This window comes from Acomys russatus, chromosome 28, assembly GCF_903995435.1.
Source record: "Acomys russatus chromosome 28, mAcoRus1.1, whole genome shotgun sequence".
NCBI lineage: Eukaryota > Metazoa > Chordata > Mammalia > Rodentia > Muridae > Acomys > Acomys russatus.
In genome coordinates, this window is record NC_067164.1 from 36,896,592 (window position 1) to 37,172,738 (window position 276,147).

The 276,147-nt window shown below is 48.5% G+C and overlaps 16 protein-coding genes and 1 pseudogene across 22 annotated transcripts; 7 read left to right on the forward strand and 10 right to left on the reverse strand.

Moving 5' to 3' along the window:
* Window positions 1–207: 207 nt before the first annotated feature.
* Rab5b (RAB5B, member RAS oncogene family) lies at window positions 208–20,642 on the reverse strand. Its single transcript, XM_051170692.1, has 6 exons — window positions 20,527–20,642; window positions 8,572–8,830; window positions 4,448–4,599; window positions 4,097–4,219; window positions 2,793–2,886; window positions 208–628 (listed from the first exon to the last, which is right to left on the reverse strand). The coding sequence occupies exons 2-6, from the start codon at window positions 8,732–8,734 to the stop codon at window positions 513–515; spliced, it is 648 nt and encodes a 215-aa protein (XP_051026649.1). The 5' UTR covers window positions 8,735–8,830; window positions 20,527–20,642; the 3' UTR covers window positions 208–512.
* A 2,461-nt stretch (window positions 20,643–23,103) lies between these two features.
* Window positions 23,104–29,103, reverse strand: Cdk2 (cyclin dependent kinase 2). 2 transcript variants are annotated; one of them, XM_051170673.1, is made up of 8 exons: window positions 28,770–29,103; window positions 28,005–28,082; window positions 27,788–27,908; window positions 26,309–26,479; window positions 25,487–25,588; window positions 24,078–24,221; window positions 23,569–23,772; window positions 23,104–23,307 (listed from the first exon to the last, which is right to left on the reverse strand). In XM_051170673.1, the coding sequence occupies exons 1-8, from the start codon at window positions 28,883–28,885 to the stop codon at window positions 23,203–23,205; spliced, it is 1,041 nt and encodes a 346-aa protein (XP_051026630.1). In that variant the 5' UTR covers window positions 28,886–29,103; the 3' UTR covers window positions 23,104–23,202. The 2 variants fall into 2 exon arrangements, with proteins under 2 accessions (XP_051026630.1, XP_051026631.1); XM_051170674.1 differs by lacking the exon at window positions 24,078–24,221 and having other exon boundaries at window positions 28,770–29,102.
* Window positions 29,104–30,086: 983 nt separating this feature from the next.
* Window positions 30,087–40,062, forward strand: Pmel (premelanosome protein). The gene is made up of 11 exons (XM_051170542.1): window positions 30,087–30,156; window positions 31,255–31,365; window positions 31,460–31,606; window positions 35,146–35,280; window positions 35,434–35,595; window positions 35,841–36,503; window positions 37,845–37,961; window positions 38,154–38,238; window positions 38,326–38,531; window positions 38,628–38,715; window positions 39,919–40,062. Exons 1-11 carry the CDS (start codon window positions 30,087–30,089, stop codon window positions 40,058–40,060), a joined length of 1,926 nt encoding a protein of 641 aa, XP_051026499.1. The 3' UTR covers window positions 40,061–40,062.
* A 325-nt stretch (window positions 40,063–40,387) lies between these two features.
* On the reverse strand, window positions 40,388–55,819 carry Dgka (diacylglycerol kinase alpha). Its single transcript, XM_051170687.1, has 23 exons — window positions 55,678–55,819; window positions 55,317–55,390; window positions 54,870–55,002; window positions 54,284–54,361; window positions 53,287–53,336; window positions 52,743–52,817; window positions 52,438–52,557; window positions 52,215–52,329; window positions 50,175–50,263; window positions 49,910–50,029; window positions 49,644–49,742; window positions 49,260–49,328; window positions 48,946–49,019; window positions 48,711–48,782; window positions 47,159–47,244; window positions 46,975–47,064; window positions 43,753–43,913; window positions 43,269–43,333; window positions 42,629–42,719; window positions 41,255–41,453; window positions 41,043–41,163; window positions 40,797–40,857; window positions 40,388–40,608 (listed from the first exon to the last, which is right to left on the reverse strand). Exons 1-23 carry the CDS (start codon window positions 55,739–55,741, stop codon window positions 40,525–40,527), a joined length of 2,190 nt encoding a protein of 729 aa, XP_051026644.1. The 5' UTR covers window positions 55,742–55,819; the 3' UTR covers window positions 40,388–40,524.
* A 9,871-nt stretch (window positions 55,820–65,690) lies between these two features.
* On the forward strand, window positions 65,691–80,234 carry Pym1 (PYM homolog 1, exon junction complex associated factor). 2 transcript variants are annotated; one of them, XM_051170678.1, is made up of 3 exons: window positions 65,691–65,877; window positions 79,174–79,267; window positions 79,627–80,234. In XM_051170678.1, the coding sequence occupies exons 1-3, from the start codon at window positions 65,841–65,843 to the stop codon at window positions 80,105–80,107; spliced, it is 612 nt and encodes a 203-aa protein (XP_051026635.1). In that variant the 5' UTR covers window positions 65,691–65,840; the 3' UTR covers window positions 80,108–80,234. The 2 variants fall into 2 exon arrangements, with proteins under 2 accessions (XP_051026635.1, XP_051026634.1); XM_051170677.1 differs by lacking the exon at window positions 65,691–65,877 and adding an exon at window positions 66,174–66,330.
* A 14,837-nt stretch (window positions 80,235–95,071) lies between these two features.
* LOC127210896 (tubulin alpha chain-like) lies at window positions 95,072–96,502 on the reverse strand (annotated as a pseudogene).
* Window positions 96,503–99,658: 3,156 nt separating this feature from the next.
* On the forward strand, window positions 99,659–106,423 carry Mmp19 (matrix metallopeptidase 19). The gene is made up of 9 exons (XM_051170690.1): window positions 99,659–99,782; window positions 100,229–100,314; window positions 102,417–102,547; window positions 102,708–102,923; window positions 103,465–103,710; window positions 104,390–104,515; window positions 105,264–105,428; window positions 105,598–105,725; window positions 105,852–106,423. Exons 1-9 carry the CDS (start codon window positions 99,693–99,695, stop codon window positions 106,248–106,250), a joined length of 1,587 nt encoding a protein of 528 aa, XP_051026647.1. The 5' UTR covers window positions 99,659–99,692; the 3' UTR covers window positions 106,251–106,423.
* Window positions 106,424–107,843: 1,420 nt separating this feature from the next.
* LOC127210907 (transmembrane protein 198-like) lies at window positions 107,844–110,074 on the reverse strand. Its single transcript, XM_051170691.1, has 4 exons — window positions 109,881–110,074; window positions 108,790–109,371; window positions 108,313–108,473; window positions 107,844–108,180 (listed from the first exon to the last, which is right to left on the reverse strand). The coding sequence occupies exons 1-4, from the start codon at window positions 110,053–110,055 to the stop codon at window positions 108,043–108,045; spliced, it is 1,056 nt and encodes a 351-aa protein (XP_051026648.1). The 5' UTR covers window positions 110,056–110,074; the 3' UTR covers window positions 107,844–108,042.
* Window positions 110,075–112,158: 2,084 nt separating this feature from the next.
* On the forward strand, window positions 112,159–122,522 carry Dnajc14 (DnaJ heat shock protein family (Hsp40) member C14). Of its 2 annotated transcripts, none has more exons than XM_051170664.1 (7): window positions 112,159–112,324; window positions 112,777–114,215; window positions 117,767–117,873; window positions 118,450–118,569; window positions 121,261–121,421; window positions 121,507–121,609; window positions 121,745–122,522. In XM_051170664.1, exons 2-7 carry the CDS (start codon window positions 112,821–112,823, stop codon window positions 121,953–121,955), a joined length of 2,097 nt encoding a protein of 698 aa, XP_051026621.1. In that variant the 5' UTR covers window positions 112,159–112,324; window positions 112,777–112,820; the 3' UTR covers window positions 121,956–122,522. The 2 variants fall into 2 exon arrangements, with proteins under 2 accessions (XP_051026621.1, XP_051026622.1); XM_051170665.1 differs by having other exon boundaries at window positions 112,187–112,293.
* A 616-nt stretch (window positions 122,523–123,138) lies between these two features.
* Window positions 123,139–124,789, reverse strand: Ormdl2 (ORMDL sphingolipid biosynthesis regulator 2). The gene is made up of 3 exons (XM_051170683.1): window positions 124,607–124,789; window positions 124,311–124,462; window positions 123,139–123,494 (listed from the first exon to the last, which is right to left on the reverse strand). Exons 1-3 carry the CDS (start codon window positions 124,778–124,780, stop codon window positions 123,359–123,361), a joined length of 462 nt encoding a protein of 153 aa, XP_051026640.1. The 5' UTR covers window positions 124,781–124,789; the 3' UTR covers window positions 123,139–123,358.
* A 1,379-nt stretch (window positions 124,790–126,168) lies between these two features.
* Sarnp (SAP domain containing ribonucleoprotein) lies at window positions 126,169–180,361 on the forward strand. 2 transcript variants are annotated; one of them, XM_051170682.1, is made up of 12 exons: window positions 126,267–126,332; window positions 128,742–128,794; window positions 135,804–135,903; window positions 141,523–141,569; window positions 142,818–142,885; window positions 150,053–150,104; window positions 151,974–152,047; window positions 152,491–152,519; window positions 154,573–154,598; window positions 157,474–157,542; window positions 175,528–175,617; window positions 180,042–180,361. In XM_051170682.1, coding segments are annotated over exons 5-12 (384 nt in total). In that variant the 5' UTR covers window positions 126,267–126,332; window positions 128,742–128,794; window positions 135,804–135,903; window positions 141,523–141,569; window positions 142,818–142,883; the 3' UTR covers window positions 180,084–180,361. The 2 variants fall into 2 exon arrangements, with proteins under 2 accessions (XP_051026638.1, XP_051026639.1); XM_051170681.1 differs by lacking the exon at window positions 128,742–128,794 and having other exon boundaries at window positions 126,169–126,332.
* A 5,605-nt stretch (window positions 180,362–185,966) lies between these two features.
* Gdf11 (growth differentiation factor 11) lies at window positions 185,967–194,572 on the reverse strand. The gene is made up of 3 exons (XM_051170672.1): window positions 194,143–194,572; window positions 189,039–189,436; window positions 185,967–188,436 (listed from the first exon to the last, which is right to left on the reverse strand). Exons 1-3 carry the CDS (start codon window positions 194,570–194,572, stop codon window positions 188,056–188,058), a joined length of 1,209 nt encoding a protein of 402 aa, XP_051026629.1. The 3' UTR covers window positions 185,967–188,055.
* Window positions 194,573–210,611: 16,039 nt separating this feature from the next.
* Window positions 210,612–213,621, forward strand: Cd63 (CD63 molecule). Its single transcript, XM_051170679.1, has 8 exons — window positions 210,612–210,693; window positions 211,126–211,202; window positions 211,939–212,127; window positions 212,495–212,569; window positions 212,697–212,792; window positions 212,905–213,045; window positions 213,251–213,334; window positions 213,468–213,621. The coding sequence occupies exons 2-8, from the start codon at window positions 211,137–211,139 to the stop codon at window positions 213,531–213,533; spliced, it is 717 nt and encodes a 238-aa protein (XP_051026636.1). The 5' UTR covers window positions 210,612–210,693; window positions 211,126–211,136; the 3' UTR covers window positions 213,534–213,621.
* A 232-nt stretch (window positions 213,622–213,853) lies between these two features.
* Rdh5 (retinol dehydrogenase 5) lies at window positions 213,854–220,194 on the reverse strand. The gene is made up of 4 exons (XM_051170648.1): window positions 219,705–220,194; window positions 219,291–219,549; window positions 215,105–215,268; window positions 213,854–214,915 (listed from the first exon to the last, which is right to left on the reverse strand). Exons 1-4 carry the CDS (start codon window positions 220,012–220,014, stop codon window positions 214,692–214,694), a joined length of 957 nt encoding a protein of 318 aa, XP_051026605.1. The 5' UTR covers window positions 220,015–220,194; the 3' UTR covers window positions 213,854–214,691.
* A 1,169-nt stretch (window positions 220,195–221,363) lies between these two features.
* Bloc1s1 (biogenesis of lysosomal organelles complex 1 subunit 1) lies at window positions 221,364–224,747 on the reverse strand. The gene is made up of 4 exons (XM_051170706.1): window positions 224,684–224,747; window positions 223,956–224,028; window positions 221,977–222,109; window positions 221,364–221,535 (listed from the first exon to the last, which is right to left on the reverse strand). The coding sequence occupies exons 1-4, from the start codon at window positions 224,742–224,744 to the stop codon at window positions 221,425–221,427; spliced, it is 378 nt and encodes a 125-aa protein (XP_051026663.1). The 5' UTR covers window positions 224,745–224,747; the 3' UTR covers window positions 221,364–221,424.
* Window positions 224,748–234,623: 9,876 nt separating this feature from the next.
* On the forward strand, window positions 234,624–258,774 carry Itga7 (integrin subunit alpha 7). Of its 3 annotated transcripts, XM_051170372.1 has the most exons (26): window positions 234,624–235,048; window positions 239,770–239,897; window positions 239,981–240,060; window positions 242,489–242,744; window positions 243,260–243,391; window positions 243,622–243,741; window positions 244,618–244,825; window positions 244,929–245,122; window positions 245,390–245,478; window positions 245,590–245,717; window positions 245,844–245,939; window positions 246,080–246,141; window positions 246,244–246,413; window positions 247,792–247,941; window positions 248,569–248,684; window positions 249,189–249,381; window positions 251,464–251,544; window positions 251,634–251,713; window positions 251,808–251,882; window positions 252,016–252,118; window positions 252,627–252,803; window positions 252,922–253,053; window positions 255,791–255,904; window positions 256,100–256,198; window positions 256,283–256,408; window positions 258,337–258,774. In XM_051170372.1, exons 1-26 carry the CDS (start codon window positions 234,843–234,845, stop codon window positions 258,565–258,567), a joined length of 3,546 nt encoding a protein of 1,181 aa, XP_051026329.1. In that variant the 5' UTR covers window positions 234,624–234,842; the 3' UTR covers window positions 258,568–258,774. The 3 variants fall into 3 exon arrangements, with proteins under 3 accessions (XP_051026329.1, XP_051026330.1, XP_051026328.1); XM_051170373.1 differs by lacking the exon at window positions 243,622–243,741; XM_051170371.1 differs by lacking the exon at window positions 243,260–243,391 and having other exon boundaries at window positions 234,676–235,048.
* Window positions 258,775–259,313: 539 nt separating this feature from the next.
* Tmt1b (thiol methyltransferase 1B) lies at window positions 259,314–261,384 on the reverse strand. Its single transcript, XM_051170710.1, has 2 exons — window positions 260,794–261,384; window positions 259,314–259,664 (listed from the first exon to the last, which is right to left on the reverse strand). Exons 1-2 carry the CDS (start codon window positions 261,289–261,291, stop codon window positions 259,428–259,430), a joined length of 735 nt encoding a protein of 244 aa, XP_051026667.1. The 5' UTR covers window positions 261,292–261,384; the 3' UTR covers window positions 259,314–259,427.
* Window positions 261,385–276,147: the final 14,763 nt, after the last annotated feature.

Consider the following 276,147-nt stretch of genomic DNA (forward strand, 5'->3'; position numbering starts at 1 on the left):
AAGTAAAGGTTCCCTTCCTCCCTCCTGCTCCGAGCCCTCCGCTCCCGCAGGCCCTAAGGTAACTACAGGTGCACGGCCTCCTCAGTGCCTGGGCTTACACTTCATCATCTGGGGAAGAGGAGGGAACAGGGAGTGATGAGAGGGAGGCGGCGGCAGGAGGAGGCAGGAGACACCATCTGCTCTGAAACCCTGGGAAGAACATGGGGGGGGGGCGGTAATGATGAGGAGTCACTGTCTTGCACCTAGAATACAAAGTGAAGGAAGTTTGTTTTGGAAGGAAGGTCCTGGGGAGATTTGACCCCAAACCCCAGAGCAGGGTGTAGTAGTGGCAACAGCTGCCTGGTGTTGGTTGCTGAAGCCTTAGAAAGGGCCATGACGAGCTGTCAGGGGGCAGCCCTTGGCAGCCAGGGCTCAGTGTGCCGTTACCATAGGGGCTGTGTGCTGAGGGTGGGGATGGAGGTCTTTTCTTAGCTCTCGTGCTAACTCCACACATGTCTGCTGCTAGCCACCCCTCAGTTGCTACAACACTGGCTCTTGTTCTGCTGGGACTGCTCATGGAGATCCACGCCCCGACCTCGGCCTGCTGCACCCCCCAGGTTCTGGGGTTCGCTCTTTGGCAACTTCTTTGCTAAAAACAAAACAGAACAAAGCATGGTAGGTTTTACTCATACCCCTCCCACCCCAAAAAGACTATTGAGGGGGAGAAAAGGAAGATTAAGATAATGATCTAAGGAGGGCACAAGTATTTGTCTCACTGAACACAGGGAGCTAAAGCCCCCAAAGGACAGAGGTTACAGAAGGGCATTTTGATGGTGGTGGGGACTGAACGCAGGCTTAAAACCCTGACCTTGCTGGGCATGGTGGCGGCCTTTAATCCTAGCACTCGGGAGGCAGAGGCAGGTGGATCGCTGTGAGTTCGAGGCCAGCCTGGTCTACAAAGAGAGTCCAGGACAGCCAAGGCTACACAGGGAAACCCTGTCTTGAAAACCGAAAACAAACAAACAAAAACCCCAAACAACAACAACAAAAAACTCAAAAACAAAAACCCTTGACCTTGGTTTCTCTCACTCTGTAGTCCAGATTAACTTCAAACTCTTGCTCTCTCCTCTCAGCCTCCCAAATGGTAGGATTACAGGTGTACACCACTTTTATTTTTTCTTTATTCTGTTTTGAACTTTAAAAAAAAAACTCTTAAGTATGTGTGTATGAGTGGGTAATGAGCACATGGATGCAGGTGCCGTCAGAGCAGAGCTGTCATACCCCTGGAGCTGGAGTTGCGGGTGGCTGGTTGTCAGCCACCTGATATGGGTACTAGGAACCAAACGTGGGCCCTCTGCAAGAGCAGTGTGTACTTTTTTGTTTATTTTGTTTCTCTGTGTAGCCTTGGCTGTCCTAGACTCACTTTGTAGACCAGGCTGGCCTGGAACTCACAAGGATCGGCCTGCCTCTGCCTCCCGAGTGCTGGGATTAAAGGCGTGCGCCACCTAAGTGTGTACTCTTAATCACTGAGGCATCTCTCCAGCCCACTTCCTTGTTTTTGTATTGAAGCCAGGTCTTATGTAGCTTAGGCTGGCTTCAGACTTGCTAAATAGGCAAAGATGACCTTGATCCTCTTGGCTCCATTTCCCAGGCTGAGCTTCACCCAATCCTGATGGCTTAGGCTGCACCTTTCTATTTCAGGGCAGGGCCCTAACTGGTCAGACAGTTTTGTATGCACTACCATGCCAGGGTACAGGGTGTTTTTTATCTTGCCTGTTTTGTTTTGTCTTGAACAAGTCTCAATACATAGCTATCCCTGGATGTATTTTTCTTTCTTTTTTAAATACGATTTATTTATTATGTATACAGTGTTCTGCCTGCATGTATACCTGCATGCCAGAAAAGGGTACCAAATCTCATTATAGATGGATTGTGAGCCACCATTTGGGTGCTGAGAATTGAACTCAGGACATTTCTTTTTTTTTTTCTTTCTTTCTTTTTCTTTTTGGTTTTGGTTTTTCGAGACAGGGTTCTGTGTGTATCCTTCGCTGTCCTGGACTCACTTTGTAGACCAGGCTGGCCTCGAACTCACAGTGATCTGTCTGCTTCTGCCTCCCGAGTGCTGGGATTAAAGGCGTGCGCCACCACTGCCCAGCTGAACTCAGGCCTCTTGAGGAGCGGCCAGTGCTCTTAACCTCTGAGCCCTCTTTCCAGCCCCTGGCTATATTTTTCATCTTCCTTCTTCCCACCCCACCGCCCCCCCAGACAGGGTTTCTCTGGCTGTTCAGGAATTCATTATATAGGCCAGGCTAGCCTCAAACTCACAAGAGATCCACTGGCCTTTGCCTCCTGAGTGCAGAGATTAAGGTGTGTGCCACCACGTTCAGCTACCGAGTAGCAGCGGCTCTCAACCTGGGGTCATGACCCCTGTGGGTCACAACCACACATTTACATCATGACTCAATTCTCATCATGGTTCAAGATTACAGTTATGAAGCAGCACTGAAATGCCTTTATGCTGGGGCCACCACACATGAGCAGCTGTACTAAAGGGCCACAGCATCAGGAAGGTTGAGAACCCCTGGCCTCACGTACCTAGGCAGTTAGCCTCACACTTGTGTTTTGGCTGCACAGGTGCTAGGTTACAACTTCAGGTTTAAGGTTTTTGCGTTTTGCTCCTTTGCAGTGCTGGGGAATCGAACCTTGGGCCTTCCGTCTCCTATGCAGGTACTCTACCCTGAGCTACCTCGCCAGCTCCAGGAATTACTTACAGACACAGAGAAACAGGACGACCTCAGACGCTGTGACCTTACCTATCGCCAGGAAGAGGTCATTCACGTTCATGGCGGTCTTAGCTGAAGTCTCCATGAACAATAAGCTGTTGTCATCTGCATACGCCTGGGCCTCCTAGAGAGATGAGCAGTACTGTTGTGTTACTCCGTGCAGCACTCTGGACTTCTCTCCTCTTAGTGCTCTTTTGTACCAGTTGGCTCTGGACCCATAATAAGGTAATAAGATTTCCCTCAAGATAAGCCGATGTCCAAGCCGGGCGGTGGTGGCGCACGCCTTTAATCCCAGCACTTGGGAGGTAGAGGCAGGTGGATCGCTGTGAGTTCAAGGCCAGCCTGGTATACAAGTGAGCCCAGAACAGTCAAGGCCACACAGGGAAACCCTGTCTCAAAAAAACCAAAAAGTATATAAGCCCATGTCCAGTCAGCACAACAAAGAGACCCCAGGAGTCTGTGTAAACAAGCATGCACGGATAGGCTGCAGGCTGACTTTGGGTAGCTGTCTTAATCCCTCTTCACCTGGTTTACTTTGCTCAATGTATTGTGTGTGCGTGAGCTGATGCAGGCCGGAGTCAATGATGAGGTCTGGCCTCTCCTTTCATCTCCATGGAGTCCAGAGAATGAACTCAGGCCCCGAGGCTTGCACCACCAGCCCCACCTTTCTGCCTTTTTTTTTTTGTTTTTTGTTTTTTCCAAGACAGGGTTTCTCTCTGCAGCACTGGCTGTCCTAAAACTCTCTCTGTAGACCAGGCTTGAACTCACAGCGATCCACCTGCCTCTGCCTCCCAAGTGCTGGGATTAAAGGTGTGCGCCACCACACCTGGCCACCTTACTTCTTTTAAGATAACCTCTCTTACTGAACTTGGAACTCACTGTTTTAGCAAGCCCCTGGGATACTCCTGTGTCCACACTGTGGGCACCGAGAATGCAGGCACGTGCAACCTTACTGTGCCTTTTTGCTGTGGGTGCTGGGAATCCAAGTCTTCACGCTTGCCACACAAGGACTTTACAACTGGAACCACTCCCCAGTGTAAGGAATTGTGACTGTGGAGAAGGTGAACTGATAGCAATCTCTGGGTTATGGCATATCAATAGCTGCTTACCTCAAACCTAACTGTTGCCCACTTCCCGTTTTCACCCTGGCACCCACCCTATAGCCGGTATTTCCCTACCGCTCTCATCTGGAAGTTTCTTCGGATTCCTCTAAAATCTCCTGCTGCCATTTGGCCACAGTGTTGCCATATCTAACATGGCGTACAACTAGGGAACGAGACAGTCAAGGTCACGTATGAGGCGAGAGCACTTGGGAGGGATCTGGGCCATCTTACTTCATATTCCACCATGCGCTTGTTGGCAAGGTCAGCTTTGTTCCCGGCCAAGGCAATAACGATGCTTGGGCTGGCTTGTCGCTGCAGCTCCTTCACCCAGGTCTTTGCCCGGGCAAATGTTTCCTAGGAAAGAATGAGAGAGCGTGCGGGCTGAAGTGAGTGCTGCCCCACAGTCATCACGTCCTCCCTCCTCGCTGACATCACAGTCTCCCACAATCCACTTGGTCTGGCTGAGTGCTCGGAAGCACACTTGGCACTTTTATTTTGCTACTTCAAGAGCCAGTTTCCTCTCTCCACATAATTTAATTTCTATAGATACATCTCAAAACACCGTCTCCTCAGACCACTCACCTGATTAGTAATGTCATAAACCACAATTGCAGCCTGGGCACCCCTGTAGTACATGGGGGCTAAGCTGTGGTATCGCTCTTGGCCAGCTGTGTCCCAGATTTCAAACTTGACTGTTGTGTCATCTAGACACACAGACTGGGTGAGGAAGGCCGCTATGAAGAAGAAAATGAAGATGTAAGTGGGAGGATGGATGGAGACCCCACTCCCCTTCAAATCACCTCTGCCTACTCTAAGACCAGTGGCCTCTAGGCCCATCGACTGCAGGCTACACTCTCATGTAAACAGTGGAACAGGACCAAGATGGCCTCTGAACTTTTGTGGGCAGAGGCAAGAGGCTCAGGAGTTCAAGGTCATACTTAGCTATTTAGCAAGTTTGAGGCCAGCCTGGACCAAGTGAGACATTGGGTTTATTTGTTTATTCAGCTAAGAAAGAGTCTCCGAGCCAGCGGGCGCCATACTCAGGATGCAGAAGCAGGCAGATCTGAGTTCAAGGCCAGCTTGGTCTAGAGTGAGTTCCAGGACAGCCAGGGCTATACACAGAGAAACCCTGTCTTGAAAGAAAGAAAAGAAAAAAGGAAAGAGACAGCAGCAGTAAGTATCAGGCAGAAGCCACGTCAGGAATCAGGAGCTGGCTCGGGAGTCAAGAGCGCTTGTTGTTCTGCCAGAGTTTATCCCGACACCGACAGGTGCTCACAACATGCAACTCCACTTCCAGGGATCCAACGTCCTCGTCCAGCCTCAGGCACCAGGCAAACACGGTGCACAAACATACATAAAAGTTAAATACCGAGCTGGAGAGATGGCTCAGAAGATATGAGCACTGGCTGCTCTCCCAAAAGCCCTGGGTTCAATTCCCAGCACCCACAAGACAGCTCATAACTGTAACTCTAGTTCAAGGGATCCAATACCCTCACCCATACATACATGTACGAAAAACATATAAAAAATAAAAAGAGGGCTGGAGAGATGGCTCAGAGGTTAAGAACATTGTTCTTCCAAAGGTCCTGAGTTCAATTCCCAGCACCCACATAGTAGTTCACAGCCATCTATAATGAGATCTGGTGCCCTCTTCTGGGGTGCAGGTGTACATACAGGCAGACCTGTATAAATAATAAATAAATGAGTTATATATAAAAAGTTGCTGGGCGTGGTGGCACACGCCTTTAATCCCAGCACTTGGGAGGCAGAGGCAGGTGGATCGCTGTGAGTCCAAGGCCAGCCTGGTCTACAAAGTGAGTCCAGGACAGGCAAGGATACACAAAGAAACCCTGTCTCGAAAAACAAACAAACAAAAAGTATGTAAGTAATAAAAACAGAAACTCAAGAAATGAGAAGATGTTCAGGGCAGGACACAGCTATAGTTCTAGCACCTGGAAAACAAGGCTATCCCGGTCCCTGTCACAATCAAGCCCATGGGGTCCTGAAGCTAGACAGCGGGGCCGGGGTACCACTTCCATTAAATGGCAATTTTTCTTTTTAAGAAATATTACCATTTATTTGTGGGCCTGTGTGTGGGTATATGCATGTGAATGCAAATGCCTATAGGATGCAGAAGAGGTGTGGGATCCCTGGAGCGGGGATTACAGGTACCCGCCTGAGCTGGACACTGGGGACTCGGTCCTCTGAAAGAGCAGCAAGCTCCCCTAACCACTGAGCCATCTCCCCAGCATCCTCAGGAATATTCTTTAGAAAGGATTTTAATTCAGACTTAAGCTATGTTATTAAATAAAAGTGATGGGGCATGCCAGGTGGTGGTGGGGTGCACACCTTTAATTCTAGCAACTCTAGGAGGCAGATGAGGTGGATCTCTGTGAGTTCGAGCATAGCCTGGTCTACAATGAGAGTTCCAGGACACCCTATACAGCCTTGGTTACACAGAGAAACCCTGCCTGTCTCAAATTACCGAGCGTGGGAAGGATTTAATAGTCTTAAGGAAGGACATTAAGTACATGGTACTGAAAGGTCCTGGCACACCAAGGGCGGATGTGGGCTTATCAAGAGAGTCACCTGATTACATACCTGATTAGGAATCACTGTTGGGGTGGAACAGGGAACATGCGGCCTTCTGCACGGTATACAGCTACTCTACCTACTGAGCTATACTTTCAGTTCTTTTCTTTTAGTCAGGGTCTTATTTGTAATACAGATTGATCTGGAACTCACTGTGTAGCACATGTAAGCTTTGACCTTGGATCCTCCTGCCTTAGCCTACCAAGTAGCTAAAATTACAGGCCTCTGTCATTGGCCCTGAGTATTTTGTTTTACATTTTTTATTTATTTACATATCTATTTGTTTTAAAAATATTTATATTATCAAAAATTACAAGTATTGTGTGGGTAGTGCTAGTGAGGCCAGAGGTGCCCAATCCCTCCTGGAGCCGGAGTTACAGGTGGGTGCAAGCCACCTGAGGCGGCTTGCTCAGAACCAAACTTGGATGCATACGTGTCCCTGCAAAATCAGTATGCACCTTTAACTTCTCAGCCATCTCTCCGGTCCCTGGGTGTTGTTTTTTGGAGAGTAGCTCCCAGTGTGTTCCCACGTTAGGATAGAGCTGCCTCACGCGCTTTATTTTGTTTTGAAGACAGGCTTTCTCTGTGTAGCCCTAGCTGTCCTGGAACTCACTCTATAAATCAGGTGGCCTCGAATTCAGAGAGCTTCCTGTCTCTGCCTCCTGACTCCTGAGATTAAAGGCACATACCACTCCCATCACCACTCTAACTTTTATCTGTTTGTGATGTCACTCAATGGAACTTCACTGGCATTAAGATGACAGAGCGGAATAAAACAGAAATGGAAAAGTAATAGTTTTCTTGATGTATAAAGAACTGACTTTTTGCCTCTTGGAAACAGAAGTATTATGACGACTCTTTTCTCCTCTGAAAGGGAGTTTCACTCTGTGGTCCAGGCTGCCCCGAAACTTATACAGTCCATAGCAGCGTTTGCCTGTTCTTTTTTTTGCTACCTTCTTTCTTGGCATTAATCCAAAGTAGGGGTGAGGTACGGGGACTGGTGGGTAGTGGAAAGATGGCTTAAGGGTTAGGAGCACTGGCTGATCTTCCAGAGGATCTGGGTTCCATTCCCAGCACCCACTGTATGGTTCACAATCATCTATCACTCCAGTTTCAGGAAACTCAACACCCTCTTCTGGCCTATTGGAGCACCAGTCAGACATAGATGCAGGCCAAACATCCACATATAGTAAAGGACCTCTCATATTTTTGGTTGTGAGCCCAGCCTTTAATGGCTGAGCCATCTCTCCAGCCCATAAAGGACCTCTTATAAGAACGCCTTACAGCCGGGCGTGGTGGCACATGCCTTTAGTCCCAGCACTCAGGAGGCAGAGGCAGGTGGATCTCTGTGAATTTGAGGCCAGCCTGGTCTACAAAGTGAGTCCAGGACAGCCAGGGCTACACAGAGAACCCCTGTCTCAAAAAACCAAAAACCAAAACCAACCAAACCAAAAAAACGCCGTTACTCCTCCTGGTACCAAGTTGGAAATCTGGTATTTTTGGACCTGTTTCAGGATTATGTGAAAAAGTAAAAACTAGGTAATACCTTTAGCCTTTAACGTCTATGGAGACCTCTCTCAGCCTTGAACTGCAATTAGAGGCAGCAGGCCCAGCTTTTACTTTTAACTTATTTTAATTGATCTATCTATTTAGGCAGGTTCTCTCTACATAGCCCTGGCTATCTGGAACTAACTCACTATGGAGCCCAGTCTGGCCTCAAACATACAGAGATCTGCACATACCACCATGCTTTGCCTGATTTTTGTTGTTGGTTTTCGGAGACGGGGCTTCTCTGTGTAGCCTTGGCTGTCCTGGACTCACTCTATAGACCAGGCTGGCCTCAAATTCACAGAGATCCACTTGCCTCTGCCTCCCAAGTGGTGGGATTAAAGGCGTGGGCCACCAAGACCAGCTCTGATTATTTTTTCCTTTTTTAAAATTGTAACAGGGCCTCACGTAGGCCAAGCTGGCCTCAAACTCTATGTTAAGGATGACCTTGAACACCTGATCTTCCTGCAGTTTCTACTGGTAGTGAAAGCCAGTTCCACAATCAAGTCACAGATGTCCCTTTGAAGCCCTACTAAGCACTGAACCTTCCTACTAGGCACACTCACCTCCAATGGTACTTTCCTGGTACTCATGGAACTGCCCTTTGACAAACCGTAACACCAAGCTAGACTTCCCCACCGCAGACTCTCCCAGCAGGACCAATTTGAACTGGCATATCTTGCTGGCCTGGGGCTGCCCATTGGGCCTGGCTGTGCTTCTGCTAGTCATAGCCAGGGTATCAAAGTAGGAGGGTAGAGGGAGGGGGATGCCACAAAGCGGCAAAGGGGGAAGGGGAAGGGGAGGGACTCCCAGGCCTCAGCAGTCCTGTAGGAAAAAAAAAAAAAAAAAAAAAAAAAAAATAGATAAAATTAGACACAGGTCCATTGAAAGTGCAGTCTTTTTTTTTTTAACTTTTAACTTTTTTTTGTTTGTTTTGTTTTTATGAGATGGTCTAAAATCTTTGACCTCTAGCCCAGGTTGGCTTTGGACTCCTGCCTCAGCCTCTCAAGTGCTAGGATTAGAGCAGGAACTACCATATTCAATGAGGGTTCTTTACAGTGTGACCTGAACCTGGCCCTGCGGCCTCCCCTCCCCGCCTACAAGTGCTAGAACTGAAGGCCACACACACTCGCTGCCCAGCTTACTTTGGTTTTCTTTTTCTTTCTTTTTTTTTAAAGATTTATTTATTATTATGAATACAGCGCTCTGCCTGCACATACACACTGCAGGCCAGAAGAGGGCATCAGATCTCATTATAGATGGTTGCGAGCCATCATGTGGTTGCTGGGAACTGAACTCAGGTCCCCTGGAAGAACAGTCAGTGCTCCTAACCTCTGAGCCATCTCTCCAGCCCCTTTACTTTGGTTTTCTGAGATAGCATCTCACTGCATAGTAGTGGCTGGCCTGGAACTCACTGCACAGACCAGAGGAGCCCTGCCATTGCTGTGCGTGCTGTGGTTACAGGTGTGTGCAGTCGTTCTTTAGAACAAGAGCAGAGCCTCTTCATTTCCTCGTCCTGAAAGCTGCGCTCTGGTGATTAGTTACCCAACACTGAGAGGTCACACACAGCTGACCTTCAGTAGTGAGGTGGTACACAGCAAGCATGTTGGTGCTTATCTATAACCCCAGCACTCAGGAGGCAGAGGCAGGCGGATCTCTGTGAGTTCAAGGCCAGCCTGGTCTACATAGTGAGTCCAGAACAGCCAAGGCTACACAGAGAAACACTGCCTCAAAAATCAAAAAAGAAAAAGGAAGTTAGCAGAGGACTGAGAGGGAAATGACAGGAATGACAGGAATCACTGTGCCCTGGGCACTCTGCGCCAATAGTCCTGACAGTCCTGACACACAGCACCATGTAAAGCCCTTTATGTGCATCTGTGTGTAGACCAGAGGCAGTCTGCATGAGTTTGCTCTCCCACCACACAGCTCCAGGGAGCGAGCTCAGGCTGCCTGGCTCTGCCTGCTGAGCCATCTTAATGCCCTCCTCACCACAGCTCTTCTGAAGACTTACACTGGCTGGGTGTGCTGCTGCACACTCAGGAGGCGGAGGCAGGTGGCTCTCGGAGTTGGAGACCAGCCCGGTCTATACAGCAAGTTCCAAACTAGTGTGGCTTCCACCTGTATATGTGTGTATATCTACACATATGGACACATACCACACACAATTGTTTAAGAAATCTGAAAACTATTAGAATCAGAATAATTTGACTTGTTTTGTTTTTTGAGAAAGGGTTTCTCTGTGTAGGCCTGGATGTCGTGGACTCTTTGTAGACCAGGCTGGCCTCCGACTCAGAGATGTACCTGCCTCTGCCTCCCTAGGATTAAAGATATGTGTGCCACCATGCCCTGCTGAGGGCTGGTTCTTAACCTTGATCTGACTATTGTATTATTTTTACTTCCCTGTCAACTTCAGCTCTTTTCAAATCTCAAGACATTTAATTCGTTAAGTATTTTGGTTTTGTCTAACTATAGGCTTTACCATAACAAAGAAAATTACGGCATTTTCCAGTATACACATGTTGCCTATTTGAGAAGTTTGAATTAGGACTTTAATGAAATTGATACTCATACAATGAAAATTGGTAGACATGTCTCTTAACTTGCTTGCATTCAACCTGTTAGTTCTTTAAATTTTATTTTAGAAGCAAGGCTACACAGAGAAACTCTGTGGGGGGAAGGGAGAGGAGAGGGAGAGAAATAAAGGTATCTGGCCAGGTGGTGATGGTACATTCCTTTGAGAGTCAGAGGCAGGTGGGTCTCTGTGAGTTCAAGGCCACCCTGGCCCACAGAGCTAATTCGAGGCTAGAGAAGACTACACAGCAAACCCTGTCTTGAAAACAAACCAAGTACCTGAGGATGAATCATTTCTGAAAACATACCCTATAGCACTTCACATACAGTGCCTCGCAGAAAAAGAAAGGGGCCTTAAGTCTAAAGTTCAAAACAGGTGGCCAGAGAGATGGCTCAGTGGGTCAAAGTGCTTGCCACACAAGCCTTTGGTGCAACCACCCGCGGAACCCCCCGTGGAAGGAGAGAACTGACTCCCAAAAGTTGTCTTTGATCTCTGTGAATCGTGGCTCTCCCGCTCACACACATCATGCATATGTACACATCCACATAAATAATGAATAAAATAAAAATTAGATCAGATTGGTAAGATGGCTCAGTGGACACTTGCCCATAGCCGCAGGAGAACCAACTCCCACGGTTGCCTTCTGACCTATATGCACTTGCACGCACACACAAATTTAAAACACATAAAGCTGACATATATATCCCAAGAGTGGTATGTGTAGGTGACACATACCCCCAACACACACACTGAGACACACACACCAGTTGAAGTCCCTGGTCACTCCTTTATACTATTTGAAAGAATATGATCCAAGGGGAAGGACAGTAAGCCTCAGTGTTGCTTTTTAGTACTATAGAAACACAGGCGGGGACGGACTGGATTCTCATAGTCACAGCCAGACACATTAACCCTGGGTCACAGCAGGGGCTGGGGAGAAACTGGCCAGCACACTTTTTTGTTTCTAAACAACTTTGGGTTGTTGGAATTTAGGAACTACTGGATTAAAAAAGACCACCTTTCATTTCTTTATAGGACCTTAGCAATCTGCTCTGCTCTGCTTTGCTTTGCTGTTCACTGTAACTGATGAGCAACAAAATCTATAAACCTTCATCATTAATATCATCATGCTTATAAAAGCATCAGAGGGTAGAACTGAAGTGAGACGTGTGAGGCTCAAGCTGAGCACGATCACACAAACCTGCAATCCCAGGACTTGGAAGCTGAGGCCAGCCTGACTACACAGGGAGACCCCGTGTGCTGGCAAGATGGCTTACTGGTTGCTCTTTCAGAGGACTCAGTTTTGATACCCACCACCTTCATAGTGGCTCTGTAACTACAGTCCTAGGGAACCCAACACCCTTCTCTGGTCTCTGAGGGCACTGCACACATATGGTGCACAGACACACATGCAAACAGAACACTCACACATATAAAACGAAAATAAAGGTTAAACTTTTTTTGTTTTTGGAGACAGGATTTCTCTGTGTAGCCTTGGCTATCCTGGCCTCGAACTCAGAGAGATCAGTCTGCCTCTGCCTCCCGAATGCTGCCATTATAGGTGTGTACCACTGCGTCTGGCCAAGTTCAGTTCTTATCACCCATGTTAGGTGGCTCCCACCCCTGTAACACTAGTTTCAGGTGATCGAATGCCCCTAGCCTCCATGGCCATTTGCACTCAACTGCACACACATACATGCACGCACGCACACACCCATGCACACACATTACATATATAAAAACAATAAAATCTTTTTAAAAACGCAATTGAGTTCCTTTCCTTTTTTTTAGGTTTCCGCTCCCCCCACCCAACCAAGTTACTCTGTGTAGCCTTGGTTGTCCTAGAACTTGTTCTGTAGACCAGACTGGTTGCAAACTCAGAGATCTGCCTGCCTCTGCCTCCTGCGCGCTGGGATTAAAGGTGTGCACCTCCCCGCCCCCGCTCTGTGTTTTAAGATAAGGGACACAAGTGACCCTGGTTGAATTTGAACTCATAATTCTCTCTTCTCCTTCCCAAGTGCTAGGACTATAGTCATTAGGCTCCACCATCAATTCAATCCATTCCTTTCTCACTCTCGTGAAATTTTGTTGTTGTTGTTGTCAAGGCCCTGGATAGCCTAGATAGAACTACGTACACCAGGCTGGTCTCAAATCCACAGAGATCTGTGTCTGTCCCATCTGCCCACCCGTGTGCACTCCAGTGCTGGGATTAAAGGTATGCCACCACCATGTCTGGCTTTTTAATATTTTCTTTTTATGTATTTCAGTGTCTTGTTTATCTGCATGTTTGAGCACCTTGTGTATTCCTGGGAATGTTGGAAGCCAAAAAAGGGCATCAAATCCTTCAGTACTGGAGTTCTAGATGATGGTGAGCTCTCTACAAACATGGAAATGATCTTGGGTCCTCTGCAAGAGCAGTAAGTGCTCATAACTGCTGAGCTATCTCCCTCCTATTTGTTTTGGGTGGGTGGGTGTCTTTTTTTTCGAGACAGGGTTTCTCTGTGTAGCCTTGGCTGTCCTCGACTCACTTTGTAGACCAGGCTGGCCTCAAACTCACAGCGATCCGCCTGGCCCCACCTCCCGAGTGCTGGGACTGAAGGCGTGCTCCACCACTGCCCAGCTTGGGTGGGGGTCTTATGCAGCCCAAATTGCCCCACCTCAGACTCCTGAGATTACAGGCTCACACCACCATTCCCAGCTGTTGACAATGGACAAATGATCCATTTAAAGGCAAAGAAAAAAAGTAACAGAGATCTGGCTGTGGCTGGCTAGTTGGGTGTCACCTTCCTTCTGCACAGAGTTAAAGGTGAGTCCCTTGTACAGAACAGAGAGAGCCCTGTTCTTCAGTCAAGGGGGTGTGCTGCCTGCTAGAACCTCCCAACAGGCTCTCGGGGTCTCAAGGGCAGCAGGTGTTATCATTATCAGCTTCAAACCTGAGGCCAGAAGAGGCAAGGAGGGGCATTCCTCCTTTCACACTTTCCGTGCAGAAGAGAAGCAGTCAAATTTAGCTTCCTGAGAAGTGCAGCTCAACAGGGCCTACTGGCCAAGCAGATAATCCCAGGACTGCGGCAGTTCAAGGCCAACTTGGTGAGTGAGAGCCTATCTAAACAAAACAAAATATTCCAATACTCAGGAGGTAGAGGCAAGAGGATCATCACAGATTTAAAAAGGAACAGTGTGATGGTACAGACCTGTAATTCCAGCAATGGTGAGGCAGAGACAGGCAGATCTCTGTGAGTTACAGGCCAGTCAAGGCTACATAGTGAGACCTTGTCTGGAAAAATTAGAATTTGAGAGTCAACCCGGTCTTCTAAGTACTAGCTCAGCCAAGGTTACACAGAAAGACCAAGAAGCCGGGCATGGTGGCACACGCCTTTAATCCCAGCGCTCAGGAGGCAGAGGCAGGCAGATATCTGTGAATTCAAGGTCAGCCTGGTCTACAAACCAAGTCCAGGACAGCAAAGGCTACACAGAACAAGCCTGTCTTGGAGAGGAGGGGAAAAAAAAAAAGGACCAAGAAGAAAGGGCAGCTGCAGCCCAGCCTGGTGTTGTACAGCTTTAATCCCAGCACGCGGGAGGTAGTCAGTCAGATTCTCTCTGAGTTTGAGGCTAGCCTGGTCTACAAAAGGAGTCTCTGGGCTATCACAAAGAGGAACAAAACCCAAAAACCAACCAACCAACCAACGGCTCCAAATACAGGACTGGCTTATGCAGTATCCGTTAATTTGGGAGGACTGAGGACTTGTCCACAGTTCAGCTCACTGGCCAGGAACAGAGAATGACGTTCTCCAAGCACCACTGCACAGTACATGTCAGTCCCAACTGGAGCAAGACTGCATTCCCCAGGACGCCCTCACTTGCTTCAGTGCATTAATACTAAGTCTAATCATCTGTCCATGGCCTCCACACACTGCCCAGTAAGCCAGATAAGAGCCAATCCATGTTGGGTGGTCCACTTCCACTTAAAGGTGAGAAAACTGAGGCTCACAAAATTAGCCAATTTGTCAGGCACTAAGTCTAGCCAGCTAAACAGTATTTCTGCCTCTTTTATATTATTATGCTTGCTTTCCCACCTTAAAAAAAAAGTTTCACTGTGGCTGTGTATGCTGGGCTGGTCTTTAACTCACAATCCTTTTGCTTTTGCCTCCTGTGTGCTGGGACTACAGACACACACTTACTGGAGACAAGATAGTCTCACAGTTGGGGTGAACCTCCCGTTTTGGCAGCCCAGAAGCTGGGATTAGAGGGGAGAGCCACCACACCCAGCTTCTACCCTTTCTGTTGTCACTGAAGACACGGCTTCTCTATGCAGCCTTGGCTCACCTGAAAATCACTCTGTAGACCAGGCTGGCTTCAAACGCAGACTTGCCTGTCTCTGCCTCCTGAATGCTGCGATTAAAGGCACCCCACCCGAGGCCCCACTGTACTTGTGCGCTGGGACTAAAGGCGTGCGCCACCACCGCCCAGCTCTCAAACAGAATCTCTTACTGGCTAGGTTGAATGATGGCCGTGAGCCTCAGTACTGTTTGTCTCTACACCTCTCCAGTGCTGGGATTTCAAGTTATGTGACAATTTTCCCCCCACATGGGTTTTAGGGATCAAAATCAGGTCTTCAAAGGCATGTTCCCCACTGAGCCATCTCCCTAACCCCTCACTGCACTTCTCAAGGAATCAGGAAACGCTTAACTTTGGAGGGGGTACAAAATACAAACATGCGTGTGTACTGGACAGAGCTCCTGTGGGGCCTCAGCTGCAGTGAGTACAGGACTGCCCTCCTCTCCAGCAGAGCCTTCAATAAGCCCTGCCTGCATGGCTGGTGAAAGGGAGCCTGGCAATGTGTAGGGCCTGGTGGGCTTTGGAGCTAATGTGAGATTTACTAAAGGAAGGCGGCACAGAAGCCAGCACACACCTTCAATTCCTTTCACGGCAGTCTTCACCTGAGGGCTGCACACGTAGCTCACTGCCTTAATTGTTGCTCCATACTATCCAGTGAGTCACTGGCTTTAGAGCTCTACCTCCTCCATCCGCCCCCTTGTTTCTCCAAAAGGCAGAAAGCGCGCTTATCGCTTATCAGCATGGCAGTACTGACTCCCTATTACTGACCCGGGAAAGATTAGAATGCCTTCATTTGTCTGCCTAGAAAACCCTAAACTTAGAGCAGCTGAGTGTCAATGTCCCTAGGAGACTACAAAACTATCTTCTAACTATAGCGACATTCATCCTTGCTGAAGTCTAAGGAAAAGCCACCTAGGAGCAAGACTGACAGCCAGCACTCAGGAGGCAGGGGGATGGCTGAGTTCGAGGCCAGCCTGGTCTACAGAGTGAGTCCAGGGCAGCCGAGGATACACAGAGAAACCCGGCCTCAAAAAAAAAAAAAAAGAAAGAAAGAAAGAAAGAAAAAGTGAAACAAGAGCTGGAAATATAGCTCAGTGGTAGAGCTTGGATAGCATGCTGTATTTCACTGTATTAATTCTTTACTGTATACATACATATATGTATATATAGGGCAATAATATATACAGTAATGTACATGTTACATAAATTTGTACAACATTAACTTCTCAAAAAGTGGGATTTTTAAAATTTATGTAATCATAAACCTTCAGAAGCCAGGCGTGGTGTTGCACGTCTTTAGTCCCAACACTCAGGGAGGCAGAGGCAGGTGGGTTGCTGTGAGTTTGAGGCTAGCCTGGTTTATAAAGTGAGTCTAGGGCAGCCAAGGCTATACAGAGAAATCTTGTCTTGAAAAGAAGCAAAAGCATAAATAAATAAACCTTCAGAGTGGTGTTCTTATACCTAAGTGCTCCCGAGATCCTCCGCACCTACTCCTCCCTCTCAGAGCCACCTGCACAGGCCTCGTGAGGGTTAGGAGCTCCTGCCGAGCTCCAGAGCAGCTCTCTTCCGAGGTGCTTGGTGATCACCCTTGGACAGATGGACTGTTGTAACCGATATGGGCTAACTGCCCTTCCTGTCACCGTTACTATGTCTTACATGGCCTAGTCACACCCAGTGTGGCTCTGTAACACTGAGGCAACTCCTAGTGCCTAAAAACAAAGCTGAGGCTTTAGGTGATGTTAAGCAGTTTTTTAAAGCTTTGGGCCATCACCCCGGGCTTTGAGAAACACCTTTAGAGATGGAAGCTGCACCCCACACAGGCAGGGATCTGCAAGCCTTACACCAAAGCTACACTCTAGCCCAGAGACCTGTACTTTCCCCTCCTGGTGACTCTTGGGAGTCCTTCCTGGGAGGAAGGGGGATATATGTACAGCTTTTACGGCATTGCACTTCCGTGTGTTCACCACTTCACGCTTCAGTTACACGTGGCTTCACACATGCTGCACAAGCTGCACCACTGACCCCTTGCCCCCTGAAATGTCTTAGGAGTGGGAGGTGCCTGTTTCGTCTCCTGTCCAATCTATGCCCCATCACAGGAGCCAAACATACACCAACACAGACAAGCCAACCATGAAGGAACACCCTGCACCAACACACAGCAGCAGGCGACAGAGGGTGTGAGTGCAAGGGCAGCAAGAAAGCCCTCTTCTCCAAGTACACTGTTGTGACTCCAGGCCTATGTTTGAGTTCTACATTGCTAAGTCCACTTTAGCTCCCTAAATACGCAAAAGCCTTTGGTGATTTTGGGAAATGATATTTTAAGTCACTATGAAGTATTTACATCTTTTTAAAAATCTTATTTTAGCCAGGTGTGGTGGCGCACGCCTTTAATCCCAGCACTTGGGAGGCAGAGGCAGGTGGATCTCCTGCGAGTTTGGGGCCAGCCTGGTCTACAACGCAAGTCCAGGACAGCCAAGGCTACACAGAGAGACCTTGTCTTGAAAACTCCAAAAATAGATAAGTAAATAAATAATCTTATTTTATATGCATTTGTGTTTTGCCTGCATGTATATCTGTGTGAAGATGTCAGATCCCCTGGAACTGGAGTTACAGTTCTGAGCTGCCACATGGGTGCCGGGAACTGAACCCAGGTCCTCTGGAACAGCAACCAGTGCTCTTAACCACTGAGCCATCTCTCCAGCCACGAATTATTTATTATGTTAAACTTAGCAATTCCTAGATACAGCCTGTGTTCTTGCTCTCTCTGTACACACAGTCTGTAAATGCTAACAGTCTACCACTAGGCTACAATCCTAGGTCCTAGACTTTTTAAAAAAATCTTTTGGGCAGTAGTCATAGTGTTTGGGACAGTGCCTGCTTGTAGCTTAGCCTGGCCTTGAACTCAGGGCCTTGCTTCAGCCTCCTGAATGCTGGACTCAAAGGCAAGTACTCAGAATACCCAGCTTCCAGATCCTTCCTTGAAAGAATGCTTTAAGGAGAAGGTATAAAAAACAAACCCCACAAAGGGACACAGAACAGTCAGGGTATGATCAGGGCTTAAAGAGGATGAACACACAAACATACTTGCCAATAGTTTTCTCCAGGACTGGCTGTGTAGGTGAGAAAAGCTGGGGCAGAGGCTGAATTTGCTAGGCACTGTACCATGAGCATATTAGAGACCTTCGAAAAGTCAAAAAGGCCAACTTCAAATTTGGGGCGATATGGGACTTCTTGGGCCACTATATCAAGCCAGGTACAAGACCTTCTTCTGGAACCTCCACTCTCTCCCTGAGATAAGGAAGAGATAGTCAAATATTGTAAACACCTGCATGAAGATGAGCGTTCCAGATTCTTCTTTCTAGTAGAGATGCTAATAACTATCTATCCTAAACAAAATTACTTCCCTTTATGTTTCTTTCCTGCCCATAAAATTTCTGTTCACAGATTTGGGCAGTTTCTAGGCTACCCAATGCACAACAGTGTGAGTGTGTACTGAGGAAGACAGATGATAACCCACGGCACAACTCCATGCTTGTTCTGCATTTGATAGAAGACAAGATGCAGTGCGAAAGGGACACAGTCAATCAGAGAGTATCAAACAAGAAAAGAACACAGTTGAAAGAATGAAAACAGAGTTTAGTGAGAATGCGGAAACTCCGTCTTTGGTGGCAAACTGTTTACTGTTGCTGTCCTCAGTGAAATAAGCTACGTGTGGAAGGACTCAGCTTTCATACATTTCCGTGCAGCCTAAACATTTTAATGTGTGTGCATTGCTTTGGTAATTAAGAGATGTAGTGACACAAGCTAGTGCTTGTTCCCAGCGCCCATGTGGCAGCTCATAATTGTCTTTAACCCCAGTTCCAGGGACTCCAACACCTCCTCTGACCTTCTGAGGACTCTTGTATGATGCATGCACCCTGGAACACACATGTACCCATAAAAATTAAATATTTAGAAAAAAAGGAGGCTGTGCAGTGGTGGCACACACCTTTAATCCCAGCACTCGGGAGGCAGAGGCTGGCGGATCTCTGTGAGTTCCAGGCCAGCCCGGTCTACAAAGTGAATCCAGGACAGTCAAGGCTATACAGAGAAACCCTGTTTTTTTTGGGGGGGGGGGAGAAGAAGAAGAAATGCAGTGATACATAGCATTAGTACAGAAAGAAAAGAGAAAGGGCCCTAAGAGAGAAACCAATACCAACAGGGTCCAATCTATAGAAAATTTGACCTGTCAGTAAACCCCTCCCTTTATGTGTTTGTGTGTGTGTATGTATGTATGTGGGAAGAGGGGACTCCCATTTGTTTGCCACTAATAATGCATGTTCTAGGCTGACAAGCCTGAGAACTGAACACTCACAGGTTGTCCTCTGACCCCCACATATGCACTGTGGCTCACACAGGCATACACATACACATACACACACACACACACACACACACACAGAGAGAGAGAACATTTTAAGGACATCTTCATTCTCTGTAATTCATCTTTCTAAGTATCCCAGGATTTGGACTAACTGACTAATCACACAAGAAGTGGCTCCTGAATAAATGGACAAAGAAAAAAGGATGATGCCGGCCTCCTGGGAGGTAATTCTCAACTGTTTCCCCAAATTCCCTCAGGGGTATCAGCTCACAGTTCCTGGCCTGGAGACCACTAAGTATCTAGGAAATGCCTAACTTAAAGTCTCACAGAAGTTTCAACGAACATGGTCCTTTTTTTTTTTTTTTTTTAAATGGCTGGGGATCGCTAAGCTCCTTTCCACACAGATGACAGAGTTCCTCAATTCTAGGTAAAAGTTGGGTCACCGCAGACCACATTATGAAGTGGGAAAGATTGAGCAAAGCATCTCCGAATTTTCCTTAGTTCTTTCACAGTACATGAAGTAGGAAGACAAAACAAAACAAAACAAAAAAAACAAGACCAGCTAGGAGGCCAGGGCAAACTAAAGTATGGGGGGTGGGGGAGATGAACTAGGAGCGACCGGGAGCCATGGGAAACTTAATTTCACCTTTGTCTTCGCTCTCTACTCCCAAAGTACCAAAAAACTTCAAGTCACCAGACCTAACCGCTAAAGGAACAAGAGGGTAAGGTGCAGCCTCTCCTCACCATCAGTCCAGAAGTTCCCAGGACGGATGCCAGGCCCCGTCTTACTTCCCTCTACTTTGGTCTTGTAGCTCAGCAATGCATTCGTCATTTACTTCGCTGAGACCAAATCCCTCTCGGCCACACCAGAGTGCCCCCAGTTCCCCTTTCAACAGTCACTTTCCCCTGAAAAGAATGCCTGCACTCGGCTGAGAACCCCGGACTCCGGACACCGAGCGCCGGCATCCCTCGGGGCTGGGCGTAGCGCCCACCCCTCCACACCTCGCGGGCTGCCAGGGCTCCCGGCGCAGCTCCTCCCTCCTCGCCGGGTCCCCGCGCCCGAACCCCGAGCCGCCTCCCCGACCAGAGGCTCGGCGCCCACTGGGCCTGCCGGGACAGCCTCTTCTGCCCTCTCCGGGAGGCTGCGCGGCCGCGGCGAGGCCCCGGCGCAGGCCGGGTGCGGCCATAGGCCAGGCCGCGCTGCTCTCGAGACCTCCGCCTCTGCCCTTGTGGGCTCCATCAGCTCGGTACCTGGGGCTCCGTCTCCCGCGTCGGGCCCGAGCCTGTGCGGAACAGACAAACAGCTGCTGCTCAACCAAGCCTCCTGCCCCCTTCGCCCCTCCTCCTCGCCGGGGCGGGGGCTCCAGCCAATTGCAAGACCGCTCGCCTACCGCGGTGGGTGGGCCTTATGTGCGCGCGCCCGCCAATCCTCTGGAGAAAGGCGGGCTTTAGGGTTGCAGTCACCAACCAGGTCACGTAGGGGGACCTGACTGGCGAGAGCGCAAGCCAATAACGACAAGAGAAGCCCTGAAGATGGACGGGATGACAAGCCATTAAAGAGAGGGCTCCTGGGGGAGGAGGCGGTACAGTGCTGACAGGCATGTATATCAGCCAATAAAACCTCGACACCCATGACACCCCACCCCGCCTTTTGACTCGTAAACATGTAATCAGGTGAGTGAAGGAGGCGGGTCAAAAGGACATTTTTAACCAGTACTGGAAAGTTTCCGAACTTGAGTGGCAGGCAAGGCGAGCGCGAAAAGAAGCTCTAGGAAGGCTTTTGGCCGGGTGTGGTGTAGCAACCCTGTCTAATGCCAGCACTGAGAGGTGGAGCCAGGCTTATGAGTTCTAGGTCATCCTCCTCTACCTAGTGAGTTCCAGGCTACCCAGGGCTCCTTGATACAAGATCTCCGTTAAAGGGGTGGTTGGGGGATGAAGGCTGGGCTTGGTGGCCACCGCCTTTAATCCTAGGAATAGGGAGGATAAGGAAAACCTCAATGAGTTCCAGACCAGCTTGGTCTGCGAATGGAGTTCTAAGCTACATAGTGAAACTCAGACACTGACACACGGAGGATATATGCTTGGCGTTCACCCTTTCTTCTCACCACAGCCTGGATTTGGGCTGGAGTGGACTGCAAAATTTTTGATGGTGTAAAACCGTGACAACAACAAAGAGTGGTAGTCCCAAGACACTTTAACCTCCTAAATTTTTATATAATTGGTATTTTTGCTTGTAAATGTGAATAAAATATTTGGACAACTCTGCCGAGGGTTTTCTGAGGATTGAACCTAGGGCCTCAGACAGGCTAGAGATTCAGAGCTCGCACCACTCTCGCAGAATACCCTAGGAGGGCCAATGCCCTCCCCTGACCTCTGCAGGCACTTGAGAGGCTTGCTCACACACTCACACATAATCTCCAAATGAACCAAAGAGAACTCTACACATGGTAAGAGCTTATTGGGAAGCGGGGTGCTGAGATAGAGACCTCTGAAGACCGCTCAGTCACATCGATGCTAACAGAACACCGAAACCACACATGTGAGGGGGAAAGCTTCCGTTCCCCCACCTGTACAGTGGGGACAATAACCCAATTTACTCACCCTTAAAAACATCCCAGCACAAAGCCTGGGAGGGTATCCTGCATATTCGGAGAGTAAGGAGATAGATCTGAAATCACTCACCACTTACGGTCAGATTCTCACTCGCACCATTCTTTCAGTAAATAGATGATGAATATGAAAGAGATTCACTGTACAACTGAGAATATTTTCTTTTAATGAATTACAAACTAAATTACAAAAATATTAACAGAACACTGGAGGACAAGGGGTGGGAGAAGAAAGAAAATCATAAAAGAAATACTTTCTTTAAACAATTGAATTATAAAATCAAAAGTGCACATGGCAACAAATCCATCCACACTGTCTGACAAAAAAGAAAAAACAAACCAAAAAAGGAAAAAAAAAAAAAAAAAAAAAAACCACTAAAACATCCAAACTACTATAAACTTCAAATATAAATATAATTGTTCACTCTTTATAGAAATTTTCCCCCAATGACCTGACCAGGTCGGACCCTTTAAAAACACCAGTGTTCCCAATGACATCTAAAGGCTCGCTTCCAGCTTCCACTGCTGTGCAGCGAGGGGTGACTCTCAGAGGAAGATGCCAAGAGGGATCTTTGACAACTGAACAGCTAAAATTCCAAAAAGAGGGTAGAAATCTGCTTCACAGGTGGTGTGTTTGCTTCGTGAGGGCAAGGCCCTCCTGGGTTCTGCTGTCAGCACCAGGAAACAATAAAACTGCTAAAAAGAAAACTTCAAGTGTCTTTCACCGTGGGAAACAGACCCGAGTGAGGCGCAATCCCTGTGCCCTCCTGGCTCTTCTTGTCTGGAGAAGGCAGTCAGGGTATCCTTTAGCCTGCCTCTCCAGCTGGGCCCCCTCGACTGCTAGGTGAGACCAAACTCTATAAAAACTAACGTAGAAACTGCTTAGATCTAATTCATCAGAACAGACCTCTCTTGCTTGGTTCTGAAATGTCCCAACTTAGACATCTGCTTATTAGTTGGCCTCTACAAAACAGTGGCCGCAGGAGATCTGGGTCTGTCTTCCTAAACATGGGACATAATAATTATAAGACACTCTAAGATTGGGATGGCAAAACTTGACACGGGGAGAAAGGTCAGTTTTGTTTTGTTTTGAATGCCAACCCTTGTCGGTGATGACTAAGAAGAGGGAGAGAAGGTGCTGGAAGCTGAGTTAAGTGCATTGAATACCAAACCTTTTTCCTTTTCACCTAATCTTTCCCTGCACGTCTGGATCCCCAGAACTGGCTGGCCAACAAGAAAAGGTGCCCAGACAGCCAGAAGAGAGCAGAGGGCTGACCTGAGTCAAGTCAGGCTCAGTGAAGAGGACCATGGGAAGGCATCAGAGTCGAAGGTGGGGCACTGGCTTAGTCACATCCTGGAAGAAGGGGTGTGCCAAGGCTGCTTTAGCTGAGATCCGCTTGTTGGGGTCATAGTGCAGCATTTGCTGGAGGGAGAAACATACCCTGACTTCAGTGACACGACAGCGGCCCAGGCAGCAGCAGGTGTGCTCAGAGACCTGGACACCAATGCTCTTCTTACCCAGCTCTCCTTTCCTTCCCCCTTATCTGAACCAGCCTGCTGATGACAGAGGAACATGCCTGCAGGACTTCTAACAGAGGCCAGGGGCTCAGTTTCGCTCCATCCAGTAAACGCTCCTCTCTGGGGCCTAGGAGGGGCAGTACAGGTATCCACTCCGGGCTCTTACCGATAACAAGTTCCGTCCATCTTCATCCAGGGGAGGCACAACTTTGCTAAAATCTTGCCGAGCCCATTTGGGGAAGCTTGGCTTATAATCAGGCATAGAAGTAACTCCTGGCCAAACCACCTCATCTGGGGTCCCCAGAGTCCGAAAGATCCGGAAGAGTTGGTCAATCTCGGAATCCCCAGGAAATAGGGCCCGGCGGGTCACCTGAAAGTGGGGAGAGAGGAAAGCCAGGGCCCACACTGACGTCAGTCCACACTGGCCCTTGTACAAAGGAAGGTTCCCACAGTGGAAGGTCAGCAGGGCCCATGACTCCCTCCCCAGGGCTTTTCATGGAGTCGGTCGGTCATACAGAGCTTGAGACAATGAAGTCCCTTCATCTGTCTCCTCGCTTGCCCCTCCTTCCTTCCCCCAACCATGGCTTTGTAGATCCCCAAGGCTGGGTGGGGCTGGGAGGGGGTGAATGTCTGGGGTGCCACTGACACGTAGCAAAGGGATCCCAAGCCACTCACGGGGTATGGGGTAGACACTGCGGTCATCCCCACTCCTTGTGACGCAGCCACTTCTAGATAGGAGCACAGCGGGCAGAGACTGTGTCTTCCATTTCTTCTGTGTTCCCCACAGCACTTAGCATGGTGCTGGGTACACACTAGGTGCTTAACAAATATTTTTTGATGAATTGAGAGAGGAATATGGGCAATTGTAAGGCACTGGTGGATAAATTCACACTCTACATGTCTATCTATATCTAGGCTAATGGTCTCCGAGCCCCCAGTTTCAACCCAAAGGACCATAAAAATATTATTTGTCTGCCTACCCACTATTGCATTAAATGGGATGGGCGCTCCCATATGAAGCTAGGCTTCAAGGATCCTTCAATCTGAAAAGTCAGAGGTTGAGGGGGCAAGGCTGTGACTAAGTCTACAAAAATGGTAGGTGTGGATCAGCTGAACATAACTGACTTTACTAAATTCCTTGTTTCTAAGAACAGGTCTAAGGACAAATGAAGGAGACAACATCAGACCTGGCCAGCCTTTGACACTGCAACATGATTCTGTCATCCACAATGTTCAAGCTCAAGTACCATTAAACCAAATTTTTATAAAAACCAAAGCTGGTCACATGCATTTAATCCCAGCACTCAGGAGGCAGTGGCAGGTGGATCTCTCGAGTTTGAGGCCAGCCTGGTCTACAAAGTGAGTTTCAGGACAGCCAGGACTACACAGAGAAACCCTGTCTTGAAAAACCAAACCATCAAACAAAAACAAAAACCAAAGACCAAACCAAACAAAAAGGCAACAAAACAAAACAAAAAAAGAACAAACAAAACCCTATTACCAACAAAACCCAAACCCTGTCTTGAAAAACAAAAAAACAAAACAAAACAAAAAAGCAAAACCAAAACCCACTCTGTTTTATAAGCAAGTTTATAGTTTTATGTTGAGGCCACACTCATAGCTACCGTTGGCAGCACGTGGCCTGTGGGCCACCTGTTGTACTAAATGGAATTCATTCCTCCAAATATTTGAGGATTAAAGCTGAAACAGCTGAGTGAGTGGAGCCAGCATGGCTGCTCATGTGGGTCAACTCAATCCCATGGGCTAGACGGTAATGGTGGGAGATGGAGCTGAAGATCAAGAACACAAGAGCCAATCTGGGCTACACAGGGAGACTATCTCAAAACAAAACAAAACAATGAGTCAGCTAGGTGGGCACCGAATGGGTTTGGCTCACTTTGGGAAGGAGTTATATACCAGACGACTAACTCTGTTCTGGAGTATTCTAAAGTTGCAGCTGTCTCAGACAACTATCTCTGCAGTAGCGATACTTGAGAGGACCCTGCGATCAAAGAGCCAAGAGATGGGCCTTGCTCTTGGATGTGGACTTGAGTGGGCTGGTTAGAACCGGGAAGCTTCCGTACCATTTCAGCAAAGATGCAGCCCAGGCTCCAGATGTCCACCGCTGTGGAGTAGTACTTGCAGCCCAGAAGAATTTCGGGTGCTCGGTACCACAGGGTCACCACCTGGGCAGCAAGAGGACAACAGGGGTCACAATGGAGGGAGGGTCACGTGCCTCAGTTAGACAAAACCCTGTCACCTTCCAGATTCATAATGTGCATACATGCATGTTGGTGTAGGTTTCCACAACGGTGCAGAGCCCTCAGAGGCCAAAAGGGTCTGATCCTCTGGAACTGGAGCTAAGGGTGACTGTCAACTGCCTGACATGGGCTCTGGGAACTGAACTCAGGTCATCTGCAGACCATTATATGCTCTTAACTGTTGAGCCATCTCTCCATGCCCCAGATTCTGGGGCTTCCTGGAAAATCACACACCAATCAGCTTTCCTGACTTAGTGTCTAAGTCTGCATAACCTCACGGTATGAATTCAGTGCATATCTTAACCAGAGACCCTCTGGTTAAGGGTTGGAGACATGGCTCAGTAGTTAAGAGCATTTGTTCTTGCAAAGGCCCCAGGTTCAATTCCCAGCACCTATATGGCAGCAGCTCACCGACAGTCTGTAATTTACAGTTCCAGGGGATCAGACACTTTCTTTTGATGTCTGTGAGCATCAGGCAAGCATGTGGTACATGGGAGCAAAACACCCATACACTTTAAATAAATAAAGACTCTCGGTTCTGAGCCTATTCACCAAAGAACTCTCACCCTGGTAGTTTTGGTATTTGTGAATGCTGTTATGAACATCTCCAAGATTCTTCAAGAAGAAAATCGCAGAGGGACTCACCTCGTGAGTGTAAGTACGAACAGGAACTCCAAAGGCTCTTGCTAGTCCAAAGTCTGCCAGCTTGATGGACCCCTCCGCATTGATAAGCAGATTCTGGGGTTTAAGGTCTCGGTGCAGGACCCGGTGGGAATGGCAGAATGCTAGGCCCTGGAGCAGCTGGAACAGATAGCTCTGCCGAGGGAGAGAGGGAGGTTTGTGTCTTCTTCACAATGAGCAGATACAACTTCTTCTCTGCCCTCCAAATTCAACAAAACCTTACCTATGATAGATGATGACTGTGCTACACATTTTAAGGGGTTTTGTTTAACTCAATAATTACACATGTATTTATTTATTGGGGGGCAGGGGCATGCCACAGTGCATGTCAGAGGACAACTTGAAGTTGGTTTTCTTCTCATACTGTATGGGACCTAGGGGTGGAGTTCAGGTCATCAGGCCATCAGGTCATTGGGCTTGGAGGCAGGCACCTTTACCAGCTGAGTCTTGTCAGCCCTGTTTTTTGTTTGTTTGTTTGGGGGGTTTCAAGACTGGGTTTCTCTGTGTAGCCTTGGCTGTCCTGGACTCACTTTGTAGACCAGGCTGGCCTCGAACTCACAGCGATCCGCCTGCCTCTGCCTCCCGAGTGCTGGGATTAAAGGCGTGCGCCACCACACCTGGCTCGTGGTTTGCTTTTTTTTTTTTTTTTTTTTTTTTTTTGGTTTTTTTCGAGACAGGGTTTCTCTGTGTAGCCTTGGCCATCCTGGACTAACTTTGTAGACCAGGCTGGCCTCGAACTCACAGCGATCCGCCTGCCTCTGCCTCCCGAGCGCTGGGATTAAAGGCGTGCGCCACCACGCCCGGCTCTCCTGGCTCCTGTTTTTTAAGATAGTAATTTTATATCCTAGGCTGTCCTTGTACTTACAGACATCCTCCTGCCTCAGCATCCCAAGTGTTAGGACTACGAGCATGAGCCAACACACACAACTATAACATAACCACACATCTCATAGCTACTTCTTCCCCGGGGTTCCCTGCCTGTCAAGGATAAAGACCACATTGTACTCAGTTTTTGCTTCCCTTCCAACACTCTGTGCCTAGCACACTGAAGGTGTTAACTGTGTGTAATTGCTGATACGTACAGAGTAGCTCCAGGAGCCCAGCTCTAAAGCAGACCATGTGACTCACTGGTTTCTTCCCTATCACAGGTGGAAGAACTTTCTGAAGGAACCCATCGATTGTCCTCAATCCCATTTATCTGAGTGTTAGTGGATCTCCTGCCTGAGCTGCCCAGGTTGGCTCACGGGAGGTCAGTTTTGACTCTTCTGTCCTACCTCGGGCCAATGACTATAATGCACAGAAAAAGCAACAGAGGTAAAGGGAGGAGTGTTGAGGTTGGGGGTGGGGGGATGGGGGCAGCCAAAATAAATCATTAGTAGTCTGAATTGCCTGCCTCTTAGTTTCCCCTAAAATATGTGGGGGGCTGGAATTGAGGAGGATTACCTTGATGAGGGGGAGAGGTATGCCAGTGAGAGCAGAGGCATCCATAAATTTCTTGAGATCCTGGTGCAGAAACTCAAAAACCAGGTAAAGCTTATTTTCTGTGTGGATGACGTCCAGCAGCCTGCAAGAAAAGATCCCAGAAACAGAGTTGAGGGAGAGAGAAACTCTAAGGCTAACCAAACAGAATTCGTGTTGGTCATCTCTCAGACTTACTTACTTGACGATATTAGGGTGATTAAGTTCTTTAAGCAGAGAGATCTCTCTGATGGCAGTGCTGGGTACACCTTCCGTCTCACTTGGAGAGGTTTGGGAAAGCAGAGACGCAAATATGGTTACAAACATTACTCTTGTCAGGCATACACAACCCCCAGACCCCTTAGGAAGTCAGAAAGGACAGGTGTCCGGAGGAGTTAATGCCTTGGCAGTCAGGGTGTGGCTTTTAGACATATTTATGATCATTATTTCCTCTTTTTCCAGTGGACGGTAAAGTAGAGCCTCCAGGTGAATGAAAAAAACAGAGGAAAGGTACTAGGGGAGGCGGGTGAGAGTAATCTCCAGCCTCCCCAGAAGGCCAGCGAGTCTCAACTGCCATTCTTTTGAAAGAGGGCTGAGGGTTCTAAGTATGGGGCTGGAGCAGTGAGGAGAGCTCTCCATTCAGAAAGGAACTTTTCTCCCTCTCGTTCCCACGTAGCTCAACTCCATGAACAGTCCTGGGCCCTACCTCGGCTCCCACCCCTGCTCTCTCCTCCGGAGTCTCTCGGCTTGCAGATTTGGGAGCACACCGGGTGGAGCACGAGGAGAAAGTTTGTCCTCCGACAGAGCCAGAGCGAGCGTCTCTCCGCCAACCCACCCAGCGCTCGCTTCAGGAGTCCCTCCCCGCTACCTTCCGGTCCTAGACGGCTACCCGCCTGTCGGGGTCGGGGGTTGGGGGGGGGCAGCCGGGAGGTCCCGGCAAAGGAGTTCCGGCTCCAAGGCCACTCACGTGTCGAGCCGGATTTTCTTAAGCGCCACCACTTCTCCCGTCAACTTGTTCTTCGCTTTGTACACCACTCCGTACGTGCCCTCTCCGATCTTCTCCACCTTTTGGAAGTTCTCCATGGAGCGCTAGTGAGGCGGCTCAGGCCCCCCGGGAGCGGGACCCGGGAACCCTGAAAAAAGCGGGCCCGACTCTCGGGGCGGAGGACCCGGGGGCCAAGGTGAGCACCGCAGCCCGGGCTCGGGATGGAACGCACGGGAAGCCCAGCCCTTGACAATTTATCCAACTTGAAACAATGTTGCCGCCTCCCCCCACGGCTGCAGACCGCCGGCCGAGGCCCCGCCCCTCCTTCCCGCGTTTCCCTGGCTCCGCCCACCGAGCTTCCGATTGGCGGACGTCACGAGGCCCGCCGCGGAGGCTCCGCCCTGGGCGGGCGAGCTGTGAGGTGGCCGCGCAACTTTCCCCGGTTCCTTCCCGCGGGCCGGAACTGGCGTCGTCTTCGGGTTTCCCTGTCTGTCACTCACCAGTGTCACCACCCCTTGGATAAGAGCAAATTCCACTTGGCCAAGAGAGCCTCGTTTAAAAAGCAAACACCTTACAATTTTTAAAAATAAATAAATAAATAAATAATAAATATATGTGCATATATATTTGTTTTAAATTGTGTGTATGTCTGCGTGTCTGTGTGTAGGTTTTCACACAAGGAGCAAATCCCCTGCAGCCGAAGTTATAGCCAGACTTGGATGCTGGATCCGTAGTCTGGTCTTCTACAAGAACAGCACGCACGCTTAAACCTCCAGCACTCCCACCCCATTTTTTGAGACACTAATGCAAGCCTGGTTGGCTGGAATGCGTTAAAAACTCCAGGTTGGCTTCAAACTCGCAGAGATCCGTCTGGCTCTGCCTCCCGTGTGCCTTCACGTGGACCATAAAATCGGGACTCGCCAAGACAAGGTTTCTCTGTGTGTGGCCTTGGCTGTCCTGGAACTCGCTCTGAAGACCAGGCTGGAAAATCGAGACTCTTATAAAGAATTCTTTGGCTAGATAACAGAGTCGTTTCTCAGCCTGGCTTCATCAGTGAAGTCTTTCCAGAACCATCCCTGTATGTCAGGATGAACGTGGCCCCTTGAAACCAGAAGCTGTCATTGAACAGTGGGATGAGAAAGGGGCTGAAACCAGCTCAGGCCCTTTGCCTTCTCCCAGGTTCCCCTCCTCTAGGGGGGTGGGGGGTGGGGAGGAGGAAGGGCTATGCAAATGAGCACCCCTTTCTATATAGGGTCCCATTCCCACCCCCTGGCACCTTTGGCGGCTGGAAGGGAGAAGATGGGTGTGCAGAGAAGGAGTCATCTCCAGTTCTTTGTGCTGACTGCTCTGCTGGCTGTGGGGGCCGCAGGTGAGTGTGGTCAGGCGCAAACACAGTTAGTAGGTGAACACCTGCTTGGGGCGGGGGGGGGGGGAGGTGTTCTCCTTCTAATCAGGCATGTCAAAATATTTCAGCCTTGTCTTGCTTGATTTAGTGAGGCTTGTGGGTTTTTATTTGTTCAAGTCAAGGTCCAGTGTAGCCCAGGCAAGCCTCAGAATCACTATGTAGCCAAGGATGGTCTCGAACTCCTAAACCGTTGTGCCTGGCTTTATATGTGAAATTTAGGGTTGAGCAGAAGGCACAGCGCTAATTCTGAGGCTCCCTAGGGCAGTCAGCTGAAACAGTGCCTCCAAGCAGGTAAAATGGGTGGCGATCCTTTAAGTAATCTCTTAAGTAGAGAGAAAAGAGAATATGGTTTTCAGGAAGACCAAGCTGACACCACCTTCTGCATTTGGGGGTGCGGATGAATGAACACAGCCTAGGCCTCGTGTTCTAGGGCTGAGGAAAAAGCAAGCAGGAGGGTCTCAGCTGAGCGTCACATGAAAGGACTCTGGGGGACTGAGGCCCTCGTGACAGGCAAGGGGGAGGGAGTTAAGGGTCTGGGAGAGGGTCTGGAATGTCCCGTGCTGCTGAGTAGGGAGGTTGGGCAGTCAAAAAGAATGGTGCCTCTTATGACTGCTCTTGCTTCTGTGGCAGGACACTCTCTCAGATGACCACAGACCAACCCCCACAGAGCCCCTGGCTTCCCAGTGGGCACAGTTCTCATGTGCTGCAATATTTGCATCAGTTCACAGCCCTTTTTTTTTTTTTTAACCTATCTGGATCCTTGGTTTCACAAACTTCTAGAAAGTTCCTTAACCTGACTTCTTCATTTGTAGTGCAGTTCCCAGGTTTTTGTTTTGCATTGTTTTTCTTTTTTTTTTTTTTTTTTTTTTTTGTTTTTTTGTTTTTTTTTTTTTTTTTTGTTTTTCGAGACAGGGTTTCTCTGTGTAGCCTTGGCCATCCTGGACTCACTTTGTAGACCAGGCTGGCCTCGAACTCACAGCGATCCGCCTGCCTCTGCCTCCCGAGTGCTGGGATTAAAGGCGTGCGCCACCACCGCCCGGCTTTATGGCACATTTCTTTTAGGATCCAGAAATCAGGACTGGCTTGGTGTCCCAAGACAACATTTATCTAAAGCCTGGAACAGGCGGCTGTACCCTGAGTGGACAGAGGTGCAGGGGCCTAACTGCTGGAGAGGTAGGGTTTGGAAATCCTGGGGGAAGGAGCAGTGGGCCTGGGATATGAGGGGAGGGGGTTGGAGAGGGCAGGCTAACTCAGTGTTCCTTCCCAGGTGGCCAGGTGGCCCTGAAGGTCAGTAATGACGGGCCTACACTGCTTGGTGCAAATGCCTCCTTTTCCATCGTCCTGCGCTTCCCCGGAAGTCAAAAGGTGCTGCCAGATGGGCAGGTTATCTGGGCCAACACCACCATCATCAATGGTGAGTTCGTTCTCAGGAAGTTCTGAGCCTTCTTCTTGGGGCTCAGATTCCCAGGGGTCCCCAGTAAGCCTAGAGAAAACCCCTTCCTCTTCTATTTTTTAACAGCGCTGGAGTTAAAACCTATGGTTTCACACATGCTTGTCAAGTGCTTTTCTCTCTCTCTCTTTTTTTTGTTTTTGTTTTTGTTTTTGTTTTTATTTTTTCAAGACAGAGTTTCTCTGTGTAGCCTTGGCTGTCCTGGGCAGCTTTAAACTCACAGTGATTCCCCTGCCTCTATCTCCCAAGTGCTGGGATTAAAGGCGTGCACCACCACGCCAAGCTCTTCAAGCACTTTTCTATTGATGACCTTTATCCCCCATAGACTCTCTCTCTCTCTCTCTCTCTCTCTCTCTCTCTCTCTCTCTCTCTCTCTCTCTCTCTCTCTCTCTAAGTTAAAAATCCCCCTGGAGAGATGGCTCAGCAGCTAAGAGCACTCACTGCTCGTCCAGAGGTCCTGAGTTCAATTCCCAGCAACCACATGGTGGCTCATAACCACCTATAATGAAATTTGATGCCTTCTTCTGTCAAGCGGTCTTAAATGCAAATAGAGTGTTCATATACACAAATAAACAAATAAATAAATCTTTTTTTTTAATTCCTTAATTTTAAAAAAATCCCTTAATTTTTTATTCCTGGTAGCACTAGCACACTTTACAAGGCAATATGCCTGATGTAATAAGGAAAAGACAAAACAAAGCTACAACAGGTGAAAGTCCTCAGGGATGCCCATCTGCATTCATTCATCCATAGCTGCGCTTGCTGCAAACTGTGGTTATGATGCCCTGAACAAGAAGGGTTTCCTGTCGAAGCTGCAGTGACTTTCCTGACTATGGCTCCTTCTGCGGCAGATCTTTGCAGTTCCTCTAAAGCATTTGGGACGACTGTCTCAAAGTAACCTGCAGCTTTCCTGACAACTCTCTCCTGCTAAGAACTGTAGCCTTTCTCTGCTGTTTTTGTTTCTTTGGTTGGTTTGGTTTGGGTTGGGTTTTTGGGGGGGTTTTCGACACAGGGTTTCTCTGTGTAGCCTTGGCTGTCCTGGACTCACTTTGTAGACCAGGCTGGCCTCGAACTCACAGAGATCTGCCTGCCTCTGCCTCCCGAGTGCTGGGATTAAAGACGTGGGCCACCACCACCCAGCTTGTTTGTTTTGTTTTTAAAAAACCTTCCACTACCATATCTACCACTTCCACCACCAGATCCATAGCCACCACCACAGGGGCTACCCGGGGTTTCCACCACAGGGACTACCTGGGGTTCTTCCACCAAAACTGCCCCCCTTCATGGGTACATAATCTGACTGCTGTTGTCCACTATAATTTCCAAAGTCATTATAGTTCCCACCACCAACATAGTTACCGCCACCAAAATTTCCTCCATCATTGTAACCATCATATCCTCCTCCACCATATCCACCACCTTGGTTTCCATAGCCTGCTCCACCACACCACAGCCTCCTCTCCTACTGTAACCAGGACCTCCACCATAGTTGCCACCGTCACCTCCAAATCCATTATACCCACCATCACCACCTCTGTAACCACCTCTGCTGCCACCACCTCCACCACCATAGCCTCCTCTTCCACGGAAGTTTCCACCACGACCAAAGTCACTTCCACCACCTCCAAAGTTTCCACCACGAGCCATAAAGTTGCCAGATCCTCCTCCACCACCTCTCTGTGATCCAGCACACTGCATCTCTTGTTTAGAAAGAGCATTTTTCTTTTCTTTTTTTTTTTTTTTTTTTTTGGTTTTTCGAGGCAGGGTTTCTCTGTGTAGCCTTGACCATCCTGGACTCACTTTGTAGACCAGGCTGTCCTTGAACTCACAGCGATCCGCCTGCCTCTGCCTCCCGAGTGCTGGGATTAAAGAAAAAGAGCATTTTTCACTTTACAATTATGCCCATTAATAATGTGGTATTTCTGAACAACAATTTTATCAACTGTTCATGATCATCAAAAGTTACAAAAGCAGCCGGGCATGGTGGTGCATGCCTTTAATCCCAGCACTCGGGAGGCAGAGGCAGGCGGATCGCTGTGAGTTCGAGGCCAGCCTGGTCTACAAAGGTCTACAAAGTGAGTCCAGGATGGCCAACACTACACAGAGAAACCCTGTCTCGAAAAACCAAAAAAAAAAAAAAAAAAAAAAGTTACAAAAGCAAATCCTCTCTTTTTTCCATTGTGCTTGTCTTCTGTAATGTCTATGGTTTCAGTCTTGCCATACTTTTCAAAGCAGTCTCTCAGATTATATATATTATTCTGGGTCTTCTTTAATACCACCAACAGAAATTTTCTTCATCATTAAATAGGCACCAGGCTTTACAGAATTCTCTCTAGAAATGGCTCTCTTTGGTTCCACCACACGCCCATCAAACTTGTGTGGCCGAGCACACATTGCAGCATCCACCTCTTCAACACAAGAGTAGGTCACAAAACCAAAGCCCCTGGAACATTTCGTTTGAGGATCTCTCATTACCACACAGTCTGTACGTGTTTAGTCTGTATGTGTGCCCTGTTTCTCAAAATGCTCTCTTATGCTATCATCTGTGGTTTCAAAACTCACACCACCAATAAACATCTGGTTCCTTTGAATTATGGCCCTCCATTTTGAGACTGGATTCATGTCTTCCAACTTGAGTTCAATATATATATATATATATATATATATATATTTTTTTTTTTTTTTTTTTTTTTTTGAGACAGGGTTTCTCTGTGTAGTCCTGGCTGTCCTGGACTCACTTTGTAGACCAGGCTGGCCTCAAACTCACAGAGATCCACCTGCCTCTGCCTCCCAGAGTGCTGGGATTACAGGCATGGGCCACTGCCCTCGGCTTCCCCATTAAATCTTTTTTTGTTTGTTTGTTTTTGTTTTTCGAGACAGGGTTTCTCTGTGTAGCCTTGGCTATCCTAGACTCACTTTGTAGACCAGGCTGGCCTCGAACTCACAGCGATTCGTCCGCCTCTGCCTCCCGAGTGCTGGGATTAAAGGTCATAAAATCTTTTTTTCCCCCATAAAAATCTTAAAAAAAGAAAAATTATGCTAATACTAAAGCCTATATACACTGTAAATATATAAAGTGTAATATATACTTATTGCACTAAAATTAGCAAGCACAGATAAAATTATAGTTTCTGAATTGGAGGATAGCAAATTCCTGAAGCTACACGGGCTTAGACATAAATCCATCAGTAGATGTGACACTGACCGGGTAAGTTAATGTGTGCCTGTCCTGTTTTCCTGTTTGTAGAGCGCCAGGACCTACAATAAGCACGTAGTGTTAGGTGCCAGTCACTGTAAACACTTTATTTTACGGATGTCCAGTCTTCTATTTGTGTTCTGTATGCGTGTGAACCTCAAGCTGTGCTTTGCACACGTCCCCGCTCCCCAGCTACCATCCCATGTGGGTTATAATGTGGAGACTGTAGTTCCAGCTAAGGCGCATTCCCACTGCACCATCACCAGGAACTATGCTAGGGGTTTGAGTGCTTGATTCTGCTTTGCAGGGAGCCAGGTGTGGGGAGGACAGCCAGTGTATGCACAGGACCCTGATGATGCCTGCATCTTCCCTGATGGTAGACCCTGCCCGTCTGGTCCAAAGCCTCCGAGAAGAAGCTTTGTTTATGTCTGGAAGATCTGGGGTGAGGTCTCGTAGTAGCCCATTCCCTCAGAGCCCACCCTTCTAGAATCCTCCTAGAGGAGGTCCTCAGCCTCCCTTCTCTGAAGCCTTTTCCAAACCCTGCCTCTCAGTTCTCTTTGACCAGCTGTCCCCGTCTTCCTTGCTTTTCTCTCAGGACAATACTGGCAAGTTCTGGGGGGCCCAGTGTCCAGGCTGAGCATTGCAACAGGCCACGCAAGGCTGGGCACACACACCATGGAAGTGACTGTCTACCACCGACGGGGGTCCCAGAGCTATGTGCCCCTTGCTCACTCTACTTCAGCTTTCACCATTACCGGTAAAAAGGGCTTAGAAAGGAACACGGCCAGGCAGGCCCAGGGCAGGAGGTGGGGAGGCTGGCTTGGACTAGAAAGAGGAAGTAGTATCCACCCTTCAAAGTGGAAGGGAAGAAGGACCTAGGCAGAGAAATGTGGAGCTCAGAGACAAAGAAAGATGTGGCTACTCAGTTTTGGGTGGAGACTGTGGCTGTGAAGAAGATGTGACTCAGTCTCCCCCTTCTGATTTTTCTGGCTCCACCCCCAGACCAGGTACCCTTCTCCGTGACTGTGTCACAGCTGCAGGCCTTGGACGGAGGGAACAAGCATTTCCTAAGAAATCAGCCTCTCATCTTTGCCCTCCAACTCCATGACCCCAGTGGCTACTTGGCCGAGGCTGACCTCTCTTACACATGGGACTTTGGAGACAATACCGGGACCCTGATTTCTCGGGTGGCTGAGGTCACTCATACTTATCTGGAGTCGGGCTCAGTCACTGCTCAGGTGGTTCTACAGGCTGCCATTCCTCTCACTTCCTGTGGCTCCTCCCCAGCCCCAGGCACCACAGATGGCTCCATGCCAACTGCAGAGACATCTGGGACCACATCCAGGCAAGGGACCACTACAAAAGTTGTGGGTACCACACCTGGCCAGATGCCAACTACAGAGCCCTCTGGAACCACAGTTGTACAAATGCCAACCGCAGAGGGCATGGCTACTACCTCTGAGCAGATGCTGACCTCAACGGTCATAGATACCACACCCGCAGAGAAGTCAACTGTAGCAGGTACCACACCCACAAGGCCCTCTGGAGCCACAGTCACACAAGCAGCAACCACAGAGTTGGTGAAAACTACCTCTGAAGAATTACCCACCCGTGGGCCTGAGGGCCCGGATGCCAGCCCACCTCTGCCTACCATAAGCGCTACGGGTGAGACATGAGAATGAGGCTTTGTTTGTTTGTTTTGTTTTTTGAGACACGGTTTCTCTGTGTAGCCTTCACTGTCCTGGACTGGCTATGTAGGCCAGGCTGGCCTTGAACTCACAGAGATCCGCTTGCCTCTGCCCACCCCCCCCACTCCCACCCCTCCGAGTGCTGGGATTAAAGGCATGTGCCACCACGCCCGACTACCAGTCTTGTCTTTAGCCTTGTAGCTGCCTCCGAGTCCTCACCAGCTCTAAAGCCTACAGACTGCCTTAATCACATGCAAGTCATGTCCAGTTCAGGAAAGGAGTTTTGCTCAGGCCACAAAGGAAGAATGAGCTGCTTTTTTTTTTTTTTTTTTTTTTAACCTCAGCCAAGGGAACAGCCCACGGTCATCGGCAGAGCTGTTCCACATCTTCTGGTCAAGCGTAAAAGCACAGGTGTTTCAGATCTGACACCCGGATTCTCCCATTTCTCCCACCCTGGGATTCCTACCCCAGAGCAAAAGAGAGGAGTGAGAGATAATGCTGAATAGATTGACAAAGGCCAATTGTCTTCTCCAGGACATAGCCCACAGTGGGACATGATAAATATTTGGAGATTTTTTGTTTTTATTTTGTTTTGGTTTTTGGCAATTCTTTTTTTTCTCCTCCTTCCTTTCTTTTTAAAGATTTGTTTACTTATGTATATGAGTGCTCTGTCTTCATGTACACCTGCAGGCCAGAAGAAGGCACCAGATCACATTATAGATGGTTGTGAGCCACCATGTGGTTGCTGGGAATTGAACTCAGGACCTCTGAAAATATATATGTACATATTTGACCCTGTCCTCGAACTCACAGTGATCCGCCTGCCTCAGCATGGACCCCAATTTTCTACAAAACCAAACTGTACTTTAAGTCACTGACCCATCTCTCTAGTCTGAGAGAGAGAGAGAGAGAGAGAGAGAGAGAAAGATATGCATGGGGGGGGGGGAGACTTTTTTTTCCTTTCTAGCATAGCTTCCTTATATATAAAATGAGACCTCCTAGAGCTTGGCTGATCTGTGCCAGTCCCTCTAGGACCCTGTAGCTATGGCTGTACTTGGGACAATGCCTGCTTGGTCTCTGTCACCAAGAGAGTTCTGTCTCTCTTTTTTTGTTGTTGTTGTTTGTTTTGTTTTTCGAGACAGGGTTTCTCTGTGTAGCCTTGGCCATCCTGGACTCACTTTGTAGACCAGGCTGGCCTCGAACTCACAGCAATCCGCCTGCCTCTGCCTCCCGAGTGCTGGGATTAAAGGCATGCACCACCACGCCCGGCTGAGAGTTCTGTCTCTTGACTCTGCCCTTTCACATCTTCTCCTACCAGGGCCCATCAACCCTCTACTGGATGGCACAGACCCCTTAGTGCTTGTGAAGAGACAAGTCGCCCTGGATTGTGTTCTGTATCGATATGGCTCTTTTTCCCTCACCCTGGACATTGTCCGTGAGTCTTGCCTACAGTGGGAAGTGAGGAAGGGGGGCATACGCTGCCAGGCTGGCCTGTAGTAGCAATACCTTGGGAGAAGTTCCTTGGCAATACCCTCGTGGCAGAGATAGTGTTGGGAGAAATACCAGGGGCTTTCCTGTACGTGGTCTTGGTAGAGGAATCCTAACCTAAAAAGTTGTGGCCTTGCAGAGGGTATTGAAAATGCTGAGATCCTGCAGGCTGTGCCATCCAGCAAGGGGGATGCCTTTGAGCTGACCGTGTCCTGCCAAGGCGGGTGAGTGTTAACTCTTGGGACTGACTGTCGCTCTTTCTGGAGTTCTGTCCCTTCCTGATTCCTTGATGCAAACTCATACTCTTCCAGGCTACCCAAGGAAGCCTGTATGGACATTTCATCGCCAGGGTGCCAGCCCCCTGCCCAGAGGCTGTGCCAACCTGTGCCGCCAAGCCCAGACTGCCAGCTGGTTCTGCACCAAGTACTGAAAGGTGGCTCAGGGACCTATTGCCTCAATGTGTCTCTGGCCGATGCCAACAGTCTGGCGGTGGCCAGCACCCAACTTGTTGTTCCTGGTAGGTACCTAAACAAGAGTCAGGAGAAACACAGTGGACAGAGGCTAGCCGGGAGGGAGCAAACCCTGAAGCAGTGTCTGCAACTCTTGCCTACAGGTCAGGACGGTGGCCTTGGGCAGGCTCCCTTGCTTGTAAGTGTCTCACTGGTGCTGATGGCTGTAGCCCTTGCATCTCTGGTATACAGGTAAGAGCCCTGTTATCCAAATCTTCACTCATTATGACCAACAACCGCTCTTCCTTCAAGGGTGACAGAACTCCCACACCCTTTGAGGAAGCATGGTATCCAAGAGAGAACCCAGGAATGGAGTGAGACAGGCCTGGGCCTCAGTCTTCCTGTGGCACCTTTGGGAAGCAGCTTTAATTTTCTGAGGATTATTGGCATTAGAAGCTCTGTGGGGAGGCCTCCTCAGGTAGAAGAAACAATTGACGACATGGAACTGTTGTTAATATTAAGAGTGGGTCAGAGAGCCGGGTGTGGTGGTGCACGCCTGTAATCCCAGCACTCGGGAGGCAGAGGCCAGCCTGGTCTACAAAACGAGTGGGCCAGCGACTTGGCTCAGTGTGGAAAGGCGTTTGCCACCAAGGCTGCCCACCTGAGTTCAATCTCTGGTGCCCACAGGGTAAGAGAGAACAAATTCACAAAAGTTTCCCTCTGACCTCCACATGTAGACCATGACATCACCCCATAATAAGTAAATGAAAGTTTGGGGGGAAAACCCCAAAACAAAAACAAACCAAGAACAGGGCAGCTGGACATTGTGGCACATAGTTTTAATCCCAGCACTTGGGAAGCAGAGGCATGTGGGTGTCTCTGAGTTTGAGGCCAGCCTGGTCCACAGAATGAGTCCAGGACAGCTAGAGCTATTACAGAGAAACCCTGTTTTGAAAACAAAACAAGCAAGCAAACAAAAAAGCACATTATTTACCTATGAGAAAGGTAAATTCAAGAGGACGTGATGGCACACATCTTTAGTTCCAGCATTTATGAGGCAGAGGCAGATGGCTCTCTCTGAGTCTGAGGCAGCCAGAGCTACATAGTGAGACCCTGTCTCAAAAAAAACAAAGCGCAGAAGGCAGGGGGGGGGGATGAATACTAGGGTAAAGAAGAGAGGAAGCCGGGCGTGGTGGCGCACGCCTTTAATCCCAGCACTCGGGAGGCAGAGGCAGGCGGATCGCTGTGAGTTCGAGGCCAGCCTGGTCTACAAAGTAAGTCCAGGATGGCCAAGGCTACACAGAGAAACCCTGTCTCAAAAAAAAAAAAAAAAAAAAAAAAAAAAAAAAAAAGAAGGGAGGAAAGAGCACAGTCAAGGCCAAGCAACCCTGGGATATACGATGAGTGCAGGCTGGCTGCCATTGCCGACCATCTCCCCTCTTCTCTCCATACTAGGCACAGGCTTAAGAAGCGGGCCTCAGTTCCTCCTGTTTCCCAAGTGCCACACAGTAGCACCCACTGGCTGCGCCTGCCCCGGGTTTTCCATGCTTGCCACGTTGGTGAGAACAGCCCGCTCCTCAGCGGGCAGCAGGTCTGAGTATTCTCGCGATGGTGCAAATTTCCTGGGGCTGACAGCAATGCTTGTGTTTTCTGCAGCCTTCCCTTTGAGACTACCCATACCTGAAATAAATTCTCAGAACCTTGCTGCTAGGGTTTTTGTTTGTTCTGTTTGCTCTTAAATCTGTCTCTAAAGGGGCAAAGGTGTTTTTAAAAAGGGGGGGGGGGTGTATCGCTCATTTAACAGATACCCAATGAAGGAAAAGTCACTTTATTAGATGAGGCACTTTCAGTGTTATGTGTTGTTGGCTGTGTGTGAAGTGTGTGTGTGTGTGTGTGTGTGTGTGTGTGTGTGTGTGTAAGAAGCGAGGGGGTACGGGATAATAAATACTGTGAAAACAATGGAACAGCCCTCCAAGCTGGCAGGAAGGTGTGGCAGCAATGTGCAGAGCCTAGAGGGGGCTCTGCAGGCACAGGGAGGTGGACTCAAGGCCGTGGGTATCCTCAGCTCCAGAAGCCAAAGAAATTGCAGGAGCTGGAGGCTGGACCCATAAGCATAGGCATCTGGTTCTTGTGGGTGATCTTGATCTGAAAGGGAAGGGAAGGCATCTGGAAGCCTCTCCTGGAGGGGTAAGCTGCTGGGGTCCTGAGAGACCAGAGTTTGGGGAGAGACAAGGGAACCTGGGGCACTAGGAAGAAGTAAAGAGGGTGTAGGACAGAGACGGGCGCCCACGGAACCCAAGGGTCCGGCTTCTACAGGCAGAGGCGATACTCACCGTACAGGGCGCCTGCATCCAGGGCTCCCCGTCAATTTGCATAGGGAGGGTTTTTGTGGTCCTGTGGGAGGTCGAGAAAGACTCTAGTTGAGGTTTATTTTTTATTTTATTTTTTATTTTTTAACCACCCAAACATCAGACTTCTGCTTTCTCAGCTGAGCTTTGATACCTTCCAAGTGGCTCCCATAACTCCCTGAACCCCCACCTCCCCTCCCTCGGGATCCCCCTGGCTGGAGCGCTCCTTACTGGAATGTGATCTCCGAGCACTTGGCCAGCCGGTGCCCAGCACTCTTGAGCTTCGTATAAATCTGGCCCATCTCAAGTACGCCCTCTATGCCAACGACTTCCAGCCGCTTGTCACTCATGTCTGGGGGACGGGTTTAAAGGTAGAGAGTAGTCGGTCCTCCCTTCCCCTCAGACCCGCCGCCCACTTTAGTTCCCAGGGGAGCTTGCCTCACCTGGCACACAGGTTTTCAAGATATCAGGGTCTGTAATTATTTTGGCCATACTCCCTAGTGCCTGGTTGATCCCACAGGTGTCCCCTTCAGGTCTCTTGGTGTCACCCCAGAGGTTGGAGCCGCCATGCATGCTCGGGATATTCAGCACTGCAATGCCTTCTAGGGAGAGGTCACTCAGATCCAGCAGCTTTCCACAGATCTGAGGGGAGAGGACAGAACTGCAGCTAGAGTGCAGATTCTCACCTCAGACCACTGTCCTGAGATGTGGTTGCTCCTGCCAGGATTAAGAGGTGTGTAAGAGGCTGGGCATGGTGGCGAACACCTTTAGTCCCAGCGCTTGGAGGCAGAGGCAGGCAGATGTCTGTGACTTCAAGGCCAGCCTGGTCTACAAAACAAGTCCAGGACAGCCAGGGCTCTGTTACACAGAGAAACTCTGTCTTTAAAAAAAAAATTTAAAAACAAATTTAAAAAAAAAAAGTGTACAAGAAAAAACTTCAAGTTTTTGTTTTTTCTCTGTATAGCCATTCTTGAATTCTCCAGGCTGGCCACAAACTCAGTGATCTGCCTATCTCTGCCTCCTGAGTGCTAAAATTAAAGGCTTGTACCACCTAAGAAATGTATTTATTAGCCTCGCATGGTGGCCCATGCCTTTAATCCCAGCCCTCAGGAGGCAGACACAGATGGATCTGTGAGTTGAAGGCCAGCCTGGTCTACATATTAAGTGCCAGGACAGCCAGATCTATATAATTAGAGGCCCTGTCTTAAAAAAAAATGATGGAAATGCATTTATTATTTGTATGTGAAGGATGAGGGGCATGTAGATACACTTGTGTGGCAGTCAAGAGGACAACATGCAGAAGCTCTCGTCTTCATGCACGTGAGTCCTGGGGACCGAATCCAGGTCATCAGGCTTGGTAGCCTGCTGAGCCATTTCACCAGCCGAGGGACTAGTGTATCTTTTTTTTTTTTTTTTTTTTTTTTTTCCCAAGACAGGGTTTCTCTGTGTAGCCCTGGCCATCCTGGATGCTCTGTAGACCAGGCTGGCTGTGAACTCACAGCGATCCGCCTGCCTCTGCCTCCCGAGTGCTGGGATTAAAGGCGTGCGCCACCACGCCCGGCTAGGACTAGTGTATCTTAAGGACTTGGCGAGTCAGGCTTGGAGATCTGGGTCGTCAAAAGTAGGGCCACACGTATGTGACATCCCCGAGGACCCCTATGTAGGAAGAAACTTGAATACAAGGAAATGAAAAAAAGAAAAAGTGTGTAATCTCAGCCCTTAGGACTCTGAAGCAGGCCAACCTGGGCTACAATGTTGAGACCCTGTCTCCAAAAAGGTTCAAAGTATGTGGATTTGGTTGGTGTTATCATGCGTACCTCAACTGTCAAAGACTCTTCCAGCTTTTTGCATGTTGAGAAGATGGATTCAGATGTGGCAAATTCCAAATACCATAGCTTGTTTTTCATCCTGTGTGAGCCCCAGCAAAAGGTCCAGCAGGGAAGAGACAAATTACACAGTGCAGAGGGTGACAAGGAAGCGCGCCAACTTCCCCACTCCCAGCAGGAGCTTGGGTTAGGGGTTTCCTGGAAGTGTTTTTGCCCAAAACATAACTACTCTGTGTCAAACCTGGCTCTTTTTGTTGTTGTGTTGTGTTGTGTTGTGTGTGTGTGTGTGTGTGTGTTTAGACAGGGTTCCTCTATGTAGCTCTGGCTGTCCTTGAACTCCTCTATAGATCAGGCTAGCCTCAACCTCAAGAGATCCACCTGCCTCCGCCTCCTGATGCCTGGCCTAAATCCAGTCTTGATACTGAGTGTCTGTTCCCTGTCTGTGTTTTGGGTTGTTTTTTTTTTTTTTAAATATCTCATTTGTCTGTGCACTTATCTGGGTATATGGAGGTCAGACCTCCTGCAAGAGCTAGCCCCGCCCCCTTTCTACCACAGAGGTTCCCAGGGTCGGGCTTAGGTAGGTGTAGACGCCTACGGAGGAGTCGCCCTTTCTCCCTCCTCTTTCCCTTACCTGCTATTGAACTTCTCAGGGTGTTTCTCTCGCATGACGTGGAATCGGTGAGCAATCGAAGCATCCTGGGGAGTTACAAGCAGACTTCAGAGGGCAGCCTTGCCCGTGTCCAGCCTTGCCCGTGTCCAGCCTTGCCCGTGTCCCGCCTTGCCCGTGTGTGTCCAGCCTTGCCCGTGTCCAGCCTTGCCCGTGTGTGTCCAGCCTTGCCCGTGTCCAGCCTTGCCCGTGTCCAGCCTTGCCCGTGTGTGTCCAGCCTTGCCCGTGTCCAAGCTCTTTCTCAGCTACGTTCTCTTTCCCTTTCCTTGCCCTCTCCCAGCCCTTCCCCTCTTTCCTCCCACACAGCACGCCCCAAGTTCCCTCTGCAACCCGTATCACTGTGTACCTAACTCCCACTTTTTCCTGTGTCTTCCTTTTTGATCTCCTCCAGCTTCTGCCTGTTTTAACCCACACTTCTCCTCCCTTCTCCCCACCCTGCTCCACTGACCACGCCGATGGAGAAGTAGTTATTGATGATTTGAGAGGGGATTGGATCACTCTTTTCTTCGTTCTCTTGGGGTGTCACTTCCAGAAGCCATCGATCGAGATATACCACCTTACTTATCTCTATGTCCTTGAGGATCTTTCCCAAATTCTCACCTTCGTAACCTATGAGGGAAAAGATCAGGCTTGCACTGATCCCTGAGCCACAGCCCACGATGAGCCCATTGGGCCCATCGGCAGGCTCCCCAACCTGTGCCTCTGTTCTGTAGGAGGCCCCAGCCCTTTGCCTGTGAAAGGGCAAGATGCCCAGGCTCCATGTACCAATGAGAAAGTCAGCCCTTGCTGTCTGTTCCACTCTATTATAAAAATAAGCATTTCCAATGTGTGTACATACAGAAAGTATTCCAAATACACATTGAATAGTAAAAGACAAACCAGGAAAACGCAGAAAAAGATGACAGCAAGTTGTGATGGCTCATGTCTACACTCCCAGCACATGGGAGGCTGAAGAAAGGCTACTGAAGATTTAAGACCATCCTGGGCTACATAGGAGTTCAAGTCTGGCCTAAGCTGCACAGTGACACCTTCTCTCAAAACATAAAAACATAGCCAGGTGGTGGCAGTGGCTCACATCTTTATTCCCAGTACTTGTGAGGTAGAGGGAGAGGCAGAGGCAGAGGCAGATGAATGAATCTCTGAGTTCTGAGGCCAGCCTGGTCTACAGAGCACAAGGCTACAAAGAAAAACCCTGTCCCCAAAACCAACCACAACAATCAAACCAAAGTAAACAAGCATATCCACAAAAAAAAGGGGGGGGCAACAAGTAATTGTATTTTTATTTTTCTATTTTTTGGTTTTTCAAGACAAGGTTTCTTTGTGTAGCCCTGGTTGTCCTGGAACTCACTCTGTAGACCAGGCTGGCCTCGAACCCACAGAGATCCACCTGCCTCTGCTGAGACACCTCTCCAGCCCCTTAACACTTTTTTTTTAAAAACCACAATTCCACTTTAAGAATTCCTCCTATGGAACCTAACACACACGGTGCGTGAATAGATAGATGTACGGATATGGAAATATTCTTGGAAAGAATTTTTTTTTTTTCGAGACAGGGTTTCTCTGTGTAGCCTTGGCTGTCCTGGACTCACTTTGTAGACCAGGCTGGCCTATTACTCACAGGGATCCACCTGCCTCTGCCTCCCGAGTGCTGGGATTAAAGGCGTGCGCCACTGCACCGCACAGTGGGAAATAATTCTTAAAAGTCTAAATATTCCTCAGTATAAAAATATATGCCATATACCTGGGTGTGGTGGCACATTCCTTTAATCCCAGCACTTGGGAGGCAGAGGAAGGCAGATCGCTGTGAGTTCGAGGCTGGTGGCCTGGTCTACAAATCGAGTCCAGGACAGCCAACGCTACACAGAGAAACCAACCCAATGTTGAAACTTTAAAAAAAAAACATGTAAGCCACAAAATGCTATGTAGGTATTGGAAACAGTGAAATACAGTAATCTTAGAACCGTCTGTCCAGTATGACCTGTGTGTTTGTTAAAATGTCACATGTGGGCTAGAGTAAAGTGCTTGTCTACAGCCCTGGAGACTCCAGTCTGAAACACAGGAGCAGGAATATCTGTGTTCCCAGGACTTCTTCAGGGAGGTGGGAGTTAGGTACAGAACACCTGGAAGCTCATGAGTGAGCCAGCCTGGCACATCTGTCAGGAAAAAAAGATCAGACTCTAAATCTCAGGTAATAGAAGGTGACGATCAACCTTGGAGGTTATCCTGTGAACTGCACACAAACACACACCAAGATAAAAATATGCACATGCATACATACTTGCACATATATACATATAAAATAAAAAACCATAGGGCTACATGAGGTGACTCAGCAGGTAAAGTCATAGGCTCCCACGCCTGAGGACCTGAGTTTGTTCCCTGAGACCCACGTTAGGAGAGAACCAACTCCTGCATGTACATGCACACCACCGTGCCTGTTTCCAAAAACCAAACCAAACCACAACAGAAAAAGACTCCATAGGCATACACAGGAATTCACGTAGGCAAAATATATAAAGTAATATTTTTTTTAAAAACACAACAAAGAAATTGGAATGTTTTGAAAGATTGTGGCAATTACCTCAGAAAGAAATCAGTGAGGGGCCAGTGAGCTGCCTCAGTGGGTAAAGGCGCTTGCTGCCAAGCCTGATGTCAACCTCAGGAACCCATGTGGTGGAAGAAAACTGACTCCAAAAGCTTGGAAATTGTCCTCTGGTGATTTCAAAGCCAGCCTGATCCACAGAGAGAGTTTTAGGGCAGCCAAGGATACATAGAAAGATCTTGTGGAAGGAAGGAAGGAAGGAAAGAAGGAAGGAAGGAAAGAAGGAAGGAAGGAAATCGTCTTCTGATATCTACACTCCCACTGTGGCACAAGCACATGTACATAACGCAAAATTTAAAAAAATTTTTTCGAGACAGGGTTTCCGTGTGTAGCCCTGGCTGTCCTGGACTCACTTTGTAGACCTGGCTGGCCTCAAACTCATAGTGATCTGCCTGCCTCTGCCTCTCGAGTGCTGGGATTAAAGGTGGGCGCCACCATGCCTGGCTATAATGCAAAATTTTTGGTAATTAGAAAAAGAAACCAGCAGAAGAATCAAGTAAACAAATGGCTGTCTGCTGAGCGAACCTTGCTGGCTCACTCAGCTCTCACGCCACTTGCTCCTTCCTACATCATCCCTTTATCCTCTGAGCCGGTCGCTGTTTGTGAGAAAGACATGTAGATACTGGGGAAGGGCACTGTCACCCTCAACGCCCCTTTGTTGAGAAGGCCACCCTTTTCTCTTCCACAGTTCCTTCTTTGGTCCCATCTCTGTGTGCCTCTCTTCTTCCCAGTCCTCTTTATACCAGACCCCTAGGTTTTCCTCCTCCTCCTCTCTCTTCTATAACAGTATTTATTTTATTTATTCATTCGTTCTCTTATGTGAATAGATGTCTTGCCTGCCTGTATGACTGTGCACCCTGTGCATGCAGTACTCACAGAGGACAGTATCAGATCCTCCAGGACTCGAGTCACACACAGAAGGCCGCAAGCCACCGTGTGGGTGTTGGGATTGTGCCCAGCTCCATCAGAAGAACAGCCAGTGCTCTTAGCTGCTGAGCCGTCTCCCCAGCACTTTGTCTCCCTCTTAAAGCTCCCCACGGCCCGGCAAGACTTCTCTTTCCCACTCACCTCGTCCCCATCTCAGGCAGCGAGCCAGATCATTTCCAGTGCCCAGGGGCAACACGGCAACAGGAGGCACAATGGATAAGTTGGCTTTCTCTGAGGAGGCAGGGAAAGAGACGGGTGGAGGGAGCTGGCCCTGAACACCACTGCCCCCGCCACCTGCCCAGAGGGAGCCTCTCCTTGCACTGACCAATGCTCTCTAGAATCCAGCCTACTGTGCCGTCTCCACCACACACCAGTACCCGGAACTGAGGAACGTCTTTGAAAAATCTGAGCCTGAGATAAAAGAGGAGAGAGAAAATGAAGGAGGGTAACGGAGAAGCTCCCCAAGTCCTTTTAGATAAGGGACTTCTTGTCTCTCACTCCTATGACCCTGTTTCTTATTGTCCAAAGAGTTCAGTCGAGGGCTGGGAGGTCGGCGTGGAATGGCCTTGCAAGCTCTAGGGCCTCAATTTGATCCCCAGAACCCACATAAAGGTGTCAGGCAGGGCAATGTGTGTTGTTATTACAATACTGCTGGGGAGGTGAAACGAAAGGACCCCTGATTCACTGCTCAGCCAGGCCAGCCAAATTAGTGAGCCCTGAGTCACTGAGAGACCCAGTCTCAGAAGAAGGACAGTACTCCAAAGATGACACCTGAAACTGTTCCTTGGCTCTGATTCACCAGAACACCCTAGATCCCCACCCTACACACACACACACACACACACACACACACACACACACACAAAGCATGTACATATATACGCACACATATGCTAAGCAAGCTGAACAACCTGTCTGCAATCCTCAGCACTTCTCAAAGTTGTCCTTTGATCTCTGTTACATACACTGTGGCACGTACACACACCGCTGATGATGATGATAATAATGATAAAAAATAGTAATAATAGCCGGGCGTGGTGGCACACACTTTTAATCCCAGCACTCAGGGAGGCAGTGGCAGGAGGATCTCTGTGAGTTCAAGGCCAGCCTGGTCTACAAAGTGAGTCCGGGACAGCCAAGGATATACAGAGAAACCTTGTCTCAAGAAACCAAAAAAAAAAAAAAAAAAAAAGTAAAGGGTAGGTCAGATGACTCGGTTGGTAAATGCTCTTCCAGCAATCATGAAGGCCTGAGTTTTGGTCTCCAGAACCCATGTTGAAAGAAAGAAAAAAAAAAAAGAATAAAAAGAAAAACTATGGTGACAGTAGGCTCCTGGAAACCCAGCACTGGGAAAAACCTGATGGAAAGCTTTTGAGTTTCTAGTGAAAGTAGAGAAAGGACAATGGGGAGAGGTACTGCTGTCCCTCAGTGGCCACAAAGACTACTTCATCTCCATCTTGTGAGAGTGGGATCAAGAGAGCCAGAAAATCCGAAGTAATGAGATACCCAGTGACTAAGGGGGAAAAGCATTTAGAAATCCAAGCTCTTGCAGGGCATGGTGGCGCACGCCTTCATTCCCAGCACTCCGGAGGCAGAGGTAGGTGGATCACTGTGAGTTCAAGGCCAGCCTGGTCTACAAAGAGAGTCCAGGAGAGGCAAGGCTACACAGAGAAATCCTGTCTCAAAAAACCAAAAAAAAAAAAAAAAAAAAAAAAAAAAAAAAAAGAAAAGAAATCCAAGCTACTAAAGACACTTTCTTGATCCCTCTCTCTCTCTCTCTCTCTCTCTGTCTCTCTCTCTCTCTCTCCCTCACTCCCCCCCTTTCCACACACACCCCTCAAGCCCTGTGAGACAGCCCGCCCCTCACCTATACTTACCCTTGCTCTGGACCATCCTGCAGGTTGTACACCTGCCGAGGGTTTAGCAAATACTGGAATTTCCAAAGCACCCTGTGTGCAAGGAAAAGAAAGGCGTGTGGGCATGGACGACAGGATTCATATTCTGCACTCCTTTTGGATTTACTCTACCGGAATATCCTCCCCCAAAGCACCCTCTGCATACATACAACCTCGTCCCTCCCTCCTCTGCTCCTCCCTCCCCATCCCTCCTCACCTCTGCCCCTGCTTCCCTCCGCTCTTAAGATTGACAAACACTAGGAGTGGGTGGGTGTTGGAAACAGGGTCAATCTGCAGTGGTGGGAGAAAGTAAGGAGAAGTGAAGTAGGTTTTGTGAAGAAATGAAGGTGGGCCCTGCGGAGACACAGGACCGGCATTTCCCTAAACACTTCCTCCGTCCCCTTTCCTCCTCTACCAAGCTGAAGCTTTTAGGGAGCAGGTAGCCCTTACTTTCCACTTCAGACCCTCCCACGAAGGCTCCAAGCAAAAGCTGGCATGGGACCTTTAGGACCAAGCCCCTCAACCCTGTACCCGAAGAGCCTCAGAGGTGCACAGGCTTGGTTCCTCTGCGATCTTCTGTTTGCGCTCTTGTCCAGATGCCTGTGAGGGAAACAGTGAAGGGGAGGGAAAAGATGCATCATCCAGGAATCAAATGGGTGGGTCTCACCTGAACCCTCAACTTGCTGGCCCCCTGTTCTAACTGTCACTCTGGCTGGGTATGGTGGCTCACACCTATCCTACACTTAGGAGACAGAGACAGGCAGGTCTGAGTTCAAGGCTAGTTTGGTCTACACAGCAAGTTCCAGGCTAGCCAGGACCCCATACCCAACCAAAGGTATTCTGTGTGTAGAGATGTATCCGTGGGAAAGCAAGGACACGCTCCTGTGCCCTCCTCGCTGTTGTCAAGGACCTTACCAGGAACCTGGGGTAGATGGAGGATGGAGGCAGGATATGATCTCGGAGCAGTCCGCAGTCACACTCGGGACCCACAGCCTGCAGACAGTCATCGTGGATCTGGGAGCAGAAAAGGGGAACAGAAACCAGGCAGGAGACTTTGTCAGTTCTCAGCTTGAGGGGATAGACAGGAGAGCCCTTGGGATCAACAAAAAAAACGATGGCAGTAAGAGGTGCGCCCCGCCCACCCCCCACCTCCCCACCCCACCCCACCCCCGCAAACTGACCTCCAGGTGGCACCACACACAATGCAATCCGGTTAAGCCGTGATAGATCCGGATCTTTTTCTGGCAGCGGTCACAGCGTCCGGAATCACAGCCTCCTCGAACCCACACATGTGACTGGACCTTGGGTGGGTGGGGGGAAGAGAGGCAGGTCCTTGTCTGGGAGGGTCTTGTGTGAGGGGATAAGGGCAGCAAAAGGCTTGGGACCAGGGCCAGGAGCGGGATGAAGGGGACAGTGTGGGAAAGAAGGGGGCACGGGGTCACTCACACCAACGTCTTTTCGCGATTTGGCGTAGGTGCTGACTTCACACGGCAGGGCCCTCATAGCACAGTGGTCATGAACGACGTACTTACAGACTGGGGAGAGGAAGAAGGTCAGAGCCTTAGTCGAGGCTGTCTCCCTCTTCTCCTTTCTTGGGAATGAGGGAGAATCACTCATTGGAAGAAAGCATGCAACCCTTGCCTCCAGGTTGTGGTGAAGAAGTTTGCAAGGGCAAGCCTCGTCTCACTCTCCTGACAATGCACATGCCACCTCCTATCTGTCTCCACATTGTCCCCATGCTAGGCTAGAACTGAGCTGGAAAGATCTCTGGGAGTTTGAGGCAAGCCTGGTCTACATATCCAGGCCATGCCAGCCAAAGGTACAAAGTGAAAACTTTGTCTCGATAAAATAATTGAATCTTTGATATCTTGCAGAAACAACAACCTCTCCTTTTAACTAACTAATCACAATGATTTATGCGTGTGGGTATGCATGTGCCACAGTGGACACTCAGAGACCAGAGGACAAGTTTCTAGTCAGTTCTCTCCTTCCAGTGTGGGTTCTGGAGATCAAACTCACAACATCAGATTTGGAGGCGTCATCTCACCAGCCCATGAGATAGGGTCTTATGTAGTCCAGGCTGTACTTAAGGCTAGACCTAAACTTCCTCTGGAATTGAGGCTTTTCTTGAATCCCAACCCCCCCCCCCCAAATACTAAGGAATGCTGTTATTGCCGGCATGTGCTAGCAGCAACAGTATCAACGTATTTACAATTATCTTCTTTTTCAGTCAAGGAAACTAAAGGCTAAAGAAAAACACGAGGACTGGAGGGATGGCTCAGAGGTTAAGAGCACTGGCTGTTCTTCCAAACGTCCTGAGTTCAATTCCCAGCAACCTTGGTGGCTCATAACCGTCTATATGTGAGATCTGGTGCCCTCTTCTGGCGTGCAGGCAGAATATTGATAGATAAATATTTTAAAATGTTTTAAAAAATAGAAAAACACGAGACTGGGCGTGATAGCTCACCCTTTAATGCCAACATTCAAACAGCTGTGGCAAGCTGGGTATGGTGATGAACACCTTTAGTCCTAGCACTTGGAAGGAAGGCAGGGGCAAGGAAGTCTCTGTGAGTTTAAAGCCAGCCTAATGAACATAGTAAATGTCAGGTCTACATAGAGAGACCCTGTCTCAAAAACAAAAAGGAGAAAGAGGAGGAGTGGGGGGGGGGGGTGGAGGGGGAGTTTTGAGTCAGTTTGGCCCATATAGTTCTGAGCCAGCCTGAGCTTCAGTGTGAAAATTTTTTATTTACGAGTCATCTCCCCCCAACCCCTACCTCCCCCTCCCCGAGGAAAAAGTTTCTCTGTGTAGCCCTGGCTGGCCTGGAACTCACAGAGATCTGCCTGTTTCTGCCTCTCAAGTGCTAGAATGAAGGGCGTACACCACCACTGCCTGGCTACAAGTTGTTGTTTTAAAGATTTATTTATTTATATGGTATTCTGCCTGCATGTGAGTCAATAGGTCACCAGATCTCATTATAAAGGGTTATGAGCCACCATGTGGTTGCTGGGAATTGAACTCAGGATCTTTGGAAGAGCATCTGAGTCATTTCTCCAGCCCATTTTCTTTCTTTCTTTTTTTAATAATAAAGGTTGTTTAAAAAAGGGGGGGGGGGGGCCAGGCGTGGTGGCACACGCCTTTAATCCCAGCACTCGGGAGGCAGAGGCAGGTGGATCGCTGTGAGTTTGAGGCCAGCCTGGCCTACAAAGTGAGTCCAGGACAGCCAAGGCTACACAGAGAAACCCTGTCTCGAAAAACAAAAACAAAACCAAAAATAGACAAAATAGACGTACAGACTTGGGTTTGAATCCCAGCACAGCATACAAATAATAATAATTAAAACAGAAAGTTATGCTGCTTTCCCAGGATCATATAGAGTGAGTGGCAAAGCCTAAAATTCAAATCCTATATTCTCTGAGTGTGTAACATCATGTCCGCACTAACCGCTGGGCTTCCCTGCTTCCACACTCCCAGGTGACGTCACTCACGGTTACAGCTCAGGCCCTGTTTGCCAAGGCCGATGCTCAACTCGCATATGTTGCAGTAGACTGGCCTAGAGAATCTTCTGGATCTCCACATATGCTGCCCATCATCTTTCAAAGTCTAGGAAGTCATAGAGGATGCAGCTTCTCAGAAGGCTAATCTCTGGTTCTCTGGTAAACGCATCTCAAGACAGCTGCTGGCCCGCCCTTACAAGCCCTTCCCGCCTACCATATCCATCCCCAGAAGCACAAGCAGGGGCACCATGGTGGAGCCAGCCCGGACCCACTCAGCCAGAGAGACAGAGCCACTGCCGTCATAGTCAATCTCCTTCATCATCTCCTGAAGAATCTGTGAGGAGAGCAGGAAACGCCTTTGGCCGGGAGCGGCCCCCCGGCACCCTTGTCCACTGTCTCTTAGGGCACCCAACATAGTCATTCTAGCAGAGGGAGCCAGGTACCCATCCGAGATGAGGTAAGGTGGGTGCAGGGCCGTAGGCAGGAGGGTGCAGTAAGGACAGGGACAAACTGCCTTACCGGTCTCAGCTCAGACACATCCCAGTCGAGGTATTCGGCCACTCGCATCATCTGGAGGATAATTTTTTCTACTTCCTGGGGCAAAGAGGGGAAAAGCCACAGCCACTTACTATTACCACTACACAGATCTCCTCTAGAAATCACAGCTTCCGGGTTCCACCTCCAAAGTCACCTCTTCTTCTCAGATACCTCTGACAAATTAAATAAATGTTTGGGAGCTTCGTGTCTCCAGCCTTCTCTTTTAGAGGTCAAGACCTTGGGAACTACTTCCATACTTAGTCCTAGGGGACCATTGTCTCCTCTTTGTGTGTGTGTGTGTGTGTGTGTGTGTGTGTGTGTGTGTGCGCGTGCGCATGCGCGCATATGCTGGGGAGAAGGGTAGTATTGAGGATAAACCCCAAGGTCTTGTGTATACTGGGCAAGCACTGTGCCACTGAGCTGCACCCCCAACCTTTTCTGTGTCTGGAGACCCTAGAGAAGCTTACTTGTGAGAACACAGGCAGATGGTCACATCCCTTTGCCCAACACGTGTCTCACAACTCACCGAGCTGTCCAGGATTCCATTTCTGTCCGTGTCATACAGCTTGAAGGTAACTGTGAAGTGTTTTGGAGGGATACGGTCAGTTTATGACAGAGATCCAAAGAATTCATTCCAAGGCCTGGCATGGTGGACCTGTAATCCCAGCACTTGGAAGGCAGAGGCAGGCAGATTTCTATAAGTTCAAGGCCATGCTGCTCTACTCAGAGAGTTCCAGGCCAGCCAAGGATACATAGTGGAGACCTTCTCTCAAAATAAATAAAATAAAATAAAATAAATCATTAAACACAACAAACCCCAACCCAAACTAAAAACAAAACCCAAGCCTTTAATCCCAGCACTCGGGAGGCAGAGGCAGGAGGATCTCTGTGAGTTTGAGGCCAGCCGGGTCTGCAAAGTGAGTCCAGGACAGCCAAAGCTACACAGAGAAACCCTCTCTCAAAAAACAAAAAAACAAACAAACAAACAAACAAACAAACAAAAAATAATAATAAATAAAATAAAAATAATAATAATAAAATAATAGGCTGACAGAACAGATGAGAAAGAAGAGGAGCTGGAGACACAGGGTGTGCACCTGTAATCCCAGGACTCTGGGGGCTAAGGCAAAAGGGTGGAGAGTTTGAGACCAGGACGGGTTACACATTGTGAGACCCTGGTCGGTACAAATAAAGCAAAAAGGGAGGGGAAACAGCAATGCTCGCCAGCCTTGGTAAACACACTTTTGTCCAACATGAACATCCAAAGCCTCCTACATGGGGGACTGGTGTGACTGGGGTGTGGTGGGGGGCGGGGTGGGGGAGGGGGTGGGGTGTGGCCAGGGGTGGGGTGGGGAGGGGGAGGGGTGCATTAGGTGTAGGCAGACTAGGAGAACAGAGGAAACAACTCTGTTCTCTGGCCGTGCCCTTGCTGGCCTTTAGAAACCCCGAGGGAATGAGGAGCCGGGGTCCCTTCGCCCTTCTCCTTCCCGTCCTTTTTTTCCTGCTCAGAGTGGCAAACTCACATTCCAGCTTGTCTTCTGGCCGGCCACCCTCCAAGAGGGAGAAGTAGCAAGAGACGTCACTGAGACAGATGGAGTTACCTACAAAACGAAAGCAGCACAGGTTCAAGGGCAGGGCCTCCACACTTCTCCCCCCCCCCCCTCTTTTTGTTTTTTGTTTTTGTTTTTTTTGGGGGGGTTCTTTTTTTTTTTTTTTTTTTTTTTTGAGACATACTTTCTCTGTGTAGCCTTGGCTGTCCTGGACTTGCTTTGTAGACCAGGCTGGCCTCTTACTCACAGTGATCCACCTGCCTCTGCCTCCCTGAGTGCTGGGATTAAAGGCACGCGCCACCACCGCTTGGCATCCTACACTTTTTTCTCCTCATCTCAGCTCTTCCCTTTTTCTTTTTACCAGCTCCTAGCTCGTAGAGACCACCCTGTACTTCTCTCTCTCTCTCTCTCTCTCTCTCTCTCTCTCTCTCTCTCTCTCTCTCCCCCCCCCCGCCCCCTTTCCACAATATGTGAACTGTTTCAACTCTTATCCCCAAATTCAAACAGCTTTGATGTTTGTTCCCTGGGCCCTGGGCCAGCCCCACCCGCTTAAGCATACCTTTTCTCTCAGTCTCCATAAAGCACTGACCAGGATGAAAGGACTGAAACAGAGCCCAGCACAGATGATGGGGAACTTCATCCACTTCCAGATAAAGTTTCAGGAATTGCATAAATCCCAGGTACCCAATGGCCTATGGTAAGAGTGAGTATTACCCTGGGGAGTCTGCAGGATAAAGACGTTGGGGACCGAGAAATGGGGAGCAAAGCGGGGAGACAATAACCGAGGTGCTGACAAGCACAAGAAACAAGGTGTTTCTTAGGCTGTCTCCTGAGTCACTGGGGTCTCTAGTTTTGCTTTAAAGCAACAGCTGCAGTAACAAGTAACAATCAACAAGGGGGCTGTTTAATAGGGGAGAAAGCAAGAAGTGGGTACACAAAAAATTCCTGCAAGTTGGAGATCTTGGCGGAGAGGTCGTCAAGGAGAGAATGCCCCGGTGCCACTTACGTCTCCTTCGCAATATCTGTCCATCTCACCATCCTCAAAGATCTTCAGCACATCGCTGACCTTTCTGGTGGAGTCTGGGTGAGAGGAGAGTGGAGGTAAGAGCAAGAGGGTAGCCTGGCCCTCTGCCGGAGTTCCACTTGGACGTCCACAGGCCAAAAGGGGTCAGATGGGAGAAGAAACTTCAAGAAGGGAGGAAGCTTGAGGCGAGCAGCCAGTCGCGGAGGGAAGGTGGGCAGAGAGCTGAGGCCTCCTTCAGGGGCTCTGTGAGGAGGACCAGCTCCAGGTGGCTGGGACACTGGGGTGAAGTGTAGTATCAGGGAAGAAAAGTCTTCAGAACTGAGGGGCCGGGAGAAAGACTCACATTCTATGTATTTCTGCAGCTGAGCAAAGTCTTCTGGGCTGATTAGGCCTTTTTCTTTGGCCATCCTTCTCCTCCTCTTAAGGAGGATCGAGACGAGAGCCTGGTAGAGCGGCTGCCTGGGTCTCCTTTTCAGAGGGTAAGTCTAGGGGGAAGAGCAGAGCTCTCGTGAAGAACGGCCAGTTGTCTGCATCGTGTGCTTCTTTTCCCTGTAATTCCTCTCCCCTGGGTCTCTAAGTCGCCCCGACAAGGCCTGTCCTCTGTCTTCCTTTCTCTGACTCATCTCTGACATTTTCTTTCATTTCTGGGTCTTTCTTCCACTCAGCCGTCTCCTCCCATCTGTCTTGATTCGGCTGACTACTATCCCCACCGCCGCCCCGCCCCCGCCCCTCCCACATCCCCGGGGATGCTCCTGGCCTTTTTCAGTCCCCACCCCCCACTTCAGGCTCTGTGACTTCTGCCCACCTCCGTCTACCCTCCCACCAAGATTCTTAGTACCTCACCACGCCTACCATGGCAAGACCCCATCTTGCTGTGCGCCTCCAGCCACCACTCCCCCGAAGCCACACCCCCGCAACGACCTCTAGCGCTTCGGACACGTGACACAGAACTACCCACGGCTAGGATCCTACCTAGCCCCAGGGCCAGGCAGGGGCTGCCGAGCGGCAGGCTCAGCTAAGATGCCGGACCTTCCACCAGGTTAGGCTACCAGCATTTATGGAGCCCCATTTTTTGGTACTGGACCAGGAATCAAGCAGGAATAATGATCATGTGATCCTGACTAACACCTGCCTTAAGGACTGAGTAGTAGCCAGCCAACATTTCTTTCTTTCTTTTTTTTTGGAGGGGGGCCATTCAAGACAGGGTTTCTCTGTGTAGCCTTGGCCGTCCTGGACTAACTTTGTAGACCAGGCTGTCCTCGAACTCACAGCGATCTACCTGCCTCTGCCTCCCGAGTACTGGGATTAAAGGCTTGTGCCACCACGCACGGCTTCTGGCCTTTTCTTGATGATTCTATTTTGTCTGTTTGCAAGGGTCTCCTTACTAAGTGGCCAAAGCTGTCCTAGAACTGGCTTTGTAGACGAAGCTGCATCAAACTGGTTCAGCCAAGAAACCATTGGCCCGGATAAGCTATTGTATCCAGGGCCCTGGGTTGAGCTATACACTAACCCACCTTGGTTATTTAATAACAGCAACAACAAGTAATTACATATTTTACAGAAGTAGATAGTGCAGGGTAGCCGAGGACTCAGCTGGTCAGACCTCACTGGGTTCTGCTCTTGGCTGTGATGGGCCTGTGGCTTGGAATAATCACACCTGCAAGACCGGGAGAACGGTATCTGCCTTTCACAGTTGGACAGTTAAATACAGTCACATATTTAAAAATATCTCAAACAAGCCAAGTGGTGGTTGCACACACCTTTAATCCCAGGACTCAGGAAGCAGAGGCAGGTGGAGCTCTGAGTTTGAAGGTAGGTTGCTCTACATATTGAGTTCCATATACATACCTTTAGCCAGAGCTACATAGTGAGACCCTGTCTCTCTCTCTCTCTCTCTCTCTCTCTCTCTCTCTCTCTCTCTCTCTCTCTCTCTCTCTCTTTCTCTCACACACACACACACACACACACACATACCCACACACACACACACAAAAAAAAAAAAAAGAAAGAAAAGAAAGAAAGAAAGAAAAAAAAAAAAAGAAAAGAAAAACAAAACCCAAGAGGGGCTGGTGAGACGGTTCAGCAGGTAAAGGGGCTATGCAATCCTGGCCACCTGAGTTGCACAGCCAGAACCCTTACTATGGTAAGAGTGACTGTGAGCTGAGTGGTGGTGACACATGTCTTTAATCCTAGCACTCGGGAGGCAGAGGCAGATGGATCTCTCTGTGAGTTCGAGGCCAGCCTGGTCTACAAAGTGAGTCTAGGACAGCCAAGGCTACACAGAGAAATCCTGTCTCGAAAAACAAAAACAAAACAAAACAAAAAAAATGAGCCAACTCCACCAAGTTGTTCCCTGACTTACATGCTTATGCCACAGGGGTGTGCACACAAAAAATAGCATGCATTTGTGTGCAAACACACACACACACACACTAAAAATAAACAAAGTTGAATAAAAAAGGAAAAAAGAAAGAGAAAAAGAGGAGAAGGAAGACACTGCTGAAACTGAAGGAAGTCATGGGCGAGGACAGCGTCTGAACACAGTGAGGTGTCCGTCTGTTTTACTCTCCCAGGCACACACTGCCCTCCTGTTCTCAAGCTCGGCAAGGCTTTCTCTACCACCAAGGTATTTGTTGTTCTGCCTGATTAGGACACTTCCCCCGGTTCCCGGCAGAGCTATCGTCTTGTCTCATCTAAAATACCACCAGCTCCTTCAGGAGAACCTCCTTGATGTTCCATCCAGTTTTGTTTTGTCTTTTTGAGGCAGGGTCTCACTCGCCCAAGCTGACCTGAAACTGATGTAAACTGATGTAAACCTGCTGCCTCAGAGTCTTTGCTTTTCTTGTTCTATCTCAGTGTGGCTCCCTCTTCACATCACAAGCAGAACTTTTTTTTTTTTTTAAAGACAGGGTTTCTCTGTGTAGCCTTGACTGTCCTGGACTTGCTTTTGTAGACCAGGCTGTCCTCGAACTCACAGCGACCCGCCTGCCTCTGCCTCCCGAGTGCTGGGATTAAAGGCATGTGCCACCACGCCCGGCTAAACACTCTGGTCTTGCTGGGGGTGTAGCTCAGTTGCTGGAGTGCCTGCTTAGCACCCACAAGTTCAATCCCCAATACCATATAAACTAGGCATGATGATGCATGCCTGTAGTCCCAGCATCTGGGAAGTGGATGGAAACAGCAAGATCAGAAGTCCAAGGCCAGGAGGACAACATGAGACCCTGACTCCAGAACAAAACACCCTGATCTCTATCCACTAGTTCAGGGAGCGCTGGTCAGGATACAGGATGGCAGCTTGGGCCGTAAGAAAGGCCCTTTCCTTTCTGGTGGTGCCAGCTCTCCTCTGAAACCTCTGCCCGTGACAGATCTGCTGTCCTGCTCTATGCAGTATAACGTCTGTGTTCCAAGGGCTCTCTGAGAACCTGGAAATGGGTCTTTTAGGACAGTGACAGCTGAAGAAAGGACCTTGCCTTTCTGGCCTTCATCAGTGACTTTAAAGCATCCTCTGCTGCCAGCAGAGTTAATGAATGTGTAACAGCCTTATATCAATAAGCTTGAACAGCTTAATGAGCATCTCTGACCTCTGCTGGAGATTTGTAGATGACTCCAAAGTTCTGGGAAGTGGAAACCGAGGGAGAAAGTGATAGGGAGAACAAACAAGGGACAACGAAGAGGAAAGAGGTCAAGACACGTCTCTCCCAACACTCTTTGCAGTGACTCAGCTCTTTGCAGTCCCTCTGTGGCTCCCCGGGCCTTACACCTGGAGAGCCACTATATAATGGAAACTAAGAGTGTTTTTCCTCTTTACTGTTTGTTTTTGAGCCAGAGTCTCACTATGTAGCTCTGGTCACAGCCTCTTAAATGCTGGGATTATAGACATCTGCCCTGCCACACCCTGCTCAAGAATGGACTTTTGAATTAGGTGCAAGTTAGAATCCTACGTCTTGGATGAGTCATTTTACTCACTGAACCACGTTAATTTTGTTTTGTTTTTTGTTTTTTTAAAGCTGGGAATCAAACCCAGGCCTTTAAGATCTCAAGAACGTAAGGTAAGCCTTCTGTTACTGAGCGAATCACAATGGCCCAATCTTATCAATAATTAGGTACCTGATCAGTCACAGAGTGGATCTTAAGTAAGTTTACATACATAATTACACACAGCAAACTGTATAACACAGAATAAGAATGTAATAAACACCAGCCAACAGTATATTAGGTAAAACGCAGAAGACAGTGTTATGCCTGGCGAGGTGTGGCTGTATAGGCCATCTCAGCCACTCAGGAGACGGGAGCAGGGAGTCAACAGCTTAAGGCCTGTCTGGGCTACAGAGCAAACTCAAGGCCAGAACAGGCAACTTGGGTGAGACCCTGTCCCCCTCTCCCTCCAAAAAAGCCAGAAAAAGAAACACATTCGGATATAGGAAAAAGTATACTTTTAAGCCAAGAACTGGCAAATTCTAGTGACTACGACCAGTGGCGAAACTCTGTACTGTACCTCCACCTAAAGTAAAACACGTGTGTCATGCACAGACATGCAGCTGCGGGTTAGCGCGTTGGCCTCTGAGCAAGTAAGGGGTGGCTAGACACTATAGAGTCAGGGACACCTGTGGGTTGGTGCCTTGGGCAAGGGGCTTCTAGAGGCGGCTGGGAGAGGAGCAAAGTGCAGAATCCTGGGGCCATAAAGACCTAGAGCAAGTCCACAGTTGCCGTTCAACCTCATCGCAACCCCCAGGCTATAATATGGGCTAGTCCAGACAAATGCAGGGCTGGAAGGGTGGGTCTGTAGCCCTACCCCCAGCTGTTTGTGACTCACCCTTCCCCTCCCTCCCCCTGCTTTCCCGACTCACCTCTACCAACTTAGGGTGAGACCGGAAGAAATCCAGGGAGAGGGTCCTACGTCCTGGTCACAGCCAGCCCCTAGCCAGCCTGTCCACAGGGCCTCCACCAAGCCTTGCTGTCTCCCATCCTCTGGGTCTAATTTTAAACACCGACTGCTAAAACTGCAGCTATGAAAGAGGCAAGGTTTCCACAACTGGCCTAACACTTAAAGCCTAATTTTTCACTTCACTGCTCACTTCCAAGTTCACCATTATTCAAGAATTAGCCTGGTCTCTAGGACATTCAGGATGTCCTGGGTGGGGGGGGCCGGAAAAAAGTACTTCACAGAGCAGGCGCTTCTAGTCTTGGAGGCAGGCCTAAGGAACGAGCTGGACTTAACTGTGTCACGGATGGTGCCCCCTTTCGCCCAGGGCTGAGGGTCCATTCTTTCCTCCCCATCCATCCCTGCTACTCGCCAGAAGGGTTTTTATTTTAGTTTTTTTTTTTTTTTTTTTCCTTGAAGCATCGGAATTCATTAAATCACCACACACACCGGGGATAATTGTGTTGCCTGGATAAGGGGATGGTGGCACCACGTTATGTTCCTGTGCGCAGGGTGTCGTAGCTACTGGTACAGGAGGAAGTTACGATAGTAACTTGACATAGTTGGGGGATGTGGGCTTGCATTTCTGAGGCCGTATAGATATGACCAGTAATATTTGCTTTTCTTCCTCGGTAATCAGGCTCATTTCTGGTATTTAAATCTGAACAGTGGGATTCCCGGGCAGTCTTTTCAGAAACTTCCCCGTGACAGGTGTGGCAAGGATGGACCCTTCCTCACCCCTGTGGCACTGTGGGTTTCCGAAAGGGACCTTTCTTGAGCTCCAGTCCCTTGGAGCTGAACTTCCCCAGGTCTCCGAGTGAGCGAGAAGGACGCGGGGTGGGGTCGGATGGGGTGCGGTGGGGGTAAGGTCTGGGGTAACGCAGCTTACCCTGGTCTTGCGCAGCCCCGGCAGCCCCGGCGTCCCAGCGCAAGCCCTTGCAGCAGCCGGCTCCAGCTGTCAACGCTTCCTCCTCCGGACGCCGCAGCCCTCGCCCAGCTGGTGGGGCGGCCCCTTCCGCGGCCCTGCTGCCCCGGTGCGGGAGAGTGCGAGTGGCGCGGGGCTCGCGGGGACTCACCCGGGAGAGCGCACGTTCTGGGCTGGGGCGTCGGAGCCCGAGCTGGCCTGGAGGGGACGGGCTAGGCAGACGCGGCCGCCACGGGGCCGCCCAGCTCCTGACGACACACTGCCCGCCCCCGACCCAGCCTGCCCTCCCGTCGCTCCCCGGACCACCTCGGGTGCCAGCTTTCCAACACAACCTGCTCCTGGCCTCCAGAGATCTCCAGGGCTCTGGTTTGAGCCACTTTCTCCACTCCCACGCTTCTGTCTTCCCACGCCCGGGGCAGCTCCACTTTTATTTTTCTCTTTTTTCTAATTACAGCCTCTCCCATCATGCCTCCCCTGGGAGGCCAAGGTAGGGGTCAGGGTGCTGTTTGGAACTATCCAGCAACTGGTCAGCCTTTCCAGTCTCCAAATCGTCATTTTGGACTCACCTGCTCAACTCAGTGACTCCACATTGGTGAGAACCCAGAGGGGCAAGGCCAGATTCCACACTTGATAACATGAGACCTAGGTACATCCCCCACTCCGCACAGCTTCACATGGCTTGTCCCTGCCCGGGACAGTTGCCTGCCTCGCCTCCATGTTCCGCAGCTCCCCTGTAGACTCGTCTGTGCACACACAGCTCTTTCTTATGAAATCCACATCCCTTCCTTTAGACCAGGGTGGAGGCTTAGGTGCATAGAGCATGGCTGTGTTCACCTTTTCCCGACTCCCGACCCTGGCACTTTACCCTCTGTCCTTGGCAGATGGCACAGAAGAGCCTGGGCAAAGGTAGCGCCTTAAGACAGCCTTTCAGGCCGGGCGGCAGTGGCGCACGCCTTTAATCCTAGCACTCGGGAGGCAGAGGCAGGCGGATCCCTGTGAGTAATAGGCCAGCCTGGTCTACAAAGTGAGTCCAGGACAGCCAAGACTACACAGAGAAACCCTGTCTCGAGAGAGAGCGTTTCAGTTTCTCCTACCTGTAATCGGGTTGGAGCTGTCAGGACTCTTGGGGCAGCATGGATGGTGTGAGGTTGGAAGACACCAAGGACCGGGGATTTTCTGGTAGCCCCGCCCCAAACCCCTGACTAACTCCCTCCTACCGGTCTCTGAAGTAGGTGGGTTAAGAAAGCTTTGGGTTCTTGGAATTGCCTACTCTTAACATCTGGAAGTAGAAAGGCGAGGAGAGACTGCTGGTTGGTAATGTGTGTTTGTCTGTGTGTGTTGTGCACACACACACACCCTCATATATATAAATATTTGGGTCCAATGAGAGTCAGAGAGGAAAAAAAAAAAAAAAAAAAAGAATACATTAGGCCCTCTAGTGGAAACAGAGAACTAAACAGTTCTCATGTGTGTGGAGACAAGCATGTTGTTGTTATTGTTAATTATTAATACTAATATTAATATTTTGAGTTTTTTTCCAGACAGGATTTCTCTGTGTAGCCTTGGCTGTCCTGGACTCACTTTGTAGACAGGGCTGGCCTCGAACTCACAGAGATCCACCTGCCTCTGCCTCCTGAGTGCTGGGATCACAGGCATGTTTTGTTTTTTACATCTTGATCTTTCACTGTTTCTTTTTCCTTTTCTCTCCTCCTTCATCGTCATCAGCATCATGGTGCAGATGAACTTCAGTGCCTGGGATATACTTCCTAAGTGCTCTACCATTAATCTGTGCTCCATCCCTCCTCCTCCTCCTCCTCCTCCTCCTCCTCCTCCTCCTCCTCCTTCTTGTTTTGAGATAGGGCTTCTTTGTGTAGCCCTGGCTGTCCTGGAACTTGCTCTGTAGACCAGGCTGGCCTCAAACTCAGAACTCTACATACCTCTGCCTTTATTTTTAACAGCATACTCTTCCCTGTTAGCAACGCTTTATCTCCCCTTCCTATATAGCCTCCCTGTTCACAGTCAACAAACTTTCTTCTTTTTCCTGAGATAAGAGTTCAGTATGTATGTAGCCTAGGCTGGCCTTGAACTTGCCATCCTGCCTCAGCCTCTTAAGTGCTCAGATTACTGGTGTATACGACTCTCCATGCTCTTGTGGGTTTCTTATACCTCATCTTAGTTCTGCAGAAGCAAAAATGTGGCTAGATGTATGTAGCTCCCCAACTCTTGATCACCCCCCCCCAAAAAAAAGACTCCATTTGAGTAATACTATGTCCTGAATTACTCTTCCAGTCAGTCCTTACATAAAATTAAAGACTCTCCCACATCAGTTGGAATGTGATTTCTCCAACAAAGGATAAGAGAACACCAGCCTGACTCCATCATCTTTGCCCTCTTCATCCTACTCTGAATCAGTTGTTGGTGGGGGCAGGAGAAGAAGGGCAAAGAATCATCTAAGGAGGAGGCGTCTAATGCCTATAGTTCCAGGTGCTCATCTCTTTAATCAACCACATCATAAAAGTCAGAAAGAAAGAAACCACAACGAACAAAGGGAAAGGAAAAAACAAGCCTGTTTTCCCAGCCTCCTCTTCCTCCTCTGGGTGGGGGTACACATCCGGGGCCCAGGGCTGGGTCCAAGGCTGGTCTGCTAAACAGACAACTGAGTTTCACTTCCTGCCAACCTGCAGACACGAGAGCAGGATGTCTGAGGGGCACAGTGACAGGGAGTGTCCAGGGTTAGAGAGTAAACAGGTCGCACTAGTGTTTCTCCTCAGTGAAAGCTGAAGACATGACTCTTGAAAGAGTCTGGCCAAGAGTCATTTGCCCCACTAATTTTTAGGGGCACCATTCCATTCTCTCATCTCCTTTTTCTCTTTGAGGAAAGGGTACCATGTGGGCAGGACTGAAATACAGTTGATGAAGGAACAGGTATGGGCTGGTGGGCTGCGGGTGTAGCTCACTGGCCAGGGAGGTTGTCTAGCACAGAGGAGCTGAACTCTAGGTTCCGTTCCCTAGCACCCTTCCCCCACCATATACATAAGGTACACCATATATACAGGGGAGGCACGGGCATGGGGGAACACACACACACACACACACACACACAGTGATTAGAAGTATACATGTGTGCAGCCAATCTGTGGCGCACATCTGTAATCCCAGCACTTGAGGAGGTAGAGGCAGGTGGGTTTCTGTGAATTCAAGGCCAGCCTGGTCTGTAGAGTCCAGAAAAAGTACACTTGTCATACATGCAAATAATTTAAAAGTGATTTTGACTTTTTTTTTTTCCCCCTCCGAGACAAGGTTTCCCGTGGTATAGCCTTTGACTTTTAATTGGAGCCCGAGGAGAGAAGTCAGAGCTGGGGGAATTGTAAGGAAAGTAAAGTGTGGGTTTCCGAAAAGTAGTTAACGCTTTCTCAGCCTGTTTTTTTGTTTGGTTGTTTGGTTTGTTTGGTTCTTCAAGACAGGGTTTCTCTGTGTAGCCTTGGCTGTCCTGGACTCACTCTGTAGACCAGGCTGGCCTCCAATTAACAGAGATCCACCTGCTGCTACCTCTCAAGTGCTGAGATTAAAGGTGTGCACCACCACGACCTGCTTGTTTTTTGTTTATTTTTCAAGGCAGGGTTTTTCTGTGTCTTGGCTGTTCTCTGCTTGCTTTGTAGACCAGACTGTCCTTGAACTCCGAGATCTGCCTGCTTCTGCCTCCCAGAGTGCTGGGATTAAAGGTGTGCACTACCATTGCCTGGCAGCTTGCTTTTTAAAGTTTTAAAAATCTTTCTGTCTGTCTGTCCTCCTTCTTGTTTGAGACAGAGTTCTTCTCTTTCTTTCTTTCTATTTATTTATTTATTTATGATGTATACAACGTCCCGCCTGCATGTGTGCCTGTGTCCACCGTAAAAGCACTAGATCTCATTATAGATGGTTATGAGCCACCATGTGGTTGCTGGGAATTGAACTCAGGTCCTCTAGAAGAGCAGCCAGGCTCTTAACCTCTGAACCATCTCTCCAGCCCTGAGACAGATTTCTATATGTAGTTCTGGCTGTCCTGGAACTCGCTCTGCAGACTAGGCTGGCCTCGAACTCAAATGTCCACCCGCCTTTGATCTATACCCCTGTCTCCCCGGTGCTGGAATTAATGGCACAGGCCAACACCAGCAGGCTTCCTTTATTCTTCTTCAGTGGGACAATTTGTCTATTGCTGAGGCAGTCGGTCACTAATAATTCCCCGCTTTCCCCCAACTCGAGAAGCACTGTTGGACACTAACCTAAGCCAGAATGGGGCAACAGAGGAAGGTGAAAGAGCTAAGGAAAAAGCTACGCGGGGGTTGGAGGGTAAAGAGGGCAGAGTCGGACCCCGGAGGAGAGCAGCTTGCAGCCAGCACTAGCTGAAGGGGAAACAAGTTCAGCAGGTAGTCAGCCCCGAAGCGGGGAGGACAGGACTTTAGGGTTCGTTGGACAGAGCGGGTGGTTTGAAGACTGGCCCTGCCCGCGGTCGCCGGGACTAATCCGGAGACTTGGGCGCGGCTAATTAGAATACTGCCTGGGCCCGCCCAAAGGCCCTCACCGCGCGCCCTCTGACCCGGGAGGATCCGGTGCTGGGCGGCCCGGCCAGAAGCCGCTTCGCCCGCCGCCGACTCCCCAGGGCCGCCCGGCCAGCTCCGCCATGGAACCTGCCGGCACCACTGAGGCCACTGGGACAGGTGACCCGCCCGCGGCGCCCCTCTTGTTCGTGCACCCACGTCAGCAGGTGCCCTAGGGCTCGGTGCAGGCCAGGGCCTTGCACGGTGCTTCCCTCTTTTGGCTGCTTTTCCATTGGGTGCCCATAGGCCTTGAGACCCGCCGAGAACTGTCTGGGGTAGGGAGCAGAGGGCATATGGCGGAACTTCCCTTGGAGCTCAGAGGATAGTTTTATATATACCAGGCGCTCAGTAAAAAGAGCCCACGACTTCATAAACTGCTACGATCTCCTACTCTCCCTTTTCCGCCTCCCGGGTCAATGAAATGGTGCAGTCTCTCTTTAAGACTAAAATGGTGGCTTGCTGTGATGAGGGCTCCACTTCCGGTGGGGAGGGGGCGGGACCCCAGCCCGCTCACGCCGGAAGTGGTTCGGGTTCTCAAGATGGCGACTCCCTATGTAACTGACGAGACCGGCGGTGAGTGCGGGAATCGCGGAGCCGCTTCTCCCCGGACTCGTGGGTTAGGGGTTCGGACTTGGAGAGGGGTTTGTGCCACGCCCATCCCGGGGCCCCTCCTTTGCCACGCCCCCGTACCGCCTTCCCCATTCATTCCCGTGGGTTATCACCTGCGCCCCCTTCTGGTCTCTCCTTTGGGGGGGATCTGTGCTTCCGGTCTCCCAAATCCTGGGGGTCCTTCAGTGTCCCCTGCTCCGGGACCCTTAGGAGCCTCGGCTGTTGGAGACGTATACCTTATCAGGGTTTTCCAGCATTAGGGGCTCCTGCGCTGTCAGTTCCCTCCAATTCCAACCCTCCTCGCCCCCTCCCCCATCTCTCACTGTTAATGCCTGCTCTCTACCCTACCCCGTTTTTCATTCTTTTTCTGCAAGCTGTGTCTGTCGAAGATCTCATTGCTACATAGTACTTTCCTCACCCTTTGCCTTGTCTGTATTTGTTGGAGGGTCACTGAAGTCCAGAGGTGTGTAGGGGAGACGGATTTAACTTTCAACTCAACTTATCTCATTGATGGGGTTTTCCTTCTAAAGTGGGAGAGAGCAAACAGGAAAAGTCTCGACTGGCCTTTCTCTCAACATCTTTGCCAGTTAATAGAGCCTCGTTATTTCTTACAACGTGGGTAGAATCTCTCAGTCGAGCTGTCTGCTATTTGTGAAACTGAGAATCCGTTTTCTGCGTCTTGTTTCTGATTGTCTTGTCTGTAGAATGATGTGCAGAATAGCAAAGTTGACTTCGGGATGATCAAACAGATATATGAAAGACGTATGTAAAAAGCAGTGCAAGCACCTGGTGACTGTTTTTGCATTCTTCGTTGTAGCAGTCGCTGACTAGCGTTCCGTAGAGGTGGTCCTGTGAGTGCAGTAGTGCGTGGTGTGTTTTGCCATATGCGCTTCTTGGTTTGCTTTACCTGTCCCCTGTAGGTAGGCTTCCTACCTTACGGTCTCGCTGACAGCTTGGTCTGCTACTGCCTTTCAGAATCTTAGAGCAATGCTTCCTTATGTTCTTACTCAGTAGGTCTTTAACTGGCAACTCCCAGCCCCCTTCCCTAGACAAGGAAGGTCTCTCTCTGTGTTAACCTTGGCTGTCCTGGAGTAGCTTTTAGACCAGGCTGGCCTCGAACTCACAGCGTGATCCACCTGCCTCTGCCTTCCAAGTGCTGGGAGTAAAGGCGTGTGCCACCACACCCGGCAACTTTTTTTCTTTTAAAAGACATAAAGGTACATAAAGGTCTCTTTATGTACCCCTGACTGGCCTAGAGCTCCCCATATTGAGGAAACTTGTCTTAAACACAGAGAGATATGTCTGCCTCTGCCTCTCGTGTGCTGGGACCAAAGGCATGCACTACTGTACCCAACCTTTAAATAGCAACTTCTTTCTTTAACGCCCTCCTGCCCCACCTAGACATGGTCTCACTGGCTCCCTGGCTGGCCTGGAGCCCACTGTGTAGACCAGGCTGGCCTTGAAGATAGATGTCTACCTGCCTCTACCTCCCACACGGTGGGATTAAAGGTGTCATTGCCATGACAGGCAATTCACAGCTCTTTTTGTTTTGTGTTTTGTTTTTGTTTGTTTGGAGACAGGGTCTCTCTGTGTAGCCTTGGCTGTCCTGGATTAACTTTGTAGACCAGGCTGACCTTGAACTCACAGCGATCCTCCTGCCTCTGCCTTCCGAGTGGTGGGGTTACAGGCGTGTGCCACCATGCCCAGTTCCGTTTTGCTTCTTTTAATGCATCTATTATTATTCTTTTTAATCCACACTTCCCATCTGGCCCCTGAATCAGAGGTATTTTCTTTCTGTCCTTTTTGACTATGCAGAAGAAAAAAGAAATAAGCTGCTCTTTTGCTTTCTAATCTTCAAGGGTCTTGCAATTATAGTCCTTCCTATGAAGTTCCCATCTACTGCTCACAATTTTTTTTTTAAGACTTATTTTAAGTGTGAGTGTTTTGCCTGTGTGTATGTCTGTGCATCACTTGTGTGGTTGGTGACCACAGGAGCAGAAGTATCAGATCTGGGGCTGGAGTCACAGTTGTAAACCACTGTGCAGTGCTGGGGGTCAAATGCAAGCCTTGCTCCATTGCAGTTGCCACTCTCACTCCCTGAGCCATCTCTCGGGTCCTTTTGTGCTTATTTTTGTTGTTGTTATTCTGTCTCTAGCGCCTTGGGAAACTCTGAACTCCAGGTTCCTAAGCACCAGATCATTGACATACCTTTGTATTTTCAGCTACCCCTCAGGATCCCTACAGCCTGGACCTCACCTGTGACACTCCTTTCTCACCTGTGACACACTCCTTTCCTTTCAGGTATTCCCCTTCACCTTAGCTACCTTCCCAGTCACCACTTTGATCGTCTCCAATCCACACAGGCAGCCTTTTGCCCTCCTTAGTCTTTCTGGTTCAGTGTGTGTGGGAATGTGAGCACGTGCATGTGCGGGATGTGGAGACCAGCTGTTGCCGTCAGGTGTCCTCCTGGATCCCTCTGCACGTGACATCTGGCAGGATCTTTCACTGGAGCACAGGGTTTGGCAAATCGGCTAGTCTGGGATCCTGTCTGCCTCCCCCCAAGTGCTGGGATTTTAGTCATGCCACGCTTCACAGCATGTACGTGGATGCTGCCATCTGAGTTCTGGTCCTTATATTAGTGTGGCAAGTACTTCACCCTGTGAGCCGGGTCCCCCAGCCTCCTCTTTTATCATTTCTGTTTGTTTAGTTTTTGGCTTTTGGAGGCTGTCTCTTGCAGTTCAGGTTTGCCTTGGACTGTTCTTCCTGGCCCCACCTCCTAAGCCTGTGTCACAGACAGTAACTCACCTGGCTGTCTTGGTCTTGGATGACATCCATCTACTCCTTTGGTTTCTGATTTTAGACTGTTAAGTTATTGCTAGAAAAGAAAAAACTCAGAAGTTAGGCGTTTGCGTACAGCGCCACTTCCATCAGTATCACAGCTTTGCCAGTTCCTGCTCCTCGGTGTCCTAGATTCTCCCGTGGCTTTTCCACCACTTTCCCCGACCTCTGTCACTATGCCTTTAATTCTCCCTTTACTTCCATTTCACTGAAAACAAAACGCCTATCATTTGTTTCTCTCCGAGTCACAGCCAGCTCTCTGTCACTCTCCTTTCCTCCCCTCCTTCCTGCCCTACTCCTGCCTTCCATCAGGTTTCCCTGTGTAGCCAGCCCAGTGTGCCCTCAGTCTGCTCCAGCCTCTGGGGCACTGGGGTCGCAGGCCTGGGGCCACTGAACCCCATTGAGACTCAGGTCTTACCTGCCTGGCTGCTGAGTCTGCTGCGTAACTGTAGCCCCATTCTTAGCACTGTCTTCCCTGCTGAGGTACTGCTGCCTTTTGTTTCCTAATGCTGAAGGTCTAGCTTTTTGGGGGGGTGTACTGTCACATTTGAAATTCATCTCTTCTAATCTTTCCATCGTTATTTCTGTTATAGGCACTTTTTTTTTTTTTTTTTTTTTTTTTTTTTTTTTTGCCAACTCTAGAGCAACCTGTTCTCTCTCTTTTAAAACTTTGATTAGATTTTATTTATTCTGCATAATGAGATGGTATAGACTTGGTTTTTCAGAAGTTTCAAGATTTTTTTTTTCAGGATTTTTAGAGCAATTAAGAAAATGGTTCAGCTGGGTGGTGGTGCACGCCTTTAATCCCAGCACTCGGGAGGCAGAGGCAGGCCGATCTCTGTGAGTTTGAGGCTAGCCTGGTCTACAGAGTGAGTCCAGGTCAGCCAAGGCTACACAGAGAAAACCTGTCTCAAAAAAAAACAAAAAACAAAAAACGGTTCAAAGAATTCCTATATACCTTGTGCCTTTCCTTTTTATTAGCATTTTATATTGATAAAGTGCATTTCTTACTGTTAACTGAACTGTGTAGAATGTTAATATTAATTAAAGTCATATGTTATTCAGGCCAGGCATGGTGGGAAGCAGACACAGAATTCCTGCAGTTTGAGGCCAGCCTGGGTTACATGGTGAGTTAAAGGCCAGCCTGGGTTACATAGATCTTGTCTCAAAAAACAAGCAAACAAATTACTGAAACTTCCTTAAACTGGAGATGGGTGGCCCATGTCTTTAATCCCAGCACTTGGAAGGTAGAGACAGTCTTATCTACATAGTGAGTTCCAGGATAGCCAGAGCTACATATGGAGACCCTGTCTCAAAAAATAAAAAAGAAAGAAACTTTCTTTTTTCTTTCTTTCATTTTTTAAAAAGATTTATTTATTTGTTATGTTTATAATGTTTTGCCTGCGTGTATACTTCCACACCAGAAGATCTCAGTATAGGTGGTTGTGAGCCACCATGTGGTTGCTGGGAATTGAACTCAGGACCTTTGGAAGAGCAGCCAGTGCACTTAACCTCTGAGCCGTCTCTCCAGCCCCTCTTTTTTTTTTTTTTTAAAGAAACTTTCTAATGTTTTTTTGATCCAGGATCTCATCTGGCACATCATATCATGCAGGTTTCTTGTCTCCTTAATAACAGTTTCTCTCTTTTTACATGCCCTGTCACCTTGATGGTTTTTTTGAGGGGGGTGTACAGGGGCGAGTGTGTAGGTATATACGTACATGTGTGCTCATTCATGATTTCAGAGGCCAGATCAGGCCACCTGGCGGCCTGTTTGAGGTCTCACTGAGCTTGGAGCGAGCCACATTGGTCTTGTTTGAGCCCATGTGCTCGTGGGTCACAGGTGCAGATGGCTTCACTTGCTTGGTGGTGACTCTTTTAACATTATTATATGTGTTTATGAACGTGCTTGGTGCCTGTAGTAGAAGGGTGAGACTGTTGTTAGCTGCTACTGGGTCCTCTGTAAGAGCAGCAAGTGATCCTAACTTCTGAACCAATTCTCCAGCCAAGTGGTACTGAGGGTTTTAACTCAGCTTACCCAGAGCCACCCCCAGCAGTTCTCAGCAGTGCTAGAGATGTATTCTGAAGACTACCCTTTTATTGTCCGTCCTCTGTGTTTCTTCCTGTGTGTAGACATGCGTTCTCTCTCTCTGTCTCTCTCTCTCTCACTCACTGCAGGTTTGTCTGGAGCTCACTTTGTGACTCAGATCTTGAGCTCTGGACCCAGCTTTCCTCAGCCTCCTGAGAGCTGGGACGCCAGGTGTCGCTCATCCTCCGTAGGTGCTCCTTGTTTCTGTCACAGGGTGCAGTGGCACAAGCCTTTAATCCCAGCACTCGGGAGGCAGAGGCAGGCGGATTGCTTTGAGTTTGAGGCCACCTGCTCTACAGAGTGAGTCCAGGAAAGCCAGGGCTACACAGAGAAACCCTGTCTTGAAAAGCAAAAAAAAGAGAGCAGCTTAGGTTAGGTATTTTTTGGAGGAAGACAACAGAACTGTGGAGAAAGACTCTACAAGGTACATAAGACAACAGTGGCTCCCTCCCACCCATGCATAGTACCCAGATACCTGTCGGAAGGAGTTTTGGTTTGTTTGTTTTTTCTTTTTCTTTTTTTGAGACAGGGTTTCTCTGTGTAGTCCTAGCTGTCCTGGACTCCCCTGTAGACCAGGCTGGCCTCGAACTCACAGAGATCTGTCTGCCTCTGCCTCTCAAGTGCTGGGATTAAAAGCGTGCGCCACCACGCCTGGTGTATGAATGCTTTTCTTGTAAGCATTTATGTATGCCACTGTGTGGCGTGGAACTGGGTTTATGGGTGGTTGTGGCTGCTGGACACTGAACTTGGGTCCTCTGCTAGAGCAGCACGTGCTCTTAACTGGGCCATCTCTCCAGTAAGACCCCACCTTATTTTTAACTGTGAAGTGCTTTGTGAATTTGCATCCTTGTCCAGATGCCATGTTGATGTTTATATGAATGTCCTGCCAAAGTGAGCACAAGCAGTGCTTTGTTTAACAGGCCTTTGGGGTGTTGTAAGTGACATGATGATAGGACTGTTCGCTTCCTTGCTTCATACAAAGCTTTTACCTGGCATATGTGAGTTTATTTTTTTTACTGTATGTCTCTTTGTGGTGTGTGTGTGTGTGTGTGTGTGTGTGTGTGTGTGTGTGTGTCTGTAAAGGCTGAGGCAGTTTAACTTGGGTATCTTCTCTTGAACAAGCCTCCACTCCCCACCCGTACCTTTTTTTTTTTTTTTTTTTTAAGATAACTTCTCACTAAGTAGGCTGGATGGCCTGGGACTCACTAGTAAACCAGACCGGCCTCAAACCCACAGAGCTCTTTCTGCCTCTGCCTCCCAATTAGGAGTAAAGGTGTGCTCCACCACACCCAGCTCCGCTTGTTTTTCAAAGACCAGTCTTTCTCTCAATTTGTAGCTCACTGTACCACTAGGCTGGCTGTAGTCTGTCCTATCTGTCTCCATAGCTCTGTGATTGCAAGCATGGCCCACCATGCCACGCATGCATTCTAGGGTGGAGCTCAGATTCGTCTGCTTGTATAGTAAGTGCTTTGCCAACTGAGCCATCTCCCCGGCCCCTACTTTTTGTTTTTGGGTTTTTCGAGACAGGGCTTCTCTGTGTAGCCTTGGCCATCCTGGACTAACTTTGTAGACCAGGCTGGCCTCGAACTCACAGCCTGCCTCTGCCTCCCAAGTGCTGGGATTAAAGGCATGCGCCACCACGCCCAGCCCGGCCACTACTTTTTAAAATTTTAGTGATAAATTTGAACTTTGTTGTACTACGTTTATTTATCTGTATTTATTTGGATCTATGTGAGCATCATCTCACGTACATCAAAAGACAACTTAAAGCAGCCAGTTCTTTCCACCACGTGTCCGGCTCGGCCAGAGCACCTTTACCTGCTGACCACCTTGCCAGGCTCAATGTACAGCAACGGCGCTACAGCTTAGAGTTCAGAGCCTTCAGCTCCTGATCCTCTCGCCTCTAGCACACTTGAATGGTAGGATCATAGGCAAGCATTGCCATGCCCAGTTTCTGCAGTGCTGGTGCTTAAACCTGGAAATTTAAGGCAAGCATTCCACCATCTCAGCTACATCGACATCGTGTGTGTGTGTGTGTCTGTGTGTGTGTGTGTGTCTGTGTGTGTGTGTGTGTAATGGGAGAGAGTTTGATATGTAGCTCTTGCCTCAGCCTCTTCCACTTAGACTGTAGATTATTCAAACTAAGGACATCTTGCTCATCTTGATAATCCTGTAGTACTTAGCTTAACAGTTTTCTCATAGGGTTATCAAAATATGCTTATCATATTTAATTCACGTATAATCTAACTTCTGACCACTATACGTTTTGAGGCTTTATTCTTAGAAGATAAATAAGGTTTCACATTAGCAAAAACTGTTTTCTTTTTTCTGTTTTTCAAGATATAATTTCTCTGTGGAACACTCCTTGGCTGTCCTGGAACTTACTTTGTAGACCAGGTTGGCCTGGAACTCACAGCAATCCACCTGCCCCTGCCTCCCAACTGCTGGGATTACAGGCGTTCTCGTAGTGTTTAATAGTATTAAACACTTGTCCTTCTAAAATAGTATTAACATGTTTTAGCGCCTACTGTAACTTCAGACTTGTTTTCTATAGCATAGTCCTGCCTTTCTTCAAGTTTTCTCTGCCAGTATTGTTACTTTTCCTTCTTGAGAGCAGCAATAATAATGATCATTTAACCTGGATACTCTATTTTTATATATATTTTTAATCTTTTTACAACTATTTATTTCTCTATCTATCTATCTATCTATCTATCTATCTATCATCTATCTGTTTGGGGAAGACTTGCCACTGTGTGTTTGTGGAGATGAGAGCTCAGCTTACAGGAATCAGTTTTCTCCTTCCACTGTATGTACTCAGGTCAAACATGGTCAGATCCAGCAAGCAGCTGTAGCCGCCCAGCCATCTCACTGGTTCTATTTTTTTCTTTCTTAGAGATTGTCTCCAGGGTCTGGAGAGGTGGCTGCAGAGTGGCTAAGACATACTGGTCCTTCAGAGGACCAGGTTCAATTCCCACCATTCAGGGGTTTGACACCTTGGGCCTCTACAGGTACCTGTGCTCATGTGCACGTACCCACAGTTAGAAATAATACAGCTAACAGCACTGGCTGCTCTTCCAGACGACCTGAGTTTGGTTCCCAGCTCCCACATCAGACAGCTCGGAACAGTCTCTAACTCCAGCTCCAGGAAAACCCAGTGCTTCCAGTCTCTGTGGGCGCCAGCACTCATGTGTTATAACTGCATGCAGACACGCACCTTCACAAAATCAAAAATAATAAAAAACTTTTAATAGTAATAGCAACAGAAAAAAAAACATTAAAAAGGAAAAAGAAATTGTCCCCAGGTCTTAGAATTGTTAGTTCTGATCCTCCAAAGCTCAGATTGTGACCTAGATCTCTTTCCATGCAGCAGGTCCCAGAGATGCAAATCTTTTTTTTTTTTTTTAAGGTTTTCAAGACAGGGATTCTCTGTGTATATCCTTGGCTGTCCTGGAACTCTGTAGAGCAGGCTGGCCTATTAAAGGTGTGCGTCACCGTTGCCTGCCTGTTTGATTTGTGTGTTTTCAAGTTGCCCTGTCATTCCAGATTGACTTAGATACTCTATTAGTTGATGGATTTATTCACCTACCCAAGGCCCTAAAACAGCCTTTTCAGTAAAGGATCATTTTACAGCTGTGTCTCTGTCTCTTTTTGTTTTGTTTTTCAAGATGGTTTCTCTGTGTAGCCTTGGTTGTCCAGGCTCTCTTAGTAGACCAGGCTGACCTCGAACTCACAGAGATCCGCCTGCCTCTGCTTCTGCCTCCCGAATGCTGGGATTAAAGGCGTGCGCTGCCACCGTGCCCAGCCACAGCTATTTCTTGATGCATGCCATATGCCAGATGGTAAGGTCCTGGACTGGCATTTGCAGTCCGCATATCCTCTCACCTGCACCAGTACACTCCTTAGCTGGCCAGATTTATTTATTTTGTGTGTATGAATGTTTTGTTTACATGTATGTGTACCTGTGTACTGTGCATGTGCCTGGTGCCTGTGGAAATCAGAAGATGGTGTTAGATCCCCCGGAACTTGAGTTACAGATGATGTGAGCCTCCATGTGGGTGCTGGGAGTCAAACCTGGGGCCTCTACAAGAACAGCAGAGGCTCTGAGCCTCTAAATTACATCTCCACCCTCTCAGTCTACATTCTTCTTCCTGGTGGGTTTTTTCGTTTGTTTGATTTTTGTTTTGTTTTTCGAGACAGGGTTTCTCTGGCTGTCCTCGACTCATTCTGTAGTCCAGACTGGCCTCGAACTCACAGCAATCCATCTGACTCTGCCTCCCGAGTGCTGGGATTAAAGGCCTGTGCCACCACGCCCTACTTTTATATCTAGATATTTTAAAACTTACTTTTATATAATATCTGGGTCTTTCTAAGTAGGAGTAATTCCTGAGCTCAGCGGTGTGTGCTTGTGCAAACCTGAGAGCCTGAGTTTGACACCTGGAGCTCATGAAAAGATGGAAAGATGGAACGGACTTCTCCATTTCTGCCTGGGCATTGTGCTTTGTGTGTATGTGCATACTCCACAATAATAATTTCTTAATTAAAAAAGACTGCTCTCATTAGCTCTCTGCTTGCTTTTAAGTTCTGGGATTATAGGGGGCGGGAGAGAGATGAACTCAAGTCAGGTGTCTGACAGCTGCCTGCAACTCCAGCACATATCTGCATTCATACACATACACAAGTGACAATAAAAGTTTCAGGATTATGATCATGCCAGTTTATGTGGTGCTGGGGGTGCTAAACAAGTACTGAGCAATGAGCTACATCTCCAGTCCTTTTATTAAAGAATCGATTTCTGGGCTGGAGAGATGGCACAAAGGTTAAGAGCACTGCCTGCTCTCCTGAAGGTCCTGAGTTCAATTTCCAGCAATCTGTCTATAATGTGACCTAAAGCCCTCTTCTGGCATGCAGGAGCACATGCAGGCAGAGCACCGTATTCATAATAAATAAATTGTTAAAAACTAAGAAAAAAGACCTGGGCGGTAGTGGCACACGCCTTTAATCCCAGCACTTGGGAGGCAGAGACAGGAAGATCTCTGTGAGTTCAAGGCCAGCCTGGTCTACAAAGTGAGTTCAGGACAGCCAAGGCTACACAGAGAGACCCTGTCTCGAAAAACCAAAAAAGAAAGCATGAATGAAAAATTTGTGATTTCCAGCTGTGGTGACACACCCTTTCATCAAAGTACTCTGAGGCAGAGGTAGGCAGATCTCTGAGTTTGAGTTTGAGGCCAGCCTGGTCTACAGAGTGAGTTGGAGGACAGCCAGGAGTACACAGAGGAATGCTGTATCTGGGTGGTGTGGATAAATAAATAGATAAATAAATAAATAAATAAATAGAACTGATCTCTGTTATGTCCTCCACATATCCTTCCTAAAGTAACAAGCATTGCAGCATTGTTACTTCACATTTTCCTCTTTGTCCCTCAGCACGGACTGCATAGACCATTAAGTTCTCCTTTTGTCTCAACAAAAATGGGACGGACAACACCACACTGCTTCTGAGGTGTCCAGGATCCTTGGGATTCCCGAGGCCCTTTCATGATACTATTATTATTTCTTTGCCCTTTCTGCTGGGCTGGCATTTATACTGATGTGGGTAAAGCCGCTGAGCTCTGGCCACGTGCAGTAGATGGTGCATCCCCCTTTGGAAGGCTTGGTTACGTGTTGAAAGTGCTGTGTGCTATTAACCGGCCTTGAGTGCATAACTGAAAGGGGAGCGGCTGGACCACCCTGCCACCCTACAGCAAGGTTGGCGTCTGGAGGACAGCTGTGGAGTTGCAAGCTGAACAGGCTCTCTTTTCATGGGACACCCTGCTCCTTGAGCCTCAGATTATAGAAACCATGACACCTGCCAGTCATTTTCCTGAAAAAGAATAAACCCATCATTCTGCCAGCAGGATACAGTGGTGCCCACCTTTAATCCAGCACTCAGGACACGTTGGAGACCAAGGCAGGTGGATCTCTGAAGTTCAAGGCCAGCCTGGTCTACAGAGTGAGTTCCAGGACAGTAAGAGCTACATAGAGAAACTCTCAGAAAACCAAAAAGAAACTAAAACAAACAAGCCTGTTTTTCAAGGAAAACAATGTTCAATATTTATTGCTAATAATAAAATTAAAATCTTTTTAAGTGAAACATTTGAAAAGCTGTTGTCTTCTACAGTGAGCTGACTGACAGCTTCCTAGTACTTAAGACTTTTCTAGACCAGGTGTGGTGACACACATCTGTAATCCCAGCACTCAGGAGGCAGAGGCATAAAGATCACTGTGAGTTCCAGGCCAGCCTGGTCTACAGTGATTCCAGGACAGTGAAGGCTACACAGAGAAACCCTGCCCTGAAAAGGAAAAAAGGGGAAAAAAAAAAGACTTTTCTAGGAGCTAGGCATATGGCTTGGCTCAGCAGGAGAGCCCATGTTGCTCTTCCAGAGGACCTGGCTTCCCAGCACCCACATGGAGAGGCTCACAAGTGCCTGTTAACTTGAGCTCCAAGGGATCTGACGCCCTCTTCTGGCCCCCACCAGTACCTGCGCTCCTGTGCCCACCCACACAGGTACAAAGAATAAAAATACGACTTTGGAGGAAATGAAAATGATTTCTTCCTATTGCACAAAGAAATACATACTATAACAAAGTAAGGATGCAAATGGGTCTTTAGCTTAACTTTGAAAGTTACATACAGCCTACACTTGACTTTTGTTTTTGACATTTTTCTCTTGCATCCTGGGCTGTGTTTAAACTTACTGTGTGGTTTGGGCTGGCCTTGAACTCGCTCCTACTTCAGCTTAGTGTATGCTGGGGTTATGAGTGTGAACCAGAGCTTCCAGGCCCTCCAGCTTGCTTTTTCGCTCTAAATTTTACGAACACTTTGTCCATTAATATCTAGCTTTTTCTTCTTTTTTTCTTTCTTTCTTTTTTTCTTTTTTTTTTTTCCTGAGACAGGGTTTCTCTGTGTAGCCCTGGCTGTCCTGAACTTCGTTTGTAGACCAGGCTGGGCTCAAACTCATAGAGCTCCACCTGCCTGTGCCTCCCAAGCTCTGGGATTGAAGGCTTGTGCTACCACACTGGGCTAACTTTCTTCCTAATAGCAGCATGGTGTTGCACTGTATGTCTGAACTGAGACCATCTGTTGTTGGCCCTTTAGAGTGCTGTCAGCTTTTGGCTGACTTAAATGCATGGGAGCTGGAGAGATGGTGGCATTGTTAAGAGCACTCGCTGCTCTTCCAGAGGCCCTGAGTTCAGTTCTGAGACCCACACCAAGCAGTTAGTTCATAGCTATCTGTAACTTTGGCTCCAGATAATCCAACACTCCTCTTTTGGACCCTACAGAGACGTGCATATACTCACATGGAGACGCATACACTACGTAACCATAAAAAACACTGCACGAGCAAGTGTCTTTTACATCCATGTGTTTCGATGCCTTTGTAATCTGTTTTCCTAAAGGTTTTGGTTTTTCAAAGTCTATCTAAATGTCCTTTTCTCTCTGTAGTTTGTGCTTTGGTCCTTTATAGTCTATGTATTTCCTGCTTTTGATATTCCCTTTGCCTTGTACTTTCTAAGAATGCCATCTCTACCTGGTCTGTCTATGTATGTTACTTAGAAGAAGATGCTCTGTGGGAGGACAGTATGTTAGTAGTGACAAGAGTGAGAGTTGATACGAGAAATGCTTCAGCTGAGTGGGGTTGCACTCCTATAATCTTGGTGCTCAGGAGCTGGAGGGGGAAACTGCAAGTAGAAGGCCTGCTTGGTCTACATAGTGAGCCCTAACCTTCCATCAGGTGGACAGATGGTGCTGGGGGAGTGGTGCGCATTTATAAACACTTTTCTCATCTTGGAAAATGTTTGAAAATGAGAGACTAAATTCAACTTAATTTCTGTCATTTCAGGCAAGTACATTGCCTCAACACAGAGACCCGACGGGACCTGGCGCAAGCAACGGAGGGTCAAAGAAGGATACGTGCCCCAAGAGGAGGTCCCAGTGTGCGTGGCTAGGTTTAACAAGGGGATGTAGTGGGGTCCCTACACAGTATAGCATATGTGCCTTTGAGTTCAGGGAGGACTCGCCTGAGCCCGAGAGAAGTGGAAGGCGGGACAACGGCCTCAGGAGAGGAAGGAGCTGGGATTGAGGGGTGAGTGAGGGCTCCCCAACTAGTCTTGTTCTTTTGACCGCTATTCTTCAGGCTCTCTAGACAGCAATCAGAGACCCAGAGCTTTGATTCTAGAACTTTCCTACAGACCAGGGAACCTGAGGCACAGAAAGTGGGACTGTAGTGGGAAGGCAGTGAGATGGGAGGGAGTTAGGCTGCACCCTGAAGCTTGAGCATCTCTGTTTCCTGCAGCTATGAAAACAAGTATGTCAAGTTTTTCAAGAGTAAACCAGAACTCCCCCCAGGGCTGAGCCCTGAGGCCACCACCCCCGTCACCCCATCCAGACCCGAAGGTGGTGAAGCAGGCCTCTCCAAGACAGCCAAACGCAACCTGAAGAGGAAGGAGAGGAGGAGGCAGCAGCAGGAGAAAGAGGCAGAGGCTTTGAGTAGGACTCTTGATAAGGTGTCTCTGGGAGACACGGCCCAAACGCCCAGTGCTCTCCAAGGCTCCCAGGCCACCCCTCTAGCTGCCTCTGATGGATCTGACTCTGCTGCCACCACAGAGAAAGCCAAGAAGATCAAGAATCTAAGGAAGAAGCTGCGACAGGTGGAGGAGCTGCAGCAGCGCATCCAGGCGGGGGAGGTCAGCCAGCCCAGCAGAGAGCAGCTGGAGAAGCTGGCCCGGAGGAGGGCCCTGGAGGAGGAGCTGGAGGACTTGGAGCTAGGCCTGTGAGGCTTCCTGAGGAGAGTGGACTGCAGAACAAACCATGGGGTGCTCTGGGGTCCAGGGAGTGTGGGCCACAGCAGTCAGGAGGGGCACCCCTGTACTGGCTCACTGCCACCTCCTGTGGCCTGACGCCGTCCCCCACAGCCTAGGCTCCCCTTCACTCACTCCCTTTTCTCCTCAGCTCCTATTTTTGGACTTTTCCCCACCCGTTCCCAGTGTCCACACTCTCAGTGGGTGACCCTAGGCACCTTTGCTGCTGATCTGGGTGTCTTGTTAAAAAAAAAAACCGGGGGGTGGGAGTCTGTAGAGATCTGAGGTTGAGGGTACAGGGAGTACCCCGAGTCTTGGAGCCTTGTTCCTGTTCACAGTGTTTATGAGTTTCTTCCCTGCCCATCCCAAACCTCTTCCTTTTTTTTTTTAAAGAAAGTAAGAATAAATTCAAGTAGACACCATGTGGTCAGCTTTCTGCTCTTCTCCACTCTTGTCCTGTCAACTTGGTGAAAGAAGACACTTAAGCTTAAATGTTTAATGGTGCTAAGGAATTGAACCCAAGGCCTTGCACATGGTAGCTTTCCCACTGATCTACATCCCCAGGCCTTAACATTTTAAAGTTATAAGTGCAGCTGGCTGTGGTAGTGCACACCTGTGGTAGTACTCTGGAGGCAGAGGCAGGCTTGCCAACATTGCAAGGCCAGCCGGGCTGGAGAGTAAGACTCTCAAGCAGAGAGAAAGTAACGTATGGTGAAATTAGACCTCAGTAAACAATTTAGTGTTGAAATCTAGTGAAATGTAGATGACCTTAGCACAGCACATGTCCTGGTGAAACAGAGCAGTAAGGCTGGCGTGCCTTCCTCGCTGCTTCTCTAGAAAAATGTGATTTACCGTAAATGCCTAGAGTAGCTCTTGAAATGTCACCCTGAATGCTGCCTAAGATGACACAATGGGCCAGGCGTAGTGGTGCATGCCTTTAATCCCAGCACTGGGTGGCAGAGGCTGACAGATCTCTGAGTTTGAGGCCAGTCTGGTCTATAAAGAGTCTAGGACAGCCAGGGCTCAATGTAACAAACCCTGTCTCAAAAAACAAAAAAGATGATACAAGTGATGATAGGTGTCAAGACACATGGAAAAGATCTGCTGTTCAATTCTTGTTTTACCCGTGCTACACCCTTGTTATAGACTAGTGGGAAGAAGGGGAGATGTCACAAGCATGCTCGGCTCTCAGCCCTAGTTTAACTCGGAAGTCCCAGCTAAACCCAGTCTGTTAAATCCTTACCCGCCACGTCCCCACCCCCACCTCCACCCCCACCAGTCCTTTGGCTTTTGGATCTTTGGGAACCCTTCCTTTACCATTCCCCTCACCCTCAAACAGTAGCAGAGTTACCCATCTCTTTTGTGTTGTGTGTGTGTGTTTAGACGTGTATGTGTGCTCTTGATAGTACACAAATGTTGAGGAGCCATCCACCTTATGTTTTGAGGCAAGGGCTCCTTGGGCCTGGGCTTACCAATTCTACCAGGCTTACTGGCTAATGAGCCCCAATAATCCCTGTCTCTGCCATCTTCCCTTGGGGTGAACTCGGGGCCTCATGCTTGCGTTTTACTGACTGAGCTCTCCTCCCCCCCCCCTCCCTCCCCGTCACGGTAACTGTCAGTGCTCCACTATCCACTATCAACCTGGCTTAGTTCTCAACTACCCCTCACTAGACCCTGCGTTCCCCCAGCTTCTACACTGCTTGCTTAGTTTGAGACAGGATCTCTGTACTTGGCTGGCTTGGAACTGGAACTCACTATGTAGATCAGGCTGTGATTCTCCCACTTCCCCAGGTGTGGGTTGCTGTATCCCTCGAGCCTACCAGTTGAATGCTCAAATACCCAACTGAACTAAGGCTTGGAACCATGCATAGAAAAGAACACAGCTAATAATAATCAATACTAGCTGGGACCAAAGACCAAAGGCCTGAGTTCCCTTCTGCAGGAACCCGACCATTACTAGACATAGTTTCTGATATCACGCATGTATAATATACATACATGTTATGTAAGTTTCCGAAGGGTGGGGTGGGACGAGGCTAAGTGTCATGGTGCTTACCTAGTAGGTACAGAGCCCTGGGTGTACTTCCCAGAACCATGTGAAATAGCAAGACAGCCCGAGCCTGCAGTCCCGGCTCACTGACAGGAGAGGCAGGAGAGCTACAAGTTCAAGGACCTCAGGCTGATGCCAACGAGTGAGTAAAGGATTGTCACTGAGACAACACACCTTTGCAGGACTCCTGAGTGGTGTAGTGATCTTCCTGACTGCTGGCTGGACAGTTTTATGTCAACTTGACACAAGCTAAAGTCATCTGAGTGGAGGGAACCTGAAGAAAATGCCTCCATTAGATAGGGTTGTTGGGGGCTGGAGAGATGGCTCAGTCGTTAAGAGCACTGGCTGCTCTTCCAAAGGTCCTGAGTTCAATTCCCAGCAACCACAGGGTGGCTCACAACCATCTATAATGTGCTCTGATGCCCTCTTCTGGGCAGCACGTGTACATGTAGGCAGGGCACTGTATAAGTAATAAATAAATCTTTAGATAGGGCTGTTGGTAGGCCTATAGGGCATTTTCTTAGTGGGTGGGGACATCCCTACACTGGTGGTCCTGGGTTCTCTAAGAAAGCAGGCTGAACAAGCTATGAGAAGCAAGGCAGCAAGCAGCACCCTCCATGGCCTCTGCATCAGCTCCTGCCTCCAGGTTCCTGTCTGTTGGAGTTCCTGTTCCCACTTCTTTCAGTGATGAACAGTGCTGTAGAAGCAAGCCACACAAACCCTTTCCTCCTTGACTTGTTTTGGTCATGGTGTTTCATCTCAGTAATAAAAACCCTGAGACACCCCCTATAAGATTGAAAAATTAAATAAAAAACATCTTCAGTTGCCTTAGACCCCACCTTAAAATTTGTTTGTTGGCTGGCCTTTAACGCACAGAGATTCACCTGTCTCTGCCTTCCAAATGCTGAGCTTAAAGGCATGTGCTACAACCACCTGGCCAAAATGAGTAATTTTTTAAAGGATTTAATTTTATACTTGTGCTTCTGTGTGAATGAATGTCACACAGGTCCCTGTGGATTCCAGAAGAAGGCGTAGGGTCCCTTGGAGTTGGAGTTACCGGTGGGTGGGAGCTGCCTGGCGTGGGAGCTGGACTTCTGTAGGAGCAGTATGCTCTTGACCTCTGAATCATTTATCCAGCTCTGCTAAAAATCCTTTATTAAAGCCAGACAGAAGCCAAGTGTGGCCGTGCACACCTTTAATCCCAGGACTCAGAGCAGACAGACCTCTGTAAGCTCAATTTTCCTTCTTTCTTTCCTTTTTGTTTTTGGTTTTTGGAGACATAGTTTCTTGGCTGTCCTGGACTAACTTTGTAGACCAGGCTGGCCTCGAACTCACAATGATACAGCTATCTGCCTGCCTCTGCCTCCTGAGTGCTGGGATTAAAGGTGTGCGCCACCACCACCCAGCTTCAATTTTCTTAACAATTATACTTTATTATGAACTCACTAAGAGTGTACCTCATTTACAACCCGACTAACCCAAACAATAGGAAAAGGAGATTAAAGAACACAATAATGAAGCCTTAAGGATATCAGTTCGGAGGAACGATTCTCCTGGCATAGTCAGCATGACCTCAGCAAACCTGCAATTCAACCAAGGTTGCTGCTGGAACCTGGAACAGCAGCTGAGGTCCAGAGCCTTAGCTGGAGCCCAAAGCCTTGAAGCCTTCCCTGGAGCAGTTCTCTCTAGGAACGTCTCTAGAAGTGCAGGGATGAACAGCCAAAACAATCCCAAGTCCTCTCGCCTTTTTTCTAAGCGTGTGTGTGTGTGTGTGTCTCCTCTCAGAGTCTCTACTAGGATGTTTTCAGCTGGCAACATCCAAGCTCCCCCAAGCTTCTAAGTGGAAAAACATCCTGCTCTCTCTCACAAGTCTGTTCCCCACCGCACACTTGGGATCAACACAAAAACATGTTTCTCTCTCCTACAGCCCTCTGTGAGTTCCAGGCCAGCCTGCTCTACCTGTCACGTTCTTGGCTAGCCCTGACTACATGGTAAGAACCCTTTCTCTAAGGGAAAAAAAAAATTTTTTTAAGGTAGCAGGCGGGCTGACACGACACTGAAGCAGCAGTTGAGACTGGTACGAGGCAGAAGAAAGCCAGCTGGGAAGGGTATGGGCTTTTGAAACCCCAAAGCCCAACCCCAGGGACACATCTCTCCTCCAACAAGTTCCTTTTAAAGCAGTTCACCAACAAATAAACATACAAGCTTATGGGGTATCTCATTCAAACCAGCGTGCTGTGGTAGTAGCGTCAGCTACCTGGTGAGGAGGAGGAGTAGCTTCGAGAACATCTGAAGTGTTCCCCCATAGGCTCGAGTTTTCACTGCTTTTTCCTCAGCTGCTGGCACTATTATGGGAGGATGTAAAATCTATAGGAGAGGTAGGCCTAACTGAGGACACTAGTGACAGGCCATTGACATGTCTTGTTATTCTCTCTCTATCTCTCTCTATCTCTCTCGCGCTCTCTCTCTCTCTCTCGCGCTCTCTCTCTCGCGCTCTCTCTCGCTCTTCCAGAGCTGAGGACCGAACCCAGGGCTTTGCGCTTGCTAGGCAAACGTTTTACCACTGAGCTAAATCCCCAACCCCTGATGATGCCTTGTTAAGGTTAATTTTACCAAACCGTTTCTCAGTTGCTCTCTTCCCCGACTAGCATTAAAATAACTGACTCTGTTATATCTGTTAACAAACTTTACAACACACATCTGAGCAGTTTTAATCTCTTCATAACCCTCTAAGATGGTCTGGCTTCCTCTTTGCCAAAATCCCTGAGATACTTGCACTTTGGTAGCTTGCTTTCTCGGCTCAGCTCTCGGTCCGGATATCTCTTGGACCTCTGCCCGTGGCCCAATCCCCTACTTCCTCCTCTAACTCCTCCTCCCCTGGCTGGCAGGAAGTCCAGCCCTATCCTCTCTCCTGCTCAGCGATTGGCTGTAAGCTTCTTTATTGGCATTCAAGGGAACAGTTGGGGGAGCAGAGTTTATACAACATTGAGACAGGCGATTCTTAGAACAAGGCTTGCAACCAGATGTGTATGTGTGTGTTTCGGGGTGGGGGTTACAGAAGTCAGCATTTGTATCACCTTACGCCCACAATACCTGAAATCTCGTCGTGCGTTGTTCTTTGGCCTCGTACGATGTGAACAGCTTCGACCGCACGTCCCCCATTCCTGTGCCTTCGCCGCAAAGTCCACTCAGACTATGAACGAAAATAAATTGTTCCTTGCTTAAGCTCTTGCTGCTGGGTGGTCTGGTCCCAGGGACCCGGGAGTAACGGCTGGCTTAGTCTATCTGGGCCGCTGTAGCAGAGGCAGATTTGTCCCTCATGGCTCTGGAGGCTAGGAAACCCAAGACAGTGCTCTGGACATTTGGTGTCTGGTAAGGTCCTGTTTTTTCAGTTCATTAAGTGTCTCTTCTCACGGTGCCTCACAGGGTGGAAGAGAGGAGACAGGGCACTCTTGGTCTGATGTGTTTTGATGGTAATTAATAAAAGGCCATCACACCTGAGCAGGGCAAAACTTGCCCCACTATGGGAAGTAGTTTTGGGGGATTGATGTCTACCCTGCCCCAGGTTAACTAAGGCTATGTTAAAATATAACAAATGTCTGTGTCTTGATTGATTGCTAGCGGGTTAAAAATTACTATTGTAGTAATAATTATAGGCCTGATAATAAACATAATAATCATAATGGGTTTTTGTTTGTTTCAAGACAGGTTTCTCTGTGTAGCCCTGGCTGTCCTGGAACTCACTCTGTAGACCAGGCTGGCCTCAAACTCAGAGAGATCTGCGTGCCTCTGCCTCCTGAGTGCTGGGATTAACAGTTTGTGCCCTTACACCCAGGTCTTCAGATTGGTTTTTTTTTTTTTTTTTTTTTTAATATTTATTTATTTATTACATATACAGTGCTCTGCCTGCATGTACATCTGCAGGCCAGAGGAGGGCATCAGATCACATTATAGATGGTTGTGAGCCACCATGTGGGTGCTGGGAATTGAACTCAGGACCTCTCAAAGAGCAGTCAAGTGCTCTTAACCGCTGAGCCACCTCTCCAGCCCCTTCAGATTGGTTCTTACTACGTTAACCTAACCTGGCCTCAAGCATCCTCCTGCATCAGCATCCCCCAGTGTTAGGATCATACGCATGGACCTCTGTGCTTGGGAAGGATGGTGCCTGAATAGTGTGATTAGCAAACAGAGAAGACCTGGCCTGTGTTCGCAGGCCTTAGGAGTGTGACAGGTGTGGGCCATGCTTGCTTCCAGGTTTGTAGGGGCCTGTTTCCCTTCACAGAAGAACATTTGCATGTAAGGCAAGAGTACCCAAAACATGGCCCATGGTGCTGGTGATTTTAGAGCATGCCACCCCGAAATATGCCACTTCAGCGTGCATATTGGTTATTTTATGCTGAAGAAAATCCATCCCCGCTGCTCCGTGTTCTTCTCCTGAAAGCAGACCATAATGCACACTGGAAAGGAGAAAGGAGAGACTGCTTGTTTGGTTGGGCTTTTTTTTTTTTTTTTTTTTTTCTTTTGGTTTTTCGAGACAGGGTCTCTCTGTGTAGCCTTGGCTGTCCTAGACTCCCTTTGTAGACCAGGCTGGCCTCGAACTCACAGTGATCCGCCTGCCTCTGCCTCCCGAGTGCTGGGATTACAGGCGTGTGCCATCATGCCCAGTTTAGGAGAGACATGCTTGCCACCAGAGATGGGGAACTGAGGCTAAGAGACTGTACAACAAAGAAGCCCTACCTGCTTACTAGGTGTGGTGGCCCAGCCTGTACTCCAGGGCCCGGGAGGTGGGCTCAGGAGGGTCCTTGGTCGTCCAACAACAACAACAACAACAACTGCCATCACACTAAGTACGATTCACCCCATAATATGTCGTGTATGTGTGGTAAGTGGTGTGTGCGCACATCGTAATAAGGAATGTGCGTGTTGTAAGGAATGTGTGTGCGTGTATGGTCAAAGTTTGAAAGCCACTGTTATAACCAGTTATGAGGGAATAAATTATCACTCGTTTTCCTCTGGTCCTATTTACTCTCTTCCCCAAAGGTATCTTATGAAAAAAAAAAAAAAAAAAAAAAAAGCACAATAGCTCCTGGCTTCCTTTTCTATTCCTGGGGCTGCTCTACTGTTTGACACTTTTCCTGCCTTATGGTCTAGGAATTTGGAAATTTTAGGAATGGTCATTTTGGTCAGAGCCTGTATTGGAGTTTGCTGTCCACTAGGTGGTACTGAGAGGACGGTTGAATGGAAATGATCCTCCCCCTGCCTCTTTTCTTTTCTTTCTGTCTTTCTTTTTTTTCTTCGAGAGAGAGTTTCTCTGTGTAGCCTTGGCTGTCCTGGACTCACTTTGTAGACCAGGCTGGCCTTGAACTCACAGCAATCTGCCTGCCTCTTGATCTTTTGTTCTTAATGTTAGTATATTTAAATTTCTCTCTCTCTCTCTCTTTCTGTGTGTGTGTGTGTGTGTTTATGTGTGTGTGTACCACATGTGTTCGAGTACCTGCTGCTCCGGCCAGAAGAGTGTGTCAGATTCTCTGGAGCTGTAGTTACAGATGGTTGTGAGTCACCATGTGTGCTGGAAATTAGCGGCCAGCACTCTTAACCACTGAGCCATCTCTCCAACCCCTAGAAATATTTTTTTAACTACATATGCTAGCTACTTTTATGTCAACTTGACACAGGCCAGAGTCTGTAGTGGATGTAAACATGTTTGAGTCTATAGGCATAAGGTTATTGTGTAGTTTAAATGCTGATTTCTGTCTCAATGTTGTATAAACACTGCTCCCCAACTGTCCCCTTGAATGCCAATAAAGCAGCTTACAGCCAATCGCTGAGCAGGGGAGAGGATAGGGCTGGACTTCCTGTCAGCCAGGGGAGGAGGAGTTAAGAGGAGGAAGTAGGGGACTGAGGCCAGGGAGTCAGCCATGGGTGGAGGAGGTCTAAGAAAGATCAAAAGAAAGGAGCTGGAGCCAAGGGAAGCTACAATGTGCAGATACCACTGCAATGTTTTCTAGGAGTGAGACAAAACAACACAGGGTTAAGAATATAGGTAAACCACTCAAGATTGTGCTGTAAAGCTTATTTTTAACAAATATAAAATTCTTGCTAGGCTTGGTGGCACATTTTCTTTTTTAATATTTATTTATTTATTTATTTTAGTTTTTCGAGACAGGGTTTCTCTGTGTAACCTTGGCTGTCCTGGACTCTCTCTGTAGATCAGGCTGGCCTCAAGCTCACAGAGATCCTCCTGCCTCTGCCTCCCAAATGCTGGGATTAAAGGCATGTCCCACCATGCCTGGTGGCAGCTGGATTCTTTAAAACTATTTTTTAATTTTATGTATTTGGGTGTTTTGCTTGCATGCATGTCTGTGCACCATGTCTATGTGTCTATTGCCCCTGAGAAGTTAGAGGTGTCAAACCCCTGGGACTAGAGTTACAGACAGTTGTGAGCAACCATGCAGGTGCTGGGGTAAACCAGGGTCCTATGGACAGCGAGCTGTGATTTTTTTTTTTTTTTCTTAAACCTTCTCCAGACAGGGTTTCTCTGTGTAGCCCTGGCTATCCTGTAACTCACTATGTAGGGCAGGCAGGCCTTGAACTCAGAGAACCATCTGCCTTTGCCTCCAGAGTGCTGGTATTAAAGGCGTGCACCATCACTCCCAGCTCAATATTTTAATTTTTTTATCTTGTACCTATGGGTGTTTTGCCAGCATCTATGTCGGTGCCCCACTTGCATGTCTGGTGCAGGTGGTGGTCATAAGAGGACATCAGGCCGCGAGTGGAGTCCCACACCTGTAATCCCAGCACAGGGGAGGCAGAGGCAGGGAATTCGTGGCCAGCCTGGACTATAAGGAGAGTTTCAGGACAGCCAGGGCTGTTACACGGAGAGACTGTCTCTTGAGAAACAAACAAACAAACAAACAAACAAAAACAAAAGGGGGGACTGGAGAGGTGGCTCAGTGGTTAAGAGCACTGCCTGCTCTTCCGAAGGACCTAGGTTCAATTCCCAGCACCCACATGGCAACTCACAACTGTCTTTAACTCCAAGATCTGACACCCTCACACCAATGTACATAGATTAAAGTTTGTTTGTTTGTTTGTTTGTTTTTTCGAGACAGGGTTTCTCTGTGTAGCCTTGGCCATCCTGGACTCACTTTGTAGACCAGGCTGGCCTCGAACTCACAGCGATTCCACCTGCCTCTGCCTCCCGAGTGCTGGGATTAAAGGCGTGCGCCACCACCGCCCGGCTCATAGATTAAAGTTAAATTAAAAAAAAAAAAAAAGGGTGGGGGGGGGAATCAGAGGCTCTGGAATAACAGATAATTTCAAGCTTCGATATGGACTAGGGGTGCAGGGCTCGGAACCCTGGTCCTCCAGAAGCAGCCAGTCCTCTTAACCACTGAGCCGTCTCTCTGGGCCCTGTTTTTATTTTTCTGAGACAGGGCTTCAAACTCACTATGTAACTTTGAGTTCCTGACCACAGGTGTGAAATCACAGGTGTGGACCACCAAGCCTGGCTCCCGTGGCACTTTTGAGTCCTAACTTAGCTTTCTTTTCCTTTCTATGGGTAGGATGAATTTGTACATAATATCAACTGCTTTCTCAACACCAAATTAATGAATTAAAGCGCAACCACGGGAGTCCACTGGTGAACGCCCTCTCCGTTTAAGTAAACTCTAGACGAGTCTGAGATCCTCAATAACCCTATGGCTGAGGCCTGGTAGAAAAACAGAGCTCGCCTCGCCATCCCAAGAGTCCTCTGTGAAAAAGAAGCCGGACAGAGTGAGACTCGGTCCCTTGCCAGCTCCCTAGCGAACCTTTGCCAACAGAGAGCGAGCCAAACAGGCTTTCCGACATCACGACAGAGCTGTTTTCTGGGGTCACACAGAGAGGACAAAAGACCAAAGTGCTTTCCCACATAAAATCGATGCAGATCAGCATTTTGTGACAGAAATTTTCACCGTTCCCAGAAGGAGCAAAATCCTGTTGTATTATCAGTCCACACACACACACCCCGCCCCCCTCCCAGCCCGCACCCTATTCCAGGCGAGGAGCCTTACTCTCCCTCCCTGGGCATTGGGCACTGCGCGGGGGGGTGATATACCAGCTGAGGCCCCCAGGGGAGAAGGCGAAGGGGAGCAGGTCTCGATTGATTTCTTTGTGCTTTGGGAAGAACTGAAGACACAGGATTTGGCCGTGCTGAAAAGTCTGGGACATCATGAGAATAAAATGTGCCTGCCCAGTCCCTGAATCATCCGTCCTAAGCCCCTCCCACTTCCTCGGACACTAACCCAATCCAGCTGTGGGCAGTCCTGGCCATCACTTCTTACATGGACTTCTAGAAACTTATGACTAATTAAGGGGAGGGGGGCTAGGATGGAGAAATACGCATATAAACACAGGTTTCCAGGGTAACAGACTGGCAAACTGAACCTCAGTGGCCCTGGAAGATTCCCTTTTTTCCTAATTCCCTCAGGGCTCTGAAAGGGAAAATAGACCACAGGCTAGGCCCCCTCAACTTTCTTCATGTCACGCTTGGGTCTGAACAATCTTGTTCCAAACAGATTTGTTTATCTATCTATCTATCTATCTATCTATCTATCTATCTATCTATCTATCTATCTCTATTGTTGATCATCTATTTATGTATTGTATTTGTGGGTGCCATATGCTGCAACCTGCATGTGTAGGTCAGAGGACACTCTTACTAACGGTCCTCTCCTTTTCACATGTGGGTCATGGGAAAACATCTCTGGCTGTCAGGCCTAATGGCAAGTGCCTCTCCTTACTAAGCCATCTCCCCCCCCCCCCCCCCACCCCAAGACAGGTTTTCTCTTGTAGTCCTGGCTGTCCTGGACTGGCTTTGTAGACTAGGCTGGCCTCAAAACCCACAGAGATCCACCTGCCTCTGCCTCCCAAGTGCTGGGTTTACAGGTGTGTGCCACTGCGCCCAGAGCTCATCTTTTCTTTTTTTCTTTTTCTTTTTCTTTAGAGACAGGGCTTTTCTGTGTAATAGCCTTGACTATCCTGGAGCTCTGTAGACCAGGCTGGCCTTAAACTCAGAGATATGCCTGCCTATGACTCTTGAGTATTGGGATTAAAGAGGTGGACCACCAGCCTGGTGCGGTGGCACACGCTTTTTTTTTTTTTTTTTTTTTTTTTTTGAGACAGAGTTTCTCTGTGTAGCCTTGGCTGTCTTGGACTCACTCTGTAGACCAGGCTTGCTTCGAACTCAGGTTGATCCACCTGCCTCTGCCTCCCGAGTGCTGGGATTAAAGGCATGCGTCACCACCGCCCAGTTTGGCACATGCCTTTAATCTCATCACTCAGGAGGCAGAGGCAAGTGGATCTTTGTCAGTTAGAGGCCAGCCTGATCTACAAAGTGAGTCCAGGCAGCCAGGACTACACAGAGAAAAAAAATCTCTGTCTTGAAAAACCAACCAACCAAACAAAAAAGAAAAACAAAATAAAAAAGAAGTGGCCCACCGCTGCCTGGCCTGTACTAACTAAGCTATCTTGTTAATCTACATATACACTTTTTTCACCCCTACAGTTCTCAGTTTCAGACCGAGATTTTCCATTTGTGTGCACACATGTATGTTGCACTTTGTAATACTACGATGGCCAATGCCTGCGAACCTCTACAGGCTGAGTGGCTGTCAGAAGGTTCTGGTGATGCCTAAGGAACTGGCTTCTGATGAGCCAGGAAACCACTACATACTTTATTTTATTTGCTTTGGTGTTTTGCCTGCATGTGTGTGTGAGGGTGTCAGATCCCCAGGAACTGGAGTTGCAGACAGTTGTGAGCTGCCATGTGGGTGCTGGGAGTTGAACCTGGGTCCCCTGGCAGAGCAGCCAGTGCTTTTCACTGCTGAGCCATCTCTCCAGCCCGACCACTACATACTTTCGCCCATAGCCCATGGCCTCTGGTCACTAGAAAATGATTCCAGAAGTCTCCCTGTTGCCCTCTGAATCTCCCTACTTAAAAAATACACCTATGCCGGGCAGTGGTGGTGCACGCCTTTAATCCCAGCACTTGGGAGGCAGAGGCAGGCAGATTGCTGTGAGTTCAAGACCAGCCTGGTCTACAAAGGGAGTCCAGGATAGCCAAGGGTACAGAGAGACCCTGTCTTGAAAAAACAAAAACAAAAACAAAAAACAGAAAAATACACCTATAAACTGGGTGGTGGCAGCGGTGGCAGTGCACGCCCTTAATCCCAGCACTCGGGAGGAAGAGGCAGGTGGATCGCTGTGAGTTCAAGGCCAGCCTGGTCTACAAAGTGAGTCCAGGACAGTCAGGGCTACATAGAGAGACCCTGTCTCAAAAAACAAAACAACAACAACAAAATCTATATAAATGTCTTCTGCCACAGGCTGTGGGTAGAGACACCAGTTTACAGTTAGAGTGTAAACAAGTCCAAGGAGTTCCCTCTCTTAGAGCCAAGTTCTCTTTTTAGAACAGGCCCACCCCAAGTCCTAACCCTTCGCACACATTCCCGAAACTCCCCTAGTGAGAAATGACAAAGTCAGAGGAAGAAAGCAGGGTCAGCTTGACTCAGAGGTGGGAGCTGTGGGCAGGGGTGGCCATGACACCGAGTGATAGCAGCATTAGTCACCCTGCCCTTGCACACAGACCCTGCCTACAGCTCCTGGTTCCAGGCGTTTGGTTTCAGTGACTACATGAACTTTCCAGAAGCTGAAGAGCAATGTGTAGGTATCACTGGAGTCTGTGGTACTGATGTCTTCTAGCTGTGCTGCCTGAAACAGCTCATTAGAAATTTACTCCTTTTTGGTTTTGGTTTTCTGAGACAGGGTTTCTCTGTGTAGCCCTGGCTGTCCTGGACTCGCTTTGTAGACCAGGCTGGCCTCAAACTCACAGCGATCCACCTGCCTCTGCCTCCCGAGTGCTGGGATCAAAGGCATGTGCCACCATGCCCGGCTTGAGATTTACTCCTTTTTGACAAAGAGGTGAAAGTACAAGTCACCTAGACTGAGGGAGGAAAGAGTTTGGCATCGCTGATGACATACTTACTCCTCTGCCTTCTCTTGGCTCTTTGGTTTTCAGAACGTGGTTGTACGTCTTAGGCTGTCATAGCCATGGTGAGTACCGTGATAAGAGAAGAGAGGAGTGCGGAGAGCTCTGCAGGGGCCTAAGTTGTAGCTGCTTCCTGCTTGCTTGTGTGAGGTCACTTGCCTGTGTGCCAGCTGGTCCTGAGGTGCACCACTGACACTCATCCCTCAGAGCCCCCCTTTGTTTCTGACCAACAGGGGCTTAGTCAGCCAATTCTTACCCAGCAGGGTGCTGGGTCAGGGGTCCAACATCGCTGAGGGCAACGATTAGTCAGGAGTACCCCCCACCTCGATCTTGCAGTGTGCGGGTTCCCCGTGATGTCCCAGAGAACAGTAGGGGCTCAGAAATGAGGCCGTGCTGACATTTCCCCATCCCTGTGCCTTCTTCCTCATGCCTCGGAATCATGCTCTTGTCCTTCCTCATTGTTAGCACAGCGAGTGTCCCCACAGGTCACCCACCAGGACGCACAGGGTGCAGCTGTAGCCAGCCAGGGCTACTATGGTGTACAACCTCCAGAAGAGAGTCAGTGCTCTTAACGTCTGAGCCACCTCTCCAGCGCCCCCAAATGTAATTTTAAACTAAAAAACAAAAAACAAAAACGTAATAACTAGGTAAATAAACAAAACAAAAAGTTAGCGTAGTTCAGGTCTCAGCACTCTGGAGGCTGCAGCAGATCATTGAGCCGTGAAGTTCAGGGCCAGCCTAAAATACACAGCAATCCCCATCTTGCTCCTTTTTAAAATTAAAAATATAAAAAAAATTTTTTTCCGAGACAAGGTCTCTTTCTGTAGCCTTGACTGTCCTGGACTGCTTTGTAGACCAGGCTGGCCTTGACCTCTCAGTCATCTGTCTCCCAAGTGCTGGGATTAAAGGCGTGCACCACCACTGCCCTGCTAAAATTAAAACATTTATATTTTAATTTTATGCGTGTGAGTGTTTGCCTACATGTATGTCTGTGCACCCCTTGGGTACCTGCTGTATTTAGGGACCAGAAGAGGGAGTTGGATCCACCATGTGGATGCTGAGAATTGAATCTGGGTCCTCTGAAAGAATAGTCAGTGTTCAGCCGGGCAGTGGTGGTGCACACCTTTAATCCTAGCACTCAGGAAGCAGAAGCAGGTAGATCTCTGTGAGATCCAGGCCACCCTGGTCTACAGAGGGAGTTCCAAGACATCCGAGGCTACACAGAGAAACCCGGTCTTTAAAAATAAACAAAACAGGGCTGGAGAGATGGCTCAGTGGTTAAGAGCACTGCCTGCTCTTCCAAAGGTCCTGAGTTCAATTCCCAGCAACCATATGGTGGCTTAAAACCATCTATAATGAGATCTGGTGCCCTCTTCTGGAGTGCAGGTGTACATGCAGGCAGAGCATTGTATACTAAATAAATAAATAGGGGCTGGAGAGTTGGCTCAGTGGTTAAGAGCACTGTCTGCTCTTCCAAAGGTCCTGGGTTCAATTCCCAGCACCCACATGGCAGCTCAGAACTGTCTGTAACTCCAAGATCCGACACCCTCATACCAATGCACATAAATTTAAAAATTAAATAAAAATATTTAAAAAGTAAACCAGAAAGAATAGTCAATGCCTTCAACCACTGAGCTATCTCTCCAAACACCTCCTCCCTCTCTGTCTCTTTCTCTCTCCTCCTCCTCTTCCTCCTCCTTTTTTGTAAAGCGTTTACTTTGAGACATCACGGAAAAAAACCCTTCCAGGCACACATGGAGAAGACATGATCACAGAATGAAAATAACACAATTGATAGCATCACTGCCTGTCAGCTTCACGTTGAAGCTGAAGCCTCGGAAATTTGACATGATTCAGGGGCTCTGAGAATAGATTAGTATTCCTGTCCTTCCTCCTGCCCCTCTCCTTCAGGAGAATCCACACCAACCTCCTCATAATCCTTCTCCAGGGCAGCCATGTCCTCGCAGGCCTCAGAGAACTCTCCCTCCTCCATGCCCTCACCCACATACCAGTGCACAAAGGCCCGCTTGGCACACATCAGATCAAACTTGTGATCCAGGCGGGCCCAGGCCTCAGCAATGGCTGTGGTGTTGCTCAGCATGCACACAGCTCTCTAGACCTTGGCCAGGTCTCCACCAGGCACCACGGTAGGGGGCTGGTCATTAATGCCAACCTTGAAGCCAGTGGGGCACCAGTCCACAAACTGGATGGTATGCTTGGTCTTGATGGTGGCAATAGCAGCATTGACATTTTTAGGAACCATTTTAACACCACTGGACAGCAGGCAGCAAGCCATATTTTCACCATGGTGAGGGTCACATTTCACCATCTGGCTCAAAGCAGGCATTGGTGATCTCTGTGGCAGAAAGCTGCTCATGGTAAGCTTTCTTAGCAGAGATGACAGGGGCATATGTGGCCAGAGGGAAGTGGGTGCAAGGGTAGGGCACCAGGTTGGTCTGGAATTCTGTCAGGTCAACATTCAGGACCCCATCAAATCTGAGGGAAGCAGTGATGGATGACACAACCCAGCTAATAAGGCAGTTAAGGTTAGTAGTGTAGGTCAGGCGCTCAATGTCAAGGTTTTTATGATAGATGTCATAGATAGCTTCATTGTCTACCAGGAAGGCACAATCAGTGTCCTCCAGGGTGGTGTGGGCTGAGCATGGAGTTGGAGGGCCCAACCACAGCAGTGGAAACCTGGGGGGGCGGGATAAATGGAGAACTCCAGCTTGGATTTCTTTCCATAGTCAACAGAGAGCCGCTCCATCAGCAGGGAGGTGAAGCCAGAGCCAGGTCCCCCGCCAAAGCTATGGAAAACCAAGAAGCCCTGAAGACCCGTGCACTGGTCAGCCCGTAGAAAAGAGAAGGAAATGTAATGTTTTATTGGCAGGGCATACACTCCTAGCTAGATACCGGAACCCCCTCACCGCATTTTTAAATGTATCCATGTAAGGCACTTACCAGCTTGCAAATTCTGTCCAAGATAAGGTCAATGATCTCCTTGCCAATGGTGTAGTGGCCACGGGCATAGTTATTGGCAGCATCTTCCTTGCCTGGGATGAGCTGCTCAGGGTGGAAGAGCTGGCGGTAGGTACCAGTGCGACCTCATCAATAACTGTGGGTTCCAGATCTACGAACACCGCCCGGGGCACGTGCTTGCCAGCGTCTGTCTCACTGAAGAAGGTGTTGAAGGAGTCGGCTCCCCCTCCGATGGTCTTGTCACTTGGCATCTGGCCATCAGGCTGGATGCCACGTTCCAGGCAGTAGAGCTCCCAGCTGATCTGGACACCAGACTGGCCAATGTGGATGGCGATTCACTCGTGTATGCATGGTAGCTAAGGGTTAGAAGGTGAGAGTGATAGAAGCCGACACTGGGTCCTGGTTACCGTTCCCGACAGCTAAGAGGCAAGGTAAGTAACACAATGAAGCTATTCTTCTTGTTCTTCTCTTTCTCCCACTTGTCGTCATCCTCCTCCTCCTCCTCTAGGGTCTCTCTACACAGCCCTGGCTGGTCTTGAGCTTGTTAGGTAGACCAGGTTGGCCTCAGATTCATACAGAGCTTCTTGCCTCTTGAGTACTGAAATTAAAAGTATGTGCCACCATGTGCTCCCCGCCCCCCAGCCAAAAGACTAGAATAATTCTTCCTTTATAGTATTTAATTGCTTTAATTTTTTATTTGTCTGTTTTTGCTTTTCGAGACAAGGCTTCTCTGTGTAGCCTTGGCTGTCCTGGATGGACTTGCTTTGTAGACCAGGCTGGCCTCAAACTCACAGCAATCTGCCCACCTCTGCCTCCCTCAGTGCTGGGATTAAAGGTTTGTGCCGCCACCATGCCCAACTTGCTTTAATTTTGAGACAGGGCCTCATAACCAAAGCTAGCCTAGAACTTGTTATATAGTTGAGGATGACCTTGAACTTATCATCTTCCTATAACTCATAAGTGCTAATATTTTAGGCATATTCCATCCAGCATAGTTGGTTTGTATAGCGCTAAGGATGGAATTCAGGCTTTGTGTGCATTAGGCAGCAATCTATGAACTGAACTGTAGTCCTAGTGGTGAACCAAGTAGTTAGGTTTTTTGGGTTTTGTTGGTTTGTTTGCTTCTTTGTTTTTTGAGACAGTCTCACTATTTAGTCCTGGCACTCACTGTGTAGGCCAGGCTAGCCTTGAACTCACAGTAATCTACCTGCCTCTGCTCCTTGAAGGCTAGGATTAAAGATGTTCCCCCAATGCAGGGCTATATCTAAGAGTTTTTGTTTGTTTGTTTGTTTTTTGGTTGGTTGGTTTTTTTTTGAGACAGGGTTTCTCTGTGTAACAGAGCTTTGGCTGTCCTGGACTCACTCTGTAGACCAGGCTAGCCTCACCTTCACAGAGATCATCCTGTCTCTGCCTCCGGAGTGCTGCGATTACAGGTGTGCTCCACAGTACTCGTAAAGGCCAGAGATGGCTTGAGGTGGGAACCCGCAGTGGTGAGCCAAACCGCTGACCTTTCACTTAGCACAGCGTGCTCGAAGCTCTGTGAGGTGAGCGTCTCTGCTCTAGCTCTGTACTGTCACTCTGACCTGTCCAGACTCTGTCCTTCTGATTCTCAGCCAGCCTTCAAAGATCAACCCAAGTCAACTTTCTCGAAAAACCAAACCAACCAAACAAATGAAAAACAAAACACATGAAGTTTGAGAATGGTCCATTGGTTAAGAGTGTTAGTCGCTCTTCCAGAAGACCTGGGTTCACCTCCCAAAACTGACAGGGTGGCTCACAATTGTCTGTACCTACAGTTCCTGGGTGATCCAATGCCCTACTCATGAATATGTAAATTTGTTTTTTATTTATGTGTGTGTGCTATCATTAAAGGCATGCACCACTGTGCCCTGCTGCTCTTGCCTTAAAAAAAAAATTTTTTTTTTAAATTTTGAGATAAGGTCTCATTATGTAGCCTCACAGCGATCCCCCTGCCTCTGCCTCCCGAGTGCTGGGGTTACAGGCGTGGGCCACCATGTCCCACTCTGCCTATTTCTTTATCTAAAGTACTGGGATTAAAGACATGTACTACTATGCCTAGCTCACCTTAGTTTTAAATATTATATTTATTTAATTTGTGTGTGTGTGTGTGTGTGTGTGTGCACACACGTGTGCATACATGTGTGCCTGTGTGTGTGTGTGTACGTGTGTGTATACATGTGTGGAGGGGACAGTGTTCATGCCATCATGCATGTGTGGAAGTCAAAGGAGAACTTGTAGGAATCGGTTTTCTCCTTCCATCATGTGCTCCTCGGGAATCGAACTCAGGTCAGCAGGCTTGGCAGCAAGAATCTACTTGTTGAGCTGTCTTGTTAACCCTCTACCTTCCTTTTTTTTTTTTTTTTCTGTGTAGCCTTGGCTGTCCTGGAGTCACTTTGTAGACCAGGCTGGCCTCGAACTCACAGATATCAGCCTGACTCTGCCTCTGAGTGCTGGGATTAAAGGCATACGCCACCACTGCACGGCTTAAAGCTCATGTATGTGTTACGCCTTTTGTGTGTAGTGCTTATGGAGTTGTTGTTGGTAGTGGGAACAGAACTTGGGGCCTCTCTGGAAGAGCAGCAAGTATCTTAACTGCTGAACCAGGTCTCTAGTCCCTAGAATACCTATTTTATAATCGATATAAACTGTAAAAAAAAATTTTTTTTTCTCTAGCAAAAAGAGTCACAAATGGAAAACATTTAAGAAGCCTTGATCTAGAGCTCAAGGCCAGCCTGCAAGGCTAGATTCTGACTTAATCTCCTAACTTGATCTTTGTTGCAAAGAAACAGACCTCAAAGTTGGGCATAGTGGTTCTGTGAGCTCTGGGCTAGTTTGTTTACATAGGGAGTGTCAGGAGAGCCAGGAACACATAGAGAGACACTGTCAAGCAACAACAACAAAACCAAAGACAACAAAAACCAAGCAGATCTCATCTTTGCTCTTTGAAACTCAGGCTACCTCTGTTGCCTCCTACCCCTTGGTTCTCATTGATTTTTCCTTGTCAGGGGCAAAGGGACTTGTGAAGCTCAGGGATTTGCTGGCCTGGGATCCCTGAAGGGCAGGAAATGCTCAACTCTAGGGGGCAGCCCTGGTCCTACTCTAGTCTCTCTAGAGGTTCTAGGTCTCACCCTGCTGGGAGGCAGACCCCAGAGCAACATAGAAAATCATCTTGTCTCCAGCAGAGGGCTCTGGGGAAAGGGGGTGTTAGGGGCTTTTTTCTTTTTCTTTTTTTTGGCTTCTACTCTTTGGTAGAGGAGGAGTTAATGGTGAGTTGCGACATGTCTCTGGGCTGAGTCACCTCCCACTGCCCCCCCCCAAACCCCCATTCTCCACAGTGGAAGGTTTATAAAGAGGACCAGAGGTTGACAGTGAAGACCTGGAGGTAAGAGTCCCCTGCCTAGCCCTGCTCCTCAGGCTCCCAGAAGTCTCAGGTCAGAGGGCTTGGGCTCGGACAGCCTCGGAAGCTCTTGTCTGCTGGGACTATGGACTGGCAACAACTGTGGCTGTGCTTCTTACTGCCCATGACAGGCTCGGGCCGGGCTCTGGGGCCTTCCGAGAAGGAAGCAGTCTTGGTGAGTCTTCTGGGCAAAGGAGGGCTCAGACCGGGATTCCCACGTCATAGTGTTTGCTAGCTTCCCTCTTGCCCCACAGCCCACCTGCCCCACAGCCCACCTGCCCACAGCCCACCTGCCTGTCTTGATTTGCTTTGCATCCTGCTATGCTACCTACTTCCTGCTCTTTCCCTTGTTCCATCTGAGGTCCCAGACTTCTTCCGTGTCTGTCCCCTTCCCTCCTGATGGGCCTTGTTAGGACATTTGGATTGTTTGTTTGAGACAGTGTCTCACTATGTAGCCCTGCCTGGCTTGGAACTTGCTATGTAGACCGTAAATCTCATAGAGATCCGCCTGCCTCTGCCTCCAGAGTGCTGGGATTAAAGGCGTGCGCCACCACGCCCAGCTTCTTTTAGGTCATTGGAAACTACCCGGAGACTAACCTTCCTACCTCCATGTTGTTATAGGATTACCTGTTGCAGTATGGGTATCTACAGAAGCCTCTAGAAGGAGCGAATGACTTCAGGCTACAAGATGTCACAGAGGCCCTAAGGTGAGGCCCTAAGGCCACAAGGCTCATGCTTTCCCAGGTCCTCCCTCTCTGTAGGCCCACCTCTGCTTGACCCCAATCCACAGCAGGGATCTGTAGGGCGGTGGAATGTGAGGTGAGAGTCAGGGTGAGGAGCACCAGGCCAGGCATGGCGGCCCACAGCTGTGACCTCAGTACTGGGGTGGCAGAGACAAAAGCATTAAAAGTTGGAGACTAGGCTGGGCGTGGTGGGGCATACCTTTAATCCCAGCACTGGGGAGGCAGAGGCAGGTGGATTGCTGTGAGTTCAAGGCCAGCCTGGTCTACAAAGGGAGTCCAGGACAGCCAAGGCTACACAGAGAAACCTTGTCTCAAAAAAACCAAAAAAAAAAAAAAAAAAAAAAAAAAAAAAAAAGCTGGAGATGAGGCAGCCAGCATAGTGGTGCACACCTTTAAACCCAGCACTCAGGAGGCAGAGGCAGGAGAATCTCTGTGAATTCGAGGCCAGGCTGGCCTATAAAGAGAGACTAGGACAGCCAGGGCTACACAGAGAAACCTTGTCTTCAAACCCCCACCCCACACCAAAAGTTGAAGACTAGCTTGGTGTGATTGCTCATGTCTTCAGTCGTGGGATTCTACTTTCTAGCATTTAGGAGGCAGAGGCAGAAGCAGGTGGATATCTGTGAGTTCCAGGCCAGCTTGGCCTACGTAGTGAGTTTCAGGCCAGTTAAGTGAGACACTGCCTAAAAAAAGGGAGAAGTGGACAAGATGACATCATGGAAAAACAGCTCAGCAGCGAAGAGTATGTGCTGCTCTTCCGGAAGACCAGCACCAATACCCGGAAGCTCCAAAGGGTCTGATGCCCTCTTCTGGCTTTCTTGGGCACCTGAACATCTGTAAACAATGTTTACACATGGAGAAACATACAAAAGAATGAAACTGCCTTCTGCACCCCCTTAGCCCCTAAGACGGATTGGTCCTCTGTGATGCCCTGGAATTCACTCTGTAGACTAGGCTGGCCTTGAACTTAGATATCCCTGCATCTGCCTTCCTAGTGCTAGGTTCAAGGGTGTGCGCCGCCACTGCCACCACCGCCGCCACCACCACCACCACCGCCACCACCACTGCCGCCGCTGCCGCCGCCGCCACTGCCACCACCACCACCACCACCACCAGCAGCTAAGAACAAAAATTTTAACAAAAGAGCTGGAGGCTAGGCTGGTCTACACAATGGAAAGTCATCTTTAGTTTTAATTTTTATTATTACTTTTTGATTCTGTCGCTTAGACTGGCCTGAAATTCTTAGCAATCTTCCTGTCTCAGCCTCTACTATGCTGTAATTATAGGCATGAGCTGGGTGTGGTGGTGGCTCCCTGCCCAGCACTCAGGGAGGCAGAGGCAGGTGGATCGCTGTGAGTTCGAGGCCAGCCTGGTCTACAAAGCAAGTCTAGGACAGCCAAGGCTACACAGAGAAACCCCCTGGCCGGGGTGGGCGGGGGGGGGGGGGCGGGAATACTGCCATGAATTTGAGGCCAGCCTGTGTTTCAAAGTGAGTTTAAGGCCAGCCAAGGCTATAAAGTGAGACCTTATCTCAAAAAGATATATAAACAAATGAGATGAGGGACACAGCCAATGGACCTGCTGAGGCCCAGAGCATGCCTTTGGAGGCACTGTCCTTCATAAAGTACCAATAGTTACACACAGTCCACAGGAGGTAATGCACGCACAAGTAAAGCTGTGAGCTGAAGTCGCCCCAGTGCAGGCTGGGAGGTGAGTACAGCAGGCTGAAGTGGGGGAGCAAAGCAGCTGTGAGGGGAGACTCTCCAGAGGGCGCTGGCCAGGGAGTCGAGTGGGTCTGCTCACTAGATCAGAAAGCCAGAAAGCGTGGAAAGAAGGGAGGAAGGCCACACTTCAGGGCTTCCTCAAAACATCCTGAAAACGGAGAGCTGGCGCTGCGAGTGCCGCCATTTCTACAGGGAAGAAGACAAAGCCCCCGTTGTGAGCATCAGAGGCTGGAGGGTCCTCTTCAGCTCCAGACTTTGGGCACCTGGAGGCCAGAGATCTATCCTCAATTTCAAGCCATCCCAGACCCACCTGCCCTTGTGGACCGACCTCTCTCTTTCTAGAGCTTTCCAGGAAGCATCTGAACTGCCAGTTTCAGGTCAGATGGATGATGCCACCAGGGCCCGTATGAAGCAGCCTCGTTGTGGCCTGGAGGATCCATTCAATGAGAAGACCCTTAAATACCTGCTTCTCGGTGAGGACTGAGTCTCGGAAGGGAGGGAGAGGGCAGCCTGGCTCTGAGGGAGGGTGGCGTTGGGACAGCCTGGGGTGTTCAGTAGCCTGCTGAGAAGGGTGTTCAGTCCCTTCACCCCGGGAAGTTGTGTTTCTAACTTCCTTTCTTGTCCTTTAACCAGGCCACTGGAGAAAGAAGCACTTGACCTTCCGCATCTTGAACCTGCCTTCGACCCTCTCGGCCTCCAGAGCCCGGGCAGCCCTGCATCAGGCCTTCAAGTATTGGAGCAGTGTGGCCCCCCTGACCTTCCGGGAGGTGAAAACCGGATGGGCTGACATCCGCCTCTCTTTCCATGGCCGCCAAAGCTCATACTGCTCCAACACCTTTGATGGGCCTGGTAGGCTTTGCTTCTTAGCTTTCAACAGACCTCAGTACTAAACTGTTCCCTTGAGCCAGGTTCTGAGGGACCTTAAGGTTCAGCTAGTCAGTTTTACCCAGCTATACCCTGTACTCCGACCCTGTAACAGTCCCCAGAGGAACGTTTATCACCTAGCTGGGCCCTTACTAAGTCTCCTCTTTCAATCTTATGCCTGGCTTTCATTTCCTCTCTCAAATCTCATCCTGAGAGGACGCTGGGTCACAGAGGAGAGTGCAGGCCAGGATGGTGAAGATTTTGTTTTGGGCTTCCCGGGGTGATGATGGGAAATTCGGAAGAAGCACCTAAGGTAGCTATGGCGGTGCATCCTGCATCTCAATGTGGTCCAGGCTGACATAGAACCCACTACGCAGCTGAGGATGACCCTGAACTTCTGATCCTCTAAGTGCTGTGATTACAGGTGTGTCACCACACTTGACAGTGGCTTGAGTATACGGCAGGCAGGGTGTGCGGTCTCTCAGTGTGGGCTCTCATGGCACTGTCTACTGTTGCCTCTGCCCAGGAAAGGTCTTGGCCCATGCTGATATACCAGAGCTTGGCAGTGTACACTTTGATAAAGATGAGTTCTGGACTGAGGGGACCTACCAAGGAGTGAACCTGCGTATCATTGCTGCCCACGAAGTCGGCCATGCCCTGGGACTTGGGCACTCCCGATATACCCAGGCACTCATGGCTCCTGTCTATGCTGGCTACCAGCCCTACTTCAAGCTGCATCCAGATGACGTGGCAGGGATCCAGGCTCTGTATGGTGAGCATAAGAGTCAGCCTGACAAATAACTCTCTAGGCTTAAGGAGACAATACTAGCTTTCATGGAGTGAAACGGCTTGGCTTCTTTCTCTTCCTCTGCCCAGTTCAGCAAGCTATTCATCCTCAAAAATCTGTCTCTATTTTTGACCCTTTTATGTCTAATCATCCCTCCTGGACCTTCTTCCCCTCATACCCCAATCCTTCTTTGTTGTTTGGAGACAGGGTCTCTATGATGTAGCTCTGGCTGTCCTGGAACTTGCCATGTAACTCAGCCTGGCCTCAGACCCACAACAATCCGCCTGCCCCTGCATCCTTAGTGCTGGGATTACAGGTGTGCACCACCATGCCTAGCAACCCCACTATTTTACTTTATTTTTATGTGGCTGGAGAGACAGCCATGGGTGCTGGGAACTGAACTCTTATATTTATGGTTGTGAGCCTAGCCTTTAACGGCTGAGCCATCTCTCTAGCCCCAACCCCACTCTTGAAGATGTAGACTAGACTATACATTGCCAGGAAACTTCCTTTTCATTGGCGCTTGTCAAAACTAAGCCATCTCCAACATATTGCCGACCACCAAGGGAAACCTCTCAGAATCCCCCCTCTCTCTCTGTGGGGCCATTGACCAGAAGGTACAGCAGACAAGCGGAGACTTGTTTGGACTTCTTTCCCTACGCAGGCAAGAGGAGCCCAGAGACAGGAGATGAGGAGGAAGAGACCGAGGTGCCTACTGTGTCACCAGTGACCACAGAACCCAGTCCCATGCCAAACCCGTGTGGCACTGATGTGGATGCAGTGATGTTGGGTGAGGTCCTTTGCCGACGGGCTGTCAGCAGGCAATGGGGACAGTCTACCGACTTCAGCGCCTGGATGGATGGGGGTGGTGTTGGACCTCAGTGGGAGCATTGGGGTTGGATTCCAGGAAGTGGCTGGTAAGCAGGGAAGACATGTAGAGTAGAGAGGGAACACTCAGAGCCAAATTAAAAGAGGGCTAGGTAGAGCTGGGTGTGGTGGTGCTCTGGGGAGGCAGAGGCAGGTGGGTCTCTGAGTTCCAGGAGAGCCTGGCCTACAGAGTGAGTTGGATTACACAGAGAAAGCCTGTCTCGAAAAAAACCAAACACACTCGGGAGGCAGAGGCAGGCGATCGCTGTGAGCTCAAGGCCAGCCTGGTCTACAAAGAGAGTCCAGGGACAGCCAAGGCTACACAGAGAGACCCTGTCTCGAAGAAAAAAAAAAAAAAAAAAAAGAAAAAAAAAAAAAAAAAAAACCAAACAACAGAACAAAAACATGTGGAAACATAGCAAGATGGAACTGGCTGCAATGCCTGGTAGAGAAGGCTTTGCACCTGGTTGGAAAGCTACCTGGTGTGGAGCACGAGGTCTCCAAAGAGAAACAGCTGACTGACTGGAGTGGCTCGGCTCTGTGTCTTCCATCTCTGCCCTTTTTTCTTGAAGTTGACTTTTTGAAGAGGCCATCAGTGGCCAGGAAGGAAGCCACCCGAGACACTCATGAGTTCTTGTCTCTCAAACTTACTGACGTGCTTCTGTTCTCAGGGCCTCGTGGGAAGACCTATGCTTTCAAAGGGGACTATGTGTGGACTGTGACAGATTCAGGGCCGGGCCCCTTGTTCCGAGTGTCTGCCCTTTGGGAGGGGCTCCCTGGGAACCTCGATGCTGCTGTCTACTCCCCTCGGACACGACGGATTCATTTCTTCAAGGGTGAGTGGGGTACTAAGGTCTCACCTAAGGGCCTGGTCACCAATAAGCTGTGAATGAGAGCGGGCGCGGGGGGTGGGGTGCCTTGAGAAATTTCTGAGAGCATGAGAGAGGGACTGAAAGGTCCCATCTGATGACAGAGGCTACTTATTCTTCCTTTGGCCATTTTCAGGAAACAAGGTGTGGCGCTATGTAGATTTCAAGATGGCTCCTGGCTTTCCCATGAAACTCAACAGGGTAGAGCCCAACCTGGACGCAGCTCTCTATTGGCCTGTGAATCAAAAGGTGTTCCTTTTGAAGGTATAACAAAGCTGAGGGTAGTACCTTCTGAGGAGGGGCAGTCTCACCCTTAAAGGGGTCGGCGAGTGTCTGGGGTCCCTAAGCATTTTTTTCCTGATTCTCTTCTTCATATCCACCTCAAATTAGGGCTCAGGATACTGGCAATGGGACGAGCTGGCCAGAACTGATTTCAGCCGCTACCCCAAACCAATCAAGAAATTGTTTACTGGAGTTCCAGACCGGCTCTCGGCAGCTGTGAGCGGGCAAGATGGCCAAGTCTACTTCTTCAAGGGGAAAGAGTATTGGCGTCTCAACCAGCAGCTTCGGGCGGCAAAGGGCTATCCCAGAAATATCACAGACTGGATGCACTGCAGTCCTCAGACCCCAGACCCCGACTCATTAACCCGACACACTACTCCCTCCACCGCAGACACAGTATTGGATGCCACTCCCTCGACCATGGGCGCCATCTTCGGCACTACTCCCTCAGCTACAGACTCTGCAACCCTTTCATTCCCTGCTAACGTCACCCCACTAGGAGCCTAAGGACTAATCAGTGTCTGCTCATTGGGATTGTGCCGATGTTACCAGATGGGCACCCACCGTAGACCTCATGCCCATAACCATTCCGGTTCTGGATGCCACTCTCCTATTCCCCCTTCCCAGTCAGTCCCCAGTTCCCATTTCCCCTTGTCATATAGCTTGCTCTTTCTTGCTTCTTCCTCCTCCTCCTCCTCCTTTTTTTTTTTTTTTAGACAGGGTCTGTGTAGCCTTGGCTGTCCTGGACTCACTCTGTAGACCAGGCTGGCCTCGAACTCACAGCGATCCGCCTGCCTCTGCCTCCCGAGCGCTGGGATTAATGCATGTGCTACCATGCCCGGCTGTCAGTAGGGTCTTTTGCTAACAGGAGGCAGCAGGTCAGCTGGTAGCCTGAGCTAGGGGATCTGCATTTACTAAAGGCTAACTTCATGTTCCCGAGAGAGCTGGCTGGCTGTGTGTATGTGTAGTATACCGTTGTGTCTCAGTAGATCTTGAGGAGGAAGATTAGCTTTGTTCCGCGGTGCAAAGCAGCAGCAGGAGAGGCCCAACTCCCCAGCTGACTTCTCAACGCCATTTTATTCCCTTGTTTCCATGTTCCTGCTTCCGTTACAGATTTGTTGCTCAGGGGAAGGGTAGGCCTACCTTCATACTGCCTGGGAAACCCAGAAACAGACAATGGTCAAGAGAGTCAGAGGTGGCGGGGGGAGTTAGACCGGGTTAGTGGCTGGACCCAAATTCTGGTTTAGGAGGGACCTAATATTACCTATGTTGAGAGACACAGAAGGCACTTGACTACCGTGCAGCCCTGAATACCAGGCTCCTCTGAGCAAGAAGGCGACAACCAGCCCTGTGGGCGAGTGCTCTGTTTGGAGAGAGGGGAGCTGAGGCAGATGCTGTGGTCTTCCTCCATTGAGGAGAGAGGGGACAGCACCATGGAGGATGGTGCTCCCCACTGAGGTAGAGGGGACTCATGGCTATGGGGTCTAGGTAGAAAGGCTAACCGGAAGCCCAGTTACCCCTCAAAAGGAGGCTGGGAGATCTTGGAGCACCTCTGTGCCGTCCTCCCTGTCTGGTGGAGCACACCTTTAATACTAACATGGGAGGCAGAGGCAGGAAGATATCTGTGAGTTCAAGGCCAGCATGGCCTACAGAGTGAGTTGCAGGATACCCAGAGCTACATAGAGAAACCCTGTCTCAAAAACAAAAACAATAAAAAAAAAACAAAAAATAAAAAAATAGAAAACCAACCAACTGGCTGGGCACTGTGACTCACACCTTTAATCCCAGCACTCAGGAGGCAGAGGCAGGCAGATCACTGTGAATTTGAGGCCAGCCTGGTCTACAAAGTGAGATGAGGACAGCCAAGTATACACAGAGAAACCCTGTCTCAAAAACAAAAACAAACAAACAAACAAACAAAAACCAACCAACCAACCCAAAACCAAATGAAAACAAAATGGGTATTTGGGAACTGGTTGTAGTTCAGTGATTGAACACGTGCCTACTATGGGCAACACTCTGGGTTCTACCCCTCAATTACAGGAACCAAGAAAAAGCTATTTTGGGCAAACCTCCTAGGTGCGGAGTCGGTGTGTCTGGGGACTAGGGCACCTCTACTTCTGGACAGAGGTAGGTGTTTGTACTCTCACTCTTCTCTGTCAGTCTCTAAAAGGCTTGGTCTGGGCAGAGAACCAAGTCCAAGGGTAGGGAGATCTGTGTGGGTGCTGTGGGCTCAGGCCCTGTCCACACAGCAATCTCCTGCCCTCACTAGGGGATCAGTGTCTCTGCAGGGCTAGGCTCAGGTCTGGTCGGGGCGAGAAGGTGTGGTAAGGAGGACAGTGGAGCTGCAGTCAGAATCCAGGTCCAGGATAGTGTGGGGACCGGGAGCCCGGGTGCTTGGGCCCAGCTGACACTCAGGAAGACTCTGGAGACAACTCTGAATGGATACAGGGCAGAGAAAGTAGAAAGGTTCTGGATCAGAGCCCCCCCCCCCCCCCCCAGCTCATCCTGGCCAGCACCGTATGCCCTGTGACCCATCCTCCTCAGGGTGCCTCACCCTCCCACTCACTGGAGCTGCACGCCGAGCAGGGCTCCGGATACGGTGGGGAAGCTGACTCCCACAGCTGCCTTCACACAGTGCCACCCGAGAAGGCTTCCGATGCCACTTGGCCTCTTGCCGATGATGGGTCTGAAGGAGCTGGAGATGCCTTCGCCGGCCGCTCAAGACCACTGTCGGGGAGGAGGCGATATGGGTTCTTTAGGCCCTGGACCCCAAGCCCAGCCAGAATCAGACTCCATAGAAACCCACTTGGCCTCCCTCTTGTGGGCTCTCTCTCAAGCTGCTGCTTCTCTTCAGTTAGTGGATTTCTTTTACAGTTCCCTCCTACCCTTCTCTGGGATCCCTCCGCCCTCTGACGAGAGTCCTAGCCTTTGGCTAGTTCAGCTTTAACTGCAGTGCCCTGTTCTGTGTGACAGGGGGACCCCTTTCCTCACGTGTAGGAAGCAGGGGCAGGCCAGCTGCTTTTGTGCCACAGCACTAACTCACCATTGGTATGGTTCCCGCATTCCTCAGCCATGAGTTTCCACTGGGCTAGTGTCCCAAGAGCCCCCAAGACTGGCCAGGTCCCCAGTAAGACCCAGCTATACCAGCAAAGAGGGAGCAACTCTGGAAGCGCCTGCAGGCGTTCACCCAGCCGAGTGCCCAGCGCCAGTCCTTCCACAAAGTAGTCAGCGCAGGCCACCAGCACCGCAGCCCCTAGCAGCGCGGTGCCGAGGACCGTGAACGGACGTGGCCATCGAAGTGTGAGCAGGGCTCCTAGCAGCGCCAGGCCCATCAGCCCACCGACTGGCACCCAGGCTGAGTGTGGCTGGTAGACGGCTTCAGTGCCCAGTAAGGCGCCAGCGCCCAGGGTCAGACCTAGCAGGAGACCAGTCAGAAAGAGCCCAACACTGCGAACCAACATGGTGACCAGGCCGCAGAGGAGTCCAATGCCCAGCGCGATGCCCGCGCTCACTTCCAGGCTCAGCTGTGTCTCCAGCACCCGCTCCTTATGGCACAGCAGGAAGATCACCAGAGCTCCTGACAGCAGACCGGAGAGAAACATCACCGCCTTGAAGCATCGGTAGCCTGGGAGGGAGGCAGGAGGCACTGAGAAGGTGGAAGGGGGCGGGTCCTACAGGGATGGTTTTGGTGTATCAGGAGGGAAAGCAGAAGCCAGGAGCGTCGCACCACGGGGTCCTCGAGGAAACAGGAAGAAAAGGCTGCTGCACCAGCTACAGAAGGGGGACAGTCAGAAACTCTGAGGGGGCAGGTGGAGAAATCAGGAGGTAGAATGGATACACCGTGGAGAGGATGGTACGCAGGAAGTCACCACAGACTGACTCAGATTCCAGGGAAAGCTGAAATCTCTGGTGAGGGGGACAGTCGAGGAATAGGATGTTTGAGGTAGGAGACAAATGAAAGGCAAAGAATAGAGCCACGGGTGAAAGCCAGAATGACCAGAAGCTGCCAGAGGCAAGATGGGAAACGCTGAAGGCAGGCCTTCCCTGATACGGGAGGTGAACGCAGGCACCGTTCTGGAGGAGAACAATCTTAGGAGGCTGCCCACCCCCCCAGGCCCTGGGCCCAGCCCTCACCAAAGCAGCCATAGATGATCCCAAAACAGCAAGAAAGGGCGCACACCAGGGCGGGGGTCAGTTCCAGGCTGTCCTGGGGTTCCAAGACACATCTCGGGTCTGGAGGCTCAGGGAGCTGTTGGTTAAAGGGCCTGGGGTCAGATGTTACAGTCAGGGGCAGCAAGGCTTTCTCCATGGCCACAGCGTGGAAGGTCAGAGCCAGCTCCTTTCACCCATCCGTAACTATGTGGCCGGGGGGCTGGTGAACCTGGAAAAGAACAGAGAGCAGAAACCACAGGACCTTGAGGATTCTGAACTTCCGTTTCTTTTGAAAAGTGATCTGTTCCAACTAGAAAGCAACTCCATCCCCCCACCCCCACCCCCGTTGGGAGTTAATACCAAGCCCTGCCAAAGCTGACAGGGTAGGGTTAATTGAGTGAGGAGAGGAAGGAAGAGGACAGAGTGAGTCATCCTAGGGTCCCAGGACAACTGCTCACCACCCTGCAGTGCTGAGGAGAGCAAAAGGATGGAATTGCTCCCGGTCAGCTTTATCTCAGCCCAGGGGGCTTAGGCACAGGGTGGCCACTGGCTGCCCGCCACTGTGTTCGTGGCTTCCTAAACTCCTGCAGAGTCCAAACCTTGTGAGCTAAACGCAACCCCCAAAGAAGAAAGGGAACAGGCATTTAAAAAGAGTTTCAAATAAGGAATTAAGAGTCGCCCCATCAGCGTCTGTCAGGATTTTGAAGTCTTGGCTTCATCCCAGGGGGATGGAGGTGGGGGTGGGCTGGGGGCGGGGGAGGGCAAGCAGGCGCCCTGTCCACAGCTGCCTCACGTTCTGGTAGCCACTTGCTACTCGCCTGGGACACGCATGGGAATTGTCCCACCCACCCTCTCATCCAGGCATGCCTGGGCTGCCAATGGGATTTGGATTCCCATCCTGAGGGATCCCTGAGGAAGGCTGGCGCTGAGATACTGCGGGCAGGCGGGCGCACTTTCGGATGCACTTTCCTTTGGCTGCCTTTGGGATATTGAGGTCTTAGGCTGAGGGCTGGATTGGAGAACTCCTGGGGCTCTGGGACCCAGAACAAGGAGAGGTCAGGGAGGTTATTAGTTACTCACCAGCCTGCAGTGCTCAGGAGAGCTGAAGGGGCAGACCTGCTTCCCTAGGCCTCCGGCTTCATGCCAGCCCGGAGGTCCTAGGCGTGGAGGTGGCCGCTGGCCGCAGGCATCCCGCCCCCCCAGGGCCACTGTGCTCCTTGCTTCCTAAACTCCTGCAAGTCGGAGCCCAAACCCTGAGCTAAATGCAATTAGCTTGGGGATGGGGGGGGGGGGTTGCTTGTGTGTGGAGGAAGGAGACAGGGTGTGTGTAAGGGGGGGGGGAATGACATCACGGGGCGGGCCCCCTCAATCTTTACCCCTGTGTGTGGGGGAACCCAGACTACCTACGTCTTTAATCCAGGACTACGGACCCCCCCTCACCATAGCAATGAAGACTTTTGGGATGCCCACCAAGGCTGAGACGGACGGTTTCTGACTGCTGAGGAGATTAATTAACAACTTAACGTTTTCAAAGCCCGAGTGGGGTCCCAAAGCACCCCCAGGTCCAGCTTGGTTTCTCCCACTTCCCAGAGAATTGGAGTATTGTCTTCTGCACAACCGGGTGGTCGGGATCCGGGGTTGCAGGGAAGTTTTTGTTTTGTTTTTTAAACCAGTGCTGGTGGGGGGTGCTCATAGGTGGAAAAAAAAAAAACAAAACTTGTGGAGCAAGACGCATGGCTGGTGGGGACACTGCCAGGAGTGCTGAGGAGAGGATCCATCAAGGGTCCGCGTAGGGGTGGGGGGCACGTGCTGGCGTCGACCCAAAGCTTACTACATAAATGAAACGCAAAGCGGCACGCAGAGGTGTGCTGCGATCTGAGCTCCGCAGAGCCAAGCTTCGGGTCCCCTTCTCTGGCTCGCCCGTGCGCCGCGCTCTCAGGGGGCGGGCGGGTCGGCGGGGACGCGCGTGGAGTTAAGGGACACACGCTTCTCCTCTTCCTCTCCGGCTGCACAGCCGACAGGGAAGGGTCTTGGGTGTGCGCAGACTGTGTGTGGCTCGGCGGCTGCCCTTCCCCTCGCAGCTCCTTCGGCGTGCAGCGCGCCCGGCGTGGTCCGCGGGCTGGCCGCCCGAGGGCACTTTAAGGGGCGGGGCCGGGATGCCCTAGCACCGCCTCCTCGGTCAGCTTGCGCCTCGGCCAACCGCTGCTCTCTTTCCTTCCCGTCTTTTTCGCCCCCCCCCCCCGGTGACCCCGGAAGTGGAAGTAGGCGGCCGCGGCGGGGACGGAAGGCGGAAGCGGAGCGTGAGCGGGAGGCGGAGCCGGGGGAGCTGCTCTGGTAGCTCCCCCTGGCCTCAGGCGCAGCTGGCTGAGCGGGGAGGAGTTACCGCCGCTGCTCGGTCGGTCGCCTTCGCTCCTGGTACTCAGCGGGTAGGTTCTCCGGTGATCTTTTGCGGGGGTCGCCTCGCTGCTCCGCCCTCAGTTTTTCCTCTAGAGCTGCACCACCCTTTCCTGACAGATTGCGGCCTCTCTCTTTCAGAGAGTCTTTTATTTTTTTTTTGCTAAGAGTATTTCTACCCCCCCCACCGCTCACCCCCCACCCTCCGACCACACCCTTTGCGGAACCCCCCTCCCTCCCTATTTCCCAGACAGAAGATTATTAGCTTCCTGGAGAAAGAAAAATTAAGATTTCGGGGGCTAAGGGGGTTTCTGATCAGGGTCGGGGGTGGTGCCAAGCAGGTTTGTGGTCAGTCTCATTCAGGTTTATTGTTAGGGTTAATTTGAGCTCACACGGTCTGGGAGAGTGGGTACATTGACTATGTCCTTTTGAGATGGTTTAACTTTATCTCTTGGCCATTCCTAACTTGATACCTTTGTTACAGGCGATGATGGCTGTGACCTAAAATCCTCAGGAAGCCCCGGGGTCATGGCCCAGAAGCACCCCGGAGGAAGAGGGTTGTGTGGAGCCCACCCCAGTGGTGGCTCCTCCCTCAGGACATCAGGACCCTCTGTGGACCCTGAAATACTTTCATTCTCACGACTCAGGGACCCGACAGAGACTGCTCCTAATGGTACACGCTGCCTCAAAGAGCACTCTGGCCCTAAATACACACAGCCCCCAAACCCAGCCCACTGGTCGGATCCAAGCCATGGTCCTCCAAGGGGTCCAGGACCACCTAGAGAAGGAGGCTACCCTCAGGAGAGTGAGGCATCTTCGGAAGAGTCAGGAGTGGACCAGGAACTCTCAAGAGAGAATGAGACTGGGTACCAGCAGGACGTGGGCCCCTCTTTTCTTCCCATTCCACCTGCTTGTAACTGCCAAGGGCCTGAAGGGACTTACTCTGAGGACGGAGATGCTTCTTTCAGCAACATTTGCCACCACTGCGCCTCTCCTGCCTTGGGGGAAGACGAAGAGGTAGAAGAATTTGATGAGGAGGAACCTCTTAAATTTCCCAGTGATTTTTCACGTGTGTCCAGTGGAAAGAAACCCTCATCCCGGAGGCAGAGGCACCGTTTACTGACCAAGGAGGATGCTCGGGAGAGTGGACGCCGAGATCCCAGGTCTCCTGGTCGTCACCGGCTGGCCCGAAAACGAAGTCAGACAGATAAGCGCAGAGGCCTGGGACTGTGGGGAGCGGAGGAACTGTGTCAGCTTGGACAGGCAGGCTTCTGGTGGCTGATTGAACTTCTGGTATTGGTGGGAGAATATGTGGAGACCTGTGGCCATCTCATTTATGCATGCAGGCAGCTGAGAGGCAGTGACCTGGACCTTTTCCGAGTCTGGGTGGGAGTCTGGGCAGGGCGACTGGGGGGCTGGGCCCATGCCATGTTCCAGTTTCTACTTCAGAGCTTTTACTGTGCCGCAGGGTTGTTGACCCGTTTTCTTAGGCTAGTGGGTGCTTTCCTACTCCTGGCTCTAGCTCTCTTTCTGGGTTGTCTACAGTTGGGCTGGCGGTTTTTGATGGGACTGGGTGACCGGTTAGGTTGGAGGGATAAGACCACATGGCTGTTCTCTTGGCTGGATTGTCCAGCCTTGCATCGTTGCTTGACTCTGCTGAAAGACAGCAGGCCATGGCAGCAGCTGGTAAGGTTGATTCAGCGAGGCTGGCTGGAGTTGCCTTGGGTCAAGCAGAGGACTAATAAGCAGGATAGCACACCTGTAGCTAGCGCTCGCTACTGCCAGCCAGAAGAGGAAGTGGCCCGACTTTTGAGCATGGCTGGGGTTCCTGAAGATGAACTAAACCCTTTTCATGTGCTGGGAGTTGACGCTACAGCATCGGATACTGAACTAAAGAAGGCTTATAGGCAGCTGGCAGTGATGGTGAGTACCTTTGCTGCTGCCTGCTGCTTTCTCTATGCTTTCTGTTCGTGTTTTAGGGAGTGTAGAAGTGAGGCAAGGCTGAGCAGGGAGCCAGCCTGACGCTGAAGGATTACACTCCTCTGTTTTGTTTTGTTTCTGAGGCAGAGTTTCACCTTGTAGACAGGCCTCCATCTGTGACTGCTGTGTTTGCAGGCACTGGCCACCATCCCTCGCTAAGGGCCGCACTCTTATTCTCTGACTGGGGATCGGACTTTCTCTCCTTAGGTTTTTTTGTCATGATGTGTGTGTGTGTGTGTTATAACAGGCAGGGTTGAACTCACTCTGCAACAGCTAAGTGAAGTTCCTTTACTTAGGGTAGGGAAGAGGCCTCAGATAGTCCCTTAGTTGCTCTCACCTGAACAAAGGATTTTTGTTTTGTTGTTTTGGGATAGGGTATTGCTGTGTAGCTCCAGCTAGCCTTAAATTTGTGATCCTCCTGCCTTTGCTTGTGAAAGTTTGGGATTTTAAGTGCAGTACCATGAATGGTAAAGGAGGAATTTAAAGAAATTATCTTTTGTTTTGGTTTTTGAGACTGTCCTGGATTGGCTTTGTAGACCAGGCTGGCTTTGAACTCACAGCGATTCGCCTGCCTTTGCCTCCCCAGTGCTGGGATTACAGGCATGCGCCGCCACCCTGCCCTGCTGAAATTATCCTTAAAAAAAAAAAACTTTTTATTGATTCTTTCTGAGTTTCATATTGTGCACCCCAGCCCAACTCATCTCCCCGCCCCCTTGTGTCTGCCCTCTGCCCTTGCAACTTTCCCCATAAAATAACAAACATGAACAAACGAACAAGCAAAACAAACCAAAGCATAGAAAACATCTCATCGTGGAAGCTGTAGTGTGTCACAGTGTATCCCTCTGTCTACACATCTTCACTTGTAAATGCTCACTGCAACAAGTCATTGGTCTGGTTTGGGGTCTCTGGCTTCTGTGACACCATCAATGTTGGCTCCTCACCGGGCCTCCTCCCAGTTATCCTCTTGCTGCCCTGTGTCATGGAGGTCCTGCAGTTTTGGCTCAGCAGGACCAGCCCTTTCTCATGGCCCAACAGTTCACAGATGAAGTAGACTTTAGTGTGGGCCAACTCAAAGCCCTGATCTGGGCCTGGGTGTTAGGGCCTCTGGGTGACCTCCGTCTGCGCTGTGTGCAGTGGCAGCAGGTGGGCCTTTGTGTGTCTCTGACCCTGCCAGTGCTGTGTGCTGGAGGGCAGTTCTCTGGCTGTCTTTCCCAGCCTGTGCCGCACCACAAGGTGGTCTGCAGGTCTGTGGGTGTCTCCTGGCTGTACCTTAACGCACACTGCCATCAGCCCAGCACTGGGACACTGTGATGACCTCCTTGTCCCTGGCCTCAGCACAGTAGCCAGAGGTCTCAGCTCAGGGCAAGCCAGGGAGAAATGGCCCCTTCGGGTTGTTTATGTGTGTAGGCTGAATTACCTTAACAATTTTACTTTATTATGAACTTATTAAATGAGCCTACCTCCCTTACAACCCAACTAGCCTAGATAATAGGGAAAGGAGAGTAAGGAAAACAAGAATGAAACCTGGGTGTCAGTTCCTAGGAACAGTTCTCCTGGTGTAGTCAGCAGGATTTCAGCAGACCATGAATTCCACCAAAGTTGAGCTCCTGGAACCTGGAGCAACTGGAACCAGAAGCCTCAGCAGAGTCCAAAGCCTTGAAGCTTTTCCTGGAGCAGTTCTCTCTAGGAACGTCTCAAAGTGCAGGCATGAACAACCAAAAACCAAGTTCCAACCCAAAGCCCAGCCTCCTGTTTTGGGCTCATATATATATATATGTCCTCTCAATCTGTTCAAGGATGTTTCTCAGCTGGCAACAACCAAGCTCCTCCATGAAGTGGTTCTACTTCTAAGTGGAAAGACATCCTGCTCTCTCACATCTAAGTGGTAAACATCCTGCTCTCTTCCCCATCCCACACTTGGGATCAAAACAAAAATAGGTTTCTCTCTCCTACATATGTGTATGCGTGTTTGCCTCCTTGTACATTATGTTCACCACGAGCAGCCTGGTACCAAGGAGATCAGAGTGTGGATCCCCCTGAGCTGGACCTACGGGTGGTTGTGAGCCAACTAGATAGAGCCTGGGACTGAACCTGGGTCCTCTGTAAGAGCACCATGTTTTTTTAGCCACCGAGCCACCTCTCCAGCCCCTGGGGGCGGATTTTTAAACATGGAGAAAACCACCTCTCCTAGAAAGGCAAGTGTAGACCCAGTACAGGAGTGTCAGGATGTGCACGTGAGTGGCTGGCCCAGGACCAGGAAGAAGAAGATGGGATGGAGTCTAGAGCCTTGTGTCTGCTGTGTAGGCGAGTGCTGTTCCGCTGAGGTACACACAGCCCTAACCTGAACACAGGAATTCTTTGTTGTTGTTGTTGTTTTGTTTTTTGTTTTTGGTTTTTTGAGACAGGGTTTCCCTGTGTAGCCTTGGCTGTCCTAGACTTGCTTTGTAGACCAGGCTGGCCTCAAACTCACAGTGATCCACCTGCCTCTGCCTCCCTGTGTTCTGGGATTAAAGGTGAGTGCTTGGTGAAAACAGGAATCCTAAGAATCAGAATATTCTTAGTTTTTGTTTTTTTGAGACAGGGTCTCTGTGTAGCCTTGGCTCTGTAAACTAGGCTGGCCTCGAACTCAGCGATCTGCCTACCTCTGCCTCCCGGGTGCTAGGATTAAAGGCGTGCGCCACCATACCCAGCTAAGACTCAGAATATGAAAGGGAAGAAAAAAGGAGCATAAGTCATAAAGAGGTATGTGTATCATACAAGTGCATGAACATAGGATTGCTTTTGTTAACTATGTAGGTGGGAGTTTTGATGTACTCTATACTTGAAAGAAATTAGTATTACCTTTTGGTGTGCTGAGGATCAAACCCAGAGCCTTGCTCATCCTAGGCATGCACTCTACAACTGAGCTAAAGTCCCAGCTCTGCTACTATTTCTGTATGTAGATGTAAACGTAATGTGTATAAAATTGCACCCAAAGCTAACTTATACTGACTTTGTACTGGTGTGTGCCACCGCACCCAGCTCAAACGCCTGGATTTAAACTCAGCTCTCTCTGCAAAGCTAGAGTAATTGACCATTATTAGGCTATATTGATTCTCTAAAGGATAATGAAAGAGAACTCTTAGATATCAGAATATCTATGAGGGGCTGGAGCGATAGCTTGGTAGTTAGGAGCGTGTGCTGAACAGCTCCCAGCTACCACTAGCTCTAGCTCAAGGGGCATCTGTTCCCTCCTGAAAATCTTAAATGGAAGGGAAGTGACTGGATGATGGCCTAGAGGCTAAGAGTACTCACCTGTCACTCCTGCAGCATTACACATTCCCGTCCCACCATTCACAGTGGCTCACAACCACTACAGCTGCTGTTTGTCTGACACCCTCATCTGACCTTTGTGGGCACCAGGTCTGTGTGCGCGCGCACACACACACACACGACCTGAAATAAAAGGAGGGTTTGAATGGATTTGTGATAAAATTTTTCTGTGTTTTGGGTAGGTTCATCCTGATAAAAATCATCATCCCCGGGCTGAGGAGGCCTTCAAAGTTTTGCGGGCAGCTTGGGACATTGTCAGCAACCCAGAGAGGCGGAAGGAGTATGAGATGTGAGTTTGGAAGGGGACGTTTCAGGTGAAGTGCATGGGAAACCCCTCTAGTAGAAGACCCTGAACTTGTGGGCCATGATCCCTTTGGGGCTTGACGACCCTTTCACAGGGGCTGGATATCAGATATATTGAGTGTCAGTTGTTACTACTACTACTACTTTTCCTCCTCCTCTGCCTCCTTCTTCTTATTGCTTTTCTAGTCAAGGTTTGTTTCTTTCTCTCTCTCTTTTCTTTTCTTTTTGAGACAGGGTTTCTCATTGTAGCCCTGGCTGTCCTGGATTCACTTTGTAGATCAGGCTGGCCTTGAACTCACAGAGCTCCACCTGCCTCTGCCTCTATAAGTGCTAGGATTATGGCCACCATGGCTACATATTTTCATTATTAACACATTACAGTGGCAAAATTACAATTATGAAGTAGCAACAAAAGTAACTATGCCTGCGGTCACCACAGCATGAGGAGCTGTACTAAAGGGCTGCAGCATTAGGAAGGCTGAGAACCACTGCTCTTGAGGCATCCAGATCTGTCTCTTTGTACCTTAATACCCTGTGATTTACATAGCCTTTCTCCTTTTAGGAAACAAATGGCAGAGAACGAGCTGAGCCGGTCAGTGAATGAGTTTCTGACAAAGCTACAAGATGATCTCAAGGAGGCAATGAATACTATGATGTGTAGCCGATGCCAAGGAAAGCATAGGTATGACCCAGGACGACGGGTGGGCATGTGACTGCTACAGCCCAGGGATGGAGTAACCAGGCATCTTCCTTTGAGTGTGGAATATAGGCTGCAACCCTCAAGACTTCTTCTACCTTTCTCCTATTACTAAGAGATTCAAGATTTAGTGCTGGAGACAAGGCTCCATGATTAAGAGCATTTGCTGGTTTTGCAGAGAATCCAGTTTTGACTCCTGGCACTTACAACAGTTGGTTTACAGCTGTGACTACAGCTCTCTCAAGACTCCTCTGGCTGAGGGCATTGGCATTCATGTATACATGGCACACATGTACATACTTAAAAGTTATAAAAACAAATCTTTGAAGAAAAAAAAAAGATCGAGCTAGGTGGCTGTGGCACACTCCTGTAATTACAGCACCTGGGAGGCAGAGGGAGGTGGCTCTCTTATGATTTGAGGCCAGCCTGTTGGACAGAGTGAATTCTAGGACAGCCAGGGCTACATGGAGAAACCTTGTTTTTGAAAAACAAAATTCAAGCAAAAAAAAGATTGAAGATTCCCACTGCTGATGTAAAACACCAGGTGTGATGACCATGCCTGTGGTGCCGTCATCTGGATGTGATGACCATGCCTGTGGTGCCATCATCCAGGTGTGATGACCATGCCTGTGGTGCCGTCATCCGGGTGTGATGACCATGCCTGTGTGCCGTCATCTGGGTGTGATGACCATGCCTGTGGTGCTGTCATCTGGGAGGTGGAAGCAGGATGACCTAGGGTATAAGGTCATTCACAGCTACATGTCCAGATCAAGGCTAGTCTGGGCTAGGTGAGAGCCTGGAACAAGAGTCAGTTCTGTAGCCACATAGGCCTGGCCATGGGCTGGGAGCGTGGATTCAGGTTATCCCCCACACCATGTCAAACATGGTAAGTTTCATAAAATTTTCATTTGCTTATTGTTTTAAATTTTGAATTTTTAAGAAAGATTTCTTACTTATTATTATGTATACAGAGCTCTGCCTGCATGTGCACCCGCAGGCCAGAGAGGGCGTCAGATCACATTAAAGATGGTTGTGAGCCACCATGTGGTTGCTGGGAATTGAACTCAGGCCCTCTGAAAGAACAGTCAGAGTGCTCTTAACCGCTGAGCCATCTCTCCAGCCCCTAGATTTTGAATTTTATGTGTGTTTGTTTGCATTGTATGCATGCTCAATGCCTGTGTGCCTGGTGCTGGAGGAGGTTGAAAGAGGGCATCAAGGGCCGGAGAGATGTCTCAGTGGTTAAGAGCACTGGCTGTTCCTCCAGAGGACCTGTGTTTAATTCCCAGCCACCATGTAGTGGCTCACAGCCATCCAAAACTCCGACCCCAGAGGATCTGATGCCCAGTGTCAGACATACATGTGGTGCACAGATGTGCACACACTCAATTCACATGAAAGAAACAGAATTTTAAAAACAAAATAAAAAAATAAGGCATCAAATTCCCTAGAACTGGAGTGACAGATGGTTGTAGGACACCATGTAGGCACTGGGAATTAAAAACTATGTCCTCTGCAAGAGCAGCAAGTGCTCTTAACTGCTGAGCCATCTCTCCAGCTCCTGAATTAAAAAAAAATTTTTTTTAATTGGCATTTATTTATGTGTGTGCATAGAGGTGCACACGTATGGAAGTCCTAGGACAACTTGCTGGAGTTCTCTTCTTTGATTGTGAACTGGGCCTTGAAGCTTGGGACCACATGCCTTTTCCACTGAGCTATCTCACCAGCCCAAAGTTTTATAGTTAGAGAACAAAATGTATTTAAAATGTTTTCTTTTAGATTTATGTGTGTATGCGTGCTTTGAGTGCATGTATGTATATGCACCCTTTGTCTGGTGATTATAGGGGTTGCATCATGTGGGTGCTGGAAACCGGACCTGGATCCTTGGCAAGAGCAACAGTGTTCTTAACCCCTGAGCCATCTTTCCAACCCCCTCAAGATATTTTTGTATAATTACACTAGTGGGAATGTCAGGTCGGCCTCAGATGTAACCTGATGACATTCTTAGCTTTTGTGTTGGTGGAAGCCAGTGGTCTACTAGTATATTCCAAAAGGGTTGTCTAATAGTCACACGGCTGTGAGGTGAAACACAGGCGGGCAGCGAATGGCTAGTAAAGGGGTCAGAGGATTTATAGGCAGTTAGTGGTTGTTGGAAGAGAGAGACAGTGTCTTAAGTTGTATGGCCACTGGTAAGGTGCCCAGGCCCCTGTAAGCAACCCTAATGAAACTGATTAGGTCTCACACACACCTCAGAAATAAGGGACAGGACTTGAAAATGGAACATTAGTTCTAGGTATCAATGGGAATGGGAGGGAGAAAAGAGAAGTAATAGAGGTGCCTAGGATCAAAATATACTGTAAAAATGCATGAGAATATAACCAAAGCTATTGTCTGTAACTGCTATATGCCACTAAGACATTAAAGAAGAAAACATCTTAAATATAGAAACGTGAAAGCAGAGTGTGGAACTATATACCTGAAATCCCAGCACTTGGGAGTCTAAGGCAGAAGAAGCATTACATGTTTAAGTCTAGCCTGGGCTACATACCATGACTCTGCTCAAACTAAGAGAATTGAAGGCGGAGTATAGAGAGGCTGACTACAGATAACTTTTACTGTTTGGGCCATATTTGACAGTGATGACCATTTGAAAAGTATTGTTACTGTGTTGGGCTGCAGGAGGTTTGAAATGGACCGGGACCCTAAGAGTGCCAGATACTGTGCTGAGTGCAATAGGCTACACCCAGCTGAGGAAGGAGACTTCTGGGCAGAGTCAAGCATGTTGGGCCTCAAGATCACTTATTTTGCACTGATGGACGGAAAGGTTTATGACATCACAGGTACACTTCTGACCTCTACATACAGGGTATTTCTTCATCTCATTTGCTATGAATGGATGTTTTGGGTAATTATCTCTCTTTGCAGAGTGGGCTGGATGCCAGCGTGTGGGAATCTCCCCAGACACCCACCGAGTTCCTTACCACATCTCATTTGGTTCTCGGGTCCCGGGCACCAGCGGTCGGCAGAGGTAGGCGACACTTCTCTCGTTATCCACTATTTTAGATGCCTTGCTCTCTAGGAAGTTTGGGAACTGACTCAGTGTGTGGTTAATTTCGGTAGTTGGCTAGAATGTCTCCTGCTCATTGTATCTTTTCTCCCTCAGGGCCACCCCAGAGGCCCCTCCTGCTGACCTACAGGATTTCTTGAGCCGGATCTTTCAAGTACCCCCAGGGCCAATGTCCAATGGGAACTTCTTTGCAGCACCTCACTCTGGCCCTGGGACCACTTCGACCTCCAGACCCAACAGCTCAGTACCCAAGGGAGAAGCCAAACCTAAAAGGCGGAAGAAAGTGAGGCGGCCCTTCCAGCGATGACACCCCTTCTCTTCCTTCCTCAGATCAATGTGAGGGAGTCAAAGGGCTGTGTACAGCACAGGATGGGATTCGATTTGTTTATCTTTAAAAACTTTAAAAAGGGAAACATTTAAATTGTTCACTCAGTACTTGGAGGAAACCCATGACCTGTTCTCCCTCTTCCCCAACACGCAGGAACTGAATCTTGTTTTCTGACAATACCAAAGAAATAGGAGGTGGCCAGAGCAAAGGACTTAGGGTCCGGACCTCGTCCAGACAATGTGTCCCTGAGGTATGGGAACTGGGGGTTTCTCTGGGGTCTGTATGCCTTTATCTTAGCATTTGCTCTCAGAGCAAATGAAACATACCCCTTTTTAAATGAGTGTATCTTATTTCTTAACCATTTCAGGGGTTCCCCTCCCCCTTACCCTGAAGTATTAGCTAAAAGAAAAAGCATGTAGCCCTAATTTTGGAGATACAGAATTCAGAGTGGAAACTGAATTTTTCCTCTGACTTTAACTGTATGGGTAAATCACCTAACTTCAGGCTTGCTGATGCAAGGGTGGCCAAAATTAATTAATTTTTAAAAAGCCCTGTGCCCTTGGGTGAGGGGAGGATAGAGGGGTTCCCAGAGGCCCCCTTGTGAGCCAAGGGTTTGTATTTTTTTAAGTTTGTTCATATTTGTATGTATATATCTATTTAAAGCCAGGGGATTATCTTTCTATAAATATATAACTGGCAACTTACATCCTCCTTCTCTTCTTTGCCCATGTAGCTGGGAGTCCTTTTCTGTTTTGGAGACAGGGTCTTGCTATGTGGAACAGACTGACCTCCAGCTTGCAGTGGTCTTTTTGCCTCTGCCTCCTGAGGGCTGGGATTAGAGGTGTGTGCCACACCTAGCTTGCGAACTCTTTTTTTTTTCTTGCTGTGAGTGAGTGAAAGGTACCCCTATTGGACTAAAGGAGTGGTGACAAAAATTTGCTGAAGTTTGTTTTAGTAAGTTGGCATCCCGTATTTCCTCTCCACCATTATCAGAGCATCTATCCTTGCTTATCCAATTTCAGCCATAACTGGAAAGACTTTATTTTAAGGAAAATATACAGCAAAACAGAACTTGAAGGAGGTAGGTTTAGAAGATACGGAAAAACATAATCACCAGAAAAGCTGCCCAAACACTGATGGCATCTTGCTCGATAGACGTGTATGGCCCTTCACCTTGTCCACCTTTCCTGACTCAGAGAAGCTTGACCCTATTGAAGGCCAGGCCCAGGAACCCCGTTTTCCAATTTCTTCCTTCTTGGAGTTTAGCAAGGTTTGTCTTATGCCTCAGGCTTCCAAGATACAGAAGAGAGTGTGGAGAAGAGAAAAACATATCTTAGTTCCAGTGTCTTCCCTCAACGCCTTCAGAACTCTCAACCCATCTTTTAGTATTTGTTGATTCCAAAAAGACGAACCCCATGGAATTGGGGCAGCTTAGGCAGCAGCACGCTGAGCAGTGAGGCAGTGTTGATGAGGAAGTGAGCAGCATCATACTTGGTGTAGAAGCTGGCCAGAAGGTAGCTAGGAAGAAAAAAAAAGAATGACTGAGGTTGCCCCCCGCCCTCCATTCATGTTTTTCCAGTGGTTTTCCTGTTTTTGAATTATTAGTTTTATTGCATGTAGTCCTTTGTAGTTCAGAGCCATTCCAGCTAAGTCAACAGTATTTACTATGAGGTTCAGGATATAATCAGAGAGCATCTTTAAGTAGAGATTATAAGTCAGTTTGTTTGCTAATTGTTAATGATAAAATGATAAATTACAAATGATAGCCATAGCTGTTTCAGTCTATATAACTTTTGGAGCCCTTTTTGCTCCCTTTCCCCAAGTCAGCTTTATTTTTTAACCGTTAACCTAAGTTCTGCCTTTACCTATTTGCTTCTTTTTGGACTGGTAAATCTCTTGGCTTTCCTTAGAGTTCGGGTTATTTCCAGTCCCTTCTTCTTTTCCTTATCACCATGGAACAGCAAGCAGCGCCTGTACTTCACAGTGCTCTCTGGAGGCTTAGGACTAGTCTACTTGTGTGTGGTTGTGTGTACACAGGTACATGTTCATGTGACCAGAGGTCAGCACGAGTCACCTTTAATTGCTTTCCACCTTATTTATGTTTTATGTTTGAGACTGAAGTGGAGTAATTTGGCTAGACTGGCTGGCCAGCAAGCCCCAGGGATCTTCCTGCCTCCAGCCCCTCAGTGCCGGGATCACAGGCACCTGTAATTGTTGTACATGGCCACGTCTGGCTCTCGCATCTGTGTAGGGATTGAACTCAAGTCCTTAGGCTTTGGGTAAGCACTTCACTGAGCCATTTCTGATCCAGCATCTCCTCTATCCCAGACTCACAGTACAATAGGAGAGATGCTGAGGAACTTTCGAGAGGAGGTAAACTGTAGTCCATAGTCCATCTGCTCCCAATGTGTCAAGAGCCGAGCCTTTCCTTGGTCAGGAGTCTCAAAGGGTGTCCCTTTCACTGTGTGTAGGAAGATATACATGGCCTGGGAAGAGGGGAGGGGACAGTATGAGGGCAGGAAGTAGTCCTTCAGGTCAAGAATCAAGACTCCAAAAGGAAGACACAAAATCCCCACATCTGGTGACTTTGTCTGTCTGGGCTGGGTGCAAGGGTGCGGTTTAGTGCTCACCAGGTTATGGATGACGTTGGTCAGGGTCCAGACAACAGGGATGCTGAAGAAAGGGATGCTGAGGAGAACCACATGCAGCAGTCCTACCAAGATGATGTAGGCCAGCCAGACGCCCCGGCTATTCAGCACTCGAGTGTTGGGGTTTACTTCGCTGTGTGCCACCCCCACATTCATCCTACCACAGTGAGGGATCAGGCAGGAGTCCAACTCAATTTCCTCTTAACCCCTGATGGAACTGTTCCCAAGCTGTCTCCTGAAAAGCCAAAATCTCCTGAATTCTTGGGAACGTAAGACTTTCTCTACCATGCAAAAAAGGGGAAACTGAAGACTGTTAAAGCTTGCTAAGACATGAAGCACCTGGTGTGGTGGCTTGTGTTATAATCCCTGTATTGGGCAGGCTAACGAACGAAGGCTGTTCTGAGTTTGAGGCTACCCTGGGCTAGAGTGAGATCATTTCTCCAAAATAAACAAAAAGGCAAGAGGGTCTTCGAAATGGCTAGGCTGGCAAAGTCATACAGGGCCTGAGCTGGGGTCCCCAGCTCCACACAGTGGAAGGGGAGAACCAACTGCACGCCGTCCTCCGCCTGCATACCTGCTGTCGCACAAGCTTTGCTTTTTTTTTTTTTTTTTTTTTAAAGCTCGCTATTACAGGAACATGGTACTTTTTACTCTGGGATCTTTACACTTCAACTAAATATGAAACAGTAAGCTTAGACTGTGACACTCACTTCAAGGACCAGGGGAACTGGGAGTATTTTAATTAATTTTCTTGAGGAAGTTAATGAACCATAAAGAGTTCACACACACTCAGAGTTCCACAAGAAAGTATGCAGTTGATCAAGGTATCAAGAATAAAGCTACCTCTAGTCCCCATCATTTTTGGGGGGGGGGGGCTCGTCCTGTCTCTCACCTTCTTGGTATTTCAGTAGTTAGCAGCAGCATCCCTTTTCTGAATCGTGGGGCGCTGTAAGAACTTACCTAGTATTTAAATTAGTCTAAGAAAGGGCCTGAGCTCAGTCTCTCAAAAAATGGGGCCCCTCCCTTCTAGGGGCGGTTTTGGCATTTAAACTTTTGCTAGCTCTAATGCCCAATTTTTCTTTTCTTTCTTTCTTTTTTTCTTTTTAGCCTGCTCTTGCCTGTCCCCAAGTCAGGTACTAGTCCGCCCGTGCTCCTCCCAGAGTCCCTCTTTCGTACGTCGGCTTAAGGCTCAATTCCCGGGAACTGGCGTTTCAGGCTGTCGCTTCGCCGCACTTCCCAACTCTCCCACTAGTTTCTCCCCGCAACCCTTCTAAAAGTTCCGCGCAGCCCATACCTGCCAGCTTCAGCCGCCGTCCGGCTCGGGGCGCACTTGTGGTCTCCAGGAAGTAGCCGTCTTTAGCCCCGTCTGCGCTCTCCCGATTGGCGGAGCAGAATCCGTGTTGTCCTCGTCCATTGGTTGGCTGAGCAATGGGGACGTACAATTGGTCGCTTCCTCTGTCGTTAGGCTGTGCAAACCCCGCCCTTCTCTGGGTCGCACCTTTTCTGCGAGCCGTGGAACGTGGCCAAGAGGCGTGAGAGCGCCACCGCCACCGACCTATGGGAAGAGCCGCTGGTGTGAAGTCTGAGTAAGAGCGATAGCGATTGGCTGGAGGGGCCTAGGCGCCTAGAGGCGGCGGTCGCGCTGGGGTCCGCGGGAGTAAGGCGCAGCAAGATGGCGGCCGAGACGGTGGAGCTCCACAAGCTGAAGGTACCGTTACGCGGGGAAGGCTGAGGTGGGCTTTTCTGGAGCCTGACTTCTACCTACGAGGAAGAAGGGGTGCTGCGCCGCCTTCCTCTGCGTGTTTTCCCGCCAGGCGCTTACACTTCTTTCTTGGCTCCCGTTGTAGTTTTGTGCCCGTCTTCTTAGGCCTACCTTAAACTCCGTTTCCCGTCAGGAGTTTATTGCTGTCTTCACCTGTTGTTTCCTCTCTCCTCGTTGTTTTGTTATCTGTTACTCTCCCCCGCGCCCCGCTCTGAAGCGCCTTCTGTCTTTTACCCGCCTCCTTTCTCACTTGACCCGCATTACGTCAGTAGCCCTTCCCCGTGCCCATGCGGACCCAAAAGGATGTGGTCCTCCCAGCTTGCTGCGTTCCCTTCCCGGGTCCCCCAGCTGAGACTCCGCAGGTAGCGTGTGCTGGCATTTCTGCTATGTTTGCCCGGATACGCCCCATTCTCCTAACTGGAGGGGCTTAAGCTCCCTGGGCTCCAGTTTGGAAACTGAGGAGAGGCCTTAAGATAGGTGTCCCGGTGGGAGCCCGAAAAACGACGAGAGCCATTAGCCCTGAAAGTGTTCTGAGTTTTCTCAGGAGGGTCTCAGCGTGCTGCGCTACCTCCTGAGAGACCATGCTGCTCGAGAGAGAACGGACCGCTGTACTATTGGAAACACTGTGAAGTATGTTTGAAAACGGTAGGATCTCGCTGGTCACTAGGAAGGGCCCCGGGTCTCTTGGTGTCACCGGGTTTTTTTGTTTGTTTGTTTTTGTTTTAAAGATATGATTTTGTTATTTACCTATGTGTGTCTGTGAATGTGTGGTGATTTCTTCGGAGGTTAGAAGAGGGCGTTGGATACCCCTGGAGCTGGGGTTATAGGCCGTTGTGATCAGCCTAATGTGGGTTCTGGGAATAGAATTTGGGTCCCCTAGAAGAGCAGGAAATGCTCTTCGCTGCTCACCATCTCTCCAACACTCTTTGGTGTCATTTCTTGGTGATATTCTGAACCACGGGACCTGTTTTGAGTTGTAAGTTTTGGTAATCTTATATTTAGAAAGGACAATACTTCGTTTTAGGAAGAATTAAGAAACTGTTGGTTATTGTTTGTGTTATCACAAGTAGCTTTGCCATTAGTTGTTTTGGTCACCTTATCCTGAAAACGCTGAACAAATCAAACTTACTTAATGAAAACTAAAGACTTACTTTCAATTATTTATTTATTGAGACAGGATCTCCGAATGTAGCTCTAGCTGGCCTGGAACTCTCAGAGATCCCCCTACTGCTAACTCCCAAATGTTGGGATTTAAAGGCATTCACCACCATGCCCACTTTAAAAAAAAAAAAAAGATTTATGTTAATTGTTGGATTATGATGATTTTATTACTTATTTTATGTATATGGGTATTTTGTCTGTATGAATGTCTGTGTACCTGCAGAATACAGTTTTTAGTCTCCAGGTGTGTGTGTGCTGAGAATGAACCTAGGTCCTCTGAAAGAACAGTCAGTGGGTATTAACCTTTGAGCCATCTCTCCAGCCCTGAAAATTCTTCTTTTCTTTTCTTTTCTTTTTTTTTTTTTTTTCTTTCTTTTTTTCTTTTTTTGAGACAGGGTTTCTCTGTGTAGCCTTGGCTGTCCTAGACTCACTTTGTAGACCAGGCTGGCCTTGAGCTCACAGTGATCTGCTTGCCTCTGCCTCCCGAGTGCTGGGATTAAAGGCGTGCGCCACCACGCCCAGCCCTTCTTTTTTTCTTAAAACTTCATTGGGTCTGAAGAGATGGCCTAACGGTTAAAAGAACTTGTTCTTCTAAGAGGACCTGAACTTTTTCCTTCTTTAAAAGCTGTAAATGAAGTGTATGTAGGAAAGGCCCCTGTAATTTAGTCTGTTAAGGTGACATCACCTTTTGAAAACAGGTATGTTTCCTAACTGTTGGACTCTCAGCTTCATTAGTGGATTTTTATGTTATTTTAGTTATTGGTTTTTTAATGATTACTTGAACAAGTAAAGAAAAGTGAGCAGCTGCCTATATTATTTGTATAAGTTATGTAGTTCTGTACTGTTACACATATTACAAAATAGACACAGAAAATAAAATTATAGGTGAGAGAGATTAAAAGTGAGTGGGGTATCTGATATTTTCTTGTTTGTTCCCCTTTTGAAATCCAGGAGTAAGTCACTAGTTCCATTACTTTCCTTTATGGATATTGTGTTTGTTTAAGGAGTTCCTCCTTCCATCATATTAGTATTTGTCAGTTCAATAAATTTGCATTTGATTGAATAAATCACTTTTATCTAATGCTTTCTGACCTGATTTCAGGTATATAATCTTAAGAGTCGTAAGAGGCACTCCTAAGGCCTAAGCGGGACTTACTCTTTAACCACATTTGCTTGTCTTTGCTTTTTCTCTAGAGCACTTCTTAAACTTTTGGAGGTCACAGATATCTTTGACACTCTGATGAAAGGTATGGACCCTCTCCCCAGAAAAAAGCATGTACAGTACTCCGCATGCGACTTAAGGAGCTCTACAAAATTACCTTGCAGCCCTGAGGAGTCAGTCCATGGACCTTTGGTTAAGAACCCACACAAATTCTGGCTTTGAAGACAGCGTTAGGCGCTAGTGCTGACCTTGAGTAAATAATCTAACTTTTTGGATTGACGTAGAGTTTTTATTTTATTTAATTTATTTTTGAGACAGGGACTTTCTATGTCACTGTTAATGGCCTAGAACCCTAGGCTGTCCCAGAACTCACTGAGATTGTTTGCCTCTGTTTCCCAGTGCTGGATCTAAAGGCAGATGCTACCTCCCCTAGCTGATTTAGGGTTTTTAATGCCAAATAAAACACGTCTCTTCCCAAATAGGAGGGTGGTGGCATACTTCTTTAATCCCAGCACTCAGGAGGCAGATCTCTGAGTGTGGTCTGCTGAGCAGTTCTAGGACAGCCAAGGCTACACAGAGAAACCCCATTTTCGAAAAACAACTGTCATCTCCTCCTCCTCCTCCTCCTCCTCCACCACCACCACCACCACCACCACCACCACCACCACCACCGCCACTGAAAAACAAACAAACAAAAAGCCCTTCCAAGCTGAGCATAGTAGTGCATGTCTCTGGGCCCAGCACTTGGAAAGCAGAGGCAGGTGAATCTCTGTGATCCCAGGCCAGCTTGGTCTATGTAGTGAGTTCCAGGACAGCCAGGGTGACATGGAAAGATCCTGCCTCAAAACAAAAAAAGTCTTCCCATTTTTACAAAAAGAAATTGGGGACTTTAGTTGAGAGGAAAGGAATAGGTTTTAAAGCAGGAAGGACAAAAACATCTGCTTTGAGACGTAAGTCTATATCAAATGCAGACTCCTGAAGATGTTGTGCCAGTGAGGTCGTTCTGACTTGGTTGGAAAGACTGCAGTGTGGTTGAGGATGCCCTGAACTATAGCACCCAGATCTATATTCAAACATGATAAAAGGAGCTCTACAGTGGAGAGAACCAGAAACGTATAGATTACATACGTTATAGTGGTAAGAACAGTAAAATAAATGTTATGGAAATGTGAAGTATGTAAACATTGTTGCCAGAGTTTGGAAAGTTGGTAAAACTGTGGCTATCAAAGTAGGGTAATTGGAGTCTGTTGAAAGGGTGATGTTTTTGTTGTTGTTGAGTCTTCCTGTTCCTTTTTATGAATGCAGGCATGTACAATTGTGGAAGGCAGAGGACACCCTGTAGTGTCCATCCTCACCTGCGCCTGTTTGAGATAGGGCCTCTTGTTCCACAGTGCCTATTTGAGTTGATTTAGGCCTCCTAGCTCCTGAGGATTCTTCAGTGTCTGGCCGCCACCTCACTGTAGGAGTGCTAGGGCTGCACACTGCCTTGTCTGGTTTTATGTGGGCAGCCCTGCTGAGCCAGCTTCAAACTGCAGCTCTCTTTTTGTGTTAAGATAGGGCTTCACTCTATCTCAGACTAATCCTAGACTCATGGTGATCTTAACTCAGACAGAAAGAGACTTTGCAAGTTGTATAAGCAGTGTGTGTGTGTGTGTGTGTGTGTGTGTGTGTGTGTGTGAGAGAGAGAAGAAGGAGGAGAGAGGAGATGGAGAGAGAGAGAGAGAGAGAGAGAGAGAGAGAGAGAGAGAGAGAGAGAGAGAGAGAGATTCATGACCCCTTTTCCTCCATTACCTCTCGGGTGTTCTCAGTCATGTCTCCGGCTTTCAGCAGTTTTATTTCTTGTAGCTGTATAATGGGTAGAGAAGCTTTAGAAAGTTTGAGAGGAAGCGCCTGGTGTGATGACTGTGTTATTCTGGCAGTGTTGAGCATGTAGAGCAGAGACTTCCCAGTCAGGTGTGTGTTATAGCAGTCTCCCTGCTTCAGAGGGCCTTGTAATGACCTCTGCTAGTCTCTCCTCCCCCTCCTCCCCCCTCTCCCCTCCTCCCCCCATCTTCCCCCTCCTCCCTCCCTCTCCCCTCCTCCCTCCCTCTTCCCCCTCCTCCCCCCCTCTTCCCCCTCCTCCCCCCCTCTTCCCCCTCCTCCTCCCCCTCCTCCCCCTCCTCCTCTCTCAGCGTCCAGCTACCATGCTTGCGTGCTGGGCTTACAGCTGTGTACTGCTTTGACTGTCTAGGTGCGATCGCCTGTCTCTGCCTCCCGAGTGCTGGGATTAAAGGTGTGCACCATCATGCCAGGCCTAACATGTTGTGCTTTATAAAATAAAAATATATAGTGATCACAAGAGCTGGGAATGTAGGTCAGTTGCTAGAGTCCTTGCCTAGTGTATGAGAAGTCCTAGATTTGAATTCAAATTATTGTATAAAACCTATTATGATGGTGCACACATGTAATGTTCAGTATCAGGGCGTAGAGGCAGTATGCATAAACACGCAAAGTCATTCGTAAAAACATGAAGTTAGGAGCTGGAGAGATGGCTCAGAGGTTAAGAGCACTGGCTGCTCTTCCAAAGGTCCTGAGTTCAATTCCCAGCCAACCACATGGTGGTTCATAACCATCTAAATGAGATCTGGTGCCTTCTTCTGGTGTGCAGGCAGAACACTATACAAAATAAATACATATTTAAAAAAAACCAAAAACCAAAAACCTGTGAGTTTAAGGGAAGCTTGGGCTACCTTAGATTTTGTCTCAAAAAAGGGGCCAGATAAGTAGCTCATCAGGTAAAAGTGCTTTGCCACACAACCCTGATGATCTGAGTTCAGATCCTTGAAACCCGTGTAAAAGCTGACAGAGGTGTGTCTGCAATCTCAGTCCTCCTGTGATGAGAAGGGAGGCAGGGAAATCACCTGTAGGCTCTCAGGCCAGTAAGTCTGGAGTGCCTCAAATAAGGTGTAAGGTATAGACAGACATTCAGTGTTGTCCTCTGATCTCTACATTGTGGTATGGTATGTGTACACCTCTACACATGAGCATGAACACAAACACAAGTATTTTAAGGAGTATGTATCCATCCCAGTAGGGCTATTCTATAGTTTATCAAAGATCTATAATTTTAACCATGTATAATGCACACTAATTTGGTGGTAACGTCTTTCCCTAAAATCCTAAGGTCCTTATCTTTTTGCTTGCTGTTACTATTTACTGTTATGTCTAGGAGTGGTTTGTCTGCACATATGTACCCCATGTTTGTGTAGTGCCCTTGGGGGCCAGAAGAGGGAGGTGGGTCCCCTGGAGCTGGAGTTAGAGATGGCTGTGAGTCATGTGCTGGGACCTGAGCCTGAGCCTCTGTAAGAGCACTGAGTCTTCTTATTGCCAAGCCATCTCTCCAGCCCAACAGACTTTCTTACAGGGCCTCACTGTAGAGGGATGTTAGTTCAGAACATGGCTGCTCTGGCAAGAGATCATATCCAAAGTTCTTGTAGGTCTATGTGATCTGGCTGGCAAGAGACCAAGATCTTCTAGGTCTGTGATCCGGCTGGAATACAAGCATGCCTTTAATCCAGGAGACAGAGGCACACAGATCTGAGTTCAAGGCCAGCCTGGTATAGAGCAAGTATTAGGTAAAGAAAAACTTAGATCCAGGTGTGGTGGTCAAGAAGAGAGTGGAAAGGGAAGCTACTTAAGAGGCAGTTTTTCAGAGAGAGGAGGCAGTTCTTACCAGGACAGTAATAGAGAGATGGGATGCAGAGAGAGAAAACTGAGGTAAAAACCAAATGAACCAGACAATGAAAAGGATCCAGAAGATTAGAGCAAATTGTTGAGTTAGTTTGAGGCCAAGCAGAACAATTCTGGGCCAAGAGAGAAGCCAGATTAAATAAGTCAGCTGGGAGAAGAGTTTGAGCCAGAACAGCTGAGTTGAACCAGCCAGTTCAGAAAGAAAAGTGAGCTTATTAAGCAGTAAGTTTCAGAGACTAAAAACATTCTAGGCCTAGGTTAGATTGTACGAAGGCTAGGAGCTTCCAGGCTTAGGTTAGCAGAAGGAAGCAATAAGCCTCCCAGACAGCAATTGAGCCAGGAAAATAAAATTACTTTAACATCTCACTACGTCATACTGACTGGCCTGAAACTCTATGTAGACTAGACTGGCTCACAGAGATCCATTGGCATCTATCTGCCTCTTAAGTGCTGGGATTAAAGACATGTGTCATCAAACCTGACTGCCTTTAGTTTGATCTTCATTTATGTGCATATGCGTGTGTTTATATGAATGTATGCCATGTATGTGCAGGTGCCTGTAGAGACAAGAAACTGGTACTGGATCCCCTGGCTCTGGAGTTACAGGCATTTGTGAGCTGCCCTACATGGGCATTGGGAACCACATTTAGGTCCTGTGGAAGAACAGTGAACTGTTACTTTCTGAGCCATCTCTCCAGCTTCTAGCTCTCTTTTTTGGAGAACCGTTGAGCCAAATCTTCATTAAAAAAAGAAATTGTGTGTGTGTTTATGTGTTGATGGGCAGTATAGAGCACTCTGGAGCTCAGGACAGCCTTGTCATGTGACTCTCAGGGATGGAACTCGCTTCATCAGGCTTGGCAGCAAGGGTCTTGACCTGTTGAACCATCGGCCCAGCCCTCATCGAGTTTTTGCATGATTGGAGATTTGAATCTTAAATAGAAGTTTTCACATACACTCCTATTTATTTTTGTTTATTTGTGTTTGTTTTTGAGACAGGGTCTCATATAACTCAGGCTGGTCTTAAACTCACTATCTATCTAGCTGAGGACAACCTTGATCTTTTCTGATCCTTCAGCTTCTGTCCTGAGTCCTGGGATACAGGCATGCGCCAGCACTTCTGGCTCACTCTGTCTATGCATGTGGTGCTGCAGGTCAATTCCAGGACCTTATTTATAGCAAGTAGTCACTTCTACTGAGCTATACCCTTCTTTTTTTAATTTAGAATATTTTTTGAGATTATAATATAGCCATATATCCCCTTTTCAAATGAGACCTGTTTTTTCATTAACTATTTTATATCTATCTATGTATCTATCTTTCTTTCTCTGTCTTTATCTTTCTCTCTCCACACACACCCCTAAATACATAAGTACAGCTTGCCCAGTCTATATAATGTCACTTGTATGTATGTTTTCAGGGATGTCTACTTGGTATTGATAATCAGTTGTTATGCTCTTTGCTGGAGCGCACTATTTTTCCAACTCTGAGCATTCCTTAGCTGCTTGTAGTTCTTTGTGGTGTTCAGGCCCCTGGACTTGCCCCTCTCCCACCTTAGTGTGTGGATTGTTGTCTTTTTCAGCTCTTGTTAGGTAGTCATCTTGAGACTGTGGTGGAGTCTCTCATATCTGTGTTTGGGCGTGTGCATGTGGATGTGGGTAGTCAGAGAGACCCAAGGAGGAAAGAAGAGGTTGTTAAATTCCCTGTAGCTGGAGTTACAGGCAATTTTGAGACTCCTGATGTGGATGTCTTCTCCCATAGTTCTGTCCGTTACTCATCACTAGACGGCTATAGCCTGTAAGATTGGTAAGTATACATTTTTTACTGATTTAAAAATTGTGTGTCTGGTAGAAATAGAGGGGAGACTCTATAAAGAAGACAGAAGTGTTAAGGAGAAGGAAGGCACTCCTAAGAATGGAATGGGTTAGAGGACTGGGATAGGTCCATGGCTCCAAAGCCCTGGTCCCCATTGTCACCACCTTCTTATAAGTCATTTATGTAGGAGGCACGTGCTCCTACATTGTATAGTATGGGCTTTTTTCAGGTGTGCTCTGTCCCTTACAAGTAATGTTGGTGAGGTAGGATTTCCAATTTTTTTTCCTATCTGGCTTCTTTCATATGTTAACATTTGAAACATTTTATTAGCATATATTAATTGTGCATAAAAATAAGTTTCATATGATGTCTTTATAAACGTACATAGTGCACTTAGTCATATTTAGGTCCCTACCCTCTTCTGCTCTCTTCTGACCCCACTAACCCTCTTCCCAACTAGTCCCTTCTGCTTACGTATGGAGGGTCTGTCTCCTTAGAGTAGGGCTGTCTATAAGAGGCGGCCTTTGCTGGTGTTGAACCTCTGGCCTTCTTGTCTGCACTTCCTAGGTGCTGGGATTGTAGGTCCATACCTGGCCAGTCTTACTCTTACCTGATGTTGGGAGAATTAACCTAAAGAGAACTGTATTAATTCCTTCCTAGGATGATGCCTCCTTTGATGACCTAAGTACTACCCAGCAAGCTCCACTTTCTCGGGGTTAGGGATGGGTTTTTCTGCTGGCCTTGCATTCTTGATCCTTCTGCCTCCACCTCCTAACTGGTAGGATTAACATTGTGTGCACTATGTCATGCTGCTCTACCTTTTAATAATCCCAGAACCACTACACTGGATAAGCTTCTGACACAAAAACTCTGGGCTGCGAAGACACATTTATACCATATCCAAACCATAGCTAGATAATAGCGAGACTGTCTTTAGGACACTGGATTTTCTCTCTCTCTCTTTTTGTTTTTTGTTTTTTTTTTTTGTTTTGTTTTGTTTTTTGAGACAGGGTTTCTCTGTGTAGCCTTGGCTGTCCTAGAACTCACTCTGCAGCCCGGGCTGGCCTCGAACTCACAGAAATCCGCCTGCCTCTGCCTCTCGAGTGCTAGGATTAAAGGCGTGCACCACCACCGCTTGTCTATGTTGTTGACATTTTAGAACTGTCCCCTTATTTTAAAATAATTGCACAGGTCGGGCGGTGGTGGTACACGCCTTTAATCCCAGCACTTGGGAGGCAGAGACAGGGGGATCTCTGTAAGTTCGAGGACAGCCAGGGCTACACAGAGAAACCCTGTCTTGGAAAAAAAAATTGCACAAATAGATTATAGTTTTACTTAAGTGTGAGGTTTTAGAAAGTTCTATTGCATATTGGATGATTTTAAAGGAAAAGTAACCTACTTTTGTGTGTGGACTCAGAGTCTTGGTCAGTGATAGTACTTGGCATTTAGGAATTATCCATCATCATCATCTTCTCTTTTATGAGAATCACATCTTTTCATTCATAGGAATAAAAAAGTTGTGTGTGTGTGTGTGTTTTTTTTTTTCTTCTCAGCTTGCTGAACTAAAGCAAGAATGTCTTGCTCGTGGTTTAGAGACCAAGGGAATAAAGCAAGATCTTATCAATAGGCTCCAGGCGTATCTTGAAGAACACGGTGAGTACTCTGTGGAGGGAACATGATATGAGGGAAGCATTGAGGGTCAAGTTCCGACACGTAGAAGATCTATTCTTTTCTTAGGTGATTGGTATTGTAAGGTCTAAATTAACAACATCAAGAACACTTTTAGAGTTGGCCATGGTGGCGCACGCCTGTGATCCCAGCACTGGGAGGCAGAGGCAGGTGGATCGCTGTGAGTTCGAGGCCAGCCTGGTCTACAGAGCAAGTCCAGGACGGCCAGGGCTACACAGAGAAACCCTGTCTCAAAAAACCAATGGGCTGGAGAGATGGCTCAGCGATTAAGAGCACTGACTGCTCTTCCAGAGGTCCTGAGTTCAATTCCCAGCTAACACATGGTGCCTCAACAACCGTCTGTAATGTGATCTGATGCCCTCTTCTGGCATGTAGGTGTTACATGCAGGCAAAGCACTCACATAAAATAAATAAATATTAAAAAAAAACAAACAAAAAACCAACAAACCAAGTGAATGAAAGACAGAAAGAAAAGAAAAGAAAGAAAGAAAAGCGAGAAGCTTTTAGAGATGGCCATGGTGGCCCATGGCTTTAATTCTTGCTCTTGGGAGGCAGAGGCAGAAGAATCTCTTCAGGTTCAAGGCCAATCTGATTTACAAAGTAAGAGTCAATCTCCAAAACGAAAAATCACCACCTCCAACAAAAAAATACTGTTGGGCTGAGTTGGATGTGGTTACACACCCCTATAATTCATTACCTAATTGCCTGAGGCCTAGAACCAGGTCTTTGAGGTCAGTCGAGGCTACAGAGTGAGTTCTAGGTTAGGCAGTGCTACATAGTAAGACCCTGACTAAAACAAAACAAAACTCTTTATGTGTGTGTATACATACATATGTGTATATGTTAAAATATTATTTGTGTGCCGGGCGTGGTGGCGCACGCCTTTAATCCCAGCACTTGGGAGGCAGAGGCAGGTGGATCTCTGTGAGTTCAAGGCCAACATGTTTTACAAAGCAAGTCCAGGACAGGTAAGGCTACAGAGAGAAACCCTGTTTTGAAAAATAAAACAAAAGAAGACAAACAAAAAAATTACTTGTTTTATACCAAAGAGATAGGATCTTGTCATGTTGCGTACCTGGCTGTGAATATTTAAGCATGTTATTTAAAAAATCAACATGCTTAGCCAGGTACGGTGGTGTGTACCTGTATTCCTAGCACTTGGGGAGGCAGAGGCAGGCGGATTGTCTTCAAAGCGAGTCCAGGGCAGCCATGGCTACACAAAGAAACCTTGTCTCAGGGGAAAAAAATTCAGCATGATAGGGCTAGAAAGATGTCTTAGTGGTTTAGAACATTTGTTGTTCTTTCAGAGGACCTGGGTTCAATTCCAAGTGCCCACATGGTGGCTCGCCACTATCTGTAGCTCCAGTCCCAGGGGATCTGATGGCCTCTTCTGCACAGGATGCATATGCACAACATGCAGGCAAAACACTCATACATACAAAATAAGATAACTACGTATTTTAAAAGTTGCTGGGTGGTGGTGGTGTATACCTTTAATTCCAGCACTCAGGAGGCAGGGGCAGGTGGATTTCTGTGAGTTCAAGGCCAGCCTGGTCTACAGAGGGAGTCCAGGACAGCCAAGGCTACACAGAGAAACCCTGTCTCAAAAAAAATCAAAAAATCAAAAATAAATAAAAATAAAAAATTGCTGGGTGGTGGTGTTGCATGCCTTTAATCCCAGCACTTGGGAGGCAGAGCAAGTGGGTATCTGAGTTTGAGGCTAGTCTGGTCTACAGAGGGAGTTCCAGGATAGCCAGAGCTGTTAGAAAAATGCTGTCTTGAAAAGCAAAAACAAAACAAAAAACCACACCAACCCCCCCCCCCCCCCCCGCAAAAAAAAAAAAACACATCTTAAAAAGCTGACCAGTTATATAACCCCGGCTGCTTAGGAGCCTGAGACCAGAATCAAAATTTGAGACCCAATTGAGCAACTTGGTGAAATTATACCTTAAAAAATTATAATACTATCACTCGTTTAAGGGTTTTGAAGGCTTTAGTTTTAATTTGTCTTGTGAAAAGGTTTGTTAAATGTGTTTGGACAGTCACTATTAACATAGCTAAGGGCTTGCTTATCCTTCACAGTGTCAGAGACAAGTGTCTGCACTCTTGACATCCTTAAACTAGGCACCCTCTGGTTCCTCCTAGACCTCATATCCCCTAATTCTGCCTTAAAGATAAGTAGTCCCCTTTGTGTAAGGTGCATGTTATCACCCCATTTGTACACATTGCTCTAATTTTTACTCATTCTCTTTTACTCCTGTTGGTCGTTTCCCTTCCTTTCAGTGCTCTTAGGTATTTGGTATATCCCAGGTATGTTTCGGGGCTGGAGATGGCACAGTAGGTAAGGGCAGTGCTGTGTAAGCTTGAGGACCTGGGTTTGAATCCCAGCACCCATGTAAAAAGCTGGACATGGTCTCACGAGCCTATGGGTGCTGTGGGTGGTGAAGGTAGGAGGTCTCCGTAAGCTTCCTTCCACCAGACTAGTCCCAGGTTCAGTGTCACACCCCATTTCAAAGGTGTAAGGGAGAGGAGCGGAGCAGGGCAGCTTACGGCCTGCAAATAGGACGATAGCTTGCTTACTTTCTGTAATTGGTAATGCAGGAAGTAATTCATAAAGCAGGTAATTCATAGTCTTGCTTTATGTCTCACCTTGTTCTCTAATTATTACTTTTTCAAGTTGTATATAGGGGACCTGGGGAAATGGCCTAATGGGTAAAGGCTCCTGCTGCATAAGCATGTGGACCTGAGTTTGGGCTCCCAACCCCAGGTAACCACGCATGCCTGCCACCTCAGCCCTGGGGAGTGGCAGTGCGCTGAACCTGGGAGCTGTATGGCTGGGGAGCTCAGGCTCAGTGAGAGACCCTGACTCCAGGGTCTGAGACTGGGCATATTAGAGCAGGGTACTTAACCTCTTCTGGACCCCACATACATACATGGTTGTATTCACCTGCGTATACACTTGCACAACACCCACACACAAAAATGAACCAAGATTTGTATGTGTGGCAGGGGTTTTGTGTTCTTTTGCTTTATTGGTCCCATTTCTAGAATTGCATTCTGCGCTATATAGCAACCACAGTTTTTGGTTTTGTTTAAGATTTTTATTACACTTATCTCTGTGGTGTGTTTGTGTATATGTGCACCTGCCATGCTCTACATCTCAGAAGTCAGGTGACAACTCAGGGTCAGTCCTCTCCTCCATTGACTGTGTGCACCCCGGGGATTGAACTCTTGCTCTTGAGGTTAGTAGCCAGCGTGTGAGCCATCGCACCGTCTGGGTGCTGCCAGCCCTGTGTGATTTAGTACTGTTAGTCTGTAACCATGTATATAGTGTTGTATTACATACATTGTTAAGATTATGATAATTCTTTTGTAAACTACTTTTCTTCTCTATTTGCCTGTAAGACTATATAATATATGCCCAGATTAGGATTATAATTACTGTATAGTCACAAATGCATAAATACTTACTGTGACTTAGCACTGCCAAGTTGCTTCCTAGAATTGCCCTGTAAATCTATATTCTTCAATAAGACACCACACTTCTTTTCTTTTACAACAAACAAACAAACAAACAAAAGCTATTTAAAAAGATTTGATTTGGGGCTAGAGAGTTGGCTCACCTATTCAGAGCACCAGCTGTAGCCAGGTGGTGGTGGTGCACGCCTTTAATCCCAGCACATGGGAAGCAGAGACAGGCAGATCTCTGAGTTGGAGGCCAGCCTGGTCTACAGAGTGAGTCCAGGGCAGCTAAGGCTACACAGAGAAACCCTGTTGCAAAAAACCAAAAACAGCAACAACAGCAAAACAAACAAAAAAAGCACTAGCTGCTTTTGTAGAGGACCCAACACCCACATGGCAGTTTCCAGTCATTTGTAACTCCAGGCCTGGGGGAGTATGATGCCCTCTTCTGGCCCCCAAGGATACTGCATACATGTGCAGGCAAAGACAGCCATATACATTTTTAAAAAGATTAAAGCCTATATTTGGCATTATTCTATCAAGATTAAAAGAATAATTTTTTAAAAGTTTTATTTTTATTTTGTTTGTGTGGGTATGTGCCTAGTGTCTGAGGAGGCCAGAAGAGGACATTGGATTCCCAGAACTGGAGTTAAAGATGTGTAGTTGAAGCTGGGCATGGTGGTGCTCACCTTTAATTCCAGTACTCCGGAGGCATTGGCAGGCATATCTCTTTGATTTTAAGGCCAGCCTCATGTACAACAGGAGTTCCAGGACAGTCAGGGCTGTTACACAGAGAAGCTCTGTCTTGAAAAAAGAAAAAATATGGGTGGTTGTGAGTGGTCATGTGGCTGGGAACCAAACCCAGGAGCTCTGCAAGTGCGCTTAACCACTGAGCTGTTTCTCTAGCCCATTCAGGGTTCTTTTGTCTCTAGAAACCTATATGTGACATTATGCTATCAAGCCGTCTAGTTTTGCTAATTTGTTGGCTTTTCTCCACGAAGAAAGTCTAAGTGCTGTCTCTGTTCCTAATTCTATAGGTTTCTTCTTTCTCCATAAGTGCTATAATTACCACGTGGGACACTGTGCCTGCCTACCTTGTTTAGTTTGGTTGGTTTCTCGAGACAGGGTTTCTCTGTGTAGCCTTGGCTGTCCTGGATTCACTTTGTAGACCAGGCTGGCCTCGAACACAGAACTCTGCCTGCCTCTGCCTCCCGAGTGCTGGGATTAAAGGCGTGCACCACCATGCCCGGCCCCGTGTTTGCCTATTTCTTAAAGAGATTCTTCCCTACTACTAAACCTCATGGTGTTTTTGCTTTTGAGCCATTAAAGCCTGAGCTGTCTTTCTATCCTTCTACCATCTCAAAGATATTTTCTTCATCATTCTGTAACCCTGTCTCCCTCCCTCCCTCCTGCTCCCCAGAGTCAACTGTGGGCACTGTTCTTAGGAGCCATCCACCTTTAAACATCTGCCTCTGCCGGGCTCCAGCCCTGCTATTACAAGGGCTCACCATGGTGCTTGGCTTCTTTTGTGGGTTCCGGGACTTGAGCTGAGCATGCATACACACATGTACCTTCTTCTGTTGTTGCTGTCTGAGACAGTGTTATATGGCTCAAGCTGGCCTCTGTAGTCTCCCAAATGCTGGGATTACAGGGCGTGTACCACCATACCTTGTCCTAATTATTTTCTTTTTTAAGATTTATTTATTTATTTTACATATATATGAGTGCTCTGTCTATATGTACACCTGCATGTCAGAAGAGGGCATCAGATCCAATATAGATAGTTGTGAGCCACCATGTGGTTGCTGGGGATTGAATTCAGGACCTCTTGAAGAACAGACAGTGCTCTTAATCTCTGAGCCCCAGCCCCAATTAGTTTTAAAAGTAATTTTATACTGTGTCTTATTTGCAACCTAATTGCATTTAGCTATTCAGTCAGGTAGAGTTTACTTTTATACTAACATTATCTTCTCTACTTATCTTCTCTAAATGTGGCTTATTTTACAAGGATTGGTTCTACCTTAATTATTGAGTTTTATTTTGGGAAAGCAAGGAAGTTTACTACAGTGATCAAGGTGGTTTTATAGCAAGGCTTGACCTGAGTATTTTAATGTTCTTTAGCTGAAGAGGAAGCAAATGAAGAAGACGTCCTGGGAGATGAAACGGAGGTGAGTTGGGAGAGGTCAGTCACCAGCCTGACAATATGTCTGTCACTGCTTTGCCTGGGTTGTCTCCTGTGTCACTTCAGTCCTTAGAAGCCCGAGAGGGGTCAGAGGCTGGCTCATTTTGGAGTTCATGGTGTCTGTTCAGTGGGTATTCCTTTATTTTCCTAATAGAATTTAACTAAGGTTTTTGAGCTAGGGTCTTACAGCCCAGGCTGGCATCAGATACACTGTATAGCTGAGGATGACCTGAGCTTTCAGCTCTTTCTATTCCCACCTCCTGAGTGCTGCCATGCCCAGCTTATCCTCTTCTAAAATGGGTATTTTTGTTGTTGCTGTTTTTTTGTTTTGTTTTGTTTTGTTTTTTAAAGATTTATTTATTTATTTATTTATTATGTATATAGTGCTGTGCCTGCATATACACCTGCAGGCCAGAAGAGGGCACCAGATCATGTTACAGATGGCTGTGAGCCACCATGTGGTTGCTGGGAATTGAACTCAGGACCCCTGGAAGAACAGTCAGTGTTCTTAACCTCTGAGCCATCTCTCCAGCCCTGTTGTTGCTGTTTTTAATGGGAAACAAATTGCATGTTTAAGTGTATGAAATATTGGGCTCAAGCATATTGAGTTGACAATTTTTCTGGAGTTAGTTTTTTCTTTACACCTTGTTTAAGTCAGGGTTTTCTTTCATTGTTTTCTGCTGAGCTGTATACTCCAGGCTAGCTAACCCTTGAGTGTCCAGAAGCTTCTCTTGTCTCAGCTATCTACCTTGCTGTGGGATGCTGGGCTACAGATCAGCACTGACTTCAGCCATCTTGCTGGCTTTAATGGGTATTCTGTTCTTAAAAATTCTTTGAGATTTTATTTTATTTTTTATTATGTATCTATGTGTGAGTATGTTATGTACATGTGAGTACAGCACCTGTGGAGGCTAGCGGCGTCAGATCCCCTGGAGCTGGAGTTAGAGGCAGTTATGAGCAGCCTGAAATGGGTGCTGGGAATTGAGCTTAGGTCCTCTGAAGAACAGTGTGCACTCTTAAGTGCTGAGCCATCTCTAGAACCCCTTATGGATATGTGGTGGGTTTTTTGTTGTTGTTGTTGTTGTTGTTGTTTTTGAGTCACGGTTTCTCTGTGTAGCTCTGGCTGTCCTGGGACTTGCTCTGTAGACCAGGCTGGCCTTGAATTTAGAGATCGATCTGCCTGCCTTTGCCTCCTGAGTGCTGAGAGTAACCATGTTGTTTCATTTGGTTTTAGGAAGAAGAACCAAAGCCCATAGAACTGCCTGTTAAAGAAGAGGAACCTCCTGAAAAAGCTGTTGATATGTAATAATCACTTTTTAATAATCTTTATCCCCTCCCTGCCAAGGTTTCTCTGTGTAGCCTTGGCTGCCCTGGAACCAGGCAGGCCTCAAATTGACAGACCACCTACCTCTACCTTCCAAGTACTGGGATTAAAGATGTTCGCTGCTAAGCCCAGCTCCACCTAGTTTTGGAGACAAGGTTCCTCTCTGGCGTAGAGCTTTCCTGTTTGATTAGAGCGGTTCGTCAGTGAGCCCCAGCCTCCCACCTGTCCTTTTCACAGGAGATCAGTTCTTCAAGCTCGTATGGCAAGCATTAAATAACGGACCCTTAGCATGTCAGGCAGTCCTTAAAAACACGGGTTTAGGGTTCATTCTGTGTACTTGTTACACATTCCCACTGGCCTTCTCATTTCTGAGAAAGTCAGATATTTTTGGAAAGATCTGTGTTAAATATGTTTCCAGTGACGAAAACCATTTTTTCTCGTGAGTTATTTATTAGGTAATTAGAATCAGGTTAACGTCAATACAGGCGTGGTTTGGTTCTCCTAGCCTTTGTTCTTTTGTGCGCCACCATAATAGATTATTGGGTTAGGATCTATGATTCCCTATGCAGTGTAAATCTCTATAAAGTCTTTTAACATTAGCCTTCAGAAAAGTGTGAAATTTTGTATAAGGAGTTTTGTTAGAAGGAGATGTTGGCAGACGCTGCATCTTGGGTAAGATCCCTCAGTGATTTATGATTTGCAGTGGAGGAAAAGAAGACAAAATATTGGAGTAGAAAGTATGTCTTGATTTGTTTAAATTATCCTACAATGTTAATTGTAAACTTTTTTTGTGTGTGTGGTTTTTCGAGACAGGGTCTCTCTGTGTAGTCTTGGCTGTCCTGGACTCACTTTGTAGACCAGGCTGGCCTCGATCCTCCTGCCTCTGCTTCCCAAGTGTTGGGATTAAAGGCGTCCGCCACCACACCCAGCTTAATCATAAACATTTTTATTGGGGGCTCCTTCCACAGATTTTCTTTAGCCATTTTGTACTTTGGGACATTAGGCATGGTAGAGTCCTACCATTTTATTTTTTATAGTGGTGTCATTAGTTTTGTGACTGGACCTTCTATGTAGCTCAGCAAGGCATAGAACTCAGAGTCCCCTTTCTCCTGCCTACTGAGTGTGTGTATTACAGGTGTTTTGTTAGATGTGTTTCATTATCAAAGGGGCAGCGAATAAGCCTGGCAATACAGGTCAGTGGTAGAGTGCTTCCTTAACATGTGTATGGCCTTGTGTTTAATTCTCCACTTTCAGGGTAGCTGGAATGGACCCAAACCTTAAAAAGGTGAAACACCTACAAAGAGATGGCCCAGGGCTGATGCAGGGTGTCAAACAGTACGTAGATGAGGATATAAATTGCAAATGAAGGGGCTGGAGATGTAGCCTAGTGGTGAAGATCCTGAATTAGATCTCTTACGTCGCAAAAAACCCAAACACAAAGGAAAACTAAAATAGAGGCTGGTGAGATGGCTCAGCGGCTAAAAGCACTGGCTGCTCTTTCAGAAGATCTGGGTTCAATTCTCAGCACTGTGTGGCAGCTCACAACTGTCTGTAACTCCAATTCCTGGGGATCTGACATCCTCACATAGATATACATGCAGGCAAACCACCAGTGCACATAAAATAAAAAAATAAGTTAAAGAAATTAAAAAACCAAAATAGAAAGCTTATGGGCTGAAGAGATGATCAGAGGTTAAGAATACATGTTACACCAGGTGTAGTGGCACACCCCTTTAATCCCAGCACTCAGGAGGCAGAGGCAAGTGGATCCCTGTGAATTTGAGGTCAGCCTGGTGTACAAAGTGAGTCCAGAATAGCCAGGACTACACAGAGAAACCCTTCTCGGAAAAAAAAAATTGCACAAATAGGTTATAGTTTTACATAAGAATACATATTACTCTTACAGAAGACCTGGGTTTGTTTCTCTGTACCCACATAGGAGCTCACAACTTGTGTGGTTCCAGTTCCAGGGAATCCAGTGCCCTCTTTTGGCCTTTGCAGGCACCACACACACATATGCAAATGTAAGGTATCTTTTATTTGCCTGCTTCAATTGTTGTCTCAGAAGTTTACTACCTCCTGCTGGCCTAGGCCTAGTTCTGGAAGCTCCTAGTCTTCATACATGCTATCCTAGGCCTAGAATGTTTTCGCCTCTGAGACTTACTGCTTAATAAGCTCATTTGTTCTTTCTGAGCTGGCTGGTTCACCTCAGCTGTTCTGGCCCAAACTCTTCTCCCAGTGGACTTACTTAATCTGGCTTCTCTGTTGGCCCAGAATTGCTCCGCTTGGCCTCAGACCAGCTCAGCAATCTGCTCTAGTCTTCTGGCTTCTTCCCATTCTCTGACTCATTCTGTCTTAACCTGAGTTTTCACTCTGCAGCCCATCTCTCTATTACTGTCCCAGTAAAACTGCCTCAACTCTCTGAAAAACTGCCTCTTCATTAGCTTCCCTTTCCCCTGTCTTCTCATCAGAATTGGGCGTGTCCTATCTGTCAAATCCTCTCTGGTTCTTCACCTTTCCTGCCACTCACTTAGACATCACTTTCCTCCTCCTTCTCCTCCTCTTCCTTCTTTCTTCTTCTTTTGCTTTTTTGAGACAGGGTTTCTCTGTGTAACAGCCCTGGCTGTCCCAGATTCAATCTGTAGACCAGGCTGGCCTTGAACTTGGAGAGATCCACGCGCCTCTGCCTCTCGAGTGCTGGGATTAAAGGCCTGCGCCACCTTGCCTCACTAGACATCATTTTCAACCATGGGTGTATCCTTCTACAAACTAATTTTACTTTTTTGGGGATTAAAGGCATGTATCACCACTCCTGGATCTAAGATTTTCTTTACTTGATACTTGTTCTATGCCAGGCTGGCCTTGAACTCAGATCTGCTTGCCTCAGTCTTCTGGATTAAAGGCATGTTTGTATTTCACCTGCATCACGCAGACCTAGAAGGTCTTTGGATGTGATCCCTTGCCAGAACAGCTATGTTCTCAGTTAACATTCTTCTACATGCAAAACAGATAAGATAAAAAGAAATCTTATTTACAAAAAAGGAAATGAGACTTTATAAAGGCCTTTAGTAGTTTTTGTAGATGTTTAACATGATATATGGGTGTCTGTGAGTGTGCAGGTGTCTGTATGTGAGTGTGTGGGCACATGTTTAGGTGCTGTGCATTGTCACGTCAGGAGACCTGACGTTTCAGTGATAGTTTTATTTAAATGTTATATGTTAGACATAATTGCAATATTATCTTTTTTTTTTTTAAGACAGGGTTTCCCTGTGTAGCCTTGGCTGTTCTAGACTTGCTTTGTAGACCAGGCTGGCCTCAAACTCAGTGATCCACCTGCCTCTGCCTCCCGAGTGCTGGGATTAAAGGCGAGCGCCACCACACCTGGCTGCAATATTATCTTTTAATCCTCACATCAGCCTTATGGTGTTAATTGTTCTAGCAAGTGGTAAGTTTTTTAAGCTTGTAATTATAGGAAAGTACAAGCAAATGGCTTAAAAGTTAACAGAGTAGTGTAATAGGTTCTCTTATACCTGTCCTCTAGATTTAATGGCTATTAATGTCAGAACCCTACCCTTTCTAGTAAATTATGCACCTCTCCTCTGGGTCTGATATTAGCTCGAGTTGTTATAGAACTTGGCTATCTACGGCTGGAGAGATGGCTCAGCAGATAAGAGCGCTGTCTGCTCTTCCAGAGGTTCTGAGTTCAATCCCCAGCAACCACATGGTGGCTCACAATCATCTACACTGGGATCTGATGCCCTCTTCTGGCATACAGGTGTATATGCAGATGGAGCACTCATATAAAATAAGTAAATAAGATCTTTAAAAAAAAAAAAAAGAAGAAGAACTTGGCTATATAGCCAACCGTGACCTTGAACATAGTGGTGGTTATTTTTGGTTATCGACTGTCTGCAGTGAATGACAGTCCAGAAATAGAGGGGGCACACTTGTGGTCTGGATCTGCCCAGATCCTGAGGCACACCTTCAGTCTCCTCCGTATCTTTGGGTGGAAGCTACGTAAGGACAGTGGAGAAGGGAAGCTTTCACTTGTTTTTCTTCTACTTGCACTCACTTTGCCGTCATATCCAGTAGAGCCTGCTTCTTTGGGGTTCCAGTTTATACAAGAGACCAGCTGAGCCCCCCAGCCTTTTGGGAGTGAGCAACTCTAGATTCTGGGCTTTCCACTGTCAGCTAGCCGTTCTCGGGTTAGTTGGACTGCAGTGTGTATGTCATTCTAATAAGTGTCATATGAGAGAGAGAGAGAGATTGATTCATCCCACAAGTGTCTGGAATAGGCTTTATCATTCACCAGCACCTTAGGAGTGTCTTGACTGGCATTTTCCTTCTGCGAAACTTGGGTGAGTGGGTGTGCGCACGCGCGCGTACTCCAAGAATCAGGCTGCCGAGTAGTGCCTGTGGGACCATTCTGATTCAAACCACCACAGTTATTTTCCAGAACATTTTTGTTTGTTTGTTTTAGTTTAATTCCCCCTGACCCCCACTGTTATGTTCAGATTGAACTGAGGGCCTCATGTATACTAAGCATACAGATTGTACTCCCTGCATTATAGGTTTATAATTAGGTATAGTAGCTAGAGACAATGATCTAGTGAAATAATTTTAAAATTATTTTGGGGATTTGTGGTATGAAAATGAAGATCAAATGAATATAGTGATAATTGGCTTGTTTGGATTAAAAATAAAGAGGTTTTGAAAATGGATCATACTAGAATATGTAAAGTGTAATTCTCTTTTCAGATAGTTTTAATCCTATTAATGAATTTTGAAAGAACGTTGCAGGGTATTTTAATTTTGCTTTGCAGAGGAATAGTTGTGGTTTAGACTAGCCTATAGGGAAGATTTGGAGCCCCTATAATTAGAGTAACGCTTTCTGTTGTGACTGCGCAGGAGGGAAGCTAGGCAGTGAAGAATGGGAATTCCACGTGAATCCTGTGAGGATGTTGTGTGCCCTGATTGACTGAGTTTAATTGTGTAACATGAGAAGTTCCCTCTCAAGCTCCTTCTACACTGAGGTCTACTGTGGTGATTGGTTTTCAGTGTGCACAGGAGCTGAGATGTGATTTAGTTGGCAGAGTGTTTGCTTTGTGCATGCAGAGTGCTGAGTTCAGTCCCCAGCTCTAAGTAAACTGGATGCAGTGTTGGTGTTTATAACCCAGCACTAGAGAAGGGGAGACAGACAGGTCAGAGTGATGCTGCTCTGTCAGGTTTGGGGTCAGTCTGGGTTATTTGAGATACTGTCTCAAAACAGCAACAATAAAATACGTCAGGTCATTACCCTGAAGTTGATTAAGACTGCCTCTGCCTCCCAAGCACTAGCATTAAAAAGGTGTGTGCCGCCAGGGTCTGGCCTTTGCCCCTCTGTTTTAGTCAGGAAACATTACCAGAGTTTATGTTTTACTTGGAGTCTAATTTCAGTAACAGAATAGTTCTGCTGGGCCTGGTGGATCATGCTTTTTCTGTTTTGTTTTGATTTTTTTCAGGGACAAGGTTTCTTTGTGTAACAGCTCTGCCTGTTCTGGAGCTGGCTCTATAGACCATGCTGGTCTTGAGCTCACAGAGGACCTTTTGTCTCTGACTCTCCAATGCAGAACTTAACACTGTATGCTGCCATGTCTGGCTGTGGCTACTCTTTTAATCCCAACACTTAGGAAGCAGAGGCAGGCAGATCTCTGAGTTCAAGGCCAGCCTGGTCTACACAGGAAATTATAGGCCAGCCACCAGGGTTATAAGGTAATGTTCTGTTTTGTTGTTGTTGTTTTTGGTTTTTTTTTTCTTGTTTTGATTTTGCGAGACAGGATTTCTCTGGGTGTCCTGGACTCATTCTGTAGACCAGGCTGCCTCGAACTCAGCAATCCACCTGAGTGATGGGATTAAAGGTGAGTGTCACTACGCCCAGCTCAGATGTCCTGTCTTAAAAAGAAATGTAGGGAGTGTGCAGTAGCACACACCTGTGAGCTCAGCGCTAGAGAAGGGGGCACAGGAGAGCTAGGAAGTTGAAGACAGCTTTGCTGCATGAGAGAGGCCAACTTAAAACAACAGCAGTGCAAAGATGAGGAGGCTAGTGAACAGTCTACATGTTTCAGGGCTTATTTGAATCCCTTGTATTTCCAAAAGGAAATATCTTTATATCGTCTTTGGCCTGAAGTTGTGTGTAAATACACTTCTATTTCTAGTTTTAAGAGTCATTCTCTCCCCCACCCCCTCCCCCAGCCAAGACAATTAAATATTGTAGGACTTAGCTGTGGTCAGCAGGGGGCATTCGTTGCGTGCCTGTTGTCTGAGTTGTTGCAACAAAGGATGGAGAGAGTCAGGCCCTGTTCCAGAATTGCTTCCTCTGAAAACGTCATTAAACCATTCCTCCCTTTCAGGGCATCAAATGGGAAAAGTGTTTGGGATATTGGAACAAAAGCTGCCCATGTCTCTAAATAAGGGACCTTAATGAGACTGGTTATGACCCACAGTTTTATGGGAGTTGTTTGTTGGAGAGTTAATGCCCTTCCATTTATCCTGAGGACTTCCGAACTTTGTCTCCTGCCCCTGTGGTCCCCTCTTTTGTTTTCTCTTAAACCTTTTGACCAGTGACTTAGCATGTTTTCCTAATTCCACCCCCCACCTCCTTGACCTTTTTTCTTCCCACTTCCTGTGGCATTTTTATTTGTTCTGTTTTAACTGTTTCTGCTAGAGCTAAAATCCCACGGGAGCAATGGGGACTTATAAAAGAAGGAAATCAGGACTCTTTTAGCACTTGTTAAATATTGTGATGAAAATTGAGAGGTTCTATTTAATTGAAGCTTGGAGAGATAGTTCTTAGTTCAAAAGTAACTAAAGTGCCTAAAAGCAAATGAAATAATTTACTGTGTCCCTTCAGCCCACCATGTTTAGCCTGATGTCTTAGCTGGTCACTTTCTTACATCTCAGTTAAAGGGGCTTAGTTTTATTTTAATTTTTCTTCTCAATTTCTGACAGTTCAAGGAGCCAGAGTTCCCATGGACTTCAGGTTTCTTTGGCTTAAGGGGGGGTAGACACATGTGGGGCAGACAACATACTCAGGTGAATTCTTACACATTTCTAAGGTTTTAGGTTAAGATAAAAGTTTTCTGATTTTTAAAAATCTGTTTCTTCAGGGCATCAGAAAAGAAGGTGGTAAAAATTACATCTGGAATACCTCAGACTGAGGTAAGTATTCTTTTTTTAATATTTATTGGGCTAGGGGTAGTAATGTAGATGCACAAATGCCATATGGATATTAGAGGACAATTTTCCAGAGTCGGTTCTTATCTTCCACTTGTTGAGGTAGGTTCTGTATCTCTCTTTTAAAAACGTTTTTTAGCCATAATCCCAGCACTCAGGATGCAGAGACAGGCGGATCTCTGAGTTCGAGGCCAGCCTGGTGTACAAAGCGAGTCCAGGACAGCCAAAGAAACCCCATTTTAAAAAATTACCTTTTATTTATCTGTCAGTGCTGTGTGTGTGTGTGTGTGTGTGTGTGTGTGTGTGTGTGTAGGTCAGAGGACAACTTGGGGGAATTGGCTCTCTCATTGTAGCATGTGGGTTCGGGGAAACCGCTCTGCTCACTGAGCCACCTCCCTGGGCCTAGTCAGGTCTCCCTTGTTTCTCCTCCTGGGCCAGCTGCCCGTCAGCTTCTATCCTGCAACAGGGGTGCTTGGTTATAGATGCGCACCAGCACAGCTGGCTCTTTGCATGGGTTCTGTTTTTCATGTGGGTTCTGGGCACTGTAGCTCTGGTTATCACACTTTCACAGCTTGTACTTTTACCCACTGGATCCCCATTTTTATTTTTGTTCTTTGACATAGCATTTTACTATGTAACTTAGGCTGGCCCTAAACACAGTCTTTCTACTTCAGACTCCCAGGTACTAGGATTCTAGGAATGTGTCACCATGCTTGGCCATTTCTGTTTTTAACTTTTTTGTCTGTATCATTCCATACAGTTTTTCATGTAGAGCTGCTCAGTTGGTGCTGTGGGAAAAGCCTGAGTCTGATGCCCTGAGTCACATGTAGAAGGGAGCAAATGGAACTCGATATGTTGTAGCATAGATGCATACATCCATGCATGCACACAGAATTAAAGATGGATAAATGTAAAAATAATTGATTCATAGGCAAATTCAGTATTGACAGTTGGTGCTTCTTTCTCCACCTACTCAGAAAAATATTTGGGCTGACATAGTGCGTATGTCTGTAAGCTGTCATCTGTTATATTATACAACTGTGGTCTTAATAGTAACTTGACAACATTTGCAGGCATAGGATTAGAGTTTGAGAGGATTGTATGTACCTTGGGAAAGTAGCAATGGGAGATGTTCCCTTTAACTTGGTTGTTGGTAGCTGGTGAGAGCAAAAGTTTTTGGATTCTTATCTCAAGATGTATGAAATCAGGTTTCATTTGAGATCTTGTGTTCAGTTTTATACTTTCAAAGTAGAGAGTTTTTTGTTTTGGATTTTGTTTTTTGGCTATTGTTATTTCGAGACAGGGTTTTTCTGTGTAGCCCTGGCTGTTCTGAACTCAGAGATCTGCCTGCCTCTGCCTCGTGAGTGCTGGGAGTGTGCCACCCTGCCTGTCTCAAAGTAAAAATTTATTTTATTCTTTTAGAATTTAATGATGTAGTTTTGTTTTGTTTTTTTAACTGTTTGATTACATGTATTGGAACCAAGATGTTCCTTTGATCTTTTTCTTTCTCCTCCTCTTCCTCCTCTTCTTTCTTCTGTTTTTATCTTATTCAAACCAAATATCTTGTGTTTTGAGGTTTATGTTGAATATGGATTTTATTTCTTTTTGATTTTAAGGATATATATACAACAATAGTTCTCTCTCTCTCTCTCTCTCTCTCTCTCTCTCTCTCTCTCTCTCTCTCTCTCTGTGTGTGTGTGTGTGTGTGTGTGTGTGTGTGTAAATAATTGTGTTGAGCCTTAGATTGGATACTACCTGATATGGTTTAAAGTTAGTGTTTTCACTGACCATAACAGCTCTTTCCTTTAACAAGTAGTTAAGTTTTCTTTTCATTTTTCACTTATTATCACTTAGAGAATGCAGAAGAGAGCTGAACGATTCAATGTACCTGTAAGTTTGGAGAGTAAGAAGGCTGCTCGGGCAGCTAGGTGAGTACTTCTAGCCCTGTGGCCCAAGGTGGAGATGTTATCAGGATATAGGGGTGAGATCTTTGTTTTAGGTATAATTGTTGGTTTTAAGTGGAAGTGTCCTCATGGAAATTAATGAACACTGTCTGTGCTATGTGCAGAACATTTCTGTTGACCTGAATATAGTAGCTGTGCATTGGGCTTTGTTGTTATCTGTCGGGGTTTATAGTAGGTGAAAGTCAGGAGCTGACAGCTGCTCCTAAGTCTGAGAATTTCTTTTAGTGGACGCTTGGACTCTTGGTGAGAAGAAGAGTAAACTGAACCTTTTTCATGGTGTTGTTAGAATTAGCTAATGATTGCAAAGTCTGAGATCACAAGAAAGAAGTGTCACGTACCTTGACACGGACACAGACAACCAGGAGTGTGAACAACTTCCTAAAATTCAGCATGTTTTCCTCTTGCAGGTTTGGAATTTCTTCAGTTCCAACAAAAGGTGAGAGTACAGAGGTTCTTCTGAGAAAGCTTACTTTTCCTTTTCTGGCAATAGATTTCATTTCTCCAAATTTAGGTAAACTGGTTATCTCTCAGAGCCGTAAGAGGCTATGGCATCTGTACCCTAATGCCTCATAAATAATTAAGAGGAAGTTCTTAAATTATGAGAAAGAAGATCTCACTATTTTTGTTTGTTTGTTTGTTTGTTTGTTTTTTGGGACATCTGAGAAATTTCTAGTACAGTCTTATTTTTGTGTCTTATTAGCATAAAGTTATGCTTTTTCAGTGCTCTGAGTTAACATATCTATTAAACTGAAGGAGACTATATTAACTTCCTAGTTTCACTTTTAAGAACTTACAGAGGGGCTGGAGAGGTGGCTCAGAGGTTAAGAGCACTGTCTGTTCTTCCAAAGGTTCTGAGTTCAATTCCCAGCAACCACATGGTGGCTTATAACCATCTATAATGAGACCTGCTGCCCTCTTTTGGCATGCAGGGACAGAAGCGGGCAGAATACTTTATACATAATAAATAAATAAATCTTAGGGGAAAAAAAGAACTTACAAAGAAGTAACCTTTGACGTATTTAGAGACTTAGCCATGAAGCTTATATTAGCATCATATATATTGATCAATCATTGGGGGGAAACATGTATCTAATACTGTAGTATAGTAGACTATATAGAATGTTAAAAATGACTTAAGGGCTGAGGAGATAGGTGGATTGCTGGGTGAAGTGCTTGAGAAGAGTCTGAGCCCTAGAACTCACACTTTTTACAAAAAAGGCAGAATATAGTGCCCAAGACATGTCTCCTACAGACCACTACACACACACACATGCACATACATGCACACATGTACACATACTTTTATATATACATGCATAAATACACACACGCGCGCGCGCACACACGGTATTCCTTTTTAGTTATTTGGAGGTCCGCACAATATTACCCTGAGTCTGATATTCACCCACAAAAGACATTTATCCCTGCTGTCACTTACTCTTCGTTCCCTCTTCTACCCCAGTGTTTGATCCACTACTGATGTTTGTCTCCATTTATGAATTTACCTTCACACAAAGGGAAGTATGTGTGATATGTGATCTCTTGTAATTACCTTTTTGTCTTCTTTTGTGTGTTCTTTCCTTATTATTTTTTCTTTCTTTTTTTGAGGGGGGGCTTGGGGGAGTTGAGACAGGGTTTCTCTGTGTCACTCTGACTGTCCTGGAACTTGCTTTGTAGACCAGGCTGGCTTCGAACCCATAGAGATCCGCCTGCCTCTGCCTCCCAATGTAATTAGCTTTTCCACTTACCATAATATTTTATTTTTTGACTGTTCTTGAGATAGAATTTCACAATTTACAGGGTAGCCTCAGACTTGCTGTGTAGCTTACTGTGGCTGGTGTCCTCAGATTTACGCTCTCTATCCTTCAGCCTCCCAAATGCTAAGATTGCAGATGTGCACCACCAGGCCTATGCTGTATGTCATACCTGTTTATTAGCTGTGCCACTGAACATCACCTGCAGCCTAACATGTTCCCAGCACGGATGGTGAAGAAAATGCCCTGTCCTCTGCATGGGCACGCCACATTCTGTTCAGTATCAGTGTGCATTGCTTTACTGTTTGTCTGATACAGTTAGCGATGCTTTGCATATTTGCTTTTATGTTTTGTATGGATGTGTGTTTTCTTTCATTTTGAACCTATGTCTAGAAGATAACCTATGTGGAGTTGGGTCTCCTTCCACCAATACTTGGGCTCTGGGGATGGAATCACCAAGCTTGAGAAGCAAGCACTTTTACCTGCTGAGCCATCTCACCAGCCCTAGTGTCTAATTCTTAATAGCCACAAAAGAATCTGTGGAAGTAACTGACAAATTCTGTTTGTAGGTATTGTTCTTTTTTTAATCAACTGATTTAATTTTTGAGACAGCACCTCATGTGTGTCTAAAGAGTTTTTAATCCTGTGTATTATGTTCATTCCCCTAATTTGATTTGAAGACTTAATTTTATGAATTTTAAAACTATTACATAATTAAATTTTTTTCTCCCTTAGGTCTGTCATCTGACACCAAGCCTATGGTACGAAATCTTCTGTAGAATCTCTTTGTCGTGTCTGAGGTTGTGAGTTTGGTAACTGTCTTCAGTATAATATGCCCTGAATTTTAAGTGTTTGAAGACTGGGGAAGTTAGAAAAATTGCTACATCCTCAAGTTCCTATAGATAGCCTACCAGCCATTACTTTGAAAGGATAAGTAGAATTTTGTTAACCTGAAGTTTTAGGCATTTTCTAAAAGCTTTTGGCAATGTCTTTCTTTAAAGAAAAACTATTTAATTTTTTTTTTTTTTTTTTAAATAAGGTTTCTCTGTGTAGCCCTGGCTGTTCTGGAACTTGATTTGTAGACCATGCTGGCCTCAAACTCAGAGATCTGCTAGCTTCTGCCTCCCAAGTGCTGTGATTAAAGGCCTGACTTTTAATTCTTTTTGGTTTTAGAGACAGGGTTTCTCTGTGTAGTCTTGGCTGCCCAGGACTCACTTTGTAGAACAGGCTGACCTCAAACTTACAGTGATCTACCTGCCTCTGCCTCCCGAGTGCTGGGATTAAAGGCGTGCGCCACCACACCTGGCTCTGGCTTTTAATTCTTAACAACTACAAAATCTGTAGAAGTAACTTATTAAGTTCTATTTGTAGATATTATTCTTTTAAAAACTAAGTTGATTTAAATTTTAAAACAGGGTCTGTCTCATTTCTGGCCTAGCCTGGATCTTGCTTTTATCTGAGGATGACCTTGAACTTCAGATTTTCTTGCTTCTACCTCCAGAATATTGGGATTGAAGGCATGCTCCTCTCTGTCTGATTTGTATGGTACTAGAGAGGAAACCCAGGATGCATGCTAGGCAGACACTACCAACTAAGCTATACCCCAGGCCGCTGTTGCTTAACGTTGCCTATAAGTGTAAGAGAAGCCAGGTATGCTAGTGTACACCTTTAATCCCAGCACCTGGGAGGCAGGAGTAGGTAGATCTCTAGGCAATATGAGGTCAGCCTGGTCTGCATACTGAGTTCCAGGCAAGCGAAGGCTACATGGTCAGATGTTACACACACACACACACACAAAAAGCCCCCCACCCCCTAAAAAAAAAAACCATGTATATATTTACTGTATTTTCTGGTGTATGAGTTTTTAATCCTGAAAAATCTGTCCCAAAGTTGGGGCTCGTCCTGTATGCCGGCTACTTACCTGCAGCTTGCTTCCCCTTGCTTCATACGTCCGGTGCATATAACGGGGGGTGCTGCAACCCATTCCCCACTCTGTGCGGGGAGCACGAAGCAGGAAGGAGCAAGCTGCACACACTTCCTATACCTCAAAGAGCAGAACGTGAGTGTGGATTGGCTCTCCACCAGTACCGCCTGTTCTACTCTTCAGGTTGAGTTGAGTGTGGAGCTTGCCTTACAGGGGCAGTGTAGGCTGCTGTCTGCTGGCATTTAGTAAAGTGCCTGGGTGTCTGTGCCCTGCCTGCAAATAGACACGTGCCCAAGTCTGCTGTACAGGGTGTGCATATATATATGTACATACACACACATCCGTGAGAGTAAAGAATATAGAATTAGAGTGGTGGTTTCTGGGCTGTTGCTACTAGTCAGCGAGTTTTCAAAATAGAAACGTGATAAAATATATTCAACTCTGAAATCCTGCTACAGTCAGTATTGTAACTGAAATTGAAATATTTTATTATAAATGAACATGTTCTAAATGATTGTATCAAGGCTTCCAAGAAAAGAAAAAAGAGAATTGAATTGAGTAGTATTATTTGTCTTCTAAAATTGAAAAGTTTATCTTTGCTTAAAGATTCAATTAAGAATTACTTAGCAGGGCTGGAGAGACGGCTCAGTGGTTAGGAGCTCTGGCTGCTCTTCCAGAGGTCCTGAGTTCAATTTTCAGCCACTACATGGTGACTCCCAACCATTTGTAATGAGAGCTTGTGCCCTCTTCAGGAGTACAGGAAGAATGTTGTATATATAATAAGTAAATAGATCTTTTTTTTTTTTTTCCCCCTTTCTTTTCCTTTTATTGAAAACAGATTTTTTTTTCATTTAACATATCCTGATTATGGTTTTCCCTCCCTCTGCTCTCCCCAGTTCCTCCCCACATCCCCTTTCATCCAGATCTACACCCCTTCTGTCTCTTATTAGAAAAAAATGTGTTTTGTTGTTTGTTTTTTGTTTTTGCTTTTTATTTATTTATTTATTTTTAAGTAAATAGCTCTTTAAAAAAAAAAAAAAAAAAAAAAAGAACCACTTAGGAGCTGTATGTGGTGGCGCACACCTTTAATCCCAGCACTCGGGAGGCAGAGGCAGGTGGATCGCTGTGAGTTGCAAGGCCAACCTGGTCTACAGAGGGAGTCTAGGACAGCCAGGGCTGTTAAACAAAGAAACCCTGTCTCAAAAAACCAAGGGAAAAAAAAAAAAGAATTGCGTGGCAGAGTTTGGTATGATCATGCATTCTTGTAAACCCCGGCACTCGGGAGGCTGAGGAGGCAGGAGGATTGGTGCAAGTTTGAGGCCCTGCGGGGCTTGTTTAGTGAGTTGAAGGCTATCTTGGGTAAAATCAATCAAAGAAATTACTTTTAGAGATTTTGTGCTAAGAATTAACAAATTTGGACTGAATGGCGGACTTGTTTGTAGAGGTGATGGTTGTTATGTGTGGTGGTATTCTCAAGCTGTTTTTGTCTGCTTTGATCTTGAGCTCTCTTAGGCCTTTGCCACCGTTGATGAACAGAGCTGAATCCTTCACCTTTTACCACATTTCAGAAGAGGCTTTTTAATTATCGTCAGATGTATGTGTCTGAGTTTGCACACATGCTGTGTTTGTGCCAGCAGGGTTATTTGAGCTGAGTTTTGGACCATAGTTTCTGCCTTCTCTTTTCTTATTTTTTAATGTGTCTCTTTCTGTAGGTTAACCTGGATAAACTAAAGGAAAGAGCACAGAGATTTGGTTTGAATGTCTCTTCCATCTCCAGAAAGGTAATGTATGTTAGCTGTAATTTCTGTTTTTAGATTAGAACAGCCTGAGAATTTAGAAATTACTTTTGTGAAGTCATTTTGTGAAGCTGGCTTTTTAGCATCTCATTTTTATGTCATTTGAATATTACTGCTTCACTATTGATTACATCAAACGAACTGTTTAACAAATTTTATTTTATTTTTTGGAGGCAGGGTTTCTCTGTGTAGCCTTGGCTGTTCTGGACTCACTTTGTAGACCAGGCTGGCCTCAGACTCACAGCGATCCACCTGCCTCTGCCTCCTTTTGTGCTGGGATTACAGGCGTGCACCGCTGCACCTGGCTAAGAAAATACTTTTGTTCAGTAGATTGTTTTCATCTCTTTGACCCAGACTGTTAAAACATTGCCTGTTTCTCTTTGATATGTTGTTGAATATAGTTATTTAATCCCAATGCTTGGGAGGCAGGTGGGATTTATCTTTAAAAAAACAATGTGGACTATAGTAATGTTTAAACATGCTTTAACTAATCTGATACGGGAGTAAGAGAAAACAGTTACCTAGAACAAAATTTGAAGTTCATATAGAAATGTTTATGGACCGCCCCTCCTCCTGTTTTTAAAGTCACAATCTGCGCATCTCTTCATACAGTAGGTGTGCAGCTTGGGCACATAAGCAAGCTGAGGAGACAGAATTTGCAACACCAGAATTTGACTGTTTGTTGTTGGTGGTGGGTTTTTTTGTTTTTGTTTTTGTTTTTTGTTTGTTTGTTTTTTGTTTTGTTTTTTTGTTTTGTTTTGTTTTTTTGCCTCCCGGGTGCTGGGATTATAGGCATGCTCTACCATGCCCTGATTGGCTGTTTGGCTGAGCTTTGTGAATGCTCACACATTTCAGTTTTATGACTCTGTAGGTGTGTCATACGCATTAGGGCATTAGGTGTTGTATGAGAACTTCCTGCGCTCTCTTCCCACCCTTACTGCATCCTGTAAGTCATCGTCCCTCTCTCTCTTCGTCTAGTGGAAGTCATGTCTGCTCCTGTCCTCATCTCTGAGTGAGTAGGTGCTGTTGGTTTAGGGTAGTGGGAAGTGACAGCAGAGAGTGGCTCTGGCCTTTAGACCTTTGCACAGTAGGCTGTAAGTTGTCCGTTCCAGCTCTATGGACTGTTTGAGGATGAAATGGTATGCCTTTTCTCACTAAGTCCCATGGTAGCTACAGGCTAAGGAACCTCACTTCCTTAACAAAATAAACCCAGATAAGCACAGTCTGGTTAAATTGTGTCTTATTGCTCACCACCTAGTTTTTCAGTCTGTGTTTGACTGGTCATTTTCTTCTCCATCAGTTTTCCTTGCCTTCAAAAGAAATGTTTGTGTAAGTCCTAATGGTGGACAGGACTTGGTGTGTAGTAAAGAAGCAAGAATTGAGTGGAAGAAGTGAAGTCAGTCAGTCAGTTCAGTTGATTATTTATGGTGAAAGGACATGGATTCTGTTAAAAACTAAATGAGCCGGGCGATGGTAGCGCACCCTGCACTTGGGAGGCAGAGGTAGGTGGATCGCTGTGAGTTCAAGGCCAGCCTGGTTTACAAAGGATAGACAAGCCTGTCTTGAAAAACTAAACTAAACTAAATTAAAAAGCAATAACTAAATCTCAACTTAGATATGTATATTAACTGATATGTCTGTTTTATTTTGTTTTTTTTTTTTTTTTTTACACATTGATATACTTGGAAAAGTAAAGCTTAATGTTTTAGAGAGTTGTACAAATGCATGTACATTAAAAAGAACAAAGTGCAGGGCTGGAGAGATGGCTCAGAGGTTAAGAGCACTGACTGCTCTTCCAGAGGTCCTGAGTTCAAGTCCCAGCAACCACATAGTGGCTCACAACCATCTATAATGTGATTTGATGCCCTCTTCTGGCCTGCAAGTGTACACACAGACACAACACTGTATACATAATAATAAATAAATAAATTAAAAAAAAAAAAAAAAGAACAAAGTTCAGCAGTATGCAGAACATTGGAGTATTTGTTTTTCTCCCTTCTTGGGCATATATGGGTCAAGTGTTAATGGTTTTCGTCTAGTGGTAGGATAAAAAGCATCTATAGTCTTATTCATTTTAGTTTATCTTCCTCTTTTTCTTCTGGAATATTACCAGACTCCCCACACTTGCACCTTTTCATTTGGTTAACTAAGCCATCCTCGTCTGGATTTGTTTCTTCTTGGTGGTGGTGGGTAGTAGTGAGGCTAGTGATTAAACCCAGGGCACATCTACTGTCTATGGCTCTGTGGGCTCAGCAGGACAGACTTCGTGCAAGGGCAAGGAGCTGCTTAAAGATGGGGAGTAGAGGGGGAGCTCAGTCATCCGGTTCTTCTCTTGTCCCTGCTAGGGTGAGGGACCGAACTGAACCAAACTTTGCCTTCACCTGTAACCAATAAATGTTCATTTCGCTCCCTTGCATTCCCCCTTTCCTGACCTTTCTTCTTCCTGATATTCTTCTAGTGGTGTCGTTATATGTGCCACTCAATTGCACTTGAACCGCTTGGCTATAGGGTTTGTGAAGAAAAGGAGCCAAAATGGACTTTTTCCCCCCTTTTCTTTCCCCAAGACGGTTTCTCTGTGTAGCCTTGGCTGTCCTGGACTTGCTTTGTAGACCAGGTTGTCCTTGAACTCACAGCAATCTGCCTGTCTCTGCCTCCCAAGTGCTAGGACTAAAGGCGTGTCACCATGCCCAGCTGACTTTTGTCCTCTTAAAAAGATAATCTTAAATTTTAACAAAATGGTCATGATGTTTTTCTTTGTCTCAGTTGTCATGTTTTCCAACTTTGCCCTAAGATTAGACACTTTTTTTTCCCCCTTCAAGACAGTTATCTCTGTAGCCCTGGCTGTCTTAGAACCTTCTCTGTAGATCATGCTGGCTCTGAATTCAGATCCACCTGCCTCTGTCTCCCAAGTGATGGGATTAAAGGTGTGTGCCAATGTTCCTGGCGTATTGACACGTTAACATAGCCACGTTTGAGGGGGATATTAGTTAAAAGTATTACAGTGAATACTTTCAGAGAAATTGTGTAAGGATAAGGTAGAGTGCTTGAATCCCTGGGTTGCATTCCTTCCACTTTGTGAACTGGTTATAGTGGGGCATTCTAGTAAGCACAACACTTAGGAGGTACAGATGGAGGATCAGAAGTTCAAAGTCATATTCAGCCACATTGTAAGGGCAGTTTGGACTGCATGAGACTCAAAGAGACTGGGAGAGTTTGATTTTAAAATTTGTTTTGGTTTATTTTTCATTTTATTTTCATTCTCTCTCTGTCTCTCTCTCTCTCTCTGTCTCTCACACACAGACACATATTTAAAAGCTATAAAAATCTGTATAAGAGAAAATGGGGAGAGGTGTAAGACCTAATTAATAGCTTCCTCTAAAAGCAGGATCTCACTATGTAGACGTGACTAGCCTAGAGCTTAATATGTACACCTGGCTGGCTTTGAACTCAAAGAAAAGGCTATCAGATTACCTAGAACAAGAGTTAATGAATGGTTTCGAGCTACCATGTAAGCGCTGGGAATCAAACCTGGGTCTTCTGCTGAGGGAGACCCCATAGGTGGTCATGGCAGGCAGGGAAGTGAACCACAAGAAGTGAGAATGAAAACTTGGTTCATATTGACTTTGTCAACCTGGATGAAGACTTAAAGGAGTCTGAACTTCTTTAAAGATTTATTTATTTTATTTATTGTGTATGAGTGCTTTATCTACAGAAGAGGGTATCAGATCACATTATAGCTGGTTGTGAGGCACCATGTAGTTGCTGGGAATTGAACTCAGGACCTCTGTAAGAGCAGCCAATGCTCTTAACCTCTGAGCCACCTCTCTAGCCTGGGAGTCTGATCTTAGGCAGTTTATTCCCAACAAATTTAAACATAGTATAGTTTGGGGGAGGTTTCGTGGTGTAATACAGTCCCCACTGTACAAGGAAGAATAATTGCATCAAAACTTGACTCAGGGTACGTAACATTTCTTCCAAAAAGATAGTGTCTGGAGACAGGCTACCTATCTCTTAAGGTCCTAAGGGTCTGGCTCAGGGTTCGTACAGGTAGTGTAGCGGCCATTTGTGCTATTAGCCACCTCTAGTCCTGCTTGGGGAGCCTTTGGCTACACAGATAATGTAAGGGCCGTTTAGATTATTTTTATCTCTGGTCCTGGTTGTAGGAACTTGATATGGCCATAGCATAAGTCATCAGGCTATTAATCACTTCCATTTCCTGGTTTTCTGCATGGAAGAATGGGTTTTTTACATTTTTCCTATTGGAGAGACAATCCTGTGTTGCTTAACATTCCTGGTTTCTTTGGAGAACTGTGGACATTTGGACCTCTGCAAGAGCAATGAGTGGTCTTAACCTGTTGAGTCATATTTCCAGTCCCATAATAGTCCCCCTTTTCTTTGATATTCTTTGAGCCTTATATGAGAGGTTGATATGCATGTCCTATTTAGGGCTGAGCATTTTCAGTAAATAAACCAGTTGTGAGTCTGTGCATAGACCACTGTGCACTACAAGAAAGCAGCCTTTTTGACCAAAGTTGAGAACAACAGCAGTCTATGGGTATAAATATTAGTGTTTAGAAGATAATTTGGCAGTCTGTCCATTTAGCTAGTTAACAATCACATATTCCCCACCCAGGGGTTTTGTCCCCCCTAGCTGAGGGCTTTTGGCCAGGTTTATGTCTCAGGCATGAATTTCCCCCTGTGGAGCAGTTCTGAGAATCAGTCAGAAAGCAGCTGGTTACCCACCACATTGGTCATACCATTATTTCATCCGTGGGCGTGTCTTGTTGGTAGTGTAGCATACAGAGTCTACCGTTAGATAGTGGGTTGGTGAATTTTAACTCTCCTCCCACCCACCTTGGGAAGGAGTTTCCCACTTGTTCCTCACTTGATCTCTCTGTGTCCTGAAAGCAAAGTGTGTACTGAGGTCTTACCTGCTAGGTGATTTTGAGGTCAACCTGGTCTACAAAGTGAGTCCAGGACAGCCAGGGCTGCACAGAGAAACCCTGTCTCGAAAAACCAAAACCAAAACCAAAACACTGAAAATGTGTTTATTGTGTTGGATGATGGTGTATATGTGCCACTGCACTTGTGTATGTGCATGTTTGTGTATGTAAAGGTCAGGATAGCTTGTATGTATCCTGAATGTAAGTGTGTCATAGGAAGCCAGACCTGGTGGCACGTGGCTTTAATTCCAGCACTTGGGAGGCAGAAGCTGATGGATTTCTGTAAGTTTCAGTCCAGACGGGGCTATACAGAGGGATTGTGTTTCCTTACCCCCCAAAAAGGCAGTTGGTGGCTACAGAAAAAGCATTGGGTCATCTGGAATTGGAGTTACAGGCAGGTATGAACTGCCTAGTGTGGGCACTTGGAGCTGAACCTGGGTCCTCTACAAGAACAGCAACTGTTCTAGATTATGTAGATGTGTGTGCATGTGTGGGTGGGTGGAGGCCAGAGGCTAGAGTCACAGGTAGTTTGAGCCTCCTGTGGGTGCTGGAAGCATGCTTGGTCCTCTGAAGTAGCAGTGTGTGCAGGTGAAGATGCTCTAAGTAGCCTTTGCAGCCTGCTCACCATCCTGTCCTCTGATTGGGTGGCTTATTTCTTTTATGTTTAGCTTTTTGGTTCTTTGTGTCATTAGATACTGATCTTCTCTTGGATTAATAGCTGGCAAAGATCTCTCATTATGTAGGCATCTTCATTTAGTTGATGGGTTTCCTTTGCTGTACAGGACTTTTTAATTTCAGGAGATCCCATTTGTTAATTATTATTTCCTGCTCAGAAAGTCCCTCTCTGTGTTTATGTCTGTCCCTTTTCCTCAAGCATTTTGAGTGTCTTAATTGACATCTTTTATCCATTTGAAGTTGATTTTTGTTTTACAGGTATAAATCCAGTTCCAATATCCTTTACTGAAGATGCTGTCTTTTCTTCAGTGTGTACTTTGAGTGTCTTTGTCAAAAGTCTAGTGGTTGTAGTTGCCTGGCCTTATATCTGGATCCTCTTTGTAGCCTATTGGTCTATTTGTCTGGTTTTGTACTAGTACCCTGTTTCTGTCATTCCTATGAGTCTAATATAGCTTGAACTCTGGTGTGTGTTTGCCTATCTGGGGTACTTTGTGCTTCATATCAATTTCAACTCCACCCCTTACCCCCGAGACAGGGTTTCTCTGGCTGTCCTGGACTCCCTTTGTAGACCAGGTTGGCCACGAACTCAGAGAGGATCCGCCTGCCTCCGCCTCCCAAGTGCTGGGATTAAAGGCGTGCGCCATTACACCCAGCTTCAACTTCTTTCTTTCTTTCTGTGAAACGTATTACTGGAATTTTGCTGTAGTTGCTTGACTATGTGGATTCCTTTTGGTAGGGTGGCCTAAAGTTTTCATTGTTGCTCTGGTTTCTTTTTCTATGTGTCACTATTATATAGAAAGGCTCCTGTTTTGTTTTTGTTTTTGTTTTTGTTTTTTTTTATATATATAATTTTGAAGATTATAGCATTTCCCCATTCCCTTTTTTCCTTCCAACCCCATCCTTGCACCCTCCCCTTTGCATTTTCTTAAATTTATGGTCCCTTTTTCTTTAGCTATCACACTTACTTGCACGCTCCTGAATATATAAATGCAGCATGCTTAGCTTGTATAATATCACTAGGTTCAGTGGCACTTGTATGTGTGTATATTTTAGGCCCGTTTGGTATTAGATAATAAGTTGTGGTGCTCTTTCCTAGAGAAGACTATTTCTCCCTCTCTCAGCATTCCTTAGTTGAGTGTAGGCTTGTCGTCTATAGTTTGTGTGTGTATGTCTTTTTTTCCTCCATTCATTGGCCTGGAAATTGTTATGTAGATCAGGCTGCCCCTGAATTTACAGTGATCCACCAGCATCTGCCTCTCAAGTGCTGGGATTAAAGACACAGGTTACCAGAAATACTCAGTCTCTTTCAAGCTCTCCAGCTCTCACTCTCTCGCATTGCTAGTCTCTGAATATTTTGGCTAAGATAGCATTCACTTTTTCTTAAAAGTTTTACTTTCCTTTATTGACTTCCTGACATTTCTGCCAAGCTCTGCATCATTTATCCTTAAAGGCAGTAGCTTCCTGGCTTCTGAGGGAAGGAGGTGGGGACTTCTAATAGAAATTGGTTTTCTAGGGTCTCAAGTATGAAGCCTTCATTTCCTCTGCCTGCTCTTCTTCATCCTCCACTCAGCTACTGCAAAGTTGGGACCTCCTCTGGTAGGGTGTGTGTGTTGGGGTTGTGTTTGTGATTTGTATTCCAAAATAAAATGATGGAAACTTGTGAAAAGAGTATTTGGTGATGACTTTGGTTTCAAAGCCTACAAAGGTAAAAAACAGGTCCTTGGTGGTCTCTGATTCTTTTGGTCCCAGAATGCAAGAAAGATTACTTTATTTAAAAAAAAAAAAAATGATTACTTTATTGTGTGTGTGTGTTTGGGGAATGTCATTAGACTTCTTTACCATGCCTTTGCTAAGATGGCACACGCTCTGCTGCTCTGGAGTTTGACCTTTAATCTGCCTAGGCTGTGCACATTAGTATTGGGCGATCACTTTATGTTCTCTTCACTGGCTGACATAAAGGCTCAGGAAGAAACAAGGTCAGATGGGTTTCAAGAAGTAGGGAGGTGACAGCTGTGTGTGCAGGCATTGAAGTGCTTCTGAGAGAAAAGCCATCAGTTGCTGTTATTCATCCTGGTAGTATGAAGTTGGAAGCGCACTTACCCTGAGTGTTTCATAACCGTTACCTCTAGGAAGCCAGAGCCATGTCATGCTGATTTCCATTCCCCTAGGCTCTCCTTTTCATCCTGTCGACAGTCACTTGGTAGTCAAAGGAGGACATTCACCCTAAGGCCTTCGTGCCTTCCAACCTTAAATTTGTGTAGAAAATCAGATGAGTCTGAGAACTGCTAACATCTTAATGCATATTTTAGCTCATTTACAGAAAGCACCAGCTACTTGCTAGTTACTTTTGCAAAGTATGACTGGCTTGCGGGTAAGGAGAGCTCAGTGATAGAGCACTAGCGTCCTCCTCACATGGGGGCTGAAAAAGGTAGGAAAGGTCCCCGAGAGAAAACCAGGTGTGCTGCCTTAGTTCTTTCTACTTATGGAGATACTATGACTTCATCTTCATCTTGGAAACTGTCCTCAAAGTTATTCACTGACTAGTAAAAGGATGCCCAGCTTTGGTCTCTCAAGATAATAAAGATTTTTCTTATTTGAGTCCAGTGACTACTTTTGTGTTCTTAGGAATTTTTGTGTAGCCTTTGATATCCTGGACTCACTTTGTAGACCAGACAGGCCTCAAACTGACAGAGATCTGCCTGCCTCTGCCTTCTGAGTGCTGGGATTAAAGGAGTTGTGTACCACCGCACCTGGCTCAAATTCAAAATTCTTGGTTTTTGTTTTGTTTTGTTTTTCTTTGTTTCTTTGTTTTGTTTTTGTTTTTCAAGACAAGGCTTCTCTGTGTAGCCTTGACTGTTCCTGGACTCACTCTGTAGACCAGGCTGGCCTGGAACTCAGAGAGATCCACCTGCCTCTGCCTCCCGAGTGCAAATTCAAAATTCTTAAACATGCCTGAGTTATAGTTCAGATTCCTTTTTGTTTTCATGGTTTCTTTTTATGAAGTGGAGTGGTGAGATTGAAATGGTGAATGTGTGAACTTACTGCTCCAGGGCACTAATTATGTCCAAGTGGACAGGACCCTCACCACAGTTTAAGGGCAGAATGTGTGTATTCAGGACAGACCGACAGGTTGTTTATGAAAAGCACATTTTAGATCTGGGATCAGAAAGAAAATATGCTGCCCTGCCTCCAACAAGGGCCTGACCTGATGATTCAGTAGTCATCACACCACACATCTTTACAGTAACGGTGGTAAATTTATCAGCTTCATGAGGTTAAAGATCTTTATTTTACTCATATCTGCATCCGCAGGGCCTCGTGCTGCTTGACCTAAAGGGATTCAATTGATAATGTGAGTGACAAGTGAATGAATGAATTTTTTAAATGTTTTATTTACTTTTATTTTACTTGTATTGGAGTTTTGCCTGCATGTATGTGTGAAGGTGTTGGATCTCCTGGAACTGGAGTTACTGACAGTTGTGAGCTGCCAGGTGGGTGCTAGGAATTGAACTTCGCTTCTCTGGAAGAGCAACCAGTGCTAACCGCTGACACATCTCTCCAGCTGTGAATTAATTTTATAGTTGTAGTGTTATTGAAAATGTTTGATTTATGCCTAATGTGGAGTATATGTTTATAATCCCAACTGGATGTTGAAGCAAGAGGCTGTTGAGTTTATCCATAGCAAGAGCTTGTCAATAACAAGTATTTTCAGTGAAAATGGTTCATGGGTCTAGAGTAGAATATCTGCTCAATACTGACCTTTATTACTGTCTGTATTTGTTTTTTCAGCTATTAATCATTATAGTTGATGACATCAGTAAAGTGTGTGGTAGACAGATTTTCAGAGACATAGTAAGAGTGGCAAGTTAGTATTGTCCAGTGTCCTGTTAGTATTCTGCCATACCTAAAAATTTAATTGCATGGTCTAGTCATCTGTGCAAACATTCCAAATTTCCTTTGTAATTCATCTGATTCTTACTGCTCTTTAGTGAGAAGAAGAATAACTGGCATAGTTAGCTTCAAACATTGTTGGTGGTCTTAGACTTCAAGGACCAGAAGTGTGGTGGTAATGATAATGACATAATAATAATAATGAGGAGAAGGAGGAGGAGGAGTGTGATGGTGATGATGATGATGATAACTCAATAGGTAAAGCACAAGCCTGAAGTCCAGAGTTCAGATGCCGAGAACCCATTTAAAAGCGATGCTAGTTCTCCTGTAACACCAGCACATGGAGGCAGAGGCAGCACATTTCAGACCAAGCTCGTTATCCCAAACATGATCTCTGAGCTTGGTAATTAGTAGAGACCCTGTTTCAATATAGTAGGTGGAGAATGACTAATGAAAACACCTACATTGACCTTGGGTCTACTCACTCTCCCCTCTCCTCTTCTCTCTCCTGTCTCTCATCACAATTCAAGGGCAACCTGGCTACAGAGTGAAACCCTGATAAAAACCAAACAGCTGGGTTGGAGAGATGGCTCAGAGGTTCAGAGCACCAGCTGTTCTCCCAGAGGTCCTGAGTTCAATTCCCAGCAACCACATGGTGCCTCACAACCATCTATAATGAGATCTGGGGCCCTCTTCTGGTGTGGAGGTGTACATGCAGGCAGAGCTATATACATGATAATGGTACACGCCTTTAATCCCAGAACTCAGTGAGTTCGAGGCCAGCATGTGATTTATATCTTAGAGCATTTTTGAGTGTTTTAGTTATTCCTTCAGTGGTCTTTTTCCTTAACATTCCTGGAGAGAAGTCAGTTTTGAAAACTTAAGATTACCTTCTAAAGGGCTTTGGTTTGCACTATCTTATTTTATAGTGGGAATACAGTGGTAGCGCTAGAGAGCACATACTTACTCTTTTAGAAGACCTGAGTTTGGTTCCCCAAACCCATGTGGGCAGCTCATAACAGCCTGTAACTTCACAGCTCCAGAGGATTTGATGCCTGCTTCAAGCCTTCTCAGGCATGTACACATAGTCACACATAATTTAGAAATAAATAAACCTTCGAATAAAAATACATGTTTAGAGCTGGGCCTTTAATCCCAGCACTTGGGAGACAGAGGCAGGTGGATGGCTGTGAGTTTGAGGCCAGCCTGGTTTACAAAGTGAGTCAGACAGCCAAGGCTACACAGAGAAACCCTGTCGTGAAAAACTAAAAAAAGTTTTAAAAACACTGATAATGATTCATGAAAGCTTGTCAAATGTAGATTATGCCTTCTGTCCTGCCCTCTTTTTCCTTTCTTTTTCTCCTCATCTTTTTTTATTTTTTAAGATTGATGTCATCCTGTATTCCTAACTTTTCTTAAACTTGTGATGACCTGCATTGTATTGAGTGCTGAGGTTGTAGGCATGAGCTACCACGTGCAGCCTATGGGCTGGCCTTGGTCCAGTTCTTTTCTTATTTTGCTGTTTCCCTCTCCCCCCACCCCCCTTCCACCTGGGACACACACACCCCAAACTGGGAATGGAAGTCTTGCCTATTGTCTCCTCTGCCCAGTCACTGACCCTTCAGTTTTGTTTGTTTGTTTTGTTTTTTGTTTGTTTTGGTTTCTCTGTGTGACCCTGGCTGTCCTGGACTCCCTTGTAGACCAGGTTGTCCTTGAACTCGCAGAGATGTGTCTGCCTCTGCATCCCTAGTGCTGGGATTAAAGGGCGTGTGCCAGCATGCCCGGCTGCCCTTCAGCTTCTTTATTAACCAATCAGAGATAATTGGGGAGTAATTTTTACACACATTGAGACAGGTGAATCCTTAATAGCGATGACAACCAGAATCATTAGCTACTGCTGATTCAGCAATTAATGGTGGAATGTAGACACACTTTAATGCAATATGAATGAGGGTCACTTCCGCAGAGTGATGATGAAGGAAAAATGTTTATGAGTACAAGCTACGCTAGGAGGGTCTCTGCAGATGCTTATGCCCATCTATGTACTTGAGCATGGCCTCAGGAACACTGGCCTGAAAAATGCAGAGAGAAATGTGCATTGGTTGGTAATTTTCCTTAGATGGGTCTTGCTAACCATTGAATCAGAACCTGTCTGTCAGGATGGAAAGACATTTGTTATGTGTTTGTTCCCACGAGATGAGAGAGAGATCATAAAAACTATGTTGATTTACTGTTACATTGCTTTTCCCTGCGAGGCAAGGAGGAAGAGCTGCGTAACAGGAGCTGAGGGTACTGAGATGGGGAGGGAAAGGCAGGCAGGGTGTTTGTTGCAACTGAGGAAGAAGTATTTGGAGAAGAGTCTAAACCACTAAGTTCCCCAGCTCTGAGTAAATAGCTCCTGTGATATTTAGTCAGGACTTCTCCTGGTTCATTCTTCCCTCACCTTTCAGCTCAAAGGATAGTTTAGATTCTGCCTCAGAATAAAGAGCCAGGAAAAGGACTGCCTCTTAACACACCTACTCACTAGTTACTGCGCAGTGGCACATACCTATAATAGAAGTGCTTGGGAGGAGGTCAGCCTCTGCTCCCCATAGACTATGTGAATGTGGGATTTGTAAGGGAAGTGGCCCCAGCTTTGTGCTTTCCATGATAATGGCCATTTCAGCTGTAGTGTATCATTTGTGTCTGGAGCTTTGCTCAGGGGCTCTTTTAGTATGGAATTAAGGTTTTGTTTTGGATTTTGTTGTTGTTTTGCTTTTTGAAGACAGGGTTTCTCTGTGTAACAGCCCTGGCTGTCCTGGACTAGCTTTGTAGACCAGGCTGGCCTCAAACTGACAGAGATCTGCCTGCCTCCGCCTCCCTAGTGCTATGATTAAAGGTGTGCCTTTTATTACGTGCCAGGCCTGGAATTAAAGGTGGTTGGTTTGTTTGTTTTTGTTTTAAGTTCATAATAGTAGTTACTGGTGGTCTAGTCCCTCCTTCTCCCAGGGAAAATGTTCTTTTGATTCCTCCTGAAACTGACTGTTGTTATAAAAATCTTCATTCATTTCTTTCAGGTTTGTGGGATTTTGGTGGTTTTTTTTTCTCTTTGAGACAGGGTTTCTCTCTGTAACCCAGGCTGTCCTGGAACTCACTCTGTAGACCAAGCTGGCCTCAAACTCACAGCGATCTGCCTGCCTCTGCCTCCTGAATGCTGTGCCACCTTGCCTGGCCCTCCTTAGTTTTTAATCTTAATGGCAATAAGCAAAATCAAAACTACTAAGCTGGGTGTGGTGGTGCACGCCTTTAATGCCAGCACTTGGGAGGTGGAGGCAGGTGGATCACTGTGAGTTTGAGGCCAGTTTGGTCTACAAAGCCAGTCCAGGACAGCCAAGATAACACCTGAGAAACCCTGTCTCAAAAAAACCAAACCAAACCAAACAAAAAACCTTACTTTTCTCCTTGACAGGAGTAGTGAAAATGTAGTGGAACTTTTTTTTGCTGCCTTTATTATTTATTACACTTCAACAGACAGAATAGCTAGTTAGCAAAAGTTAGAAATAAATTCATCTGAGGTAAATTTGGTACAAGATTACTATACAGAGTCCTTTCCCTGGGTCCTTAGAGAGTAGAAATCAGTTGGTGTGGTAGGAGGTGGGATCCTAGTGTTGAGACCATACTATAGCTAACATGTCGACTACTCTTCCAAAGATGTGCTTACCTAAAGCAGCAAATTAGGAGAAGTGATTTCTTAAGTGTTCTGCTGCTTACAATTTTTGAAACTTGTACTTTTTCTCTTTAAGCCTGAGTTTCTTGTTTATGAAGTTAGTTTATTCCTAGTGCTTACTTCCTAGGGTTATTATAAGAATTGAGATACTGTGTATGATACCAAATGCATAGAAAGACCCAGATGTTAGTTAATAATGGCTGTACTTTTGGTCAAGGACAAGGCCCTTCTTTTCTGAGAACCACATAACCATTTTCAGAAGTTCAGTAATCTCATGAATACCCTACTGTATATTTATTTTTGGTTATAAAGAAAAAAATTTAGAAAAAGTAGGTGGGTAATGGTGTATTCTGGTAATGCCTGATGATTAAATAGTTTGTCTATAGTTTACCACTGTCTCACAGGCCCTAAGATTTCTTTTTTTTTTTTTTTTAACTTTTTTTTTAAAAAAGATGTATTTATTTTTATTTTATGTGTATTGGTATTTTGTGTACATGTATTTCTCTGGGAGGGTGTCAGATCCCCTGGAACTGGAGTTACAGACAGTTGTGAGCTGCCATGTGGGTGCTGGGAGTTGAACTGGGGTCCTCTGAAACAGCAGCTAGGGCTCTTAGCCCCTGAGCCATCTCTCCAGTGGGTCCTCCTCTCCCTGAACTTTTTAAAAATTTTATTTATTTATTGTATATGAGCACTTTATCTGCAGAATAGGGCATCAGATCACATTACAGATGGTTGTGAGCCATCATGTGGTTGCTGGGAATTGAACTCAGGACCCCTGGAAGATCAAGCAGCACTCTTAACCACTGAGCCATCTCTCCAGCCCATCCCCAAACTTTGTTAACTTCATATAGTAACCAGAGAAAAGTTCAGCAAAGGGAAGAAGATAAGCTGAAGGAGTCTAGGATCTGGCTAGTGCTCACTCTGTGTATGAAGAGCTGGGCTAAATTGGGCACAGAGTCCTGGCTAGCTGCCCAAACTTTGCTAGGAAAGCGGCTGCTATGATCACAGGCGGAGTAGGGCATTGGAACATCCCTGTGCATTTGTATATAGTCTCTTGATTATTTTTGGTATGGCCTCTGGTTTTGTAATACTCTAAAACATAGTAGTGCCTATAGAATATGAATTCTTGGGATTTAAACAAAAATCGAATGTAGAATGACATCACAAAAGTTCATTCAAAAGTAAAAACAAAAGGCCTACCATGGTGACCCAGGCGTTTAATCCCAGCATGAGGATCTCTGAGTTTGAGGTAGTTGGGTCTACTTAGGGAGCTCCAAGACAGGTAGGGCTACATAGAGAGACCCTATCTCAAAACAAACCAAATATCTAGACCTGGTTTCTCCAGCACAATTTACGGAGAACCGACATATATTAGTGTGAGGACCTAAACACAAGTTATTTATCTTATTTTATTATTTTCTCTTTTGTTTTCTTAACTAATTATACCCAATTACCAGTAATTTAAATCTTAGCACACACACAAACACTGCCAGCTGCTGAGATTACAGGTATACACCACTTTACTCAGCTGCAGCCTGATGTTTAAAACAGCTCCCTCCAGCATAAGCTGAAGTATTCTTTCCCCGGTTTCTAGGCAGAGATGAATCTCACAGCTGCGGAAAATATCCAGAGCCTCTCTGGTAGATGACTGCAGTTGTCCTTACAGTGCAGGAGAAATACCTCCGCAGCACCCTGGCAGCTGTTCCAGGGGAGCAGGGCACCTGCATGGTGCTTCACCACCAGCTGTAGCTGCTTCTAGGGACCCAGCACTTGGGTCAAGCCTCTGTGGTCACTAGGTATTCATGTGATGATAGACATAGGTTCAGGAAAAATACATAAAATAATAAAATGTTTTAGGAATGTTTTTTAAAGTTTCATATTATTTAGAAGTTTCTGTGACTTTACTGGATAGTTCAGGCAAGCCCTTGACTCTTAGCAAATTTCCATTTCCTTTCCCTTTCTTGTGTGGCATGTATATTGGAACTTGTGACCAGTGGGCAAGTAGTTCAGATATCTAACTTATTTTTTGTAGGAGCTACTCAGTGAGATGTTTTTATCTATTTGCATTGCCAGTATTTCTTGAGTAATTTGTTTTACATGTGTTTCTTTTTTCTTTTTTTTTTTTTTTAAATATATGGAGGCCAAAGGTCAACCTCAAGGTGTAATTCAGGGGCGTGTGTGTGTGTGTCTGTCTGTCTGTCTCGCACAGGACAAGTTGGAAGAATCAGTACTTTCCTGCTGTGTGGGTGTCAAAATCATTCTGAAGTGGCTTGGCAAAGATTTTTGTCAGTTAAGCCATCTAGCTGGCTCCATCATGTTTTGTTTTGTTTTAAAAATTTATTTATTTATTATATATACAGTGGTTTTGCCTGTATGTATGTCTGCATGCTAGAAGAGGGCACCAGATCTCATTATAGATGGTTGTGGTCGCTGGGAATTGAACTCAGGACCTTTGGAAGAGCAGACAGTGCTCTTAACTTCTGAGCCATCTCTCCAGCCCTCCACTATGTTTTTTGAGGTAGTCTTTCATTGACTTGTGTGGAGTAGATTAGGCTGACTTGGAGCCAGTAAACACTAGAGATCTAGCTGCCTGTCTATTTTGTCTCAGTGTTGGGAACACACACACACACACACACACACACACACAGCTCCTTATCCAGTTTTTTACATGGGTGCTGGGGATTTTTATTATTATTATTATTTTTAATTTTATTAATTTATTCAAATTACAATTTAATTGTTATCCCATCACTTGTACATTTATATCCTCCCCTTCCTCCCTCTTTCCCACTTTCACCCTATTCCCCTCCCCTAGGTCTATGACCAAGGGGGGCCTCCTCCCCCACTGTATGGTCATAGGCTATCAAGTCTCACTGTTTTTTGTTGTTTGTTTGTTTGTTTGTTTTTGGTTTTGGTTTTTTGGTGTTTTGAGACAGGCTTTCTCTGTGTAGCCTTGACTATCCTGGACTCACTTTGTAGACCAGGCTGGCCTCGAACTCACAGTGATCCACCTGCCTCTGCCTCCTGAGTGCTGGGATTAAAGGCGTGCGCCACCATGCCTGGCTAGGCTATCAAGTCTCATCTTGGTAGCCTGCTTATTCTTTCTTTGAGTGCCACCAGGCCTCCCCATGAAGGGGAGGTGGTCAAATATGAAGCACCAGAGTTCAAGTCAAAGTCAGTCCCCACTCTCCACAAAGCTGTGGAGAATGTCCTGTCCGTTGTGTAGATCAGGGTTGGGGTTCGATGTTTACTGTTGTATTGTCCTTGGTTAGTGCAATAGTTTGAGCAGAACTCCCTGGGCCCCGATGCACCCGTCATGCATGGGTGCTGGGGATTTGTTTGTCCTTAAGCTTGTACAGCAAGCACTTAGCTGTCTTAGCCTTTTAGATTTTGAAGCAGTCTTGCTAGGTATCTCATACTGGCTGGGAACTTGCTATAGCCTAGACTGGCCTGGGAATCAGTCTTCCTGATTCTTTCTCTGGCTGTTGGTATCACACTCCCTACTGTTCATTACCATGCCTGACTTTTCACTGTACTTAGGAGTACTGAGGCCCTGCTTAAAGTAGAAGTTCTCAGTTACTTTCAGTATAGTGTACACTATGTTAATTGTATTAGCCTCTTATTACTATAAGAAAACACTTGAAGCTGAGTGACTTGATAAAGTTGCTAGCTCATAGTTTTAGAGGCTGAACGTTCAAACAGCAACAAGCAGCCCCTCTCCCTGGTTGCATTATATAGTGGCTGAAATGTTAACAGGAGGAAAAGGTCACATTTCTAAAGAGGAAGTGTTTTCACAATAATCAGCTCAGGGTTCTATAAGAACAGCTTTAATCCTTTTGAAATGACACTGCCGGTGACCTGGCCAACCTCTTAGAGACCTCATGGCTTCCTGTTGATGTCACACGAGGTAGTCACACGTACTACACACCTAAACCAGCTTGTTTCTTTTCTTTTCTTTTCTTTTCTTTTCTTTCTTTCTTTTTTTTTTTTTGTTTTTTTTTTTGTTTGTTTGTTTTGTTTGTTTGTTTGTTTGTTTGTTTGTTGTTTTTTGTTTTTCGAGACAGGGTTTCTCTGTGTAGCCTTGGCCATCCTGGACTCACTTTGTAGATTAGGCTGGCCTCGAACTCACAGTGATCCGCCTGCCTCTGCCTCCCGAGTGCTGGGATTAAAGGCGTGCGCCACCACGCCCGGCCAGCTTGTTTATTTTCTATCTTTTCTTTTTTCTTTTCTCCCCCTTTGGTTTCTCAAGACAGGGTTTCTCTGTGTAGCGCTAGCTGACCTGCTCTACAGATCAGGCTGGCCTGGAACCCACAGAGATCTGCCTGCCTCTGCCTCCTGAGTGCTGGGACTAAATGTGTGCACTGCCATGCTCAGCAGACAGTTGTTTATTTTCTGGTATGTCTTTTGCATTTGTGTGATCTTTGGCTCTTGATGTAAGAGTGGCTTGCGGGGCTGGAGAGCTGGCTCGGTGGTTAAGGGCACTGGCTACTCTTCCAGAGCACCCGAGTTCAATTCCCAGCGCCCACATGGCAGCTCACAACTGTCTGTAACTACAGTTCCAGCAGACCTGACACTCTCATACAGATATGCATGCAGACAAAACACCAATACACAAATAAATAAAAATATAAGAATAAATAAATCATTTTAAAAAAAAGAGTGGCTTGCATATTATAACTAATAAACTCCAGTTTTGTTCCTGTAAACTTTGTAGAGAGTCTAACTTGTTTCAACTGTTGTCTTTGTCATTGACAGTCTGAAGATGATGAGAAACTGAAAAAAAGGAAGGAGAGATTTGGGATTGTGACAAGTTCAGCTGGAACTGGAACCACAGAGGATACAGAGGTGAACTATATTTAGAATGCTTTATAGAACAAGTTATAAAATCAACCCAGAACACACCAGAAGAGTGTGTGTTTGTGTGTGTGTGGTGCGCATGCGCTGGCCCTCACACGTCAAGGGTTCTGTATGGAGGTCAGAGGACAACTCTGGGGAGCCATTGATTTCTGCAGTGATGCAGAGTCTCGTCGTTTCTGTTGTCACTGTACATCTTAACTTCAGGCTAGCAGGCTTTTTACATGTGTGCTGGCGATTAAGTTCCAGTTGTCAGGCTTGCCTGGCTAATACTTTACTGTTCTTTTGTTTCCCTAGTCCTTCACAGAGCTCATAAGAGCAAACAGGAAGATTACATGGAGTGGACAGGGAAAAGTATTTCCCTATTTTCCTAGCCTTCTTTCCCCCTTGTTACTCTAGTGCTTTTCATAACCCTCTAAGAATTTTATACATTGTACTTTGATCATATTCACCACCTACTCCTTCCAGATCTACTCTCTGCCACCTCTCTACTGCTTCCCAATGTCAGAACAAACAAGCACACACAAAACTCCAGAGAGTCTTGATTTGTTATTCATATACTCAAGAGTGTGGCGCCATTCACTGGAGCCCTATGGCACCCTTAAAGAAACTGTCTCTTCCTCCCCCAGAAGCCGACAACTCTTACTACCTCCTCAGTTAGGGGGGTGGGCAACCACAGCTGCCATGAGTTCATAAGCAAAGCTGCTGTGTGTGTCATGTCAAAAAGACTATGTTCTTCAACCCTTGGCTCTTACAGTCTTTCCGCCCTCTCTTCCACAATGGTCCCTGATTATGGCAGCTTGATACAGATGTCTTGTTTGTAGTTGAGCACTCCATTGATACAGATATCTGCATTTTGAGCAGTTGTGAGTTTACTACCATCCATTGTACAAAACACTTTCCCTGTGGTTAGGTCTGAAGGTTACACTAACTATGGGTATATAGAGAGGTAATTAGAAGGCAGTTTGACACTATGTCTGTTTAGCAGAGTAATAGTACTGATTGACTCCTGGGGTCCTGCAATCATGGAATCTTGGTTAGATTTACAGTGCCAGGTATGTTCCCTCTCATGGGATGGGTTTAAATCCAGTCCATGGCCTCTTAACCACTCTCTAGCTAAGCCACTCATTTTGGGCACTTAAGAAGTAGGCTAGACATAGGCTGCTAATTAAAAGCCCACTGTGCTTTGTTTGTTTGTTTTTTATTAAATATTTTCATACAGTATGTTTTGATCGTATTCTTTCCCTTCTCCCAACTCCTCCCAGATTCTCCCAGCCTTCCTATCACCCAATTTTATGTTCTTTCTCAAACAAAGGGAAAAAACAAAACAAAAACAACAAATTTAGCTGGGCGTGGTGGTGCATGTCTTAATCCCAGCACCGGGAGGCAGAGGCAGGAGGATCTCTTGAGTTCAAGATCAGCCTGGTCTACAGACGGAGTCTAAGACAACCAAGACTGTTACACAGAGAAACCCTGTCTTGATAACACTTAAACAAAACAACAAAACAAATTTAAGGCCGGGTATAGTGGCGCATGCCTTTAATCCCAGCACTTGGGAGGCAGAGGCAGGTGGGTCAATGTGAGTTCGAGGCCAACCTGGTCTACAAAGCAAGTACAGGACAGCAGAGGCTACAGAGAGAAACCCTATCTCTAAAAACAAACAAACAAACAAACAAATTTAAAAATAAAACCAATAAGACAAAGGCTACAAAACAAACAAAACTCATGTAGTATATTTTGTGTTTCCTACTTACTCTTGGGCATGAGGGCTGCCCTGGAGTTTGTTGATATAAATCTAGGGATGCTCCATTAGAGAAAACTGAATTTTCCCTTCCCAGCTGGCATTAGTTGCAAATAGTGTTTTTTATTTGGGGCTGAGATAAGACAGGGTTTCTCTGTGTAGCCTTGGCTGTCCTGGAACTCTCTCAGTGGACCATGCTTGTCTCAATTCAGACATCTGCCTGCCTCTTCCTCCTGAGTGCTGGGATTAAAAGTGTGTGCTACCACTGTCTTCTTGAGATTATAATTTGATTACATTTCTTCTTCCAAACTCTCCCATATACCCTGTCCCGCTCTCCTTCAAATTCATGTCCTTTATTTTTCATTGTAACTGCATGCATACATGGTTATGTGGATACATACATATCCTAAATATAACCTGTTCAGTCTGTGTAATGTTACTTGTATGCATATTTTCAGGGCTTACCATTTGACACTGGACAGCCAATTGGTGTGGTGTGCTCTTCCCTGGGAACGACCACCTTTTCCAGTCCTAGCTTTCCTCAGTTGCCTGTAGTTCTTTGTGTAGCACTGATGCCTCATGGGCTTTTCCTTGCCCTCTTTGGCATGTTCACTGGTGTCTTTGTTCAGCCCAAGTTTGGGCAGTCGTGTTGGTGAGACTAGTGTTTTAAAACAGGATCTTCACTGTCATCCAGTCTGGCTTTATACTTGAAGCAGTTCTCCTGCCTCAGTGTCCTGAGTACTAGGATTGCAGTCATGGACAATCGTGTGCTGCCTTAGCTTTGCTTTTATTTACGTGTGTGTGTATGTGTGTGTGTTAGGTTTCCACGGAGGCCACAACAGAGCTAGAATTAATGGAGGTTATGAACCACCTGATACGGGTGCTGGGAATTAAACTTGAATCTTCTCCAAGAGCAGCAAATGCTCTTAGCCACTGAGAGTGTTTTCTCCCACCCCAGTCTCTCCTTCTCTTCCCCTTTCCAGGGTCTCATTCTGTAGCTTAGGCAGACTTGGAGCTCCTATGTAGACAGTGATTCTCCCCATCTGGAGATAGCTTTTAAAAATGAATTTCTTTACTCAGAATCTTGGAATGGTTTTTAATTTTGTTTCATTTGCTTCCCCTGCCACACTGTGTATAGTGTCTGTGTTTGTGTGTTGGTGTGCACAGAGGTTGACACTGATGTCTTCCTTTCTCTTTTTTGAGATAGTCTCTTACTGAACCCTGTAGCCCACTGGTGGGCTAGGCTGGATGGTCAGTGAGCTCCAGGAATCTGTCTGTCTCCCCTTTACCCAGTCATAAGGTTACAGGCATGTGCCACTGTGTATGAGTCCTAATGGTTGTTTGTTCAATGATCATTTTACCAACTAAACCATCTTGCTCTTCCCTAAAGTTTCTTTATAAATAAGTATATATGCTATGAAGATTATAGATCAAGGGCTGGAGAGATGGTTCCGCAGTTAAGAGCACTTGTTGCTCTCGCAAAGGAGCTATGTCTAGTTCCCGGCATGTACATGGTGCACATACATGTATGCAGGCAAGATAGTCATACACATAAAATAAATCTAAAATCTATTAAAGTCAGTGTATACTCTTCACTGGGAACAACTTTTTTTTTTTTAAGATTTTATTTATTATGTATACAATGTTGTGTCTGCATGTACACCTGAACATCAGAAGAGGGCACCAGATCTCTTAATAGATGGTTGTGAGCCACCATGTGGTTGCTGGGAATTGAACTGAGGACCTCTGGAAGAGCAGCCAGGGCTCTTAACCGCTGAGCCATCTCTCCAGCCCCCACTGGGAACAACATTAAAGCAATCTGTAGACTTAGTGCTACTGAAATAAAATACTGTGTGTAGTAAGTATCTGCTCACTTGCTGGTTATCAAGATGAGCTGACTTCAGTTCTGATTACAATTATCCTCTTCTTACATGTAAGTTGTTATTAAGCCTGGTATTCCACTAAGAGAGCACGTTGGCTTCTCCAGGTTAAAGAGGGTGGTAGAAACAGTGGCTTTGGTTGGAAGTCCTTGTCTATAAGGAAATAGTAGCTTCTCAAGCTAATGCACTTTACATGGATCAGAAGATTTTTGTCTTGTCCCAAGGGATTGTGTCATTAGTCCAAGCAAAATAGGCTTGGCTTCTATTCTGAGAGGGAGGGAGGGAGAGAGGAGAAGGGGGGTGGGGGGCACCCATAATAAGGACTTTGTTGCAAGCACTCTCCCTTCTCTTCTCTTGGCATTGAAGAGTCGGCCTCTCTGTGAACTGGAGACTTGGTTCTAGTTGCTCTGTGGATAGTATTGTTTAACTCTTTGTCCTCTGATGTCTCCCATCTTTCTAGTTATTATAAGGAAATCCTTCCATTTTTCTACCACTCTTCCTCATTCTCCCTTAACCTTCTTTTCGCCTCACCCTTTGTATGTTTGTTTACCTTTATGTTATATGTATGGGTGTGTTTTGCCTTTAGTTTCTCACCTTTATTTTTCACTAAGCCTCCCTAATTCTGACTGGATAACTAGAGGGATTCAGGAGTGACGTTTGTGACTTGAAGTCAGGGATAGCTCTTCTTGGGCCTTTTAACAGTTAATGTGGGTTTTGTTTAAAGCTGTTGGGAACTTAATCTGCTATTATCTTGCAATCTAATTTTTTTTCTTCTTCTTGCTTTTTTGTTACAGGCAAAGAAAAGGAAAAGAGCAGAACGTTTTGGGATTGCGTAATGAAAAGTTCATGCTTTCTGCCCATAGTGGTTTCCGTTTCTCAAATTGTTGTTGGTTTTATATATATATATATGTACATATATATATACACATACACACACAAACACACACCTACATGCACAGTCGCGTGCCTCACAGTGAGGAAGCCTATACCTTAGGTACATCCTTGAATTCCAGCAGCAATGACTTAATTGCTGCTCTGCATTTAAGGTTGTTGGATTTGTTTTGTTTTGTTTTTAATTATTTTGCTTATTAATAAAAGAAGAAAAAAAAGAAAACATGTGTTTTATTAGGTGCTCCTTTTAAATTCTTAGAACCATACTAGACCACATAGAGGGGGTGCCAGTGGCAAATATTAGGGGGATTAGCTGTAATGCATTTATGCATAGAAAAAGAAGATAGAAAATTGCACCAGCCTTTTAAGCCTATTGTTACCTTCATGCTCATAGATATGCTTTTATTTTTTTCTTTTACGATGAGGCCAAGTCACTCCAAGTCTGCTTCAGAGGTTGAAGTCAGCTACTGAGAGAGCCCGGGGGCTTTAGAACATGTAAAGGATAAGTGTGGGGCTAGTGATCGGTTGTCTCCTGCTTTGAATGACGCCTCACTGAGTAAAGTAGCCCATTGTAAAGGAGCCCTGTTTTCCAGGGTGTCCTGACATGGCCCTGTCTGCTGTAGCAGAGGTCATAGCTCAAGAAGCTGACAGTGGGCTGGCCACTCCTCAGGTAGAAGTATAGAAATCCAAAACATGACTGGTGTCAGAGATGTTAAAGCATTGTCACCTACGTCATTGGGACATAGGTCAGTGGAACAAGATGCTTCGGATTTGTTTTGTTTTGTTTTGGGGGTTTTTTTTTGTTTGTTTTTTGTGGCACCCCATTCCATTACTGGGGGGTCAGACATAGGGTCTTCCACATTCTGGATACGCACAGTGGTCCTAACCATGTCCCGCTTTCTAGCTAGGCTTTGATGCTAGTTTGTCCCCTTCTGTCACAGTTTTGGAGCTGCTACGCCTTAGGGAACACTCAGGTTCATTCTCCTCACTGCATCACTTCCTTAGAGCAGGATGCCTGGCCCTGAGCCCAGCCACTTAGCCTTCTGATGTGTTCCTGTAAGTCCTGTCCCCACATCCCTTCCTGTTCTCTTGTGGCTTGGCCTGGACCTGGAGGCCTTGAGTCCGTCAGTGTCGTAGCCCTCTTAGGGCTATGGTCACAAGCACCACACCTGTTTTGGCTTTATGTTTGGTATCAGCAAATGCTTTGTTTGGGAGATTTCTTTGGAAAGGTCATAAAATTTTCCTTACTTGAAAACTTTGAGCCACACTGCGTGCCTTTAATCCCAGCACTCAGAAGGCAGAGGATCGCTGTGAGTTTGAGGCTGCTTGGTCTACAGAGGAGTTCCAGGACAACCAGGGCTACACAAGGAAACCCTGTCTTGAAAAACCAAAAAAAAGAAAGAAAGAAAAAACAAGAAAAAGTTGCTCATAAAATTACATTTTTTGTTTCTGTGGTGTGAATTCTACCAAAGCCTAGCTGGTTCTGTGAGTAATAAAAAGTTTTTTTTTTCCCCCCCCCCTTTTTCTGAGACAAGGTCTCTCTGTGTAGCCTTGGCTGTCCTGGGCTCACTTTGTAGACCAGGCTGGCCTCGAACTCACAGCGATCCACCGGCCTCTGCCTCCCGAGTGCTGGGATTAAAGGCGTGCGCCACCACACCCAGCTTGAGTAATAAAAAGTTAACCGTTCTTTCTAACATAATAGTCTAATGCCATGAAGCATGATGTGTTCCTGTAATCACCGCACTCGGGGCACAGGCAAGTTCAAGGCCGGGCAGCTGTATATTCCCTGGCTCCTAAGAAAGCTAGGAACTGGAGTTTAGACGCTTGGAAGAACAGATTATATAGGTTGCTCACCTACTGTGGAATTTGTCTCCTCTGAGACTTTGGGAAAACTTAATAGAAGAAAAAGTTACTGAAGTTTTGTCACCTCAGCTAAATAAATGATATAATCAGAGTGACTCTGTCCTCCTGTCAGTCTTTCAGCCCCACCACCTCTTTCATAAAAGACTGTAACCCCCAGTTACTTTTCTCCACAGTGTCTTCATCTGAAAACAGTCATAGAGAATTACTGTTTTGTATCAGGAGGCAAACAGGTCCAATATGCTGATAATAGAATGTAGCACTGGGGGGGTCCCCTTAATGTGGGGCTCTTTGATTTTTGAGATAGGGTTTTTTGGGCTGGAAAGATGGCTCAGCCATTAAAGACTAGGCTCATAACCAAAATTATAAGAGATAGGGTTTCTCTGTGTAGTCCTGGATGGTCTGAACTCCCTATGTAAACCGGGCTGGCCTGTCTCTGCCTCCTGAGTGCTGGGATTAAAGTCCCTTGCTGTCACTGCAGGCATTCAGTGTGATCTGTATCTCTTTATTCTCCATAACCTTGCAGAGGTATATTCAACTCAACCTAGGATTCTCTCTGCACTTCCCAACCCCTTGTTTTTGAGATAGTTTCTTACTGTATAGTCCAGGCTAGTTTTGAATTCACAGCATCCTTCAGCATCTGCCTCCCAAGTACTGGGATTGTTATTAGTGATGGGATTACTACCATGCCTAGTGGGAGGGGAGGGGAGAGGGGTATTGTTTTGTCTCTTTGGGTTTTGTATGTGTTTGACATATGTGTGCTCAAGTGGGTAGGTATGTGTGCATGTTGAGGCCAGAGGACCACATCAGGTTTCTTTTTGATTGGTCATTTAATTTATAGGACAGGAGTTAATAAATCTTGAGGTCATTGATTTACCTAGGGTGACTGGAGTCACAGTCAAATGCTACTGGGTCCTGGCTTTTTCTGTGGAAGTTAGGAGTCCAAACTGAGGTTCTTTATGTTTGAGCAGCAGGCATTTCCTGACTAAGGCATCTCCTTAGCCCCAAATGGTATAACCATTGTTTTTACTCAGTTTGCTTTACCCAACTCTTTCAAAACAAAACAAAAAACAAGGTCTGGTATGTTTGTTTTATCCCTGGCCTGCGTCAAGCTCACAGATCTATCTAAGTCTGCCTACTGAGTGCTGAGGGTAAAGGTGGACCACCATGTTCCACGGTACCTAAGTCTTCTATGGTGCTTCCCAAATGTGTAGATTTTTCCATTTTAATGGCCCCTTGTTCCATCTCTCTTAATGTTTTTTGTTTGGTTGGTTTTGATTTTTTGAGACAGGGTTTCTCTGTGTAGCCCTGGCTGCCCTGGACTTATTTTTGTAGGCCAGGCTGGCCTCGAACTCACAGCGATCTGCCTGCCTCTGCCTCCCGAATGCTAGGATTAAAGGTATGTGCCTGGCTCCCTAGTTCAAATATTGGTCAGATTCTGCTAACATCTAAGCTCTCTTCTGTCATTCTACACAATGACAGTGAACAGTATAGAATGCCTACATGTTTCCACTAATTTAGTATCTAAAACTCAATTCTGTTTTGTTTGACTAGGCAGATTTAGGTTTTTAATTCTTGCAGGGCTGCATGATGGTGGTGCATACCTTTAATCCCACCACTTAGAAGACAGGCAGACTGATCTCTGAGTTTGAGGCCAGCCTGGTCCATAAGGGGAGTCCAGGACAGCCAAGGCTATGCAAACAAAAAAACTCTGTTTGAAAAAACAAACAAAGGTGTCTCTGGTTATCATCCAGTAGTCTCAGACTTGTTGCAGCATTGGCATCCTGCAGAAGTCCTTTTGGGGGTCTGCTGTGAGAGTTACATCCCTTTGCTGTCAACCTGCTCCTTTTTATGGGTCTGTTCCCTCTATCATCGCCCTAAAGTGCTCGTTGGCTCTGCCAGCTCAGAACTGCTGAAGCAGAAGGTCTGGAAGCATCTGTGGCTGGGAAGGAAGGTAGAAGAGCAGAATTTCGTGTCTGAGTCTTAGAGACTTGTTCCATCTGACATGAAATGGGAGGAAGTAATTCAGATAGCGGAGACAAGCTAACTCTCTGAGCTACTGACATGAGGCCTGATAGACAGTTGAGCTTATTTTCTAATTGTTAGTCTCCCCAAAATCTAACCTTTTAAAAATTTTTCTTGAGGTCTCTTATAGCCCAGGCTGGGCTCAAATGAACTATGTAGCTGAGGGTGGCCTTAGATTTCTGGATCTTTTTGCTTCTGCTCCCTGTACTGGGAATACAGGCCTATGCCAGCAAGCCTGGTTTCACATGGTGCTGGTCAAGAAGTCTGTGTGTGCTGGGCAACTACTCCACCAATTGTCCTATGTCCCCATACGTCACCAACCCCTGAATCCAAGTTGTTTCTCAACTTTGTGTTGTCCCCGAATTTAGTTTTCCACTTTCTCGTATCATTTAGCAGCAGATGAAATTAGATTAAAACACAGTATATATTAACTAGCGAGATTTGGTTCCTTGTCCTACCTCACTCCCTCTGAATCATGACTGGGCACTTGCTCTGTGGGTCCAAACTATCACTGAGAATTAAATGACACACTAGGTACATAGCACACACTCCTAATGTGCTACTAGGAGAATTAGCTCTCAAATCTGCTGCGGTAAGATTGAGACCTAAGATAAGTGGGAACACTTCACCCAGCTAGAGGGTGGGGTGGTCAGTGGAGCAGTCTGGGCCTTTGTAAATATAAATACACTTGTTTATGCAGTTGTGCCTCTCTTGGGGAGGGTTAGGGCTAGACTGAGCAGGCCCAGGTCCTCTACCACAGGCAGGAAAGCTCTGACGGACCTAATGGGACAGGGAAAGCCAGAGGGTACACCAAATCCTGTGACTCAAGCAAGGTTCTTCTGCCATTCCTGACTATGATGCCATGGGGGTTGTGCTGTAGGAGGGTTTGGTTGTTTTTGTTTTTTTATAGTGGACTGTGTTTGAAACACTTAGCTACAATGGGGAGCTGCCTGTTAGATTTTGGTAATACTATTGAGGCGGCCAGGATTAGAGGGCTGTAAAATAAAAAACCTGCTGGGTCATTTCAACTTTTAGATCTTTTCATCTGTGGAGCTAGATGTTTTTGTAGTCTTTGGGAGTCTCCGGCTCAATGAAGAATGGTAAGCCTTCTCGCTGTCGGCTCTGTCCATCCTACAGCTCCATGTCCAGTCATCACCCCCACACCCTTAGTGTTTCCTCCCTTGCTCCTCATCTTCTCAGTTCTTGGTCTCCCAAGTATGAGTGTGGTGCTCAGTTACGGAGAAGAGCTCATCACTTAATTCTAAACTCTTTGACTGCTTTTATTTTTCTTTTTTCAGGTTCAAGTGCTGGATTGTGTCATGTGACTGTCCCAAAACTCAGAGCACCCTTTGGCCATCTTTGCCCTCTGTCACATAACTTGAAAACTGCCTGATGGCCTTTTTGCAATGGTTTCTCCCTGGAAACCTCAATTTCATTGAAGTCCTTTCCTGGCATTCCAGTGCCCCTGTCAGGCCATACTCCTCAAACACCCTTAACAAACAAAGGCAATTACACACACGATGAAACAAATACAAAGAATTACACTAATGATGTGTTCAGAGGAGCACTGGCCAGTCCACACAGGTAAGGTGTGGTTAGAGGTACCAGCTCCCGCTGAGTACTTGGCCATGTCCTCAAGCCTCTTAGGGGACAGAAAAGACCAGTAAACTGAGGCTTAACTCAGGTGTGTATTCATAAGACGACCCCCTCCCCTGGAAAAGTATTGGTAGTAGTAGAGGCAATAGTTGAAGTTTAATGCCCCAGCTCTCTAAACGATAGAGAAGTTTACCTGATTACCTCATTGTCCAGCCCTTACCTTTTCCAAGATAAAGAGGCATTTGACCTTGGAGGAAAGCATCCCCTTTGCCTTTCTATGCCTCTCCTCCACCAAAGTGTAATTGGTGTTGATGGTCAAATGAGTCTTGGTCTTTGAAATGGGGTAGAAAAAAAAAGGGTGAAGAACTGCCAGAGGAGGGGCTTGGGGCTAACATCTGCTACGTGGGAAGTGTCCTCTTGGAGACACCTTACCTCATTTTCTCACTATGAGAATAGGAGTTAGGTGCCAAGGATAGCCATATACCTTTGTCCTTTCTATGATCTGGCCAAGTGAGAGACATGCTCTTAGGAAGCGTAAACCTTCCTGGTCAGGCTTCAGTTCAGGGCTGTGTCTACCAGACCACAGCTGCTGCCTCATTAGTGAGCATGGTGCTGTAGTCTCCCCTCCCCCATCCTCTTAAGACTCTTGTCTGGAGCCAAGAGGCCACTGTTGAGGTATGGTTAGGGTGTGGAGATTTTCAACTCCTTGGCTTCCAGCATTGTCCAGCTGAGAGGCAGAGGGGTGCTTGTACTCTGAAGCCTGTGACTCCTTCAAGCCTCACATCTCTTCACCACCATTGTGGTGCCCTGGTTATCTAGTCCCACAGCGAGAGGTATTTTATGTCCATAAAGTGCCAGTGGTAAGTGCTCAGAATTCATCTCTTGGCTGTGGCGGGTGCTGCTGTTTCTCAATCCATCAAGGGGAGGAAACTGAGGCACAGTGAGTCCAGAGGAGGGTGGGTTAGGGTTGTGGGAGGAATGGATGGGCCTAGTTAGTGACTTGAAGTGGCAACTAATCTCTTGCCTGCTTCCTAAGCCTTCCAAACCAAAGTCCTATCCTCTCCCATCCTCTGCTGTAACTTGCCTTGTCACATGCCTTTCCCTATTGTACTGTCCCCTCCCTGCTGCCAGATACTGCTATATTCCAAAAATAAAAGATAAAAATTATAGACACTCTGCTCCCTTGTTCTCCCTTCTTCCACCCTGAGCTTTGGGTTAGGGGGACTAAAATGCCCCCCTTCAGAATCCCTTCCACCTTGGTCTGCTGGCTGTACTCCCTAGCCTAGAGCAGTGATTTGGATTCAGGTGCCCTGTAACCTTCAGCCTCTTTACTATTTTCTTGACCCTTAACCCTTCCCAGACCTGGGGTACTCTGGGATTTCTAGTTTTGACCTGAAGATAGAGGCTGAGAGTGGGGCATTCCACAGGCTCTTTGGTCTCTTGGCCGAGGGGATTTGGGATGAGCAGGCTGTGCCCTCCGGCTAAATAATACCACGACTAAGGTAGGCCTGAGGGGTATTTCAGTAGCTCTCATATATCCTGGGTGTTGGAGTCTCCCACCCCCCAGCTCCTAAGTCTCAACTTCTGTTTCCATGACCAACCACTCATTTCAACCCGTTTGGCTCAAGAAGGTTGGTTAGGGTGATTGTGGGTTAGAAACTTCCATGTGTCAGCCCTCTTGCCCTTTACTCCCATTCCCAACCCTGGAGGCTTAATACAAGTGCTTACGTAGGTTGGTATTGGGGAAGAGCGGGATTTGGGGAATAAGGGTCCAGTGGGGCACAGCGGGCAGGGTCCCTCCCGTTCCAGTAAAGCCAAATACCAACAAATGAAAAGTCACAATAAATAAATAAATTAAAAAAAAAAAACCCAGGTCCTTACTTTGCCCCATCCTCGTTCCGCTTTTGGCTACTGTTGGAAGGAGAGAGGGAAGAAGCTAAAAATGGATTTTCGGTTTACTCCTACTGGGTTGTCAGGGGGAACTCCCCAAACTATACCAAGCCTCTCACCTTGCTGGTGGAAAAGTAAAGGCTTGGGGCAGGGCTTTCCTTTTACTCCCATTTCAGTCTCTCTCCTCCGTTTGTCTTTGCCTGTCTCTAATCTTTTTGCCTCTATTCCTTTGCCTTCTCTGTGCTGCTGTTTGTTCCTGTCTCCACCCTTCCATCTTCTTCCTCTGTCTCTACTTGTCTTCTTGCCAGACCTTCTCACTTGCACATCTCAGATACACTCCACCCTGACTGTCCTTCCTTTGTCCCAACCCCTCACCCTCCTTCCCCACCTGCCTCCCTCTGTTGTATTGCACACTGCTTGGTCAGGGGACAAGGAGTGGTGTTCATGGGAAGAGGTGGGGGGCGCTCTAGGGCTTGGGGGTTGGGGACCAGGGCTGGGGTTCTTAGGGTAGGGTCTGTGAGGGAGGCATCCACTGTAGCCCACACCTTAGGAACAGCCACATCGGTCCACCACCATGCCAGGGATCTTGCCGTAGATAATCTGCTGCTTGTCATTGAAGTAGAGCATGTTGATTGGGGACATCTTGGTAGGGGTGCAGCAGGGCCCAGCAGAACCTCTTGGATTGGCCTGTTGCACCAAGTGGGTGTGTGGATATTTTTGCATGAACATGTACTCGCACTGGCCGGAGCAGTAGTTGGCCTTGTAGCGCTTAGGTGCGATGATCCAGTCCCAGCCAAAAGCCTCAAAGTCCACTGTGAGAGGGTATCGGCAGCAGCGGGACTCGCTCGAGTGCTCATCGCAGTCTAGGCCTAGGTTCCGCCGGGACCTTTTTGTGTTCTCTAGGACTCGAAGCTCCATGAAAGGGTGCTGAAGGTCAGGGAGAGGGGAAAGAGATGTGACACAGCCCGGAAGAGTTTCTCTTACCTTACTCTCCTACCTGCATCTCAACAGCAGCAGCAGACCAGAAACCACTGACATCTTCATTTGTTCCGTGCTCCCACGCACAGACCTTCTCTACCCGCTTCTCTTGCCATCTAGCCATCTCTTCTGTTCACTTTCCCTAATTCTTCCTTTTCTGGCAATGTGACTTCATCAGATTCTTGGCTCAGGGCCTCAAGGGCCAGGCTCTTTGGTTTTGTGTTGAGACAGGATCTCATGTAGCTCAGTGCTAAGTAACAGAAAATGGTCTGGCCTCCCTAGTGCTAGGATTAGACAACACCACACCCATACGAGGGTCAGTTTGTGTTCCCACGGATCTCCCACTAACTGATACCTTCACCCCAAATCCAGTTATAGTTCTCAGCTGTTATCTGGCCTAAATCCCTGAAAAGTGATAGTTGCCACCCCACCTCCACCCTCTGGAATTAGTTCCTGGCCCCAACCTCCACATCCCTGATCTACTTTTTCTAACCCCCATCTCCTGGGGACAGGTTAAACACATCCACCACCACTTCAGACCCCCTGCTCACCAGCCCCTCAGCTCCTGGCCCCAGGGAGGTGACAGCCAGGTCTGTGCCACTGGGATCAAAGGCGTTGATCTCGATGCCCCAGTTGCTCTGTGGCTGGCGAAACCAGCTGTGTAGCACTTGCTTGAAGTCGATGCTCTGCCAGTGGCCGGACCGTGAGTGTAGCTCAATCTTTAGTGACCTGATACGGATGTGACGCCGGCCTCCACCCCCTCCCCCTGCAGTCCCTTCCCCAGTTAGGGGTTTCAGTCGTAAGATCTGCAGGTAGACTGTGGCTGGGCGGGGCACAGGCCGAAGGTACACCCACAGCTGGGCCTTCAGTACCTTTGTGAACATCACCTTGGGGCTGAAGTGGAAATGGCAACAGAGGGGGCTGCCATCTGTCTGCACTGCAGGGTCCGCTGATGAGAGAGAAGGGGCACAACATCAGCAAGGGTTAAGCAGCCCCAGGTGGCCAAGCAGACTCTAGTCAGTCTGCTTTCCAGTTCTTCTTTACCCTTTGTACCTATCTTGTTGGCTACTGTGTCTCTGGTAGCAAGAACTGTCCCATCACTAGGATGTGACTTTGTTAGGGCTTACTGGTGTATAACCATTCCCTATACCATTTCTCCTAACACAAAAGAGCCATCTACCAATGGACCTGTGCATGCCTTTACTCCCAGCACTCGGGAGGTGGAGGCAGGAGGATCGCTGTGAGTTCTCGAGGCCAGCCTGATCTACAAAGTGAGTCCAGGACAGCCAGGGCTACACAGAGAAACCCTGTCTCGAAAACCCAGAAAAAGCAAACAAACAAACAAACGCTATAGGGCCTTCTCCATCTGAGGCTTTCTTTGCCTCCAGTGCTTCTCAGCTAGTCTCCAGCTTTTTCCTGGTTCTTTAATGCTCTTCATAGAAGCTATACCTCTTACCCTTCGTGGTTTCCTTGCTCCGTTTCCACCCTGGTTTATCTAGTGAGCAGGTGGAGCCTGGCAGCCCCCTCCCACTCCCCTGGAGTCAGCAGAGGAAATAACCCAGGGTCCAGAGAGATGGATTTCTAAAGTAAATCAGAGCAACACATCCTTCAGAATGTAACTACCAACATTTCCTGTGTTTCTGGCTCCCAAGCCTCTCCCTAAGAACAAGTGTTCTCTGCGGATTCCTCGCTGCCAGCGGAGGCACTCAAAACCTGGAGTGTCCTACTTGTCCAGAGTGTCAGAAATAATATTCAACACACAGTCAGCTATAAGTAGCCATCTTACCCCCTTGAGCTCCCTTTGCTCCGTGCAGTACCTCTCTTTACAAAGGTATAACATGCCAGCGTTACATTATAGCCATTTCCTAAAGAGTCTCAAGGATGGTTTCAATATATTCCTTTGCTTCTATTCCAGCTCTTCTCGGTTTTCCTTAAGCTCGTCTCAGCCTCTGGTGTTTCAAGGCAGGGTTTTGTTATGTGGCCTTGACTCTCCTGGAAGGCACTAGGTAGCCCATGCTGGCCTCAGCTCACAGCAGTCCTCCTGTCTCATCTTCCCATGTATTGAGACTTCAGCATGTGCCGCTATGCACAGCTTCTCCCAACCTAAGTGGGTTAGAGATGTCTAACTCATGTGCTCTTTGTCAGCCACATCCACTCTTACTCTAGATGGGAAGACCTAGGGAGGAGGCTGCTCCAGAGCCACTAAGTATGGTGAAGTCTAGGCCCTTGCCTGTCACAAGCAAGTGTTGCATTGTCGTAACCACGGAGAACTCAGCGTCTGTTGACTCCTCTTAGCTCTCCATCACCTCATAAGGAGGAAGTACACAATGACTATATATACTCAGAACACAGCACACCATGCCCTGTGCAGTGTCTTTTCCCTTTGTTCTTCCAAAATCCCAGTGTGTTGATAGATCTCCAGTAAGGCACCGTGGGGGTGAGGAGTGGACACTCAGAGATCAGGAGGGTAGTCTGGGGCAGGGAAGAAACTAGTGAGATCAGAAGTGACAATAGTCCAAACGCATACCACACCTAATTGCAGCGTAGGGAGTGTGTGTGTGTGTGTGTGTGTGTGTGTGTGTGTGAGAGAGAGAGAGAGAGAGAACATGCATGTGTGTTGCTGGGGAGCAGACCTTGGGCCTCACACCTGCTAGGCAAGTACTAGGCTACATTCCCTTTCTCTTTGAGACAGGGTTGCCCAGGCTGGCCTTGTACTCTGTACTTGAGGCAGGCTTTGAACTTCAGAAACTCCTGCCTCAGGCTCCTGAGTATCTAGGATTACATGCTGGTACCTCCAGGTCCAGCTGGAGTTGTCTGTTTCTTGCCGTTAAGTACTTATCTCTCTGAGGGATTGTGTCTTGAGACTGTATTTTATCATTGCTGTAGTCTCTGTGCCTCCCATAGTGCCAAGTAGTAAATACATGTTAAATGGCAGGTCTGTCCTAGACTCTTCTGGCAGGACCCAAAGTAATTTTAACCACCTAAGCTGAGACAGGGTGATGGGTAAGCCTGGCTCCTTCAGACAGGGGTTCCTCTATCTCTACCACACGAAGCCCACATACATGTCTCTGTGTATATGCAGTCATGTTTCGAGGGGACAGGATGTAGGGTAAGGGAAGACGCTGGAGATGACAAGGTAGGAGTGAAAAGACAGGATGAAGGCAGGTTAGAGGAGACCAGCAGAAGGACTGGACAAGCAGATGGCAGGAAGGGGTGGGGATGTTTGGGGAATAGAGAACCCTGGGTGGGCTACAGAGGAGTGGGCAGGTTAAGAGGGCAAAGGTAGGACAGAGTCAACCCTAGTGGGGTAAAGAGGGACCGATAAGGTGCAGAGGAAGGAACAAAGAAGCAGGTAAAGATACGGAGCTCTGGGAGGGAGGGGAAGGGGCCACATCTGTGTTGGATTGATTTGGTTGGTGGCAGGCAGCAGGTCAGGTTTAGTAGGCGGTGCTGGTGGGGGAGAGAGGTCATTGCACTATTTTCAGCAAAGGCCCAACCCCCTCTCTGCTTACAGCCTCCACCCCACCACACACCCTCTCCCAACTCAGGCTGGATGGCCCAGGGGCAGGAGGTTGGGGGAGAGGGCAGGGGCCTCTTCTGTGCACAGGAGTGACAAACTGAGGGGCTGGGCTTGGCTCCCAGAAGAGCAGGGGGCTGGCTTCCCAGGGATGAAGGCTGGGGTGGGAGAGTGAGAGGGTAGAGGGAACTAGGGCAGGCCGAACAGCCTAGGAAAGGTGGGGGCTGGGGTCGGGTTGGCTGGGGGAGGGGAGGCAGGGGGAGGGGAGCAGAGGCCATCTCTGCTGACAAACACCTCCCCCGATTAGCAGAGCACAAGTCTCTTATTAAAGCGGGTCCCTGGGGATTAGACTATAAAAGTCTCTTTTTCCTTTTCCCCTCTCTCTCTCCTCCCCTCCCCTCTACTCCCCCTCCCTCTCTTAAGGTCGCAGCTAGACTCTTAAAGGGGAAGTACAATACCTGGTTTGAAACCCAGCTCCAGGGTTACCTAAGTCCTGGAGTGGCACTAAAATGGAAGTTAGGGTGAGACCCAGCCTCACCTACTGGTACATTGCCAGCCCTGGGCTTAACTTCTACTGCCCAATTTGTGCATTCAGAGTCCCTTCACTTCCTGCTGCTCCCCACTACCAGAGTTAATTCTGGTCTCAAGCCTCTGGCTAAAGGATGCTAGGGATAGAGAAGGGCAGTGGGAAGCCGCGTGCGGTGCGCGCACTTCACATTACACACACCAGAGTCCCTTTCCTCTATATACCCTCCCCTTCCAGAACATTCATAATTTCCCTGCAACTGTTTTCTAGACTGCCTTCCCTATCTCTGCCCTTAGTCAATCTCAGGCTGACCCTGGTTTCCAAAAGTAGAAGCACTAAGAACAAGGGAGACTGAGAACCCAAGATCAGATCTCTATGCACACACACACACACACACACACACACACACACACACACACACACGTGCACACACAAGTTTCCTGGTTCTTTTTAGTTTTCTTTACAACCCAGACCAAGTTGAATTCTGCAGAAACTGGGTGGCAGTGCCAGGGACTCAATCTTCCAGATGCACACCTGGGTTCCTGTACCTCTACCATGGGGGTGGGCTACTAGAATTTCCCATAGCCCCCAGCTTTTTATGACCCATCTGCCAATAAACCAGTCTCCCCCCTTCTGTTCAGAGCCATAAAACTAAAGGAGGGGGGCTTGCCAAGCCACTAGGGAATAGAGAAAGCCTGGTTCCCTGGAGTTGGGGGGGGGTGTGTGTGTGTGAGACGACAGTCGGTGGGGGAAGGGAAAGGGGAGTCACCTGACCCTAGGGAGAGCAGGCAGTGGGGGCGGTAGTATCGGCCTGGATTTTCCAGGCCATAAAATTTCAAAGCAGCTCATGTCTATCAGAGTGTTCATCTTCCGTTTGGCCAGGGACTCGGATGCCTGGGTTCTCCCATCCCCTCATCTAGTTCTTTCTCCCTGGGTCTTCTCTGGTTCCAGCTGTGGATAGGATAGGGAACAGGGAGCAGAGCACTAAGGTGAGAGTAACCTAACTATACTCGTTAAGTCGCAAGCGCAGTGGAGTTGAGTGGTTTGAGCTCTTTCTGTAAGCTCTTCTGGGTCCTAGGGGATACCCAGTGCGTGATCAGGTGCAGGAGGGAAAAGTGTCAGTCAGCTGGGTTGCTGAGAGGAACACCGGGCTTGGATCCTATGCCTGTAGGGTTAGAGGAACACTCAGTTCTCCGCAGCCTGGTGGGCGCCTCACAGAGTACCGGGCAGAGTTAGTGCTGGTGCCAGAGGAGTGGGGAGGTGGCACTGCGGCCCAGCTGGGACAGCACGGGTCACGGAAGCTCCCCACCTAGCGCTTCAGGAGAGTCGCTGTTGGGTGCCAGTTTCTAGGGCTACTTCAACTTTGACCTTTTTTTTTACCCCCACAAGAGATGGGAAGCAATATCCCACAACCTGCCCGGGCTCACCCCCTCCCCCAACGCGCCATCCTCTCCCACCCCCGAACGGGGCGTGCACTCAGCTCCGCTGCCCATCTTCACTGCTCAAAAAAGTTATGTGGAGTGGCCCGGCTGCCCAATCCGTCAAGTTTTCGCAGAAAGGGCTTCCGGGTCCTTTCCGAGACTGCACCGCGCGCACCCCGCAGCCCACTTACTCTCCTGAGCCATGCTTATGACCGTCTCGGTGGTAGCGTGGTACTCGTCCTCTTCCAAGAAGTCCTCGGGCTGCAGCGCGTCGCCTTGGAAGTCGTGCAGATCCAGGATCTGCTGCAGCGGCGGCGCCTTGGGCAGCAGCTGCTTCACCACCTCCCGGCTGATGTTGGGCGCCTCCTTGAGCCGCAGTTTGCTCAGGATCTGCGACTTGATGCTCTCCAGGCGCAGCTCGCGGCTGTGCTGCCGCCACACGCACACGGGGCAGCCGTCCGGCTCCGGCGCAGCGGACGGGGCCGGTCCGCTCGAGCGCTCCCCCCCGACCCCGGCCGCCGCCGCCGCCGCCGCCGCGGGGCCCTCGGCCGCCTCCCCCCGGGGCCGCAGCTCCAGGGCGAGGAGCAGGAAGCCCAGCAGCAGCGGGGCCGCGAGCACCATGCTGCAGGGGAGGGGAGGAGGACGGGGGGCGGGGACGCCGGAGTCCCGCGGGGAGGGGGCGGAGGGAAGAGGGAGGAGGAGGGGGTCCGGGCGGCGCGGGATTGGGGGCTGCCCGGCCGAGGGGGGGGCCGGGGGCGGCGGGCGCACGGGCGGGGCGGGCGGGCGGCCGGGGCGGGCGGCTGGGGGGGCCCAAGCCCGGGCCGGGCCCTTTATAGCCCCGGCCCCCGTGTCGTCAGCGGCCGCGATTGGCTGCAGAGCCAACAAAAGAGGTAGCGCTGTCATCCGAGGCGAGAGAGGGAGCCGGAGAGAGCGGAGGAAAAGAGAGAGGGAGGGAGCGAGGGAGCACGGGCCCAGAGAAAGATGAAGAGACCGAGAGATGAGGGGGAGGGGGAGGCCGGGAGGGACCGAGTCAGAGATACCGGGGACAGACAGAGCGACGGGTAGGGGTTGGGGGTGGGGGAAGAGGCAGATCCAAAGAGACCTAGATAGGAAGGGAAGAGGAAGAGACAAAAGAGAGGAAAAAAGTCACAGAAGGGAAAGACTTAGCTAGAGAGCCAGAGCACAGACGAAGAACGACCAGAAAAACTAGCGGGACAGTTGGAGTGGAGGGAGTCAAAGACAAAGGTAGACCTCGAAGAGGGGCGGCTAACTGAATCCTACAGAGGGAGCGGGAGAGGTGGGCAAGGGAGCTGATGGGACAGAGGCTCAGTGCCCTGGGCAAGAAGGAGAGGCGGTGACAGGGGTACCTTGGAGGGAGCTCCAGAGAAAGGATGGGGGAAGGAGTAACAGAGACAAGTCAGCCTCCTCGGTGGGAGTGGAAAGAGACACCCAAGGGGAGGAGGTGGAGATGTGAAAAATAGCCTCAGGTAGCCCAGGATGTTTAAAGGAGCCATAAAGTGAAACATCAGGCTGACCCAACACAAGGATCAAGGAGATCAGGAGAAAGAGGCCAGCAACAAGCTGAGAAGTTGGGGAGGTGGTGACAAGGAAACTAACGAGAAGGACAGAAGGACAGAAGGACAGACGTGAGCTTGAAACTGAGGTTTAAGGGAACAAAGGGCTGGACAGGGTGGGAGCCATGAGGCTGAGAGCCACATGAGGTAGGACTTGAAAGTGGTAAGAGATCTGGACCCCTCCTCTGGGTTCCCAGCTGCGGAAGCCTTTGTGTTTGCAGGGTCTTACATGTCTGAGAAAGAGCTTGGAAGCCAGGCGGCGGTGGCGATTGCCTTTAATCTCAGCACTTGGGAGGCAGAGGCAGGTGGATCTCTGTGAGTTCGAGGCCAACCTGGTCTAGAAAACGAGTCCAGGACAGTCAAGGCTATACAAAGAAACCCTGTCTCGAAAAACAAAACAACAAAACAAAAGAGCTTGGAGTTTCAGCCATAAGGCTGGAAGCAGAGTCTGCACCTAGATGCCTGGTGTGGAGACAGCAAGCAGCAAGGGGAGCAACTTGGGTGTGGGACCAGCCTTATACTCTTCAAGTGTGACCCCAAGCACAGCCGACCAGCGGGTACACAGGAATGTCAACTGATAAAAGAGGACGATTCCTCTCTCAGGCCTCAGGGTTTCTCTCTCTCCTTCTCCACCTCCCCCAAACCTCCGTTCACTCCTTGTCCCTATTCTCCTTTCCTTCTCTGATTCTCTGAGGCGTGCGCGCGTGTCAAATGCATCCCAGGCTGGCCTCAAACTCAGTTACCCTCCTGCCTCAGCCTCCAGAGAGCTCTTTTCCTTGACTCGTGTCTCTCTAGAGATCCCTTGGCAAACTGAAAATGTTTTACCGCCTCATGCAAGATTTACTGAACAAAATGAACAAACTTCTGCATGCACTCATGAAGGCCCCTGTCTCAAAAAACAAAAACAGCAGCAGATGAATGTGAAATGTATAAACTTCACTATTACGTAGAACTTCTCTGTCTGTCTGTCTGTCTGTCTGTCTCTCTCTCTCTCTCATTAAAACCTAATATCTTAGGCATAAACATAAGAATAGAATCAGGCTGGAATAAAGTAACCGCTGAGAGTCTACTGTGAGGGGAGAAGCAGGATACATAAGCGGCTCTTGAGGAGCCGGTCTACTCCCATGAGAACAAAAATTTAATGGGACACAACCTGAAACAGCCGGGGTTCGCTCCCTTGCTTTGGAGCACAACATGGCCGTCTCAATGTCTTAACCAGTCTTCTCTGCCTCCTTCTCCACGTGATCTTCCTGCTCTTCCCTGTGCCTTGTGTGGGAGGTGGAGGTGGAGCCTACAGTCTGCGCAGGCAAGGCAAGCGCTCCATCTCCAGCCCTCTTCGTGTTTCCGTATCTATAAATGGCGGCCCGTGATTCCTACCGTCAGCCACTTGTGCGTCATGGCTTCAAGCTCACGGTTGCCTTTTGTTTTCTTCCTGATCCCTCAGAGTGGTGTTGGCTTTTTACCACGTATCCCGCTGCGTCCAATTTTCAAACATATTTCTCTGATAACATTTTTTTTTTTTTTTGAGGAAACAAACAAGATTGCAAACAAGCCAGGTGTAGTGGCTCAGGCCTTTAATCCCAGGCAGAGACTAGCCTGGTCTACACAGAGAGTTCCAGGCCAGCCAGAGTGACCCTGTCTTTGAAACAAACAACCCAACACCCCGCAAACACCTTGAGAACAGAAACCAACCGTGCTGCTGTTTTCTGCTTCTTAAGAGAATGAACAGCTTTCGCTTTCTCATCTAGTGGAAGGTACAAAGACAAAACAGAAGCTGACCAGCCAGTGCCCCAGTCCCTGAGGCCTCAGACATCTCAGATCCAGTCCTCTCCACTCAGATGTGCCCGGCCCTGCAGCATCATGCAGTGACTGGGGGTCACCCGGAGCTCAGTGTGCTACTCCCTCTTCGCCTGTCTTGATCCCCAGCGCCCAGCTTTCACTCTCCAAATCTCTTGGCCAAATTTACTGTTTTGCTGGGTCTCAATGTAGATGAGTTTTTAAAAAATAAATGGCTCAGGGAGCCGGGCGTGGTGGCGCACGCCTTTAAACCCAGCACTCAGGAGGCAGAGGCAGGCGGATCGTTGTGAATTCGAGGCCAGCCTGGTCTACAAAGTGAGTCCAGGATGGCCAAGGCTACACAGAGAAACCCTGTCTCGAAAAACAAAAAAAACAAAACAACAAAAAAAAAAAGTGGCTCAAGAGTCCTTTCTTGTTTTGGTTTTTTCGAGACAGGGTTTCTCTGTGTAGCCTTGGCTGTCCTGGACTCACTCTGTAGACTAGGCTGGCCTCAAACTCACAGCGATCCACCTGCCTCTGCCTCCCGAGTGCTGGGACTAAAGGCGTGCGCCACCACACCCGGCTGAATTATTTCTTTACTTTAGCTTCTCTGCTAGAACTAGGCTTCTTATACCCAAGTTCCAGCAATCTCCCTTTTCTGGCTATGTGAACTTGAACAAGGGTGTGTGTATGTGTGTGTGTGTGTGTGTGTGTGTGTGTGTGTGTGTGTGTGTGTGTGTATGAGAGAGAGAGAGAGAGAAAACAAAAGGAGTCGATACTTTTCTGAGTAAAGTCTCTCTTTCCACCATGTGGGTCCCTGGGATCACGCATCTTTGAGTTTGTTTGTTTTGGTTTTGGTTTTTCGAGATAGGGTTCATCTGTGTAGCCTTGGCTGTCCTAGACCTGCTGTGTAGACCAGGCTGGCCTTGAACTCACAGGGATCTCCCTGCCTCTGCCTCCCAAGTGCTGGGATTAAAGGTCTTTAGGCTTAACGGAAAGTATCTTTACCTGCTGAGCCATTTTGCCAACTCAAGTTGTGTCATCATCATCATCATTATTTTATGGTTTTCAAGACAGGGTTTCTCTGTAGCCCTAGCTGTCTTGGAGTTGCTTTGTAGACTAGGCTGGCCTTGAACTCACAGAGATCTGCCTGCCTCTGCCTCCCTGAGTGCTGGGTTACAGGTGTTTGTCACTGTGCCTGGCAGCCAGCTGACATAATCAAACCTCTTTACACCTTAGAGTTCGCCTTTGTAAGATGGAATAACAATACTACAATTATTTTTGAAACATGAGAATTAAATGGTCTGACACACCATTCTAACAGTGTTAGGCATCTCTTACCCTGCTTGTTGTAACCCTCACACTGTGACACCGGACAGAGCAGGACCTTTTCCACTAATGTATTTCGTAGCTGCTTTGACTAAGGGTTGAATGAACCTGAATGAGGGGACCTAGCCAGAGCCAAGTGGGGGTGAAGAAAACTGTATTTGTGTCCCCAAGGGGTTGTTGTAGGTCAAACAGCTGGAACAATCTGCCAGTCAGAGTTCCACTCCCAGGCTTTATCGCTAGGACTATAGGTAACGCATTCAGTGGACAATGCTGCCCTCTGGTGGAACAATCGGAACTGTCAGCCCAGTGCTTTGGATACTTGCCCTTTAGACATGAGTCCGGAACCAGGGACGGTAGGCAAATGCTGAACAGGTGAACAGCGAGCCTCGTCCCTTCTCCAAACCTTCCTAGGTTCACTTCTTCCCTTGACTTTTCTCAGGCGTGGTCCTTTATTTCATCCCTAGGTGTCTTTTCTGAGCTTCAGCATTCCAGACATAGTCATGAGAAGGGGACGCTAGTTGCTTTTTTTTTTCCTTTTCCTTAGGAAAAGAGTTGGAAGAGAGCAGAACATTAAGACTTTTGCTTGCTGGTGTGGTGGCGCGTGCCTGTAAGCCAAACAGTCAAGAAGCTGAAACAGGAGGATTGTTATAAGTCAAGGTTATCCCGGGCTACCTAGAGAGACCTTGTCACCAACCAACTAGCCCACTCACCCAGCCTTTCCTATCCTGGTTTGTGCCAACCCTGGCTTGGGTCCCAGTCCACTGTCCTGGTCTCCCTAGTAACTGCCTTCCTGATAGGGGGTGCCCTTTCTTAGGATGCCCAGGCAACCTCCAGACCCGCCTCCTTCAAGGTCCTGACTGGTTCATAGCAAATATGAGGCTGGTATTTAGGTTTGAAGCTTGTGAGCGTGTACAAGGGGAGGGAGCCAGCAGAGGGACAGAAATGCGTTCTTGGGTGTGCTGTCTGTTAAGAACCTTAGAAGCAATAACTTCTGCTCTTGGGAGTCTGTCACCAGTGCTCAAGCAGGGGCGCTTCTATGGGGCTGGGTGGGGTGAGCTTTTGGGTAAAGCCACCGTTTTTTTTGCCTCCTTTGAGTGCATTTCCTCAATCTTCCCACCCAAGTGTTACCCAGGCCCAACCCTGTTTACCTTCTGGTATTAGGGGCGGACAGGTCACAGTGGCGTGGTGGTACACAGGACTCCCTAATTCTGTCTCCTCTCTTCCTTTGCCCCCAAAAGCCTTATTTTGGGGTTAATGGCTTTATTCCTTCACACTTGGGTGCTTCCTTGGGTTTGGTGAAGAGGGTTAGAATGGCTGAATTTTAGTTGGGGGGAGAGGGTCCCCTGGAGGCTTACCTCCCTACTCCCTGGCCTTTCTGGTTTGTGCCTCTGAGGCTGTGGAGAGGCTTTTGGGGGCCTGGGGTGGAATGTTGGAGGAGTGAGCCCTTCCAAGGCCTCTGCCCACAAATGCTGCGGTCCCCAACAGGACCTTACTGTGTAATTATTGCCCCTTCCCACACATGGTCTCCAAACCCCACACTTATCTTGCGTGGGTCCCTTGGCAGTCCTTCTAACCTTTCTTAGCCTCTCTGAGAGAAGCTTGGGCCGAGAGAAAGGATCCAAAGAGCTTGTGTTAGGAGCTGTAGTGCTGGCCGTGGAGGTATAAAACCGTTTGGAGACTGTAGGAACCATTAGGGGTTGTGACTTCCTCTGCTCCGGCTGGCCAGCCCTGCAGAGAAGAACCTTCTCCACACTTCCAATCAACCTGCCCAAGCCTTCGTAGGGACTGTTAGCCCTCCACCTGTACCCTTTCCTTTTTTGTCTTTGGTTTCCCCAGGTAACCAAAGCCTTTCTTAAGATGTCCTCTTCCTTTCCAGGGCCTTGACGTCCTTACTTCAGGGCTCTCCAGGTGGGGTCTTCCAGCAGGGGGCGCCATATTCCTGGTCAAGGAGAAGGAGGGGGAGGGTGTTGGGCTTAGGGTTTTCCCTTCCAGGGGCATGGAGTGGCAGATGGGCTGATATGGGCCTGAGCTGTCAGATGAGAGCTGGTGAGAGGGCAGCTGGAGGCGGAGTTCCAAGGAGATCCAATCTCAGAGGGAAGTCAAGAGAGCACATGGCTGCAAAGATCAAAGTGGCTGCCTGGAAGTGTGTAGTGTGTGTTTGTGTGTGTGCGTGTGTGTATGTATGTGTGTGTGTGCATGTGTGTATGTATGTGTGTGTGTGCATGTGTGTATGTATGTGTGTGTGCGTGTGTGTATGTGTGCATGTGTGTATGTATGTGTGTGTGCATGTGTGTATGTATGTGTGTGTGTGCATGTGTGTGTGTATGTGTGTGTGCGTGCGTGTGTGTATGTGTGTGTGCATGTGTGTATGTATGTGTGTGTGCATGTGTGTATGTATGTGTGTGTGCATGTGTGTATGTGTTTGTGTGTGTGCGTGTGTGTGCGCATGTGTGTATGTATGTGTGTGTGCATGTGTGTATGTATGTGTGTGTGTGCATGTGTGTGTGCGTGCGTGTGTGTATGTGTGTGTGCATGTGTGTATGTATGTGTGTGCATGTGTGTATGTATGTGTGTGTGTGCATGTGTGTATGTATGTGTGTGTGCATGTGTGTATGTATGTGTGTGTGCGTGTGTGTATGTATGTGTGTGTGCATGTGTGTATGTGTTTGTGTGTGTGCGTGTGTGTATGTATGTGTGTGTGCATGTGTGTATGTATGTGTGTGTGTGCATGTGTGTGTGTATGTGTGTGTGTGCATGTGTGTATGTATGTGTGTGTGTGCATGTGTGTATGTGTGTGTGTGTGTGTATGTGTGTGTGTGTGTGTTTGAGGAGGACCTCTGCCTCTGCACTACCAGCATCACCTGCCCATTCTAACCCTAATACTTCATTGCTGGCTGTCTCACTGCTCTAGTACAACTGCAAAGGAACCAGAGCACTTTGATTACAGCCCCTAGCGTGCCCCTATAAAGCCCTCATTTTCTTGGCAACTGCTTTTGTTTGTTTGAAACAAGATCTCACTACGCAGCCTTTGCTGGTCTGGGACTCTCTAGGTAGATAAGGCTGGCCTCGAACTCACAGACATGCACATCTTAGGTATACTGACGTTCTCCTGGGCCCACCACCCTGTGCTGGGCAGCCCCCAGGACCCAGGGCCTCTCTCCAGTATGGACATCACCACATTGTAGTTTTGTCTGCATGTGCAGGCTGTAACCATCTCCTCCCCCCCCCCCCGAGACAGGGTTTCTCTGTGTAGCCTTGCTGTCCTGGACTCATTTCGTAGACCAGGCTGGCCTCGAACTCACAGCAATCTGCCTTACTCTGCCTTCCGAGTGCTGGGATTAAAGGCGTGTCCTTAGGATTTGAGCTACAGGAATGAGCCACCATTTGGAAGCTAGGAACAGAACCCAGATCCTTTAGGAGAGCAACGAGTGCTCTTGGCATCTGCGCTGTCTGTCCTGCCCTGTCTGTAAGCACTTTAAAGGGTTTTTATACACGGGCCGAGTGAGTGCACAAGTTCTTCCTCAGCTCCTGCCTAGTGTCCTTGGCTTTCAGTCCCAAGCATTAGACATAGTCACTAACAAAGCTGGGCGTGGTGATGCACACCTTTAACCCCAGCACTCAGGAGGCAGAGGCAGGTGGATCTCAGTGAGTTCGAGGCCAGCCTGATCTACAAAGAGAGTCCAGGACAGCCAGGGTGACACAGAGAAACCCTGTCTTGAAAAACAAAACCAAACCAAACAAAACAAAACAGAGTCACCAACAAACACTTAACTTTGCTTCTGTCTTGTTTGTTAAATGCTCACCCATGCCCTGTGTCAGGAGAAAGATGCAGGTGCCCTCTGCGTCTTTCCCCTAGGCGTCAGATCCCCTAGAGCTGTTGTGAGCTACCTAATGTGGGTGGGTGCTGGGGACTGAACACAGGTCCTCTGGAAGAGCAGTAAGTTCTCTCAACCACGGAGCCGCCTCTTCAGCCCATCAAAGCAGAGTTATTTATTTATTTATTTATTTATTTATTTATTTATTTATTTTCCAGACAGGGTTTCTCTGTGTAGCCCTGGCTGTCCTGGACTCATTTCGTAGACCAGGCTGGCCTTGAACTCACAGAGGTCCGCCTGCCTCTGCCTCCCGAGTGTTGGGATTAAAGGCATGTGCCACCATGCTGGCTATGGCTCACTCTAAGCCAGGCTGGCCTCAAACTCACAGAGACTTCAGCTTCTGGAGTTCTGGGATCAAAGACGTGTACCACCACTGCCTGTAAACAAAGTCATTTAATTCCCACAAGTCTAAAGATAATATGCTGGCCATAGTGGCGCACACCTTTGATCCCAGCACTTGGGAGGGAGGCAAAAGCAGGTAGGTGTCTGTGAGTTTGAACTCAACCTGGTCTACACAGTGAGTTCTAGGACTACATAGTGAGACCCTGTCTCAAAAGTAGAAACAAAACCAAAACCAAAAAAAAAAAATAAAAATAAAAAATAAAATGCTATAAAACTATTAATACTTCAAAGCGTTTTATTTTATTTATTTATTTATTTTTTTGAGACAGGGTTTCTCTGTGTAGCCTTGGCTGTTCTGGACTTGCTCTGTAGACCAGGCTGGCCTTGACCTCACAGCAATCCACTTGCCTCTGCCTCCCGAGTGCTGGGATTAAAGGTGTGTGCCACTGCACCTGAATAAAGCCTTTAGCTTTGAGACAATCTCAAGTAGCCCAAGCTGGTCTCAGACTCTCTTTGTAGTTGAGGATGACCTCTAAATCTTGATCCTCCTGCTGTCGTCTCCTACCTTCTGGGAGTACAGGCCTGGCCACCATGCCGTGTTTGTGCAGGGCTGTGGGTTGACCTTAGGCCTTCATGCATGACTGGCAAGCATTCCAGCAGCTGAGCCGCGTCCCCACCCCCTGTAAGTCGTTATTATTAGTGCTGGAGATTGGACATTGGGCCTCACGCCTGCCGGATGAGCACTTTCTTGCTGAATTGCAACCAGAGCAAAGCCTGTCCTCGCCCTCGGGGCTCCTTCTGTGATCCTCACAACTGCACTGTGAGGTAGCGGGGGAGGGGGGGCTGACGCTTTTCTGCCACCAGACTGAGCAAGAGTTTTGCCAAGGTCATGCCATTTGTGAGGTGACAGAACAAGGTTTCACTTCATGGTGTCTCTCTATCTTGGGGAGCACCCTGGTGGGGACAGCAATGGCGCCCTTACTGTTACCTGCACGTTAATTCTGAATGACGAGCTTTATCTCTCAGAGCCTCCATTTCCTCACCGTGAGGACAGAAGGGCATTGGGCAACGTGTCCTCTTGGGTAATGCAACGATCAAGAGATCTAGCCTTGCCTGTGAAACCTGGGGACAGTCACAGTGACTGGAGGCTTCCCTCTGCATCCCCAGACTCCACCAGCCAACAGAGCAAGGTGTGCTCCTCACTGGGAATCCACGTCAGGCTGTCTGGGGAGCTCTGCTGAGAGTGGTCTGTGAGCCCTTCTGCCAAGAGGACCTAGAGACAGACCTGCAGTCACAGCTCCGCCCTCAGCTTTGTTTTCACCTGTGCCTGCGCTCTGGGGGAGCGACCCTTATTAGTCAAGGATGGGGCTTCAAGATTCAAAACTCATCATAGGATTGGGTATGAACCAGAGGCCTGCATTCCAGCCCTCAGTCCTCCTCCTTTCTGGAGGAGTGGGTGGCCTTAGTAGTGGCACCTGCCTTGTGCTCTCTCAGTCTTTTTCTCCACTCCGCCTCATCCCTTTGCTGGAACACTGATGCTCCCTATGTAGCTTGGAGGAGAGCAGAGAGAGCTGCAGAGAAGCCTGGCTTTGCTTCATGTGAGGGAATGGGGGGGGGGGGCTGGGGGAGTCCCTACTCCCCAGTTTCTCTTCCAGGCACCGGAAGTGCAGCAGGCCAACTGCAGCAGCTTAGAGTCCACCCTGGATGGCACCTTCTGAAGGGACAAGGCTGGGGGCAGGCCCATCCCCATTCAGAGGCCCCCTCTGCCTTAGAGGGTTGACTTTCCAGGCTGTAGGATAAGATTATTGTTTTTGGCCAGGCAGTGGTGTCACATGCCTTTAATCCCAGCGCTTGGGAGGCAGAGGCAGGCGGATCGCTGTGAGTTCGAGGCCAGCCTGGTCTACAAAGTGAGTCCAAGATGGCCAAGGCTACACAGAGAAACCTTGTCTCAAAAAAACAAAAAAAAACAACAACAACAAAAAAAGAAAAACCAAAAAAAAAAAAAAAAAATTATTTTTGGTGCTATTGGTACTAAACTTTGCCATTTTTACTTTTTTTGTGTCTGGAGGTTTGAGACAAGGTTTCTCTGTGTAACAGCTCTGGTTGTCCTGGAACTTACTTTGTAGGCCAGGCTGGCGTTGAACTCACAGAGATCTGCCTGCCTCTGTTGGGATTAAAGGTGTGTGCCAACAAAGCAGGCCAGGGCTTCTTTTGTTTCTGCTGTTTGGGCTGTGCCTCACAGATCAGCTGGGGCGTGAAGCTATGGCCAACTGTTCTGTCTCCGCCTTCCATCTTGCCATCGGAGTGCTGGAATTGTGGGTACCTGCTAATGAGAATGACTTCTTAAAAAAAAAAAATGATTTTGAGACAGGGTAGCCTTGGCTGTCTTAGAACTCACTCTGTAGATCTCAGGCTGGTCTTCAACACATGGAGATCCCTCTGCCTCTGCCTCCCAAGTGCTGGGACTAAATGTGGGCGCCACCACTGTCTGGCTGAGGGAGACTTTACAGAGCAAGAGTGCTAGGTACTGTGGAGAATTACCCAGCCCCGCCCCATGGGAACACCAGAAGTAGGGCTAGTGCCAGCCGCAGCAAATGCCTGAGAATGACTTCCCCCTCCCTCCCCAAGACAGGGTCTCTCTGTGTAGCCTTGGCTGTCCTGACTCACTTTGTAGACCAGGCTGGCCTCGACCGCACAGCGATCTGCCTGCCTCTGCCTCCTGAGTGTGCACCACCACCGCCTGGCCTGAGAATGACTTTTTAAGTGTGAGTTTTGTGTTCAGATTCAAGTCTTCAGGGTCATGTATCCAGGGTCTTGTCTGCCAAGCCATCTGTTTATCTCATTTGCAGTATATTTTAAGGTAGAGTTAAGTGGGTTTAAATAATTAATATTTTATGACCAGTACATCATTGATCATCAGGAATTTTTTAAAAAGAGATTTATTATGTCTACAATATTGCATCAGATCACATTATAGATGACTGTGAGCCACCATGTGGTTGCTAGGGATTGAACTCAGAACCTCTCTCTGAGCCATCTCTCCAGCCCCGTCAAGAATTTATTTATTTATTTTTTGTTTGGTTTTGTTTTTGGTTTTTCGAGACAGGGTTTCTCTGTGTAGCCTTGGCTGTCCCAGACTCACTTGGTAGAACAGGCTGGCCTTGAACTCACAGCGATCCGCCTGCCTTTGCCTCCCTGAGGGCTGGGATTAAAGGCGTGCCCACCACACCCGGCCTAAGAATTTTTAAAAAAAGTATTTTAAGTATGAAAATGTGGCCTGAGTGTGTGTCTTAGTACTGGGTGTAGTGCGTGCCATGCCTGGGGTGTTCAGATCCTCTGGGACTGGGGTTATTCGTGATTGTGAGCTGTCATGTGGGAGCTGGGAAACAAATCTGGCTTCACTGTAAGAGCAGCCATCGAGCTTAGCTGCCCAGCCATTGCTTCAGCCCCAAACTCCTCAACTCTCCATCTCTTCTTTGAGTATCTGTAAACACATTACCTCACACCAGCCCCTCACAACACCAGCCATCTTCTTCTGTAGGAGTCTGGCTACCCAGCACTTCCCCTCTGGTCTCTGATCTCCTGCTCTCTCCTGCTTCTCCAGTTGCTGCCACTGCTGTGCATTTGTGGTGGCCTGCCCTAGCCCTACTTCTGGTGTTCCCCTGGGGGGTGGAGGATGGGGTGGGGTAGGGGTGGGGGTAGGTGGGGGTTGGGGTGGGGTGAGGGTGGGGTGGGGGTAGGTGGAGGTGTGGGGGTGTGGGTGGGGTGGGGGTAGGGGTGAGGGTTGGGGTGAGTAATTCCCTTCATCTTCACAACAGCTCTCCCCCTGCTCACTGGGCTATGTCCACTTCTTCCTTTTGCCCCTTGGCCCCAGAACGGTGCTCCTGACACAGTGCAGGAGACCGCACCACCAACCGGGTGCCACCAGCTTGCTTCTCACCCAAAGTGACCTCTTCATGCTACCTGGCACCCGTGGCTCTTGCTGTTCTGAAAGCTTCCCTGGGCTCCTTTCCATTTCTTGTTTATTTTATTTTATTTTATTATTATTATTTTTTAACCTGTCCCCTGTGTAAGGGATGAGCAAGGGCTTTAGGCTTTCACAACCTCCAACTCTTTGTGGGTACACCCACCGCATGGCCATCTTGAACTTCCCGCCCTTGGTACCCATCGCTTTTCTTGGGTGATGCTCCCATCCTCTCTCTTGTAGATGATCTGGGTTCAAATTCTAAGATAGGCAGGGTGTGGTGGCATTCACCTTTAGGGCCAGCACTCAAGAGGCAGGTGGGGCTCTGTGAATTTGAGGCCAGCCTGGTCTACATGGTGAGTTCCGGGACAGCCAGAGCTACATAGACAGACCTTGTCATAAAAAAATAAAAAATAAAAAAATAAAAAAAAAAAAAAGAAAGAAAGAAAGAAAAGAAAAGCAAGCAAAAGTGTCTAAGACACTGGGAATGTTACTGCACATTGTCAAGCCAGTTTTTTCACCTATGAAACAGAAAAGAGGCCAGCAGGTGAGGGCACTTGCCTTGAGGTAGGCTTTTGATCCCTAGAAGCCGCAAGATGGAAGGAGAGACTGTTTCCTAGAAGCCGTCCTCACACACACACACACACACACACACACACACACACACACACACACACTATAAACAAAAGTGAAACAGGAATGACTTCAAAAGAGAATTGACCCTTGGGGAAGAGGGGAAGGCTCTGCCAGTCCTCGCTGTCCATTTAGTCTCTTAGTCCCATCACAGGCTACTTCCACCTGTTTCTTTTTCTTTTCTTTTCTTTTTTTGGTTTTTTTGAGACAGGGTTTTTCTGTGTATCCCTGGCTGTCCTGGACTTGCTTTGTAGACCAGGCTGGGCTCGAACTCACAGCAATCCGCCTGCCTCTGTCTCCCGAGTGCTGGGATTACAGGAGTATGCCACCATGGCCCAGCTCCTGTAGGATTTCTTTAAAATATATTGTTGTTGTTTTGAGACAGAGTTTCTTTGTGTAGCCTTGGCTGTCCTGGACTCACTTTGTAGACCAGGCTGGCCTCGAACTCACAGCGATCCGCCTGCCTCTGTCTCCCGAGTGCTGGGATTAAAGGCGTGCGCCACCACACCCAGCAAGAGACTGATTTTCTTGCATTATCATTTCACTATCAAAGCTAGCCAATTTTATTTTTACTCTCCCTTCCCCCTTCGGTGGAGATGAAATCCAGAGCCTTGAACATAACGAAGTGTTGCAGCACCAAGACACTCCCCTCCAAGCCTAATAAACTACTGTTATGTCTAATTCCCATTTGCCATCCCTGAAGCCAAGTTTGCCCTTTAATCACCAAGGTGGCCCTGGAGAATAGCGCCCAGCCCTGAGGAACCCACTGGCTCCCTGAGCTCCTGCGGCTCACCAGGAGTTTCTGCCGTCTGGATAGAACGTGGTTCTGCCTTCTGACAGAGGACAGATCTACTCTCTCTTGCTGCCCCACGCCCAGCATAGGCCTAGTGGTTAGTGGAAGCACAATAAGAAAACTCATGAATACTCCTCTCTTTGGCCTCTTGACTCCTCCTCCATATCCTGCCGAGATAAGGGAGAGCCAGGTCTGGCCCGTGCCTGGTGTAGTCTGCAGGGAGCAGGGCGGGCAGAGGGCATAACTCAAGAAACTGCTTCTCAGCCCAGATGATTGCCTTATCTCTGCATTTCTTTTATAGTGGATTTACATTGTGTGGGAAGCAGACGAAGTCCTGAATGGGGTGTGTTCCTGAGCTGAGTGTGTACAAAGAAGCGTGCTGAGTTTCTGCGTTGCATGCTGGTGCTTCTCCACCAGGGTACACGCGGGCTGCCCGACCTCAGCATTTCTGTAGGCGTGTCTGTCCTGTCTTCACTCCCTCCTCACCCCCTGTCAGGCTTCCAGGACTCAAGCTGTGCTGGCTGAGGCAACTTTGTTCAGGGTTGTTTTTTTTTTTTTTCTTTTCACTTTTCGAGACAGGGTTTCTCTGTGGAGTCCTTCTTTTAGAGCTTGCTTTGTAGATCAGGCTGGCCTCAAAGACATCCGCCTGCCTCTGCCTCCTGAGTGCTGGGATCACAGGCGTGTGCCACCAGTGCCTGGATTTATCATGGCATCTCAAAACATGAATATTTACCCTCTGCTTTCTTTTCCTTTCCACATCCCTCATAATAATTCTCCATGTACTTTCACGTCCTTCTAAAAAGCCGCTCCAGAGTCCACACAGAAGAGACAACACGTGATGTCTGTCTTTGTAAGACATGAGGACACTCATGCTGCCTCTCTCTGTGTGCCTATGTATGTGTGTGAGGTCAGGAAAGGACGTTGGTGTCCTGCCTTGTCACTTCCCACCTTGTTGCCTTGAGACAGGGTCTTTTACTGAACTTAGAGTAAGGCTGATTGGCCAGCAAGTCCCAGTGATCCTCCTGTCTCTACCCTCTTAAGAGTGGGGCCACTCCTGATTTTATAATGTGGGTCCTTGGATCAGAACTCACATCTTTATATGGATTTTTTATTTTTAAAATTTTTCGAGACAGGGTTGCTCTGTGTTATCTTGGCTGTCCTGGACTCACTTTGTAAACCAGGCTGGCCTCGAACTCATAGTAATCCTCTGCCTCCTGAGTGCTGGGATTAAAGGCGTGCACCACCACGCCTGGCTTCCTTTATGTGGATTTGAATTTTTGATCCTCTTGCTTAAAGTTTGAAAGTGTGTCTGTTGTGGTGGCCCATTCGGTGTCCTAGCACTGCAGAGCCAGAGGCTGAGGAGGCAGAAAGGGAGAGAGGCAGAGGCAGCTCTGAGTTTGAGGCCAGCCTGGTGAACAGACCAATTTCCAGGACAGCCAGGGCTATACAAAAACAACAACAACCAAAAAAACCCCCTATTCTCAAAAAACAAAAACAACAAACAAGAATCGCAAGTGCTGGGGTTAGACACATGTACCACCAGGCCTGGCTTTTGTTCTGATTGCTTCTTTGTGCACATTTGTCTTCCCTTCAGACTAAGGAAGAGGCAGAAGGAGCTGTTGTGAAAAGGACAGAGCTCAGGCTAGGAGCGTGAAGACTGGCCCCGTCGTAGCTTTTCACAACAGCTCCTTCTGGGACCCACCAGTGGCACAAGGGAGGGGGCGTCCCTGACTATGGCCTTCACCTGGCTTTGCCATCTCCAGCCTTGGTGGCCTCTCACATCTCCACTAACCACTGGCTAATCCAGGAACAAGGGCGCGCAGACTTTGTTAATCGTTCCCTAGAAGGCGGCTCTGACGTGTTGTGATGGACGTGAGAAACGGTTCTGGACAAGGGCTTCCTCCGGGTTTTCCCAGCTCAGGAGTTCCAGAAAATGGAGAAGTCAGGGCCAGAAAACCCTAGGCTAGAACGATAGGACACTCCCAGCGCTTTCTGGAAGTTTATTCTGGCCCCACCCAACAACCTACAGCTTTCTGCGGGCTTGGGAACCTGCGACAGGGGAGTGCGTGGTGGGTTCTCGGTGCGGGTGGAGGAGGGCAGCCGAAGAGCATTTTGACACTTTGCCTCAGTTCTGCCGCCCTCCGTCCTCTGGGCTCTTACTCGCCTACTCAGCGTTCCTGACCCACAGAGAACCAGAAAGGCCCGAGGAACCTTCCGCATAGGGGGGCCACGTGGCCCTATCTGGGCCGGGGGCTCGCCTCCCCCCCAGCTAGCTCCTAGTGACTCAGGCCGCAGCTGTTCCCGCGTCACATGAGGGAGGCTGGCGGCCACCCCGAGGGGGAGGGGGCTGGCCGGAGCCGGGGCGGGGCCGCGCGGCAGGCGGGGCGCGAGCGGGGGGCACGGGAGACAGCGGCCGAGGCGCGGCGGGAGAGCATCGAGGAGCGTCCGGAGCACAGGTGAGGCTGGGGGACCCCCTCATTCCCCGGGGACGCGCGCGCGCGGGGGGCGCACGGTGCCCAGTTCCCCCCCTTCCCCCCCTCCCAGAGCAGTCTCGCGCTCCGTGTCGCCGCCCCGCTCGGCCCTCGAGCAACTTTGCCTCGAAGTTCGCGACGCCCGCGGGGCGCCGGAGGGCAGGCTCGCGCCCCGGGCCGGCGCGGGTCGAGTTCCCTCGGTGCGTGCCGGGGTCCCGAGCTCCATGACGCGCGCCCCCACCCCCGGGTCTGGCCACCGCGGAGGGGGCAGGGAGACGTGGATCTGACCGCGGGTTCCGGGTGGGAGGGGCCGCGATGGGGGCCGCGCAGGGAAGGCTGCGAGGGCCGGCGGGGAGCTGCCGCTCCGGCGCCCCCTCCGCCTGTTCTGATCCTCGCGCTCTCCGCGGCCCGCCCCAGGCCCAGCAGCCATGGCGGTGGAAGGAGGAATGAAGTGTGTCAAGTTCTTACTCTACGTTCTTCTGCTGGCCTTTTGCGTGAGTCGAGTGGGAAGGGGACGGGGCACGCCGGCGGGGAGCCTTGGAGCGGGAGCCGGGACGGGGTTGGGTGAGGGACCCGGGAACGACTGCAGCTGGAGGCCAGATGTGGAAAGAAAAGCACGGGGAAAGGGCCAGAGACAGAGCACCCTCCTCCCTCCAGCTTTCTGGGACCTCTGGGCAGAGTTTGAACCGGGAATGGCCACCTTAGACGGACAGCACCCCAACCAACCCCCTTCTGGCCCTTCCTGTCTGGTGACCCAACCATTTGTGATACGGGGTAGTGGGGCAACCTGCCAACGGTCAGATGGTATCGCCACCGTGCTGCCCCCTCTCCTCACTCTGTTGATTCATCTCTGCCCTCTCATCTACTAGGGGGAGGAAGGGCTCTGTCCATCTTTCATTTGCCCCTGCCCTGGGAAGCCGCTGTTGGTCCAGAAAGGGGCCACTCTTAACCTCCTCTCTCCGCTCCCTGGCCTGGCTGACCCTAGGGCCATAGTCACGGGAGTGAGGGGCAGTTCTGAGAGAGAGTGTAGCTGAGAGTTCGTAGGGAGTAATGCACATCCTGGGCCCAAGAGCTGTTTAAAGGAAGGCATGCCGCCCCCTGATACTTAGCCTTCACTGTGGGGCAAGGATGGGCAGACTTCCTTTTCCATAGCCAGTGTTTCCTGGAGGTGTAAGAAACTGTGTTCCGGGTGGGGGTGGATCCGACCTCACCCTCACCTTTCCCCCCCAGGCCTGCGCAGTGGGATTGATTACCATTGGTGTAGCAGTTCAGCTTGCCTTGAACCAGACCATCACCCAGGCGGCTACTCCTAGCTCCCTGTTACCCGTGATCATCATCGCAGTGGGGACCTTCCTCTTCCTGGTGGCCTTTGTGGGCTGCTGTGGGGCTTGCAAGGAGAACTACTGTCTTATGATTACAGTGAGTGGGGGTGTGGGACCCATGTGACTCCCGGGACTACCAGAGGGCATTTCTGTGGCGAGGCGGGTGGGCGAAGCACACCAGGAGTGTCCCAGGAAGTGACTGGGTCAGAGCAAGCGCTTTCTTGTTTTTTTTTTTTTTTTTTTTTTTTTTTTTTTTTGGTTTTTTCGAGACAGGGTTTCTCTGTCTGGCCTTGGCCATCCTGGACTCACTTTGTAGACCAGGCTGGCCTCAAACTCACAGCGATCCGCCTGCCTCTGCCTCCCAAGTGCTGGGATTAAAGGCGTGCCCCACCACGCCCGGCTAAGAGCAAGCGCTTTCAATCCAGACTTCAAACCCAACTCGCTTCTGTCCTGTCCTCTTGCAGTTTGCCACCTTCCTCTGTCTAATCATGTTTGTGGAGGTGGCTGTGGCGATTACTGGCTATGTGTTTAGAGACAAGGTAAGCGGCGGCGGGAAGGCGGTGGGGGGGGGGACAGAGGGGGAGAGAGGGGGATGGGGGGGGAAGCCCTCTCTCAGGCTGCTAGGGCCTGAAGTTTGCGCTCCACACCGTGATTCCCTACTCTCAGGTGATGTCGGAGTTTAATAAAAGCCTGAACAAGCACATGCAGGATTACCTTAAAGACAACAGCACAGCTCAAGCTGTGGACAAATGGCAGAAGCAAGTGAGTGGGCCGGCTGGGAAGAGGGGCGGGATGGGTGGAAGGTTCTCATCTCTGGATCAACGTGGAGGGCCCATTTAGCAGCGTCTCCTTCCGCCCCTCCTCCTTCCCCTAGTTTCAGTGCTGTGGGGCCACCAACTACACAGATTGGGAGACAATACCGGGCATGTCCAAGGACCGCGTCCCCGATTCTTGCTGCATCAACGTCACTGCAGGCTGTGGAAATGACTTCAAGGTGTCCACCATCTATACCCAGGTAGGGGAGAAGACGTCAGAGGAAGGGGACTTGGGAAATGGCTCCGGAAGTGGGGAGAGGTGCCCATGGGATCGGGCTTGGGAGAAGCGGGGGTGGGTGGGCAGAAGGTCCAGAAGAGAGGTGAGGGGGGGGTGGGGATGAGGGGTGGGGGAGGTCAGTAGGGAGCTTCTTCCTGTTGGTATCCACGCTTGCCTCTTTCCTTCAGGGCTGCTTGGAGAAAATAGGGGTCTGGCTGAGGAAGAATATATTGCTGGTGGCTGCGGCAGCCCTGGGCATTGCTTTTGTGGAGGTGAGAAAGGCTGTGGGCTGCGGTCTCTGGGAAGCAGGAGGCACTAGCTGGCCTGGGAACAGCGGTCCTTGGGTGGGCTGAGGAACCTTGCACCCTGCCTTCTCCCCACCCTCACTTCCGCCTCTCCCGTTAGATCCTGGGAATCGTCTTCTCCTGCTGCCTGGTGAAGAGTATCCGAAGCGGCTACGAAGTAATGTAGCGGGGTCTGGTCCCTTCCGCCTCTTCATCTAAGGGAGTGGATTCTCCGGGGTTTTCAATTAAACGGATTATTTTTTCAGACCTAAAAAGGAGCCTCAGTTTGTCTTAGAGTGATGGACAGCCTCCCTTTCTTTCCCTTCTCCTTGTCCCTGCCCTGGGAACTGGCAGGCATATTTAGGCTGGGTTTGGAGAACGGAGTATTTTTTTTTATTTTATTTAATAATTTATTTTTACTTTATATGCATTGGTGTTTTGCCTGCATGTATGTCTGTGTCAGATCTTGGAGTTACGGACAGTTGTGAGCTGCTATATGGGGGGAATTGAACCCCTATCCTTTGGAAGAGCAGTCAGTGCTCTTAACCGCTGAGCCATCTCTCCAGCCCTGACGGAGTATTTTCTTGAATGTATTGGTTGCGTTGGCAGTGGGAGAGGTGGGGATCCAGAGGAGGGTGTGTCTGAGTCTCGTCCCTGACCCCTGGTTTTGTGTCGCCAGCTCAGTCTTCAGTTCCTGAGGCCATTTCCTGCGTAAGTCCAAGGGTTTCCCACCAAGGGTGGAGCCGGGCCATGGCTGTTTAACTTTGTGGCCTTCTGATGCTGAGGCCAGTAAACTCCTTCCCCCTTAGGCCTCAAGGAGACCTGGCTCCTCTCAGAATGGTTAAGGTGCTTGAGACCTGTGTGGCCAGTGTCCTGGACTCTTAGATAATAGGAGGATTTCACTATTTCCTTCTTTCATGGAAGCCACCCAATTTGGCTATGACCATTTTCCGTCATGTTCCCCTCTGTCCCCAGGAAAAATAGATACTTTTGTGCAAACTGCGCATTCTCAACTCTACCTTGAAAAATCCGAGAAAAATGCCCCCTGGTGGCCATCTCTCCAAGTGCAGCTCCAAAGAGCATCTAAGGTGCACCCAGTGGACAACAGAAGTTTTGCAGGCACTAGACAGACCAGACTTCAGGCCCTGGGCAGCTTAGGGATTTTATAGATTTATATCTTGTCAGCTTCTCACAGCGCCTTCATTTCTGCCCACCTACTTTTTGTTTTAAAGTAATACATATTTATTGAGAACCTACTTTGTATCAGAAACCAGGCAGCACCAAGGTGGGGACAAAAATAAATGCCTTGCCCCTCGAAACCAGCCTCTTGCTGCAAAGCTAGAAATCAGTAGATTGCCTGGGCAGGCCGGGGAAGGACCCAGCTGAGCACTGTGTCTACCAGCCTGGCTGGAAGGTAGGAGGCCGGCAGCCAGAGCAGCTTGGCATCCCAGCCTGGGCTGTAGCGGGTTCGGGGGTGACGAGCAGTCAGGGCATGCTCCAGGCAGCCGGTCACCTTCGTTAGGTCCGGGTCACAGATCAGGTTCATGATGCGGCGCTGTGTTCGCAGGTCTGAAGCGTGATAGATGCTGTAATCAGTGTGCGTGCTCACCTGCCTCCCCTCCGTCCCATGTTAGGCGCCTTACAGGTCCTTGGGAGGTGACAACAACCCCTCTGCCCACCCTTTTCCTCCCTAGGAGGCCTGACCCATCTGGGGCTTCTTTTTCCCATCATGCACCGGATATGGGCCCAGCCACTCACAAGCAGCGAGGAAGGCGTCCCCATAGTGGGCCTGCGTGGCTGGAGGCAGCCGGGCCCAACAGGCCTTCAGGGTGTTCTCCAGCCTCTCCAGGTTGGTCACGGGGGTTCTGAAGAAACCAGGCTCTACAATGGAGACTTGTACTCCGAACGGAGCCATGTCCCGCCTGCAGGGTGGGTGGAGTTTCTGTGTGTCAGCCTGGGTTTCCAGGAGAGTGGAATCTAAGATGGAAAGGCACCCTGACAGGAAAGCTACTGCTGGTTGGCCTGGGATGGGAGCACAGGGGTAGGGTGGGGTGGGGGTTTTTTTTTCTCCTTGGCTCAGAGGATAAACCTAGGACCTGTGCATGGTAGGCAACCAGCTGAGCCACACCAATACCAGCCTAGGGCAAGGCATTGTTGGGCTTTTTTCCTTGTATTTTCTTTTAAAAGATTTGTTGATTAATTCATGTGTGGATGGCTGTATGAGTTCGTGTGCACCGATGTATGCGCAGGAATCGTCATTGGTCAGAAGTCACTAACGGGGTTACAGGTTGTTGTGAGCCAACCTGTAGGTGCTGGAATCCAAACCTGGGTCCTCTGCAAGAGCAGGAATCTTTTTTATCTTGAGCCATCTCCCAGGCCCCCCCCCTTTTTTTAAGATGGGGTTTCATGTAGCCCAGGCTAGCCCTGAGCTCCCTATGTAGCCAAGGATGACCATGAACTCTTGATAACTTAGGCCTCTTACCTCCTATGTGTTGAGATTACAGGTGTGTGCCATCATGTTAGTCTGCATATTTCTCTCCCGTTTTAAATTATTTTTTATTTTTTGGTTTTTTGAGACAGGGTTTCTCTGTGTAGCCTTGGCCATCCTGGACTCACTTTGTAGACCAGGCTGGCCTCGAACTCACAGCGATCCGCCTGCCTCTGCCCTTTTTTTTTTTTTTTTTTTTTTTTAAAAAGACAGGGTTTCTATGTGTAACAGCCCTGGCTGTCCTGGAACTCACTTTGTAGACCAGGCTGGCCTCTGCCTCCCGGGTGCTGGGATTAAACGTGTGTACCACCAAGCTTGGCTTCTCACTTTTTAAACCTTTTATTTTATGAGACAGGGTCTCACTGTGTTATCTAGGATAATCTTGAAATTTTCTTTTCTTTTTTTTAAAGATTTATTTATTATTATGTACACAGTGCTCTGCCTACATATACACCCGCAGACCAGAAGAGGGCATCAGATCACATTATAGATGGTTGTGAGCCACTGAGATATCTCACCAGCCCCCGAGAATTCTTTACTTAAGAAAATTGTAGGGCCAGGTGTAGTGACGCACGCCTTTAATCCCAGCGCTCGGGAGGCAGAGGCAGGCAGATTGCTGTGAGTTCGAGGCCAGCCTGGTCTACAAAGCAACTCCAGGACAGCCAAGGATACACAGAGAAACCCTGGATTGAAATACATGAGGGGGGGGGGAACGGGGAGGGGGAGGGAGAGAGAATTGTATTTGCTTCGTGCATGTGTGGATGTCAGAGGAGAACGGGGCTCTCTCCTACCCTCATGTCCACTCGACTCAGATGTCAAGCTTGGAGTGTGTGTGATGAGTCTTGCTATGTAGCCCAGGCTGGCCTCATTCCCTGCCTCGGCTTCCCTAGGTTTTGGATTGCAGGTGGGGATCACTCCACCCACCGCTCCTGCATATTTTCTTCTGTGACCTAGACTCAGGGCCACCAGGCTTTTTCTGGGTGGGGTGGTGCTCAGTCGGGACCAAGCCTCAGCCTCATGCTGCTAATGTAGGTCCAGACTAATTTAGAACCCAGTATCCTCTGTCTCAGCACCCCGGTCTACTTCTTCAGAAAGATGCAGGTGAATGTGTGGGGTGTGTGCAGGTGTGCATACACAGCGAGAGGTCTTAGCTGGTGAGCCTCTCCCTACCCTGACCCTTACTTTTTTTTTTTTTTTTTGGTTTTTTCGAGACAGGGTTTCTCTGTGTAGCCCTGGCTGTCCTGGACTCACTTTGTAGACCAGGCTGTCCTCAAACTCACAGCGATCCGCCTGCCTCTGCCTCCCGAGTGCTGGGTTTAAAGGCGTGTGCCACCACACCCGGCTTCCTTACTTTTTTTTTTTTTTTTAAGATTTATTTATTTAATATGTATGCATGCACACCAGGAGGCCAGAAGAGGGCACCAGATCTCATTACAGACGGTTGTGAGCCACCATGTGGTTGCTAGGAATTGAACTCAGGGCCTCTGGAAGAGCAGCCAGTGTTCTTAACCACTGAGCCATCTCTCCAACCACCTTACTTTTTTTTTAATAGTAAATTTTGAGGTACTGTAGGCCAGACAAAATGAATGTTTTTGTTTATTTTGAGACAGGGTTTCACCGTGTAGCCCTGGCTGAACCAGATTTGCCTGGAACTCAGGTTTGCCTGCTTCTGCCCTCTCAGTGCTGGGATTAAAGGTGTGTATCACAATGCTTGGCAAATTAATGTTTTTTGGTAATTTAATTTAATCTAATTAATTAATTAATTTATTTATTTTTGGTTTTTCGAGACAGGGTTTCACTGTGTAGCCTTGGCCATCCTGGACTCACTTTGTAGACCTGGCTGGCCTCGAACTCACAGAGATCTGCCTGCCTCTGCTTCCCGAGAGCTGGGATTAAAGGTTGAGAAGGTACTAATATAGCCATTTACAATGTAACTATTTAAATGTGTCAAAACTATAAACCAGCGGTTTTGAGTCTAGGATAGCCAGGGCTACACAGAGAAACCTTGTCTCGAAAACAAACAAAACAAAAACAAACAAACACACACAAAAAGCTCCAAAAACCAAAAAGCCGAACCATCATTAGCCTGAAGGTTGCTGACTGCAGACTCAGCGGATAACCGGGCAGGTGTGAGGGATCTAGACTGGTATTAGCTTGTGGTGACTTGGTGGATAAAGCTGGGGTGGGGGAATGGTGGGGGGTGGGGTGGGGGGAGTAGGGGTGGGGTGGTGGGGGAGCCTGGCTGGGTAGAGATCCAAGTGCCAAGCTGTGTTCCAAGTTGCTGACTGGAAGGTACAGACAGGGAAAGGGACGAAGGAGACAAAGGAACTGGAGTGTGGTGAACAGAGCCGCCTTCCTTACACCTGCGCTTCTGTCCTGACAGACTCTGCCGCTCCCCTGCTCGCTCCAGCGCCTTGGTATTCTCACGGACTTTGAACATTATTGTTTGACATGTCCATGGTGAGCCCTAAGTGGGGGCGTATGTCTGCCATCCCAGTCTGAGCTGCATAGTGACATCCTGTCTCATAAAACACAAAATGAGGGCAGACCTGACCTCGGGGCAGATCTCAATGCTCTTCCTAAGAAGCCCTGTGGTAAAACCTTATTCATAACAACGGCTGGGAGGGTGGAATGGATATTAGTTTTTCTCCTACTGTGATTTGGGGGGCTGGTGAGATGACTCGCGGAACAAGGTTTCTTGTCATCAACGCTATAACCTCAGGAGCCAACAGACCTCAGTAAGTTTACTTCAGAATGTGTGCCGTGGCCTTCCTGCATGTGTGTGCACACACAGTATGCACATGGGCACGTGTAAATAAGGAAACATCTAAGTCAATGCCATTTAACAATGAATGACAAAAGCTTCCCCTCCTAACAGCTAGGCACTGCCGGATTCTTACAGGCCTCACTTTACTCTCAACCCCCATGAGGCAAATCACACTCTGGTTTAACAGATTTGAAAGAAAAAGCAAAACACCCAGAGAAGTAGCCTAATTGATGTGTAGTGGCTCACAACTGTAATCTGTGTCCTCAACAGGATGAGGTGGCAGGATTGCCAAGAATTCGAGGCCAGTCTGGACTACAGAGTGCAAACCTGACTCAAAAAAATAAGTGACCTGCCTGGCATGGTGGTGCACACCTTTAATCCTAGTACTAGGGAGGCAGATTTATTTCTGCCAGTTCCAGGTCAGTCAGAGTGACACAGTGAGACTTGTTTCAAAAACTCACCACACTCCCACACCACACCCACACCCCACACACCCACCACACACATAACCTAAGGACACAAAGCTTGTTAATGATAAAGCTTGGGTCTCACCTACAACCCTGCCTCCTCTTCCATCTCCCCTGTGTTGTCCCACCCCCCTCTCCTAGCTTGTGTCACTCACTGAGGTACCTGTTTGAGTGGGATCCCCTCCCCTCTTCAGGCTGGGGCCTGAAGCTGTGCATCCTCACCTCAGACTGTCAGAGAAGGCCTCCAGGCCAAACTTGGAGACACAGTAGCCCCCGCCATTGGCTGCTAGGCGGCCCAAGACACTGGTGATGTTGACCACCCGGCCCTGGGCCTGCTGTAGCAGCGGCAGCAGGGCTAGGGTGACCCCAATGGGACCCAGTGTGTTTACGTTCAGCACTCGCTGGAAGTCGTCTTGTGTTAGCCATGGTGTGGGCCCGATGATACCGGCCACACCAGCATTATTCACCAGGCCAAAAAGCCCTGTGGGAACATGACAGACACAGGGTGGGGTTTGAGGAGACCGAGGCATTCTCAGATGTTTCTGGAAGGACTGGAGCCCTGTTCCTCCCCCACAGCCTCAGTGAGTCCTGGGATTGCTGTGCAGTGCAGGTTACCCGTGGTTCTACTATACTCACCGGCATCTCCAACCTGTGTCTTCACCCACTTGGCAACCTGCTGGACACTCTGGGGATCAGCGACATCCAGCAGTGTGGTGTGGAGGCGGGAGGAAGCTGTCTGCTGTAGGGCTGCTGCCCCAGAGGGGGTCAGGCAGCTGGCCAGGACTTGGAAGCCCTTCTGGTCAAGTTGCAGAGCCAGAAGGCGCCCAAAGCCCGAGTCGCAGCCAGTGATGAAGATGAAAGCATCGCTGGCAGGCAGCCTCTGCCGGTCTCTGAACAACCACAGTACTGCCCACAGCAAGGCACCCAGAAGGAGAGGCAGCCACATGGTTGGATGCGATGCCCTGCAGATGGCAGCCTAGGCTGGCAGGAAGGCATGTCATTCATTCCCTCTGCCCCTTTAGCCCTGGTCCCTCACATCTACTTAGCTGGAAATGTTTGGTCTGAGCAGACAAACCAAGCAACTATATGCTTGGCAGATGACTGGCAACTAGTGGCTTATGGTGCAAAACAGATGTGGGCAATGAATAACCCTGAGCTGGTCCTGTGTACAGAGCTGTTGTGTGGGAGCAGAGGGCCCTGGGTTACCAGTCTCCACTAAACCAGGACCATCAAAACCCTCTACATGCACCCTTGCATTACTTTTGGAACCAAGAGCCCTTGTTTCAGTTCTGGTACTGTCAAAGTCACTGTGTGAGGCCAGACATCTTCAGTCTATGTTGGTACCTGTTTTCTCAGTAAATTGGACTGCAGTATCTACCGGGCCCACACCAGGGTTGTGAAGATCAAAGGCATGGACTGTGAGGACAATACTCAAAGCTTGAAGCGATCACTACGTGCCATCCTTAGCTTGTCTCTGAATAGCAACCCCATTCCCACCACCGCTTACCTCTGCGGAAAGCTGGCAGGTAGTGCAACGTGCGAAGCTGTAGCTTCTTCGTCTGCTTAAGAGACTTGGCTCCTAACCCTCCCAGGCTCCCAAATTAACTACAGCTAAGGCCAAAGTCTGCAGTGGGTGGACCCTTGCAGTGGAGCGGGAGTGTCAAGTGTCTGTATGTTCATGGGGTGAGGGCAGCGATGAGGAGGAGCTAAGAGGCTGAAGCCAGGTTTTGGCAGAGGGCAGCTCTGCACAGGGCCCCCCCCACCCCCATCTTTTCCAGCCTGGGCTCCTGACCATCTTTGCCACTGTTTCCTAGGAGGTGGGAAACCTAACAGGGCAGCTGGCCCTCTCTGTGGGTGGCCCGGGATCTGCCATTTTTTTCTTCCTTCTCAGCTCTTAAGTGCCCCCAGGACTTAATCTCCCACCTGCCCCAGCCTCATGACACTGCTTAGCAGCACCATGGAAGGGCACGTGAGTGAGGCACAGAGCCAGCACTGAGGACTAACTGGGTCTGTTGTCTGCCTTAATTCTGCTCCGCAGGAAACTGAAATCCGGGAGTACAAAGTTTCAAGCCAAGGCCGACCACAATTTGGGGGGCAGACATGAGGACACTTTCTTTTTGCTCACCCAATAAGGCACCTGCAATGCGTCCAAGGAAGAGTAGGGTAACAAGGAGGGTAGTGCCACCCTCCACCACAAGGCACTTGTCCCATGGGAAACAACCTTGGAGCCCCCACTATGTCGGGGGCTAGTGACTCCTTCAAACATACCGCGTAGAATGGAAGTGTGTGTCTTTATTCATGGCCCAACAGTGTCCCTCCCGCCTGGGAGGGTGAGGTAAGAGGGGTGAGCTTTAGGCTAGGACGGTGCAGACTGCAGCTGCCCTTTGTACACGTACTCCAGGGCGGTGGCGATGCTGCGCATGTCTAGCTCGATGCTCCGAGCCCAGTTCTCCACATCCCCGATTTCCTGGGAGAGGGGAGAGGAGACTGCAGGTCAGGGACCAGGGTGGGTAGATTATGCCTCCCCAACTAAGTCAGATCCACCGACTGCATTTCTGTCTGTCCAGCTGCCTTTCTTTTGAGATGGATTACTGCAACGTTGCTCGGGTTGGCTTCAACTCCTGGGCTCAAGCTATCCTTCCTGTGTCAGCCTCTTACAGGGCTGGGAGTTCTGGTCTACGTACCATACTCAGGGTTTTCTGAGCGCGCGCGCGTGTGTGTAATGTGTCACTGAGCCATATCCCAAGATCCTGCCTTTTTCTTCCTAACTTTTCTGACACCACAGCTATAGAAGGGCTATCTGGGGCCATCCCCAGTTCCTCATTAACCCTAGGTCTGGGATAGCTGTGAGACTGGAGACAGCCAGTCAGGGCTCAGATAGAGGCAGTGGTATTTGAGTCTGGCCCACCTTAAGTGCCTGGTTGAAGTTCTCCACCATTCCAATCCACTGGCCGGTCTGCTTGGCAAACTGCGCAGCCTGGACCTGGAGGGTCTTCACCTCATGGTCCAGCTTCCTCTGGTTCATGTAGGCCTGGGCCACACTGAGCGTGGGAGGAGAGGGGTGTCGGCTCACCCAATCAGGGGGAGTAGCCTCTTACAGCAGTGGGGGGGGGGTCGTCAGTCAGGAGGTAGGACTGGGAAGCCTTAAAATTCTGGCCCTTTCTGGATGTGACCAAACGAAGCAGGCTGTTTCCTCCAACCCCAGGGTTGCCAGGAAGGCCAAGTTGGGCACAGACTAGAAACATACCATTTCCTAGGCTCTGGGGAGGCTTGTGCAGCTGAGATGGGGTAGGGAGGGTTAACCTAGGGGGTATCCCTGAGGAAGAGCTGGGAGGGAGAAGGGAGCGTGGGAAAAGTCAGCAGTAGGGACACACCTGGCAGTGATCTGAGGCCCAGTGATCTCTGCGAGAAGTTTCGCAGATCAGGCCGCTTCCTGAGTCTGGGGTGGATGGGAGAGCAACTCTCTTCCCTAGGAACCCCAGGTCAGCTGAGCCTACCCCAAGAGATTTTCTTGGCTCTCCCCAACCCCATCCCCCTTTTTGAATCAGGGTGTTATGTAGCCCAGAGTGACCTCAAACTTGCTATGTGGATGGAGCTTCTTTGGCTGGGGTTACAGGCATATGGGCTTTCGTCATCACACCCAACTCCTGTCCCCGACACAGCCTGCTCTGATGCTCCAGGCTCAGTCAAGGTGGTGCCTGAGCTAACGGTTACCACCATGGGGCGGGGCTCTGTCTCCCTCCCTTATTTATTCGCAGATGGCCTTTTCATTGCCTATCCCAAAGCTCTGGGTCAGTAAGGAGGCTCCACATCCGGGGACCCCCACCCGGTGGAATGTGTGGGGGCAGAGGAGGCAAAGGGCTTGGGGGGGGGCACCTGACAAGGGCTGAGACAGACTAAGCCTTTGTTTTATTTTCTGGAGAATAGGAGCTGTGGGTAGCAACACAAAACCCTTTCTAATCTGGATTTGGCTTCGCTGCCCTCTAAGCTTTGAACGTGGGGTGGCATCTAGCAAGTAAATAAGGACGAGAGAAGTCTGGCCAGCCTCACAAATGGTGGCAAAGGAAGTGCCAGCGAGGGAGCACTGAGGAGAGAAGAGAGCTGTCTGGAGACAGAAGAGACCAGAGGCTCCGACCACAGCCATTCTTTCCCCTGATCTCCCCTCAGGATGAGTAAAGGAGATGACCTCAATCCCTCCTGACTCCCGTGATGACTCAAGCCTTTGGATTTGCAACCAAACTGCTCTCCTGGCCCTGGCGCGAGGCATAGTGCGTGCCTCCTTCCTTCCCAGGGACAGACTATCAGATCACCATCTCCGCTGAGTCACACAGGGCCGGGAAATCTCTTCACGTCTTTGGCTATCATGGGTCTCCTCACTGAGGGTTGAGGTTGGGGGTAGGGTTACCCCCCCCCCCCCCCGGAGACCCAGAAGGAAGAGAAGAAAGAGCTTGGTTTTGCTATAGGTCTTGGCACAGGCTCTTTGGTACTTCTACCAGCTGTGCCGTCTTGTTCCTGCCATCTGTTTCCCGGGCTTGCCAGAGAGTAGGAGGTGAGGAAGGAAAGAGGGTATGTGGTGAAAGAGGTTGTCTTTCCCTCACATCCAAGTGACAGCTGGGCTTAAAAGGGTGAGTCGAGCTAGACAGATGGCACCAAGTAGTGCCAGGGAGGGTGTGGTGGTGGGGGCAAATTCTGGCTGTTTCCCCAACCACTGCAGCTGCTTCGCCTCCATGCAGTGTTGGGGGGGGGGTGTCAAAGCGGACTCAACTCTTCATAAAGTTACATCAGGGAGCAGGGGACCGGTCAGAGGAGTTACTGGAGCACTCGGATCCTTCAGGAGGATGGGCCAGACCTTGCCTAACTGGGGTGGATGGAGGAAGAGGTTCCTACCCCACGTTGAGGTGATCCACCAGCGCTTCCGTCAGGCAGGTCGCTGCAGTGATAGCCTCTCGCCTCCTCTTCTCTAGGGAGGGGTGAGGTGGGGTAAGGGATTGGAGCAGACTTCACATTTGAGCGGTGGTGCTAATGGGTCCCCATGCACCTATCAGTGTTCTGGAAACTGCCATCTAACGTTAGACCTTTAAAGAAGAGAACCTTCCATACATAAACAAAACAACCCCCTTTATTTGGTGGCACCCTTAGAGGGTAAGGGACTCCGTCCGGCACGCCCAGGACTTTTCCCAGACACCCTTTCACCCCTACTGCGGGCAGCAATTTGGCACCCCAGGACTGCCAGTCTGGGCCTTAGGAGAGACTTCCTTGCCTGGGCTGTGCGGCAGACCCTTTGGAACCCAATCACTCGCGGGGCGGGCCCCCAGCCCCTCCCACTTCCGGGGCGAGAGGCTGCCTGGGCCAATGGGCACCGCGCGCCAAGATCCAGGGGCGGGGCTCACCCGGCGGGATCCCGGAAGTTGCCGAGGGGACCCGAGAGGGTAGGCGAGGAAACGGATTCCCCAGGAGAGCCGCCCCCAGTCCCTGCCTGCCTGCGCTCGCTCGGGTGGCCCGCTAGCCGGCGCCCTCCCCCTGAGCTGGGAGGTTACGGGAGGCCCAGGCTTCCGGCAGAAGCTAGGTCGCGGCCCGGCGCGCCCGCGGGGGGGAGGGGACGATACCGCACTCACCCTGCAGCTCCTTGCGTTCATTCTGCTTGGCCTGGTGTTCTTTGAGCAGGCGGGACAGCATCGTCGGGCCTGGCTGGGTGTGGGCACGGCGGGCCCCTCCCTAAGGCTGCGGGAACTGGATAGCACCTTGGCTCCTGCAGGACGGAGTCACGTGATCGTAGCGTCACATGACGCGGGAACCTTCAGCAACCCCCGCCCCTACCCCGCTTCCTTTTAGGCGTTGGGTAGGTAGCACAGAGATAAAGGAGGGAAGCGGAGGGTTGCCTGGTGGGTGAGCTGTTCCTAATGGGGCTCGGCTTTCGGAGTTGGGAGCCCTTTTTGTGTTTAGTCACGCTGGGCAGTCAGTTTGCACAGTGCTCTGGCTGTCAGGCCTCGAGAGGGTTGGCGTCTTCGTGCTGGCCGTCAGTTCGGTTCCTGGGGTAGCCTTACCTCCGGGCCGGGCTGGCCGGGTCTCAGTGGATCCTTTCTCGTCTTCCTCAGCTCTCCACCAAGGCTCCCTCAGTTCTGCGTGATGACCGGAGAGAAGTCTTTTAGGCACCCCAAGCGGCCTTCTAGGGAGCTTTGCTAACGGGAGTGGTGAACGTGCTGGTCCGTCCCTGCCCTTTTGTGGTCAGGGAATGCGAACCCATTTTAGTCGTGGCAGAAGCGTGAGGGCTACTGCCAAAGTGAAAGGTAAATTATACAGTGCCTCTCCGATTAAGGAGGAATGCTTCCAGGACTAATTCCAACGAGAAAAATTATAAACACCATCAGTTTACTGCTGCTGCTACATACAATCTGTCTCTCTCGCTGCCTCTCTGTCTCTGTCTGCCTCGTGGCCCCCTGTGGTTTTTCAGGGTGGCCTGGAATCTAGGAACCTTCTGCTTCGGGCCCCACAAGCAACTAGGGCTACGGGGTGCATTGCAAGTGTGCAGATGTACCCCAGCATCACATGCCTTTGATCCTGATACTGACCAGAATGGTTGGTTTACATAGTGAACTTCAGGGCAACCAGGATTACCGTGTCTCAAAGCAAAAGCAAAACCCAAACAAATCTCCAAACAAACAAACAAACAAGCAAAAAACAAAAAGCAAACCCCCAAACCAAAAACCCAAATGTGGTGGCGCATGCCTTTAGTTCCAGCACTCAGGGAGGCAGAGGAAGGCTGATCATTGTGAGTTCGAGGCCAGCCTGGTCTACAAAGTGAGTCCAGGACAGCCAGGGTGACACACAGAAACCCTGTCTCAAAAAACAAAAACAAACAAACCACCACCACACTCACAACAACAACAAAACCAAATGTCTGTAGACATAACATGCTGTGCAAATTTTGGTCAATTTGCTTACCGACTCTGAACTTCAGTTTTCTTGCCAATCAACTAAGGTGATTAATATTTAACTCTGGTTAAAGATTAGGAGGACTGTGTAGAGGAATTTGTAAAAATACTTCCATCTATGGCATGCTGATGCAAACCTGTCAGGCTGAGATGGAAGAGTGGGGAGTTTAGATCTCTTGGGTTACATAGCAAGACCCCGCCCCATACATACATACATACATACAGTTTTCCTTCAGGTGATTCTAAAGCGTATTAAAAAAATCATGGGCCCAATCCATGTCTGAGACTGTTTACAGCTTTGTCATTTATTCATTTTCTGAGTTATAGCACAGATGAAGCTGAATTTCTTGCATCCGTAGCAGGGGAGGACAAAAGGATGCAGAGCAGATTAGGATATTCTTCTTGAAATTTCTTAGCAAGAGTTGAGAATTATTGATCCACTTGTGTACTCAGCACTTTTATCTGTTTTGTGTGAGGATGGTGGTGACACCTGCTATGGCATGCGTGTTGAGGCCAGAAGAGAACTTTATGGGGTCAGTTCTACTTCTTTCAGTGCTCTGCCTGCATGCACACCTGCAGGCCAGAAGGGGGCGCCAGATCTCATGATAGATGGTTGTGAGCCACCATGTGGTTGCTGGGAATTGAACTCAGGCAGGACCTCTGGAAGAACAGACAGTGCTCTTAACCTCTGAGCTTTTCTCTTTTTAACATGTGGGTCTTGAGAATGAAATTTAGATCTTGCTGGGCCTCATTCAGCTATCTGAAGAATGCTGTCCTAACCCTGGGAGGTGTGTCACCATCAAGGACGATGTTAAATTGTTAAATGACAGCGTTAAGCAGAATTTCACTCGTTGTCAAAATAACATTTAGGAACCTTTGTTTTCATTTTTTATTATGTGTACGTGTGTGTATATGCACACCGTGTCAGTGGGGGGCCAGAAGAGGGCACCTAAATCCCCTGGAACTAGAATTTAAGGCAGTCATAAGTGACTGGTGGGGCACTGGGAACTGAACTCAGGTCCTCTGGAAGAGTAGGAAGAGCTTTTAGCTGCTGAGCCATCTCTCCAAGCCCTCAGGATAAAAATCTTAAGTAGGGACTGGACTAGGATGTAGCTTACTGACTGAGTGCTTGCCTGGCTTGTTTGAAGGTCTGAGTTTAGTCCCCAGCACTAAATACACACAGAAGCTGAATTAAAATGTCGGATAATGAGTACATATCTAAGACGTGTATTATAACAATAGCCAAGCAATTTGTTCATTTAGTTCCTGGAATAATCCGTGAAGTGTTACTGTCATCTTTAATATGAGATGAGGCACATGAGTAGAAAGCAGTTAAGGGCTGGAGAGGTGGCTCAGAGGTTAAGAGCACCATCTGCTCTTCCAAAGGTCCTGAGTTCAATTCCTAACCACATGGTGGCTCACAACCACCTGTAATGAGATCTGGTGCCTTCTTGTGGTGGACAGGCACACGTGTGGGCAGAACACTGTATAAATAATAAATCTTTGAAAAAAAGAAAGCAGTTAAGTGATGGAGATCCCTATAGGAAACAAATTCAGACCATTCTAAAGCCAGAATCTATATTACATCAACCATGGGAGAGACGCCAGGAACGGGGGCCCTGCACACCTTTCAGGGGAGCTCATTGGGTGTGAGCCAATGGGAATCCTGGAGGGAAGGAGTGTTTGGGAAGAGGCCTTGGTTTATAGAAGGGCTGAACAATTCGGGACGAGTGAGAGCATCGCAGGGCAGCAGGAAGAGAGCTTTGCAGGGCAGCGAGGCCCAGCCCTCCCCACCCCCTCTAGCTCCTGCTTTTAACTGCAGTGAGCAAGCAAAACAGAGGCAGAATGGAAGATGCCAGCTGCTTCAATCCCAAAGCCTTGGCACTTGAGGAGTGCAGTGGTGCAGAAGGTGGGGGCCCCCCTGAGCGGGCTGGTGTTAGGAATTTCAGGAGTGACTCAGAGAACGCATCAGGGTCATCTTCTGTTCCTCTCACCCGCCCTGGCATGAGTTCCCGACATCTTCACCACAGAGGCTGCCTCACCAGTCCTCTGCCCTTCTTCCCCACACACTGGCTGTCCCTCTGCCCCGGGGCTGGGCCGTGGACGTGGGGCGCCTGTATCTGGGGCCTCTAACTGGCTTATCTTTCATCTGGTTTTTGCCTGGACCCTTCTTATTTACTGTGTGACCCCAGTTTCTGCTGTAGCTGAAGCTCACCAGCCTTACCCAACTTTGGTGAAAGTGGACAAAGGCTGCACACATTTCCAGAGGATGACTGCTCTGTTTAAACTCCCCCCTTTTTCCTCGCCCTCCTCCGTCCCTCTCTCCCTCTTCTCCCCCCCCTCCATAGCATGCTTATGTGTATGTTTGTTCATGTGTGCTTGGGTCTGAGTGTGTGTGAGGGTGCATGTGCACGTATGTATGGAGGCTGGAAGCCAACGCAGTGCCTTCGTCAACAGTTCTCCTTATTGAGGAAGGGTCTTTTGCTGAGCTCCAAGCCCACTGGTTCTGACTAGTCTAGCCAGCTAGCTTGCCCCAGAGTCCCCAGCCTAGCTCTCTTGAGTGCTGGGATTACAGTGGCTTTCATGCAGTGCTTTATCCTGAGTGACCTCTTCGGACAAATACTTTGAAGTTTTAAATTGGGCTGGGTAGTTCACACTTGAAATCCCAGTTCTTTGGAGGCTAAGGCAGGAAGGATGCTTACCACAAATTCAAGGCCAGCATGGTCTACAGAGTGAGTTCCAGGTCATCCTGGGTTATAGCGTGTGACCCTGTCTCCAAAAACAGCCCTCTCCCCAAAACAAAGCAAAGTCAACAAACTTAACGGGAACCCAGAACAACCAACCAACCCAAACCCCAAATCCCCCCAAGTAAACAAAAAACAAAAAAACAACAACAACAAAAAGAATTTGTTCTGGGTTCTGCTCACTTCTCTGATTTTGCTCCCACCTTAGAATGGATGAGTGCAGCTCCACGTTCCTCTTTCCCACCATTCCCTTGTTCCATCAAGGTCTCTCAGAGTTAGCTTTATTGAACAAACTCCAAATTGAGGGTCTAGGCCAAACCCCAGTGCTGGGCTCTGCTCAGTCGTTAGGATGCAGACCAGGGAGAGCATGGGGGAGTGGAGAAGGCGCCACACACTGGGAAGGCTGGCTGGGCTTCAAGGGAGGGGGTTGTTGGCAGTGTGGCCATATTCCAAAGTTGGCCTAAAGCCAAGGCTCAAAAGAAAAGGAGCCCTTACGATGGTCTAAATGGCTCCCTGTGGGAAGTGACCCCTCGGTCCCCTGCCCAAGAGTTTCTCTTGGGTCCTCAAAGACCAGAGTGGTCAAGCCATTTCCCTACGGACTTCACCCAGTGGCATTTATGTTCTTTCTTTCCCAGCCACTCCCACAGTATGAGCTTTGTCTACAGCCAGAATTCCGAGGCTGCAAAGGCTCCCAGTGCCGGAGAGGTGGGTGGGGTGAGTGAGAAAGTCCTCAAGCTGTGTGTTCGGGAGGAGAAGCCCGGCCCTCGGCAGAGACTCCAAGCCTTTGTTGCCAGAGGAGGTGGAGGGAGAAGTGACCTGTGGACTGTGTCTCCTGTAAGTCAGTGCTTCTAAGTCAGAGACAACACCTGGAAAAACTATGTTCTGGGGACCTGGAAAAAAAGACGCGATGAAGCGCGTGAGGAAAGTGTTTAGGGAATGGTGAAGGGACTGGAGAAAACCACCACTGTCCGTGCTGGGTACCGATGCTCCTCAAATGAAGAAATATTTTTGAAATAATTTTAGACTGAGAGAAAATTGCGAAAGTACTCAGTACTTTTCATTTGGTTTCCTAGAATGGTGGCATTGTATGTAGTTGCAGTGTGATATCAAGGCCAGGAAGCTGAAATTGGTACCATCCCGCCAACAGCCCATTTTTAATCACATTTTTATTTATTCTTTGTGAGTTTCACATTAAGCACCCCGGTCTCGCTCATCTTCCCATCCCCTCATCTCTGGCCTTTGCCCTTGCAAACTCCCCCGCAAACAAAAAACACGCACACAAACCAAAAGCCAAAGTGTTGAAAGCATCTCATTGTGGAAGCTGTAGTGTGTCGCAGTGTGTCCCCACGGCATCTCTCTCTGTGCACACAGCTTCCCTTGCAAGTGCTCACTGCAGCGAGTCATTGGTCTGGTTCGAGGTCTCTGGCTTCTGTGACACCGTCAGTATTGGATCCTCACCGGGCCTCCTCCCGGTTATCTTGTCCTGCCCTGAGGTCCTGCAGGTTTGGATCAGCAGGACTTACCCTTTCAGGCATCCCAGCTGTTTGCAGAAGACATAGATTTTGGGGAAGGCCAACTCAAAGGCCTGGGTCTAGGCCTGTGTGCTGCCTGAGCTGCCCAGGGCCAGCCTCTCCCTTATTCACACCAGCAGGTCGAGCTCTCCAGCACTGCTCTGGCTAGGCCAACCAAAGCTGCCATCAGCAGGAAGCAGGATCAGATCTCCTGATCTCATGCCCTCGGGGGCCAGCTCACCCACACCCACTCCTCCAGAGCCTGCTCCACAGTGCAGCCCAGGTGAGTGAGGTGCAGGCGTGGTCCCCTGAGTGCTGCAGCCCGTATGGGGCAGGGACAGCTCACGGGCTCTCATGGCCCTGGGATCAGCCCACCTGTGCCCTGGCCACCAGAGTCATCTCTCTGTGCTGTCCAGGCAAGGTACAGGGCCCGCTTTGCCCAGTGCTGCCTCTGCTCTCCAGGGCTCTGAAGTCAGTGAGGGGTGGGGCCAGTTCTGCAGAGACCCTGGACATCCTCATGAGCCTTGGAGGCTGCCCCTGCCACCTCCCTGTTCTCTGGTGGTGATATGAGCCTCGACACGGACACAGACTCCTCTTGCCACTCCTCTCCACTCTCTTGACAAAGCTCACGCTGCTCCACTTTGCTTTCTCCTTCATCTGACCTACACACACTCACACACTCACACACTGTGGTGGCTCCTGAGGCAGGCTGGCCACGTGGCTGGCGGGCCCCTGTGTTGATGTTATCTTTACAAAACAGTGTTTATTTCTCTTAGTTTCTCTCTTAACCCAGCTATCACACAAATAATTTAGACTCTTTTATATTTCTTTAGAAGGCTTCACAGTGCAATCTTGAGCAGTTGAAGTGTGTTCTTAACCCTCTGTGTTACTTTGTCTCACTCCCAGCAAACATCCCAGCATTACTTGCACTTTGTAGTTTTCCTCGGCTCCAGCTCCTTCCTCCCGATCTTCCAAGCAGCTTTACTCCTAATGAATATTCCCTGTGAATCTCCTGTTTCCTCTCCTAACTCCTCCTCCTCTATCTGGCTGACAGGAAGTCCAGCCTATTCCCTCCCCTGCTCAGTGATTGGTTGTAAGCTGCCTTATTGGCATACCAGGGGACAATTGGGGAGCAGGCAGGAGAGTCTCAGAACAAGGCTTGCAACCAGAAATGGGGGGATACAGAAATCAGCATTTGAATTACACCATAACTTTATGCCAACACTCCTGGGTGACATCCTCCATCCATGCTGTGTGGTGTGTTGGCAAGCGGGTGTTTATGGGCCACGTGTGCTGTGTGCTGGAGGACAGGTCTGTGGGTGGCATGGCGGTCCACGGGTCTCTGTCTGTTTTCCTCCTCCGACTCTGTGCTGACTAGATTTGATTTGATGTGATTTATTTAACGTTTATGAGTACCAGGCATAAAACAGCTTTGGCCACCAAGTCAGGCATCAAGCTAGGGTGAACAAAGGACTGCCATCTGCTCTGTGGCCCTGACTAAGAGCACCACCACCACCAAGGTGGTGAAGGAGCTCTCTTGATCCTTTCCTTAATACTTGGACTCACTCCTCTGTCTTTATCCCCTGGCAAACACTAATGTGATCTCTGTTTTTGTAGCTTTGTCATTTTGAGATGTTATATCAATGTATGTAAGTATTTTTGCTTATGTGGTATTGGGAAGCATCAACCATGAATTCATGTGGCTAGGAAGGTGATTTTCCACTGCTACGCCCTGCCCTGAGCTGTGTGGGTTCTGTTGTCCAAGGTGGCTCCCCACCGGAGATCTTGCCTCTGAGGGTTTGGAGTGAAGTGCCGTGCCAAGCTTTGAACATTGCTTTTATTTTTTTTTTTTTAACTTTGGTATTTCGAGACAGGGTTTCTCTGTGTATCTCTGGCTGTCCTGGTCTCACGTTGTAGATCAGACTGTCCTTGAACTCACAGAGATCCACCTGCCTCTGCCTCCTGAGTGCTGGGATTAAAGGCGTGCGCTACCACACCCGGCTTGAACATTGCTTATTAACATTACTAATTTCTAAACTCCTGACTCAAATACAAGATGCTTTCTGGCAGGATGTTTAGGTAGACCCTCCCTCAGTCTCTGGGTTTCTCTAGTTTCTTCCAGTCTGTTCGCTTACAGTGTAGCTCAGAACTGCAACATTGTGCTCTGGATTATCCCGCAGGGAAATATATTTGTCTTCATTGCTAAGCTGGCTTAGTGCTCCTGTGTGTTCTTTCCCTCCCCTGCCCCACTATTTATAGCCAGGCTAATTTTGGGTGGCCAATCTCTCTTATTTTTTGCTTCTTCCTTCTGTGGCGGGTGAGGTGACTTCTTAAATATTTGGGCAGAGGAGGTCAGAAGCAGATTCTTGGCATCTGATTTCAGCCTTGGGTTTATGGGTAGCTCCTGGAGTGCAGGGAAGTGCGGACAGAAGCAGGCCAGCTGCAGGTGCAGAAAGGAAGGGCAGCTGGGGCTATGAAGGCATTTTGACCGAGTCAGAGGCTGGGGAGGAGTCGTAAGGCCTGGGTTCCATCCCAGTTTCACTCTTCTGTACTTCCACATTCTCTGTTTTCTGGGGCTCTGAGACACAGACATACCCGAGAGGAAACAGTGGGGGCACTGAGGGTAGCATCGCAGCGGGCGCCTGCCTTTCATAGGCATCTCTTTCACAGCACCTGTTTAGAGGCACGCTCCAGCCCTGTGGAGCACGACAAAGATGGCCGAGCTATTGTACGCATTTTAGCTGACCTGTGGGCAGAGATTGTCCTATGGTCAGAGTGAAAGCCCACTTTTTTTCTTTTTCTCTGCCAAAGAGGTATGGTCCTGAACAAAAACAAGAGATAAGGGGGACGTGGAAAAGCTGCTTTTAAGAAAGGGACAAAGAGAGACCACAAGCATATGAGATATTTGAAGGGCAGAGACAGTAGCGACACTGGGAAACGGGCCGAGAAAGAGTGACATACTCAAGAAGGGTTGGCGTGGTAAAACAGGGACTTCGGAGAGGGTGACGCAGACCAATGCCAGTAACAAAGAGAAGCCAGAGGGCATACTGGAAGGCTGTGAGGCTACTATTTTGATGAATTATTTCCCATCTCTTCTCCTGGCCTCATTTCTTGATTAGAGTTATAAATAGCAGAGAGATGGGAAAAAATGTTCCCTCCCTTTGCTTCGATCCCAGAGTGGGGGAAGGAAAGGAACCCGAATAGGCTGTTGGGTCCCTGTAGACACCCCCCCCCCCCCGGCAGGGTCTGGCTATTGGAGATCTCTTTTCTACCACCCAGCTCCTGTTTCACGCAGCTCCTGACTTTGTAGCCCAGGCTGGCTTCCTCCTCCCTTTCCAGAGCTGAGGCTGCGGGTGTGGGCCACCAAACCTGGCTTTTTTTTGTTCTGAGACGGGGTCTCTCTCTAGCTCTGACTGGCCTGGAACTCTCCATCGAAGACCAAGCTGGCCTTGAGGTAACAGAGATGTTCCTGCCTCTGCCTGTTGAATGCTGGGAATATAGGCGTGTCCTAGCACTCCTAGTTTGCCAGCCCCCCTTTTTTTGTTGTGTTGGAAATACCCACTGCCGGGAAGGATCCATGGCAGGACACACCCTTTCTATGCCTTTGTCTCTTGGGTCCAGTGTTTTTCATTTTTTGCTCCCTTATTACTCCCTCTTCCCGCTCCACAGTTTAGTTTGCATTTCTTCCCTCTCTTCTTCCTTCATGGCAGACTTTGAGCTAACTCCTGACCTTCTTCCTTCTGTTGTTCGGTCTCCCTTTCTCCCCGTTATTACGGTCCCCACAGGTGCTGAGTGTTTTCTCTCTGTGCCTTTGCTTCTCTCTGGTCCCTTGAATGCTAACGTTGACTAGTTAGCATTGTCATCTTTATTTTTTTGGGGGGGGGGGTGTCTATGGCGTGGGAACCGGTTTACAGTCAAAAGGGCGCGCCCATGCGACTCCGGGGAGGCGGAGTCAGCGAAAGGATCACTCCTGATGGAGGCCCAGGAACGCTCTGCTTTCCCTTCCTCTGGTTTTATCAGCATATCTGGCTTCTCAGGTAGTCAGTCCTTCGGCGTCATCCCACTTCTCCGTGACTCTCTTTTTAGCCTCTTTTCTTTCTACTGTACTCTCTCTCCGCATTCCTGGGCTCAACCTCCACTTTTTTTTGGGGGGGGGGGGGCGGGGAAAGAGAGGAGTGCGCAGCGCAAGGATGGGGCGGCAGGGCACAAAGAAACGGGTGCGGCGGGTGCTAGAGCTGTTCCCACCTGCATCTGCGGGTCTGGGTATCCCGGTTGCGCACCGCAGTCTCCTTTGGCTGCTGGAGGCCGGGGCCGGGGCCTGGGCGGGGCCTGGGCGGGGTCTGGGCGGGTTCCCTGAGTGGAGGCAGAGCCCGAGCCCGAGCGCACGCCGGCGCTCCCACTGCAATAGCTACAGTTAGGAGGTCCTGGGGCAGCGCAGGGGAGCACTGAAGAGGGGTGCCGAGGCGAAAGATTGGAAGACCCTGAAAGACCAGCTAGATTTCGGAGACCAGAAACACTCCCGGGGAGACCTGGGGTTCGGGACGCGCCACGATTTACTTGCTCTAGCAGGGAGCGCGCACAGAACCCATGGCCAGGATTCTGAGCTGCGATTCCCTCCGGGCCCCCGGGATTTGCTACCTTCTTAGTTCCCTGTTCGCTGGACTGCTCCTACCACGGGCTGTCGCCTTCAATCTGGATGTGGTGGGCGCCCTACGCAAGGAAGGCGAACCTGGCAGTCTCTTCGGCTTCTCGGTGGCTCTGCACCGACAATTACAGCCCGGACCCCAGAGCTGGTGAGTCACCGTACCCGCCCAGAGTCCCCAGGCTCAAGCCTTGGGCTACTCTTCTCCCAATTCCTCACCTACCCATCTCTCAGGCTTTCAAGTCTTGCCTGGTCTTGTCCAGGTCTCCGGACCCAGGGTCTTGCCTTTAGGGATGAGTCGGAGGGCACTGCTCTTGGCAGAATCCCAACCACTTCCTTCTGCCTTTCCCCTCAGTTTGCACCCTTGCTGCAGCCCCGGGTCTCAGCCTCCTCTTCTTCCTCAGAGGGGTGAACTACTTCAGGGAGGGAGGGCGGAAGGAGTGGGCAAAGGTAGAGAGGATGAGGATGCCGTGGGAGGCAAAGAGAAGAGAGAGCAGGAACAGCTACTGTCAAAGCATCACCGTGAGGAGCGAGGACTTGAGGCACCTGGAGGTCAGGAGCAGTGTGGCTTAGCAAGCAAGCAGGGGGACGACAGGAAGACCTGAGAGGGCCTGGCAATCTGCAGTAGTGGTTTGGTCACAGACAGTGGCAGAAAGATAGAGACTCTCTGAGCAGTAGCAAGGAATGGTGGCGGCAGACGCAGCGGCAGCGGCAAGATCCTGTAAAGATGTGAGACCGCTTCCTACCCCACCTCGGGAAATTTCCAGCTTCAGAAATCTCAGCAGGAGGGAAAGACAAGAAAGAGTGAGAGGCAGGACCCCTGTTAGACAGACACATTTGCAATTGGTTGTGTTTCAGTTCCATGGATTCTGACTACAACACAAAGAAAAGAGATGCGAACAGGAAGAAAGCTTCCCAGCCCCTCTTCCAAAGGGGCTCCCCCCATCCCCCTGCCACCAGTCAGCCAAGCATAAGCCACATTTGAGAGTCCATTACTGGGATCGATGCTGTCCTTGGGGACTGTCTTCTCTCTTTACAGTTGGTCTGGGGCAGGAGGCAGGGACAACAGTTTATTTCTCCTCACCCACTGGAGGTGGAGGTAGCTTTAACTGTTCTCCCTCCACTGTTCCTGTCATCTGGGAGTAGGGTCTGGTCTCTAAACCTTTGGGAAAGATAGGAAGTAGATGTCATCTCTTGCCAGCCAGCAGCAGGCTTCAGGTCCACCTCTTCCCCCTCCCTTCTTCCATCTGTTAAGAGTTCCAGGCCTGGAGGCCTTTTTAGGACATGCCGAACCCTCTGAGTTATTTTCAAGCAAATTCTAGGTTATTTTTAATAGCTAAGTCTCTTGTCATTCTCCCCTTCTCTGAAGGTGGCCCCTGATTTCAGTCTCCCAGAGCCAAGTTGGGGGTATTCCTAGCAGGGGCCTGACTGTCTGGCTTTATTTTGCTCCAGCAGGGGGCATTCTGCTGACTAGGGGCATGGGGAAGCTGGCGCCTTGCTTGGCCCCTCTCTTGAGTTGTACATGGTCCTTGTCAGCACTAACGAGAGGACATCGTTTGTTTCCAGCCTAACTTAGATAAGACTCCGTGGTTTAGCCTTCTTCTTACCTCATTCATGTCCATCAACTGTGAAGTGGAGGTGGACTGTTATCACCATGACACAGCGTTGTCCTTATTTTATTTACTTTTTATTTTTATTTTTTGGTTTTTCGAGACAGGGTTTCTCTGTGTAGCTTTGGTTGTCCTGGACTCACTTTGTAGACCAGGCTGGCCTCGAACTCACAGCGATCTGCCTGCCTCTGCTTCCTGAGTGCTGGGATTAAAGGTGTGCGCCACCATGCCCGGCTGGGCTGTCCTTAATATATGTGAGACATTTAGAGTGAGCAGCCCAAGGCCTGCAGTGTGGTCTGGAAAGTGTTTGCTGTACCCTTGTGTTGGGATTCACGAAGCTCAAGACAACAGCATTGCAGCATCCTGCATCCAGAGGCTTGGCTGGAGGGACCCCAGGCCGAGCCAGCCTTCCATGCGGCTGTCCCAGAGGGCCACTTCAGACTGGACGAGGTCAGGGAGGGGCAGGGCTGAGGCCAGAGCTGTAGTAGTGTGCTGCTAACCGCTACCCACCCCTTACTCAGAAGCCAACACCATCCACACCCCACTCCTGCCCCTTGCCGTGGCTGACTCTGCAGCTGGGCTCCCAGGGTGAAACAGTGAAGGAGAGTGTAGCTGGGGTGCTCTTGCTGAGCTGGCTGAGGGTTTTCTTCTAGGAGTGGCATTGGCCACTTAGCTTGTGTCCATATGAGCCCTTCCCTCCTTCCCGCTCTTGGCCTTCAGAGGAGCTGTGTACTGCCAACACTTAACACTTCTGCTTCTTTGGCTGTGCAGCAGTGCACTGAACAGTGGCGGCTCTGGGTGTCTCTGTGAGTCCCCTAAAGGCGTGAGCTCGGTAAATGGGGAGCACAGGACAAACCAGACCGTCCCGTGTAACAGATGACATTCTCTGTGTCTTCGGGTTGGCACGTGCGGCCTTCAAAGGCTGGACTTTGTTTTCTCAGGTACCATCGTCTGGATTTCCTAGGGTGTCATCTTCCCCTCCTCTTCCTTTTCTGGAGAGGACCCAGCTTTCCGAAAACAGACCTGGCAACGTGATTAGGTAGCTGTGCATCTGAATGTGGGAAGGATGCTTAAAGTGTTTGGATGGGTTTCCTCATCTGGAAGATAAGAATCCTTATCTTACGGGATTGTGAGACCAAGTAGGATAATGCTTGTGGCTCCTGTCCTAGGAATCCAAGCAGAGAGTGGTAAATTCCTCCACCCTTGGTGTCTAGCCCAGGGCCTGACCTATAGTAGGTGCTGAATAAATATCACTCTCTTCTCTTATCAGTGCCGGAGCCAGGGCGTGGTGTGTGATGAGGTTGTGAGCAAACCGTTGTGAAATGAATGATGGCTGTACGTCCTCTTTCCTTCCGTCTTCCCCTCCCTGCCCCTCCCTTTTTTTGTTTTTGGGGACAGGGTTTCTCTGTGTAGCCTTGATTATTCTGGACTCACTTTGTAGACCAGGCTGGCCTCGAACTCACAGCAATCCACCTGCCTCTGCCTCCCAAGTGCTGGGATTAAAGGCATGCGCCACCACGCCTGCGCTCTGTTCCCCCATTTTAAAAAGGTGTTTTGTTTTATATGTATGCATATTTTACCTGTATGTATGCGTGAGCACTGTGTGCGTGCCTGGTGTCCCTGAAAGCCAGAAGAGGGTGTAAGATCCCTTGGAAATGGAGTTAAGTATTGTTGTAAGCCAACATGTGGGTGCTGGGAACAAAACCCAAGTCCTCTGCAGGAGCAACAAATGCTGCTCCCCTCATACCCCAGACAGGGTTTCTATGTATAGCCTTGGCTGTCCTGGAACTTGCTCTGTAGATCAGGCTGGCCCTGAACTCACAGAGATCCGCCTGCCTCTGCCTCGGGAATGCTGGGACTAAAGACATGTTCTACTACATATGGCCCACAAGCGCTCTTGACTAAAGTTATCTCTACAGTCCCTGATCCCTCGTACTAAAAGATTTATTTTTAATTTTTAATTTTTTTATTTATGCATTGTGTGTGTGTTCCCTGTGCCAGTATAAAATTATGTGCACGAAGGGTGTTGGATCCTCTGGAACTGACATTATACCTGGTGTGGGTGCTTGGAACAGAACCCAGGTCCTCTGCAAAGAGCAGCATGTCTTGACTGCTGAGCCATCTGTCCAGCTGTGGGCTCCACTGACCCGTCCTTGACACTGCCTCTGATATGGAAGGACAGCTGCTAAGGAGACAGCAGGGGTTGTGGGAACCTTTCCCCTCACCCGGACTGGCTCAGTGCCCCACAGATGCCTGTCAGTCATACTGTCCAACAGCTGTGGGCTTCACCGCCAGGGTGGGGCATGCAGGAGTGTGGGAGAGAGAGAGACAGAGAGAGAGAGGCCTGTCGCTCCCAGAAGAGAGAGGATCTCTGTGGCCATCTAGGCATCAGTTAACTTCACCTCATTTCCTGGTCGCTCCTGCTTTGGGGTCCGGTCCTGGGGGACCCAGGCAGACTCAGTTCCCAGTACAGGCCCCCTCTAGGGAAGACTCCTTGGCTGTAATCACGGAAAATTGTCCTGCCAAGAAAGTTTAGCTGAGAAAAAGGCCGAGGGGGTGGTAAGGGAGAATGCTGGGTAAGAGTGGGGGAGAGGAAGAGAAAAAGCTGTGCATGGAGAAGACAGGATGGCAAAGGGGATTCTGGATGCGGGGAGGAACTGGGGTCGGGCCAGCGGCTACATCCAGGCCAGTGGGCATGCCTGAGTTTGAGGCTTGCAGAGCTACTGGTGGGTAGGGTCTTCACTGGACACGGGAAGCATCACTAACTTCCCTCCTGGCTTCTGAAGCTGCTGCCGCTGAGCCGCCGTGTTGCCATTCTGTGTGCCTGTTGCTCCAGGCATTCTTGCCATTTCTGGCAGGGTTTCAACTGGACCAGGGTTAGGAAGGAGGAGGGCAGAGTCTGAGTCTGAGGCCAAGCAGGGGGTGGGGCAGCTTGTTGGGAACAGGTGCTGGGGACAGGCAGTTCTCTTAAGCTGGTAATGCTGGCAGGCTGCTCTGGCTGGCGTGTGTGTTTGTGTGTGTGTATCCATTTTTTCTGTTGGTCCTTTATGTAGAGAGCAAGCACACATGTGACAGGATTGTAAAGCCTGGGTCTGTTAACATGGCCTTGTCAGAATTTGAAGAAAGTGATTCTTTTTTTGTTTTTTCTTTTCTCTCTTTAGTACTTGAACACTCTGCTTGGCTCCTGAGAGTTGGGACCAGAAGAGCTCTGGGGTGATTGAGCACCCTGGATTCTGAGTCTAGCCCTTGTTCTATCCCACAGGCTGTTGGTGGGGGCTCCCCAGGCCCTGGCTCTTCCTGGGCAGCAGGCAAATCGCACTGGAGGCCTCTTTGCTTGTCCCCTGAGTCCAGAGGAGACCGACTGCTACAGAGTGGACATCGACAGGGGAGGTGTGGCCTTGGGAGCCTGTGAAAAGGGGAGGGCAGGACTCCATCTCCTATCCCCTCCCCTGACTCCCAGTGTCTTGTCTCAGCTAACATACAGAAGGAGAGCAAGGAAAACCAGTGGTTGGGAGTCAGTGTTCGGAGCCAGGGACCCGGCGGCAAGATTGTCGTGAGTACTTCTTCCTGTGGTGATGCAGGGATTAGGATGACGCGTGCACATTGTGTGCATGTGCCTGGGTGCATCTACAGAATACAAACGGGGCACATGGCATCATTCCTAGAACCACTGGGTGATACACAAGGGTGTAAGACGCAGTCTCTTTCCTTATCAATTTTTAAAATATCCACCTATAACCAGGCGTGATGGAGCACGCCTTTAATCCCAGCACTCAGGGAGGCAGAGGTAGGTGAGTCACTGTGAGTTTGAGGCCAGCCTGGTCTACAAAGTGAGTCCAGGACAGCCAAGTATACACAGAGAAACCCTGTTTCAAAAAACAAAAACGAAAACAAAACAAAAAAGCAAAACAAAACCAAAACTCCCAAAAAACAAAAACAACCCTAAAAATCCATCTCTGATAGCTTCTAATCATCCAAGCATTTGTCATATTACTTTGAGCCCTTTTCGTTTCTTTTCTTTTAATGGCTTTTTGAGACAGGGTTTCTTTGTGTAGCTTCACTTGTCCTGGACTTGCTTTGTAGACCAGGCTGGCCTTGAACTCACAGCCATCTGCTTGCCTCTGTCTCCTGAGTGCTGGGATTAAAGGCATGAGCCACCACACCCAGAATGAGCCCTTTTCTTTCTTTTTTCCTTTTTTTAAAAATTAATTTATTCTTGTTACATCTCAATGGTTATCCCATCCCTTGTATCCTCCCATTCTTCCCTCCCTCCCATTTTCCCCTTATTCCCCTCCCCTATGACTGTTCCTGAGGGGGATTTCCTCACCCTGTATATGCTCATAGGGTATCAAGTCTCTTCTTGGTAACCTGCTGTCCTTCCTCTGAGTGCCACCAGGTTTCCCCCTCCAGGGGACATGGTCAAATGTAAGGCACCAGAGTACGTGCGAAAGTCATATCCCACTGTCCACTCAACTGTGGAGAATGTTCTGACCATTGGCTAGATCTGGGTAGGGGTTTAAAGTTTACCGCCTATATTGTCCTTGGCTGGTGCCTTAGTTTGAGCGGGACCCCTGGGCCCAAATCTGCCTATCATAATGTTCTACTTGTAGGTTTCTAGGATGAGCCCTTTTCTTATTTCCAGGCATTATGCTAGTTTCTGAGAGAGGACATGTGAACATAGTGGAGCCAGGGCACTGCCAAATAGCTATGACAATTCCTTTTTTCTTTTTGTTGACCGAGTCTCACTATGTAACTCTGGCTGGCCTGGGATTCAAAGAGACCCTCCTGCCTCTGCTTCCCGAGTGCTGTGACTTCAGTTGTGTGGCACATGCCTTTTACTTTTGACATTGACATCTCTCCCTCCCTCCTTCTCTCACTTCCTCCCTCCTTCTCTCACTTCCTCCCTCCCTCCCTCCCTCCCTCCCTTTTTAATTTTTTCTTCTTTTTTGGTTTTTAGAGACAGGATCTCTCTGTGTAGCCTCAGCCATCCTAGACTCGCTTTGTAGACCAGGCTGGCCTCGAACTCACAGCGATCCGACTGCCTCTGCCTCCCGAGTGCTGGGATTAAAGGCGTGCACCACCATGTTTGGCTTTCCTTTTTTCTTTTGTCTCTAACATACAATTGTCAAAAGACGGCACCACGAGGCTGAACATAACTAGTGTTAACTAAGGGGTCTAGTTTCTAGTCCATAAGTCCAAGGATAGAAAGGGCTGCTGCTGGTGAGCTGCTCTGAGCCATGCTTCTGAGGATGGTAAGACTCAGAAGGGGGATATTGGGGTGTGTTATTCTTGGAGACGATGACACAAAGGTCTAGGGACAGGGCTTGGGAAGATGACTCAGTAAAATGCTTGCTTCGCAAGCATGAGCATCTGAGTTTGATTCCTAGAATTCATATAAAAAAAGCAATGTGTGGAAGTTGTACTTGTAGCCCCTACATTAGGGAGGCAGAGACAGAGGATCCCTGGGGCCTACTGGCCAACCAATCTAGCCCAATTGTCAGGGCCCTGGTCCCAGTGAGAGACTCTCAAAAATCAAAGTGGACAACTTTTTAAGAATGACACCCCAGATTGTCCCCTAATTTGCACATGCACCCGACGCGTGTATGTGCACTGATATTACACACATGTGCACCTGCACATATCTGCATTAACACACACACACACACACACACACACACCCCAAACTCAGCACATTGCAAGATTGTCTCATGATCAGGGAAGCACACGTTCTATGTGCTGTCACTTATGTGTCTGTGAATATCCAGGCAGAAACTAGGACAAGGCCATCTTCCTTTAAGTGGTTGCAGATGTGAGAATAGATGAGGACTTCATACTGGCTGGGTGGAGGTGTTCAAGTGACGCTGTCATAGGGCTGTGTGTGTGTGTGTGTGTGTGTGTGTGTGTCTGCTAGAAGTTTATGTATGAACAGCATGTGGAGTCCTGGCAAACACAGAAAATGATGTCTTCCTGTCCTTTCACAGACATGTGCACACCGATACGAGTCTCGACAGAGAGTGGACCAGATCTTGGAGACTCGGGATGTGATTGGTCGCTGCTTTGTGCTAAGCCAGGACCTGGCCATCCGTGATGAGTTGGATGGTGGGGAGTGGAAGTTCTGTGAGGGGCGCCCACAGGGCCATGAACAGTTTGGGTTCTGCCAGCAGGGCACGGCTGCTACCTTCTCCCCGGACAGCCACTACCTCATCTTTGGGGCTCCAGGAACCTATAACTGGAAGGGTGAGTCACTCACTGCGGAGGGTAGAAGAGGAGGGCAGGGCCTCTTCTTACCTCAGAGATGGGGTTCTGTCTCTGAGGGGATTCCATTGCTGGCAGTACAGGGCCAAGCATGACCATAAGTTGACCTGGGGCACTGCCATGCCTTCCACTCCCACCACAAGGGGGGGTGGTGGTTACCTACCCTCCACCGCATGGCCATGTGACTATCTACATGTTAGCATGAGCTCCCACATGTACGGCTGGGCCAGGGCCTGCATGCTCCAACTCAGCAGCCTCCACCTCATCACTGCCATTCCCGTCTCTGCACGCTGCCACTGGCTGAGTTGACACTCGGTGAGTGTAATGCCTTGTCTGGGGGACACCCTCCCCCCCAGAAGCTTGGGTCTAGGGGGATGGTGGGAGGTGGGGCTGAAGAGGAGGGAAGGGGCTGCCCTATATGGCTGTCCAGCAGAGTGTCTGGCCCAAGGGGGTGCACCTCCCTCCCGCCTTGAGTACTAACGGGACTGTCCTTGCAGGCACGGCCAGGGTGGAGCTCTGTGCTCAGGGCTCGTCGGACCTGGCATACCTGGATGACGGGCCCTACGAGGCGGGGGGAGAGAAGGAGCAAGACCCCCGCCTCATTCCGGTCCCTGCCAACAGCTACTTTGGTAGGGACCCCTCCCTGGCCCAGAACCGCTCTAACCCCATGTCCCCTTCTCTCTCCATGCTCCCACCCTTCTGTCTCTGTCGTTTGTCTCTGGCTTCCTGGTTTCTCTCATTTTCGTCTTCTCCTCCCCCTTTTCACTTTCTTCTGTCCTGTCTGTCTGGCTCTGTCTGTCTGTGCTCCCTTCCCTTGCCCCCCTTGCCCTGGTGTCTCTCCCTGACCTGCTCCCCACAGGGTTGCTTTTTGTGACCAACATTGATAGTTCAGACCCCGACCAGCTCGTGTATAAAACTTTGGACCCTGCTGACCGGCTCACAGGACCAGCCGGAGACTTGACCTTGAATAGCTATTTAGGTTTGTAAGCTCCTGCGTCCTGGGCCCTGGGGTTTGGCCCTGGCCTTTCTGCTTCCCCTCTACGGAGTGTCCTTTCCTCCTCTGCCCTCCCCCAACATGTGCCCAGGGAAACACATAGCGGGCTCACACTGTGGAGGAGAATTAGGCACATTGACAGGCCTGAGAAGGAGAGGTCTCGGAGGCGATAGCCTCGGGGTGGGGGCGCTGTGAGTCGAGAGTCTCCATGGAGGAAGACCCAGAGGAAGTGAGAAGACTAGGGTCAACCTTGCTTGGAAGGACAGCGTTGGCCCTAGGGACGTTCCTCTGAGGGGTGGATGGTAGACTTATGTTGGAGAAAGCTGTAGCCTTGCGGGTGAGGCCCTGTAGCCATTTATATCCTCCTTTGCATGTCGACAAGTATGCATTGAAGTCCAGGGGACATTCTGGTGAAGCTCTTCCTTATTCTGTGGCCTTTCTCCCATCTATGTAAAGACTGCCTCCCCTGGCAGGGTGGGAAAGATGGGGAAAAAGAAGGTGCGTTGGATGCCAGTAGAACTTCAGGGTGTGTAAAGCAGAAGGGGCACTCCTCTTCTCCTGTTGCCCAGGTTGGCTGTGAATGGTTACGTTGGCCCGACTCTCCTTGCTATGCCCAGCCCCTCTCACCGAGTCACCAAGGCTTCCCTGTCAGTGCCTTTCTCTCTGCTCCATGATGCCTCTGTGTCACCTCTTGTGTCTCTGACCAGGAAGGCTATAAGGATTTCCAGGCCCTGGCAGGGGAGGAGGAAATATAGTCTAGCCATCGCAGTGGTGGCTGGGGAGAGCAAGAGTTCCTTGTGGCTCTGGGGCTCACCTGGCTTCTGAGTCTTGGCGCTCACGGTTGGTGACTCCCTCGCCCAGGTTTCTCCATCGACTCTGGGAAGGGTCTCGTGCGTGCGGAGGAGCTGAGTTTTGTGGCAGGGGCCCCCCGTGCCAACCACAAAGGGGCCGTGGTCATTCTACGTAAGGACAGTGCCAGCCGCCTGATACCGGAGTTTGTACTGCCTGGGGAGCGCCTGACCTCTGGCTTTGGCTACTCATTGGCTGTGGCTGACCTCAACAATGACAGGTGAGAGATGACACAGGGAGTGCCCCTGGCTCCCCAAGTGGCTTCTGCATTTTGTCCTCAGTCCCTTGGTCTAGAGGGCCCCATACTGCCTCACTCTCCACAGCTGGCAAGATCTGATTGTGGGAGCGCCCTACTTCTTTGAGCGCCAGGAAGAGCTGGGAGGCGCTGTGTACGTGTACATGAATCAGGCTGGTCGTTGGGATGACATCTCTCCTCTCCGGCTCTTTGGCTCCCCTGACTCCATGTTTGGGATCAGCGTGGCTGTCTTGGGGGACCTCAACCAAGATGGCTTCCCAGGTATGACTGGGATTGGGAAAGCTCAGTGTGTGGGAGGGCCTGAGAAGGCGATGGCATCCCTCATTGATCAGGGGATTTTTTTTTTTTAAACTGGGGAGAGTTGAACTAGTGTTGTCCGGGAGGGAGTGGCTAAGAGGGTTTAAAATGATATGGGTAGCTTCTCAATGAAGCCAGAAACAGTATTCTGCAGGACTGAATGAGAAAAACTGGGTATGCGCATGGTCTGTCATCCTCCACAGCCCTGTAATGCCTTTCTCCTGCCCCCAGACATTGCTGTGGGAGCTCCCTTTGATGGAGATGGGAAAGTCTTTATCTACCATGGGAGCAGCCTGGGGCTGGTTGTCAAACCTTCACAGGTGAGGGGGGGTCACTGATGTGAGGAGACTGGTTCTGGGCGGTGTCAGGACAGCAGAGGGCAGGGGAGGGAGGGTTGGGGAAGACGGCCCCTCAAGGAGGCTCATCTCCAGGTGCTGGAGGGCGAGGCCGTGGGCATCAAGAGCTTTGGTTACTCTCTATCTGGTGGCCTGGATATGGACGGCAATCACTACCCAGACCTGCTTGTGGGCTCCCTGGCTGATACCGCTGCACTGTTCAGGTGAGCCTCCAGGCCAGCAGACACTCTCTGCAGCTCTGACCTCTTTCCAGTCGCACACCTGGTCCTGCAGAGCATTCCCAGCCTTGCACTCTCTCCTTTCCTACCCAACGAGCTCTCTGTGCCCAGGGCCAGGCCGGTTCTTCATGTCTCCCAAGAGATCTTCATCACCCCGAAAGCCATCGACCTAGAACAGCCCAACTGTGCCGGCGGACACTTGGTTTGGTGAGGCGAGATTAGGAGGGAGGCCTGAGGAGGTCGCCGGGTTTTCACGTTCCTTGCCTGTTTCCTTGGTTGGGTCTGGGTTGTGGCAGAAGTGGGGTTTGGGGTCTTGTTTGCTCAGGAGTGCTGCCTTTCCCCCACAGTGTGAACATAACGATCTGCTTCAGCTACGTTGCTGTGCCCAGCAGCTACAGCCCTATTGTGGGTGAGTGGAGTCCTCACTCACTGATAGCCACCAGGGTGGAGAGGAGGCACCAGGAACAGGGTCCTCAGCTCACTACTTCCCTCTTCTCTCTCTATGCCACAGCCCTGGATTACATATTGGACGGGGACACAGACCGGAGGCTCCGGGGCCAGGTCCCACGTGTGACTTTCCTGAGACGAGGCCCAGATGATCTGAAGTACCAGTCCTCAGACACTGTGTGGCTGAAGCACCAACAGGACCGAGTCTGTGAAGACACCGTGCTCCAGCTGCAGGTGGACACTGACTTGTGCTCCAAGGGACATTGCATGTCTTTTCCTCACCTCTTCTCCAGCACACTCGCACCTTGTTGTAAGCTCCGGCCTCCAAGGGGCTGGACAGATGCTCAGTAGCTAAGGGATTGTCCTGCTTCTGCAGGTGACCCAGGCCTGGTCCTAGTACCCCTGTGGCATGGCTAGTCATGCCTGCATCTCCAGCTTCAGGAGACCTGATGTGCACTTCTGGCTTCTTTGGATACCTGCACTCATGTGCTTATATTTACACACACACACACACACACACACAGACACATACGGCCACACACATAGACACACACACACACACACAGATAGACACACAGATAGACAGACACAGGCACACATATAGACACACACATAGACACAGACACACACAGACACACACAGATCGACACACAGATAGACACACACAGACACACAGATAGACACAGATACACACACAGACACACACACAGACACAGAGACACATACACACACAGACACAGAGACACATACACACACACACACACAGACACAGAGACACATACACACACACACACAGACACAGAGACACATACAGACACACACACAGACACAGAGACACATACAGACACACACAGACACAGAGACACATACAGACACACACACAGACACAGAGACACATACAGACACACACACAGACACAGAGACACATACAGACACACACACAGACACAGAGACACATACACACACACACAGAGATACATACATACAAATACAGACACACACAGACACACACACATACAGACACACACAGACACACACAGACACACACACACATACAGACAGAGACACATACAAATACACACAAACACACACACACACACACTTAAAATAAAAACTTTGTACTTGGGAGCATGTTACTAAACTTGGAATGACAGAGAAGAGACAGTGTGGCTTCCGCAGAAGGGCGGCACATACGTTTGTAAAGAATTCCACATTTAAAAAAGTCTAGCCATTACTTGGTCTCCTTTTAAAGCTCCTTTCTACCTGCTTTTGTCTCTCTGCCTGATTTTTTTTTTTTTTTTAATGAGATGGAGTTTTTGATGCAGGCCAGGCTGGCCTAAGCCTGAGCTCCTACTGCCTTAGCCTTTTGAGTCCTGCTGCTGTTGTACATCTGTGGAGTCTGGTGTTTCATAGAGATGCGTCTGTCTGGCCCTCAGGGGAGGCTTCTTACTGCTGTGGCCTCTTTCTCATCCTCACTCACTCTGCCACCTGCATCTCTGTGTCTGTCGGCTCCTCTCCAAGCTGGAGATCCTTCTGTGTACTAGTGGGGGGTGGGGGTCACTGGGATGGAACTTGGGGGTTGTTCTAGCTAGGAACAATCTTTCCCCTCCAGGAAAATGTCAAGGACAAGCTTCGGGCCATTGTGGTGACCCTGTCATATAGTCTCCAAACCCCTCGGCTACGGCGACAAGCTTCTGGCCAGGGGCTCCCCCCAGTGGCTCCCATCCTCAATGCTCACCAGCCAAGCACCCAGAGGACCGAGGTAAATGGAGCTTGGGAGGGACAATGGTCCTGGTGTCGCCGCTGTGACACCCTGTGACACCCACTCACAGCTTGTGGCGCTCGTCCACACATGAGCCCCAGCACAACCCTATATATATGCAGGCGCGGTAATACCTTAAAGGTAAAGTGCTCTAAGTGGCTATGAGCCCCTTGCATAAGAGGACAGTGCTCCCCACTCCCTCTGGTCCCTGGGTCTTGGTATAATTAGAGCCTGTTGTCCTCTGAGATGACACCCTTAAGTCACATTCCTACCATTCAGAGGGAAGGGGCAGTGTGCAGCTCCTTGCACGATTCTCTCAGCAGCCTGGTGGTGGCACCCTTCACTGGTTTTTCACAGTGTCTGTGTGGCATCTATTTTGTACAGTCTGGGCTGGGAGATGTGGTCTGCCTAGGCACTTGCCTGCTAATCTGTACATCTGTATGGCAGTACTCCCTTTATTTTACAGTTCAGAGAGGTTACGTGGCAGCCCAGTGTCACACAGTGTCACACAGTGTCGATTCTGAAGCTCTTTAACCCCAGGCTTCTCTAACGTAGCATATGCCTTGGGGACACATTTGACCCCTGCCTCAACCTTAGAGATGATCTTCTCCTGACCGCTCTCCTCAGATCCACTTCCTGAAGCAAGGCTGTGGTGAAGATAAAATATGTCAGAGCAACCTGCAGCTCGTGCAGGCCCAGTTCTGTTCCCGGATCAGCGACACGGAGTTCCAGCCTCTGCCCATGTGAGAAGGGTGGAGAGCATATGCATGGGGGAGGAGAGGCCCCCCCCAGCACTCCCCCCCTAGGCTCAGCAAATGCAGGATGCCTCTTCAGAGGCGTCAGGCAGAGGCCCTGACTCAGAAGACTGAGATGAGGGTCAGGGAGGGACTATAATGTCCTGACCAGAGATGATGATTTTCCTAGTCTGTATAATATTATGTGTTTTGTGGACACTTCATTACATAGTGTTTGCTCCTCTGTGAGGTAGTGATGATTGGTTCCATGTTATGGGTGGGGAGGAGAGGGAACCCTCCATGTTTACACGAGGTCGGAAGGTGGTGGAGTTAGCGTAAGAGTGGAGGTCCCCTGGCTTACTCATTTGTGCACTGAAAGAGCTGGCTTGGTTTGGTGTGTGGTTTGGGGGTCCTGGAAGGTGGGGGGAGGAAAGGCAGTATTTGACTGGGGACTGGGTGGAGAGCGGTGCTTCGACACTCAGATCCTACAGTGAGTCGGGTCCCATCCTCCAGGGATGTGGACGGAGCGACGGCCCTGTTTGCACTGAGTGGGCAGCCATTCCTAGGCCTGGAGCTGACCATCACCAACCTGCCCTCTGACCCGGCACAGCCTCAGGTAGATGGCGATGATGCCCATGAGGCCCAGCTCCTGGTCACCCTCCCAGCCTCGCTGCACTACTCGGGAGTCCGCGCCCTGGACTCTGTGGTAAGACCCTGGAACAGGGCTGTTGTTGTTGTGTCTTTTGTGACAATTTTTTTAGTAGGTATAGGTCTTACTATGTTTTGAAACCTGCACATCAGTGTGCTTAGCTCATCACAGTCACTCCCATTACTCTTCCTCTGTATCTTCACCGTCATCTGCTGCTGTGAAGAGACGCTGTGACCATGGTGACTCTTATTCAGGAAAGCACTTAGTTGGGGCTGGCTTACACCTTCAGAGGGTTAGCCCATTGTCATTGTGGTAGGGACCATGGTGGCATGGTGCTGAAGAGGGAGCTGAGAATTCTACATCTGGCTTGGTAGGCAGCAGGGAGAGAGAGAGAGAGAGAGAGAGAGAGAGAGAGAGAGAGAGAGAGAGAGAGAGAGAGAGAGAGAGAGAGAAATACACAGAGACAGAGAGACAGAGACACACAGAGAGAAAGACAGAGACAGAGAGACAGAGATATCCTTACAGTTTCGTTATTGTAGTCTTTAATCTCCTTTTCCTATTGTTTAGGTTAGTGGGGTTATAAGTGAGGTATTCTCAGTTAATAAAATTGCAATAAAATACAATTGCTAAGAAAATTGAGCCTACACCTATGAGCGACATTTTTTTTGTTTGTTTGTTTTTGTTTTTGTTTTTTGAAAGGTTTCTCTATGTAGCCTTGGCTGTCCTGGACTCACTTTGTAGACCAGGCTGGCCTTGAACTCACAGCGATCCCCCTGCCCCTGCCTCCTGAATGCTGAGATTAAAGGTGTGTGCTGCTATTCCTGGCGGGGGCAGGGGTGGCATTCTTATTCAAACCACCTTGTTCTCTTTTCTCCTTTTGGTTTTCCTCCTCTTCCTAGATAGTCTGGTCCCCTTACACTTTTGCATGTTTGTAGAGAAAGCACATCATATTTAGTATTAATTAATCCGTTAATCCGTCTCATTCCCCCTTTCCTCGTTATAATATTTCCTCTTCCCAACGCAGTCTGATGTGTGTGTGAGAGAGTGTGTGTGAGTGTGTGAGTGTATGTGAGTGAGAGAGTACGTGAGGAGTGTGTGTGGATGTGTGTGTATTGTAACAGGATCACATTATGTAACCTTGGCTGGCTTGGAACTTGCTATGTAGAGCAGGTTGCCTTCAAATTGACAGAGATCCACCGGTCTCTGCCTCCAAAGTGCTAGACTCAAAGCCAAATACCACCAACTACAAAACTTGGTCCATGTGTGTATTTGAGACAAGGTCTCTCTATGAAGCCCAAGCTCGCCTTGAACTTGTGGCAGTCCTCCTGCCTCAGCCTCCCAGAGGATGGAGTTACAGGAATGTGCCACTATACTTGAATATATATGCACACACACATACACATATATATTTAAAAATTTAGATTCCACATGAGAGAAAATATGTAATAATATTTCTCTTTTTCTGTTACCCTTTCTTGTTCTCCTTCACCTCAATTCAGAACATTTCTTCTCCCCAGAGAGGTCTCAGACTGGCCTCGAACTCAGAGATCCACCGGCCTCTGTCTCCTGAGTGTTGGGACTAAAGGCATACGCTACCACCTCCTGGCGCCCCTTCCAATTTTATGTTACATATATATTAAAGCTAGATTTCTTCCTTCATTCCTTTCTTCTTCTCTTTCTTTCTTTCTTTCTTTCTTTCTTTCCTTCCTCCTTCTCTTCCTCCTCCTCCTCCTCCTCCTCCTCCTCCTCTTCTTCTTCTTCTTCTTCTTCTTCTTCTTCTTTGAGACAAGGTCTCTCTGTGTAGCCTTGGCTGTCCTGCACTCGCTTTGTAGACCAGGCCAGCTTTGAATTCACAGCGATCCACCAGCCTGTGCCTCCCAAGTGCTGGAATTAAAAGTGTGCACCACTACCGCCCGGCCAAAAAGCTAGATTTGTTACATAAGAGAAATGTCATGTTTTTCTTTCTGAGTCTGGCTTGTTTTTCTTAACATGGTGATCTCCAGTTCCATGCATTTTCCTGCAGATGACATAGTTTTGTTCTTTTTATGACTGAGTAGAACTCTATTGTGTATACATACAAGATGAGATCCCAAGGGCTTCAGTAACCTAAATTGAGCTATCCCTCCCTCCCCGACCCAGGAGAAGCCTCTCTGCCTGTCCAATGAGAATGCCTCTCACATCGAGTGTGAGCTGGGGAACCCTATGAAGAGGGGTGCTCAGGTTGGTATGTCTGGCCTCTGCCCTGTCTGAAATGCCCGTCCTTAAGACCTGGTCCTTCCCCGACTCACCTGTCCTTCCACACTGGGCAGGTTACTTTCTACCTCATCTTCAGCACCTCTGGGATCACTATTGAGACCACGGAGCTGGAGGTGGAGTTGCTGTTGGCCACGTAAGCCTACGGGCAGGTTGGGTCACTTAGGTGTCAAACACCTCATGAGGGTTCCCATGCCAACTGCCCATGCATGCCCACGTCTACATTGCAGGATCAGTGAGCAGGAGCTACATCCAGTCTCCGTGCGAGCTCACGTCTTCATTGAGTTGCCGCTGTCCATTTCAGGGTAAGCATTGCCTGCGTGGGTCCCTTTGTCGCTCCCGATACATGGTTTGGGCTCTGCCTTATCTGGCCTTAGCCTCCGGACTCCATCTGGTGGACCCCAGGCCTCCTCAGCCCCTCTTCTCATCCATAACCAGGGTGGCCACTCCCCAGCAACTCTTCTTCTCTGGTAAGGTGAAGGGTGAGAGTGCCATGCAGTCTGAGAGGGATGTGGGCAGCAAGGTCAAGTATGAGGTCACGGTAAGCACCCTGTTGTATAGTCCTCCCCAGTCTCCTCTCTTGTTGGCACAGAAAAGAGGCTGCTGAAATGTGCCTCAAGGTATGGGTTCTTTCCCCATATTGCAGTATGGTGGCCCTGGGGCTCCAGGCCTCCTCCCTGGGCAGACATGGCTCCAAGTACATTTTGGTGCTGGGGGTCTCAGTGGACAGGCCATCTCTTCTACAGGTCTGACAGGCATTGAGAACTCAGAGAATGGGCTCTGCTGGGGCCTCAGCTGGCATGGGTCTTGGGCAAGAGTTTGTAGCTTTCCTTAATACTTAACGCTGGCTTGACCTAGCCTCTCACACGTGTCCAGCTTTGCCTGGGTTTGGGCATAGGGGGAGAACGGTGCCCAGTGTGGTCCAGGTTGTGCAGCTCTGGTGATGCTGTGTTTCCTGAGTTCCTCCCCTCAGCCTTGCCTCTCTCTGTGTGATGTGGGGTCTACTCAGAACCTGAGCTTCATTTCCCCACACTGCTTTGGGACCATAGGTCTCCAATCAAGGCCAGTCGCTCAACACTCTGGGCTCTGCCTTCCTCAACATCATGTGGCCCCACGAGATCACCAATGGAAAGTGGCTGCTGTACCCCATGCGGGTGGAGCTGGAGGGCGGACAGGGTCCTGGGAAGAAGGGGATCTGCTCCCCACAACCCAACATCCTCCGCCTGGTGAGGGTTAGGCAGGGCAGGCGGTGCGGGGGTGGGGTGGGGGTGTGGAGCAGATATGCCATCTCAGGGCTGCAGTATTTGGAGGGACTCTCACCGCCTGTTCCTCTTCCCTGTCCAGGATGTGGACAGCAGGGATAGGAGGCGGAGAGAGCTGGGGCAGCCTGAGCCGCAGGAGCCCAGAGAGAAGCTGGAGCCTAGCACGTCCTGGTGGCCAGTGTCCTCTGCTGAGAAGAAGAAGAACGTCACTTTGGTGAGGCAGGCACAGTGGTGGTGGGGTGCATGTATGGTAGAGGAGCCCGTCACAGGTGTACAGTGTCAGGAAGCTTCCATGGAGGTGAGCCTGACAAAGTGCTCACACACCAGGGACAAATCAGGCCGACAGTCTGCAGCCCAGCTGGAGGGAGAGAGTGCCTGCGGAGGGGGGTGGGGGGTGTTAGTTCCTGATGCCTCAGACCCTGCAGCTCCCATTGTCCACTCCAGGGCGAGCTGGGTAGCCAAGCAACTGGCCTTGCTCATTTATAAAAACATATTACATTTTATAAGGACTGGGGTGGACCAAATACTGGGATTACAAGCATGCGCCACCAGGCCCAGTATTCTATGCTCTCATAATTAAGAGAGTATAAGCGTGAGTTTCGTTCAGCCGGCCCTTTGAGCACTTTTGCTTCCCAGTTTCCCCACATGGTTTTGGTATTTAGCTGGGTTTGTTGAATGCTCTGTGTTTGTTCCTCCTGGGGCGGTGCTGACAGTGAGAATGTGGCACAGATGTCAGTCAGAGACATTGGGGCTGGAGGTAAGCCCAGGCATGGCCGTGTGATCAGAGCAGCCCTGGAGATGACTCACCCGAGGTTAAAGAACGCAGCCAGCTGTGTGTCTGCACCTAGCTGCTGCTGTAGCACACACACATGTGGTCCTGCCTGGACTTTGAAATAGTCTGACCACTGAAATAGTTTCTCTTACTTCTTTATTAAGAAGCAGAGTGTGTGTGGTGTTTTGCTTGCATAAGTGCATGTGAACCACATGTACACAGTGCCTTCTTCTTGAGTCCACATTTGGGCAATCATGTGACATTTTCCCCCCTACCTGTTTCTGGTTCATTTTGCCTCATGCATTATCTCAGATTCCTTAAAAAAAATTTTTTTTCTTTTTGAGACAGCTGTCCTGGACGCGCTTTGTAGACCAGGCTGGCCTTGAACTCACAGAGATCCACCTGCCTCTGTCTCCCGAGTGCTGGGATTAAAGGTGTGCGCCACCACACCTGGCCCTTAACAATATTTTTAAAAGATTTATTTTATTTTATGTTTATGAGTGTTTTGCCCACAAATATGTATGCCTTTACCATGTGTGTGCCCGGAGCCTGTGTTGGTCAGAAGAGGACATTGGCTCCCCTGGAACTGGAGTTATGGATGGTTGTGAGCTGCCGTGTGAGCGCTGGGAACTAAACCCAGGTTCTTTACAAGCACAGCCAGTGCTCTAACTGCTGAGTCATCGCTGTAACTGCTGAGTCATCTCTGTAACTGCTGAGTCATCTCTCCAGCCCCATCACTTGGATTTTCTCTCTCTCTCTTTCTCTTTTTTTTTTTCCCCTTTTTTTTCTATTTTGGTTTTTTGAGACAGGGTTTCTCTGTGTTAGCCTTGGCTGTCCTGGACTCACTTTTTTGGGATTCTTTTTATATAAAATATAGACAGGCAGCCTTGTTTTTCGTCAAACTGACTAAAGAGCTTTGAATTACTCAAAAGTAGAATATCGGAAGACTAAGAGATTCTAAAGAGGCCCAGGGAGATGCAGGACGAGCAGGGGCATGTGCTGCTAACCTGAAGACTTGAGCTCCATCTGTGGAGCACACAGCATGGAAGGAGAGACCCAACTCCTGCCAGTTGTCCTCTGACCGCCACATGTGTGCAGCAGCATGCCCCCACCCCACTCAGAAAATGGTTAAAAGAAAAAAGACTCCAAGCGCTCTCAAGCCATTCTTGTGCATGTGCATTGTGAGTGGTGACTAGAAGTAAGTTTTAGGCAAGTGGGTTGACGTCAGGCTTGGAAGGGGGTGACGACGGTTCGCGGCCCCAGTAGCTCGGCGGCACCTCTCCTTCTGTGAGTCTGAGTTTAGAACGGGAATGTGGCTTTGCCAAATATGAATCTGACGTCAAACATCTGCTCTACCACTAGATCTCTTTCCTTTCCTTCCTTCTTCCCTCCGTTCCCCCCCCCCTTTTTTTTTGAGACAGAGTCTTGCTTTGTAGTCTTGGCTGTCCTGGAATGCCTCAAACTCCCAGAGATCTACCTGCCTCTGTCTCCTGAGTGTTGGGAGTAAAGGCGTGCGCCACTGTGTCTGGCACCACTGACTGGCTTTGCCAACTCTGTGACCTCAAGTAGGCTGGTGGCCTTCCTTAAGTCTTACTTTCTTCTTTTGAAAAACACTGATGCCAGGCACAGTGGAGTACACCCCAACAGTCCCAGCACATAGAGGCCAAGGTGAAAGGATAAGTTTGAGGCTGGCCTGGGCTACTGAAACCCTGTCTCAAAAATAAAGCATCTTGCCGGGCATGGTGGCACATGCCTTTAATCCCAGCACTTGGGAGGTGGATCAACATGAGTTCGAGGCCAACCTGGTCTACAGAGTGAGTCCAGGACAGCCAAGGATACACAGAGAGATCCTGTCTCGGAAGACAAACAAACAAAGCATCTTGCAGGAGATCTGGAACTTGACTGGGGTAAATGCCTGGTAGTTACTGGGTGCTTAATAATTGAGATAATAAGTTGAGTAGGAATCAACTCAGGAAGCAACTGTGCCTGTTACTAGGAAGTGAAAGACCCTGCTCCCATGTCTGTCAAAGATAAGTAGTCCAGATTTGAGGTAGGTACTATTATGGGCCAGAAGTTTGGCTTGGGAAGACTTCCTGGAGGAGAGGAGTTTGAGGTCAGACGAGGAGCGTGGGCAAGGTGGCAGCACGTGGCTCAGGGTCCTACCTATCCTTGTCCCTAGGACTGCGCCCAGGGCACGGCCAAGTGTGTGGTATTCAGCTGCCCACTCCACAGCTTTGATCGTGCGGCCGTGCTGCATGTCTGGGGCCGCCTCTGGAACAGTACCTTTCTGGAGGTGAGGGCAGCCATTGGGGTTCCAGGCTGGGCGTCTCCTGCGAAAACCCCACTGGAGCTTACCCCTCCCACTCCCCCATCTGAATGCTGAAAGCCCGAGCCGAGCAGAAGTGCCCTCTGCATTGGCACCATCCTGTTTGTAACCTCAGTGGCTGCAGAGGGTTGAGGAGAACAGTCTCCTTCCGTATTCCCGTAGGAGTACATAACCGTGAAATCCCTGGAAGTGATTGTCCGAGCCAACATCACAGTGAAATCGTCCATCAAGAACTTGCTGCTCAGAGACGCATCCACAGTGGTGAGCTGCCAGGCTGGAGGGTGTGCTGGGTGGGGACTCCCCTCCTTCCCCCTCACCCCAGCCCTTGAACTTCCTGTTTCTCAGATCCCGGTGATGGTATACTTGGACCCCGTGGCTGTGATTGCAGAGGGAGTCCCCTGGTGGGTCATCCTCCTGGCAGTGCTGGCTGGGCTGTTGGTACTGGCCCTGCTGGTGCTGCTGCTGTGGAAGGTGAGCCTTGGGAAGGGTGGAGCCAGTGTGAAAAGGGGGCTGGCCTCTGACTCACTCCGCTGAGCACCAGGAACTCCATCTGCCCTGGAGGTTTCCTATTGGCTCAACACAAAAGTACACACATGCACACGCCACTGCTGGGGATCTCATGCACCAGCAGAGCCTGCCCTGGTGCGGATCTTGTCCTTGAGGATTGTGTAGTCTAGTGGGAGTAGGGGGCTTTGTAGTTGAGGACAAGGCAGAAGTTGTTGAGTTGAGACAACGGGAACTCAGGGAGGGGAAGGCTTTAGAGGATGACCCCCCAGGAGCTGGGCCCTAGAAGAGGGTGAAATGGTAGGACTGGGATGTGTGTGTGGGGATGTGAGACTTCCAGAAGACCCATGGTGGGTAGGAAAGTGTGGTCTGATTGAGCCAGAGTGTAGCAGCAAAGGCTGGGGAGGAAGCTGTGATCAAGGCCAACGACTGTGGAGCTCTAGGGAACAGCTTGGGGCTGAGTGGGAGCTGCCACATACCGGGCTGCACACGGAACCAGTCTTGCCCTAACAGAGCGGGGATAGAGTCCTATTGGCTCAACATAAAAGCACACACATGTACATACATGCCAGTGCTGGGGAATCTCATGCTCCAGCAGAGCCTGCCCCTGAGCCACATGCCACGGGTGGGGCTTGTGCAGAGCCAAGCACATCCACGGGGCTCTGTGGACTGCCCTGCCCACCTGCTGTTTGGCAAGTGTGTGCCATCAGTGGATAGAGCTCTGGAGTGGCATCTGTGCTGTTGAGAATGTGCCTAGTCTTAGGGAGAGTTGGTGCCCTCAGGACTGGCCTTAGGATGCCCGGCCCATGCACTGCTCCCACAGGAAGGAGGAAGAACACACATAAAAGACCCCCTTCCCTCTCAGTCCTCCCACCCTCTGCCTTTCCCCTTGTCCCTCAACGTCCCCAGTGCGGCTTCTTCCGCCGGAACAGTCCGCGCTCTTCATTCGCAACCAGCTACCACCGAGCCCACCTGGCCGTGCAGCCTTCGGTCATGAAAGTTGGGGGTCCAGGGACTGTGGGGTAATTGTCACGTGTGCACGTGCGTGTGCAAATGTGTGTGTGCATCTATGTGTGTGTGCGTGCGAGTCCAAGTGCAGGCCCCAGCATTGGTGGAGGTTCAGGAATGTGCAGGGTAAAGAGAGGAGTGTGTGCAAGGGTGTTGAGGGTCCAAATATCTGAGGTAAGGAGTGACTAGAAAGACGAGGTTGTAAGTGTTGAGCATACATATCCCAGAATGTACACGGAGAGTGAGTAGGCCAGGAATGTGAGCATGTGGGCATGTGGGGGTGGTGGTGGCTGCATGCATGTGTGTTCTGTGGGAATGAGTGTGCAGAGATGATTGCGTAAAGAGATCTCGTGCAGCGTGAGCATGCAGAACTCATGGCTAGTCTGAGTTTCAGTATGCAAGGGGCCCAACACCACCTTGGTAGGCGATGGGTTAAGCTACTGTATTCATGGCTGCGAGGTCGCTGAGCTAAGGGAATGCTACTCAGCTAAAAGCACGCAGGTGCATGTGTACAGGGAGCATCCTCCCAGGTGTGTGGGAGGTCTGGGAGGCTCTTGTGTTTTAGGAGGCCCTACTGAGGTTGTAAGAAGCTTGGGTGGGAGAGGAGAGCGTGGGAGGTCCTGATGTTCAGCCTCAAGCCTCTCTTTCAGGGACCAAGAGAGATTTCCTTGGTTTTGCACCTTGGGTTCCCTTCTAGTCTTCCTCTTGCTGTGAATAGGGAACCTTGGACCCTGGTACCAATGGCAGCAAGCTGGGGGCTGCCCACTGTGCCAGAAGCCTACCAGCCTACCCTGCGTTTGGTTCTTTCTAGCCCAGAGATGGTGAGGGGGCCTCAGGGGGGGCTCATCCCTGTAGGCTCCTCATGGTCTGGCTTGGTTTCCTTATAGCTGGGATTCTTTAAGCGGGCGAAGCACCCCGAGGCCACCGTGCCCCAGTACCACGCAGTGAAGATCCTTCGGGAAGACCGGCAGCAGTTCAAGGAGGAGAAGACGGGAGCCATCCAGAGGAGTAACTGGGGCAACTCCCAGTGGGAGGGCTCTGACGCGCACCCCATCCTCTCTGCTGATTGGCACCCTGAGCCGGGTCCCGATGGACAGCCTGTGCCAGCCACTGCCTAACTTCCCTTGTCCCAGGTCCAGCCTGTAGGCTCCTTCCACCCTTTCCTAAGATGGCTCCTTGGGATGGAGGAGATAGTGGAGTAGGTTGCTGGCCTCGCATTGAGATGTGGCAGACTCTTGCTTCCTCAGGGCCACAGATCTCTCCCACCGTGAGAGCCACTCCTCTGGCTTCCCCTTAGAATGCTGTGAGAGGAGGGGGCATATCAGGGATGGGCTGTGGGGCATGGCTGGAAGGGCAGGTAGGCCCTGATGCAGGACAGGGCGTGTGTGGGGGGAAGGGCTCCTGAGCACCCTCTCTCACCCTCCCTGTAACACCTGTCTTCCCCAAAGTGCCTTAGACAGAGGGTCAGGGAGGACATCGTGTCACTGTCTCAGGGGCTTTTCCCTCTGGTCTTCCCTGTACTCTGACCTTAGTGTGTGGTACCAGTCTAGTGGCTTTGTCTATTTATTAAAAAGTATTTGGCAATAAGAACTCTGGATGCTTTATTGAGTGCTGTTCTCTCATCTCAAGGGTTTCTGCTGATCTCTGTTCCTCTGAAGCCAGGGACAGAGTGGGTAGCGGGGAGGCTGAGGTGACCTGGCCAGGAATACATGCATTGACTTGTGACTAGTTCCAAGGGGCACATGGGTGTCGAGGCAGAAGGAGAAGAGAGGCCCTAGACGGCAGGTGGGCAAAGTCTCTAAGGCTTTGCAGTGTAGTTTTCTGCCTCTGGAGAAAGCAGGAAGAAAGCCTCCCAGTAGAAAAGGGCTGAGGCAGAGCTGAGGAGGTTCTGGCATTCTTTACCTGACCCTTAGAAGGTACTGGGATGGCTTCTGGCTGCAGGCAGGGGGAGAGCAGACGGCGTCCTCCTCGGGCACAGTTATTTCACAGCTTTTCCCATTATGTGGGGCCCAACAGGTAGCCACTTGAAGGGAGGGGGCTGCCGTTCCATTTGGACTTCAGAGAACTGCGCCCTCTCGATGTCCTTCCAGGTCTCTCTGGTGAGGTGGCAGCCGTCCCCGATGTGTTTCCAGGTGGGCTCGAGAACCCGCTGCCACAGGAAGGCCCAGCTTTCCCGAGGCTCAGCCACGTGCTCCCAGAAGAATAGCAGTCCCCCCTGGGGAGGAGGGAGGAGGAAAGAAGGAGGTAGGTCAGTTGTCTGCTCTATCCTGCTCTTCTCGCCGCACCTCTCCCTTCCCTCTCAGACCCAGCTAGTCAGAGCTCTCTGAAGTAAGGGCTTCTGGCCTAGCTCCTGCCCTCCTCACAGTGCGCACAAGGAACGTCTAGTGGGTGAGTGGCCATGACAGACAACAGGTCTTACTGGAACGACTGTACTGTGGGGAACAGGAGCAACTAGAGGCTTTTCTAGACGCGTACCCATTGATGCCTGGTGTCTACCGTGCTCACGCTGCCTCGACTTTGCGATTAAGTTGCAAAAAGGTCATAAAACAAATCTTACTGTATTTTAAATAAATGAATGAGTCTGTGTTGGGCCACTGCCACAGCTAACCTGGGGCTGCGGTTTAGACACATTGGCTAGATAGGGATGTGATCCCAGCCTCTCCTGAGATTCTGGGGGTTCTGACTACAGCAAGGCTTCCTTAAGCACTTGCCCCCTCACCCCCAGTGCCCTCTTCCTAGGGGTTTATTCATTTACCATACCGAATTACCACTAAAAGGTCATATACTGTCCAGAGGCCATGCTCCAAACCACGTCTTGTCTTGACTTCCAGACCTGAACTCTAATGGCCTGTGTGGCTTCTCTGCGTGGATGTCTTAGCAGACCCTGAGACAAAACTTGTCCAGACAGTTTTTCCACTCCAGCAAACAGACTTTTTGTCCACTCTCCCTTCAGCTGTGCAAGCCAGAAGGTTTGGAAATTGTCCTAAATTCCTTCCTTCCCACACCCAGCTCAAACTCTCAGACTCTAAACCCCTAATAGTTCTACTTGAAGACTTTTTTTTTTACCCCACCCCCACCTCCTCCACACCATGATAACTTTTCAGATATCAATTTAAACTTTGCTGCCTTCAGCGTCTTCCCCAGATCTCCTCACCTCAGTTAAGCAATACACCCCGTGTCTCCATAGCATCCTAATTATGCCTCATCCCAGTACAGGCCTTTAATGGCGTATTCAGCTGTCAGATGGTGAGTTCTATCAGCTTCCTCACCCAGGGTCCTAAAACTCTGGAGTTGCCAATGCTCTGTTCCCCTCCCCAGCCTCATACCCTTCCCACTTTGCTCACCGGCCTCAGGACTCTATGGATTTCCTGCAGGACTTTTTTTGGGCTCTGTACGGAGCACAGCACCAGGGTGCAGACTACCACGTCCATGGAATGGTCAGCCAATTGTTTCATGTCCTCGCCATGAGCCACGACGAAGCGCTCATATTGGAGGTGTCTGTTCTCAGCCATGCTCTTGGTCAGGAACTTCTCAAAATTGGGGTTCGGATCCACACAGGTGACCTTGCAGCCGGGTGGGTAGAACTGGAAGTTGGGACCAGTGCCACAGCCAAGCTCCAGCAGGGCCACTTTCTTGGAGGTCCCCTTAAGATCTTTTATCTGGCTAAACAGTTCCCGTTTCTTCTTTTCCATCTTTTTGTTGGCCTTGGCTGTTAGCATAGCCATAAAGTAAGGGAAGTAGGTTTTGCACACGGGCTGCCAGAAGCCCAGCAGGGCCAGCAGGTGCAGGGGTAGGGTCAGGAGCAGCACCAGCAGCTGCAGAAATGGGACCAGGGCATCCATGAGGCCAGCTCCAGATGGTGTGTCTCCTGGAACACTGGCTTTCTGCCTCCCCGCAGTCTGGGAGATAGAACGCTCCCCTTGCTCTGCGACAGGACTTTGCTCCTTGCCCTCCTGCCTGGTAAATTCTCTTTACTGGGTGGAGCATGTGAATGGAGTTCCTCCAGAAGCACAGATCAGAGAGCCTCACAGGTTCTTCAACAAGCTTTTTTTTTTTTTTTTTTTTTAATCAGTGAGGGATCATGACTGTGCCTATGGTTCTGTGTTCTGGGAAGATGGGTATGCTGACTTGCCTCAGAGGGAGCTGGAAGGAGGCCAGAGGCAGGAGGCAGCCACATTAGGCTTGGAGCAGAGCTGACTCACTGTCCTCAGGTCTGCCCAGGTTGTGCAAGATAGAGATTCTGGTTGGATTTCCTACCACACCCGCTGATATTTTATAATCAGCAGGATGCCTTTGTCCTACATGGTAGTCAGACAGAATGTACAGGGTTAGGCGCTTGGTCATGAGAAGGAGGGGGCTTCCTGGTCGGAAGGAAGACTCCAGGACTAGAGACATGCTTCAGTGCTGGTCAGCTGTGCTCGGGGCCCTCACCGGAAAGAGGGCGCTTAAAATGGAAAAAAAAAAAAAGCTTTAAATATTATATTTAAAATTTTATGTATGTTATGCATGTATGCGAGCGCGCGTGTGTGTGTTTGTGTGTATGTGTGTGTGTGTGGTATATGTGTGTGTGTTTGTGTATGTGTGTGTGTGGTATATGTGTGTGTGTTTGTGTATCTGTGTGTGTGTATGTGTGTGTTTGTGTATCTGTGTGTGTGTATGTGTGTGTTTGTGTGTGTGTTTACCAAGGTAAACATGTGGAGGTCAGAGGACAGCTTTGTGGAGTTGGTTTTCTCTTTGCACCTTTGTGCAGGTTCTGGGGGTCAAACTCAGGTCGTGAGACATGCTCAGAAAGCACTTCTGCTTGTTGAGCCGTCTAACCGGCCCTAGAAGTCACTTGTTGGAGCTCACTCCTCCTATCAAGTTCAAGGCATCAGGGCCCCAGAAAATAGAAGGAAAAGAGGAGACGAGGAAGGAAAGAAGAAAGAAAGGCAGGCAGAGCTGGGTGTGGTGGCGCACGCCTTTAATCCCAGCACGCGGGAGGCAGAGGCAGGTGGATCACTGTGAGTTCGAGGCCAGCCTGGTGTACAAAGCAAGTCTAGGACAGCCAAGACTACACAGAGAAACCTTGTCTCGAAAAAAACAAACAAACAAACAAAAAAACAAAAACAAAAAACAAAAAACAAAAAAAAAAAAAAGAAAAGAAAAGTTAAAACCACATTTTGTGCTTGCATGTGTGTGATTGTGCACATGCCAAAGTGCACATATGGAAGTCAAAGGACAAGTTGTGGGGACCAGTTCTTTTCCTCGACCTGTGGCTCTTGGTGTCTAACAGTCTAACACCGGGTGCCAGCTTTGGTGGCAGGGACCTTTACTGTCTGAGTCCTCCCACCGGCCCTCTTTCTCTTTTTGAAGGATGTGTAATTAAAACTCAGATACAGTATTGGTCTGAGGACGTGGCTCAGTTGTAGGGTGCTTGCTTAGTCAGAATGTGTTTTAATCCCAGTCCTGCACAAAGTGCATACAGTACAGCACATGGTTTAGAGGCCAGGACTCAGGAAGTGGAGGCAGAACTCCTTTTCAAATGTTCTTTTCCCGTCAGTTCCACATATGTGAGCTATCCCTAAGCCCCGACAGCTCTGTTTCTTGATTTGGTATTGTCACACACTTCTTTCATCACCACTCACAGTATCCTACCAGACCACGACCCTTCCCCAGCTGGCCTGCTGTAATTGCCTGGTGACAGACTTGGTCACTTCCACCCTCTCTTCTATTCACTTTCCAGTGGCTTCCCACTGTCCTGAACACACAACCTGCGCTTCTTGCTGGGTGCTCATAAAGCCATGCACAAGATGGCGTCCACCCACATCTGCTGCTGCTTCCCCTCACCGGAGCAAACATCCATCCCTCAGTTCCTCATACCCTCACTCCCTTCAACTGTGGAGTTCAAGTAAAGTCTAGCCAAGGTTAGGCAGGCTGGGGTGGGCAGAGGGTGGACCTCCTTGGTGGAACGGTGGGAGAGGCAGGTCAGGCCAGGAATCTCATAAGGTGTGGGCCTGAGGCAGGGACTGGGACTGGGTCCTCAATTTGGAGGGTCAGGGGTCAGTGAGCACCAGGAATGGGGCAAGGCTTAGGATCGGGATAAAGGTCAGGGTCTATAAACAGCTAGAGCAAATGTCAGTCTTGTAATCCAAGGCAATACTTGCGCATTTCAAATGGGTGGATGTTAAAATGCTTGCATTAGACTTCTAGGCTTCTGCTGGTCATGAGGACACCCACAAGGAGCCATGGGTAAGAGTGACCGAAGAGCTTTTGGCTAACAGCTTCCTGTGTGTTTCTCATGTTAAATATACTTGTGTGTAGCGTGTGTGACTCCTGCCTGCTGCTCTTTTGAGTTCTAAGGTGTTTTATTATTCCCATAAAAAATAAATGAAGTCACCAGATACGAGTCACAACAGGATGTGCTGCATGTGTTAGAACATGCTACAACCCCACTTTCCCTCTTTGCAGAGGGAAACACTGTGGATCAGAGTCTGGAGTTTGCACCTACGCCTGGAAGCAGTCCCTGGGAAACTTACAATACCTAACCAAGCAGCTCAGCCTTAATTCAGTGACATTATGGTGGGAATCCTGATAGGAATAGGGTATAGATATTTTTTTAAAAAATTATTTATTTATCACATATACACAGTGTTCTGCCTGTATGTACACCAGAAGAGGGCACCAGATCTCATTACAGATGGTTGTGAGCCACCATGTGGTTGCTGGGAGTTGAACTCAGGACCTTTGGAAGAGCAGGCAGCACTATTAACCTCTGAGCCATCTCTCTAGCCCTTGGGTATAGATTTTAACCCTAGGAATGATACAGGATGCCTAGAGCTGGGTGCATACCTTTAACCCCAGCTCTCAGGAGGCAGAGGCAGGTGGATCTCTGAGTTTGAGGCTAGCCTGGTCTATAAATCGAGATCAAGGATAGCCAGGGCTACCCTGAGAAACCCTGTATCAAGAAACAGAAACACAAAAAAGTAAATGATGCATGATTTCTTAATATAAAACTAAGCTTTATTGACTTGGGTTAAAAATTAAGCCATGCTATGACGAAGTGTTTGCTTCTTAGGTGGGGTGACTGCAACACACAGCACCTGTCCACGTCAAATGCGGGACTGGAGAAAGCTCCTCCCCACTTAGGGTCTGATGAAATCTAGACAGAAAAAGTTCTGGATCTTGAAAATGGACTGAGAGAAAGAACAGGTCTGTATGAAGTCCTCTTCTTGAAAAAGCCCAGATGTGCGAGGGCTCCTTTGCTTGTGTGATGCAGTGAGTTCCGTAGGGAAGGCCGCAGCCTCTAGTCTCATTTTGGAGTGCTCCGTAATGGGTCATAGGAGCACTGTATGGCATAACTTGCTTCTGGCCTGGAACACGAAATGGGGTACCAACAGGGCTGCAATGCAGCCTGGCTTGGGAGGACACACTTCCCCACGCCCTATGAGTTTGCCAGGAGGGCCCAACACTGAGTCCCTGAGCTCAAACTGTGAGGATAATTATTTCTAGATTCTCACCATTTTCCTCCCAGTGAGGCAGAAAAGAGAGGTCATCTTACATGGGAAGGATGGCCTGGGCCCATGTCCACGAGGGGCCTCAAGTAACTCCGCTAATCTTGGTAAAGGCGTGTCACCGCTGAGTCTTGTGTTAGTGTTTTTTTTCTCATTGTGACAAAAAGCCCCTCAAAGCAGAGTAAGGAGGGAGGAGCTGCTGCGAGCTCACACTTTAAGAAAGACGGGATTCAGTGTGTCATGAGGGAAGGCGTGGGGCCAGAACACAGAACAGGAGGTGGCTAGTCACACTGTGGCCCGCAGTCAGAGGTGAAAGCTACTGTTCAACACCCTCCTCCTCCCTATTCACTCAGGGACCCCAACCCATGGGATGGTGACACCCACACTCAGGGTGAGTCTTCCTTCTTTAGTTAACCCTCTTTGGAAATTCTCCCATAGACGCGTTACAGATGTGTTCCTCAGATCCTAAGTCCGATAAAGTTGATAATGAAGATCAATCATGCCCTTCTCAGTTGTACTAAACATTTTGGCCACGTGTGTTAGCTCACACTCTCTGTCTCAGTACTCTCACCCCAGGCCACAGAAGCCAGTCCTCATAGAGAGTTCCAGGCCAGCCAGGGCTGATGAGTGAGGCCTCGGTGGGGAGCTGGGCTGGCGAGCTGGCTTGGTGGAAGATCTCAGTGTGGTTCTCAGCATCTACACAAGGCAGTTCACAGCCATCTATAACCCCATGAGATCTAACCCTCTTCTGGCCTTTGTGGGCACCTGCACACATGTGGCGCGCGTGTGCGCGCGCACACACACACACACACACACACACACACACACACACGTACATAAACATAAAAATAAGAAACTTTAAGAGGCAGGCAGAGCTCTGTGAGTTTGAAGCCAGCCTGGTTTGCGTTGCTAATTCCAGACTAGCCTGGTCTACATAGCTAATACCAGGCCAGTCAGGGCTACCTAGTGAGACCTTGACTAAGTAAATATTTTTAAACAACAACAAAAAATGACTTTGGTCAATTGGAAATAAATATCTAAAGTACAGCGCTATCGGGTGACCCTTGCTGACACTGCTTCATTTTAAATCTGTGTTTAGCATGAAAAAAGGAGCCACACCCAGTTCGTAATGGAATATGAAATTAACTGTGACAGTCGTAAATGTTGCCCGTGAGTCTGTGTGCTCTGAAATGGAAAGCCGTGCTCCCCCTTTCAAGACAAGCATGAACCTCCTTGAAAGCAGCGAGTGACAAACTTAGGGACCAATTTACTATCAGGGCAAGAATTTTTCACCCTGTCCTGTACACAGGCACCTCCATTCCAGCCTGGCTGTGGCTCCGAGGGACTTCTCAGAGCTCACTCTGCTCTTATGATGAAGCTGCTGTTGGGGCATCCTGGCTCTGGGGAGACAGGAGCATCCTAAGCCTTCTTAGCTCTGTGGTCTGACCGAACCCTTGATGAGAGCTTTTCTTTTAGGGTTGTTTCTCTGTCTCTCTAATTCATATGTAGATTTTATTGTGTGTATCAGGATATACGACGTGTGGTGTGTGACATATCCAGATAGCAAAATAGCAAGTTGACATGTCCGTCATGTCATTTCACAGGGTTTCCTTTTGTGTGACAAGAGCGGCTAAAATCTACTCAGTCTGGCAAAGTCCACGAATACAGTGTGACATTAACTGTAGACTTCTTGTGTGTGTTGCATCCCTGGTCTAGTAGGACGAGTCTGTTACTCTGTAGCCTTTGACCTACACATCCTCCTTTCCCCGCCTCACCCCACTGGGGTGACCCCTGCTTCAAAAAGTTTTGGGGGGCTGGGTGTGTTGGGGCACACCTTTGATCTCAGCACTCTGGAGGCAGAGGCAGGAGACTATCTTTGAGCTTAAGGCCGGTCTGGTTTACATAGTGAACTCTAGGGCAGCCAGGATTACAAATAGAGACCCTGTTTAAAAAAAAAAAAACCGAGGGCCCCGTGTTGGGAGTGAGTGTGCACTTGGGTGGCAGAGGCAGGTGGATGTATGTGACTTTAAGGTTAGCCTGCTTATATAGCAAGTTCTAGGCCAGCAAGTGCTATGTAATAAGACCCTGTTAAACACACGGGCAGACCCCACGTTGTGTGTGTGTGTGTGTGCGCGTGTGTGCGTGCGTGCGCGCGGTACATGCTTGTTTGTGCAGATAGGTGTGCTGAGGCCAGGGGTTGGTGTTGGGCGCTGTCCTCTATCTTTAGATTGCTGTCTTATTCTTTTAGTCGGTGTCTCTCACTATTAAGATGGTGTGTCTGGTTTCCCTCTCAATTATCCTGAGTTACAGGTGCACATACCAGCTTTAACATGGGCGCTGGAGACCCAGGTTTAAGCTTTGATGTTTATGTGGCAAGCATCTTACTGATTGACTGATAGAGTCATTTCCCCGGTCCCTGTAGCCACTACTTTATCCCCCATCTCTGTGGAAAAAAAAAATTGATTCCACACAGAAGTGTGGTCATGCAGTATTTTTAACCTTTGGTTTTTTGAGACAGGGTTTCTCTGTGTAGCCCTGGCTGCCCTGGTTGTCTCTGCGTAGACCAGGCTGGCTTCGAACTCACAGAGGTCCACTGACCTGCCTTTGCCTCCTGAGTGCTGAGTTTAAAGGTGTGCACCGTCTCCACCAGGCTGCTTCTTGTTTTTGTTTTTGTTTTTGTTTTTGTTTTTTTTGAGACAGGGTCTTCCTACATAGCTCTGGGTGTCCTGGAACTCACCATGTAGACCAGGCTGGTTTCAAGCTCACAGAGAGCCACCTGCCTCTGCCTCCCAAGTGCTGGGACTAAGGGCATGCACCACCACGCCCAGCATGACATCACTCAGCATGCCACCTTCTGATCTTATGCATGCTGTGTCAAATGGGAGTGGACATTGTGTAACTGTATGTGCATACTGCAGCTGAGTTTCCCGCGTGTCGGCTGTTGGACACTTGCCTTCAGGCTACCACGAAGGTGGGAGAGCGGCACTCATCGCGCGGAGCCGTCTCCCCCTCCCTGAGGGGTTTCCTGGAGGTCGGGTTGCTGGGTCTTGTAGTTCAGTTTTTAATTTCTTTAGGCAACGCCACTCCAGTTCTGAAGTGGCTGCTCCAGTGTATGTTCCCACGTTGGCTTCTTTCTTTCCCAGAGCCCCAGGGGACTAGTAAAGAAATGTGATTAAAACATCACAGCGGGAGGAAGTGATTCCTGGATGGAGAAGCAAGCAAGATGTTAGTAGCAAAAATGTTCAAAATCAAAGTTTTCCAGAACTCTAGAAACGAGCCAAAGATACAGTGGTCCACAACGTGACCCCCTGCCTGTTTCCTAGAGAAATGGCTGGCGGTCATAAAAGCAGTGAGCGTCCACTTCCATCCCTGAAACCTCTGACTCTGCAGCAAGCAGGGCTCCCTGCTTCTTAAAGAGCCCATCTTTATAGAAGGGTCACTATTGATGGCCTCATTCAAAGGCTGGTCACCTCAGACAAGCGGCAATTTCGGAGTTGCCGTTGCCTGGTGTGCTATTCACTGAAGGAAAAGACAGACTGGCCAAAATTTGTGATGGAAAATCTAGGGATGTCCCGAGGGGTCTTTAGGCAGCTCGTACTCAGAGGATTTCACGGTAGCGCAGGCAGTTGGCATCTCTCACCTCTTGGATTGTCTTGAGACGCTGCTCAAGCAGGAAGTGAATTCCAGGTTAGAGGTCTAGCCAGCTAGTGTCCTGAAGGCAACAGATACAGTACCCTCGGCAAAGGGTGGGGCACCTACCGGGCAGGTAGAGAGGCCTAAGAAAAATCTGTGTTTTGTGATTTGACTGTGAAGCTAGCTAGAGACCTCAGTGGTCATACATGGCAAAAGGTAGAGACTTCAAAATGTTTAGGAAAGACACAGATACAGCCAGCTGCAGCCACAAAAACACACAGCAGAAACAAACCTTGGTCTCTAGAACTGTCAGTTACACTATTTAACTCACCCAGTTTCCAGTGAGAAATTGAAAGAGGTAACAAAGAAACAGAACAGCGCAGATTACTCTGGAGCTTGGCAGAGACCTGCTTCCTCACAGAGCCCAGAGCTGGGAAGATACCATTACTTCAGAATTCTTATTTCTGTAAGGTAAAGTAAGTACTGACGTCTCCTCCTTCCTTCCTGATTTTAGTAACCTGACCTTTTTTTTTTGCTCTTATATAATTCTTTGGTTTTGGTCAGTTTGGCTATAGCTTAGTTAATTTTATTGATCTTTTGAAAGAAGCACTTTTTGTTTTGTTGATTTTTTCGTTTCTATTGTTTCACTTATTTAATCTTTTTCTTTCTTTCAGAATAGACCAAACCTCTACCTCTTATAATTTTAAAGTGTTCTTCTTAAATTAGGTGTGGTGGTGGTGCATGTCCATCATCTCAACATGCAGGAGGCAGAGGCAGGAGGATGGCTACAAGTTCAAGGCCAGCCTGGGCACATAGTGAGTTTCTGGCCAGCCAGAGCTATATAGCGAGATTTTGTCACAAAACACTAAAAAAGGAAGGGGAAAAAAAGTTATTTTCTTTCTTTTTTCTTCAGTTTTTAAAGACAAAGTTTCTCTGTTCAATTGCCCTGGCTGCCCTGGACTCCCTTTGTAGACCAGGCTGTCCTCAAACGCCTCCCAAGTGCTGGGATTAAAGGTGTGCGACACTACTCCTGGAAACAGTAAAGTTTTTTTATCTGTAGAATAACTTCTTTCTTTTTTTCAATAAAATATTTATTTATGTATATGTGTTTTCTGTCTGCATATATTCCCACATGTAGAAGAGAACATCAGATCCCATTATAGATGGGTGCGAGATGTCATTTGATTGCTGGGACTTGAACTCAGGGCCTCTGGAGAAGCAGCAGCCCACGGCTGAGCCATCTCTCCAGTCACATGGTAATAATTTCATTTTACTGTTTTTGCTTACTAGTAAAGCCACTTAATAATAGGCCCCTAAATATATTAAGAGAAACCGAACAGGGTTGAAGAAACAAGTAGGCAATCCAATAAAATTAGTTGGGAATTTCTAAATAATCCCACTTTTTTTTTTTTTTTTTTGAGACAGTGTCTTCTGTATCATCGACTGACTTTAAACTTGCTGTGTAGCCTTCAAGGATAACCTTGAACTTCTGATTCTTCTGCTTTTATGTTCCTGGTACTGGGAATACTGGCATGTGCCATAGGCTTGGCTTTATGCGGTGATGAGGGAATCTAAGCCAGGGCTTTGCCTGCATTGGAGAAGTGCTCTGCTAACCATGCCACATCCTAGCCCTACATTCCACTTTTATTTTTATTTATTTATTTATTATTTATTTAATTTTGGTTTTTCGAGACAAGGTTTCTCTGTGTAGCACTGGCTGTCCTGGATTCGCTTTTGTAGACCAGGCTGGCCTCGAACTCACAGCGCTATACCTGCCTCTGCCTCCCAAGTGCTGGGATTAAAGGCGTGCGCCACCACGGCCCGGCCTCCATTCCACTTTTAATAATGGGTAGAATAAGTAGGCAGAAGATAAACTGTGACGCAGAGGACTTGACTAGAACTGTAGATGCAATTGCAGAATGTACCTGTTCCTTTTCACACTGGGAACAAGCCTGGACCTTGGAAACACTGGGCAACAGCTGAGCCCACATCCCTGGTCCCACACAGACCGTTTTCAAATATGAACATCCTTTATGATGGACCACATGCTATGCCATAAAATGAGGACCAAAAGATTAAAAAAATATTTTATTAACTTATTCATGTCACATCTCAATTCTTTTTTTTTTTAAAGATTTATTTATTACATATACAGTGTTCTGCCTGCATGTACACTTGCACACCAGAAGAGGGCACCAGATCTCACAATAGATGGTTATGAGCCACCATGTGGTTGCTGGGAATTGAACTCAGGACCTTTGGAAGAGCAGACAGTGCTCTTAACCGCTGAGCCATCTCTCCAGCCTCCACATCTCAATTCTTAACCCATCCCTTGCATCCTCCCATTCCTCCCTCCCTCCCATTTTCCCCTGACTCCTTTCCCCTATGACTGTGACTGAGGGGGACTTCCTCCCCCTGTATATGATCATAGGGTATCAAATCTCTTCTTGGTAGCCTGCTATCCTTCCTCTGAGTGCCACCAGGCCTCCCCATCCAAGGAGCGTGGTAAAATATGGGGTACCAGAGTTCGTGTGAAAGTCAGACCCCAAAACGACTGAAATGATACAAAATAGGTTCTCTTATCACACAAAATAAATAATACAAGCAACCAAGGACAGAAGGAGATTTGGGATGTTCTCTCTGGTGGTTTGGATGAGCCCATAGGCTCATAGGTCTGACTGCTTGGTCACCAGGAAGTGGTGCTGTTTAAAAGGTTGAGAGGTGTGACCTTGTTGGAGGAAGTGAGTCACTGAAGGTGAGTTCTGAAGTTTCAGAAGCCCAAGACAGGCCCAGAGGCTCTGGAGCTTCCTGCTGCCTGTGGACCTGGCTGTAGAACTCTCATCTCCTTCCCCGGCACCATGTCTGCCCACACGTGGCCACGATCCTCACCATGATGACCATGGACTGAACCCTTGACCTGTAAACCAGCCTCATTGGAATGTTTTCCTTTGTAAGAGTTGCCATGGTCACGGTGTCTCTTCACAGCGACGGAACACTGAATAAGACAGAAGTATTGTTCTAGGTTAACTTGCCATAAGCTAAAGTCATCTGAGAGGAAGGATTGTCAATTAGAAAATGCGTCCATAAAATTGAGCTGTAGGAAAGCACATAGGACATCTTCTCATTTAGTGACTGATGGGGGCAGGGCCCAGCCTATTGAGGGTGGTGCCATCCCATGGCTGGTGGACCTGGGTTCTATTAGAAAGCAGGCTGAGCAAGCTATGGGGAGCAAGCCAGTAAGCAGCACTCCTCTGTGGCCTCTGCACCAGCTCCTGCCTCCAGGTTCTGCCCTGTGTGAGCTCCCGTCGTGACTTCCTTAGATGATGAACAGTGAAATGGAAGTGTAAGTCAGATAAACCCTTTCTTACCCAAGTTGATTTTTTTCCCCCAAGTTGATTTTTGGTCATGGTTTCTCGCTACAGCATTAGAATCCCTAGCTAAAACATTCACAGTATGTAGACATTAAGCAATGTAGCCCTAAATAACTAATGGGCCAGGAGGAAAAGTTTCTATAACATCTCTATAGTAAACTTTACAGGAGTAAAAAATTTCCATGTTTCTAATGACTTAGCCATAAAGTGAAAAGACAATCCTCAGAGCAGACTATATGTGAAAAGAGATTTGTGTCCAGAATACACAATGCTGTCTTACAAGTCAGTGATAAAATGAGAAATAACTAAGAAAAGGAAGGGGGAAGGAGACTGGAAAGACTGGACAATCCAGTGGCTCACACCACCTGCGATGTCTGCTCCAGGGTTTCTGTTACTCTGGCCTCCTAGTGCACTTGCACTCATGTATACATACCCCCATCCCACGTATACGTGTAAACTAAACATATTAAAAAATAAGTGAAAAAACAACAACGGAGGAGTGGATTTGTGCAGATGTTTCCCCAGGGGAGACACGTAAATAGCCACCAGCACACAAAAGACGATCAACACCAACCACCACAAAGGAGTGACGGGACAGACTGTGGTGACACATTCACTAAGGGCACTGAGTAAAGACAATGACAAACACGATGAGGACACGGGACGATCAGAAGCTTAGTTCACTCAGCGGGACTATAAAAAGGCGCAGCCTTCCTGGAAAACTGTTTGACGGTTCCTTGAGACACGGAGCCTAGAGCTATTACAAGACACAGTAATTTTATTCTGAGGCATGTATCCAAGAAATCTGAAAACACTGGTTCACGCGGGAACGCGTACATGGATGTTCACAGTAATTGCTCATAACAGCCCCGGATGTAAGCAGTCCAAATGCCCACGGACTGCTGAATGGATAAATAGAGCATAATGCACCATACAGTGGAATATTACTTAGCAACAAGAAGATTGAAGTACTCACACACGCTACATCGAGGGGCCTTGGAAATAAGTGTGGAGAATCCACAAAAAAACTGCCATAAGTCCACCACGTGGCCCAAAGGATCTGACACCTCACTCTACAGATACTTGTTCAGCCATGTTCATGACTGTCCTTGTCACAGTAGCTGGGAAAGTGCAGCAACCTAAATGTCCTTCAAAGTATCAACAGCTAATGAAGGCGTGACACACACACACACACACACACACACACACACACACACACACGAGTGCAATCTATCCACCTGCAAAGAATAAAGTTAAGAAAGTTGCCGGTGAATGGATGATATTGAGTGAAGCAGCCCAGACCTGCGGCTCACATTTTTTTCTCTTTTGTGGTTCCTAGAGCCAAATCTTCAGGGTGAGTTTACAATGTAGAGTAACTGTAGAAACCAAGAAAATAGGATGGTATCATGGTGGGGTACTTGAAGGATACAGGAGATACTTAGTAGGAAGCTAAAAAATGGGGAGGGGCTCCAGCTGGGGGGAGGGGGAGGACGATACAGGAAGAGGAATGTTGAAGAACAAATCATACCAAGGTTGTCTGAAATAATAGTATTTTATAATTACCCAAAATTATACACAATATGTACAATTGTACGTGTATACACATATTCACACACATGATATATTTAGCATAAACAAACATTATATATTATATAATATAAATATATAAAATAAACGTACTAATATATTTAATATATATTATATATATGAAAGGAAGTTAATGAGCTTAGGCTGGCATTGCCCCCAATAAGGGCCATAGATGAACAAAGGCCTCAGTATTAGGCATAAAAAAATCTTTCAAATCATCGGCCAGGTAGTCCGGATGACTCCCAAGGCAATACAGACTAATGGTGTGGCCCTTTGTTGCCTCTTAGAGGTTGAATGTGATTGCTGAAGAAGACAAGACATACTTAGGACCAGGGCTTGGATCACTGGAGCTGGATCTAACCTGGAAGTCCCCTTCCTGTGGTCTCACCTGCATGGCGCCAGAGAGCACTATGCAAGCTGCCACCTACCCAGCTGCAACACGTATGGCCAGTGACCAGCATAGCACGTGCATAGCGCGATAAACCTGAAGATGCAGCAAGTGGCGCTCATATGTTGTTGGTGTGGGATAGGGCTTAAGGCATTCTCAGTAGGAGGGAAATCATGCTTCGTACCAGAAACCTAGCCAGCCTTCCCAGTGAGCGACACCAGGGTCCTCAGAACGGGGTTTGTCTCTGCCACTTCCCTAGACCAGGACCTAACCTCTCCCCACATTCTTAAGTCTTATCCTGATACCCACAGTGTGAGAAGATTTACTTTTGATGAGCTGCCATCACTCATCTTGTGGGGGAGCCCAGAAGATACTGTCTACATCACAGCTCCTGCGTCTGTGGCACAGTAAGCGTGGTGGAAGAGAGGGCAGAAAGATGGTGAGAGCAAGAATACCAGGAAGTCTGCTATGAAAAGTCTATCCTGGACACAAGCAATCATGGTAATAACCATGGGCACGTGGACGTGGTAAGGGGAGGATTTTACAGGGTCTCACCCCTCCACAGTGAACTGAAGGCAGCTAATGACTCCCCAAGAGCAAGCGAGAATTATCTTCTAGGGATGACCCCCTAACAGGGAAAGTGGTCATCCCTGGGGACACACACACACACACACACACACACACACACACACACACAGACCAAAAATGGACATAGCAGGTTATAGTTACATATTTGTGCATGCACACATGCATATATGTACACACACACACACACATGTATGTAACACTAATAAAGAGACTTTCAATTTGAGGAAAGTATGGGAAAGATTGGTAAGAGCTGGAGGAAGAAAAGAGAAGGGGAAAAGTGATGTATTTGTATTTTAATTAAGATGGAATAAAATGTAAAGATATTACAGTTTAAGAAAAATGTTCTGTGTGCATGAATGTTCTTCCTGCGTGGATGTCTGTGCCACTTGCATGGCTACTACTTGTGGAGACCAGAAGAGGCCATTAGATCTTCTGGAACTGGAGTTGTAGATGGTTGTAAGCAACTATGTGGGTGCCGGGAATCGAACCCAGGTCCCCTGGAAGATCATCAGCCAGTGCTCTTACCTGTGGAATCATCTCTCCAACCTTAATCAGAACGATCCTTTTGTGTAAAATTTCAGAATATATAAATCTGTAGCGAGACACCAGGTCAGTGGCTGCCAGACGAGGCAGGGAGGGAGGGGAAAGCGGAGTGAGTGGTTGCTACGTGCACAGAGTTTCAATTTGGCATCATGAAAAAATTTCCAACAGTGATTAGTGGTTGTGTAACCCTGTGAATCACTGAATTGAATATGTTAATGGAGTGGATTTTATGGCCCTAATATTATGCCCCAATAAAATAATAGTAAAAATAATAAAAATAAAAGAAAGAGTCCTTCTATTGCCTCTCTCCATCAAAAGAGAAATAGTTTTTATTCTGGTTTTCAACTAGTGCCGGTGGTGCAGTTGTTCCCCACAACAAACTTGGTGGCATCTCCAGACATTTTGGTATTATAGTCTGTGGGAAGGCTGCTGCTGACATCTAGTGGATAGAGGACACACACTCTAGAAGGTCTGGAACAGCAGTCTGGCTCCAGTGGCGGTGGTGCTAAGAGTGGAGCAGAGCACAGGGTCTCTGTGCAGTGGTGCCCGCTTTGCTGAGGGCAGCTGTCAGACTGAGCCCAGAAAACTACCTGTCAGGGCTGATATCACAGTCATCTCTCTCCAGGGCTGTCCCTGGGACAAACTTCTGTCCTGCCTGAGTTCCAAGGACAGCTGTTCTCTTTATTTTTTTTTTCTCGAGTTGACTATTAGACAATTTTGAACCAAACCCGGGACCCACCATACGAAGAGCAGAGGTCTTAGGACGGCTTTCAGCTTTTCCCCCCCTTCATTCCATTTATATCACTGCCTTAAAAAAAATGCTTTTCAGTGAGCCGCCCCGAGGGCATGAGAGCAGGAGAGCTGAGCTTGCCTCTTGATGATGCTGGCTTTGGGTGACCTAGCAGGAGCAGTGTGAGCAGTTACCACCCTGGCCCAGATCCAGGGCTCTGATTCGTCCATGCCAAAATCTGTATCATCTGCAAATGGTTGGGACGCATGAAAGGGCCAGTCCTGCTGATCCAAAGCTGCAGGATCTCCATGTCACGGGCAACAATAGGATAAATGGAAGGAGTCCCAGTGAGGGTCCAGTATTGATGG

Excerpts from the sequence above, each read along its gene's own strand:
- Rdh5 (XM_051170648.1), bottom strand. The coding sequence starts at position 220,014 with ATGTGGCTGCCTCTCCTTCTGGGTGCCTTGCTGTGGGCAGTACTGTGG. Across the intron at positions 219,550-219,704 it reads GACACAGGTTGGAGATGCCG|GGCTTTTTGGCCTGGTGAAT; the intron begins GTGAGTATAGTA and ends ATGTTCCCACAG. Across the intron at positions 215,269-219,290 it reads GCCTTCTCTGACAGTCTGAG|GCGGGACATGGCTCCGTTCG; the intron begins GTGAGGATGCAC and ends CCCACCCTGCAG.
- Pym1 (XM_051170677.1), top strand. The coding sequence starts at position 66,174 with ATGAAATGGTGCAGTCTCTCTTTAAGACTAAAATGGTGGCTTGCTGTG. Across the intron at positions 66,331-79,173 it reads TGTAACTGACGAGACCGGCG|GCAAGTACATTGCCTCAACA; the intron begins GTGAGTGCGGGA and ends CTGTCATTTCAG. Across the intron at positions 79,268-79,626 it reads CCCCAAGAGGAGGTCCCAGT|CTATGAAAACAAGTATGTCA; the intron begins GTGCGTGGCTAG and ends TGTTTCCTGCAG.
- Dgka (XM_051170687.1), bottom strand. The coding sequence starts at position 55,741 with ATGGCCAAAGAAAAAGGCCTAATCAGCCCAGAAGACTTTGCTCAGCTG. Across the intron at positions 49,743-49,909 it reads GTGTGTGGTGCCACCTGGAG|ATCCACGATGACTGTCTGCA; the intron begins GTCAGTTTGCGG and ends TTCTGCTCCCAG. Across the intron at positions 41,454-42,628 it reads AAGAGTCTTTGACAGTTGAG|ATCTGTGGAAAGCTGCTGGA; the intron begins GTACGCATGATA and ends CTCTCCCCTCAG.
- Sarnp (XM_051170681.1), top strand. The coding sequence starts at position 126,297 with ATGGCGGCCGAGACGGTGGAGCTCCACAAGCTGAAG. Across the intron at positions 142,886-150,052 it reads CCTGAAAAAGCTGTTGATAT|GGCATCAGAAAAGAAGGTGG; the intron begins GTAATAATCACT and ends CTGTTTCTTCAG. Across the intron at positions 150,105-151,973 it reads CTGGAATACCTCAGACTGAG|AGAATGCAGAAGAGAGCTGA; the intron begins GTAAGTATTCTT and ends ATTATCACTTAG.
- Cdk2 (XM_051170673.1), bottom strand. The coding sequence starts at position 28,885 with ATGGAGAACTTCCAAAAGGTGGAGAAGATCGGAGAGGGCACGTACGGA. Across the intron at positions 24,222-25,486 it reads GCTGCATCTTTGCTGAAATG|CACCTAGTGTGTACCCAGCA; the intron begins GTACGGAAGCTT and ends ATATTTGTTAAG. Across the intron at positions 23,308-23,568 it reads ATGGACGGAACTTGTTATCG|CAAATGCTGCACTATGACCC; the intron begins GTAAGAGCCCGG and ends TTCTCCCTCCAG.
- Ormdl2 (XM_051170683.1), bottom strand. The coding sequence starts at position 124,780 with ATGAATGTGGGGGTGGCACACAGCGAAGTAAACCCCAACACTCGAGTG. Across the intron at positions 124,463-124,606 it reads CCAACGTCATCCATAACCTG|GCCATGTATATCTTCCTACA; the intron begins GTGAGCACTAAA and ends CCCTCTTCCCAG. Across the intron at positions 123,495-124,310 it reads AGCATCTCTCCTATTGTACT|CTACCTTCTGGCCAGCTTCT; the intron begins GTGAGTCTGGGA and ends TTTTCTTCCTAG.
- Rab5b (XM_051170692.1), bottom strand. The coding sequence starts at position 8,734 with ATGACTAGCAGAAGCACAGCCAGGCCCAATGGGCAGCCCCAGGCCAGC. Across the intron at positions 4,600-8,571 it reads CCAGGAAAGTACCATTGGAG|CGGCCTTCCTCACCCAGTCT; the intron begins GTGAGTGTGCCT and ends TCTTCTTCATAG. Across the intron at positions 629-2,792 it reads TGACCTCTTCCTGGCGATAG|CAAAGAAGTTGCCAAAGAGC; the intron begins GTAAGGTCACAG and ends TTTTGTTTTTAG.
- Gdf11 (XM_051170672.1), bottom strand. The coding sequence starts at position 194,572 with ATGGTGCTCGCGGCCCCGCTGCTGCTGGGCTTCCTGCTCCTCGCCCTG. Across the intron at positions 189,437-194,142 it reads CATAAGCATGGCTCAGGAGA|CGGACCCTGCAGTGCAGACA; the intron begins GTAAGTGGGCTG and ends CTCTCTCATCAG. Across the intron at positions 188,437-189,038 it reads GGCCAGGAGCTGAGGGGCTG|CACCCTTTCATGGAGCTTCG; the intron begins GTGAGCAGGGGG and ends CCTGACCTTCAG.
- Bloc1s1 (XM_051170706.1), bottom strand. The coding sequence starts at position 224,744 with ATGCTGTCCCGCCTGCTCAAAGAACACCAGGCCAAGCAGAATGAACGC. Across the intron at positions 222,110-223,955 it reads GTGGATCACCTCAACGTGGG|TGTGGCCCAGGCCTACATGA; the intron begins GTAGGAACCTCT and ends TCCCACGCTCAG. Across the intron at positions 221,536-221,976 it reads ACTTCAACCAGGCACTTAAG|GAAATCGGGGATGTGGAGAA; the intron begins GTGGGCCAGACT and ends CCCCTCTCCCAG.
- Pmel (XM_051170542.1), top strand. The coding sequence starts at position 30,087 with ATGGGTGTGCAGAGAAGGAGTCATCTCCAGTTCTTTGTGCTGACTGCT. Across the intron at positions 31,607-35,145 it reads CAACACCACCATCATCAATG|GGAGCCAGGTGTGGGGAGGA; the intron begins GTGAGTTCGTTC and ends TCTGCTTTGCAG. Across the intron at positions 36,504-37,844 it reads GCCTACCATAAGCGCTACGG|GGCCCATCAACCCTCTACTG; the intron begins GTGAGACATGAG and ends TTCTCCTACCAG.
- Tmt1b (XM_051170710.1), bottom strand. The coding sequence starts at position 261,291 with ATGGATGCCCTGGTCCCATTTCTGCAGCTGCTGGTGCTGCTCCTGACC. Across the intron at positions 259,665-260,793 it reads TCCATAGAGTCCTGAGGCCG|GGGGGACTGCTATTCTTCTG; the intron begins GTGAGCAAAGTG and ends CCTCCTCCCCAG.
- Dnajc14 (XM_051170664.1), top strand. The coding sequence starts at position 112,821 with ATGGCCCAGAAGCACCCCGGAGGAAGAGGGTTGTGTGGAGCCCACCCC. Across the intron at positions 117,874-118,449 it reads AGGCGGAAGGAGTATGAGAT|GAAACAAATGGCAGAGAACG; the intron begins GTGAGTTTGGAA and ends TTCTCCTTTTAG. Across the intron at positions 121,610-121,744 it reads GGCACCAGCGGTCGGCAGAG|GGCCACCCCAGAGGCCCCTC; the intron begins GTAGGCGACACT and ends TTTCTCCCTCAG.
- Mmp19 (XM_051170690.1), top strand. The coding sequence starts at position 99,693 with ATGGACTGGCAACAACTGTGGCTGTGCTTCTTACTGCCCATGACAGGC. Across the intron at positions 102,924-103,464 it reads CAACACCTTTGATGGGCCTG|GAAAGGTCTTGGCCCATGCT; the intron begins GTAGGCTTTGCT and ends GCCTCTGCCCAG. Across the intron at positions 104,516-105,263 it reads TGTGGATGCAGTGATGTTGG|GGCCTCGTGGGAAGACCTAT; the intron begins GTGAGGTCCTTT and ends TTCTGTTCTCAG.
- Itga7 (XM_051170372.1), top strand. The coding sequence starts at position 234,843 with ATGGCCAGGATTCTGAGCTGCGATTCCCTCCGGGCCCCCGGGATTTGC. Across the intron at positions 243,392-243,621 it reads CCCTGCCAACAGCTACTTTG|GGTTGCTTTTTGTGACCAAC; the intron begins GTAGGGACCCCT and ends TGCTCCCCACAG. Across the intron at positions 243,742-244,617 it reads GACCTTGAATAGCTATTTAG|GTTTCTCCATCGACTCTGGG; the intron begins GTTTGTAAGCTC and ends TCCCTCGCCCAG.
- Cd63 (XM_051170679.1), top strand. The coding sequence starts at position 211,137 with ATGGCGGTGGAAGGAGGAATGAAGTGTGTCAAGTTCTTACTCTACGTT. Across the intron at positions 212,128-212,494 it reads ACTACTGTCTTATGATTACA|TTTGCCACCTTCCTCTGTCT; the intron begins GTGAGTGGGGGT and ends GTCCTCTTGCAG. Across the intron at positions 213,046-213,250 it reads TGTCCACCATCTATACCCAG|GGCTGCTTGGAGAAAATAGG; the intron begins GTAGGGGAGAAG and ends TCTTTCCTTCAG.
- LOC127210907 (XM_051170691.1), bottom strand. The coding sequence starts at position 110,055 with ATGGAGAAAGCCTTGCTGCCCCTGACTGTAACATCTGACCCCAGGCCC. Across the intron at positions 109,372-109,880 it reads GATCATCTATGGCTGCTTTG|GCTACCGATGCTTCAAGGCG; the intron begins GTGAGGGCTGGG and ends CCTCCCTCCCAG. Across the intron at positions 108,181-108,312 it reads CTGCTCGGCGTGCAGCTCCA|AGTTGTCTCCAGAGTCTTCC; the intron begins GTGAGTGGGAGG and ends GTATCCATTCAG.